Source organism: Eucyclogobius newberryi, unplaced genomic scaffold (assembly GCF_026437365.1).
Source record: "Eucyclogobius newberryi isolate DKJ021-1_F unplaced genomic scaffold, fEucNew1.0.hap1 SCAF_14, whole genome shotgun sequence".
Taxonomy (NCBI): domain Eukaryota; kingdom Metazoa; phylum Chordata; class Actinopteri; order Gobiiformes; family Gobiidae; genus Eucyclogobius; species Eucyclogobius newberryi.
Window position 1 is genome coordinate 15,390,984 of NW_027315768.1, and position 232,824 is coordinate 15,623,807.

General features: G+C 40.9%; 12 protein-coding genes and 3 long non-coding RNA genes across 25 annotated transcripts in view; 7 read left to right on the plus strand and 8 right to left on the minus strand.

The window, feature by feature from the left end:
• Positions 1 to 6,629: 6,629 nt before the first annotated feature.
• Positions 6,630 to 18,736, plus strand: hat1 (histone acetyltransferase 1). Its single transcript, XM_072444444.1, has 11 exons — positions 6,630 to 6,730; positions 7,343 to 7,414; positions 8,424 to 8,499; positions 9,138 to 9,258; positions 14,361 to 14,537; positions 15,171 to 15,292; positions 15,878 to 15,982; positions 16,360 to 16,466; positions 16,593 to 16,744; positions 16,829 to 16,945; positions 18,267 to 18,736. The coding sequence occupies exons 1-11, from the start codon at positions 6,724 to 6,726 to the stop codon at positions 18,435 to 18,437; spliced, it is 1,227 nt and encodes a 408-aa protein (XP_072300545.1). The 5' UTR covers positions 6,630 to 6,723; the 3' UTR covers positions 18,438 to 18,736.
• Positions 18,737 to 48,741: 30,005 nt separating this feature from the next.
• On the minus strand, positions 48,742 to 52,141 carry LOC140359497 (uncharacterized). The gene is made up of 3 exons (XR_011926864.1): positions 52,062 to 52,141; positions 49,694 to 49,780; positions 48,742 to 48,801 (listed from the first exon to the last, which is right to left on the minus strand). It is a non-coding gene; the product is annotated as an uncharacterized lncRNA (long non-coding RNA).
• On the plus strand, positions 52,101 to 54,648 carry dlx1a (distal-less homeobox 1a). The gene is made up of 3 exons (XM_072444445.1): positions 52,101 to 52,700; positions 52,921 to 53,120; positions 53,595 to 54,648. Exons 1-3 carry the CDS (start codon positions 52,403 to 52,405, stop codon positions 53,844 to 53,846), a joined length of 750 nt encoding a protein of 249 aa, XP_072300546.1. The 5' UTR covers positions 52,101 to 52,402; the 3' UTR covers positions 53,847 to 54,648.
• A 4,074-nt stretch (positions 54,649 to 58,722) lies between these two features.
• Positions 58,723 to 60,418, minus strand: dlx2a (distal-less homeobox 2a). The gene is made up of 3 exons (XM_072444446.1): positions 59,962 to 60,418; positions 59,496 to 59,680; positions 58,723 to 59,408 (listed from the first exon to the last, which is right to left on the minus strand). Exons 1-3 carry the CDS (start codon positions 60,251 to 60,253, stop codon positions 59,091 to 59,093), a joined length of 795 nt encoding a protein of 264 aa, XP_072300547.1. The 5' UTR covers positions 60,254 to 60,418; the 3' UTR covers positions 58,723 to 59,090.
• An 11,535-nt stretch (positions 60,419 to 71,953) lies between these two features.
• itga6a (integrin, alpha 6a) lies at positions 71,954 to 88,126 on the plus strand. 2 transcript variants are annotated; one of them, XM_072444449.1, is made up of 26 exons: positions 71,954 to 72,219; positions 79,782 to 79,906; positions 79,972 to 80,051; positions 80,135 to 80,396; positions 80,658 to 80,789; positions 80,868 to 81,081; positions 81,987 to 82,180; positions 82,262 to 82,356; positions 82,419 to 82,546; positions 83,012 to 83,101; positions 83,183 to 83,244; positions 83,308 to 83,477; positions 83,570 to 83,713; positions 83,960 to 84,075; positions 84,554 to 84,707; positions 84,780 to 84,866; positions 84,946 to 85,025; positions 85,184 to 85,258; positions 85,327 to 85,429; positions 85,494 to 85,664; positions 85,737 to 85,817; positions 85,895 to 86,002; positions 86,342 to 86,440; positions 86,507 to 86,632; positions 86,917 to 87,038; positions 87,394 to 88,126. In XM_072444449.1, the coding sequence occupies exons 1-25, from the start codon at positions 72,041 to 72,043 to the stop codon at positions 87,016 to 87,018; spliced, it is 3,177 nt and encodes a 1,058-aa protein (XP_072300550.1). In that variant the 5' UTR covers positions 71,954 to 72,040; the 3' UTR covers positions 87,019 to 87,038; positions 87,394 to 88,126. The 2 variants fall into 2 exon arrangements, with proteins under 2 accessions (XP_072300550.1, XP_072300549.1); XM_072444448.1 differs by lacking the exon at positions 86,917 to 87,038.
• An 81-nt stretch (positions 88,127 to 88,207) lies between these two features.
• Positions 88,208 to 90,500, minus strand: nup62l (nucleoporin 62 like). Its single transcript, XM_072444450.1, has 3 exons — positions 89,753 to 90,500; positions 88,622 to 89,589; positions 88,208 to 88,544 (listed from the first exon to the last, which is right to left on the minus strand). The coding sequence occupies exons 1-3, from the start codon at positions 90,249 to 90,251 to the stop codon at positions 88,386 to 88,388; spliced, it is 1,626 nt and encodes a 541-aa protein (XP_072300551.1). The 5' UTR covers positions 90,252 to 90,500; the 3' UTR covers positions 88,208 to 88,385.
• A 945-nt stretch (positions 90,501 to 91,445) lies between these two features.
• On the plus strand, positions 91,446 to 95,368 carry pdk1 (pyruvate dehydrogenase kinase, isozyme 1). Of its 2 annotated transcripts, XM_072444453.1 has the most exons (12): positions 91,446 to 91,513; positions 91,701 to 91,840; positions 92,108 to 92,249; positions 92,324 to 92,395; positions 92,761 to 92,945; positions 93,027 to 93,122; positions 93,218 to 93,295; positions 93,481 to 93,557; positions 93,651 to 93,749; positions 93,821 to 93,931; positions 94,002 to 94,115; positions 94,767 to 95,368. In XM_072444453.1, exons 2-12 carry the CDS (start codon positions 91,732 to 91,734, stop codon positions 94,905 to 94,907), a joined length of 1,224 nt encoding a protein of 407 aa, XP_072300554.1. In that variant the 5' UTR covers positions 91,446 to 91,513; positions 91,701 to 91,731; the 3' UTR covers positions 94,908 to 95,368. The 2 variants fall into 2 exon arrangements, with proteins under 2 accessions (XP_072300554.1, XP_072300552.1); XM_072444451.1 differs by lacking the exon at positions 91,446 to 91,513 and having other exon boundaries at positions 91,548 to 91,840.
• Positions 95,369 to 95,672: 304 nt separating this feature from the next.
• ppp1r9ala (protein phosphatase 1 regulatory subunit 9A-like A) lies at positions 95,673 to 116,955 on the minus strand. 4 transcript variants are annotated; one of them, XM_072444455.1, is made up of 20 exons: positions 116,826 to 116,955; positions 114,608 to 116,394; positions 105,449 to 105,581; positions 105,252 to 105,372; positions 105,042 to 105,146; positions 104,369 to 104,495; positions 103,863 to 104,018; positions 103,739 to 103,792; positions 103,394 to 103,623; positions 103,175 to 103,271; positions 103,000 to 103,096; positions 102,729 to 102,880; positions 99,184 to 99,463; positions 99,046 to 99,103; positions 98,800 to 98,874; positions 98,540 to 98,735; positions 98,050 to 98,094; positions 97,310 to 97,426; positions 96,679 to 96,873; positions 95,673 to 96,541 (listed from the first exon to the last, which is right to left on the minus strand). In XM_072444455.1, exons 2-20 carry the CDS (start codon positions 116,234 to 116,236, stop codon positions 96,383 to 96,385), a joined length of 4,026 nt encoding a protein of 1,341 aa, XP_072300556.1. In that variant the 5' UTR covers positions 116,237 to 116,394; positions 116,826 to 116,955; the 3' UTR covers positions 95,673 to 96,382. The 4 variants fall into 4 exon arrangements, with proteins under 4 accessions (XP_072300556.1, XP_072300555.1, XP_072300557.1 ...); XM_072444454.1 differs by having other exon boundaries at positions 99,184 to 99,472; XM_072444456.1 differs by lacking the exon at positions 98,050 to 98,094 and having other exon boundaries at positions 99,184 to 99,472.
• Positions 116,956 to 122,001: 5,046 nt separating this feature from the next.
• rapgef4a (Rap guanine nucleotide exchange factor 4a) lies at positions 122,002 to 149,448 on the plus strand. The gene is made up of 32 exons (XM_072444458.1): positions 122,002 to 122,061; positions 122,156 to 122,332; positions 126,175 to 126,317; positions 126,389 to 126,477; positions 127,795 to 127,941; positions 133,473 to 133,545; positions 136,151 to 136,215; positions 137,659 to 137,709; positions 137,825 to 137,931; positions 138,539 to 138,660; positions 138,750 to 138,933; positions 139,132 to 139,216; positions 139,471 to 139,531; positions 140,700 to 140,776; positions 140,851 to 140,997; positions 141,343 to 141,455; positions 143,446 to 143,531; positions 143,823 to 143,901; positions 144,008 to 144,158; positions 144,277 to 144,365; positions 144,455 to 144,482; positions 144,565 to 144,643; positions 144,794 to 144,940; positions 145,198 to 145,295; positions 146,829 to 146,954; positions 147,025 to 147,203; positions 147,290 to 147,380; positions 147,481 to 147,531; positions 147,873 to 147,960; positions 148,076 to 148,140; positions 148,219 to 148,273; positions 148,458 to 149,448. The coding sequence occupies exons 2-32, from the start codon at positions 122,265 to 122,267 to the stop codon at positions 148,583 to 148,585; spliced, it is 3,072 nt and encodes a 1,023-aa protein (XP_072300559.1). The 5' UTR covers positions 122,002 to 122,061; positions 122,156 to 122,264; the 3' UTR covers positions 148,586 to 149,448.
• A 109-nt stretch (positions 149,449 to 149,557) lies between these two features.
• Positions 149,558 to 169,781, plus strand: map3k20a (mitogen-activated protein kinase kinase kinase 20a). Of its 2 annotated transcripts, XM_072444459.1 has the most exons (20): positions 149,558 to 149,864; positions 153,107 to 153,295; positions 153,886 to 153,973; positions 158,121 to 158,222; positions 158,299 to 158,364; positions 158,597 to 158,625; positions 158,846 to 158,983; positions 159,599 to 159,685; positions 160,052 to 160,126; positions 160,228 to 160,334; positions 162,271 to 162,406; positions 165,178 to 165,222; positions 165,508 to 165,538; positions 165,614 to 165,753; positions 165,873 to 165,935; positions 166,163 to 166,252; positions 167,855 to 167,971; positions 168,100 to 168,174; positions 168,252 to 168,402; positions 168,884 to 169,781. In XM_072444459.1, the coding sequence occupies exons 2-20, from the start codon at positions 153,137 to 153,139 to the stop codon at positions 169,597 to 169,599; spliced, it is 2,415 nt and encodes an 804-aa protein (XP_072300560.1). In that variant the 5' UTR covers positions 149,558 to 149,864; positions 153,107 to 153,136; the 3' UTR covers positions 169,600 to 169,781. The 2 variants fall into 2 exon arrangements, with proteins under 2 accessions (XP_072300560.1, XP_072300561.1); XM_072444460.1 differs by lacking the exon at positions 158,597 to 158,625 and having other exon boundaries at positions 158,299 to 158,368; positions 158,821 to 158,983.
• A 580-nt stretch (positions 169,782 to 170,361) lies between these two features.
• cdca7a (cell division cycle associated 7a) lies at positions 170,362 to 173,112 on the plus strand. Its single transcript, XM_072444461.1, has 10 exons — positions 170,362 to 170,480; positions 171,156 to 171,290; positions 171,365 to 171,481; positions 171,554 to 171,748; positions 171,828 to 171,902; positions 171,973 to 172,161; positions 172,244 to 172,372; positions 172,452 to 172,601; positions 172,673 to 172,809; positions 172,885 to 173,112. Exons 1-10 carry the CDS (start codon positions 170,460 to 170,462, stop codon positions 172,916 to 172,918), a joined length of 1,182 nt encoding a protein of 393 aa, XP_072300562.1. The 5' UTR covers positions 170,362 to 170,459; the 3' UTR covers positions 172,919 to 173,112.
• Positions 173,113 to 183,163: 10,051 nt separating this feature from the next.
• LOC140359508 (uncharacterized) lies at positions 183,164 to 190,501 on the minus strand. Its single transcript, XR_011926865.1, has 3 exons — positions 190,450 to 190,501; positions 183,987 to 184,016; positions 183,164 to 183,204 (listed from the first exon to the last, which is right to left on the minus strand). It is a non-coding gene; the product is annotated as an uncharacterized lncRNA (long non-coding RNA).
• A 15,803-nt stretch (positions 190,502 to 206,304) lies between these two features.
• On the minus strand, positions 206,305 to 209,098 carry LOC140359161 (uncharacterized). Of its 2 annotated transcripts, XR_011926831.1 has the most exons (4): positions 208,741 to 209,098; positions 208,347 to 208,667; positions 206,441 to 206,509; positions 206,305 to 206,374 (listed from the first exon to the last, which is right to left on the minus strand). It is a non-coding gene; the product is annotated as an uncharacterized lncRNA (long non-coding RNA). The 2 variants fall into 2 exon arrangements; XR_011926830.1 differs by having other exon boundaries at positions 208,347 to 209,098.
• A 1,729-nt stretch (positions 209,099 to 210,827) lies between these two features.
• Positions 210,828 to 215,686, minus strand: sp3a (sp3a transcription factor). Of its 3 annotated transcripts, XM_072444462.1 has the most exons (6): positions 215,515 to 215,686; positions 215,038 to 215,126; positions 213,523 to 214,675; positions 213,059 to 213,245; positions 212,590 to 212,786; positions 210,828 to 211,831 (listed from the first exon to the last, which is right to left on the minus strand). In XM_072444462.1, the coding sequence occupies exons 1-6, from the start codon at positions 215,519 to 215,521 to the stop codon at positions 211,539 to 211,541; spliced, it is 1,926 nt and encodes a 641-aa protein (XP_072300563.1). In that variant the 5' UTR covers positions 215,522 to 215,686; the 3' UTR covers positions 210,828 to 211,538. The 3 variants fall into 3 exon arrangements, with proteins under 3 accessions (XP_072300563.1, XP_072300565.1, XP_072300564.1); XM_072444464.1 differs by lacking the exon at positions 215,038 to 215,126 and having other exon boundaries at positions 215,515 to 215,673; XM_072444463.1 differs by lacking the exon at positions 215,038 to 215,126 and having other exon boundaries at positions 213,523 to 214,668; positions 215,511 to 215,673.
• Positions 215,687 to 221,257: 5,571 nt separating this feature from the next.
• The window catches only part of LOC140359514 (obg-like ATPase 1), a 49,869-nt gene continuing 38,302 nt past the window's right edge, over positions 221,258 to 232,824 (minus strand). For both annotated transcript variants that reach the window (XM_072444471.1, XM_072444472.1), the window contains exons 8-11: positions 229,108 to 229,248; positions 227,972 to 228,068; positions 224,557 to 224,679; positions 221,258 to 221,687 (exon numbers count right to left, since the gene is read on the minus strand). In XM_072444471.1, the coding sequence (XP_072300572.1) occupies positions 221,586 to 221,687; positions 224,557 to 224,679; positions 227,972 to 228,068; positions 229,108 to 229,248 (463 nt within the window). In that variant the 3' untranslated portion in view covers positions 221,258 to 221,585. The remainder of the gene's footprint in view (positions 221,688 to 224,556; positions 224,680 to 227,971; positions 228,069 to 229,107; positions 229,249 to 232,824) is intronic.

Genomic DNA, 232,824 nt, shown 5'->3' on the forward strand with positions numbered 1-232,824 from the left:
TACTCCCATACTCACATACTTATACTCACATACTTACATACTCACATACTTACATACTCCCATACTTACATACTCCCATACTCACATACTTATACTCACATACTTACATACTCCCATACTTACATACTCCCATACTCACATACTTATACTCACATACTTACATACTCACATACTTACATACTCCCATACTTACATACTCCCATACTCACATACTTATACTCACATACTTACATACTCCCATACTTACATACTCCCATACTCACATACTTATACTCACATACTTACATACTCACATACTTACATACTCCCATACTTACATACTCCCATACTCACATACTTATACTCACATACTTACATACTCACATACTTACATACTCCCATACTCACATACTTATACTCACATACTTACATACTCACATACTTACATACTCCCATACTCACATACTTATACTCACATACTTACATACTCACATACTTACATACTTATACTCACATACTTACATACTCACATACTTACATACTCCCATACTCACATACTTATACTCACATACTTACATACTCACATACTTACATACTCACATACTTATACTCACATACTTACATACTCACATACTTATACTCACATACTTACATACTCCCATACTCACATACTTATACTCACATACTTACATACTCCCATACTTACATACTCCCATACTCCCATACTCACATACTCCCATACTCCCATACTCACATACTTACATACTCCCATACTTACATACTCCCATACTCACATACTTATACTCACATACTTACATACTCACATACTTACATACTCCCATACTTACATACCCCCATACTCACATACTTATACTCACATACTTACATACTCACATACTCACATACTTACATACTCCCATACTTACATACTCCCATACTCACATACTTATACTCACATACTTACATACTCCCATACTCACATACTTATACTCACATACTTACATACTCCCATACTCCCATACTTACATACTTATACTCCCATACTTATAATCACATACTTACATACTCCCATACTTACATACTCCCATACTTATACTCACATACTCCCATACTCACATACTCCCATACTCCCATACTTACATACTCCCCTAATCCCCTACTCCCATACTCACTTACTCCCATACTCACATACTCCCATACTTACATACTCTCCTACTCCCATGCTCCCATACTCACATACTCCCCTACTCCCATACTCCCATACTCACATACTCCCATACTTACATACTCCCATACTCACATACTCACATACTCACATACTCCCATACTCCCATACTCACATACTCCCATACTCCCATACTTACATACTCCCCTACTCCCCTACTCTCATACTCACATACTCACATACTCACATACTCCCATACTCCCATACTCCCGTACTTACATGCTCCCAAACTCACATACTTACATACCCCCATACTCCCATAGTCCCCTACTCCCATACTCACATACTTACATACTTACATACTTACATACTCCCATACTCACATACTTACATACTCCTATACTCCCATACTCCCATACTCACATACTTACATACTCCTATACTCCCATACTCCCATACTCACATACTCACATACTTACATACTCCCATACTCACATACTTACATACTCCCATACTCCCATACTCCCATACTCCCATACTTACATACTCCCATACTCCCATACTCCCATACTCCCATACTCCCTACTCCCATACTCACATACTCACATACTTACATGCTCACATACTCCCATACTCCCATACTCCCATACTTACATACTCCCATACTCCCATACTCCCATACTCCCTACTCCCATACTCACATACTCACATACTTACACACTCACATACTCACATACTCCCATACTCCCATACTTACATACTCCCATACTCACATACTCCCATACTCCCATACTCCTATACTCCCATACTCCCATATGTCATGTGCCATACTCCCATAGAGCTAATCTATGCCATGTGCCATACTCCCATAGAGCTAATCTATGTCATGTGCCATACTCCCATAGAGCTAATCTATGTCATGTGCCATACTCCCATAGAGCTAATCTATGTCATGTGCCATACTCCCATAGAGCTAATTTATGTCATGTGCCATACTCCCATAGAGCTAATCTATGTCATGTGCCAAACTCCCATAGAGCTAATCTATGTCATGTGCCATACTCCCATAGAGCTAATCTATGTCATGTGCCATACTCCCATAGAGCTAATCTATGTCATGTGCCATACTCCCATAGAGCTAATCTATGTCATGTGCCATACTCCCAAAGAGCTAATCTATGTCATGTGCCATACTCCCAAAGAGCTAATCTATGTAATGTGCCATACTCCCATAGAGCTAATCTATGTCATGTGCCATACTCCCATAGAGCTAATCTATGTCATGTGCCATACTCCCAAAGAGCTAATCTATGTCATGTGCCAAACTCCCATAGAGCTAATCTATGTCATGTGCCATACTCCCATAGAGCTAATCTATGTAATGTGCCATACTCCCATAGAGCTAATCTATGTCATATGCCATACTCCCATAGAGCTAATCTATGTCATGTGCCATACTCCCAAAGAGCTAATCTATGTAATGTGCCATACTCCCATAGAGCTAATCTATGTCATGTGCCATACTTACATAGAGCTAATCTATGTCATGTGCCATACTCCCATAGAGCTAATCTATGTCATGTGCCATACTCCCATAGAGCTAATCTATGTCATGTGCCATACTCCCATAGAGCTAATCTATGTCATGTGCCATACTCCCAAAGAGCTAATCTATGTCATGTGCCATACTCCCAAAGAGCTAATCTATGTCATGTGCCAAACTCCCATAGAGCTAATCTATGTCATGTGCCATACTCCCATAGAGCTAATCTATGTAATGTGCCATACTCCCATAGAGCTAATCTATGTCATGTGCCATACTCCCAAAGAGCTAATCTATGTCATGTGCCATACTCCCAAAGAGCTAATCTATGTCATGTGCCATACTCCCATAGAGCTAATCTATGTCATGTGCCATACTCCCATAGAGCTAATCTATGTCATGTGCCATACTCCCATAGAGCTAATCTATGTCATGTGCCATACTCCCAAAGAGCTAATCTATGTAATGTGCCATACTCCCATAGAGCTAATCTATGTCATGTGCCATACTTACATAGAGCTAATCTATGTCATGTGCCATACTCCCATAGAGCTAATCTATGTCATGTGCCATACTCCCAAAGAGCTAATCTATGTCATGTGCCATACTCCCAAAGAGCTAATCTATGTAATGTGCCATACTCCCATAGAGCTAATCTATGTCATGTGCCATACTTACATAGAGCTAATCTATGTCATGTGCCATACTCCCATAGAGCTAATCTATGTCATGTGCCATACTCCCATAGAGCTAATCTATGTAATGTGCCATACTCCCATAGAGCTAATCTATGTCATGTGCCATACTCCCATAGAGCTAATCTATGTCATGTGCCATACTTACATACTTACATACTTCCATATGTCATCTTCCATACTCCCACAGATCTAATCTATGTCAAGTACCATAATCCCATAGATCTTCCTATGTCATGTACCATACTCCCGTGTTTTGATCGCGATTGCCCCGACACTGCATTCTCTTAGACTTTATTCTTTAGAATTTATTCTTTAGACTTTATTCTTTAGGCTAAAGTCTAAAGAATAAGACACTGTACCCCCTCCTCACTGTACCTCCGTCACCTAGCAACAGAGACCCGCCGCTAATGCTAATGCTAATGCTAATGCTAATGCTAATGCTGATGCTAATGCTAACGCTAACGCTAACGCTAACGCTAACGCTAATGCTAATGCTAAGACCGCGGCACGAGAGGAAATGTCCAATCAAAATAAAAGAGGAAGAGGAAGTGACAACATTAATTGCGCCCCTCCTGGCCAATAGTGAAAAATACACAATATCTGTTTTCATGGCGTCTCGAGGAGAATATAACCCATGAGTTTCAAACAAATTAGACAATGTTGAGTTTTTCACACAATAGGTAGGGGGCGCTATAGAGTAAATTTGTTACATGGGTATTAATTATTTCCAATCAGATCATAAAAACGCATTAGTGAGTGAAAAATGAGCTCCGTAGATCATTTCCATTAGGCGTGACTTGCTCTTGAAAAAAGGAAATAAGCCTTTTTTGAGGGAGTGTTACGCGAGTAAGGAATATCAATTTTTTTTTTTATCTTTATTAAATTTCAATGTCTCTAGATGCAAAAAGTGTTGTTTTGAGCTCGATCGGACAAAAAACCTAGCACAAGTACAAAAAAAAAGTCAAGCGTGGCGGCGCCACTTCGATTCAACATGGCTGACTTCCTGTTTATCATACAGCGATGCTGCCAGGTGTGTTTTATTCATCACAGGGAACTCTATCAATGTTCCAAGTTTCATGTGCCTAGGCTAAAGATTAAGCGTTTCATGTTTTTTCTTTTTTGCTCTAGGTGGCGGTCGTCATCCCCATGTAAAGAGCTCGTTTAGTGCACACTTTTGCACGGGCTTCGCCCGTTTACAATGGTAATGTTCCATTTTCCTACTACTAATTAGTATGCACGGGGTGTGCATGAGTGGAGGAGTGCGTTAGTCAGTGTTTGGAAGTGAGCGAGCGCTTCGCGCTCGATTTCGTGCGCACTACGTGCGGACTTTCGCAGCCTTACGGAACTAATAGGTCTCTCGCCAGCTTGTGGCACTCGGGCCTAATAATAAACCAGGCGAGAACAATGACTCCTCGCATTCCATGGAATGAATTCCATTCTATGGCTCGAGCCAATTATTCTTATGTTTGGAAAACAAGGCCACACACAATAACTCGTTCAGTAGGGCCATGCTGTCTGTAAAAAAGGGTGCCACTCATGGAAGTATAATAAAATCATGTTCATATCATAGATCGTTGATCCAACAGAGGGTGCAAATGGAGTAGAACAGTTTAAAGGAGGAGTAGAACAGTTTAAAGGAGGCTAAAAACAAGAGCTAGTACAACAGAAGCTGTTTAGTAATTAATTTGTGCGCTGCTACATGGTGTGTGGACTTACTGTGGAACTAAAGACAAAATCAACTTTTTTAAGACTAAAGTGTGTACATTCTATTTGAACAGGATTGTCAACTGGTTTTAGTCTTTTCTTCTTTCTTTTCCTCTTTCTTTCAGTCTTTTATTTTTTTGCTTTTTGTTAAGTGCAAATTAATATGTATATTTGCATCTTTCTGGTCAAAAAAGTGTGTGCTGCCTCCAGTGGTCACTAATATATCAAGCGCTCACCCTGCCCTGATTGCAGCTAAAACATTGGAAGTATATATTATTATATTAATATTGCTATACATATTGCATAATGTTGCATGTAATTTCAAACAACAGTAAGTGATGCATTCTTCATGTTTACTGAGATACATTCTTCATGTTTACTGAGCTACATTCTTCATGTTTACTGAGATACATTCTTCATGTTTACTGAGCTACATTCTTCATGTTTACTGAGATACATTCTTCATGTTTACTGAGATACTTTAACCTCAGCACCAACATTTTCAGGCGGTTCATGTGGTCGAACGTTTCTGATGAATTGCAATAATATCATAAAATGTAGGGATTTCACAATGTCACCTCTTAGTGTTACAATTATTGTGAGAAAGAGAATCACAGTTTAACTTTTATTCATGATTATTACTTAGGGTGTGGGAAATCTTGTCTAACATTACTATTTCTCAAGTTTGTAACCAGCTTTATGAAATGACAAAAAAACAGATGAAAAAGTACTTAATATTTGTTTACCAAAAGTTCAAAGTTGGGGATCTTTAACATCCTCTTAATATAAAAGTGTTGCTTCGTGAAAGTACACCCAGTGATGTTTGTGTAAGATTTCCACAAAAAAATGTATCAATTACTTGATTACTGGTCTATTTAAATTGCTGAAAAAACTTGAAAAACATGCACTGCACTGTGAAGAGGCTTCTACATAAACTTGACTTTTCTGGAGGAGGATCTGCCACCTTCTTGTTTCCATGGAGGTGCTCTTACTTTACTCCAACATTCCAAAATAATCCAAAGAAACTGATTTATCTCCATGGGGAATGTTCTAATGTTTGGTTTAAACTTTCCAGTCGGAAAAGTTTGGATCAGAGACTGGACTTTGGGGATTGTTCTTTTGCTGATTGGTGTTTTTGCATTGTATAACTTTTCCCTGTAAACCAGGGACTGCAGAACTAGCTATCTAGCTATAATTTGGTGCAGAACATTAATGTTTCTGTATGTTGTCCCTTCAAATGAAGGCTAAACTGAAACAAACGATTCTTAATCCCGGAATGGAGGCACAAGTGAACGTAATTAAATTACAATTTGATAGGGATAGCCTCAGAATATATATTTTGCATTGTACTTAAAGACTTACTCATCTAAGGATCTAAGGACAGGGGATGTTGGGACATTTGCTAATTTCCTATGAACAATCTTTGTTACACATTTTCTTTGCAACTTAATCTTTTTTAAATTTGTAAATAAATCACCATGTGCTATTTTATATTATCTTTTACTTATGTAATCTTAAAATATGAGAAAAGGGCAACACTTCCTGTTTTAACGGAACTACGTCAACCCGGAAGTTGATGTTTTCCGCGCGTCTTTCGGGATAACGCTACTCTACACGCACACCGAACTGGCGGGATGGCGGGTAAGTAGCTAAACGTGCTTTTAATCCATCCCTCGTTCATACAGATCCTCGTTTTCTGAGGGGTCTTACGGCACAAACCGTCCCGTGCAGGTGGAAGCATATGTAGCCGGATCACCATGCAGTCAGAGCGAGGAAGCTAACAATGATGCTAACAACAGCACCAGTGGCCCGCTGTCAGCTCATCGTGGGAAACATAGTGTTTGCGTCTGAAGCGCTCGGTGTCATGCAGCTGCAGTTATTGTGGTCATTCCGCTAACCTGTGTTGAGTTCTATGATCGGCACTGATGGTTTTGATAACTTGTGTCCAATTCTTAACATTATTTCCCTTATCACAAGTCTAAGAAATAAAATCTAGGTAGCCAAGTAGTTATGTGAGTTCCCATTCTAGGAGCCCTGTGTGCAGTACATAAATACATTGTATGTTGCTGAGAGCTAAAGGAAAAGCAAGTGGTTAAACGGTCCTCTTCACATACCTGTAATCATACATGGTGTGTTTACATTATGCCTCCATTACATATATTATATTATATTATATATGGCTTGAATACTATCAACACTAATTTGTGTTAGAACTGTGCAGTTAACATCTCTAAACTTGTTTGCTTTTTGCAGGAATTAATGAAATGGAGAAGAAATTGGCTGAATTCAAGTGTGACACAAATGAAGCAGTATGCTTAAAATTGGGTACGTCAATGCCTGACTTTGACCGTCTATGGCACTTAGTTTCCTATATAACATAAAATAACCTTTATTTCCGCCAAAATGGGGTACCGTACTTTCAGTGTTCAAACACAGTTTAATAACCGCAGGATAATTCTTGGGGTTAGACATCTGGGTATCAGAACTCTGCTGGACAACATTAGCCCTTAGGGAAGCATGGCATGATTCGAGTAGATGCCCAAATACTGAACTTTGGGGATTGTAAAACAAACGATGTGATGGAGTGTGAATTTAAAGGCTCACCCCATCTGAAGTTCTACTTTGTGAAGCGTCAGCTCTGGAATAAAGTCTAAAGAATAAAGTCTGGCGTTTATGTAACACTTGGATACCAACCGCCATGAAACACCGAAGAAGAATAAGTTCTACTTTGCCTAATGCATTTTTAGCCACCATGTAGGGCCAACAACCACAATGTATTCCTGCTGCAAGTCACGAATAACTTGAAATGCTATAGTTGACTCTTATGTATCAGTAATACAATATGGACCTGGCCAGTTGAGTCGTCAGCTTGTAGCGTTAATTTTGGAGAACTTGAGTATTTTAACATTGACCATGACTTTCCATTGTAGTTTGCCCCTTCATAAAATGGCAATTAGGGTTGAGAAGCAAAACGTGTCACCGACTCGGAGCATAGAATAAAAAAATAAGAAAAATAATGTTGCATCTTACACAATGTGCAGTTTAGAGCTTTGTACAGTAAATTACTATGACCGTAGTTATTTGTACAGTGCAGCATATGGACAGAATAAGTGGCAGATAGATGACGGATAAAGTGACTTAAGTGTATTATAACATTATATAGTCCCTGGTCTTTGGCAGATAATAACTTTAAAATAAAACTGGACTATTGAAAAAAAATATATATATAATAAGTCGTAACTTACCCTGGCTTTAGCATTAATGTCAACATAGTAAATATTACATATTCTTTGGGATGACAATGATGCAAATATATTGACTTTTTTTGTCTCAGTCCGATTTCCTGAAGATATTGAAGACGATGGCACAACATTCCATCCTGAGTACAGCCACCAGACGTTTGGAGATGAGTGAGTCTATTCAATCTGTTCACCTTTTGTTTGTCATTTTTATTTAAAGAAATAACCAAGAAAAAGGGTGTTCCTGAAAAATAGTCTGAAGTCTGAAGTCAGGCCTTCTGGTGTAAATAAATAATTATACTGAGTTGCTTCATTCACTAGATGAAAGTGTTGGATTCATATGAATGTTAGTTTCTGTTTCAGCCCTGCTTTGAGGCGGGTGACACCTGTGACTGTAGGCTGTGTAGCTTGTGATTACGTTCTAAATTGCTGTTTCAAATGATTCAAAACTAGGATTGGTTATTTTTGCCCCCACTTCAATCAGCTCAAACAGAACTTAGTAATTGGGGCATTAATTATTTCAGCAAGCATAATTGCTAGTGAAACTCAATCACACTGTTGCATAATGATTAAATCTATTTGTCATAAGCTGCAAGTGATGTAGTGGTGAAGGAAACAATACAACACAGTCAAACAAGTGCCCAGAATCACTGTAAACATCAGTTTGTTCTAGCTGTGTAAGTAATATCTGAAATAAAGAAGAATCACTTTCTGCTGTGCGTTTAACCCAAGCTCCACTCAAACAAAACAATCTCATTGTTTTCCAATTTGAGTGATGTAATTAATTGTAACATTTAATTTTCTTGCAGTGAGGTTGCTTTTGGATACAAAGGGCTTAAAATCCAACTCTATTATACTGCTGGTAACCTGAGTACCCTCTTCAAAGTGAAATATTCATCTAAAGTCACAGAGAAGTTCGATTGTGTGGAGGTAAGTTTTGTATCTACTTTGAACCCGGTTTAAAGTAGATAAAATTACAATCTAATTTATAGGTTTTTACTGACGCAAGAGTTTGAGACACTGTAGAAGACATGAGTGGACCGGTCAATGTCCAGGGGACACATCATGCGCTTTATATTTTAAGCTTCAATTCGCTGTGCGCCATTTTCTTTGTAAATTTAATTGGAGCTGCTTCTATTCAGGAGCGCTCTATAGCCCGAAAAGTACACTCATCCCTTTTTTATGAATTGCATATTAAATTTCACTTTACAATAAGACTGGTATACAAGCGAAAGCTCATTTACCTAACAGGTTTCGGCAGCAGGACTTCCGCCTTCAGTCAGATGTGGTGATGTGTCTTTTATCAGAGGTTATTCCCAGGTGTGGTCAGTATGACAGATCTATCAGACTGACCATTGCGTGGTGGTCTCTGGAGAACTGAGCCCCAAGTGTGTACCAAAGTAAACGCTCCTTTGTCTCGATTGATGGTCCGTGCGCCTCGTTTCCTGATTTAAATAGCTTCTCGTATCCATCTTTGTCCATTTGTGTTCCTATGTTCCTACTTTTTTTACGTCTTTCTCTTTTGCTCTGGTCAGGTCAGAATCAGAAAAGGTTGTCAATGAACAGAACTACAAACATAGGAACTTGCTTTGATGATTCGGTGCAACATAAAACGATGAACAATAATAAAGCAACATATATAAAATAAAAAAGAGCATGCGTTAAAGAAAAACAAGGATTAAAATAGGCTTACTAGTATGTACACAAACTTAACCATTACAGTTTTACAGGTATTGCAGATTCCCTTTTTCTTTTTTGCATTCTTCTTGGTTTTCCTGTTTTCTTTGTTGAGGGTTCATCCCAGATATGTTTTTTGTCACGTTTTGCATGGGATCTCATAGAGAGCCTAGTACTTTTCCTCTGGTTGGATTCTGTCCTTGAGTTGTACTAGTAGTTGTCTTAGTTTGAGGTGATGTATTATTATTTCATTTATGTTGCGTTTCCCTAGTGCTCTTTGTTTCTGTTCTATGACCCCTGTATGTATGTAATGTTGCTATGTCCCTGTGCTCAGTCCCTTTCTGTTTTTGCCATTTTCTTTATTGTTTTTGTGTGTTAGGGTTGTTTTGTACTTGTTTTTTCCCCTTCTGTATTGTCCATGTGAGATAATGACATTGTCTGAGTGCATGTGTTTTTTTCTCTGATCCTGTCCTCTTTTTCCTGTTTTAATGTTTCCAGAAATGGTATCTTGCCCTCCTTCTCCTCCTTCTCCTCCTCGTGTTAACTTGATGTTCCTTGTTTTGTCCATGTTTTTGAGTTGATTAGTTAGTTCTTGGGTTTGTCCTATTTTTACATTTTGCAAAATGTCATCAAAGTGTCTTTTCCATAGCACGGGTCTATATTGTGGTGGTGCTGTTTTTATTGCCTTGTCCTCTCAATTATTATTATAGCTGATATGGTAAATGACACTGTCTTATTGGGAGATAAGTGAAATTTAAATTTTAAAAAGACTGAATGAATTTTCCAAATACAAATGCATTTTGCTCAAACATGTTTTTTTTTTTAAATAAAAAACGAATAAAAAGGAAATGTAAGCACTGCGGAGCACTTGTTTGGAAGTGTCAGGTGATTCTTTAGTTACAAAACGAGAAGATGAGGCCTGTAAGATGGAAAAGCAGGAAAAGGTGCTGCTCTGGTCTTTAGTTCGATTCCTGCTCTGAATGTCCTTCCCGCTCTCATTTCCCTGTCTAATAAAGGAAAAGCAGGCAAAGCTTTCTCAATGATTCAATGGGAATCATTGAGAAGCCTTTATTTGTACATGGCTTTAAGCATGGCTAAACCTTTTGAAAAAAAAATACTTACATTAGTATTTGGACACAACTTGAGTATTATTTAGTTTGAAGTAACAGTACTGTGAGTAAGTTAAGTGGCAAAAGCTTTAAGTTGATATGAAATTATTTAAATGTAATTTATGTTTTTGTTCTCATTTGCTTTGAAAATACCAGATTTTTGTACATTATTTAAAATTGTTTCCTTCCCATTATTCATTTAAAATTATAAATCACTAATTTCTTGAACCACTACCTTGTACTTTTACTTGATTCATGTTATTAGCAAAGGTTTTGGCCACTCAACCCGCTTCTGGCTGGAAGTTATTACCATCATTTTAAATCTTACTGACATCATCTGCTTCTATTGCAATTTACGTTTGAACAGAATTCAAAGTGCACATTTTAAACATGTTCAGGAGCGTTGCCAATTGAGAGACTGAAATATGAACTCTTAAAGTACCACATGCATTTCATATTTGTCTATACCACAAGCTTTTAAGACAGGATATTTAGTGGCTTGCAGAAAAAATTGTTTCTTCAATAATTGCTGCGTTTGTAATTTGCCAAACTGACTGTTCAAATTTGAGTTTTGCTATTATTCTTGCGACCTTAGTCCAACAGAAGATGTGTGTAATGAATGAGCATGGACAGTGTATGTAACTACTAATCTGTCTGAATAGTAATCTAATCATTTTGGATGGTGAGTAACACTAGATGCATTAGGACTGATTCAGGCTGTAACTTTTCAAAGGGCCTTTTTCCTTGGAGTGGAATGGCTTTGTGATTAAACCTTTTTTTTTTTAAATAGATTGACTGCCAGTAGGGACCATAATGTTTCTGCACTAACTGGAGTAACTCTGAGCAACTCGCAGGGTGGCAACATTATTCCAGTAAGAAATCTCCTGTTTTGTTTGACTAAACATCAAGCATTGATTATTTTTTTTTGAGGTTTCTGTGATTGAATCAGCAGGAGGAGTAATATGACCTGGTTGGACATCTCGTATGTATTTCTAGGAGTATATTGTTGCAAACAGTCCTCTGCAATCAAGTCCTTTGATGCAGAGTGTCTGTAAAGGCAGCTGAACCATTCTACTTTAAAAAACAAAAACCTGAAGCAAACAATATATTTAACATATCTAATGCATGTTTTTCTTTTTATTAATATGAATTAGCATCTGTACAACAAGGGATAATTTCAGCCAGTAAAGATGGTTGGTTGCCGGAGTAGTACCAATAAACACGGAAGTGGGATATGATCAGATGATTCAGCACTTGGACAGCTGCACTGAGTGGAGGCTGTGAGGCCCCCGGACTGGACAATGTCACTTTAGAACTTTTAAAAGCAGGTACAGTGTTAGACACTAAAAACTGAATGGAAAGTCATATTTTGGCCAATACAGGTATCGTTAAAATAACCCCATACAACGTTAATGGCTCATTTGACAAGGGTAAGCATCACTTCACTTTTAGATTTGGGGAGAAAGTTGAATAACAACCTCTTTACTCTCATTTGAAGTTGTAAAGGAAGGAGCATACTTCTTACTTTTGCTGATTTTCAATTGGTGAAATAAAGTATGGCTTTCAGTGTGTGGTGCACTACTTAGTGGTGCATGTTGACCCCTGAGTGTTCACCTTGTTAGAGCGCTGAGTGCAGCTGGTGCAGTCGTGGAGAGGCAGGAGCAGTAGAGATCAGGCTTCTCTGAAGAGCTTGTCTGAGAGTGGACTGACAGTCGTGCAGCTGCCGACAGACACACACAAACAGGGTTATGCAGCTGCTCATCAGAGCTCACCTTCTCCCCTTTAAATCAGGCCAAATCAGTGCTACCAGACTGCTCAAATGCTGATTTACAGGCTGACCTGCTGTCCCCTACTGATGTCTGCTGCATATTATTTATGACCTGCCATCAGTTTTCTTATTTTCATGTTCAATATTAATAGTTTCAAAGGCTTGTAAAGAAAAGAGCTATTCTGTTGTTTCTAGTATGGTTAATACAATCCACCTTTGGTCAAGATTAAAAACAAAATGATACCAAAGCCACAAATGAGATAGTTTGTACTCCCTTTGTGCACACTGTTCAAAATCAAAGACATTAACAAAATGTCCTAAAGGTTCATTGTTGAGTTATATTGATGCCAAACTGCGGCATCTATTCTGGAAAGCTGCGCAATTTAGCGTCTAGTATGTAGGAGAGTGCTGGGAACAAAAGAACTTGTTTGTCCATGGCCTTTAAGTATGGTCCTTGTTCCTTAGAAATGTGGCTGGACAATTACAATGCTTAAGAGGCATTCAGCTGCAGGTGCATTACTTGGAGTTAGATATTAGCTGATGCCTGAAAGGGGGGAATTAGCAGTATGTTGTATTAGCCTTTTGTAGTGCATTTTGCTCAGACCTTCTTCATTTCCCAGTTTTCAATGCTGAGCAGCAAGGGTCTCTGTGCCGACATAATGCCCATCACACATGTAAATGGTGTGAAAGGGCTGCTTAGCCAAGTGTTCTCATGTCAATCCTTGTGGAAATGGATACAATGCAAACATTACAGCTGAACTAACCACACGTTGCACTGAGTAAAAAGTCCAAGGGTAGGGCCTCTTTGTCTCCCGGACTCTTTGAAAACCAAAAAGGGGCAAATTCATTTGATTGGGTTCACTTGGCAGGATTAGAGGAGGGCCCTCTATTATGGATGCCCCAGGTTTGTTAAGTTGAGATCAATTCATACGACTTTATTTCCCAGTGAGGAGCCAAAATCCCTTTATTGTGGCAACTTCATCACATATTCATGGTTTAGCATAAGTAGTAAATGTACTGATTTAAGTGGTCTTTCAGCAAAAGGGGGAGGGGGTCTGCTCTGCTCAGCTGACAGTTTTAATTGCCTAATGGCTTTCTTTCTTTTGGCACAAAACCATATAGACTTTCAGTTGAGCTTTTTTGTTTTTGCCATTAAATGTTGCTGTTTTGGATGGCAGAGTTTGAAGGAAGTATTCCAAGACACACAGAAATGGAGAGTATTTTTTTAATTCGTTTTTGAAGTGGCATATTAAATTCTACACCAACCCCCCGGTAATACTTATTTGCTGCTACTACTGCTCGTCTACTACATTTTCCATATTAATCTACTAAAGTCACTGAAGGGAATTAATTAGACTTTTTTCAGTCATTTAAAACTTGCTTAAAGTGGTAAAATTCCATAAATGCATTTTTAAAGATGTAATCCAACATATGCAGCAGCAACATTTTGTGATCCATGTCATGATTGTGTTTTCCAGGCTGATGACATCGAGGGGAAGATCAGAGAGATTATTCCTGCTGGTTTCACCTGCAATGTTGACGACTTCATCTCACTGTTGGACAAAGACGCTAACTTTAAGCCGTTTGGCACACTTCTCCACACGTACACAGTCCACAACGAGGAGGCCGGTGAGCTCACATACCAGATTTACAAGGTTTGTACTGCAGCCATGACACGCAACGACGCCATCCAGCTCCGTAGCACGCACACAATAGAGCTTTGATTGTATCTCCATCCACTGACCCACAGTATGTAATAGAATGAAGTGAAATATATGTTTTAGCAGTCAGTAGGTATGTTCATTAAAATAATGAAATAAAAAATACCTTTTGTATAATAAAGATAATAAAAAATGTGTAAACTTCTTGGAAATAATTGTCTCGGTTTCATCTCAGTTCCATTTTTCAACAGTTACGTGCAATGAGCGCATGTCAATTTCAATACAATTTCTGTTTGTTTTTACTGCTAATTAAGGCGAGCGCTGTCAGGGCGACCGTGTTATGTATACGGTAGTTTAAAATATAGCTTTGACTTCTACTCTTGAAAAAGCATGGTTGTAACAAATTCATTGTCATCTGATTAATCGCCGCTACTTGTTTATCGAAATGAACAAATTTAGTAATAATTGTTCACTTTAACTTCATCCGGGCAAAACCTTATCTCATCTCATATTGTTGGTCTTTTTGCCATACATTTCAATAACGTGTTGACACAGACTGGGCCTGTTGCAGTCCAAGGCCAGTTATATGTTTTAAGTTTGTATTTGAACCCGCTTGTTTTCCTGCAGGCTGACATCGCCTGTCCAGGATTCCATGAGTACCACAAGCGCCTGCAGGCCTTCCTCATGTGGTTCATAGAGACGGCCAGCTTCATCGATGCCGACGACGATCATTGGGACTTCTTTCTTGTGTGAGTGCCTTCCTTAATTGACATCAGCCCCCCCACACACTCGCACTCCCCTGTAACCACCTCCACCCTAAAGCCTTTATTGTGTCATTGAAAAACAAAGCCCCCCTTTGAGGCGCTTGTGACCAATTACCCGGCCAGTTTGATTATATTTCCACTGTTGGAGAATTGTTGATCAGGCAAGAGCTTCCTTTGTGCCAAAAAGCCCTTTTCAAAAAAATCAGGGCCAAGAGCTGAATTGAATACTGTTGTCTTTTGAAACACTGAACAATGTCTTAACAGTAAAAAGAGCCTCTGCCAGTGTTTTCTTTACCCTGGCACCTATTAAAAGTGACAATGGGCAAAATGGACTGAAGTGATTTGGAGGAGCTCAGTCCCTCCTCCAGCCCCTTCTCTTCCTCTAGAAGTTGCAGTACTCCAATTAAGTGCATAATGTATTCAGGTTGTAGCAGGTGTACCAATCGGGCCTGGCTGCTCTAACATGCTTGTGTAGGGGGGTGCGGGCCGGGCAGGGGAACACTGCTAAAATGGACACTGCATGGGAGTGTGCCTGTAATTGACCTGTTTGCCTTTGTGTTTTATCTGCAGATTTGAAAAGTACAATAAAGATGGGGAGACTCTCTATGCCACTGTTGGCTACATGACAGTTTATAATTACTACGTGTACCCAGACAAAACGAGACCACGTGTAAGGTAATTGCCGGGGCAGCATGTGCCTTCCCATTCTTTTGTACGAGAAAGGAGTGGAAAATTATATATTTCTTTATCTTCATATCCAAAGAGCCCAAATTACTGGCTTATATAGCCAACTATTCAAACGGATTATGTTTCATTACGAAACCAGGGTGATTTGTATCTGAAAACAACTTTATAGATAAGCATTGGATTTGATGTGTTGTCTTGATGGATCAGCATAACATTGTTTTATTTTGTGCTTTCAATCAAAAGAGTTTTGTTCAACTAAAAATGCAGATCAGACGACACAAATGTTGTCACAGTTGTGTCTTGAGGGAACAAACCCATTTGTTCCTCTTGTTCTAAATTTGCATGTGCGTCTGTTGATTAACCAGCCAAATGCTGATCCTGCCTCCATATCAAGGAGAGGGACATGGAGCCCAGCTTCTCGAGGCAGTGCACAAGTTTTACTGCAGCCTTCTCAAGGTGCAAGACATCACAGGTCAGTCTATTCAGAAACTCAAACATGGACACACAACTATACGTTAGATCACACATCATGTTGTCGTGGATACTGTGCAGGCTTACATTTACACTAGTTTATGGACGTTTTTATCTTGACCTGCAGCTGAGGACCCATCTGAGAACTACGTGAAGCTGAGAGACTATGTGTTGGCCAAACTTTGCCAGAGTTTAGCATCATTTGCTTCAGACAAACTGCAGCTTGGCTTTTCAGAAGACATGGTCAAAGAGGCTCGGGACAAGCTGAAGATCAACAAGGTACTGGGAGTTACTGCAGCACTTTTTATACCCATAACCAGTTTGTACTTTATATCCTTCTACTCTTGTTGTTCATTTATGTAGAAACATGCCAGGCGAGTGTATGAGATTCTGCGTTTGAGAACCACAGACATGAGTAATGAGGATCAGGCTCGGGATTATCGCCTGGAGGTGAAGAAGAGGCTCTTTGGACCTTACAGGGTGAGAAACCATTCTCTTCACTTTTGAGTCATCGGAAGTAAATTTGTAATGAAGCTGGAGAGTATTTGCCAGCGAATAGCATACAATAGTCTCTGTTGCTTCTAAGCTATAGCCCAGCGGGCTTAATTTTTCTACTTTTGTTTTCTAAGTGTAGCCTGTTTATGGCTGTGTGCTGTGTGCAGCATACGATACATACAAATCTTCTTCTGCTCTCTTTGTTACTGTTTATCATGATACTATTGAAAATGGCAGCAGAATTGATCCTCAGTCTCATGAAAATTGATAGATTACTAATGTTGGAGCTCATTGTTGGAGCCACAATGGAGCGCACCAGGCGTCTGCAGTTGTGCTCCCGCAGGAGCTTTCCTCTATTCAGACACATGTCATTAGTTAACATTTGCATTTCTTTGGGTGAAATGATTTTCAAGAAAGTGTTTGAAGCACTTTGTGAAAAAGCTGCCTCTATTTCGAGTTGTGTAGCTGTGCCCCAGCAGCAGAGTTTAGTATAGCAGGCTGGGTGAGCGGAATATCAAACATTGGTTCTGATTTTGTCTCGCCACACTTGACAATTGAAAATGCCGCCTTGATCCCCGCACTCCCATAATTCCCCGCTTCCTGTTTGCTTCTGACATTTTCAGTGTGAGCCGCTCACAAAACTTTGCATAGCAGCCATTAGAGAATTCTCTGTCAGTGCGGTGAGGAGGGAAGTAGAGAGACTGGCAGAAGGATCTGGTGGCCAGATGCGGACCATTTTTCCTTCCCCGAGGAGATTTAGCATGTAGTTAGTGGAGTAGTGGAGGCCACTGCTCTGTGAATCTGAGGGGGATTATGCCGTTCTCCTTCAGTTCTGCCTTCTGAGGCACAGCTCCCTTGTGACTGTCTGCAGGCTTATTCAGGCTGCTGATTGGTCTGGACATGTTGTCTTCATCCAGTTTCTTTAGACAGATCCAAGGTTCCCATGACGATGAAACCTTAGAATGTTGCTGACTGTAGCGTTACTCTCATGGAATGTTAGCAAAAATAAGAGAAACTTGAGCATGAAAATATTCCACAAATAGTGACTTCTTTCAGAATACCTTTTTCAAGAGAAACAGTTAAAGCTTTTCAAGTTCAATAGCTTCATTTGAACATAAAGAATATACTGTAATTTTATTCCAATCAATATACCAATGTACTGTAATTTGAAGACAAAGAATTTAGCTTTGAATAAAGGTAAATTGAGGTTTCAATCTCAATGGTTTTCTTACCTGGTTATAGAAAGGTTAATATATACATTAAATAAATCAAGTGTAATCCTGTGCGTTTTGTGGTCTGTCTGCAGAAGAATCAAAGGGAGCTGGAGAAGATGAAGAAGTGTTTGCGGCCAGAGGAGCTGGTGTCGCACATGGGGCAGATGGACACTCAGGTGCAGCATGAGGAGCTGGAGAAGAGCTACCAGGAGGTGGTTGGAGACTATCGCAGGATCATCGAGAGACTGGCAGCACAAGCCTGAACAGACTTTCCTCTCAGAGCCACAGACTCCAGAATCTGTTCCAGTTGTAAAGATCTAGTAGTCACCAAAGAGTGGCAGATTTTAGCATCCTGCCCCGAGTATCAGTCGTGGGTCGAGCCATTTTGTGTCTATTGACATTAGTTGTTTAAAGGTCACTTTTCTGAATGACCCATGACCGTAAACGCATCGTGTGATGGTATGCTCCGTTTCATCAGTCATTTACAGCTTTGCCACTAATATGGACAAAAGTGTATGTTTCAAAGCTCTTCTGAAAATAAATTGGTTTTGTATATTGCGAATGTGGTGGTGATTTCAAGTATTTGAGAGACAAGAACGTTGATTCTGTTACATTCAGTATTGATTCTTGAATTTGAGAAACAAACAGGTTTTTCTTAGGCAATCGTGTGCGTGTGCGTGTGCGTGTGCGCGTGCGCATGCGTGTGTGTGTGTGTGTGTGTGTCCATTTCCAGTATAAAACTGAGTGTTCTGTAATTCAGTGCACTGCTGACCTGATTTCCCAGTATGTACTGTATTGGTGAGGTGTAATTTTGCCCCTCTTATGGCTAATGCAACTTCTGATTGCTGCTGATGTTGAGTGTTGCACTAATGAGTATTCTAGTTTCCAATTGAAAACCTTTGTACCCCAGTATTGCCCTGCTTGTGCAGAATATCCATCATAAAGTGTGATACTTTAGCACATTGTCACTAAATGAAGGCTGCCAGGTCAATTTTCATTTTTTTTTTTCCTCTACTTGAAACAAGACAAAACCTTACAACTCTTCACATAATTTAGATTGATTGAATCCACTTGTGGCCACAAGGGGCCTCATCTCACTGTAGTTTTCTGCAGTGAATGCATATTTGGCATTACATTACACAGCCTCAGCTTTACTTTTATATATATTCTGCTAGATTAAATCTAACTACAAAATTTAGATAAAGTCACTCATGAGCAAGAAAAGATGATGTGATCATAGTTTTCCTATAGAATCACTGTTCCCTGTAGAGCAGCCTATCAACTGTCAGAATGCTGCTAAATATCATGTTATTTTGAGACACATGTACGATAACAGTAGATTCATTATTCTTGCCAGAGTTTCTATTAATCTGGTTTGAAGTCCCAATGCACCTGCAGACTCTTCATATTTTAGCTATGAATTAGAGCAAAAATCCTCATGTCCCTTAAATGTTACTCTTGTCTGATTTTTCAGACCGGTCAATCATCTATTTGGGGTTTACTGAATATTTTGAATTATATTCTAAAACTCTATAATTCCTCCTGATCAGTGAATTATGCTGTCACTCAGTGTAAACGAATTCAGATTTGACTGTTCACACTGGGGTCTCCATGCAAAAATCTGATCTGTATCCGATTTGTGACCACCCACAAAGGACAAAACACATGGACTCAATTTTAAGAAGAAACTGAAAAATGTACTTTAAAGAAAGTGAAAAGCTTTTCTAGTGAGAGTCACATTGCAGTAGCTGTTTTATTCTATGTAGTATATTCTGAACTGCTCCGCTAAAAATGCTACTTGTATCTACCACATTGCCCTTATAGATGGATTTATTCATTAATGAATGACTAGGGCCTATATATAAAATTGTTTTTAAAAATCCTCCATGGGTAGCTTGAAAAAACTGGGGAGAGGGGGAATTGATCATATATATATATATATATATATATATATATATATATATATATATATATATATATATATATATATATATATATATATATATATATATATATATATGCTGAAAAGCATGAGCCTGTGATTAGGGAGCTGGTGTAGGTGTACTCCAAGTGTGTGTATATATATATATATATATATATATATATACACACTAAGTCCACATATTCGCTCTTATCTTGTATTTGTACTTTTCACTGGCATGTTTGAGTCACGTGGACCGGTGGCTGAATCACTATTTAAGCCTATAGGCTATTCAAATAAAGAAAGCTATATTTTGTAAGTTCCACTCTCAGCCCAAGGCCCTTATCGATCCGAAGAAACCACGGGCCCCTGTACGGACCATAGGAACAGAGTCAAATGTTATCCACATCCTGTCCTGTTGAGGCGTGTTTAATCACACACAAAAGGCCGCTCTTCACACGTGGGCTGGACCCTGAGATTTGGTTTCACTTGTTGGCATTTGCGCTACTGTGTTACCTTATGGCGCCTGTGCATCTCCGGGCTGCGGCGGGCTGTCAGGCTTTTGGACAGAGGCCCAGGCCGCTGAAAAGGGCCGCCTGAACCTGATACTTGACCGGAGCCGTCCCAGCGTCTTAAACCCGCGCGTTCCCATGGGAGAGCGCGCCAGTCAAGTGTGTGCGCACTTGCCCCTCCTGCGCCTTTATCATGTGCCGCCTTTGTGCCCGCGCGCAGACCCCGGGGCCAGTATCGTCCTCCTCAGCCTCACTGAACCAAACCCTGCGCCTTTCTCTGCTAAACGAGTCCTCTTAAGATACTGTTTGATGCGCTGACAACCAGAACCAAAACAGTGTAAAGAGACCCAAGTTTGACATCTTTTAATTGTGCGTCAGAAAGCAGAGATTGCGGCGGACAAGTCGCAGATCTCGCCGCTGATGTGATAATTGGCTCAAGTGAAGGATGTGATGAAGTTTGCAGTTGATGGTTTTAGCGCGCGCTCCCCAGAGTCCAGTGCGCGCGGTGCATGGTGGTTCCACTGTGAACGTGACTTCTGCTGCATCCTGATGAATGACTGTGTAGGCTCTGAACAACAAAGTCATTATTGCAGTGTTAGTTTCAGTTGTAAAGGCCCCATGCAAGGCTCTCTATATTGTTATCTACAATAGCAAGTAACAGGCCAATGTTGGCTAAAATGGATTACATTTGTGCACTAAATTAGATTTAATTGATTGGATATACTACATTTGTAGAATTTAGTTCAGATAAGAAAAATCTGTCCTCTTTTAAATTTTGACTTTGAAATACAAATAACAATTCCTGTTAGCTTAAGACCCCTTTAGGGTACAGTAGTACATTCAAACAATCATACTAAATGATCTTTTCTTTTTGTTATGTGGACAGCATGGGGGCCTCCCTGCAGTGCCATTGAGCCTCCCAAGGGACCCCACTGTAAACTAATAGACTATATTAGCCCCAAAACATTTTCAGCAAAAATTCTAATCTATTGGTGTTTCAGTATTCATATTTGAGGGTTTGTCAACACTTGCACACACACACACACACACACCACGTAACAAACATTTAGATTAAAACTAAACCTGGACTAGAACAAGAACAAGAACACACAATGACTGAAGCCAGGACCACAGCAAGACAAGTGTGAACCCAAACTTTACCACGGCCTATAGGGCCTTACTTTACCTTACCTTTGAGTTAGATGAACTCAGAAACTGCTCCTATACCAACTTAAACAGTATGTATTTGTCTAGCAATGTGCTTTGAAATTGAATGATAAGATACAAACAGCCTAGACCTACTGCTCGGTGCATATTAATTGGCCTTGGGCCTGCTGTGACATTTGGTTTCAATTTTCTCACCATTATGAGACTCCCCAATGGAAAAAAACCTCAGTTGTTAATTTAAAATGTTTTTAAGCACATTTTGATGCCTGCTTAAAAAAGTGAAATGGTATTATAAATGAATATTGTGAATGGGTGAAATGATGTGCCAGTGTACAGCGCTGCACTGATAGGGAAGTTATTTCTAGTCAGCAAACACCACTGACTGGCTTTTTGTGTTGTAATCTGCACATGAATGGCCTCCTTTACTTGTACCGCAGGGACTGCCTGGTATTACTCTCTCAAATGAGCCGTTGGATGAACATGTTCTCCACTAGATGTAGTTTTCCAATTAAAAAGTCCCATTAAGCAGTAATTTGTGCTATCTGAGGCTGCTGCTGTGGAGCCGAAAGGGAAAGATTTGGAAGGATAACTCGGTCCAAGATGGTATCGGGTGAAGGAGACAGGAAGCCCACAGTGTAATCTGGTCAGCTCGGACATCGGGCCAGCCATCACGTCGACTGGGCCTGGCTTCTGTGGCGGGTTTATATTGAGTGGAGTGAACTGCTGTGAACTGTCTTATCAGGAAAACACAGGTTAGATTTGACTAAACACTGAACTAATCCATTCATAAGAATTTGTATTTATAATTCATGTTACTCGGTAGTTATAATATAGAGCAATTGGGCAGTAAACACATCTTTTTCTCTTTCAAGCTGTGACCTGGTGACACTTTTTTAGACTGACAGCCAATGGAAGTGTCTCTCTTAATGCCCTTCGTTGGTGAGTGGTGTTGTTTTTTCCCATGTTGACTGTAATAGTTGAGTTCTAAGAGGCCGGATCACGTTTTCAATTTGATCACATTTGCCTTGCCTTCTTAGCATAGTCGGTTTAAAATTATGTTCTTCCTCTGGCAGTTCACACTTTCCCGACTGGTTAAATTATTTTTTCACACACTCTGAACATGATAGAGACTGACCAATAGGAGGAATGGTGGGGGGAGGGAAATATCTGCGTTTGGCATTGAACTGACATTGAGCTGATTAACAGAGAACCACTGAATCACCAACGTACAAGAGTCTACTTACAATTCAATGTGTATCGTCACATGTCCCAGCTTTACTTAGTTAGAAAACTGATGACATTTATTTGCTGTGAATTACAAAGAAACAACATGGCAACTTCTCCAAACCTTCAGTGAGTAACTTTTGGAACAGTGACAGCACCTCGCCTCACTTGCCTCTTGTGTTGTATATTTTCTCTATGCCTCCTCACACTTTGCCCTGCTTTAGGCATACTTCCTTCCTCTTCTGCCTCGAAAATTGCTTGTAAAATATTATTTGTCTGGAGGGCGCACAGACAGGTAACATGATCCTTTTCACCAAGCATGATTTGCCTAATAAATGTGGACAGCGTTGCTATGAAAAACTCTACAGAGGTGTGATTTTATTCTTGTGCTGATGACAAATCAGTAGCAAGTGGCAGCAGAATTATACAAATCCATACGGCGACTGTTTTTCTTTCACAAACACAGTAAGTGATATGTTGTCGAGGGGTGTGCAACCTGCTAGCAGAAACGTCGGGCAAACCTGAGCTGTGTACAAGAGTGCTATTGCATTACACATGTGTCAGTCAGAACACGGCACCAAAACACTCCCAGGACCCTGCGCTCTCTGAAGCTCTCAGAGTTTTCCGCAGCTGAACCAGGCTCCAAAGTAAATAGGAATTCTGCACACAGACACACTTTGACATTTGCCAGATGCTCGCTGCTAATTAGGGCCAAGTATTCCCCCTTTGAGTGGAGAGTGTGAGAACCCAGCCGTGCACCGCTGGACGACCTGCAAGACCCGGGTCTGTTTGTTCTGCGAGCACATGCACGGAGCAGGTTCTGTGTAGTGCTAATGCCCCAGTTTGTCATATAGCTTATCATGTATTTTAAGTGTGGAGTTATTTACGAACTGGCAGCTATTTGATACCCGCAAGTGGTGTGCCCTTTGGCAAAACACTTAAAAAACAGTAAATGTTATTGTTATATATTATACTCAAATTTGATTACTCTTACAATATAGCGCATTATGTTTTCAGCCTCCAAATTGTTCAATGTTCTGGTGTCAATTTGATGATAAATTTCTTTGGTGCTATTTTCTTCTACTTGAGCTTTAGAATTGTGGCTGGACGATATTACAATCAAAATCTAAATTTTCCTCTCATCCTTGAGCCAGTCTGCTATTTTGTTATATCGTGATATTGTGATTTTCTATTTCCCCATTTGATGCAGCTTCCTGTTCAAACACCTTTTTACCACACATTTCTTGTATTGTTTCTGTGCCACTCACTCAGAGCCTTTCAGAGACTCTGAGTGAGTGGCACAAACAACAACAACAACAACAACAACAAACAAATCAACAAATCAGCGTAAACTTTCAGAAGAAGCATATGTCTTTATTTACTTATTAAAAGCAATCGAAAAATACAACTCGTACATGAATTGTACTGAAATCAAAATTGTGAATTGGCTCCAAGTAAATTGTGCTGCATCACCCACTGGAGGATCTCTAGGTGTAAGTAGATTAAAGCCATGGCAGTATGTAATGCTTGGGCATATATTGCTTTGTGCTGGACTCTGTCATTTAAGACACTCTCCTCTGTTGTGGAAGCTTCCGTGTGGGTGAGCCACTGTCAAATGCAGGTGCTGAGAGGCAAAATGCTTTCACCTCGTTGCTATTTTTCCCACAGTGAGCCGTTTACCATCGGTACATTATCCTTCCCAGGTATGACATCCCTCATTTATCTTCTAGCCTCCGCAGTCCTTTTCAAATCTACTGATCCCACCACCTCCAAGGGTCCAAATATAACCTGGAGAGTATGAGAAGAAGTGTCCTCCTCCCCCCACACTCTGGCCTGGTTGGGCACAGGAAGTGAAAACTGCTCTTGGAGAATGCACCACCCACAGCCGGACTGCTCTCCCAGGCTGCACAGGCTCAGTCTGGCTCCTGTCCAGGCTGTATGGCTGTGATGGGGCGGGTCACACTTTTGTCTGACCCGGACCCGTATGTTGGATGTTGTTATTATTAGTGGTGCATGCCCTTGGGCGTCCAGCAGAGTTCTGGAGAGGCTCTGGACCTGTGGAGCAGCTGTGTGGGTGAGGCCCCCTACCTCCTCTTCTGTCCCCCGGGAACACTGCTGCACCGGCCCCAGCCACCACTAACTGTTTTCAGACAGGCTGCATGTGAGGCACGATGTAGAGTCCGTGTAATACTAGCTTTCTGTAACACACCGTGCAAAAGGCTCAACCTCAAAAACACTTCCAATCCCCCAAAATGGTTGGGATTTAACCGTGGCATTATTAGAGGCAAATGTTGGCTGAAAATGTAGACAAGGGTCCTTGGGTGTTAAAGGATGGCCAGATTTCCCTAGACAATTAAACATATACTTGGTATCTACTGCACTTTCTCTGCTCTGGACACACTAATCATTTTTATTGTCACAGGATCTCGTTGTGAGAAGCTCTTAAATCTATCCATGTATTTTTAGATATTCTCCGTGAAGACAGAACTAACTCAGTGATTGGCTTCTGTGTCGATGAATAACATCCTCAGAAGGACAAAGGGTATTAAAAAGCACATACCTTGCCTCTCAACTAACTTAATTCTGCCTATTCTTGGCAGAATTGGAGGGCGTCTTCTAACTGCGCTAATAGCTCTGGAAATTGCGTGTGGCCTTTGCCTGTCTGTGTAATTGCGAGCCTCTTGCAGTATTTTGCTTGGCAGTGGAAGAGGTTAACCCCTCTGGCTGAGGCCTGGAGCTCTCCTGACTGGCACAGGGCTCCTCAAAGACCCACTTGTTCTGGAGCTCTGGATTAGCAGGGCCCAGGCTGAAGTATCCCAGGTCCAGGCAGAAGCACTGGCTCCTGGAGACACCTGCACCCGGCCCTCATGCTGGAGAGTTGTCTTGCAGGAACAATACTGACCGTCCACACTAGATATTTGATCCACATACGATTCATTCAAATTAGTTATGGATGAATTGTGTTAACGACCGGGCTCAAAGGTCTTTGTCAAGTTTAAATTCTAAAGGTTATTTAATTGTTGTACCATATTGTACTTATACATTATTACTTGATAGTTTAGTAGTAAAATGTACATACAATTTTGAATAAAATCTAATAAAATGTGGACTCGGATAATGTCAGGTTAAGCAGTGTCTCAAAGAGAACATACGCACTTTGCTCCTGGCGTTCTCACATTGTTCGGAGCAGCTCTGGTTCCCCAGTCTGACTCCGTACTCTCTTTAGACAAAAGTACACAGGCGCACAAGCACACTGCCACACAAAGGCTCTTTATGTAATGCTGTCAAGCATTGATTTATTTCATATTTTTGACAGACAACATAAAAGTCTTGCTTGCCATGTCAAAGCTGGCTACAGAGACTGCATTGGCTCTGTCACTATCACTCAATACTGCAGAAATCGTTCTTGGACATTGTGCTGTTGGCAGTGAGAAACAAAACAGCCAAAAAGCCAACAACTAATGTAAGTTTTTGGACCAGACTCTTGGCCATTAAACGGTGAGTCTGTTCCTGTATTTATGATAGATTGAGTTATTTTCAACCGCGTATGGACCGAGGAGTGATATATTGAACTAGAATTCTGAGTTGTTATAAAACTCAATACAATAAGCTATCAATGTTTCTTGCTGGTCCCATCTGTCCCCATATTTTTGTTCAGGCGTGGACTCGGCTTTGTTAGGTTTACAGTTTCAGTCAGAGCACTCTTCAAAGTATTTGTGGGTGTGATGCTGTAATGTTTCTCAGGCTGGAAAACAAATCATGTTTCATAATTTGCAGCCTAAAGAGAAATTTGACCAGTGGAGTTTGTGCAAGTGCATCATACTGGCCAGTTCCAGTTCAAGATGAGCTGCTGATGCAGACTGCCTCTGAGCAGCTGGATCCAGTCCTGTGTCTGACCCCAATACCTGTCCCCTTTATATCCCAGTTTGATGGACCATGGTCTCGTGCGATCCCGGACCCCTGATTAAGTATCAACATGCCACAAGTGAACGTTCACAATGAATGTTAGTTCTAAAGAAGTAATTCAATTGGAGCAGCTCATTAGCACAAAGAATAACAGTAATAACAGAACATGTAATCAGCCACAGACACCACAAGCCCAAAACAAAGCAAGCTTTTGCCACTGAATAAAGTATAACCTTTTCATGTTTTATTTAAAAATAAACACAGTAAATAGATTTGTGTTAAACTTGACCAAGAATTTAATTAGTATTATAGCATTCCACTAGAGCATTTAAACTCTGCACGTGAATGAACTTTGAACTAAGAATAAGCATTGACTTTGAAACTTTATGTTGGTTTTTGATGTTTTTCTGTCACAGTTCACCATATTTCAATGTACTGCTCAGAGCCCAAGGACATGTCTGCTTGAGTGAAGCGTTGGTCACTCTTAATGGATCAAGACCAGATCACTTACTCCTTTGGTGACATTTATCATCGTCTTATTTAAATTTCTCGTTCACCTGTGGCCACTTGAGTCTGGACGGTAAATGAACAGATGAGAACTGTCCCACAAAGGAGTGCATTAACTGCTGCCTTTGTGTCCAGGCGATCGAGCTAAACGTGCCACAATTGGAGGAGCGGCCTCCAGGCATGTGGGTGCTGGCGGCCCTGTTGAGAACACTAAGCTCTGTATTTGCACTGCTCTTACTGCGGATAACAGGCTCTTGAGCGTGGCTGAGGAGAGGGGCTCCCTGCAGCTGCCCTCTCTGCCGCTGATTAGTGTGGTGATGAGCGCATGAGGGCCAGGGAGCGCCCGCCAAGGGTTAAGCACGGGAGAGCTGCTCTGTGTCCAGGATGTGAGTGTGCTGCTGTGCTGCCACACTGCAGGGGCCCAGGCTGCACTCTGGGATCTGATTGGGCCCGCAGGAGCGAGGCCCCCTCCTCCTCCTCCTCTAAGGGTCGATCCCTCTCTCTACCCCTCTCTCTCCCCCTCTCGCTCTCTCTCACCCTCTTTTTGCCTCGTTCTCTCTTTTTCCATCTCTCTCTGTCCACTTCCTCTTCCTGCTGATCTGTGCTGTGGAGATGAATCTTGCTCTCCAGCTTTAGTCCACACTTGGGCCACAAGTTAATTTAACCAGGCTGAGTCTGCAGAAACAGACACTTTCTCCCATTGCCTACAGAGACTGGGCACTTTTCATATACCGGTGGCGGTGGGTTCATTAAAGAAGTTTTGAGCAAAGGAAAGCAAGGAAAGTAAATAGTAATAATATTTCATTGCCTTATACGACGCATGCATTTGGACCCTTTTGAAATCAGCCTGGCTGACTGACTAATGTTTTGCATTCTTTCTTTGTGATTAACATTCAGACAAAATAGTTTTGCATCAACATCATGTTTAACAGCAAAATGGCAGTTGTGTCAATCCAATGAATGAATAAAACTCTGCCCTGCTGCAATTTTCATCAGTGTCAACTCAAGATACCGTTAGCTACAGAGAAGACTAATCTAGTTATGTTTGAGGTCAGAATAACATTATTATTAGAGCTCTTTCATCAATGAGTTTTTTGTTTTTTTAAACAGGTAAATAAAGTCTGAATCAGAATTACTTATCTTATCCCTGGGGGTTAGAATTCTGTTTATACAGTCACATCCTGCTGATTTAAGTACCAATCTAATTGGACTGCCACATATTGGAAGTTACAGGCTGCATTTTGTTCGTTTTTTGGGGGTAATTTAACAATATTATAAGTTTGCAGTTTGATTTATATCTTTAAAGCTTTACATCTTTATTCCAACTAGCACTGCTCTTGCACACTCTGAGGAGGTGGGGGCGGCTCTGACCCAGATGCCTTTGTGGTGAGACACTCCAGTGCTGCGGCTCAGGACCAGGTCACCCAGGCGGCTCTTCACTGAGATTAGTTCATCAGTGTTGAACAGACAGCAGTGTGCAGCTCCTCGCAGGTGTTTCCTCTGCGCCGCCACACCACAGAGACCACCGCATGTGTGCAGGGGGTCAGAGCCCCCTCCCATCCCCCAAAGGGTCTGCTATATGACCCATACATCTGATGAGCCAATCACACTTTGACAATAAAATGTCTTATTTTCCAGTACGTATTCTGAGTTATTGAATGAGTTGATAAAATTACATCGCAAACATTGTCAAAATAGATTATGAATACATCTTTTGACTGAGATTTGTGGTTGTTTGTCAGAAAAACAATTTTGTTGACCAGACCAGACTCTGGACAAAAGTGAATTCTGAAGATGGCCAGCATTAGAATAAACTGTCCTTCCAATTGATTTGCTCCAGTTTAGGCTGGATATTAGAAAGGAAAATGCTTACACTATTCAACCAATTGCCATGATACATTCACTATATATGCTAATGATTACCCCAATATTACCCTAGTAAAACAAAATGAAATTTACTGTGCCTCATGGGGAAAATTCTTCCTGGGCGCATATTAAAATACTGTACAGCTCCATACATGCATACAGGACAACGCACGCAAGAAAAGAGTAGAAGGGCATACATGGAGCTTGCACAATATGTGCAAAGTTAGTCATTATTGTATACTATATTGACTATTAAAATACCTTACCATATTTTCCGAACTATAAGTCGCACCAGCCAAAAAAATGCATAATAGAGAAGATAAAACATATATAAGTTGCACTGGAGTATCAAATGCGTTTGCAAGTGTGAAAATAACAAATAATATCACATATAAGTCGCTCGGGAGTATAAGTATAAGTATATAAGTATAAATATAAGTATAAGTCGCACCCCGGCCAAAACTATGAAAAAAGGTGTGACGTATAGTAAGTCTTCTTAAAATATAATTATTATTGTAAAAAATGTTGCTGCAAAGAGAAGGAATCTCAACAAATTGTGAGCTTTGACCAATAGAGTAAAAACATGATATTCTTTTTAATTGTGTCCATCAGTCATTGATGCACACAGAGCCCTGTGTGTGAAGATCCTGCCGACTGCTGATCCTCTTGGCCCAGTGCCAGCAGCTGTCTGTCTGTCTGACCCACACAGTGTGCCAGAGCTGTAGAGCCAGTCTGCCCTGATGATGTGCGGAGTCTGTGGGTCTGCAATGGGTCTTCCTGGGGCGCACAATTGGACCTGGAGGGGTGAGACGTCGCTCCAATGTCCCGCCGCTCTGCCCCCCTCCTCTCCTTGCTGCCATGTTAAATAGGAGGCATTGTGACTGCAGATCTGCTCTCGGCCCCATGTTCTTTCCCTTTCCTTCTCCCTGTACATAATGAAACCAGACTATGTGACGACAGGCATTGTAGACCACAGAGAAATTAAAGATGGCGGTCTGATGGAGAGGCAACAGCGGTCTCTCTGGGACCACTCATCCCCATCAACTTTAATGTGTGTGTGTGCGGGGGGAGCGGGGCTGTATGTGTTATTTATTCAATTTGTGCATTGCAAACATCTAGCCAGGTGGGAACGATTCATTAAATCAAATTTCTGCCCACAGCTATAGACTTCAATTATAGCATTAGGCCTGTAATCTGATGCATTCCAGTTATTATGATACAACCACAATATTAATCCTCTGTGAGTTAACTCACCTGTGTTATTATTATATGCAGTTTAGACTATGGATACTGCTTTATAGCTGTGAGTGTTTTGAATACTGATTTGTTTTTTTTTTACAGAAAATTAGGTAAATGCTTTTAGTGCAAGGTAAATCCTGCTGCAGCACTTGCAATGTCCCAAGTAGTTTTTTTAATTACTTATTTACGTTAATGCTTTGAATATATTTTAATTGATGTAATTTTCCTCAACATGTGAATCCAAACAGAACAATTTTATGTATTACTCTGATGCTCAAAATCTGATTGTTTTCAGTAATGATTATTTCCATGTGGGGTAAAATATCAAAATTATATAAATGCATTACTAATCTGGAGATCCACTCTACTAAATATTTTATATTAGATGGGTAAGAGAGGGTCATTTTGTATTGACAGACGAAGAATGGTAAAATGTATGTACTTCACAATCGAGCACCACAAATTCATGTTTGGAATGAATTCTGTTGAAGAATGTGATCCGTTTCTTCTTAACACCACGTCAAAGTGTTCATTATTCACAGGGAAAAGCTGAATGTTTGAGTAAACCATTATCATGTGTTCTGGGACTGTCCCATTGCACAACACTACTGGACACAAATTAACAAGACAATGCGGACTATTTTTGACACCACCAATTTGTAACAATGTATTTGAGCCTCAAAACCTCTGCCATGGACACAATAAATAGATACCTTTGGAACGTACTTCTGGCAGCAGGGAAAAAGATCTTCACACAAATCTTGCAGACGCAATATGGAAAAACAATCAATTTTGGACTCAATTTGAAAAGGGACACATTTTACAGACAACGGACTAAAGGGGACCTCTATTTTGGACTTAATGTGCTTTAACCTTTTTTTCTTTATACACCACCCTTTATTTTCACATTTTATTTTGTACTAATTTTGTTTCTCTTTGGTCCTGCACAGTTTTGTTTTTGTTGTTTATGTTATATAAAAAACGATTATGATGTCCAATAATTTTATGCTACAGGCTTCTGTTTAATAATTCAATCATTCCTCAACTTGTTTTGGGTTTTGAAAATAGCAGCTGGAGACATTGGGATATGCATTTAGAAATAAGCAGGGCTGTTTCAAGCTTTGTGGGGGCCCATATGCAAGATTACCCTTGGAGGCCCAGTGTTGCTTTCTCATATTTAATTCCCTATCCATTTGTAATATACAAAAACCTTAAAGCAATATATTTATATATATCAAAATCTTTTAAAAATCTGATAATTGCCTAGTTAAGTTACTAATTAATTCGTAATTATGCTTTGGATATGCATCTGCACCACACAGTTAAACCAGAAAATATAGAAAATGTACAGCACACTACTACACTTCAAGATACTAAATAATTGTTTAGGTGGGTTAAAAATATTTTAAAAATCTGATAATTTCCTAGTTAAATTACTAATTAATTTGTAATTATTTTTGGCCTTTGCATCTGCACCACACAGTTATACCAGAAAATAAGGAATATGTACAGCACACCACTACACTTCAAGATACTGAATCATTGTTTAGGTGGGTTCAAAATACACAAATCCTATTTAGATAAAGATCTTCAGAAAATAATATAGTGTTTTATAGTGTTTTACTTCCATCTCCCACAGATTCCCCCCTCAATCGTTCCTTTATATTGAACAATGTTGTCACCGTACACCTGACAGCTCCTGTATTTAATATCTTGTTTCCATTTTATCTGGGAATTCCCCTGCTTGTGCAATTTAGGAATCAAAGCGGTCTGCAGTGCTCTGTGGCAGATGATGATTTATGTGGATTATCATTTAACTAAGCGCCTCACAAAGTAACAACCCCACTTACAGCGTGCAACAAGTCCCCCGAAATAGATAGGGAGCGTTCTTTGGGTCAAAAACATGATACTGTTGGAATAGGAATTACAGAGACAGGTTGTGAATTGGATTGGTGTTACGTCCAAGAGTGGAAAACTGTTACCAAGACCGTGAAGGTGTATATTTAAGTAAGTGCTTGGCTACATGTGCTGCTGTTCCCGCTGGAAAGTCAAAATGACCCAAGCGATAGCATCTTAGGAGGCAATTAAAAAGAGATTAACTCAAATTGTAGCTAATTCTGTGCTGTCTGCTATTTTCTTTGTTTATTTTGAGAACAGCTTCACGGAAAACACCCACTTTTTAATTACATCAGATACTTGATTTTGATTTTTAGCTTTTCCTCCCAAAACCACTGGCGATCTTATCAAGAGCGATGTCAATGCTGGCTTCTATTCCACTGCAAATAATTTCAAGTGGTCAAGCTTTGATCGAGCCAAAAGTAGTAGCAGGAAACCCAGTACATTGAGAATGAGGAATGCATCAGGGGCTTTGCTGTTTACTTGTAGCACACTGGGCAGCTGGTTAGGGCCCCCACTCTCGTCCCCTCTCTTCCTTTGGCTTTTCAATTCTAGCCGGACCCCAGGCTCTGAAGCACGCTGGCAGTGGCTGGAATATTGTGCACCGGCTGAGGGAGGGGGGATCAATGCGGGCCCTAAGTGAAATGTCAACTGTGGCCCCTGCGATGTGTCAGGCTGTGAGGGAGTTGTAATGGCTATCGATCCACTGCGCACTTAATGCAGAGCTGCCCGGGCCCACCAGAAGCCAGCTGCAGCCGAGGGGATGTATGTATGAGATGAGCTAAAACGGAGAACAAGAAAGAGACGCCCTCCTCCCTGTCCCTTTTTCTGGCTAGATTGATCTTCCTTTTCCTGCTGATTTGAACTGGGGGCTGTCATTATCTTACTCTGTCATTAGGGGCTCCATCGACAGCCAAGGCCCGTCTGTGTCACTCTATTGAGACAGCAACACTTTTCTCCATGCAGCGTTCCCTACATTTATTAAAATCCCTGACAGCCTTGTCTCGGCCCGCTCTCCGGAGATGGGCCACCGGGCAACAGTGCAGCGCAGTAATTGTCAGACGGGGTCGTGAGTGTGTGCTTGGTTTGTAATAGGGGTGAGGTGCAGCGCAGGTCAGACTGGTTTATAATGGGGGGGCGCAGCAGCACTGAGGCGGTCAGAAGAGGCTCATGCAGGCACAGTACAGGGGGTAATGTAGGATTCATGAGCAGAGCACTTTGAGGTTCACTTCTATGCGCACAAGTTTTGAAGTCAGAAGTTGAGAAGTAGACTTCTGTCACCTAATTTCAGTCTTTAAACAATGGTGAATGTAAGACTGGGACTGGGACTGGGAGGATGATGTTGTGATCATACTTGGTGTATAATAACAATCTTATCCCAATATGGGGATATGTGATGAAAATAATATATTGCATAAGATTGCCTGACAAGTTTACTTTCGAAACATCTGTATAAAGAGCACAGCAAAAACATTTCTATGGAATTATATTGCATGATATACAAAAGTCACAATATAAAATGTCAAGTAACACTGGTATTTATATAAATATAGAGGGAAACAAATATTTGTAGCCATGGGCTAATTTCCATCCACACACCACATTCACCACCACATTCACACACCACATTCACACACCACATTCACACACCACATTCACACACCACATTCACACACCACATTTACCACCACATTCACCACCACATTCACACACCACATTCACACACCACATTCACACACCACATTCACCACCACACTCACACATCACATTCACACACCACACTCACACACCACATTCACACACCACATTCACACACCACACTCACACACCACATTCACACACCACACTCACACACCACATTCACACATCACATTCACACACCACACTCACACACCACATTCACCACCACATTCACGCACCACATTCACATACCACATTCACGCACCACACTCACACACCACACTCACACACCACACTCACACATCACACTCACACACCACACTCACACACCACATTCACACATCACATTCACACACCACACTCACACACCACATTCACCACCACATTCACGCACCACATTCACATACCACATTCACGCACCACACTCACACACCACACTCACACACCACACTCACACATCACACTCACACACCACACTCACACATCACATTCACACACCACATTCACACACCACATTCACGCACCACACTCACACACCACACTCACACACCACATTCACACACCACATTCACACACCACATTCACGCACCACATTCACACACCACACTCACACACCACATTCACACACCACATTCACACACCACATTCACACACCACATTCACACACCACACTCACACACCACATTCACACACCACACTCACACACCACACTCACACACCACATTCAAACACCAGATTCACACACCATATTCACACACCACACTCACACACCACATTCACACACCACATTCACACACCACATTCACACACCACATTCACACACCACACTCACACACCACATTCACACACCACATTCACACACCACACTCACACTACATTCACACACCACATTCACACACCACACTCACACACTACATTCACACACCACATTCACAAACCACACTCACACACCACATTCACACACCGCATTCACCACCACATTCACCACCACATTCACACACCACATTCACACACCACACTCACACACCACATTCACACACCGCATTCACCACCACATTCACCACCACATTCACACACCACATTCACACACCACACTCACACACTACATTCACACACCACATTCACAAACCACACTCACACACCACATTCACACACCGCATTCACCACCACATTCACCACCACATTCACACACCACATTCACACACCACACTCACACTACATTCACACACCACATTCACACACCACACTCACACACTACATTCACACACCACATTCACAAACCACACTCACACACCACATTCACACACCGCATTCACCACCACATTCACCACCACATTCACACACCACATTCACACACCACATTCACACACCACACTCACACACTACATTCACACACCACATTCACAAACCACACTCACACACCACATTCACACACCGCATTCACCACCACATTCACACACCACATTCACACACCACATTCACCACCACATTCACACACCACACTCACACACCACATTCACCACCACACTCACACACCACACTCACACACCACATTCAAACACCAGATTCACACACCACATTCTCCACCACATTCACACACCACATTCACACACCAGATTCACACACCACATTCTCCACCACATTCACACACCACATTCACCACCACATTCACCACCACACTCACACACCACATTCACACACCACATTCACACACCACATTCACACACCATATTCACACACCACATTCACACACCACATTCACACACCATATTCACACACCACATTCACACACCATATTCACACACCACATTCACACACCACATTCACACACCACATTCACACACCAGATTCACACACCACATTCACCACCACATTCACACACCACATTCATACACCACATTCACACACCACATTTACCACCACATTCACACACCACATTCACACACCACACTCATACACCACATTCAAACACCAGATTCACACACCACATTCACACACCACATTCACACACCACATTTACCACCACATTCACACACCACATTCACACACCACATTCACACACCACATTCACAAACCACACTCACACACCACATTCACACACCACATTCTCCACCACATTTACCACCACATTCACACACCACATTCACACACCACATTCTCCACCACATTCACACACCACATTCACACACCACATTCACACACCACATTCACACACCACATTTACCACCACATTCACACACCACATTCACACACCACATTCACACACCACATTCTCCACCACATTTACCACCACATTCACACACCACATTCACACACCACATTCACACACCACATTCACACACCACATTCACACACCACATTCACACACCACATTCACACACCACACTCACACACCACATTCACACACCAACACACCACATTCACACACCACATTCACACACCACATTCACCAACACATTTACCACCACATTCACACACCACATTCACACACCGCATTCACCACCACATTCACCACCACATTCACACACCACATTCACACACCACATTCACACACCACACTCACACACCACATTCACACACCACATTCACACACCACATTCACACACCACATTCACACACCACATTCACACATCACATTCACACACCACATTCACATACCAAATTCACACACCACACTCACACACCACATTCACACACCACATTCACCACCACACTCACACACCACATTCACACACCACACTCACACACCACATTCACACACCACATTCACACACCACATTCACACACCACATTCACACACCACATTCACACACCACATTCACACACCACACTCACACACCACATTCACACACCACATTCACACACCACATTCACCACCACACTCACACACCACATTCACACACCACATTCACACACCACATTCACACACCACACTCACACACCACATTCACACACCACATTCTCCACCACATTTACCACCACATTCACACACCACATTCACACACCACATTCACACACCACATTCACACACCACATTCACACACCACACTCACACACCACATTCACACACCAACACACCACATTCACACACCACATTCACACACCACATTCACACACCACATTCACACACCACACTCACACACCACATTCACACACCACATTCACCACCACACTCACACACCACATTCACACACCACATTCACACACCACACTCACACACCACACTCACACATCACATTCACCACCACATTCACCACCACATTCACACACCACATAAACACACCACATTCACACACCACATTCACACACCACATTCACACACCACATTCACACACCACATTCACACACCACACTCACACACCACATTCACCACCACATTCACCGCCACATTCACCACCACATTCACACACCACATTCACCACCACAGTCACACACCACATTCACACACCACATTCACACACCATATTCACACACCACATTTACACACCACATTCACACACCACATTCACACACCACATTCACACACCACATTCTCACACCACATTCACCACCACAGTCACACACCACATTCACACACCACATTCACACACCACATTCACACACCACATTCACCACCACATTCACACACCACATTCACACACCAGATTCACACACCACATTCACACACCACATTCACACACCACATTCACACACCACATTCACACACCACATTCACACACCACATTCACCACCACATTCACCACCACATTCACACACCACATTCACCACCACATTCACACACCACACTCACACACCACATTCACACACCATATTTACAGACCACATTCACACACCACACTCACACACCACATTCACACACCACATTCACCATCACATTCACACACCACACTCACACACCACATTCACACACCACACTCACACACCACATTCACACACCACATTCACACACCACATTCACCAACACATTTACCACCACATTCACACACCACATTCACACACCGCATTCACCACCACATTCACCACCACATTCACACACCACATTCACACACCACATTCACACACCACACTCACACACCACATTCACACACCACATTCACACACCACATTCACACACCACATTCACACACCACATTCACACACCACATTCACACACCACATTCACATACCAAATTCACACACCACACTCACACACCACATTCACACACCACATTCACCACCACACTCACACACCACATTCACACACCACACTCACACACCACATTCACACACCACATTCACACACCACATTCACACACCACATTCACACACCACATTCACACACCACATTCACACACCACACTCACACACCACATTCACACACCACATTCACACACCACATTCACCACCACACTCACACACCACATTCACACACCACATTCACACACCACATTCACACACCACACTCACACACCACATTCACACACCACATTCACACACCACATTCACACACCACATTCACACACCACATTCACACACCACACTCACACACCACATTCACACACCAACACACCACATTCACACACCACATTCACACACCACATTCACACACCACATTCACACACCACACTCACACACCACATTCACACACCACATTCACCACCACACTCACACACCACATTCACACACCACATTCACACACCACACTCACACACCACACTCACACACCACACTCACACACCACACTCACACACCACACTCACACATCACATTCACACACCACATTCACACACCACATTCACACACCACATTCACCATCACATTCACACACCACACTCACACACCACATTCACACACCACACTCACACACCACATTCACACACCACATTCACACACCACATTCACCATCACATTCACACACCACATTCACACACCACATTCACACACCACATTCACCACCACATTCACACACCACACTCACACACCACATTCACACACCACATTCACCATCACATTCACACACCACATTCACACACCACACTCACACACCACATTCACACACCACACTCACACACCACATTCACACACCATATTCACCACCACATTCACACACCACATTCACCACCACATTCACACACCACATTCTCCACCACATTTACCACCACATTCACACACCACATTCACACACCACATTCACACACCACATTCACACACCACATTTACCACCACATTCACACACCACATTCTCCACCACATTCACACACCACATTCACATACCACATTCACACACCACACTCACACACCACATTCACACACCACATTTTCCACCACATTCACACACCACATTTACACACCACATTCACACACCACATTTACCACCACATTCACACACCACATTCTCCACCACATTCACACACCACATTCACATACCACATTCACACACCACACTCACACACCACATTCACACACCACATTCTCCACCACATTCACACACCACATTCACACACCACATTCACACACCACATTCACACACCACATTTACCACCACATTCACACACCACATTCACACACCACATTCACACACCACATTCTCCACCACATTTACCACCACATTCACACACCACATTCACACACCACATTCACACACCACATTCACACACCACATTCACACACCACATTCACACACCACATTCACACACCACACTCACACACCACATTCACACACCAACACACCACATTCACACACCACATTCACACACCACATTCACACACCACATTCACACACCACACTCACACACCACTTTTACCACCACACTCACACACCACACTCACACACCACATTCACACACCACATTCACCACCACACTCACACACCACATTCACACACCACACTCACACACCACATTCACACACCACATTCACACACCACATTCACACACCACATTCACACACCACACTCACACACCACATTCACACACCACATTCTCCACCACATTTACCACCACATTCACACACCACATTCACACACCACATTCACACACCACATTCACACACCACACTCACACACCACATTCACACACCAACACACCACATTCACACACCACATTCACACACCACATTCACACACCACATTCACACACCACACTCACACACCACATTCACACACCACATTCACCACCACACTCACACACCACATTCACACACCACATTCACACACCACACTCACACACCACACTCACACATCACATTCACCACCACATTCACCACCACATTCACACACCACATAAACACACCACATTCACACACCACATTCACACACCACATTCACACACCACATTCACACACCACATTCACACACCACACTCACACACCACATTCACCACCACATTCACCGCCACAGTCACACACCACACTCACACACCACACTCACACACCACACTCACACACCACACTCACACACCACACTCACACATCACATTCACACACCACATTCACACACCACATTCACACACCACATTCACCATCACATTCACACACCACACTCACACACCACATTCACACACCACACTCACACACCACATTCACACACCACATTCACACACCACATTCACCATCACATTCACACACCACATTCACACACCACATTCACACACCACATTCACCACCACATTCACACACCACACTCACACACCACATTCACACACCACATTCACCATCACATTCACACACCACATTCACACACCACACTCACACACCACATTCACACACCACACTCACACACCACATTCACACACCATATTCACCACCACATTCACACACCACATTCACCACCACATTCACACACCACATTCTCCACCACATTTACCACCACATTCACACACCACATTCACACACCACATTCACACACCACATTCACACACCACATTTACCACCACATTCACACACCACATTCTCCACCACATTCACACACCACATTCACATACCACATTCACACACCACACTCACACACCACATTCACACACCACATTTTCCACCACATTCACACACCACATTTACACACCACATTCACACACCACATTTACCACCACATTCACACACCACATTCTCCACCACATTCACACACCACATTCACATACCACATTCACACACCACACTCACACACCACATTCACACACCACATTCTCCACCACATTCACACACCATATTCACATACCACATTCACACACCACATTCACACACCACATTCACACACCACATTCACACACCACATTCTCACACCACATTCACCACCACAGTCACACACCACATTCACACACCACATTCACACACCACATTCACACACCACATTCACCACCACATTCACACACCACATTCACACACCACATTCACACACCACATTCACACACCACATTTACCACCACATTCACACACCACATTCACACACCACATTCACACACCACATTCTCCACCACATTTACCACCACATTCACACACCACATTCACACACCACATTCACACACCACATTCACACACCACATTCACACACCACATTCACACACCACATTCACACACCACACTCACACACCACATTCACACACCAACACACCACATTCACACACCACATTCACACACCACATTCACACACCACATTCACACACCACACTCACACACCACTTTTACCACCACACTCACACACCACACTCACACACCACATTCACACACCACATTCACCACCACACTCACACACCACATTCACACACCACACTCACACACCACATTCACACACCACATTCACACACCACATTCACACACCACATTCACACACCACACTCACACACCACATTCACACACCACATTCTCCACCACATTTACCACCACATTCACACACCACATTCACACACCAACACACCACATTCACACACCACATTCACACACCACATTCACACACCACATTCACACACCACACTCACACACCACATTCACACACCACATTCACCACCACACTCACACACCACATTCACACACCACATTCACACACCACACTCACACACCACACTCACACATCACATTCACCACCACATTCACCACCACATTCACACACCACATAAACACACCACATTCACACACCACATTCACACACCACACTCACACACCACATTCACCACCACATTCACCACCACACTCACACACCACATTCACACACCACATTCACACACCACATTCACACACCATATTCACACACCACATTCACACACCACATTCACACACCATATTCACACACCACATTCACACACCATATTCACACACCATATTCACACACCACATTCACACACCACATTCACACACCATATTCACACACCACATTCACACACCACATTCACACACCACATTCACACACCACATTCTCACACCACATTCACCACCACAGTCACACACCACATTCACACACCACATTCACACACCACATTCACACACCACATTCACCACCACATTCACACACCACATTCACACACCAGATTCACACACCACATTCACACACCACATTCACACACCACATTCACACACCACATTCACACACCACATTCACACACCACATTCACCACCACATTCACCACCACATTCACACACCACATTCACACACCACATTCACCACCACATTCACACACCACACTCACACACCACATTCACACACCATATTTACAGACCACATTCACACACCACACTCACACACCACATTCACACACCACATTCACCATCACATTCACACACCACACTCACACACCACATTCACACACCACACTCACACACCACATTCACACACCACATTCACACACCACATTCACCATCACATTCACACACCACATTCACACACCACATTCACACACCACATTCACACACCACACTCACACACCACTTTTACCACCACACTCACACACCACATTCACACACCACATTCACCACCACATTCACACACCACATTCTCCACCACATTTACCACCACATTCACACACCACATTCACACACCACATTCACACACCACATTCACATACCACATTCACACACCACATTCACACACCACATTCACACACCACATTCACACACCACACTCACACACCACATTTACCACCACATTCACACACCACATTCACACACCACACTCACACACCACATTCACACACCACATTTACAGACCACATTCACACACCACATTCACACACCACATTCACCACCACATTTACCACCACATTCACACACCACATTCTCCACCACATTCACACACCACATTCACACACCACATTCACACACCACATTCTCCACCACATTCACACACCACACTCACACACCACATTTACCACCACATTCACACACCACATTCACACACCACATTCACCACCACATTCACACACCACATTCACACACCACATTCACACACCACATTCACACACCACATTCACACACCACATTCACACACCACATTTACCACCACATTCACACACCACATTCACACACCACATTCACACACCACATTCTCCACCACATTCACACACCACATTCACACACCACATTCTCCACCACATTCACACACCACATTCACCATCACATTCACACACCACATTCACACACCACACTCACACACCACATTCACACACCACATTTACACACCACATTCACACACCACACTCACACACCACATTCACACACCACATTCACCATCACATTCACACACCACATTCACACACCACATTCTCCACCACATTCACACACCACACTCACACACCACATTCACCACCACATTCACACACCACATTCACACACCACATTCACACACCACATTCACACACCACATTCACACACCACATTCACACACCACATTCACACACCACATTCACACACCACATTCTCCACAAAGGGAATATGTCATGTCCAAATTACGTCCTTTATTTGGAGGGAAATCAAACTGTCAGTGTTCAGCTTAATGGGCGAAGTCTCCAACCATTGAGCCACTGCTGAACCAATTTTGTTGTGTTGTTTGTTTTGTGTTGATTGTCAAGTTCACTCTGAAGTCTTGTTGAAAATGAGTACATTTGTTCATAAACTATTGTAATGACAAGTTACTTTTTGACAGTACCTAATCTATTGATATTCAGAAGAAACAGCCTCATAGTGTGGGATAATATACAATAAAATATTCTTTGCATTGGCACAAAATCCTCAGATAAATGTATTTTCAATCTAAAATAAGTAACCCTTGGTGTAATAATATTCACATTTTTTATGGAAAATCAGTTGTATAATCTTCTTGATAGCTCTCAGAGCATGTTGATGGATTATAGGGCTTTTTGATGTGAAAGGTTGTCTGAACCACTTTGCATTAATACTAACATTTTTAGTAGTATCCAATCTTCCAACAAATTCTGACTTGGCAACAACCATGGGAAAGCTGTTAAAGCTTTTTGTTTATCTGGTAAGAATTGATCTTGAATTTTGCTTGATACAGACAGATGTATGCTCATAATGAAACTCAAAAGGGTTTCAGGATACTTTTCCTGTAGGGCTAAATGTGCTAAATCTTTTTTTCAAATAAGAAAATCTATTATCTGGCCGTTTAGATCAATATAATTGCGGTTTAAAATGAGAAATAAATAAATATATTAAAAGAGTCATTGTTCACTGACTCATTTAAATATATATATATATATATATATATATAGATAGATAGATAGATAGATAGATATAGAGTCAGTGAACAATGACTCTTTTAATCTTGGTAGATACACAGGTATACGTATACTATTGCCATGTCCACAGTGAAGCCTGCGTCATATTTAACATGCTCTGGTGTTAAAACTCGCCTGTATCACCTGTCATTTGTAAAAATAAAAACATCACTCAGAGCCAGAGTGGAGAGGCCCATTTGGCTCAGTGCCAAAGTGGACGGGTATGAATGTCTTTAAATGTAAAACAACAAATGGTGAAAATGGGAAAGGTTGCTCACAGCCATCCTCTAAATCCCAAATTTCTGATCATATGATTATTGTTTTGTTGTATTGTGCCCGGAGGCTATTACTGTAGAGACTTGACAACTTGAAAACATTTCTGGTTGCTGTCAGGAAGTGCACAGTGGGGTGCTCTGAATTGAGATTGCTGGTTTGAAGCTGAGCGTTTGTCACACAAAAGACTGTATAGGGATAGTGGTGGTGGCACCGAGCTGCTGCAGGAAACAATCAGGTGGTGCCCAGGGTCCGTATGGGTCCAGGGGGGTCCAGGGGCCGTCCGAAGGGGTCCAGGGGTGTCCAGAGGGATCCGTGGCCTCCCTACACTCACAGTCAAGACTTGTGGTGTGTTTGTCCTGTAGAAAGTCATCATTTGAGGCTGATACAAGTGTTTGAACTGCATAGTTGTAACGTTAGTCCGACCAGAGAGAGGGGATTTGGATTTGATTGCAGGGCACGGAGAGGTTAAAGGTCAGAAAGGGGTTGTCCCAAAATAGGAGCAATTTGGAGTTCAAAATATCACAATTGTCCTTTATAGAGTAATGCATCAGGAAGTTCGCCATCAGTGTTAGAACTTGTGGAAAGATTTTCTGCTGCACTGGAAAACCTCTTTGTGTCTATTGTGCCTTAAAGCCCATGTGACAGGTTCTCATGTTTGTCTTATGGTGACGTTGTTTGTGAGATAGTCCCTTTGGTAAATACGGTAATTATTATAGTTTTTCATCAGTCAAGTTGCAGTTTGTGAGGAACATTTGACAATTAGAAAAATTACAGAAAGTAGAGCTGAGTTCTACAATAGAACACCCCCACCTCTGACATCACGACTTACACTTTTTATCTAACAGTTTAAACAAAAATTTGACTAAATTAAAGTGTGTGTATTAATCCCCACCTATGTCATATTTTCTGGCCATGTCAAACCAGGAAGTGACATAATAAACGTCACCAAAATTGCCCAATTGAAGAAAAATGTAAAATCCTAAATATAAAAAGGTATAGTCTAATATGTCATATAGAATCTAAGCTCATTATTAAATATTTGGAACTAAATTTTGATTTGATTTTGTTTAGGCAATGAAATGCAACACAACCAGTTCAACAGTATTACCTTTGAGCATTTCATTATTATAGAGAAAAAGGTGTGGTCAATACACTTTGTAGTCAACTCATTTGAACAATTTATGAGGAAAAAATTGGTCTGATCATCACTCTGAAGGAGCTTGTTCTTTCTTTCTTTTGTCTTCTGTAACTTATTTTATGCTTCCTTTTGCATTACATCTGAAATACATTTTTTGTATATATTCATCATTTCATGGACATTTTTTCTGTTTAATGACAATGTAGAAATTGTGTCTCAATGCTTATAGTTTGACCTTCATAAGCCTCAGTTATGGGGTCATTTATATGGGTTCATGGCATTAATTCAGGAAGAAAGGTGTGCAATTTCATAGTACATCTATATATCTAAAATGTGGTGGCCATACTCATATAGTATTCATAATATTTAACCACTTAAATGTACATTTTATTCAAGAATCTACAACGTGGGTTTTCCCAGAATGATCATGGCTTATGTCTCATTACGCGTGTCCAGAATAAACACTTCTGAACACAATCAAAGTCTGGTTCTCTCCATGAAGACAATGCTGGTTAATTACATTGTATTGCTGTAGGTTAAAAGCTTCCTTGAAAGCCTCACTCTTTTCCCACAAAATGCCATTTCCGTCTGTCAGACAGAGAGAGTGCGCCGGGAGATGTTTAATCCAACACATGAGGAATAGGCTCGTATAATGCATATCTCTATCTCGTCTGTCTCCCTGAAGATGAAATTTAAATTTTAATGCATTTCCGTTCGCCCAGGAGACGCTGATAGACACCGGGATGTCATATTTACCGTATGAAGACCCGTGGTTTAATGCACTCTACAATACTGCCATCTCCAAGTTCTGCGGGGAACAAAACACGCTCTACAACATAAAGGAGAGAGCCGAGGAGAAAATTATTCCACGAGCTTTCTATCAAGCTTTCTGCATTCATGGCAAAGTCTAAAGGCCATGTCAGTCCTCCTGCTTCTGAGAGAGGTAATTATCCTTTTCCTGTCACAGAACAACAAATGATAGCCAACGACGGGGGTGCGTTTTCAGGGCGCACATTTGTTAATAGGAAAGAGAAGGAGCCTTAATTTTCTAGCAGCTGAAGATCTACTTTTGTCATGTTTTTTTCCCCCAATGGTCATTTGTTATATGTTTTTTCCTATTCATGCAGACGCACAATGTAGAGCTGTTTGTTTATGTGTGCCCACTCCTGAGGGTGTATTTACGTGCCCTGCATTAACATAGCTATTTATAGTCCTACACTTTCTTACAGTCATCTTTTTTCTGTTGTGACCATTTGGCAGATTATATATCGTCCAAGTAATTTCCCTTTCAGCATCTGTGTTTTTTTACCTTGCACAGAAAGCCTTGAATGGAGAGAAAATTATCACAATTACTCATATAATTGAGCAGTCTTTGTAGCAAGTGCGGCTTCAGTAGCCCCTTTTTCCATCAGCCAAAATGGTTTCATTATATGGGTTTTTCATATTCCCTGACACGGGGCTGTGCTGAGGGCCTGGCGCGTGGATGAGATGCAGGCTGAACACAGAGAATCATTAAGGCCACAGTAGGAATAATTATCCCAGCTATGGAAAGAGCATCTACAGCCTTTTTTCTCCCTCGGCACAAATGCAATGTCCACGGCTTTTAGTCACAAAGAACTTTGTTACAAATGGAGCTTCCACCTTCTACTTATACAAAGACGAGAGGGGGAGAGCAAGACTTGTATCAACATGACAATTTTCCATCATTAAGACTAATGACAGGCGCAGGCTGTGGGGATCAAGGGGAGCACAAAAAGGAGTGCGCATTCAGGTGTTGGCTGAGTGCTGACCTCCTTCCTGTCTTTGTGCGAGATTTAACTCTTAACAAAAACTAAAAAGGGGGTTTCAGACTAAAGGCGCAGTGGCAGCTGAACGTCAAGCAGGCCGCCTCTCCGCGGCAAATGACTTAATTGGCGAATTTGCATTTTCCATTTACAGACAGATTAATGCAACACATATAAAGATGTTTAATCAATCATTGTTTTATGTTGATCAAATAAGCCCAGAGCCAGTGCGCTGTTCCGTGCGGCTGAGCACATTTTTCCTAACAGGTAGATACTTCAGCATGCGGCGCACTGACACTAGTTTCTTTTACAGTTTAGTTGAATTAAGTAAAAGCCATATTTTCCAAAGTCCTTTCTGCCCAGCCTTCACTCAGGTAATTGGTCATTTTGCAGCCAATTTCAGACAGGTTGGATGCTGGCCGCTGTGCTGTGACCCCTGCTGCTGCTGTAATGGCCGCCAGTGCGCCAGGGGCTTTTCCACCGCGCGACCCCACCGAGCTTTTGAGAAGAGAGCGCCTCTGAACATCCCACAGGTAAAAGGAGTTGGAAAAATAACTTCTCGGCTTTGAAATGACCCGTGTCCAGGCTTATTACATCGGTGTTAATCATGGTTTACTCCTGTGCAGGCGCACGAAGACCGGCTCTAAAAGGGGCGAATGGTCTACTTTGGACCTTAAATACAAGAGCCAAAACAAAGGCCGTGCAATTTATTATTTTCAATCTTTATTATACACATATGGCAATAATATGAACAGACAACAAGAACATATATGGTTAAAGGGTCCAATGCATCTTCCTCTTCTCGATCCATTGCCACCTGAAAGATAACACACATAGTTAAATGGCATGGTCCCTAAATCAATATGTTGAGGAGTGGCTTTATGTTATAACTCAGAGTTTATGTTTTTGTTTTGTTTTTAACATAACCTCAACAGATGCCAACAGAGCCTAAACTAATTAAACTGAAATATTCATCAAATAGCCCAAGATGAAGAGAAAGAAAGACAGAAATATATCAAAACTAAGGCTATTAGTGAGCTATTCTCACCTCAATTCAAATACATTTACAATATAATGTATTATTTTTCCTCTATTAAATACTTAAATAGCTTAAATTAAATATTGCCTATATATTCAAAAGCATGTTGAATATAAAAGTGCACGAGGAGCGTGTTAATTTACAAGAAAAATAGTAATGGCAAAAACAATCAAATCTTTACATAATTTCTTTTTCCGACCCCTACTATGATAATACAGTCAATTAACCAATGGCACAATGCAGCCGGAGCTCCATTGTGAGTTTTCTTGCACCTTACTAAGCAAAATCAATCCGCGTTTTGACGCCACATTGCACATGGAAATAGGCTCTGCTAATTGTGGTGCATCTACTTTGCGCTCAATGACGCTACAAATTACAGGATGCACGGCACAACACAGGAACAAAACAAAAGGCAATTTCATTTTATTTTTGAGCTGCATATAAAGATAACTTCGTCGATGAGATGATGTTATGGCAATAAAATCCATAATGTAAACTGACAATAGGGTGGAGCTGTGAAAGTAGGCCTAGTAGATTTCGTGGGTTTGTTGGCGCGTCATTGCGCCGCGCAGGTGAGTGGATAAAGATAGATTCAAATGATAGGTTTCAGTATTTCAGAAATAGAACCGTATTTTAGGTTTTTATTATTCTTTTGGGTTGCTATGCCTACTTGTTTCTTGTGGAGAGACATCTGGTTCCAAGTAGGCCGTTATGGGCTGTTATAGGCCTACCTTCCACATCAGCATGACATTACGAACTGTAAAAACTCAAATAATGATAAAACATCTTATAGTTGTTTTTGTAATGGCTTTTTGTGCGTTGTTTTTTTGTGTGTGCAAAAAGTAGGCCTATCGGCAGTATTTATCATTGTTTATAATTATCAACTTTGATCAATCATCAGCGAAAGTGTATTAACTGAAAAGGATTGATTTTGTACTAATTACAAATTAATGCTGTTTTTACGTGAACATTATTGACGTGTTATACGTGTTGCTTGATATAATTTGTGTTAGTTTGAGGTTTCAATCTGTGGCCTCTCAAATGAAGCCCCCTCCTCCAGTGGCTCCGTGCTCTCCACCTCTGCGCTAACCCTCAGGTGAAGAGCAGCAGGTGTTAAAACACCCTCAGCCACAGAGCTACTCTGTTCTAATGAGCTCTGTCTCTGCGCGCCCCGCGCGCGCGCATACGCGCGTGTGTGCGTGGACTTTTATTTTTAGTGCCTCGGCCACTGAGTTAGATCCCTGCTGGGGCATTATCACGTGACAAACAAGTGGTCAATCTTCTTAATGACTTTGGAAAGTGTGCATAATGTTATTCCAAGTGTTATGCAGTAAACACAAAAAACGAAACACCTTTAATTATTAAAATATAAACCGCAGATAATATAATAATGTTCGATATTATAGTGGCTTTATTTTACATTAGTGCGTATATTCTTCCGCTGTTTCCTAATGGTTTTACTCGCAGTCGCGTTTCAGTTTGCAGATCCTATAATCGTGGAAAATAATGACAGTTATCAGTCGCACCCACCAAGTACCCATAAAAATCTGTCCTCTGTTCTGGAAGATGATAATTATTGGTTGTACTACCATTATCATTGTCGTTGTTGATAGAGGAAATCTTGAAGCATTTTTTCCAAAGTAATTCCAGAGAAATCACTTCAAATTGGCCTATTTCAGGGGGACAAGGGGACCAGCTTGCTTTATAGCCTAATATTTCACAGAAATCTTTGAATCCAGGCATGAGCTGCCGCCTGGCACACTTTGGCACACGCGTCGTGATGTCAGCGGCTGCATTTTGATAACGCGTTTTGCAACTTGCTAGTTGTGTTTTGAGTTCAATTATGTAATTAGGCTGATAATGACAGTGAGGGAATTTAACTGGCTTTAATTTGTTATTCAGGTGGAGATAGGAGACTGTGGATATAGAGCGCGGCTGTGTCTCTGCTCTGCTCTGTGCGCACAGAGAACGAGCTGGTGGTCAGGATGAAGCCCGGGAAGGTGAGGATCTGCCGGGGCTGTGCGCCTCGCTCCAGGCGCATCCTGCGGAGTCTGTGTGACCCCGGAAGGCGAGGACTTGGAAGAAGGTCTGCTTCTTTTCCATCACATGATGCCTGCTCTGTAAGTGTGCACACGTCGCTTCTGTCTCGCTCCTCACTGGTTATGCACTTTGAATATCTGTTAATTCAATTGAACTAAATGTTCTTTATCGATGCAGATTTGGCCGTTCCCCCATTTTACAGGGTGGACAGTTTTGCAAAGCTACTTAATTAAATCTAGGCTATTGCATTGTATTGTTGTTTTTTTGTTTTTAAACAGCATGAGACTAGTTGCATGAGTCTGTCAACGTTCATGTTAGAATGAACCAGATAATTTATATATATATGTATATATATCTAATAAAAGGCCAAATGCCTTTTTATATTGTTGCTAGTTTATGTTAATTTTTATTGTTGTCAGTCCCAAACTGATTGTCTTTCTCTCGTACTAAATAATATTGTTTATGGTGCTACTATATTTTTTAAACGATTTAGAAAAAACATTTTTTACCACCAGCCTGATTAATTCTTTCACATTATTTTAGAGACCTGTTTCTTCTTTCTATTTTGCCTTGGCCAACCGCTGCAGGTGCACTGTACCTAAGAGCCCAGGCCACATTAAGTGTTAAATACATGGATAATTACGCAGCTGCTTATGAAAATTAAACCCCAGTCTTATGCTAATAGTCTACACCTTTATTAGGACTTTCAATCCAAAGATCTATAATCAAAGTGTGCAGCAGCAGCAGCAGCAGCAGCAGCAGCAGCAGCAGCAGAAGAGGCTAAGTCTATGTGTATACTCTACTTTATATTTAACAAGTGCGTATTATAATAATAATAATAATAATAATAATAGTAATAATAAGAATAAAAATAATAATAATAATAACAATAATGATAATGATAATGATAATGATAATGATAATGATAATGAAAATAATAATAATAATAATAATAATAATAATAATAATAATAATAATGATGATAATAATAATAATACATGCGTCTTGGTGTTACGTGTATCTATGAGGTTTGGTGGTTTTTCTTGACTTTCTCAGCTCCTTCGGACCCAGCCCCAGCGTCGCCAATCCGCTTCCCTCTTGGAGAGAGTGGACCAATCAGCGAGCGTCTTTGATGAATATTCATGAGTCCGAGATTCAAACCTTTGAGCGACTTTGTCTAGGTCCACAGCATCATACCTAGGACTTTTCATGGGCACAAACTACATTTTCTTATGAATGGAACGAGAAAAAATCTGTTCGCCTTAAATTGGGACCCGTCCTTCACTGAGATCATAGAGGCAAAACAACAAAAGCGACACGAGGAGAACCGCCAGAAGAGATGACAATGACTACAATTCCTGAAAGTCTTAATAGCCCTGCCTCAGGAAAAGCCGTTTTCATGGAGTTTGGACCCCCGAGTCAACAAATGTCTCCGTCCTCCATGTCTCACGGACACTATCCCATGCACTGTTTACATTCTGCAGGTCACACGCAGCACGACAGCTACAGTCCTGCCTCGTCCTTCCCGCGGTCGTTGGGTTATCCCTACGGCAGTCATCCCACCAGTCCGTACTTGGGCTCCGTGCAGACGTACCAAAACAGCTCCGCGCTCTCACAGACGCGGCTAGAAGACACAGGTAAGCTCAGCCTTCAGTGCTTCACTTTGGTTGTCCTAAACTGCTGCTGCTCGGAAACCACGAGCCAGATGTTGGGCTTGGTAATTATTTATTGCGTAACGCTATAAACAATGTATGCAATTAAGGGTAATTATAGCTAATGTACAGCCTGTAAAAGTTACACGAGGCTCTTCATTCCAGCGCTGCTGTCACATTGTAACTGACTCTTATTCTCCGTCAGTGCCCGAAGTCGAGAAGAACACGGTGGTGGAAGGCGGAGAAGTGCGCTTCAACGGAAAAGGCAAGAAAATTAGGAAACCAAGGACTATCTATTCGAGTTTACAACTGCAGGCTCTGAACAGGAGGTTTCAGCAGACCCAGTACCTCGCGCTACCGGAGCGAGCGGAGCTGGCGGCGTCTCTGGGACTCACGCAAACACAGGCAAGTCCCCGGTACATACCGTCACACTGCTTCTGCGGCCACACTACACTAACACAATATAGAATCGATATAGTCTATAAATATAATTGTAATATTCGAATTATAATAATACGCTAATAGCACTTTCTTAAATTAAAACAAATATTATTTCACCATTCATTTGTATTATTGTTGCGTGCGTAAAGGGTCACGGATGGATAGGCCTATAGGCTAGGCTACTGAACTGTATACAAATGTATGGTTTATAGTAAAAATAAAACAAAAAATAATTAGGTTAACCTTTTTATAGGCTGTCTCAGTCCTGACCATAAATTGATTCATGGCAGTGCCAACACCGTTTTAATGTTTTATTCCATAAACCTGTAATAAGAATTAGCATTTGGCATCATGTGTCATGTCTCTAAACTAATTCAACTGTTATGCTTGTCCCATCATCATAATGCATATCCTCATGATTTTTCAATTTGTGCGCAGGTGAAAATATGGTTTCAGAATAAACGTTCCAAATTTAAAAAGCTGATGAAGCAGGGAGGTGGCACCATCGATACCAACGTTTTGTCCAGTGGCCGTGGGCTGTCCACGGGCTCCCCCACCATCCCCCCGGTTTGGAGCTCTCCCACAACAGTGAAGACGTCAGCGGGGTCCACCGGCTCTTACATCCCCAGCTACACTTCATGGTACCCGACCACACACCAAGAGTCTATGCAACAGTCGCAGCTCATGTGAGCAAACGGCTTGGACTCGGACTCTGGCGCGGCACGTGCACCACGGCACGGTCAGGTCACGCACACACCGAGCCCGGAGGACCAGGGCTTCAGAGCGGGAGCTTCTGACTGAAGGCGAAGAGCCCGAGCCCGAGGGCGACTGGGCCGTGACGATGCGCGGAAGTCGCACGAGCGGATCTTTTTGGCTGCTGTTTATCATTGTGTCCGTTTAGATTTGTTTTTATCACACGTGAGATATTTTCTATTGAGCTGCAATTTGGGCCCCTGGAGCCGCAGCTAAACTCATTAGACCAAAGGTGTTCCTTTGATGAATATGTTTGACCACAGCAGCAGTTTCAGCTACGCCTCACGGTGCTGTGTGTTGTTATTCTGTGTTTGTTATTTAAGTTAAATTATTCCGATGAGTTTGTTTCGTTTGAGGTCGGTCTGTGTTCAGTCTGTGTCCCAGAGACAACACTGTTAGAGCTGCACTTCAGTAAAGCTTTCTGCCGTGCCCCGGTGTTATGTGAAATGTAGAAGGCCGGACCAGGTGCTGCCTTCAAAAACACGTGGATGTGATGAGCAGTTCTTCTGTCGCTGTATTTTGTACATATTTCACATTTGTTTTGTGCTGTACTCAATACGCTGTGAAACAAGGTCTTTTTGGCTTTCTGTATTTGTCGAGATGTGTTTAGTCAACATAGAAAATATTTAGTTTTGTATTGATCACTTTAATTTATTTATGTTTATGTGCATATTGTTCACATTTTCAGAAGCAGTAAAAGTCTGATTTAAATTGTGCCATAAACGTTTGACTGAAACCTTCTCTTTATCTAATCGTAGCACACATTGTATGTATGACGATTTATGGTTACAGATGCTGTGCAACCTCAGCACAGAACCAGTTCAGTCTTCATACTTTATCAAATTAAATCACATTGTGAATTGACTTAATAAATGTATAACGTGCGACGCACAATCTTGTGCTCAAACCCGCATATGACCGCTGCATAAACCGCTCGATATTGATTTATCTTGCGCCGCGCGTTGAGGGGGATCTGGATTCAATCAAGACGGGCCCTTTTCACTTTCTACAGCATTTCTATTTCTCATCTGACAGTCGCAGTTTCATGTATTGAAAAGACGCATCATCAGTGTGTGTGTGTGTGTGTGTGTATGTGTGTGTGTGTGTGTGTGTGTGTGTATGTGTGTGTGTGTGTGTGTGTGTGTGTGTGTATGTGTGTGTGTGTGTGTGTGTGTGTGTGAGAGAGAATATTGTAGGACATATTCATGTTTCAAAAAACAGTGTCCAGATGAGTACAACTAAAACTTGTTCTACAATGGAACACTCCTGGACCAATGAGGGATTACACCACCTTGTTAAGTGAATAATGGCTCCATAAGCAGGTGCCAAAAGACACGCGCAAAAAGATGGACAGCAGTGAAAGTTCAAAGGCCTCATCACGAACCACACTCAAGTTAACACGGTTTATAAATAGAATAATTATTAATCTGTTATTATATTTTGATTTTCAGTAGACCATTTGTAAAATAATATAGCCCTATATTTGATTCACATGTAGTGTACAATAATATGCCTATGGGTAAAACACGCGTGCTGTGCATAAATGGTAACAAAAATCAAATTCACAGGTTATAAAGTAATGTAATTATAATTTTCTTCATTTAATAAATAAATAATTGTTCTACAAATCTGTTATTTTATCTGAATGGCTAAAACATAATCAAGTGCTATTGACACGATTAGGCCTTTTCTTTCATGCTGTTGTATTTGTTTTATTGCCACATATTCTTGTGTGTCTTGTTGTTAGGCCACTACCACAAAGGCTACAGTGATGTGGGAGGAAGGCTGTGCATTCATGAGTTAGCTGTAAAGAGTAGCAATGCACATGTTTACTACTGTCCCCCTTTACGTGCATCCTTCTTTGTACCTACCATACACAATTAAGCCATGTAGGTTCCTTTGTGCACATGCTCACGACGGAAATACGCTTATGTATATTTGGAGGCATTAAAATAATATGAATTGTGTGCTGCGGCTGTGGAGAGTAGAATTGGTGCCTAGCTAGCCCCAGAATGGCGCAGCTGCACATCCAAGAGGGTCAGTGTTATTTCACTGTATTCTCCTCTTGATTATTCGAGCTCAGCCCATCAAACCCAGCATAATTACAGTCATTTCGCCCTTATTTATTCTAATGCAGTTTCCTATCTCAGAGGTAATTATGAGCATGTTTTTTTTCACGCAGAGGATCTTTCTACGTTGACAAAGAGATAGTGCTCTGAAAGAAAGTCACTGCTGCAAAAGGAGAAAAAGGGAAAAGAGAAAGTGGAATAGGTGAGGTGCCTTTTCGTCACTGTTCCCGTAGACTTAGCCTATGTATAAGGCTGGCAAATTGCAAGCAGGTGTACATCACAGAGTTGTCAATGTGAAGAGGTTTCGAAATGAGCAAAGCACAATGGTCGTAATGAGAGCAACGCTGAAATTAAACCAGTATAAAGTCTATCTGTGCTTTCCCTTTTCCCTCCACCCAATAATAAGCCAAGTGTGTTGTAGCATTCACTAAAGGAAACGTCGAATAGACATATACTTTCAAAGCGAACAATCCTTTTGAGATATTTTTTTACAAACGCATCAAAGATTTTTGTTGGATGAATCTCAAAGAGCAAAATGTAGTTTTAAGATCGAGCTAAAAGAGAGATAAACGAGGATCTTTCCTGTTTTGGGTGAATTCGCTCGTGCTAAAGAAAATGTAAGCAATAAATACAAAAAAATACACACCTTGAGGCTTTGATGGCTTGAATGGCCATGGAGGCAGACGCGCAGCAGCATCCTGTATCCTGTTTAAATCCCTCTAAATGTGTGCCATGTGCTGGTCTAAGCTATAGCAGCACGCTTCAGAATATGACTGAAATCTCCGCTTTATTTCGCCTCTTTATAGCTGATGGTAGATTATTAGCATAAATGTTTACTCCTCATTACGCTGATGACATTGTGCACTCGAGATCTTGGTAATCTTTGGGGGAAATTATGAGTAATTTTTTAAAATTTAAAGCAGCAGTTACCATGCAATTCAGGCTAATTCTGCGTAGGCTCCACACGGATATAATTATCGTTGAGTCAAGATGTGAGGCTAAAAACTGTGCATTGATATTCCCATTTATTTGTACATGCGACTTTGACAATGTTGATGCTTGAAATAGTGGAAAATGGCCCTGTGTAAAAAATGACACCCCATATTAGAACGTTTAAAATGGCAAAGAATTATATAGTAATTACAGGCTTTCACAATTGAAAGTCGGCGCAAATTTGGATAAAATTACAGATGGGTATAAATTAGGATAGTCTTGGATGTATTTGACATTTGCAGGTTTAGATATGCAGACTAACATACAGCCAAGCAATGAAATGCGTCATCTTCATAAGACATAAGACGTGGAAGTTATCATTTGCTTTTTGCGCTTTGTTTTACCCAAAAAACAAAAACAAGAAACATATATATGAGCACTTTTATTCCCACCCAAAAGAGCAAAAAAGCCCCAAGGAAATGGCTTCATCATTGGTCTTTATGGTTTATTAAGGAAGTGGCAACAGCTTGCTGGAACCATAAGCCTGTATCTAAGCTGCATGACAAGGAACTGCTTTATGGCCACGATGGACGCAGATGACGTTGATGCTTATCTATGTAGCTAACTTGTAGTCCTTAATAACAGAACACAATACACGTGTTCCTACATGCGTATTTTGGCCTCGTGCCTGTTTCCTGAACCATATAAACAATGTAGGTCAAACTGCGCGTCGTCAGAGAGATCACAGAGATTTTTCCATGATGCTGTTGCCTCCGGCGGTGTCGTGTGGGACCCAGGACGTTCCTCTTGTTAGACTGACTTCATAAAACGTCTGGAAGCAGCTCGGTGTCTCCAGTGAGTCTGCGGAGCTGCGCTTGTGTTCAGTGTTCACAAACCACCCTCGTCTTCCCACTCTTGGATCGCATGCCAGGGCATGTTGCGGTGCGCCTCCCCCAGAGCGAGCCGCGCGCCCCGGGCTCTGCCTCTTGCCTGCCAGCCTGAGTGATGGAGCCGCCAATAATACCTTTATGACGAGACAACTGGAGCTGTTGTGCTTGTCCACGCTTGTTATCCAGTCTTAATGTGAGTATGTAATCACAAATAAGCCGTTAAAAGGCATATAAAATCAGAGGAGCTTGTACGTTACAGTTAGGTAACCTGTGGCTTTATTTCAAGCCTATGGTTGCTAAGAAACAACATCATTTGCCTGAGGCTAGGAGACGCCACCATTTTTTATTATGGCCTGGACAATTTACTATTCCCCCTTTTGTTTAAAATAATGCAATATGGTATTTAATCTCAATTTACAAGTTAGTTTAGTAGGCAAATAAATATGTTTCTTTATTTAACTGAAGAAGCAATTGTATGCTCTAGTCCAATGATCTAGCCACAAGTTATATTAATATTAAATAAAATGTTTACGTCTAGGGCATTTGAGTTTTTGGGTATTAAGAAATAATGTAACAGAATGTAAACAGAATCTAATATAACAATACATTTCTCATGAAACAGTAGGCCTAATATAAAACAAATGTCAAGAAGAGATATAATTGCACAGAAAACATTTTTTATTTAAATAACGTTTGGTTGTATATGAAACACCGCTAAAATAAATAAGACAAAATACAAATATGTGTGATACAAGAAAATCAGAGGGTGAGAAAATCAGTAGCTTCGGTTGGATAATGGCTTTGTACCAGGAGCCGAGTCAGAGCGGCACGGGCGAGTTACAAAAGCTGGTCACATATTTACAAACGAGAATTTTTGGAAAAATTAAAACGCTTTAAAATGAATGATTTAAAAGAACCGTCTTCTTTTTTTAAAATCGGACATTAAATGAGGTCATTTTGAAAGGCACGATACAGTTAGGCCTAACTTGTGCTACATTGTATGAGGTTTTCCTGCACTTCATGGTAGATTTGCAGAGATGGGGAAAAGTGACGTCCGCGTAAAAACAGGCTTGTGTCCAGGCTGGGATTGCTTTGGATTTAGTGGTTCATCCATCCCTCCACAGAGACAAAATAAATAAATACAAAAATAACTGTAGTAATCTGCATCTACCAAAGTCCTTACGCCTTTCCGGTCCCGTCCACGTCTTGTGCGTTTGCGCACAGCCCACACGAGGTCTGTAGAATGAGGGTATTTGTATGCTTTAGTTTTCACCAGTATTGTCCTTGTTTCAAAATATAGTTCCGGCGCTGAGAGCGGAGTTGTGGTGGTGCTGGACCAGCGGCTGCAGATGCGTCGTAGAGTTCGTGGGTGAGTACCAGGAGTAGTTTGCCAAAAACGACGGAGGCGCAGTGGTGTTGGGCGGGCTGCTGCTCGGAGGTAAACTCGGGGTGATACTGTTCATTCTCGGGGTCTGTGGAAAGTCCCAGGCGGTGATTGGGGGAGAGTGGCAGGGGGGAGACTCACTTGAAGAAAGCTCGGGGGGGAGTTCTCCACTTTTCCACAACTTCTTGAACTTGGAGCGACGGTTTTGGAACCAAATTTTAACCTAAGAAAATGACATTATATGTATATTATTTACAATATTGAACCCTGAAATGCTGCGCACACAGTTGTGTTTATTAAAAGCACCCACCTGTGTTTGCGTCAGGCCCAAAGACGCCGCCAGCTCGGCCCGCTCTGGTAAAGCCAAATACTGTGTTTTCTGGAACCTCCGCTGAAGTGCAGCCAGCTGGAAGCTGGAATAAATGGTTCGAGGTTTTCTGACCTTCTTTGGCTTTCCATTCACCATTCGGATTTCTGGCTCACTCTCTTCCTTTTCTAAGAGAAAAACAACAACACCACACAATTACTTAACATATGTATTTTCAATAAACCTACATTTAGGGCTAGTACGCTATAGTTACTCATTATACTGAGTGAGTAAGTTAATTACAAAACAAATTACATTACAAAATATTATTAGTCCACATTGCATATCAAGTTAGCTATTATGTGCATGAGATTATTAAAAAATAAATAAATCTAAATGCATGGAATTCAGCATGGTCATTGTTTTAATAATAATAACGCCACATAGAAAGTAGTTCCTCCAGTCTTACCTGTGTCTGCAGGAGTAGGTGACGAGTTGGGGCCGTACGTGCTGTACGTGCCATAAGTCGAGTTAAAAAGCTCGTATGTCTTGGGGTTGTACGGCACGGCGCCCGCGGGGCTGCCGTGGTACTGGTAACCCAGCTGACCGAACGGCTGCTGGCTGTTGTAGTAGCTGCTGTCCGTGGCCGTGGACACCGGCAGTGTCGGAGACTCTTGCGACTTGTGCAGACTGTGGTAGTTGCCTGAGGTAATCTGGTTGGAATGCATATCTGTATTTAAATTCTCAAAAACACCAGTCATTCTGAAATAGCAGTTTGGCGCAAAATGGTCTCAGCGCAATTCGAAAAGAAACATAAAGTACTCAAATCTCGCAATAACGACGCATCCCCGAGGAAACTGCAGGGACAAGAGCGAACGGTTTGTCTCTCCAATGTGGCCTGTGATTAACTGCCACGGTCGTTGGTGGGAGCGCATTTATGTGAGCGCAAGAGGGAGAGCTTCTGTGTCTGCGGCAGCCAATGGCTACGAGCGGCACCCCGCACCTCGCCCGCCCTCATTGTGGGACCAGGTTGTCTCACCGTTTTCTATGAAGAATCAGGCACGGACTCTATGACGAGGCCTGGTAAGACTGAACATAAAAACATTAAATATGTTTAGTGCAGAAGCCAAACGAAGATAAACCTCAGCATCTGGGTAAATCAAAAAATAGGGGGGAAATATATATTTATTAATAATAATAATAATAATAATAATAATGATAAGTCAAATATATAAAAATAAATTAAATGAAATTGACTTTATAAATACCATAATAACACTGATAACACCGTGGTTATCATATGCTTGGATACCAATAACCAACAAATAACAATACTCATTTCCCACAGAACACAGGCCTACACAGTTTGTTAAAACGTTAGGGGAAAGCCAGGTATAAGGCTAGATTTGAACTTTTTGTTTGTTGTGATTTTACTAGCTTATGTAAAAAGAAACACAGCAACGGTGCCCCCAAGTGTTCTAAATGAGAATTGTAGTTCTGTTCATCAGACGCGTCTTGTATGCTGTTACCATCCAAAACATTATGTTGATGTTTCATACACCGACAGAAAACCTAGACACGGAATTTATTTGTGTTTCAATTTACAAGTTGATTTTATGCTGCATATAATTAACGAAATGGTGGTGTTTATCACCGCTAGATGGCGCTACTGTTTCTTTTTAAACTGCTAGAACAAAACGCAAGTAAACAACGAGGTATAATACTTCTCTGACCATAAGCATACAATAGTTGATTCAAACCTTTTCTTTCCATGAGACTCGAGGCCGGTATTCCAGACTATTCTTTCCATTATTTTCACAAGAAATTACAAAAAGAAAAATCCATGTCTTGATTTTTATTATTAGTGACAGTGAAGGTTAATTCTAGTGCTATGCTATAGTATATCCAACCACGTACCCCAACCTGCATATTTACTCAATCAAACAAATACTACAACCATCATCAACTTTCTTATATATAATGTGTTTTGTCTTTACAGGATTCTGACTTTCCTTAAAGGTGCACTGTGTAACTTTTTTGGCGGAGGTTCTGCCACCTGTTTGCCTTTAATGTTTCACAGTATGACAGTAAACCTATCTATGCTCTTGGAGATAAGCAAGTGATGTCACCGGGTCAAGTTACAGGTCAAATCTGCGGAGAGTCAACCCTGCTCACTGTAGAATGTATGTTTTTTGAGATATCAAGAGAGTTTGAGCTGTAAAAAACACCTGTAATAGAAAAATGCCAAATAGATTTATGTTATACTCTGGAACATTGCAAGCAAGCGACACCGAATAACTGTAAAATATTGTCTTTTGTGTCTTGCAGTGTGGTCGGAAGTGATGAGCGGATCCCTGCCGCTTTTTGGCTCCGAGTCACGACCTGTGTTTGTAAAGCAGGCGGGCCTCGATCTCCTCTTTGTTCTGCTCAAAGGGACGTGGCCCTCTTCAGCGCTGGGCCAAGTGGGCTGCATGTCACTGCTCATTAGTGTCGTACTGCTCCTGCCGGCCTCAGCTGCACGGGATTACAGCCAAAACACAGAAAGCGCGTTCAAAATGGCACTTCAAGATAATGTTAGTAATGCACATGTATGTTTGATGTTTGCTGAATTGCACGAATAGGCTGTTACTCCATATATGTTCTGTTTGGCTTTTCTTCAACTGTATTTTAGTTTGAATTATTCTGATCTTTTGAACATAATATTTTTCTTTCATGTTTCTGCATTTGTGGAACTTGAAATCAGCAATAGATAATAATGTTCTTAATTTATGCCAGTGACACATGTGTTTTTTATTTGGCTATTTTAAACATTGTTGTGTGCATTGATAGTATCATTTAACTATGCAAGTTAAAAAAGATGAAACCACTTTGATTTAACTGCCTTTCATGATGTTATGAAATTTGCCATTTTGGACATGGACAAAGGTTAATCAATAGTTTTCCATTATGCATTGTGTTTCATTGTGTTTTATTTATATATTCATATTATTATATTGGATGTGCGCAAGGGTTAAACCTTTTAAGTGCTCATGTGACTGAACTATAGTATATAGCCAGAAAAGAAAATTTAATTCCATTAAATTAACCTCCATTTCATTAGAATAACAGAGAATCAAACTTTTACTGCTACTTTCAGAGACATATCTCACATCTCACATTATTTTCTCATTTTTATGTTATCTCCCTCCAAGTGACTGTTGACTGATGGTGCATTTCCATGATACATTTTCTTGGCCCACAGAGTTTGCTGTATTTACATTATATTTGGATTGATTGATTGATCAAACCAAGATTAAGCAAACAGATAAAACACAAACATTTCCAACTGCATTAAACCTGCATTCCACACATGATATTTTGACATATGGATCATAATTGGAGAAAAAATATCGGCAAACTTCAAACAACAAGTAAACAGACAGAAACATTTCCTCTTTGCAGTGGGTGTGACAATTAGACTTTTTCTGTACGTCACATGCGCTGAGATCCACAATGTGACCAAACAATGAATGAATATGTGAAGTTTGGAAGCATTTCACAAACAAAATTATTGACAGACACAGACATAAACAGAACAAAACTGAGAAAAGACATTGATTGCGGTAAATAGATATTTTTCAATGTTTTTTGGAGTTTACAAGGAGTAGAAGAGAGGGTAGCATTTACAGAAGTAAAAGGGCACAAACACGACAGTGCCCAGGGCAGACACAGGAGCAGGAAATGTCATGAGGACGGATGTGGAACAATGTGTCTTTATGGAAACAACTGGAATAATTTGTCCAGAAGATAAAAACAGCATTGCAATCAAGGCCAGGAAATGGAAGCCAGGGCATTAAGTCCACACAATGTTTTATCATTAAAGCAAGTCAACAATATGAGACAAAAGGCTTCAGAGATAAGCACAGTTCGATAATAATTCTGCACTTTACGCTGCACTAACCAAGCACAACCAGCAAAAGATGCCTAATAGGACAAATAAGGATATTGCACAATTCTAGTATTAGCTTCTTAATAACGTGAACATTACGGGCCTTCTATAACTCTCCACTTTACCACTTTAATAAGCCTTTATGAAGCGTGAGTAAAGACATAATTCACAAGTTAGTTATTTGAGACAGGGACAGTGCACATTATACATGAACTTTGTCAGGCGAGACGAATTGTACCAGGGTGTAGCTCAAGAGCTAATTTCCACCTGTAGTAATGAACAAATATTTAATTAAGGATGATTTTGGCTTGGCGAGGGGTTAAGTTCAGTAATTAGGAGTAGTATTATAGCCTGAAACATTTGAATGCACATTTTTGGTCATTGTTAATTAAGTCTTGTGCATGCTTTATTAAGACTAACAAACCTTTAGTAATACTTTGGATCCAGAAAACACTAAATGCAGATGCTTTAATTTGATATTATTTTTTATGTTTTTAAGTGTGGAAAACCAACAAAAGCCAGGCGTGAAAAGGCCAAAAGGTTCCACCACAAGAGGTCAGTAGAGTAACAAATGAGTGGTAAAGGTTTGAGTTCTAGCATTGTTTTTTGTGAGATAGGTCCAATCGTGACCTAACTCAGTGATTCAGCTTGAACTAAAGACACACATTACTTATTTAGAATTTAGAGTTATAACTGCAGCTATGCAATAAAGCAGTTCTAAACAGGCCCGAGTCTAGACCAAACAGTCTGAGGGTGCATCTGAGTTTCAAAGGGGGGTCATTATTCAACACACCTGAAATGAGGGTGCAAACACTTTCAAATGAGGGTGCAACGCACGCTTTTGCATCCTTGTAGCCTCGGGCCTGGTTCTAAATGATAAAGGAGCATAACCTTTTATAGATTTCCATTCCCAGTGGTTTATTTTGGATTGAAATTATACTATACTATATTACTATTTTAATTGACTTTGACGCAATTCTCCTTCTCAGGAATTATCAGCACTTTTCGTGAACCACTTGGCTCTATGTCTCTCTTAGTTATTTGTCTTCTTGTGGATTTCTTTGGCCTGGAGCCCTGCTGGGAGTATTAGAGCATTCATCACCATAGCAACTCCTCTCCTCAGCCAAATCACATTATCACAGCCTCTTCAGCAGCATTTACTCTCAAAATACCTCTACATATAAGTTCTTCATTTGTGCTCCACTGTTCGCAAGGCCGTCGAGTCTGGGTTAGATTCTTGGTCAGATGGAAGTGATAGACCAAGTGTTAGCTGACCTCTTCGCTGTGGGGAGCAGGGTAAGATGGGAGCTTGTGTTTCCTCAGCATTAGTCATGGCGGCCTGTCCCCGCACGGCACTTATTTATAACACAAAGACTTTAATGACTAGCGGTGGCGGACCGAAACAATTGAGAGGAAGTGTTAAGCTTTTGGACTCTCAAAACGGATGCACTCTGCAAGTGTGTGAGCTTCATTACAATGGGACGTTTGAAATGATGCACTTTATGCACTTTGGGGGAATTGCAGCGCAGTAGTCTTGACTTCTTGGTATATTTATGATTCATAGCCCCTTACTATGGTTACTGTGGTGTTTGTCTGGCCTACGTGTCTCTAAAAATAAGACAATATTGAAGTTTATTGTTGAGGGACCAACTAATAAGCAATGGAACCAACTGACCAACAAAAGCTGACCTATTGGCAAAAAAGCATTTACCGTGGGCCACGGTGACACCAAATGACTAGTAATAGATCTCAGATGACGGACAGTTCTGGCTCACAGTTCTGGTGTCTGTATGGTTTACTTTGTCAAACAATTGCCAGATCACAGCAGGGGCTCGTCCTGGAGTGCATCCTGTTATCAAACATGGCCGTGCACTTTGCCACAAAACAAGGAAAGCCCCTGTCGCTGGTGTCCTGAGGAAGAGTCCGCAGAGGTCTACGAGGTCCTGCTCCTATTAACACTGCCTTGGACACCCCTCACACCACCGTTCTACACCCACTGCCCCACACCCTCCGCCCCACACCACCACCACACACCACCGCCCCACACCCTCCGCCCCACACCACCACCACCACACCACTCACAGCCATAAACGAGCAGCCCTTTGTCCCAGGAGACACACTACCACAGGACCAACCATTTTAGACACGAGCAGGTTTTTCACTCCGTTACAAGTTATATCTTGTGAGTAAAATCAGGGTCAAAACATTTAACAAGTCACTAAATCAAATCAAATCAAATCAATTTATTTTTGTAAGGCCCAAAATCACAAAAACTAAATCACTGCCTTTCACTCAAAAAACAGATCCTGTCGTCATTCAAGGGCAAGACTCACATTTGTTCTTCTACAGCGGCCCTGGGGTTAACTGACAGAAAAGTGGCTGGCAATCTGTGCCAACGGGCTCTGCAAACACCACCAATCACTCTGTGCCAGACCCAAACCACCATGTGTCAGCTTCACCTTTGTCAAAATCAGAGCATGTCAGTAAGAGACATTGGCGTGACTGCATCCTGCATCTTCACACCACGCTTCAGCTAGAATGAAACTAGACTGTAGTGACACACAATCCACACCCAGCTCGGAGCATGATGTAAGGGAAGGGCGATGTAAGTCTGTCAAGTCTCATAAACTGTGGGTGAAAAGGGTGTTGGTTGTTGTTGGTTGGTTGCCTAGGAACGTAGAAAAAAATCTTCTTTATGGTGATTTTGTGCTAAGACACACAAGACAAAATCACATAAAGTGCTCATTGTTCTGTGTTTATGTGCTAGTTTTAGACATCAATAAGACCTACTTTGTGCTGCACAGTTACTGAGGGGAATAGACATGGGCCAACCCCGAGATGGTGACATCAAATCAAATCAATTTATTTTTGTAAGGCCCAAAATCACAACAACAGTTGCCTCTGAGGGCCACAGGGAGAAATGAATCAACAATGTCTGTGGTGGCGATGGAGTCATACAATGTCTGTGGTGGCGAGGGACGATGTCCCAGGGTCCTCTGTCCTTAGACTCTCCTTCTCGGCCAGGAAAAACTACAAAAAAACCTCTTTGGGAAAAAAGCGTAGAAACCTGGAGGAGTTCCAGTGAAGGAGAGATCCGACTCTCACAGACGGACACGAGGGAGACTGGAGCTGGACCCACTCTTCAGGCAGATGAGGGACCGACTGAGGCGAACTGGACCCACTCTTCAGGCAGATGACATGGTTTGCTGATATCAACAATTTGCTGAATGTCTATCCCCACTCTTCACCCTATTTCTCACTGGTTACTTTCCAATTGCATGAACCACAAGCCAAAACCTACACACCATGTTATCATTTGGTGGGCTACAGTAGATTTTCAGATTGTAGAATGATGCAATCGTTGTAATGAAATTAACTAAACACTGTGAATAACAAAGTAAAAAAAGGCCTTATTGTGGTGGGAACGTTTTTAATGCTATTTTAATGCACATTTTTTGAAGGAATCCCAAAATGCAGGGACAACCTTTTTGACAATTTAAACATTCAAAGGTGTTTTCAAATATGCTTTTTGTTTATAACTATAACTGTTCATAACTACATAACTAACTAATCATATTATGTAAATGAAATGAGCTTTTGGCCCTAACATACACAAGTTACGAATGGAATTACCTCTACCTATGTCACATCTGCCTCCCATGTCCAAACAAGGAGTCAAATTTAAACTAAATGTTACTCTAGGAAAACATTATCTCTAATATTCTGTTAAATTCTGTTAAATTCTGTTGACTATAGATTTCAGTTAAATGAGTCTTCTAACCTGCCATATGCACACTAAGCTCTTCTGGCACTCGGTCGCTCTACAGTTTTTATTATAATTATTCCTTTACTCCTCACTCTTGATGGTAGCCACAGCTGCCTTGGGGCTGGCAGATGGAATAGCGACTAGAGAAGGTGTGTTATGAGTCCAAAGGAGCTGGGACTGAGCCACCAACCTTTGCATCTGTGGGCACATACTTAACCACTGAGCCACTCCGACTCAGTGAAGTAATAGTTTTCAGACAGTCACAAGGAGCATCTGTCTGAACATTATGGGCATGAGTTTGGCTTTCACCCGAAGTATGCCAGCTGGTCATTACCAACTGTGCATTTTGGCCCATGTTTCAGTGCTTCTCTCTTTCACCAATCACTGCTTTGTTGACGTAATTCCAGTGACACTTAAGAACACTGCCCTTCTGTCTCTTTAGGCTCTTTTCTCAGCTTTAATATGACAAATGTATAAAGCACACTGTGGCTAAATCTCAGTTTGCTGTGACAAGTACATTGCATTTGGAAGAGGGTAACGTTCAAGTGAAACTCAATCTCCTCTCCAGTCCGTTTAAGAGGCCCACACAGCCCATTTCTACTCTCATTATTCTGTTTGTTCCCACACAGAGAAGGGCTAATCTTTGGGGCATGGCGGCGTCACCTGGAGGCCTTCACCTGTCTCCTCTACCTGCTGCCCGGAGACAATACCGGGGCAGCCATACTTCACCTCCTCAGGTGGATCAAGTTACACACAACCAAAGCTCTGCACATGAAAGAAGACTGCGGAGGGTTAGCTCACCCCAGTGAACCCAGACAATACTTTGCCTTTTAACTTAAGTTCAGACTTATATAGGGTAGTAGTTCTGAACCTTTTTCAGTGACAACCCCCATAATAACAACAGTTGAAGTTCACGACCCCAAAACACCAAAAATAAGATAAAAAGACCTGAAAAGTGATAGAGTAGCCTTAATTTCAATGATTGATTTTATGTTAGATATAGAAACAGGTCCATAGACTTCCTATTCAAAACTGCAGAACTGATAAGCTCTTCATATGCAACATTTCACTGTAACAACCACCATATTGTCATTTACATGTCATTATTTCTGAAAAGGTGACATTGTAGATACTTGTATGACTCAGAGAATTTTGTAAACACTCGGGCCTCAGTTGCAGGACAATACAGTATTCCTCAAACATGCATGAATCAATCAAAACACAAACTTTGAGGAAACACTGTTGTAACAAGGTTAAAAGATCATTAGAGGTGATTTTGCATAATATGTCCCCTTTAAGTTACATAGGGCACCTTTAACAGAATGTTGTTATAATCTGCCCATTACCTTGTCCTCTCTTTAACGTTGAGGTTGTGTCTACTCTGTTTACGGGTCAGGAAGCAAAGCCAAGTACTGCAGGCAATCTAGCTTCAATTAGCACGTGCACTGATGAAAAAGTACTGGAAGGGCTACTAAGTGTTTCCACTAAGGCAAATTTCAGTGATTTGTTCCAAAATCTATTAGGCTGCACAATATTGGGAAAGGAGATGTGATGCAACTGTTAAGTACATTCCTTAATTTACTTGACAAATTCCATCAAAAGAAAAAACAGACACATAACCAAGACTAGACTAATTTGCTCTAACATGGAAAAAACAGACAAACCCTGCCTTTATTAATGTTTCCATTTTTAAAAACAATGCCTTTCTGTCAGATGGAGGAGCATAGTGTTATTGCAATGTATTTAATCAATTGCAATATTGATTAGTGCATTAGCAAACATTTCAATAGTGCATTAGCAAACATTTTACAATATTTTGTGCAGCCCTTTATAGATTTATAAACCAACTTTCAATTTTAGGCGGAGCACTTTTTTATTTGCCAATGCTACGCTATCAAAAACTAAAATTGTAGCATTGAAATCTTCCATTATAACCCAACACGCCGCTTAAACTATGCTCTTTCTAACTGTACCAGCGATTTGCTTCTATTAGGAATGTGGTTAAGACCTTATCACAGCTGACCAGACACACGAGTACAGACACACACCGCCACACCACACACAAAGAATGCATTGTGCTCCATTATACAGCGCTTATGGCTGCGGCAGGTTGAAACTTCACGCTGCCATCTCAGGCCGTGCAGCAGAGACAGCAGAGGTATGAAAGGAGTCTCATGTTTTTCAGCTCTAACTCAGCTCAGCAGGCTCCACTCACATTGTACCTCTCATCATGGCTCAGGACAACAGTAACAGTACAATCACAGCTTTTTATAGAAACAAATCATGGGGTCAAATCAAGCAGCCCATAATACTTTGAAACTGAATAAGTGTGACTTCTGTTTGCACTTGATTACGTTACAATATTACATTAGACATCCATGTGGGGCTGTCATACCAACTTCTATTCAAGATTTTTATAAACTATTCAAAGAAGGGACAACTCTTTTTTTCATCAATCATCTCCACTGTTAGAATTTTACATCTGAGATAGTTGTGTCAGTGTTGAAGACAGTGTACAGTGCCTCATTAACCAGTATTTATGAATAATAGGCCAGTCCCAAAAACGACTTAGCAACCATAGTTTTTCCAACAATATTTGCGATGTGCTTCTGTTTCCATTCTGACAATTTCCTCATCTTTCCCATTTATTTTTGATATTCTAGAATTGTTGTTGTTTGGAGTTCTGATGTGTATGCTTTACTTTAATACAAATTTCAGTTCATGGACTATAGTCTTTGTTTAATTTGGTTGTAATAACTCCTTATAAAAGAAATTATTGTTTTAACGAATCAAACATTTTCAATAGATTTTCTTTTATATCTTGTAAAACAAAAAACCTTTTATACCTTTTGTCATCAGACCTCAGATCTCAGGTCAGTGCTGTTTAGAAGGGACTTTCTCAATCAGTCACAGCACGCTACTGAAAATGCTGCTTTTGCTCTTCTTCTAGGTTTCCTCTTCGACGTGTCAGACCTGTCATCATTGCATCTGTTTATTCACCATTTTGTACTTGTCCGATCCCCATCGGTTAATGTGACTACATCTAAATGTAGGCTACAGTTCCTCAAATTAACTTTTATAGTTTGCAGACATCAGCCTTTTCGACCCTTAAAATGCTCTGTCGTCAGAATGTTCCAAACTCGACAAAATGAAGTAGACAATATCACACTTTCAATGATTAACTGACATCAGATCGAAATAATAATGATTTTAAGTCATCAATTTGAGTAGAAAAATACATACATGCAAACGGTAAGCAACCATTTTGAATATCTATGGTAGAAATGTAATGTTTTCTATTACGAAAACACAAAACATTGAGAATAATCTACTATTAAATAAACAAATAATGTAAAACGCTGTAGGAAATGTCTTCAAACCTGGCTCTGTTATCTCTTATATGTATTTGAATGGTTTTATTACATTGTATAGAATGATTTTAAAGGGTCCAGAGTCATAAAACGCATCATACGCCATATACTGTCCCATGAAATTGTATTGCCTATTCTGGACAAGCACTTAAGATATTATTTACAGCCATGAAAGTCATGAACAATCCATCAATTACACCATTCATTACTTATAGTGTCACACATATTATATATATATATATATATATATAAAGCAGCCATTTTGAATCATTACCACTCTTGCCTATTTTGTAATACATTTTGCCTGATTATGAAGTGTGCCTTGTTAGACTGATTGATAAGGAGGATATGGGGGTAATCGGATAATCAAAAGCAGGAATCATCCCATATTTTGTTCAATAAATCAGAGCTGCGCTGGCCCTTCAGCTGAGTGAGAATAATGGAAGCCTGATTTATGAACTCTCAGCCCATTGTCTCAAGCCTTTAATTATTTACAATCCCATTCTGCAGCAGGTGTTATTAATGGTGACTACATGAATATTTTATTGGCTAGTTTGAAACCTTGGCCGGAAGCAGGTATGTCAATATGTTTCCAAAGATCTGATTTCTGGGGGTTTCAGATTAATGAAATGTCATAAACAGTTACATTTTATGTGAATAATCTGTTTCTTTCTGATTGTTCACCCGTGCGCAGGTTTGGACCAGGACATTTACGCAAAAAAGGGCAAACTAATGTGACAAAAACAAAAATAAAAGTGAAAATGTCAAAGATTGAAAGACTTATTTTGAAGTGAATTGTACATTGTCTTCCACACAGAGCAGGCAGTTACTCTAAAAAACCCTTAAACACACCAAAAAACAAATCGAATTATTGGGTTATCTAATTTTCCTTGTTATCCGATTTCATCTGGTCAAGTAAATGTACCCATAATGTGTGATATTAATGTGTGATAAAAAAAAAAGGAAAAAAGACACAAACATAACAAAAAGACAAAACACGTAGCTTTCATTTTATCATTACAATGTAAAACTTTGCGAACTCCAAAGTAGACAGGACTTTGCGTTTGAGTGTAAAATAAGAATCTGTAGGTTGTATTTGTGCAGCTGACTGTCACACTCGACTTGCAATTGCTTTGTTTATCTTTGACCGCGATAGCAAATAACGCGTCTGATAAAAGCGTCCAAGTTCGTCCTTGAACAGCCAACTACAATTCACGACCAAACACGTAAAAACACACTTTTATAACGACGCAACAGAATGACTTTCACTGTAAAACCCACATAGACAGAGGAAAGTTTACATTTGCTGCGTCAGCCAGTGCGTAAATCGGCGTAATCCTCCTGAAAACCAGAGGTGGCGCTGTGGAGCAGGCGCGCTCTGGAGGCGCGGAGCGGAGCCTGGTGCGCTCAGTGTCCGAGCAGAGAGCAGCAGGTCAGTGCCTCTCACACCGGACAATACAGCTCAGGACAGTCCAGGACCGCCATGCTACCGCTGAGCAGACCCTGGATTTTCAGCTCTTCCGTTTGTCTCCTTCTTCTTCCAACTTGTGTCATCGGCTTCAACCTGGACACGAGCCATGTCATTAGAAAAAACGGAGAACCGGGGAGTTTGTTTGGCTTGTCCATGACCATGCACCGGCAGATCGACCCGGATAACAGAGTGTAAGTGACTGACTGATCGTTTTGCTTTTGTTGGAGAATAAGCTGCCATGTTTCCTCTGTGGTTTGTGGTTTGAAGCGCGTCTCACTTTGTTGCAGCACCTGACAAAGCAGGTTCCCACAAAACTAACAGTCATAACGGTCAACTTTTAACTTTCCTTCTTTGTCGCGCTCAGAACAATGACAAAACTTTCTCCTGTGCGGGGATTATCACGTTTGACATTGTTGCATCCACGTCACTGTTGGTGCGTAAAGTCCGTCTTTAGTTTGCGCTGATGCTTTTGAATTGGACGCGGCCGCGGGACAAGTGGACCACAATGGATGGAGTTGTCATGCAAATGAATCTGAGGTCAAACCAAGGCAGAAGGAGAGCTGAAGAAGAGTCTGCATTGCACGGGATAATGACCAGAACCATTACTCTTTCTAGGATTGATTTAGTGGTTTAAAGCTCTGCACGTGGTAATGGAGAAATGCTATACTTTTCACAATCAATAATGCAAATGATTACTGGCCATATGTTTACCTGTTTGTGCCTCTGCTCTAGAGTTAAGACAATATGTAGTGTAGGCATACTTCAAATAAAGAAAAATATATATAATTTAGTGTAGGAAGAATAGAACATTTATTTACAATGGTGGAATAAATAAGCTATTCAATCACGTTACTTAGATAAAAGTACAGATACAGGAGTTTTTAAGTATCACACAGATTTTGAGATTTTCTTAAAGTTTTAAATATGGTGATTTTGCTGATTTTTGTTCAACAGTAGCAATTTTAATACATTTTTTTCTACTGAATTTGATCATGGAATAGAAAAAACACATACCTGCTTTCACATGTAGTGAAGTAAAAAAGTACAGATACCTAAACATTTTACTTACAGTACTTTGTGACTTTCCACCACTATTTAGTTCTTTATTTCATTTGCACAAAGTTGAATTACGTGACTTTAACATCACACACCAAGTTCAGACTTTTGGAAGAAAACATTTGAGCATGTTCTGTCTTTGTTTACGTTCAGGAGATTCATATTGAAAGACATTTTTATTTAATCTCAATAAATCAAAGAAAAAATCTCACCAAAAATGTGTGATTCGGGTTTTTTCAGGCCTATTTGTACATGAATCTGACCAGTGAGAGTGACAGATGCTGGATGAGCGTCTGCCTGTCTGACCGTCCCAGTCACAATTGAACAGGCGTGACATGAGGAGTGGTCCGCTGCAGCCGGGGGCCCTCGCCAGCCGGGGGCCCTCGCCAGCATGTTGACAAATGTAAATCAAGGATGAGAGATTTTCCCAAGATCACCTAGATTAGACACAGGCTGTGGAATGTTATCAGTCTTGCTGTTGTGGCTATGCAGAGTACGGCCAGTGCGTGAAGTGCTGTGCGGAATGTGGCGCACGGCAAAGCGGGCTTATTTTGTACAAGAACAGCACTGTACAACGTTAAAGGCAGTGAATGTAGAGCGTGTAGGGCAAACACCGGCTGGAAATGTGACACTGGCCTGATTGTTAGCTTTTCTGACAGTAAAAGTAGGACGGGAGTGAAGAAATTAGAAGAATGAGTTACATTTACCTTGTTTTCTCAGATATACTCTGGTCTTAGCTGTGTTTTGGTTTCAGGAAAGAGTTGTTTTGGATTTTACAGTATGAATCTGTACTTTATCTTACATATATCTGTCTATAACATGCTTAAAACACATATTTGTCTTCTTCCAAGTACGTTTTACTTGACGTCTAGGACCCAACTAAAGAATGGCAAAGCTTTCCTGTTATGGGAATCGACCGCCTCATTTTAGACTGACTCTTGCTCTCTACGCAATTGTTTATTCTACTTTTTCCTGACATTCTCAAAGCAAGCAGATATTTGCTTTTTTTAAATCCTTAAGATCCCAGAAAGTGAATTAGAGTCAGCAGTGGCAGCAGAAAGAGTGCAGCGCTTGTTTTTGTTACAAAGTGCTGCGTGAACAGCCGCTTTCCTAGATATGGTCACAGTCTGAAGCCTCATGTGACCTTCAGATACTCAGACGACCAAGTCAAGTGTGAGCCAGATTATACAGGAGCTGATAGTCAAGCCCCAGAGCTCTGACTGAGACGTTTACAGTTTAATATTATGGTCAGAGTCGAAAGAAGCATCAAAGTTATAGCATTCTTCACATTTCTTGTCACTTTCTGAATGATAAAGTGAAGTTAATGTGACACAAACATCCAAATAAAAGAGTACAATGTATTTAGCTTTATCCTTTGAAGAATAGATTGAATTGGAATGATTATTTTATATTGTGATCTGTATAATTACGATTGATGTTGACATCCCTTGCTCTGACATGTAACATTGTCCAGGCTTGGCACTGGCACTAAGATGATGCCAGCAGCCTGTCATCATCATAATGTGTCTTCTGGATGACATAATCGTATGACAAAAAGGGTGCAGTTGGACTTCATATTGACTTGACATGCTGCCTGACAACGTCTTCAGTTTTATGGCAGTTGTGATCCGCCCAAACGTACTCTGGCACGGACCTAAATGCACGGATGCTTGGATTATTTCTTCATTGTTTATTTAGTCCTTTGTTTAATCAAGAAAGGATAGAAACATTGAAATATCTTTTGTAAAGGAATCCTGGCCCCAGAGGAGACACTTTTGGATAGGTTTAGTGGAAGGTGAAATTATATCACAGTAAAACAAAACATGTTTTTATTTAGAATCCACAATGAGACATTCAATTTACTTATTCAACTCTCTACAGCTCAAATTGTATTAGAAGAAAGAAAAAAAAGGAAAAGTTTAGTGCAAAGAATCAGTACACATGATAAATAATGATACTGTTCCTTTTACATACTTTAACATAAGGCCCGGGGGCTAAATCAGGCCCTCCAATTGATTTATTCCAGCCCAAAACACATCATTCAAATATAAAACAACTATGAATAATCTTATTTACAGGTTTAATTCTGGGTTAACACTAGTTTAGACTTGGTTTAGTCCTTGTTTAATTGTGCTTTTGACCTTTTTTGATTCAGGGTTAGTCCTGGTTCAGACCTGGTTGGTATTAGTCTAGTCCTAGTTTAATTCTGGTTCAGTACTGGGTGGGCAATTTTGCAAAGGAATGTTGCAACAGAACTTTGTATGTTACATTTTACACATATTGTTACAGTAGTGTCGTGTTGTGCACCTTCAGTCCTCCGGGAAAATCCGTTCCTTGGGAAAATGACGCTGAATAGCCCTGTAGTATTGTAATAACCCTGACAGGCCTTCATGTACGTTGTGTCACAGTTTACTGCAGTAGTGCATTTGTGCTTCTCATCACTCATCTTCTCACCTCTTAACACTTCTTCATTTCGTCAAACGCTCTCTGAAAGGTGCTAACAGGATGTCTGTGGTATGAATAATGCTCAGCGCGGTTAATGAAGAAGTGGTCAAAACATCCTCCCATTGAAACACGAGCAAGAGTCCGTTTGACTGGACTCGTGCGGCCATCTGTGCCCTGGTAACCTGAGAGACACAAAGTCATCAGTGAATCATCAGAGGCAAACTTAAACACAGTCACTCGATGCATCAGAATGTGCTTCTCTTCTTCGCAAATATCTATCGCCTTTTGAATATTCATACGGCTTTAAAAGACTTTGTAATTACCAATCAGGATTCAACACTAATCACTTGTCAAAAGGCAAAGAAGACGATGCTGCCTAATCAGTGGTGTTGTATGTGAAAGTAAACTGGGGCCGTTGGAACAGCTGTGGCGGTTCTTGTTGCCGATTGCACAGCTGGACCAGGAGCACATCTGTTAACAAAGAGCTCTGAGGTCACTCTGTAAAGCACACCAGCTTCTCCTGACCACTCCACTCGGACAGACTGGCACGACGTTCGAGTGTAGAGGAAAGCTCACTGCGCAATGTCGCGTTTAAAGTCAGATTTAGTTTTGAAAGCTCAGAAAATCTCAAACACGAGCTCAAACGTGTTGCACTTGGCTCCGTCTGTTGCGTGTAAATGTCAGTGTTGTCTGTCGGAGACGTGCTAAATTCTTCCTCTGTCAGAGTGCAGCTGAGGCCTGGCTTTGGGGCAGGTGTCAGTCTGGGCTTCATGTTTTTGAGTTAAAGGTGCACTATGTAACTTGTCTCCATGGAGATGTTATTGCCTTGACTATGTTCTGCAGTAGTGTTGTCATGATGCTAACACTTCAAACTGGATTTTGATTCCAAGGAATTGACTTGATTCAGGAAATGTCAAATGTTGTCCTCTTTATGTGATGTTATTTGTATTCTAGTTATTGATTAGTGTCTGATTTTCAACCTGATTCTGCTGTATCTATCTCCATGGAGATAATCAGGCTAAGTTACAGGTAGGATCTGTGGAGAGGCAATTTTGCTCACAGTAAAAATGCATGTTTTTCAAGTTTTGTTTTTTGTAATAAAACACATAAGATAGATACAGTATTTTTAGACAAACACTCTACAGTTCCAGGCCAAACAATTACATCTCTATGGAAACAAGCGATTGACGGCCCCAAGAAAAGTTACACAGCAACCCTGAGTATGAGCAGAAGAGAAGAGGGCTCACCTCCAGGAGTTTGCCATAAACATTTCAACATTATTTGACGTTACTTAGATACTAGTGACTATGTTTGAACCATGGATTTATCTGAGGATGGTCCAATATGGAATATTTTTGATACTATCTATCATTATTGATATCCAATAACTGATATTTGCACATACTGCAGTTTTTAAAATCCACAGCAAGGATTTTATGTTAAATCATAGAAACGTTCACAAAACAACTTTTGGAAAATAATAATGAAATGTATTTATTGGGATATACAAATAATTTGTTGCGATACTTTTTATCCTAATTGTGCTTATATTTCCCGTTTTACTCATTAGTCTATTAAACTAATCAGATGTACTGAAGAAAAGCTGGGAATGACACATGGGCACTCACTGTGGAAGTGCAGAGGAAAATATTTGTGCCAAATATCCGAACAATACCAATATCTCGGGAATCCTCCAATATCACCATAAACCCATAACCGCTGTGCAATTAATTAAATTCAAAAACAATTATGATTATTGAGCTAATTGATTACTAAAACATGTGTTTCAGGAGCATGCAAATGACTATAACTTTCTTCAAACTAAGAATGAGGAAATACATGTTTTCTATATTTTCCTTTTAAAACATATACGCAGAATTCCCCTGTTGGCTTTAAGTTTAGACCTTCTAAACAACAGCTCTTGTTCACAGTGTCACAAACCAGCTCCAAATGGCGTGCGTCCCAAATGAAGTCTGGATTAGAAACCCTCAGCTCTGACCTTCTCAGTAAACTGCACTCTTGGTTTAACACATACTGTGTCAGATTGGATCCACTGCAGTAACAGTTCCTATTTGTATTTGCATGTCACTGGTCTTTGTGTGAGTGGAGTGAGTAGTTTGGTCCAGACCTCCTCAGGAGCGCTCCTTGTTTAACAAATGAGGAGGTGTGTGGCCTGAGCAGCAGATCAATGGACGGGGCACAGAGGAGCTCCAGTCCCAGCAGAAGAATAGCAGAAGAGGATTTCCTCTCCACCCTTTCACTCAGTTCCTCCACTGTACTGAGACTCACTTTACAAAGCCGCTTCCTCGAGCATTGTGAACTCTGCAATCTCTAGCAATCTGCTGTAAAACCACAGTATTTCAGAAAGCTTAGGGGGCCGATTGTTTTTTCGCACTTACTTTTTTTCTTCACTGAACAGAAAGCGTGTTGTAAAAAGTTATTTTGTCAGTTGGTACCAAGTCAATTATTTACAATTATTTACAATGAAACATTTTGTCAGGAAGGCAATCTGTATTTTGTGTAGACCAATGTGCAATAGAGCTGGTGGATTTCTACAAGTTAAAAACATTTAAAATATGTATTTGTTTGTTGGCTTGGTATTGTCACCTTATTACCTGTCCAACCTCCTGTGGAACCAATTGTATACTAAATCAAAATACACAAATAAGAGAACTGTAAAATCACAATTGCCTTTTTAACTGGGATTGCAGCTTTACATGAGTCATCTAAGGTTGCTCTTTGTTGCTGCATCTCAACAGGAAGTCACGGTTTGGTTTTCTGTTAGAGGAACTACCAGGTGTGAACTTGTGGTGTCTGCTCTTCTGCCTCATTCTAGCAGTTCTAGCTGATTTGATTTGGGGCACAAAAAGTTAAGTTGAGTTTAGTTGCCAGTGTGACGTTCCTTATCAAATCCTTGGAATTCTCTGACCTTTTGAGCCTTGAGTCATGAGGCGAATGGGCAGTGGCAAAGCTGACGAACCCTTTCATCACTCAGATAAGTGCCACTGATGATGACGAGTGACCACAGAAATGAGTCAGCCCCAAAACACAAGTCCCTCTCTTCACACACTCCAGCGCTGTGAGAATGTGGCTCTTGGGCAGAAGCTCCACTGCGCGCCAGAACAATTGGGTTATTGAACGTGCCTCAGTCTGTCGGGCTGCTGCGCTGCTCCTTTGGCCCCGGCAGAATGTCACGTAGGGGTTTACAGTCTGATACAAAAGTGTCTGTTTTAGTTTCAGATCAAAAATATGCACGCAATATTTAGGTGGAAGTGGCATTCGTGAGCACACACACAAAATTGTTGCTATAATGGTTTTGATATAGAGCATCGGCAGGTAAGTGGCAGGTCAGGTGCTAAAATACAGTTTACAGGCTTTTGTGACAATCCCTTGTAAACTGAAAGTGAATGTTATCAATAAATAAATGAGTGGGAGGCACTTTGGTCCCAAAAGGAAAGTTGTTGTAATAATAGCTTAAAGGTTAAATAATACAGGACTAGTCAACTTGTCAATCATTTTAACAGAACAGGTTATTTCACATCACTCGGCTTGATCTAATTCAGCAGTGGAAAATAAAAATGTCACATAAAACAAACATATACACAAGTAAAACTTTTACTACCCTCTTAAAAATGTATTTCACATACATTTATATAACTAATGAGTCAAATGCAGTGTACTGGAGTTCAAAAGAAGCGATTTGTTGAACAGACTAATCAGATGCACTGAAGAAAAGCTGGGAATGACACATGGGCACATGGGAAAATATTTGTGCCAAATATCAGAACGATACCAATATCTCGGGAATCCTCCAATATCACCATAAACCCATAACCACAATACAATTATGATTATCGAGCTAATTGATTACTAAAATTGTGTAATCAAGTAATTGTGATTATTTCCATTTACTCCTGTGTGTTCCATGGGCACATGTGTTTCAGGAGCATGCAAATGACTATAACTTTCTTCAAACTAAGAATGAGGAAATACATGTTTTCTATATTTGTCACAATGCATAAAAATAGACCCTCAGTCAATACAGTTAGAAAGTACTTTCTACATTTCAGTCCAGTTCAAAGATTGAAAGAGTAGAAAGTACAGATAGCTGCTCTCAAATGTAATGAAGTAAAATGTATTCACAGTAAAATTGAAAAACTACAGTACAAATGCCCCCAAAAAACTTTAATTAAGTGCAGTACTGTTACTTTTCACTTTCCTAATTAAAGTTTGCTCCTTGTTTGTTTCTCAGATTGTTGATTGGAGCGCCAAAAGCCAAAGCGTTAGGAGTCCAACAAGCGAAGATCACCGGAGGCCTTTTCAAATGTGAACTCAGCCAGTCCAACCATTGTGAACGTGTTGAATTTGACAGCGAAGGTAGTAACTCTACTTTATGCTATGTAGTATTGTAAAGACAGGTCATGACTGTTATGTGTGTTCAGAGGACATCCTGGTGGAGAATAAGGAGGACCAATGGATGGGAGTGACAGTCCAGAGCCAGGGACCAGGAGGAAAGATTGTGGTACGTCAAACTCCACTGTAGTGAGAAATATAGCTTTAATCTCTTGAATTACAGCACTAAACATGGCCTTGGTTCCATCGCAGACATGTGCACATCGCTATCAGAGGCGTCTGTTTGTGAACACGCCTCAGGAGTCCTTAGACATCACTGGACGCTGTTATGTCCTGAGCCAGGACCTGACCATCGACGCCTTGTCTGATGAAGATGGGGGAAACTGGAACTTCTGCCAGGGCCGGTCCAGAGGGCATGAGAGGTTCGGCTCCTGCCAGCAGGGCCTCGCTGCTGCTTTTACCAAGGACTATCACTACGTGGTCTTTGGAGCGCCAGGAGCCTACAACTGGAAAGGTTATTAAAATGTTTATTGTCTTTTTCATGCTTTCAGTCTTTAAGAATATAGAAAAATGCATATGTTTTTAAATAACTCACTGGATTGTACTTATTAAAACTCCGAACATCTAATAAAAATAGCTATTTTCATTAGTTTATAATTATACATTCAAATAAACCACAAAATTCTAGATAGTCTTAAACAATAGTTGCATAACATGTATGACAGAAATGCTTGAGGTACATTTATTAGCGTGTATGGTGTGTTGTCCTCCCCAGGTTTTGTACGAGTGGAGCAGAAAAACAACACTTTGCTGGAGATGGGGATATACGATGATGGCCCTTATGAGGTTGGAGGTGAGAACCCGCTGAACCCCGAGCTGGTGCCTATGCCTGCCAACAGCTACCTCGGTGAGCACTCAAGACAACATTACCTTTGATGGCAAGAGGGGAAGAATGGTGGTGACTTGACCTTTTCCCCCTGTGTAGGCTTCTCCCTGGACTCGGGCCACAGGATCATGACGAGCCAGGGTCTGATTGTGGTTGCTGGAGCGCCCAGAGCGAACCACAACGGAGCGGTGGTCCTGCTGAAGAAGGAGGCTGAGGGCTCCACCAGGCTGTCTGTGGTGCACACCCTCCAGGGGCCGGGCCTGGGCTCCTCCTTTGGATACGACCTGGCTGTAGTGGACCTCAATCGTGACGGGTGAAGCATTTGCACTAGCGCTGATTTACAGTGTTGGGAAGTAACTAAATACATGAATGTACCAAAAAGTGAGAGATTTCAATCTCAATTTTGTTTTTAAGGAAAAGACTAAATAGATTTTTGTACCATAATAACAGTAAAAGCAATAGTCATTTTCAACACAAAATAACAGTACTTCTTTATATACTACTCTTCTTATACTCCTCTAATATTCTTTCTCCAACATTAGTTCTGATAAAGCTCGAGATCATTCTAAAACTGTTCAGGAAAGGTCAAAGTTTGTCCTATTTATGATTATTTTTAATATCAATACTTGCTCAAATAAGTATGTAGTTTTGATACTAGTTTTGGTATTGATCTAATTCAGAAAGGAATCACTAATAAACACATTTTGAGAACCAGTAACTGTATTTCACCACAGTTGCTCTTTCATTTGGTGGTTTTCATAACATATTAAAGAAATGATGAATTAATGAAAGAATAACAAATGGGAAAACAAACATAAAGCTTCTTTAATTCTGTGTCATGTTTTATGCCATAATTAAATGCAACTTAATGTGACTTAAACACATTTTATGGCCCTGTCTTACTTTCATCACACAGATTTACACCATAATCATAATAATAATAGAATATAATAAAAATCGTTTTTCTTATAATATATTCAGTTACACATTTACTCCCCTCACTTGTTGGCGATAAGCTACTGAAGCCACTGCTGCCCTGGGGCTGACTGACAGACCTGTAGCTGCCAATCTGTACCAAAACCACACTCACACACATCATTCTAACTCCGGCAAACGTGAGTGAAAGGTCGTGCCCAAGAACAGTCTGGCTTTTTACAGTTTTGTTGTATTATTTCATTGTTTATAACCTGATTACGCTCCTCCCACACTGCTGAACAGATGGCAGGACATCGTGGTGGGCGCGCCTCAGTTCTACCTGAAGGAGGCCGATGTGGGCGGAGCCGTATTTGTCTACATCAATAACGCGGGACAGTGGGACCGGGTCACTCCCATTCGCCTCAACGGGACCAAAGACTCCATGTTCGGACTCGCCGTCAAGAACATTGGCGACATCAACCAAGACCATTACGACGGTGAGCACGGTGCAGACATATATCAAGTGTAGATCGTACTTTTAACAGTATCTGCTTATCAACACAACATTTCTCTTGAAGATATTGCTGTCGGTGCACCTTTTGATGACAATGGTGCAGGAAAGGTTTATATTTATCATGGTTCAGCACAAGGCATCAACACCACTCCCGCACAGGTAGACACTTTGGTCTTTGTGTTTTAAATATTCTATTATTAACAGTTGTTTGATGTGTGTAGGTCCTCTCTGGAAAAGAACACAACATCAAATACTTTGGTTATTCCCTGGCTGGAAACATGGATTTGGACAGTAACTCGTACCCAGATCTGGCTGTGGGATCGCTGTCAGACACCGCATTGATTTACAGGTAATAAGAACTTATATCTATGCAAAAACAAACAAACAACAACATATTGATAGAAAACTTACGGTGAAGGAACAACCAGAAATGACGTTTCTTAAGAGATTTGTCGCAAAATAGCCCTCAGATCATCTGGTGACTGCTGACAATGTTTGAATTAAGTCTGGCTCGTGTCATTCCTTTCATTTTTTCTACTGTTTGCCTTGTTGCCAGTTTATTGACTTTTGTTTAAAATATGTTCCTGTAAAGCCCAGGTTGTTAATTATTGATACAAAAGAAATAACTTATAACTTGTCTATTATCAAAATGAATGCTTAAAGGAGTACTATAATATGCCACACTGGCTTATTGTATTTAATTCATACAAAAAGTTGGTTAGTGAAATACTCACTCAAAAAGCCCCATTAGTTGTGTGAAAACTGTGAGTTTTTCTTACAATTGCGATGAACATATTTCTTTTATTTCTTCCAGGTCACGGCCAGTCATTAGCATTTGGAAAGATGTCAAAATAACTCCGCAGGAAATTGACCTGACAATTAAAACCTGCGGCAACAGTATTTGGTGGGTATTATGAACATCTCTGTGTGCGCGCGCGTTTGACGTAACTCAAGCTGTTTTAATTGATTTAAACGTTCTCTCCAGCTTCACGGTGGATGCGTGCTTCAGTTATAGATCCAACCATGCCTCGTACAGTCCAAAATTAAGTGAGTCGAGACCCTTTTTTACCAGTCTGTATTTGTTGCTCATCTACTCTGTCATTCCTGCAGCGATCAGCTACTCTGTGGAGGCCGACGCAGTTCGCTGGACACAGGGCCTCCCCTCCAGAGTCGTGTTTTTGAACAAATCCAGCTCAGAAAATGACTTCACCCATAATGGCACTTTGGAGCTGCGTGGACAAAACCAGGAAACATGCATTAAGCTAAAAGCCAAGCTGAAGGTAACAGTTATCGATCTGACTAAGCTTTGGGGGGGAAATAATTGTGCTGTTTTGTACCGGTAAAAGTGATGTGTTTTTGTTCTTTTGTAAAGGACAATATTAAAGATAAGATGCGCAGTATTCCCATCGAGGTGTCGGCCGATATTGTGGGTCTCAAACGTCAGAAGTCGAGGAACGGCGTCTCGCAGCTCGTGCCCGTCCTGGACCCGGACATGTCGAGCAAAGAGATGAGTGAAGTAAGATAAATGCATACAGCAGGTCACTACAGTAAGTGGTGAGGGTCAAGTGTCTGGGGGTGACAAAGAACGGTTTGACAAAGGAAAAAGAGAAGGAGGATAAATGAGCCAAAAATACCCTGAGATGTCAAAGGGAAGGACATTTTTGTAATCGCTGAAATGGTTAAGAAATCAAATCTTTTCTATTGCAGTAACACGCTGCTGTGACTTCCTTGGGTGTTGAAATGTAATGATTATTTGTTGCAGATAAACTTTTTAAAAGAAGGCTGTGGTCGGGATCAGATTTGCCAGAGTAATCTGAAGATGAATTACAAACTGCACTACAAGCAAAACAACCAAGGAACATTTTCACCTTTACCTTTGTGAGTAATGATTTTAAAGCAGACATTTTGAAAAATTGACTTTGATGAGCTGCTATAATGGTTTTCTGTCATTAACTCACTCAAAATTGTTTTTTGATTGATTCATCCATTTCCGTTTTCATTTCCCCCTTTCCCCATCCGCTTCCTTGTGCTTAGTTGTGAGTCTTTGAAAAATTCAATTTCCGACTCTTACTCAAAGGGTTAATTAAGAAAAAAAACACCTTTTATAAAAAGATCTGCGGGAATGCCACTGTGAAGACACAACGAGAATCAGTTCTGCAGTTTTGAACAGGACGTCAATGAAACAATTAATTGATTTGGTCGTTTTAGATCAACAGTATGGTTTAATGAACAAGAAATTGAATAATGATCACAAATGTGAGAGTTTATTATTAAAGATATAAGCATATTCTGTCTTTTTTATGGACATATTACATATATACATTTTACGGTGACATAATGTAATGTCTGTCTGCAGCAAAGATGGCCTCCCAGTGTTTTACCTGAACTATGAGAAGAAGGACCTGGCTGTGAAAGTGACAGTGAACAACATGAACGGAGATGATGCCTATGAGGCCAAGCTGACCGGGGTGTTTCCAGATAATCTGACCTATTCTGGAGTGCGCTCTCAGGTACAGTTCAAGCACACGAGTTAGAAAAGAAAACTTGACCTGGAAACACAAAATATATGATATTTTTTGAAGGTGGAGAAACAAATTCTCTGTAATGCGAATCAGAATGGCTCTCTGGCTGAGTGCGAGCTGGGGAATCCTTTTAAAAGAGACTCACAGGTAAACATGACTTCCAAAAAGTCCCAAAATACATTTTTTTGTTCTCCATTTTTATTTGAATTTATTTTCTATTTTCAAGACTGTTTTGTACATCCTCCTGAGCACAGCGAGTCTGACAACAGACACAGAGGAGCTGGACATCAACCTGGAGCTCCAAACGTATGTGTTCTGTAATGCTCAAGTGTGTGTTTTTACTGACATCTGCTGGAGAAAAGGCGTCTCCACACTTCTGTATATACAGTGTTCAATGTGGACATTATAGTGATCATCTGAATATCTGTACAATATATATGTATATGTTTTGTGTACCTTTTTAGGACTAGTGTACAAGAAAGTATTGCTTTTTCCATAAAGGTTCGAGTGATTATTGAGGTTCCATTAACTGTGACTGGGTAAGTCTTTATTTAACCATTGCACTGTTGTAAAGTCTGTGCTTTAAACATCTGCTGGTTCCATTCAGGCTGGTGAATACAAATACAGTGCATTTTGGTGGTATTGTCAGAGGAGAAAGTGCCATGAAAACAGAAGAAGACATCGGGAGTCTGATCAGCTACAAGTTTACAGTAAGTTATCCCATGTATCACTGTGCAAATGATTTAGAGTTTACATTTATTGTCTTTTGTGAAGATCAATAATCTGTGGAAGGCCTCCACTCCTGCCTCGCTTCACATCCACTGGCCCAAGTCGGCTAAAAATGGGAAATGGCTTCTTTATTTGGTGAAAATTACGGCTAAAGAAGGAACAAAAGACATTCACTGCACTCCAGAGTCTGAGGTCAACCCTCTCAAACACATCAGGGTGAGCTCTTGTGTTCAGTGTGATATGAGGAACAGTTTAACATGAACCTAAATTTACACATTTTACTTTTAGGAGTCGTCTTCGTCCAGGAGAAAACGAGAGATTGGTGAAAGGAAAATAGCAGAGAGATCAACAGACAAAAGAAAAGTTTTAGTGAGATTAAGCTTTGAAATGTAATGTTATTAATCAACTTTGTAAGACAATGTAACTGAAGTTTTCCCCTCTGCAAGTCATGTGACGATGGTCTGAAATGCGTGTTACTCAAGTGCCCCCTGCAGGGACTGGACGGAACTACAGTTGAGCTCAAATCTCGTTTGTGGAACTCGACTTTTCTTGAGGTAAGATTTTGACCATTTTACTTTTTATTTTTATGCAGTAATCACATGGGTAAAGGACACATTCAATTCAAACATTGATGGCATCTTAATCAAACTAGTATTTGTTGTAGTAATATTGAAATGTGCTATAGAAGTGCATTCCAATCAGTTAAAATGTGTTTTTATTTTCTTTTTTCATCTTGATTTGGCAGTTACTTCCCATACACAGTTAGGTTTAGTTAGTTGCCACTGGATTCATATAGTTTGTTAACAAATACAAAATATAACATCATTACTCCGACTCATTCATATAGCATTTGAAGAAGATTGTCATTTGTTTACCCTTTTCCTCTGACCTAGGATTACATTTCTTCTACACCTCTGGACATCATTGTGAAGGCCTCGCTTCTGCTTCACACCTCGGCAAAAAACACAGTCCTCAGAACACCCGACTCCAACGTAAGCGACTTGATTAAAAAAGAGTCAAAGTGAGAGATAAAGAGAATAACGGTTGATGTGCCATAGGTGACGGTCAGCGTGTATCCAGAGACCACCATGGCGCCGTACGGAGGAGTGCCCTGGTGGATCATACTAGTCGCTGTCCTCGCTGGCATTCTGATTCTAGCTTTACTCGTGTTCCTCCTCTGGAAGGTGAGGAAAGGGGCAATACTGACTCTGCAAACAATGGGATTTTCTGAAGGAAACATTAGAAATAATTTACAAGAAATGTTTCTCAATCCCTTAGTTTGACCTTTCCTTTTTCGATATTGTAACCCTTTTGCTGTTCTTTATTACTTTATTATGTAAGCTAGACTTGTCTGTTAGACACTGTATCCAGGCAGTTCTTTAGACCAGCTCAGTTTACATTAGACAGAACTTCTTTCATAACTCGTTGTTTCTGTTTTTCTAAACCATCATCACCTTGCTCCCTTCAGTGTGGTTTCTTCAAGAGAGCAACTAAAGACCAATATGACGCTGCGTATCACAAGGCAGAGATCCATGTTCAGCCCTCTGACAAAGAGTCAGCGGAGGCCTGATCACAGCTCTCTGAACAGGGGTAAAACAGCTGAAGCATGGCGTCTGACTGCAGCAACTAATCAGCTTCTTTTCCGCTTTGGAAAAGTCTTAACCATGTGCAGAAAATTCACACACATATTGTACATAACTAATGTAATCCTCTTGAGCACAGAGACAGGTTAAAACATCTCCCTCTGTGAACAGAATGTACAATATGTGTCTCTGGATTTATACTTGCATTTTTATAACAATGCAAATTATTTGTGCTGGAGCCTGTGCTCGTCTTGTTCAGCTTGGCCGCTTGAAGTCCACTATTTGAATTGCAAGCATGCTTTCAAAAGTACAGATGGAATGGGAGTAAATGATATGTAACTACTGTATTTAATCTCTCGTAGTGTGGATTCTTCAAACGCTCCAAGCAGGAGGACATGGTCACTGTCCCTCGGTACCACGCTGTGCGGATACGGAAGGAGTCTCTGGAGAACAAGGACGGGAAAGTCAAACTAGATGCTTTGGACAAAAAGCAGTGGATGACAACCTGGATCAACAATGAAAGTTACTCATGATTTGACTTTAAACTCAGGTCCCTGGACTTTTCACACTGGACATTTTTAATTCATTGAATTGGTTAGTAACGTTAGCTGCACAAACTTCTGCTGATCATGCGAGTTTCTCTTTGAAGAAGCTCTTCACCTTTTGTACGTTTTGTAAATAATGAAATACTTGCGCAGGCACTGTATATTTATTTTTTTATATGCAATTTTACAGCCAAAGATAATTAACCTTGGAATCTGCGAAGCAGAACAAACAGCAGAGCTTTATTCTGTTAAAGGAGCTATGAGTCTGTGTGAAGAAGGTACACTGTAAAATAATGTGAATATGTGAGAAGTACATTTTGGGTCCAAAGTCTCACTCTTAATTGTGCAGAAACTATTTTGATTCAGGTACAACACGTCTTTACAATGCAGACAATTTATCTGAACAAAGTGCCTTTAAGGCCTTTTGAGACACAGGTAGAATCCACTGTACTGTAGCTCAGCACTGTAGAAACACTGGTTCTACGTCCTAAAGGGAACATGGTGAAAATGTGATTTTCAGAGGCTTTCTGCCTCCTTTTAATGAGTTGTTAAATAAAAGTGTTTACAATGACTGATTTGCTTCTACAATTTTTTTTTAACTGGTTTGAGAAGACAATGACCATTTCAGCACTTCTGCACAATCTTTGCCAAAACATTTATTATTTTAGAACTGACAAGTCAAACTCTTCTAATCCATTTACATGTATAAAAGCTATTACCTTGAAAATAGTTACTAAAAGGGTATGTACTATATACATTGTATATCACAGCTTTTATTGTTCACAATAAAGCAAAATTTGGTTTGAAAATTAGTCAAATGTTAATCGGAAGGTTTTCTCCTGCTCCTTGCGCTGGTTGTCACACATTTTGGACACTTCCTCGACTCTTCTCTGCAGCAGAACTGAATTTTGGTCGATCCATTGAAGTGAATCCATGTGTGCGTTGAGAATTTTGCAAATCTGTTGAAGCTGGAGGAGAAATGCAAAAGAATTAAAACAATCCAGAAGTTCACGTGGTCAGCTGAATGTTTTAAACATGTTCTTACCGGGTCACTGGTGTCAGCTGGGCCACTGGATGTGTTCAAGTGCTCTATGATCTCCTTCAGATCCTGGGACATCCGTTTGAGCTGCGCGTCCACATTCTCTGCGAGCTTGTACGTTCTCTCTCGCTCCTCGTCGGCGTTCTGCATGTAGATGGTTCCACTCTGCTCTTTCACAGACTCCTCCAGGGGGCACAGCAGGTCCTCCAGCTCCTTTTGCTGGGATAAGATGAAATCCAGCTCCTGGTTTAGCCGCCTCTGGTCCAGCTTCACCTTCTCCATTTCTTTGTGCAGTGACGTTATCTTTTCACCATTTTCCACCAGCATGCGGTCCCAGGCATTGACTTGAGTGGCCTGCTGCAGGAAGTGCCTCTCCTGGTCCTCCAGCTCCAGACTCCACTTGTTAATGAGACCCTCCAGTTGGGCATAAGTCATCACTGGAGGGGCAGTGGTGGTGGTTGTGATGGCAGTAGCAGCAGCAGTGGTAGCTATGGCTGTACTTGTGGCGGGTGCGGTAGGTTTAAGCCCTAGTGCAAAACCAGAAGTTGCCCCAACTGTGGCCGCTGCAGCCGTAGTCGCGGCAACAGCAGCGGTGGAAGCGGGGGCAGTGGTAGCAGCTCCCAAAGGTTTCAGCATCAAAGATAGACCTCCAGCTGCAGTTGTAGCTGCTGGAGCTACGCTGGCTGCTACTGAAGTTGGAGCGATGGGCATAGAAAACCCTATACCCGCGATCGGAGCGGCGCTAGAGGCAGGTACAGACAGAGAGAACAGTGATGGCGCTGTGGACTGAGCGACCTGAGTGGTCACCGGAGGAGCAGGTGTAGAGGAGGGTTTGATGCCTAGAGAAAAGCCTGTAGGTGGAGCCATGGTGGCCATTGTTGGTGGTGCCGCAGGCTGGCTGCCAAGGGTCAGTGAAGCAGGTGCTGCTGATCCAAATGTAAAGCCTCCTCCTGTAGAGTGGGGGGAAAGCACAGGTGGTTTTATTTAATGTATGTCAACGTGTCACAGTTGTACATGTAATACTGAACATACACAAAGCTACAGTGATAACATGGGGAGCATCAAATCACCACTTTGGACCTTCTACAGGAGTGAATCTGGTGATACCTGGGGCAGCGGTGGGCGCCGGGGCTGCAGCTGTGGTGGCCTGGACTTTGGTGCCGAAGCTGAATCCGCCGAAGCCCGATGGTGCCGCGGTCGCTGCTGGAGCTGCCGCTGGTTGTTGGGCCTGTGTGACGGCTCCAAAACTAAAGCCTCCTCCAGCGGGTGCAGGAGTGATCTGTGTGGGCAGACCGCCGCCCAAAGCGAACCCTGCGCCCGCAGCAGGGGCAGCCGCGGAGCCTAGAGCCAGACCCGCCGCTGGGGTGGCCTGAGGAGCCGTGCCCAGGCCGAACGAAGCGGTGGGAGTCCCGAAGGAGAAACCGCCTCCGGGAGCGGTGCTCTTCGCCGGGGTCCCGAAGGCGAAGCCCCCGGTGGAGTTGGTGCTGGGTTGAGCAGCATTGCCAAAGGTGAAACCGCCACCCGAAGGAGCAGTTGTGGCTGTTGGCATCCCAAACCCGGCCGTAGGAGCGGCTGTAGTGGGCTGGCCAAAACTGAAGCCCCCCGGTCCCTGTCCAAATGAAAACCCGCCACTCATTCTGCTAGTTTCTGTTAGTTTCCGAAGTGCGTGTGTTAGCCCCGGTTAGCCCCAGCGCTAGCATCAACAGTCACTTCCTCAACTATTTTGGCGGGTCTCAAAAATCTTCGCTTGAGTTGTAAAGTTACCGTTCACTTCTCCTACAAAAGTCCCTTGCGGAAATGGGGTTTTGCTTCGATTAGTTTAGACCACAAGCAAACTGAAATTCAGAAACACATCTTTGATAAAACGTGGCCTAGCGCCTCAACACAATCCAAACAGGCAAGTGTTTGGCCTACTACGGAAATGACGACATACAAAGTGTTTTTATCAAGAGAGTTAAATACAGGGTCAACTTTGAAAAAAGCTGGAAATGTATAAATGCCCTATTTCCTTCTTCTTTTGTGTTTTATGGCAGTTGGTGCCAAAAGTCAAAGAAATGCAATTTTTTCTTGTTGTTTTCTGGCGGTTGGCATCCTATGTGTTGCATTACCGCCAGACTTTATTCTTCAGACTTCATTTTCCAGAGTCCGACCGGCTTAAAATACTCAACTATTATTATCCATCAGCTGAGTCAAAAAGGGGAAGATTTGGCTTTAAGTTGAGCCATGTGACGTTTGTCAGCAGGACCCAGAAACTATAGAACATCTGTTTAATTATTTTCCAGTAGTAAAGAGTTTCTGGCAAGATATCTTAAACATTTTCAGATCAGAAGAATAAAGCCTAAAGAATAAAGTCTGGCGACAATGCAACACTTGGTTACCAGCCGCAATAAAACACCAAAGAAGAAGAAGAAACAAGATATTCTCATAGCTGCTAAAAATATACTATATTATATAATATATTAACATTATAAATATTATTGGAAATTATCATATTCATAAAAGTAAGTGGAAAAACGGAAAACAAATATATTGTGTGCAATAAAAAATGAATTTAAAAATGTATCTAATTTGTTGAAGAATTTTGTCTAGCTGCTTATACCTTTTTGTCATTCGAAAATATGTATTTTGTATGCCTCTGTACTATTTTCCATATCATTTGCAACTTATAGTAACTATGTTTTGCTTTAGTGGTTTGTACTTGTTGGTGTTTTAACACTGATGGACAAACCTCCAGAGCATTGCCATATGAGCTAACTGGGCACCTCCTTCTCTTGACTCGTTGTTAATCTTTGACCAGAGGGGCTCGCTCATGGATCAAATCTGAGATCTGGACCTTGTACGTCCATGACATTCAGAATACGTGACCAACCATGATCTCTATCAAACTGAAGATCAAAAGTATGTTTAGCTTCAGCAGTGACTATGAAATCATTACGTCTTTTTACCATTGAACGATAAACATACTGACTGCTACTACGCAGTTCTCCTTTAAAACTAGCAACAAGCTAATGTCAATTTTGCTAACCAAAACGACCAAACTATTTGTGTTGTTTACAGTTTGTGATGCGTATTAAAATCTTCATAGGCATCGATTTATCCCTAACAAATCAAACAGAATGAGGATCCTTAGGTTTCTGAGGAGTAGTGTGGCCATAACAAAGGATGTAGACTTTTATTCCAGATTCTCACCTTCTCCTCTGTCAATGAAGCAGTTTCTGGACTTTGGTAAGACAAGCATGTACTTTGTCCTCAGTTTGTTTTCATTTTTATCTTTCTGTTAGCATTTATATTCTTGCTATGTTGCAATTAAGGTAATATTGTCCCACTGTGGGTGTTGTAATGTCTTTATAAAGCACCTTATTATCACTTGTAGACTTGATGTAATAATGTAGCCTACTATTTTGATAATGTATAGCCTTTATAAGCTTACTTTTTACAGATGTGACTCCTTGCATTGGTGTATCTGTAACGTCTAACAATTTACACCTTCAGGGTCAGAAAATGCTTGTGAGAAAACGTCCTTCGCCTTCCTCAGACAGGAGTTGCCAGTGAGGTTGGCCAACATCATGAAAGAAATCAATCTGCTGCCAGACAACTTACTTAGGACTCCCTCAGTGCGACTGGTCCAGAGCTGGTATGAACACTGCTAAATGTGTAGAATTCTATTTCTGACCTCTGCCTCACACTAATCTGTGCGTTATTGTGCAGGTACATGCAGAGCTTTCAGGATATTCTCGAGTTCAAGGAAAGAAATGCAGATGATGAAAAGACCACCTACGAGTGAGTTTCTTAACCCTTGTACGTCCCTCAAAGATAGTGCCCGGGTTAAAAACACTTTACTTACTTTTACTATTTATGTCCTGGATAAAACATCAAAAATAGACAAACACACCCAAAAAATACAAAGGTTATCATGTTGTGGAGTGGAACATATTCCAGTACTTAAAATAAAATGCCACTATGAAGAGTTCTGCAGTTTTGAACAGGAAGTCAACAGACCTGTTTCTATTATTAAGCCGTTTTAGGTCAATATTGTGGTTTACAATGAACAAAATGACAAATGAGGATCTACTTATGTTATAGTTCAATGCCAAATACTTTAAATTAGCTTGATATGTCTCCTTTAAACGTCCACATTTCTGCAGTTTTATAGACGCTATTATAAAGATCCGTAATCGACATAATGACGTCATCCCAACCATGGCTCAGGGAGTAGTGGAATATAAGGACGCTTACGGCATGGATCCGGTCGTCAGCCAAAATCTTCAGTATTTCCTTGATCGTTTCTACATGAGCAGAATATCCATCCGAATGCTTCTAAACCAGCACAGTGAGTTCATAGCCATTTTTCATGTCCATTTGTCTCTCCTTCTTGGCCTGAATTACATTGTTTGTTGTTGCTATATTTCAGCACTCATCTTCGGTGGAAATGTGAAAGTGAACCCAGCGCACCCTAAACAGATCGGGGGTATTGACCCACTCTGTCGCGTCAGTGATGTCATTAGGGGTGACAATGCAGCTCTCTTCTTTCTACAAATATCAACACATTATTTCAATGTCCTGAGATGGAATTTTAACAGCATATTCTTCTGATTGTTGCAGATGCTTATGAAAATGCAAGAAATCTCTGTGACCGCTACTACATGAACTCTCCTGAGCTTATACTGGAAGAGTTTAACGGTGAATAGATTTTCAACAGTGTGTTATTTTGTGTATAATATCAGTATACATTATTGTTTATTCAATTTTAGAACCAGGTTTAGCCCTGATATAGACCAGGGATTGTCCTGTTATAGACCTGAGTTGGATCTGGTGGCACTTGGAATGCCTAATCTTTTCTTTAATGATGTATTTTATCTCAACAGGAAAAGAAAAAGATAAACCTATTATGATGGTTTATGTTCCTTCTCATTTGTACCACATGGTCTTTGAACTTTTCAAGGTATTTTTTTTTACATTTCCCAATTTATTATTTATTATTTAAGGCAATCTAGAGAACTCTGCAAGGTTCAAAATAATATATTTCCTTCCGTAGAATGCCATGCGCGCCACAATGGAGTTATATGGGGATTCTATGGAGTATCCCCCAGTCCAGGCACAAGTCGCTCTGGGCACAGAAGACCTAACAGTAAAGGTAAAAACTGGCTACTAACAGTTAAATCATATTTCAAAATGGACACAAGAGATTTAGTTTTTTTTTAACAGGTGTGCGATCGCGGTGGAGGTGTCCCACTGAGAAAGATTGACCGGCTGTTCACCTACACATACTCCACTGCCCCCAAACCTGACATGGGCCGCTCCACTGCTGTCCCCCTGGTCAGTGTTTTTTTTTCTTAAATGATATTAAAAAGATTCATATTAGCTCATGCTTTTTTTCTACATTTAGGCTGGTTATGGCTATGGTCTGCCCATTTCTCGCCTCTACGCTCGGTACTTCCAAGGAGACCTGAAGCTGTACTCTGTGGAGGGATTTGGGACTGATGCCTTAATCTACATCCGGGTATGGAAATCAGTGTGTTTCTTTGCATGCTTGATTGTTCATATTATGGCCAGAGAGAGTTGTCAATGTTTTATTTATTGGTCAGTTTTCACTAAACCGATCCGCTCCCCAAGATGTTTTATGATTTCATCAGTTTGCATCCATAGATTTAAACGGGACTTTGTAACATCAATGTATTTTTCTCCCTAAGCAGCACCTGCACACATCAAAAGTTCCCCTGGTTATTCTGACTGGTTGTACAGGATTTATTTATGTACAACAGATCCTGAATTTACTATATGCATTAATTCAAAATTATACCTGAGATTGACCAATTTTAAGCAAGATGTAGTCATGAAAACAAAATGAAGCAAGATATTTAAACCTGTCTATGTGTCCCAAATATGTGCAATTCTGACCAATTGTACACATCAAATATAGTATTTATATTTGAAAACGTTCCATGATGGAAACATTTGTAATAAAATCTTTCTTACATTTATAGTAAGTAAATTACAGATGACATTTCTAATTACTTTGACATGAAGCAGTTTACCAATATATTACACTTTATATGAACACGTTTTACAGTAATACTCTTCTATTGTTTTGGCCCTTGTCTTTCTCAAATGTAAACACATTACACTTTTAACCGTCCTCTTCTACTTTCAGGCATTGTCCACAGAGTCGGTAGAAAGAATCCCAGTGTACAACAAGTCATCCTGGAAACATTACAAAACCATCCACGAGGCGGACGACTGGTGTGTTCCCAGCAAAGAGCCAAAGGACATGACCACCTATCGCAGTTTCTAGGTCCAAACAAGTGTGCAAAATGTCTGACTTTATAACCAGGCTTCTTATTCTTAAATTATTTACGGGAGTAAGACCAGCTTTTCCCTGAAGTAATAATGCTAGAGCCTGTACCCGTTATGTATTTCAGCTTCGTTTTGGCCAGTAACGTACCTCTGCACTCCTGTTACCAACATAGAATAGACAAGTTGTATTGTTTCAGGAATATTTTTATTCCCATTAGATTTGTCATTTTAGGTCATCTCGTTTTTGGTCTTCTGTTACAAAATAGTTCATTTACTCCAAGTAGTAGAAAAAGATTCCGTTGTAGTCATCTGGACAGACTACTATGGAACAATCCAAGACCAATGAGGGATTACAGACTCATTGACTCCAAGTTAAAGCAAAGGGAAAGTCATATATATATTTATATTTTTAGTATTCATAACCGTCACAACGGCAATTATAAACCTGAGATTTTCTGTTATTTAAGTATTTAGTCCTCTGTAACAAATTGTTACATTTCAAAATAAATTGTATGTATGTGTAATTACGAAGTATGTGATATGTTTTGATTATTACAGTATATTTGAGTGATATATAAATTGAATGCATTATTTCTTGGTCTACACCAAACCTTTGCTCATTGGCCAGGTCAAAGCTGTCGAGACATTTCAGTTTGTGTGTAACCTGAGCCTCACCTGTAGGGCTCAGGGTAGAAATAAATTGAATTCCACGCTTTTTATACACTATTAATCAATTATCAATCAACCAAAAAAAGAACAAATGTGTTTACAGTTGTTTATTGATGGTATATGTACCAAGAAATGTTTGTGAAGACCAGACAACGTCCTTCCTTTCCTGCAGATCATCATTTAGTACAGAATGGAACAGTTCATTGTAGTTTGGCCTCACTGCAGTCAGCTGTGTTCAGTGTGCACCAACACATGGCATCAGTTAGTACGTAAGCCAATGCACTTTGTCAGTTTTTTTTGTCTTTGATTGGATGAAACAAAGATGGCCCCTCTATTCTACTTAGTAGAAAAAACTTTGATACAAAACAATGGCCTTACGGTAAAAAAGAATGCAGTTAAAGGCACATGTATAAAACCTAATTATACATTCCAACCTTGTCATCCTCTGCAGCTTAAAGACAAATATAGTGCTTTATCTGTACAATAAAATAGTTGTAAAAGATGCAAGTTAATCATGACAAAATATAAAAGTAGTATACATTTGGCTGCCACGACTATATTTCCTCTGAAGAGATTTAGATTAGAAGCTTGTAGCTTTATAGTGGAAAAACCTTTTGGTCTCATACACACATTTTCTAAAAATAATTGTCCTTTTAAGTTTATTAAAAGGATTTGAGAGGGAAAAGACATTTTGTAATAGAATGGAAGGATCAGTGGCGTGTGCAGTGGCGTGGAGGTGTGGACGTTAACACTGGCATAAACAGCTCTGTGTCTGGACTTTATAGGGTCAGGGCAGCTGTGGCCTCAGCACACAGAGTCTGTGGTGACTGGCAGCTTCCCACTGCGCCTGCACTCCTTCTCTTTCTTCTCCTTCTGCTTCTCCTGCTTCTCCAGCGCCTTTCGCAATTCCTTCAGCTTCTTTTTGATCGTTGACCGGTCACTCTGACTTGACACACCAAGGGCCTAAAACACAGCATTTAAATGGTCTTACATGGTAGAGATACAAGTGTGCAGCTGCCACAAGGGGGCAGTAAACAAAGACAATACATATACAGTGGCTCAAGTAAGAGATCAGACATGTTAATCATAGAAGTGTGTACCTTTAACTTGTCACTGTCTAAGTGCAGCAGCTGTTGGCCGTCCACTCCTTTGGACATAAACTCGGGCGTATACTGGTCCATGTTGAGTCCCATTAACCAGTGACACACCTGCTGACTGGTCCACTCCGGCACAGGCCGAGTCTGCCACTGGTACTCTTTTCCCGTGGGCACGGGCACAGGCTCATCGTCCAGTGTCTGCAAAGGTAAAACAGGCATAAGAAGTCTATTCCAACAGCAATCGCACCTTTCCACAGGAGGTGCCAGTGCTTTGCATTAACATGTTTGCAAACCATTTTTGTTTAGATAAAAACCAATAAAGTGGTTGCAGTGTAAATCCAGTAAACAGGTGCATTCCCAAGTGGCACTTTGTACATTCAAGGCAACATCAGATGCAGAGACAACACTGAGCAGACAGTTATTTTAGTCTGCTAAAAGATAAAAGGAAGTTCCAGCTGACCATTCTCACAAAGTTCAAAACGTCACAGCTGGAAGGAGAAACAGAGGAGACACACACATGCACTTGTCTAGAACGTCTCCCATTCAGAACCACAGTGAAAAGAGGAAGTTCAGAGCATGCCTCAGAACGTCCCTTAGAGCCACAGCTTTGTGACTGCAGCAGGAGAGCACTCACCTCGCTGGAGGAGAAGACTAGAGTGTGAGAGCGCCCAGACAGATTGGGTTCAGCCACTAACCCAGAGATGTCTGAACTGGGGCTGCCTGGGTTACAGTCATCTATGACTGACAAACTCTGAAACAAGTGAGACAAGGAATGCATTTACATATACAAACAGCATGTCAGTTCTACACGGGGAAAGCAGGGGCAGCACTACAGGGACAAACTCTAACGTGTGACTATCACGACTGACCTGCTGGAACACACTTGAACATGCAGAAGCTCCATCACCCACACAATCAGCCCTAAACTACAGCACTACGGCTACTAGTGAAAAAGCACAAAGGTATGGGGTAATGTTTTAATTCACCATTTATCTGATGGGAGGACTGTTAATGTGTGATTAAACGTGAATCTTCTTGGTATTTGAAGTTTGTTGCACCAGCTATTGTCCAAAGATTTCCACTCATGCACTTCAAATGGTGTGCTTTTATAATGAGAGCGATAACACACCCGCTCAGTCAGTTTGCCAACAGATATACGTTTTCAAGCCTAAAATATTTGGTTTGAATAGCTAGTGCAGCAGTACACGGATTACAATTGGTTTAGGTTTAGTTTAGTCTCAGCAACACGACCACATACCCAGGAAACAACGGATTCAAAGAGTGCGCTGTGGTGAGAATTATACTCCACACACTACAGTTAGTAAAGCTCTACTGTGACGCTGGTGACAAGTACAAAAGTTGTGTATACTGTACCAAATCTAACGAGCGACTGAATAAAGAGGACCAGGACAGATTTGTCTGTTTGGGGGAAACAGGATTCAGTCACATTGTTAGACAAACTAAAGGAGCACTTTCTCTAATCCTTCTTATTTGTGTCATTAGACCAAAGTCACGGACGTCCCGCGACCACCAGCGCCTGTGTGACACCCAGCCAGGCGTGTCACCGGTGCCTTTTATGTGCCACTATTTGCAAAGCCACTTAAGCCTTTGCTGCGGGCGAACTGTGATGGCCAACACATGGGTCCAGTTACTGTCTTTGTGTGCATGTTATACACATGTTTGAACAGGAAACAGCCGCTGGTTTGGACTCTTTTCCCCCTTTCGTAAAATGCTCTGTAAACCGTAAAAGAGCAGCTCAAAAGCACATGGCATTACTGATAAGAGCATGTGCGTCTAATTGGAGTCATCGTTTGGAGCTGCGTGGACAGGTGCTCTGACGGTGCCTAATGGGCGCTATGGTTACCTTGGCCTTGCGCTCCTGGCTCTGCTCGCTGCTGGTCTCTGTGGCCACATAGGGCAGGCTGTTGCTGGAGCAGGATGGATCTCGGTCGCGGTCTTTGTCTCCGAACCAGGAGAAGGGCATGCAGGTCGGGACGGATGTCATGGACTCTGCTGGTGACAGGTTTCCTCCAGACTCCTCCAGCAGCTCGGCCGAGCCCCTGTGAAACAATAGATGAAGGCTTTCTGTGCACTAAAGGCTTCACAGACGACTTTTTACAGTACCTGCTGTCCAGAGAGGCTCTCGTGGCGTCTTTGTCCTGCTGCTTTTTCCCTTTGCCTCCTGACTTACGTAAGCCCCTGTTTCATGAAAGGAAAGTTAGAAAACACATTCCCCAGTTTGTTAAAAAACATGTGACGATAACTGTATTATAGCCCAAGTAAAAATGAAAATTTCAATAATCCATTTAAGGTTTGGATGAAAAAAAAAAAAAAAAAAAAAAAGAGTTAAAACATCAAAGATTCATGTACCCAAAATCAGGAAAGCGCCTTTTGTGTTTTCCTGCTGCTGCCGGCTCATTCAGCTCTTCTGTTGAGAAAATCAATCAAATCAAAAAAACTATCAAAGTGAATAACACTCTCATTGCTCTTCTGACGTGTGCATTTTACCCTTGGAGTCCTTGGACTTTGCTTTGGACTCTTTCTTCTTGGCATTTCTCATGAAGCCTGGAGAAGTGTCTTTGACAGGAGAGGGGCTCCCACAGCTCTCGATGCTGTCCCCCTGTGAGGGCGACAGGGACGGGCTGCTGGACATCTCAGCCTGGTCTTTGGAGCGGTCAGGGTCCTCTCTGTTTGGGTAACACACAGGCACCGGCAGGGACAGGCTCTCCTGCCACGACCGCCTCCTCCTGGGGCTCTCCTCCTTCTCCTCATCACCATCTTCAGCTTCCTGCACCAACTATTCAAATACATATTATACACGTTATCATTTAGCAGTGGTACAGTGAATAGTCCTGAATATTTCAAGTTTACTATTTCAATTCCTATTACCACACAATTCAGCCAGGAGAGTGTGTGCTACAGAGAGTGTGCTACAGAGAGTGTGCTACAGAGAGTGTGCTACAGAGAGTGTGCTCCAGAGTGTGCTCCAGAGTGTGCTCCAGAGTATGCTCCAGAGTATGCTCCAGAGTATGCTCCAGAGTGTGCTCCAGAGAGTGTGCTACAGAGAGTGTGCTACAGAGAGTGTGCTCCAGAGTGTGCTCCAGAGTGTGCTCCAGAGTATGCTCCAGAGTATGCTCCAGAGTATGCTCCAGAGTATGCTCCAGAGTGTGCTCCAGAGAGTGTGCTCCAGAGAGTGTGCTACAGAGAGTGTGCTACAGAGTGTGCTCCAGAGTGTGCTCCAGAGTATGCTCCAGAGTATGCTCCAGAGAGTGTGCTCCAGAGAGTGTGCTCCAGAGAGTGTGCTACAGAGAGTGTGCTACAGAGAGTGTGCTCCAGAGAGTGTGCTACAGAGTGTGCTACAGAGAGTGTGCTCCAGAGAGTGTGCTCCAGAGAGTGTGCTCCAGAGTGTGCTCCAGAGAGTGTGCTCCGGAGAGTGTGCTCCGGAGAGTGTGCTCCGGAGAGTGTGCTCCGGAGTGTGCTACAGAGTGTGCTCCAGAGAGTGTGCTCCGGAGAGTGTGCTCCGGAGAGTGTGCTCCGGAGAGTGTACTCCGGAGTGTGCTACAGAGTGTGCTCCAGAGTGTGCTCCAGAGTGTGCTCCAGAGAGTGTGCTACAGAGTGTGCTCCAGAGTGTGCTCCAGAGAGTGTGCTACAGAGTGTGCTCCAGAGTGTGCTCCAGAGAGTGTGCTACAGAGTGTGCTCCAGAGTGTGCTCCAGAGTGTGCTCCAGAGTGTGCTCCAGAGAGTGTGCTACAGACCAGGAGGCGAGACCACATTAAAACCATTTCAAAATCACTGCAATTAATACATTTAACAGATGCTTCAGTATTGTTTATTATATTTGTATTAGGCTTACCAATTTCTATTTTCTATGTTCTTGTTTTATCCTTCTACTACTTCTACTACTATGTTTTTATCTATACAATATATATTCTAAGGCTTTTCAGAAAGGGTGGGATTTGTCTTTGTAAAGCACTTTGGATTGTATTTAGTTGAAGTTTACTTGATTGATTATATGGTATTTCAGATGTTATTAGGTGCCATAACATGCTTTTTTCACGTTTCGTAGTCTATCCTAAGTGTATAATTGATAATAATAAGGGTTGTGCAACTATATCACCCATACCTTGGACCCCCTCACCAACCCGGAAATGCAAACGGCTTGGTTTGATATTCGCCCCCACCCTTGCGAAGAGCGATCTGGCTCCCCCGCCCAACCCGTGACGTAGTCTCAGAGCGCATGTGTGCCCCGCCCACCCGTGACGTAGTGTGTGCCCCACAGCCGTCAGCTCCGCGCTGCGCCGCGCTGCGCCGCGCGAGTGAGTGAGAAACGATAGAACTTCAGATCAACACTACTTTGAGACTAAATAAATCTGGTGTTACTTCTACAGCGTGCGCAGAACAGATATATCTATAGATCTATATATAGATAGATCTATATATATCTATATAGATATATCTATATATATCTATATAGATAGATAGATCTATCTATATAGATATATCTATATAGATAGATAGATAGATCTATCTATATAGATAGATAGATAGATCTATCTATATAGATAGATAGATAGATCTATCTATCTATATAGATAGATAGATCTATCTATCTATCTATATAGATATATATAGATATATCTATATAGATAGATAGATAGATCTATCTATCTATATAGATATATATAGATATATCTATATAGATAGATAGATAGATCTATCTATCTATATAGATATATCTATATATATCTATATAGATAGATAGATAGATCTATCTATCTATATAGATATATCTATATATATCTATATAGATAGATAGATAGATCTATCTATCTATATAGATATATCTATATATATCTATATAGATAGATAGATAGATCTATCTATCTATATAGATATATCTATATATATCTATATAGATAGATAGATAGATCTATCTATCTATATAGATATATCTATATATATCTATATAGATAGATAGATAGATAGATCTATCTATCTATATAGATATATCTATATATATCTATATAGATAGATAGATAGATAGATCTATATAGATATATATAGATATATCTATATAGATAGATCGATCTATCTATCTATCTATCTATCTATCTATCTATCTATCTATCTATCTATCTATCTATCTATATATATATATATATATATATATATATATAGATAAATCTATATATATATATATATATATATATAGATAGATCTATCTATCTATATAGATCTATATATATATAGATCTATATATATATATATATATATATAGATCTATCTATCTATATAGATCTCTAGATCTCTATAGATCTCTCTCTAGATCTATAGATCGATCGATAGATAGATCTATAGATCTATAGATCGATAGATCGATAGATCTATAGATCGATAGATCGAGAGAGAGAGATCTATAGATATATATAGATCTATAGATCTATCTATCTATAGATATCTATATATATATATATCTATATCTATAAGTCTTATGTCCATCGCGCTCTTATTTCCTGGTTTTTCGGTATTGGATAGAACTTCTCTCTGTTTATTTTCCCGGTTGCTGCATCAACTGCCACATAAACCTTCACCATTGTGATAATAGTAAAGAGTGCGATATCATTAATGACGTTTTGGGCCTCTTTGAACCGTGTTTTGTTGTAAATCGAAGCAGAAAAACTCCGGGGCTTGTATGGTGAGAAAACGGGAGCCTGAACAGCGCGGAGCCGGGGGGAAGGGGGCGGTCTGAGGGGGAGGGTGAGGGGGGATGGTGACGCGTGCTTGCCCTTATGACGCGGTCTTGCACCCACCGCCCGTCAGTTTGGAGATTCGCGTAAAGGAGATAGTCTGTAATATAGCTAAACACTGCGGGAATCAATCAAAAAAAACACTCTGCGTACATATATGAAGCACAAATAGCAATGTAAGAAAGTTAAAAGCTCTGAAAAGTCGATTTTGCATGTTATGGGACCTTTAAAGAAAAGGGAGTCTGAGATACAGATTTGACCTTTAGTTCTTCTGCTGAGAGGATTCTACAGTGTGAACAAGTCTGACCTGAGGCTGCGGCGAGGCTGTGACCAGGCTCTCCTTCAGTCTGGTGCGTGATGGAGGCTGTCGTTTGGCCTTGAGGGCGAGCAGGCCTTTAGCTTTGTGTGCACTCGTGTCCAAGCGCTCCGTCTCAGGCACCAGCTCCGCCCAGTCCCGCTCTGAACAAAACAACAAAACAAAACGGCACGGATAAGAATGCAGCTCTGATTGAATTATTCACCCGCTTTATGGCTCCAGACCTGTACTTTGCTCTAGTTAAAAGTATGTGTCCGAGTACCTGGCGGTGAGTCATCAGCCTGTGCGCTGCTGAGAACAGGCCCTAGTCTCTCCTCTTCGGGCGAGTGTGAGCTCCCCCTGGACTCCAGAGCCGCTATCTGCACCAAACAGAAGTCCAAATGTAGACTTTCGACAGGTTTGCTGTGAATAAGCATTTGTTCAGGAGGGTGGCGTACCCTTTTCTGCAAACTGTCCAGCTGCTCCTTGTACGACTTGTCTTTCTCCTCGAGGCTTTTCTTCAAATCCTCTTCCTTCTTCACGAAGTCAATCTCTCTGTGAAGGTAAAAGTGATTTGAATTGCAAACGCCTCCATGAGGATTGGACACTGGACATGTAAATGCAGCAGTGACATCCAATGACGTCTTAAGACATTCTACAGTGTGTGGCAGACTCACTTCTGCTGGTAGTCCTTCAGCAGCTTCTTGGCCTTGTTGTACTTCTTGTCCAGCGTCTCGTACTGGGCTTGTGTTTCTGACAACTGCTCGTTGACAGTTTTACACAGAGCCTGAGCTTCCAGCCAGAAACTCTCCAGCTTAAGAATCTTTTCATTGTTCTCTTCCACTTTTTGCTCCAGCGCCGTCTCCCTGGCTTCAAACAGGGATTTGTCCTCCTCGGAAATTCTTAGCTACAGAAACAAGAAGATACAAATAACGATTCAAAAGTTTAAAAAGTATCAATCCACAATTTTTTTTTTTAGCTACATCCATAAGATCATTTCACTGTTTGTTTTTTTTACATACTTTTTCATTCAGTTGATTTATTTCTTCAACTGCAATGTTGTGTTCAAGCTGGAGCTAAGGAAAACAAGACATTTTAGTTGACATTTTAGTTAAGTTTAGAAAAGGTGGGCGTGTGAAATGTTACTTCTTTGAATTTGAAGGCCATCTGAGAGCTGTCCATGTTGGTCGGCAGGAATAGGGCTTCTGAATGGGGCAGCGCGTACACTTCTACACTACGTCCCGGGGAAAAGTTGGAGCCCAGGATCCTGTCGTCCATGGCCTCGTCCTCGTAGCGCTCCTCCTGAAATATGAGCACTGCTTAGCATCGCATCCCGAGCAGCCGCAACCTACAGTCCCAAGAATGTGTCACGCCCTGTGGCACTATTCACTGTTCCCGAGCACGGCAATCAATATGTTGCATCAAAACTCTGGGAGAGAGGAAGTGTTTGTAGGAACGAAACAAGATAAACACACACTACAAAGTAAATACAGTTTCATACAGTTCAAATGCCAAAGATATTGTGAGATGAGAGCACGGTAGGAAAGTAATCAGAGGCTATTTGTGAATCTTCGACAGGTCAATCCAGGTCAAACATGCGGTTGTTGTGAGCAGGTTGCCTTGTACTTGTACTTCCTGTCCTCCAGACCCACCTCCTCAGTGGAATGGTCATAAGCATCATCCAGGTGCTGCTGCTGGTTCTTCTCCTGTTCCAGTGTCTCACTGATGAGACGGGCCACTTCACTCTGGGTCCCTGGCTTCTCCCGGCCAATCAGAAACCTGTTTGTTCACGTGAAAAAGCAGTTTGTAAAATACTATATAGTTTTTCCAAGATAAAATATACAACAAAAGCATGTCAGTTAGCTATAAAAAGATCTAACTCCCTGTGAATTTAAATAATAGTCTTGTTTTCTGACAACAGCACATTGTGTGGCAACAAGCGCGTGCGAGGAGGAAATGCAAATATGCAAACTGCTGTGAGCTACATCTATCATTTGTCTACGACTAATAATTAACACAAGCAATATATTTATTTTGGAGACATGTCAACATGACTCACAGCAGAATAATATCAACTTTGACCATTTTCACAGACCTCACAGTAAGGCAATTTCAAAATAACTTTCAAAACTCTTCAAGTACAAAAGTTGCCCATAGGTTGGAGCTTTTCTACTTCCAACAGTTATGTATTACTTTATAACTCTAAATTTCATCAGTTCATTCTCATTGAGGTATCGCTCTACCTTTCTCTTTCAATGATTAAATGATATAAGAGTAATAGTGATTTCAACAATGATTATAATAGAATCTAATAAGCAGCCCTACCTCACACTGCCTTTGGTGTTCTTCAGGACAGTGGCAGCAAACAGTTGTGTCACTCCCACTAGACTGATCCCATCCACCTCCACAATCTGGTCGTTTACTTGTATCCTGCACAGTCAAAAAGTACAAATCAATAAGTCAGTGAATAAATAACTCCAACAACACAGAAGACGTTTGAGAGACATGTTCAGTCGTGTAACCAGAGCCGCTCACCGTCCATCCTTCTCTGCCGCCCCCTGTTCTGTTATAGTTTTGACAAAGATGCCGAGCTTCTCTAGACCCTGGTCCGCTCCCACTCCCATCCCGATGATACTGATGCCCAGGCCGTTGTCTCCTGGAAACAGTGAACAGGAACCGTTATACGACACAGGAAAATTCAGGAAACGTGCATCTACATGGCCTCCACTCGCCCTTTTCGATCTCCACTGGAAAAACATCCATCTTCTCCACTCTCTTTTCCAGCTCGTACTCTGCAGAAGCTGCCACTGGGTCCACGTCGTCATTGCGCCGGTCGTATTCTTCATTGGAGAAAGTGCTGAAGACCTGGGAGAACAAATGTGTAAATGAGCACTAGGGATAATATTGAAATTTAACTGAAATTTAAAGTTGTCTATAGGAGTTTTTGTTTATAATTATAAGAGTTTTTGTTTATAAGTCTATTAAGAGTGTTTTTTTTTAAACTTCCTACATTTTATCGGTCCTTTTCCTCTGTATCTACCTGCGTTGCAACAATGAAATTTCCCCATGTGTGGACAATAAAGGATTATCTTATCTTATCTTAAATAATCATGATAATATAAACCTATGCTAAATATTTTGACAAAAGGGCAAGATCTCCACTTTAAGTTTAATCAAAAATAATGGCACGGGGCTGAATGTCTAAGAAATAATGCATTGAACAAACAAACAAAGGGTAAAACAATTATGAGGAACTGTTCATAGCTTACATATAAGTTTTATGATGCCGTTTATGAGCCGCCTGATATGCAGAGCGGTGCTTAAGTGTGAGAGGTTGATGATTTGTGGTGAGAATGATGAAGTGCACAGGCGCAATAGTGTGAGCAGTGCAGAAACTAGGACACAGCTGCTGAGAGCCCTGCAGTGACTGGAGCACGCACCGATGTAAAAGAAGACGCGTTAACTATGACCAACAAAACTAAAAACTCATCTAAACTTTACAGAGACGGGACTTTTATCACCGCGTGAAACTTTGTGTGTCATTTACCTAATGGCGCGCTGATGGCATTGGGCTGAATAGTTCACATAATCCACGTGAAAACACTCCCGGAAACGAGCTGTAATATTGAGCAGCAAAAGGATTGGAGATGGCCATCTGCTGTTGTTCACTTGTGAAAATGAACTAACAATATGTGGTTTGTAATGCTTTGTTTAGTCTCGATTAGCAATAGGCTCTGGGCGAATCTGAACTCATGTCTCTGATGAAAATACATTTGCAGATATGTCTAGACCATCATTCATTTAATGTTGAATCAGAAATGTAGTGCAAATGCAACTATAGCAGTAATTTATGGAAAATTCTCTGCATTATTAAAGGCGGTATGGGCGATTTTTCGGCGATTTGAGAACGCAGGTGGAAGTGCGCATGTGCACTCCCCCGTGCGGACTGATACAACACACACGTGTGTTTGTTTATTAGCGCAACGGAGCACATCACATCTCTCGTCTCTCGTAGATTTCTGTCCACTTCTGACTCAGCTCGAACTGTCTTTCTCCGTCTTCATTTTGCCCCGTACACTGAGGGAACTATATTATGATAGATCCATGCGCTTAGGCACACGGAAACGTGGGGATGAACTGCACGCGGCTGCAGGTGAGCGGTAGGTGCGTTTTATGATTGATACGTGGCAGGACTAATGATTTATCCACGCCACGAGGAAATATGATAAAAAATTTGCTGGAAAAAAATCGTTCCATACCACCTTTAAGAGTAAATTTCCAAAAGATCACACATTAAGCTCATATAAACAAATAGTGCCCAAATATTGGACTTGGAATCTTCTAGTTCTGGGGTAATTCAAATCTGAAGCGTTTTAGAATGTTCTTGATCTTTATCAGAATTTGCATACAGCCATATTATATCAAATTATTTTTTATTTTTGGGTTGAAAAGGACATTATGTCGTATAAAAATTGTGATTTTAGTATTTTTGTGATATCAAAGTTGATGTTGGATTTAAAGCCTCTTCTTTTGTATGAATAACTTGTGGTGGGAAATACATTATATATATATATATATATATATATATATATATATATATATTATATATATATATTATATATATATATATATATAAAAAAAGTGTTTTCCTCAACTAACCTATATTATGCATACATTTATACATTTTGATCTGACCAGCAAACATTAGCTTAAATAGACTAAACATAATTAGTTCATTAACTTAAAGTCTTGTACACCACGTCATCTACAAATTATTTTAATACCATCTTAACTAAACCTGGAGATAATGAATGAGGAGTGGATTAGTTGTTAGCGCAGACTCCATCAATGGATTAAAACCTGATTATAGAGATGATCCTGAGAGTAGTCTGTCCACAGCCCCCTGCTTGCTCATCACTGACTTAATCATGACCCGAGCCTCCACTGTCACAAGAGAGAAAAATTGGCTCCACATTGGTGCCATAAAGCGCCAGGAAATGCTGTGATGTTGCAAACTTTTCCACTCCCAGTCTCAGGTCTGCCATGTTAGGACGGCGGTATCACCCACAATGACCATTTGAACTTTGAGCAGATTGAAATGCCCAAGTTAAACAATCTCTGGCTCATCAGCTGCTTTGCTCATCTTAATCCAGTCTCAGTTGATCTCAGTAGTCCTTGTTGTGAAGACATATGACAGAAGATGGGTTACACACACTAGTGCAGCGCCGCGGTGAAGAGAGGAATGCTTTTCAAGGGACCTCTAACCTCCATCTTACCACAGCTCTCCTCCCTTTTTATGTTCTACTACAGCTTCTGCTACGTCGTCCCAGATCTGTGCCATATTCAATGCACCGGGAAATATCAGTAGCCTTCAGGCGCACCCCACCCTTCAACAACACCAAGTCAAGTAAAACTGCACCATAAGTAAATACCTCGGAGCTGAATGATTTTAGAGAAATGCAGTTCAGCCCCAGTGGCAATGAGGAGCGCTGTTGGTTTTAAAATGAAGATTCAGTTCACAGCAAACATTCTATACACGTCAACGCTTGAGTGAGAAAAGACTAAAATATTAAGAAAAGGGATAAGATTTCAGTATAATCACAATTTTGTTTTGATTAACCTTGTATAAAGTACAATACTCCTATACTGAAAGAGCAGAAGACCAAAAGCTCTGTGACTGAGCAGTGGGATATGTCTCTCTAAATATAGTGTTTTTTGTAATTTTATTCTGTTCCATTTTTATTTTAAAATGATTAACAATTTAATAAAAAAATAAGAATATTTTGTAAGGCCAACTTTTAACTTGTATCCTGGATTAAAGCACATATTATGCAAAATTGACTTTGCTGAGCTTTTAATCATGTATTAACACTGTTCCCTCATCAAAAACTCGACTTGCATTTAGCTTCATTCATGCTTGATTGATGAATCCGCTTTATTTAAAGGCGCAAAGGACGATTTTTCGGCGATTTGAGAACGCAGGCGGAAGTGCGCATGTGCACTCCCCCGTGCGGACTGATACAACACACACGTGCGTTTGTTTATTAGCGCAACGGAGCGCATCACATCTCTCATCTCCAGTAGATTTCCCTCTTCTTCTGAGTCAGCTCGAACTGTCTTTCTCCGTCTTCATTTTGTCCCGTACACTGAGGGAACTATATTATGATAGATCAATGCGCTTAGACGCGCGGAAATGTGGGGACGAGCCACACGCGGCTGCAGGTGAGCGGTAGGTGCGTTTTATGATTGATACGTGGCAGGACTAATAGGCAGTCCACGCCACGAGGAAATGAGACTCAGATTTGGGCCAAAAAAAATCGTCCATTCAACCTTTAAGTCCTCTCTCCTCTGAGCCTCACAAAAACATTGTTACAAATTTCTCAGTTTTATGACATTATAGGTCGAGGTCTGAGCCCTATACATCATCAAACTCGCTCTGAGCAATTCTGCCGTCAAACCGCGCTCATTACAACTGTGTACCTGCATTAGCATGTCGAAGGGAAGCTAGGTTTGTTTATCTCGCCTTTGTAATTCCCTATGTGCATGGATGGATAAAATAATGCGTCTACTAAAAGCAAACATGACTAACTTCTAAAACAGTGCTAGAATATAAAGCAAAAGTACTCAAGAGCATGTTTAAAGGCCAATAACAATACAAATATAATGCATCATATTTGTTCTTTAAAGCATCGCCATACTGTTTTATATAATCCATTCACCAGACAGTTTATAGTACAAATCAATCTATTTGTAACTTCTTCAGTCATGAAAAAAGTACTGGACTATAACTCCTGCACTTGAATGAGCAACTAATTTAAATGGTTAAAATTGGACTTGCAGAAAGTAGAGCAGTTATTCCATTAGACAAGAGTTTCTAGTGTAGACTTTGGAGAGTAATTAAGGGCTGATATGTAGGCTAATAGAAAAAAGGAGCCGTACTGCATCATGAGAGCCGCAGCGGTCAGCTCAATTAGTTCGCACTGACTTTTCCTGTTGCCATGGAAGCAGAGGCCCTTTTCAAACAATGTCCTGTTCTCGACCGAAACAAAATCACTCAACTGTCCTCAGAAGACACACAGAACTGGCTCTCTTCATTAGGCCTTTGCTCCGCAGGGCCCTGTACACAGAGTACACAGAGTACACAGAGTACCCTGTTACCCCCGACACGCACCATCACTGCAAACACACACTTTTCCTTCACTGTTCAGCACAAAGACACACAGCTGCATGTCAGACACAGCCTCCGACCAGGAGGAAAATAAGACGCTTTTTTATCTACTCTTTCCATTCGCAAATGTTTCCATAAACTCTGAATATGAGCCCACAGTGAAGAGCTGTCAAAAGGATGAAAATTAACCATTTCAAAACTACTGTTTAGGCTGAACATTTTTAGTTTGTCTGCTGCTCCTGCTCTCCTGACGGCTGTTTTGATGTGGGTCAGTGGACCATGAGACCTGAGGGGCCTTCACCTGTGCCCTCGCTGCAGAGCGCTGCAGGGCGCTGCAGAGCGCTGCAGAGCGCTGCAGAGCGCTGCAGAGGCCCTGTCCCTTCACACACGGCCAAGAGTCCTCAAGAAACATGTGTGGGAACTGAGTCAGCAGCTGTGAGGAGCCAACCAGAGGAACGTCAGTGAGGCCAGACCACCGGTTTGAGGGGCGCTCCAGAGAGCGCTCCAGAGAGTGCTCCAGTGTGCTCCAGAGTGTGCTCCAGAGTGAGCTCCAGAGTTTGCTCCAGAGTGTGCTCCAGAGCGCGCGCTAGAGAGTGCCCTGTAGTGCGCTCCAGAGTGTGCGTGCGCTATGGAGTGTGTGCTACAGAGTGTGCTCCAGAGAGTGCTACAGGTGCACCCTGACACACAGCAGTCAGGGACAGGAACAATTTAGAACACTAAATATTGTGGATGGCCCGTTCACCTTAACAACACTTGTACAACAACAGAATTTTTTTCCATTTTCCTTTGTAGCCTGGAGTATTTCACTATGAACTAGAACAGGAAGAGGTGGAGTGTGGCTGCTTGCCATAATGGAGTCATATTTCCAGAGGAGTGCTAAGATAAACAGGTAGAACCGGTTTGTTTATAAAGGCCCCACATATCCCACTTTGGTCCTGAAACATTGGCCGTACTAAAGCTTGGGTAAAACACAGATAGTAAGAGTGTGTGCGGTAATCACATAATGAAGCGTTTGAGGCGCCAAGCAACAGCCATTAGCACTTGTCCAGTGCCAAGTTCCTTCAGCACACAGAGCAGTGCATTAGCTTTCATCCCAGTGCCCACTGCCCACAGGCCCAGGTGTCTGGAGCCCACACTCAGGGTCTTTATGTCGGGTGGAGAAGAGTGGAGAAGGGTGGAGCACTGTGGCCCACATTCACATCACAGCATGAACACTCAGTATCCTCGTCTGATCTGACATTCACTATGTTTATTTTTGTCTTGTTTCTCCAGAGAATAGGTCAGACCACTTTCATCCAGTCTACAGGCCAAAAGAGACGTTCAAGGCATCATTTAGTAGTAATTTAGCAATATCAGTAAGACTTTGCAAATAATATGACATCACTTTGAGTAAACACAGCTAAGCAACAATTGACTTTAGCACTTGACTGTCTCACTTGCCCCGGGAGCCATTTGGCCTCTGCAGCTCCAGATAGTAACACATTGAAGTTCAGCAGTTTTTTTACTTAGCAGAGCAAAATAATTAAACTACAGTACATGTGCTTTTCTGCGCCGGAGGGACCATAATTTGACATCTTTGCTGATCTAAAACATGTTCCAGCGCATAATTAAGATTTCTTATTCCAGTGCAGTTGAATGCCTCCCTTAGTCTGCTCATAGTGTGATCGGACTGCGCTGGTACATGGAGGAACATGTTGATTATTTTCACACTGACAACCACAAGAGGGCGCTCTAGGCTCCAAGCGACGCAGAAGAAGACTCTGCACTTCCTCTACCTGAGGAGTGATTTGGGGTAATACTGATGCTTTGGTAAACTTGTTAGCATGTTCTTTATGCTATAGTTATCTGAATAACTGTTAATATGTTACGTTAACATACCAGACACTTTGTTGTCTGTGCGTCATGTAGCTGAAGGTGTTAGCGTTAGCATACGTACACCTATTCACCAGGTTCTCCAATCTGTTATTGTTTTAAACTGCATTTCAAGATTAAATGTCTGTTCTTGGTTGTATATGTTTTTTCTTCTCTATTATGCTTTTTTGGTTGATGTGACTTATACTCCGGTGCGACTAATAAGCCAGAAAAGACGGTACACATGGAGTTCTCCACATACTTTATCGGGTCCAAGAGATTTAAAACAAAGTTCCTGGGTTAACATACATTTAAAAAATCAGTTTCAACTTCCTTCCTTCGAGTCATTATAATATTCTCCGGCCCAGACAATGTTGACCAAGAGCGGTGTCTACAGTCTGCAGTGGTTAACCAGCTCCGGACACACAAAAGAAATATGTTGAATTTTTCTCCAAGTAAGAACTTGCCCAAACAAACAAAAGCAACAGGTGATTCACAGCAACAGAGAAACCCATTTCCTCACCCAAGAAGACAAGAAATGATGCAATAAACAAACACAACTGTTGGCTGAGGCAGGTCACTGAGCTGGGTTCAAATACACACTAACAGAAGATTCAGAACTACATTATTCGGCACACATCTGGTGTAGTCGAACGCTGCAGTGGATTTAGGACTCGCTCAGGTATGACTCTGTTCCACTTTCAAACACAAAGAGATGCTTTCTTCTCCTCGGCACAGCTCCTCTGTCAAAAACACTCAGGTTACGTAGAGACCTGGATTCTGTTGTAAAGCAGGAGCATAAATCACTTCCTCCATTAGTCACCAGAGAGAAGACTCGAGGAAAGACCTTTAAACTCGTTAAATGAACTGGACTTTCAGAACAACAAACCTCCCGACGCTGTGGAATGACAAACATCCAGAGTTGTCACATATTTCCATCTGCCTGCTGCGTACAGTCGCCGTAACGCACAAAAAGCAGCACACTTGCCATTTATCCATTTGTCCTAGTTTTGTACACACTAAAAATAAACGTACCAGCGCACCGAGAATCTGGAGGCATTTCTTATAAACCGTACAGAGGTCGTACAGTAGGGCAGCATATTCAGCTTAGAGTTTATCATTTGATTTCAGCGCATGATGACATAAACAGTGACCATTTTACTCGGGACAGTAGTAGATGACGGTCATAGAAGTCATGGTGTTGTGTCATACATTCAGGTATGTGTCATGTTGATGTAATGTTTGCCTTCATTGTGAAAGAACCACTGGATCATACACAGGACAAGTACAGCACAACTTGAACTGCCTTTGGTCAACAGCCATGACCACTTTGTCTCTTGGTGTCTGTCATCACTGCACAGCGCGGACTGGAGCCTGTTGTTTGTGACCACTCCAGGTCAGCTTCTGGTCCCCTCTCCCAGGACCCCCTGCCATGACGACCAGGACAGAGCCGAACAAGCCAGAGATAACAGTGCATTTTGAAGCCTGAATAAACATGGTCTGAGTGGAATAAACTGTGCGGTTTGTTCTAGTCGCTGTCGAATGATGATTAGATACTGTAATATTACTGATGGAACATTGTGTCTTTGTGACTATCAGAACACGGAAAAGCAACAAGCAACGTGATAAAACACATCACAAAGGCTTTTACAGTCACAAAGTACTTTTTCTGCATGGAACTGCCCTCAAAACACAGATTACTGTAGTGTCCCCCAAAGAAACAAGAGAAAGGAAAGTAGAACCTCAATCAAGTAATAGAAATAATAGCAATGGAATTTAGTTCAAGCATGAGGTCAAATATATACACATTTTGTTCTGACAACTTGAAATAGAATGACTCATTTTATAATACTCATAAAATTGAGTGGAGTGCTAAAACGGACATATCGTAATACTCAATTTGGTGAAACACTATTGATATTGAGGTTCTGTATCGATATATCGGCATGAACATTCATATTTTGCAACTATTAAAACAATGGTTGGTTATTTAGGAGAAAGGAAACTTGTTTATGCAAAACATATCTTATTTGACATATATATAATGTTTTAATGGTGACATCGATATCACGTTTGTGCATGTAGTGGTTTGACAAAGAAACAGTGTTATTAAAATGTATTTGGTACTTAAAAAATAGTGATTGCAGCGAGTCAGCGAATCATTTTTGAAGTCAAACAATTTTTTCTATTTTACATTGAGACTTTTTGACGACTATATGGCGACTGAAGGCTTCTAGATAGAGGACAGTGAATAAAGTGAAGAATTGATACAAATTTGGAAGGTTGTCTTTGTTATAAAAATGTCTGTTCACATGTTTAGTACAAGTAACAATTATAATGATACTGATAAAATACAATTACTACTAGTCACAATTAGTCAATTCAGCCCTAAATAAATCAGAAAGTATTAAAATGACTGATCAGCAGTGACTAAAACACACAATACAACTCCTTGTATTTCTCATTCTCATCGTAGAAGTAAAAAGTCCCGTAAGAATCACATGTACCTCTTAAGCCTCTAAAATACCCACTGACTCAGTTATTTCCCATCCGTGTAGTATTGAATATCTCGACCTCTCATTCACACTTGGGCCCGGGCTCCAGCCGGCCGTTATGTCAACAAAACCTCCCAAAATATCCCCAACAACAGTTCTGTCCCCAGTGGGCTCCTCCCTCCTCCTCCCTCCGTCTCCTGCCCTGCTCTGAGACAAGCCTACCATCAGATTGGACATGTCCTTCTGACTCCTGGAGGCCTTCAGCTTACGTCCGTGCAGGAAACACCTCTGCTGATTCACTGCGGTTTATAATGACCTGCTGCCGTCTGAGCCAAGCCCCAACAATTACCGTCATGTAAACAAGGCAGGATACATACCAGGATGGGCTCCGTGGAGAACTTTATTTTCCTCTGTGGGGGTGGATCCTCCTCATCAGATAATCCGCCCGTTTCGTAACAATTGTCGTAGTCCTCTTCATACAGTGGCTCTTCCTCGTCTTCATCTTGCTCTTCCTCCTCTTCCCTCAGGACTTGGTCGACATACCGATCGTCCACAAACGCCGCATTCTCGATACCGTACACCGGCGACACTCTGTCCACGCTCACCTGCTCCTCCAGCTCGCTCTCCTCCTCCTCCTCCGCCACGCCTTCGTCTTCCGCACAATTATCGCCATTTTCGTCAAAACCGTATGTTTCTTTCGCGATTGGTCTCGCCGTACCGCGACGCCCGGGACTGGGATTGCTTTTCTCCGGCGTAAAAGTTTGATTAAAAATTTGCGGCGATGCTTTTGAGCTTTCGATTTTCTCCTCGTCGAACACATTGTCCGTTGGGTCGTATTCGTCGTTCTCCTCGCTCTCGGAGGACTCGTTTTGCACTACCACCAGTTCCGCCCGGACCATGCCCACGCCCTTCGACTGCAAGGCCGCGCTGTCGTTTGTCTTGACGTTTTCAAAATATTTGTTCCGGTCATTGCTCTGAATTCCACCAGCGAGAGTCTGAGGCGGTCGGTGTAGCTCGTCTTCGTCCCCACCCGCAGAGGTCCTGGTAAACCCGTCACCAGATGAGGACGAATACTTGTACCCGGGGCTTTTTGGGCTTGTGGGCTCTGGCGAAGTTGGTTTGTGACTTGACTTGGATAAAAAGGTCACTTGGATTGAACTTTTGTTCGTGGCGTGTGTTGTGGGTGAAGTAGCCTCTTTAAATGGTGGGTTTCTGTGTATGTTTTCCCTTATGGGCGAGGTAGGCACCAAGTACTCACTAGTGCTGTGCTTAGTGGGTGACAGTGCCGCCTTAGAAGTGTCGTTAGTGTTTTCCTCCAAATCATTTTCAGCCATGTAATTTTCCAGTCTTTTGGACATGGCCCCCGCATTGAGGGACGCCCTGGTAGTGTGCTCATCTTGTCTAGATTTAGTTGTAGTGGTTGGTTCTGATTTAGCGCAAGTCTCGAATGATCCTGACGCTCTCCTTGTGCTTTTAGACTCTTCGGAAGAACTGCCGAGAGACAAGCGGCTCACAACTCTAGTCGGGGACGGCTTCTCGGACACATGCTGCTCTTTGACGCCTCTTTCAAAGAGTTTTCTGGTGACTGAAAACTTTTCTGCCAGTGCCACTTTATCGATCTCTACATCTTCCCCCTTGTGTGCTTTATCAGTGTTCGGTGATTCAGGGCTCGCGGGGCTGTTGAAGTTTAATCTATGTGCATTGGTTTGCAAAGGCAGTTTTGGTGGTGGGGACACTTCAGTCTTCAGAGGATCTTTTGCATCTTGACTCTCCTGCTGTCCGTCCATCTGCAGGAATATGTTTTTAATCTTGTTCACCCGTGTCCCAAAAGGCCTCCCCCTGGAGTCCACACTGGTGTCACCATTTGCATAGGACTTGGAAGTGGCGTCTGATTTGGATCCATCAAAAGAGCATTTAATAGTGTGGAAGTCGGACTTGTATGCATTTCTGTGAGGAGACGCGCTCCGCAGAGATCTGTCGCTTCCTTTGCTTTCGGCTTTGATCATTTTGCCCCGGGTTTAGAAGGTGAACAGGCTGCTGAACAGGCTGCTGGTTGACTGTTGATGGACTTTATCCTCTCGCTACTTTAAGCAAACGGAGCCGTGGGTCCAGTGGAGCTTCTTTGACGCAACGCGGGTCGATAAAACACAGTCGACGAGGCCATCTGAGGAAACAAACCCGACAATATGTGTGTAAATATGAGTCTATGGCGACAGTAAACTTTACACAAGACACGATCCAGAGTTATCAGCCTGTGACATGCGCACATCCAACATACATGATCACTGGTTTAGGCTACACTTTTATTAGCAGTATCTCCTGCCTCTGGACGAATACATGTGAAATGTGAAAGCACGTTTCCTTTAAGATATAGTGAGCAAAATGTAACAAACTTTTGGCACACAACGGTACAGTAGTTTCATTAAAACACCGGCATGTAGTTTCAAAGTGGCTGAATCCCGTCCACACCGCTGCGGAGCGCTCTGATCTTTCTCTCAACTATTCATTGTCAGACTTTCAAAGCGCGAGCCGCTGGAAACGCGTCGCACACAACAGTTTTCAATCCAAACAAACGTGAGTTAGTAAAGCTCTCACCTCGCGGTCGCTTTATTCACATCCGCACCTCGAAACACAGCCTGAAGTGTCCGTTTGGCGGTCTCAAACTTGCGTCTTCTCCTTGTTCACCGCCATCATTCTCCGCTGTTCCTCCTCGCGCACTTCCAGACCTGGCCCGGGCTGCGCGCGCACCCTCAGGAACAGAGGAGCCGGGAGCGCGCGCACATTCCAGGACTACTCCCCCCCTTCCCCCCTCCTTCCCCCCTCCCCCGTGTCTCCCTCAGCCCCTCCGCTCTCCCCCATGGCCTCTCCCCCATGGTGTCCCCCCATGGTGTCCCCCCCATGGTCTGAGTCCAGCCAGCAGTCTCAGCAGGAGACACCAGGGGCAGAAGGAGACATGAGGGGTAGAAGAGACATGAGGGGCAGGAGGAGACATGAGGGGCAGGAGGAGACACCAGGGGCAGAAGGAGACATGAGGGGTAGAAGAGACATGAGGGGCAGGAGGAGACATGAGGGGCAGGAGGAGACATGAGGGGCAAGAGAAGACACCAGGGGCAGAAGGAGACATGAGGGGTAGAAGAGACATGAGGGGCAGGAGGAGACATGAGGGGCAGGAGGAGACACCAGGGGCAGGAGACATGAGGGGTAAAAGAGACATGAGGGGCAGGAGGAGACATGAGGGGCAGAAGGAGACATGAGGGGTTAAAGAGACATGAGGGGCAGGAGGAGACATGAGGGGCAGGAGGAGACATGAGGGGCAGAAGGAGACATGAGGGGTAAAAGAGACATGAGGGGCAGGAGGAGACATGAGGGGCAGGAGGAGACATGAGGGGCAGAAGGAGACATGAGGGGCAGGAGAAGACACCAGGGGCAGAAGGAGACATTAGCGGTAGAAGGAGACCCCAGGGGCAGAAGAAGACCCCAGGGGCAGAAGAAGACCCCAGGGGCAGGAGGAGAGCCCAGGGGCAGGAGGAGACATGAGCGGTAGAAGGAGACCCCAGGGGCAGAAGAAGACCCCACGGGCAGGAGGAGACCCCACGGGCAAGAGGGGGCACCAGGGGCAGGAAGAGACCCCAGGGGCAGGAGGGGGCACCAGGGGCAGGAGGGGGCACCAGGGGCATGTGAAAGGCTTACAGTTGTAGTCTAGAGTGGCAAAAGGCCTCTCAGTGAAAATGTCCTCAACACTGTTTTTTCTACATGACTAAATAATACCAATATCCTCACAGTAAGAATTGTAAGATTATCTTTTGTGAATATGCGTCCACCTACACCTGAGACAACATCTTGTTTTCAAATAATGTAACTTCATACACTGTGGCGTTCTTGAAGGTGCCTGCAGCACATACTTGTCTAACCAAGGCCTCCACAAAGCCCCAGGCTCAGGAAAGATACAATGTAGTCTGGTATTTAGCAGGTTATAAGGAAAAGGTCATTGTGTCCTTTACAGTAGTAACTTTGACCATTGTTGTGTTGTTACTCAGCACAGCCAATAGGCATACATTTTAATTTGTTAAATGGTAAAAATGATAAATGTTACATAATGTTAATACTGATTAATATATGAACCATCTTGCTAGCAGATGGTAAACTACTTACAAATGTGACATTTCGCCAACTTTACATTTAAAAGTTTACACATTAAATGTTTGCTATAGGTTTTTATTTTGGTCATTTTAGGATAGTTGATTCACTGATCTAATGAGTAGCACATTACATTTTGAAGTTGAAATCTGTCTGGAAAAGGTCCAAGTCTTCGGCATTTCCTTTGGAGCTATCTACCCTGCATCCCCACTGCATCACTAATTGGATGTGATAAGATTTCAGTGGAGCTTTTTACACAATGCCAGACTTAATTTTCCTTTATTCAAATTAACAGGCAATAAATTCAAATGTTAGGCCTATATTTAGATGCTGTGCCTCTAGGAACAGGAACAATATTTATCAGCATCAAAAATCTTCCTGTTTCTATTACAATTGCAAATGTAGGCTTACCATGCCAGCTGGCATCCAGGATACTCTCTTGACAACTGCGTGACAAACCAAACCATATAGACACAGTCAGAGGGCTGTCTCAGGGGCAACAGGGCCATGCCACAGCCAGGCCAGAGGTTGCTATAGTAATAGCCTTTTGAAGAGCAACCTAACACATTTGTTTTTTTAGATTCAACGTCTCAGAAAGGGAATTTGAGCACGTAAAATCAAAATAGTTAAAGTTTGAACATATGACTAAACCTAAAATTAAAATCCAACAAGTGAAATATGTTGTAATTGTGACGTGCCTAAGCAGTAGGGTTCATAGGCCTACAGCAGCAGTGGTGATCATCGTTATGTGTACGTGACTATGGCGAGAGTAGAATTGCTTGTTGCAGGTGTAGCATGAACCTGCAATGAAAAATGGAGGCTCATATTTTGTATTGTGCTGGTTTGTCACCCTTGTGAGCGGGTGTGATGCAGCTTTACAGGAATATGGGCTTTGTATTGTACAAGCCTCAGCCTGAGATCAACCTGGAGAAAGACATGGATGTGGTTCAGAGCAGGACATTAGATGAAAGAGCCAATTACTTCAGAAATGTATAGAGCTGTAAAACACCTGTCTCTGTTCTCTGTATTGTTCCACTTATGTCTAGAGGGGAAAAAAACAAAACCAAAAATGAAAAGTTTGCTGCCATCTTGTGGCCAGACGCTGCAACAGTGTCTGGCTCGAAAACCAAGAGTGAATATAAAATGATGAAATCAATAATTTGCATGCATTGGTATAGGAGGGGTTTTGTTTGTTTTATTTTATATTAGGCTACAATCAAAATGCACAGGTTACACTACACATTGCACTAAAATGTAGGGAACATTATATTTAAGTTTTTACTGAACATTTTTTCTACAGTTTGGCGTGTTTGGTGACATGAGCAGCAGATGTGACACAGGTAGAGGAAAGAGGTTGTGTTAATTTTTACGTTTTATCTTTAGAATTTGAAGTCATAATCTTAGATGGTGGGCAGGGCCTGTAAAACTGAAAATATCCAAAATATAAATCCACAAATGTTGGATTTATACTTTTTAGTGATTGGCTTCACAAACCTATCATTATGAATCTTACAGTTTAAAGTCCTTTCAAATGACAACAATCACGTCTTTGGAGTTGAATGGCACAATTTTCTCATACGATTGTAAAAAAAAAAAAAAAAAAAAATTCTCGTTTGTTTATAGCCTATATTTATATATAGCTCGGCATGGAACATAAAATATTATAATATCTATAGTGTTAGAATACTTTTGATCGAAACGCTAAGTTTAGTAATAAGCATCCTCTAATCTCCATTATTAAGGTTATTGACAATTCTATGATGTGTGATGTCCCAATCCTTGAGAAGACGTTAAACTTTGTGCTTTTGTTTCATGTGGATAGGCCTCTAATTACAGAGTTATGAACCATAAACCAGGTCAACAAATTTGCAATCCGACAGTTAAACAGTGAATTATAACACAGACCTGCTCCCACTGTGAGTTAAATATAGGGATTTTAGAATGCTGTAATGTCCCGTTACCTAGCAACCATACTGTAAACAGTCCATATGAATTACACATGATTTGACGAATAATAATAGCTGATAACGCATTCATTTTGTGATGGTTTAAATGGGTATTTAAACTGTCAGACAAATGTGCTGTTCTGTGTAAATTGACTTTGCATTTTCGATTGCACGTCACTTAATGAAGACATAGAAAAGTCAGAAATCAGCTCTTGTTAAATGTTTCTTCACAAACTGCCACTTGACTAATGTAAAACTACGATACATACTGACCAATAGTTCTATCCCACGGAACTAAGTAATAATTAGAAAACCATGGGAATCTATCATATGCACTTTGAATAATAGGCTAAAATCAATGATTTGATTCAAATTATTATATAGGGCTATAGTCAATTTGCCCATACGCAATTCACTTTTATTAATAACAAAGCTAATTTTATGTAGATCTATTAAAAAGACAAAGGGATTGCAGAGTACAAGAGGCATTTACTGCTGAGATTATATCTCCAAGGTAGTTTGTTGCCAAGGTAACAGAGACCAATGGTCCTTTTCTTTTAAAACCATTTTCAGGGCCATAACACAACCTCTATATAACACCTCAACAATGACACAGTTTGACTCTGATATAAAAGATCATATTTAATCACAAGGATCTACTTTCTCATTGTTCATTGAGCAGTGAGATTTACACTTTTAAAGCATCGGCACAGTCTGCAGCCTTCCACTGGTAATGAGAGCGCGCCACAGCATATCATTCATAATTAAACACAGTAAATAGGAAAGCTATAATCCTAAATTGATAAAGAAGGTTACATGATGAATGGAAACTTTGATGTGAGTCACATAGGTTATGTTTGGCAGCTGTGTATCTGGCTACTTGTATTACATTTTTATTAATTCTAATAATTCAGAATTCTATCAAAACCCTAAAGCTGTATTACTGAATTTACTTCACAACATGTGCATGTTTCAAGATGTCTGTGACAATACATAGGGGCTAATGGCCTATTAATAAGAATAAAAATATGTGCAGTAAATTAATTCCAGGCAGTTTGCCATTATTGAGAGGGAGATGAAATAAAAACAAATGCCAAGATCCACATTTTGCTACTATCCAACTGTCCATGTGCATCATGCCAGTCATGAGGGTCATTATAGTGCAATATTTAAATCATCAATCTAGGCTATGGCTCTGGAGAGAAAGTGTGTTGCGTGTGTCACCAGTAACGCTGTGTGCTCATCCACATCAGCAGCACATACATCAAGTATTGAGCTGACTTGACACTAATGTCTTTCACAAGCACAAAACAGACAGAAGCCACTCATTAGTCTTTATGTTAAGAAGCTGGTGCCTTCCACATCAGGCTGTGCAGAGATACAGTGAGATGCAGAGATTCAAAATATGATCTGAAGTCTCAGTCTGTCACCAGACCATAAACATATGGGGACCTTAATTGATCAGTATCTCGTTTACAATGGAAAAGGGGGAATCGGTGTTTTATGTGAAAGTTATTAAACCAAATCCCAAGGGTTGGTGTGGGCTACAACAATCACGTGTCCACCTTTCTTTCTAAAATTCTGAAAAACCCACGCGTTTATTGTCCCTCCGCCACACCTCCACTAAAACTGTTGCTATGTGCTACTTTGCAGGTCTGAGGTGGCACGATTTTACTCCCCAGATCTCTTTGCATTAGCCTGCTCTTTGTATGCAGTCGCGTAGTGTTAATGCAGAGAGCGTGTTTTCAGTGTGTGTATTCAGCTCTGCGCAGCTCTGTGCAGCTCTGTGCAGCTCTGTGCAGCTCTGTGCAGCTCTGTGCAGCTCTGTGCAGCTCTGTGCAGCTCTGTGCAGCTCTGTGCAGGTGACAGCGGTGACGGAGAGTGCAGATAAAAGCCCAAACAGTCAAAGCTCCGCAGCATCAGCATCAGCAGCAGCAGCGGCAGCGCCAACATGGTCGCAGTGCACTCGTCCACACGATCGTCGGAATCTACAGAGTGGATCATTTGTCTGGATAAAAGGTAAGTTTGAAAAAGTCTTTGTTATTTAGGTTGCCGTTTTGGGCAAAGGAAGAAGCGCATAAGGGGGCTTCTGGGGGCTAGGTTCGGTTCCACTACGTGAGAGAAATCTGGACAGGGAGGAAGAATATAATACCAAAAAGGCCATTACTTTTAATTAACGTTAAAATCACGTGTTTGTGCGTCACAGAAAAGCGTGGAAATTGTGCACACGTAAAGGGCAGGCACTTTTGCGCATGCAGCAAGTGATGGACAAATTCATGCCATTTTCGATCAAGAATAGTTTCAGACCAATAGACTACAATTTCCAACGCAAAGTTTTTTCGGTTGGATTACAAAATTATGTTTAATGTTTCTCACTTTTTATTTTGATGTCAGAACGAGTTATAATTTGCTTTGAGGCTGACATCAGGACTTCAGAGGCAATTAAAGTTGATTCAATCAGACATGCTTTGTAAGTTTTGTGTGTGCAAAAGTTGAAATATCAATGCAGTGGACTGTCACTTATTTTTTTTTGTAATACTCACATGTTTCATATTCTCAGCTGTACTTAAAATGTAGCTTTAAGTATTTTAAGACATATGAAAGATGTAATCGTTTGATATGGAGGTCACTTTGCATAAATGCTCTAATACTACTACATAGTGTTCCCCTCTGCATGCAGTCCGCTCAGGGATGGGATTGATGCAGGTCTAAAGTGCAGAAGCCATTAACAGCAGGTGACGCAGTGTGCCAAATGTGTTTACCCAGTGACATCTCCTGGTTTGCTGCCAGAGCCACCTGTGCATCTGAGCAAATGACTCAACTTTTCCAATCCTCTGCTTTTGCACTTTTATCTCCATGAAAAGCTCAATACAATTCACTCTATTGACAAGTGAATCTCTGTTCGGATTGTTCAGTCCTCGTCACTTGTATCTTGTCTCTGAATTGAATTACTGATTGAAAGCTTTTAGTCCAGAAATCAAAGGGTCAGCATAAAAACCCCACAAGTGGTTATCAGTGTGGCTATAGAAAGCAACAAAGTCAGTATCAATAATGTGAATAATTTCATTTGAAAGGTTTCCATGGAACAACAAAGTAGCCGTCGTACTTTCATATGTGACCTCAACAAAAGGAGAATTGTGGTTGCTGAAATGCCCCTTTATACATTTAGTACAGCCAATAATTCAGATGTTTTTAATGTGTAAACAGAACAAAACAAAGAGTATGGCACAGAGAGGCAAGGCAAGTTTATTTGTAGAGAAGGCAAGGCAATTCAAATAAAATGTTTAGTCCTGACTCTGGCACCAGCCGGAGGCCGGTCCATGTTTAGTCCTGACTCTGGCACCAGCAGGAGGCCGGTCCATGTTAAGTCCTGACTCTGGCACCAGCAGGAGGCCGGTCCATGTTTAGTCCTGACTCTGGCACCAGCAGGAGGCTGGTCCATGTTAAGTCCTGACTCTGGCACCAGCAGGAGGCCGGTCCATGTTTAGTCCTGACTCTGGCACCAGCAGGAGGCCGGTCCATGTTTAGTCCTGACTCTAGCACCAGCAGGAGGCCGGTCCATGTTTAGTCCTGACTCTGGCACCAGCAGGAGGCCGGTCCATGTTTAGTCCTGACTCTGGCACCAGCAGGAGGCCGGTCCATGTTTAGTCCTGACTCTGGCACCAGCAGGAGGCCGGGCCATGTTTAGTCCTGACTCTGGCACCAGCAGGAGGCCGGTCCATGTTTAGTCCTGACTCTAGCACCAGCAGGAGGCCGGTCCATGTTTAGTCCTGAGTCTAGCACCAGCAGGAGGCCGGTCCATGTTTAGTCCTGACTCTGGCACCAGCAGGAGGCCGGTCCATGTTTAGTCCTGACTCTGGCACCAGCAGGAGGCCGGTCCATGTTTAGTCCTGACTCTGGCACCAGCAGGAGGCCGGTCCATGTTTAGTCCTGACTCTGGCACCAGCAGGAGGCCGGTCCATGTTTAGTCCTGACTCTGGGTCCCAGCAGGAGGCCGGTCCATGTTTAGTCCTGACTCTGGCACCAGCAGGAGGCCGGTCCATGTTTAGTCCTGACTCTGGGCACCAGCAGGAGGCCGGGCCATGTTTAGTCCTGACTCTGGCACCAGCAGGAGGCCGGTCCATGTTTAGTCCTGACTCTGGCACCAGCAGGAGGCCGGTCCATGTTTAGTCCTGACTCTGGCACCAGCAGGAGGCCGGGCCCTCAGGTCCCCCGAGTCCGAGATGGTTCATATGGCACTAACATGTCCGAGATGTACTTTGGTGCTAGGCCATGGAGAGACTTGTACACTGAGACTTTAAAGTCTATTCTCTGAGCCACAGGGGCCAGTGCAGAGACCTGAGAACAGGACTAATGTGATACTTCCTGGTTCTGGTCAGGATCCGAGCAGCAGCGTTCTGGATGAACTGCAGCTGTTTTACAGCTCGTTTGGAGAGACCAGTGAGAGGGAACATACCAGCCATAACAATTTCAGTTCAGTCCATTATTGTCAGTACATTTTGTGTGATCCATTTTTTTTGTGAAGCCTTTTTCCTGCCGCCAGAAAGATATCAGCGGAGAGTGTCCATGCATGGCCGGGGTTTTAAGGCCCAGATACACAGTTCTGAAATCGACTGACACTTTTGAGCCGAAACCACATGGTAATTGTGTCTAAACATGTGATTTTGTGGTCCTCCAATGTGATGTAAATATACTTTCCCATTTTTCATCAGTCATATAAAATGTACCCTTGCTTTCCCGTTTATTTTTGTTATATTTAGTAGAGTGGCTGTCCAAATTGTGAATAAATATACAATATACAATATATAGTATAGATATTATTCCCCCTGAAAGGTCTGATTTATAGCAACTCAATTTCAATCATGCAAACAATTATTCTAGTTCATGTCAATTTATAACCTAAAAACCCTAAAAAATAACATACTGTGATGTCACAAAAAAGCTATCAGAATGATATTAAACATATATATATATTATAGAATAATTTAAGACTGTCCAGGGATTCCCAAACTTTTCAGGCCGGAATCCCCAAAATAACTATACCACCGACTCAGGACCCCCAGCCAAATCAAATGGTCTGTAGTTGTCATTAATAAAAAATAAAATACAAAAAATAAAAAGTTACATTTGATTAGTTTATTATGTTATTTGTCCCAATTTCACTAAAACATACATTTTAAAAACTAGATGTAATACAGTGTCATGATTTAAATTATATTATGACATCAGCTCATGCTTCCCGACCCCGGGGGGACTCACTGTCTTAGTCTACCACATTTGTGTGCAGTCTTTTCACTGATGATGAGATGCTGTTTACTAGAAATGTCTTTGTATTGCAGATTGTTGTTCCTAAGCTTTATTTGAAGTTGAAATAGGTTTGAATGGAAAAAAAACATCCCTTTTTTCTACTGACATATTAAAATGTTAACATATATTCCAATTTATACATTTTAATTGTGCTTTTTGCCTTTGCGTTTGTAGTTCATGTCTGAAATAGTCTGTTTATGTGTAATTCAAGCTAAAGCTATGTTACCACCCATCAGTTAGTTATCTGGGATATAATGAGTGGCAGCGAAATGAAATACTACATGGTAAAGCTTTGATGTTCCAATATAGATCACATTTTCTCGGTTTGGCTTGCCATCTAAGGAAGGAACTGCTCTCATTTTGATTGAAAATGTTGATGAAATTGATGAGGAAGAAGCAAGTGTTGCTGTGGGACTAATTAGCTTCACATCCAAAAGTTTTCTGAATGCAGGTCAATGTGTCCCTGCTTTGCCTCTATATTTTATTTTTGTTTATTCATCTACTGTAAAAGTACAATATATTCTTGATTCTGACACATATTTTCTTGCTTTCAGGCCAGCAGAGCGCTCCGGAGAGGATGTTGACATAATCCTGGCACGTTTCAAAAGTGTGAAAGCCTTTGAGCGGTTCCACCCCAGTTTGTTACAGCAGATATGTCTATGTGGATTTTATGAATGCTTAGAGAAAGGAATCACCTGTAAGTCAAACCAAACTGTCAGAATAAAGTCAAAGGTTTGAAATGTTTCGTTAACATTTTCATTCCTGCAGTGTATCGCCAGGGAGACATCGGCACCAGTTGGTATGCAGTTCTCTCTGGATCTCTGGATGTCAAAGTTTCAGAGACCTCGAGATATCAGGCACGTCCACAACCAAACTATACCATTATACCGTCATATTCATGTGCAATACTGACTTAACCATGTGCAATACCGTCACATTCATGTGCAATACCGTCATATTCATGTGCAATACTGACTTAACCATGTGCAATACTGTCACATTCATGTGCAACACCGTCATATTCATGTGCAATACAGACTTAACCATGTGCAATACCGTCATATTCATGTGCAATACAGACTTAACCATGTGCAATACCGTCATATTCATGTGCAATACTGACTTAACCATGTGCAATACCGTCACATTCATGTGCAATACCGTCATATTCATGTGCAATACTGACTTAACCATGTGCAATACTGTCATATTCATGTGCAATACTGACTTAACCATGTGCAATACCGTCACATTCATGTGCAATACCGTCATATTCATGTGCAATACTGACTTAACCATGTGCAATACTGTCACATTCATGTGCAATACCGTCATATTCATGTGCAATACTGACTTAACCATGTGCAATACCGTCATATTCATGTGCAATACCGTCATATTCATGTGCAATACAGACTTAACCATGTGCAATACCGTCATATTCATGTGCAATACTGACTTAACCATGTGCAATACGTCATATTCATGTGCAATACTGACTTAACCATGTGCAATACCGTCACATTCATGTGCAATACTGACTTAACCATGTGCAATACCGTCATATTCATGTGCAATACTGACTTAACCATGTGCAATACCGTCATATTCATGTGCAATACTGACTTAACCATGTGCAATACCGTCATATTCATGTGCAATTACTGTCATACTCACAAGCAATTTAGGCCATATTCATGTGCACACAACTGATGTAAATAAGAGTGTTTGCTTACCATTAGTATTAGTATTATTTAGTCTTATGCTAGCTATTTTTACTTTACTTTATTTTATTATTATTTACTTCATTATTATTTTTTTATTTTTATTTTTATCTTTATCTTTATCTTTTTATTTTATTTATTATTTTTCCTCCATTCCCTATAAAGATATGAGGAGAGTTTTGTTAATAAGAGTTTTTTGTTTTCTTTATAAGACTGTTTTTTTAAACTTCCTATAATCTGTCATTTCCCCCTGTATCTACTGCGTTGTAACACCGGAATTTCCCCATGTGTAGACAATAAAGGATTATCTTATCTTATCTTATCTTAACCAAAGATGTGCCACGTCAAGTTTTATATTCAACTCAAATGACTTTTTACAGATAAAAATGATGCTTTGCTAGACAAGACCACGTTCAATGCATTTGTAAACTAACCCTATTTTTATTCTAGGATGCTGTTACTATCTGTACTCTGGGGACCGGCACAGCGTTCGGAGAGTCCGTCCTGGATAACACCCCACGACATGCCACTATTGTTACCAGGGAATTCAGCGAGCTCCTACGCATCGAGCAGAGGGAGTTCAAGTCCCTGTGGGAGGTGAACACACCGTCTGTGCTAGTTTCAGCCCTCAAGCAAACTGCCTACACTTTAAAAAAAAAAAAGTAATACAGAATATATTCATTAGAGTGCAATCTTGTTATTCAATTTATTAAATGTACCAATTAAAAGTAAATTACATGTTACGTTGTTATTGCAGGTGACCAAAACAGGAACTTTAAATACTGTAATAATGGTGTAACTCAAAATTGAATTCAATAACACTGGACACACTAGTTTGAACTTTTGTCTTTTTTTGCACTTTACCCATTCTATACTCCTGGTATATAATACATACATACTATACTATGGCACCCTGTGTTTGGGACTTCTGTGTTCGCGCCACCAGGTGGAGATAGAATGCTTCCAGTCCTTTCTGTTTATCAGAGCAATTGGCACTTTATTAATTCATTTACCAAACATTGTGTGAGACAGAGCTCCTGTTGACCCGCAGTAGCTTTACATTCCATACATCTTGTTGTGTCATGACAAACATGGGAAGAAAATTGTAAATAGCTGTAGCAAATGACTCTATAGAAAGAAATGCCTGTCACAAGATGCTGAAGAGAAACAGTATTGTTTGTGGATGAACAAAAGTAGGATGGTCTGGCCGGCGCGCTCAATGCTCCAGTCATATCTTCATTTCCCCTGATAGCATGTTGTTTGTAAGGTGTCGTGCCACTGGCCCCTTCACTCCTCCCTGTCTCTGCTGGAGCCGCTGCGCTGGGCTGGTTTCCTGAGAGAGACAGCCCATTTCCTCTGGGACCGAAGGGCATAGGGCTGTTAGATTATGGCTTGTGTCACTGCAGTGTCCAGCGCTGGGACGGAGCACTTAACCTTGTTTGGATGTGGTTGGATCATGTGGCAACTCTCTTAGATAACACCTTATCCTATCACGGCTCCGAGATGTCATTTCTCTGCAAGGTTTGATTAAAAACTCTCTTTATCATGTTTTATTTATCATCATAGTTCTGAACTTGTTGAAAATGTTACTATCTGTAATTTTAAACATAAATTAAGTTGCTAATGCGGCAGCTGCTTTACAACAGCTTGCAATATTTGCTTGTACCTGCCATTTACTGGAATAGAAATTGTAATTTTTCATGCAAATATATTTAATGTCATTGATCATTAATACATTTACAGGTGGATAATATTAGTATGTTTGACTAAAGTCACAGTTAAGCTTGATACTATAACATCATCTTGAATTAGCAGGTAATGTTGTTGTTCATTTGTTCTCGTACAATATTATTAATAGTTTGCTCTAGTAACATAATATTAGTTGCAATATTTTCTGAATGAATGAATGAATGAAGGATTATTCATGTAGGAAATATACATTAGCAATTAAAGTGCAAATGACAAATGACAAAACAGAAGGGATTAAATTAGCTCCTACACGGCTTCAAGATCCATCAGTCATAGTGCACGGCACCTGTGGCACTTTAGATGCAGCTTCCACTGTATTTGAACATAAATATGCACATACTTCTTTTTCAATCATGTACATTGAGATTGATGCCATTTGATCCCAACCTTTCTTTCTTTTTTTTCTATAACCTATATGTGAATCACTATAAGCTGGATTGCACATGTCAAAAGCCGAGCAGGGCAGACATGAGCTGTGTTCAGCGCGTCGGCATGACGCCCAAAGATGGCTTCATCATCAATTTGCTCTTTGTGCCCCACTTCCGATAGGGACTAAGACTAAAACAACAAGATAGTAATTTGTGTGTTTAGAGACATGAGGCCGCTCTTTCATGGGCACATCAGCGTAAATTTGCAGGCTTGACAGAAAATTCATTTGGAGTGACCCATCAGGGCAGTGTATGTCTTAGTAACTGCACTAGTATGTGGATGTAGTTGTGCCTGAAGCCTGTCGGAGAGTCCCCAGCATCGGTCCAGGGAGCAGGGGGCAGTGCAGAGGGCTGATAAACGGGAAGTGGCAGGAGCTGCACGGGAGCTGTCTGAGGAGGAATGTGTGGATGCTGCTGACACACAAACACTCTTCTGTCTCATATCAGGTATAAGGAAGAGAAAATGCTTAGTACTACGGTACATTGTAATGTGTAGTAGTACATGAATACTTAAATAGAACACCTCCTGCTCCTTTTAGCTCAGCATGTAGGGGGGGAGTAGGTGACTGGAGTCATCTCTGAGCACCCGCTGCTGCTTAGACGCTGCTGACACTGGCTCTGCTCCGTCACACTCTCTGTGTGAGGACAGTAGACTATCCTCACACTCCTGCAGCAGGATGGACCAGGACCAAGGAACTTCTGCACTCCACTCCACACCTGTGCAGTCATTTTCAACCACGGGATTTTAAGAGAGAACTTAGGCTGTATGTATGGGACTTGAGCATCTTTAGGTAATTTTGTGACCACTTATATGCATTTGTTTGATTTTATACTGTAATGTTTGAATCATTTCCACAAGGTTTTGATTGATCTTGGAGTAGTTTTAAATTCTGAGCTGCATAATGTAGTTATGTGATGGCGTAGTCCCTTATTTGTCCAGGATTGTTCCATCGTAGGAAAAGATTCAGTTTTAGTCATCTGGACACTCTTTTTAAAACATGATCAAAACATGACTAAAACTGAATATTTTTCTACAATGATGTCTGTTTTGTCAGGGATGTGCCAGTGTTGAATGAACCTTCAGGGAGCGTCTTCCCTCTATTGTTCCCTTGAGTGTGCTGAATGTCAGGAGTATAGTGTAGTGACAAAATGTGATATTTTAGTTTATGTAATCTGGGGAGAATTATTTAAAATTCATTGGAGCATTCATGCAGAGTGATGCTCACAAAGCAATAATCTACTGAAGCGTGAAAGGCCACGTGGAGTTTCAACCGACATTTCATTACTTCTAAAGTAATAGTAGTAAATATGTGAACATGTCAGATGCTTATGGAAGTAACTTAATAATCTGTATAGTATGTTTAATTCCCATTATGTATGTCTTTGACACAACTCTCAGTCCAGTGTAATCTCCTGTAGCAGATGCTTTGCAAACATAGTTTAAGTTTCAATTAATTCTGGTGATGTAGGTTTGGAATATAGTGGACACTCATTTTGGTAAATACATAATACTCTTGAACAGATAGTGATTGATTCGGCATAGAGCCATAGGTGTTCATTATGAAATATACAGTCCATTTACCAAAGGAAGGTACATTTGAGATAACAGATCCATAATAAATCATGTATACATCTCTACTTTAAAAGTGACACCTCTACCTTTTATCTTTTTAAAATATGTCATATTTATAGAATAGATTAGAATGAATGTGTATTTATTTGGGTAAATAAAATAATAAAATACTCATAATAACATAACATTTTCCCAGCTCTGTTATGGAATGGGAATAAAGCCAATAAAATTAAAACAAAAATGTAAATTCTGCTTTCATTTGTGATTATTAGAATTAATAAAACACGGTGGCAACGGTTAGAGCGTTATACCAAGGTCCTGGGATCAATTGGTGGCATGAGGCCCTTATGTGTGGAGCTTGCATGTTCGCCCTGTGTCAGTGTCCGGTTTTCTCTATCACCAAAACATGTCCATTTTTTTTTAATTGATTGTCTTTTGAACAAAACATAGAGCTGTATTATCCACCTACTGGCCGAGCGATGTAAAATACTTATAAGTTACATGTAAACAGGCAAATATACGCCTGACACTTTAATCCGTCCCCCAAATAAAAGCCCGTCCTCTCGTCCCATAGGACTCAGCCCCTCTGGAAGCACTGCTGCTTTTCTCTAAGTGCTCTTCTCTAATCCCCTTAAGGATCAGCAATGTCCAATAAATAACCTTTTTATTTATAAAATGTGTCTTTGGATTGATCAACTGAATTATGTAATCTGAAATTTGAATCCCAAATGTATCTATTTTCCCAGCAAATATTTATGCTTTGAAATGGCTCAGGCTGAAATGGTTGTAAAAAGCTTCCTGATGGAGCCACATGTCCTTAAAGGTTTTCTAAAGTGATTAGTGACTTCAGAGGGTACAATTGAATTTAAAAAAGACCTGGGAGAATACATGACATCATGGAGGCGTGTCTTATTCTGTGTCCTCGGAGTTAAAGATATGGTGGTCAGTCATTAAGTGGTCCTCAAGCAGCTTTTTATTGACCTACTACAACTCGGGCATGTAATAATCAGTTTTCTGTACCATATCAAACGCCACATTACATATTATCATGTTTTATACTGGCAGCTTGTGTAAAACAAGTGTATGTGGTGTGATAAACTAATATTGTTTAGTATGTTATGTTAACATGTTTTTTTTATCTAATGAAGCAACAGTCAAAATAGCCATAATTGTAGAGGTGATGATGATTATCACAGCCCCATTTTCAGCTACTGTATTATTTGGTTTTATATACATACAAATACATATTACATGCTTGACTTTGACAAGGATATTTTAGCATACATTTTTGTATTTACATTAATTTAAGACGTAATTCACAGTGAAGTCAAACCGTGAAAGGAAATATTCCTTTGCGGCTCATTCGCTGTGGATACATTGCCCTATTTGTGCTCTGTGCTGTAAACAAATATATGTCCTTTCAAAGTGCAGAGGCAATGTCTATGACATAACACTAATGCTACAGCCTCATAAGCTACATATGCCTCCACGACCTCATCTTACACCGCATTAAGAACACCATATGGCTTTGGACAATTACGTGCATGAACTTATCAACATCAGTGCACCGCTCTTGTAGAGCTCTCACAGCCTTCAAACTATAGTCAGACTGTCCAGAGAAAAGTGTCCAGAATGAAAACAATATATTTAGAAATATGTTCAACCCAGTGTAGGATTAAAGACAATTATTATCATTTGCATAAATCTGCTTATGTCATGGGTTTAATGGTCACATACTCAACAGACATTATATTGTACACATTTTAATCTAGATATTGGACAGATTATATGGATTCAAAATCATTAACAATAATATTAAATATGTATTTTCACATAAGATAGTCCAGTGGAAGTAATACAATTTGAATTGAGATCCAGTTGTTTCAATAGAAAGCTCTACAGCCGATCCTGTCAGAGAAAGGATGCATCAACTCAGGTTGATGTGTAGATCGTGGGACTACGGTATTGATATAGTAGGTATAAACTAGGGCACAATTTAAGAACCTTTTTTTTCTCCTGAAGAATGTATTTGACAGGACAGTTATGGCGTGAAATGGGCAGAGAGGGGGAAAAGACAGTCAACAAACGACTAGGGCTGGACTCTAACTCACAGCGTCATGTGGCATCAACCACACATGTGCAACACACTTAACCACTGCACCATCAGCGGCGTACAGCACTATATTTTATATATGTTACATGACACAGTGGATAATACGATAAGAGAACCTGTATAATATATGTCACACAATTTTCATAAAAGTGTTCTTTTTAAAAGTGGTTACTGCAGCTGAAAATAAGATTGTCACAAAAGCTTTTAATGGCTTTAAATGACTAATCCAGTTCTAGCTCATCCATTTGTATGTTTTCTTTTCTAGAAGTATCATGAGTGCATGGCTGGGCTGCTCGCGCCTCCTTACGGTGTGATGGAAAGTGGCTGCAGTGGCGACAGTAAGTTCCTGCATCTGCATGAAAACGTTGGTCCTCTGGAGTCTTTTTATTGCTCTTGTTGTGACCTGAGGCGCTGCAAACTTCCTGTTGACCTTAACACATGACACACAGAGCAGCCTCTGACTCAAAGTATTCTTTCAACTTTTGAGGGTCTTTGAGGTTGTTCAGAAGAATAAGAAAGCATAAGGCACACAACATGTCATTTAGAATAGAGCCTCTTAGAAAAAGTGTTCTCAGATGTGTTGCTATGCCTCTTCGCAGTAGGTTCTGGACTCTTATCTCCCTCCTCTATTATTTTCTGTTGCTTGTTAACTCAATATTGACTTAGTTTGGCTCAAAGGGGGCACTTAAACTGCTGCCAAGTCATGTACCATGAAAATGATGAACAGCAGTTTGCAGTCAGAAAGTACAGTGAGTCCGGCTGGTCAAGAAACTCATTTTGAGCTACGAAGATACGATCTCAGAGCATCATAAAGACATCATTCCATCACAGGCACATCAATCTTACTGGCATCTTATCGAATTAAGACCAACAGGATTATTAACGTGGTATAAACTAAAATCACAGTCACATATCGACTGTGTGAATTTAGCTTCACATAAGCGTTTCAGATCCACTTTATTATCATATCAGATCTTAATAAACTAAACTGAATATCAGAATGATTGCAGACAGTTAAATTGTTACTGTCAACCACAATGTTAGGTATAAAATGTACATGAAATCTTAAAAAAATGGTATTGTGTGATTTCCATAAGCAGACATACAGTGGACAATGTCTTTCTATAGATCTGTGCACTATGGATGTATCAAACTTACAAGCTAGCTTGAACTAGAAGATAGTTTGATTTTGATTGTGTTATAGACATAACACAAAACTTACTACAATGGTTTTATTTATTTTTCCCTAAGAATTACGTCTTTGTCGTCTTCTTCTTCTTCTTCTTCTTCTTCTTCTTCTTCTTCTTCTTCTTCTTCTTCTTCTTCTTCTTCTTCTTCTTCTTCTTCTTCTTCTTCGTCTTCGTCTTCGTCTTCGTCTTCTTCTTCTTCTTCTTCTTCTTCTTCTTCTTCTTCTTCAATAATATAATAATAATATAATAATAATATAATATGATAATAATAATAATAATAATAATAATACACGTTTAGTTGATGTTTTAATAGCACCTTTCCCAGTCGCCACATTGATATTTTCCTATAAAGTCAGCACTCTGAGTTGATGACTGCTGCTGTAGCACATTTGACTCTTAGTATTGCTGCAGTGAGTGATTAACATGTGAGCGTGAGGACACCTGTAATGTACAGTGGTGCACTTGAGGGATTTACAGTCCTCTCTGGCCTCTGCTCTCACACGGAAATCACACAAGCATCAAGCAGCTGGGGCTGATGCACTCTGCTGTAAACGCCATGAATTAATCATGATTTAAATGGCTTTTTTAGTTACAACAACACTGCTCCTTGACAAGGCATCATGTGTTAACAGCAGGGGATTTTTTATTTTCTTTTTTTCAGCTTGCAGTTTACTACTACTATGACATAATGTAAAAACAATGCATGGCCACATAAATGACTAATACAGGCTCATTAGCAGATAGTCCTGTAGAAGTCACCAGCAGCATCGCATACACATCAGCAGATATTTACATCACATACAACAGTAAAGAAGCTCAGGTTCCCACACCACAATTAAAACAATTTAGTCTCTTATCACTTACGCAGCCCAATTCATAAACTGCATAAACTGGCCGAATGCCTCCAGACTAAACTTAGTGATGGGTGCAGTGTTGGCTCATTAGAGCTTTATATAAACTCATGTTGGCTGATATGAAGCTCTTATCAGCAGGAGGTCTTAGTCATTTTCAAACACCGTTGTAGAAAATAAATTGATTACTGTAAACTCATTTTAATGGTTCTGAAGTCACAAACACCTATCTTAGTTTCTTTTTTTCCTTGATGATTATGTAACCCATAGGCCGTTTGTTTGCAGCTTTACTATGAATTAAAATTGTTATTTGAGGGGAATCTACACAGTCACAATGCAGATATTTGACAGTTGTAATATATTTTGCTAACAATATTTTAGTTTTTGTAACATTTCAACCATGAAGACATTGCTGTAAATCTCTGGAGAAAAGCGAGAGAGAGAGAGATTTTCTCGTGTTTGGTTTGAATTCAACATTTGTGGTCTGAACTGGAGTATCTAAGAATAACTGAGAGTTTCTTTCCTGCAGCTTCGCTCTGACTGAGCAGCATTGACACTTTATGTGGCGTGACCTGTGGGAAACTGGACAGACTACATTTATTATTCTGAGAACTAACCTCAACTGTTCTATCAAGAAGTCAGGAAGCAAGAAACAAAAAGTGCATTGTCTTATTCCACCATCGAGGGAGGAGGAGAAATATAGTTTACTTTGTATGATCGCAGTGTCTTTGTGGATTCTAAGTAACATTAACACTAATTTAACACTAATGTCTACTCAGACGTGAGGCCAAACACGTGGCTGTACTTTTAACACAGGCATTTAGGTTCTAGCACACACTTCGTCTTTGCTGTGTCATCAAATAAAGCTATATTTTAAAATGTATTGTTATGTCTTCACTCAGGGATGCCGGACAAGGAAAACATTAGCAACAACTCATATGTTTCTGTCCCCAATCACCAGAACAAGGTAAATACATTATTTTCACTGCATTACTTTTGCTACATTCATTTGATTTGAAGTAAAAAACATTGCTTTTTAAATTGACAATGTAATTGACTATTACAATGTGTAATGATTTTTTTTTTTAAATAATCGTATTATTTGATTATTTGACTAGGACTCTAGAAGTTGTTTAGTCAATTAATTGGTCGATGGAGTCTTAGACGTTTTATTAGTCGATCTGGCGCCCCAGGTCCCCCTTGAAAAGAGGTCTCGATCTCGATGGGTTCTTACCTGCTTAAATAAAGGTTAATAAATCAAGAGTCTTGTGAGTGCAGTTTGGGTCAGATGCTCGGCCAGATCATAGAGACACAGCTTTATGAGCCTGGGATACTTTGTTGACTAATGTTTGAAGCATGTCTGAAGAATTTCTTTTCTACAGACATAATTCATATAGTTAATATTGTATTATTAAGTTCCACCTCACAAAACATTTAAGATCTGTCTCTTTATAATCTAAATTTGTATCATAATTAGCTTTTGAAATAGTTTAGAGTTTTAATCTTAACTAAATAGGAACAGTAAAAATTGAGTCTTCTTCATTTTGTTCATGATTTCCTTATGAAGTTATTACCTGCTTCAAGATTATTTTTGGTTCAAAATGCCCAGTTTGTCAAAAGTACATCTAAATTTAACTATGTGACCGAGTCCATACGCCTTCCTGCTCCACCTTCTCTCTTGTTGTCTCCTCTCTTGTCTCTTCCTGTCCCCTTTGTTAAAAACATGTTTTCACAACTGATTTATTTCATCTTGCGTCTCAGCTCGTGCGGTGGTACTCGCTGCCCAGTGATGTAAAGAGTAGATAACATGCAGCTTGTAGTTACATAACAAACATATACGTACATACATAAATCATTAGAACGAAGGCCTTGCGTCTTGGCCACAGTCTGCCCTAATTTCCCAGTAAATAAGTGATGAGACTTTAAAGCTTTCACATGAATGCATGAGTTACACATGAACGTGCTGAATACATTACATGTTCCATCTCCAAGAAACAACATTACAACATGCACTTTTCATTTGCTCTTTAGGTTTGTTTGTTTTTGTATATCTTTGGCATTTAAAGGTGCACTATGTAACATTTGTGGTGGAGGCTCTGCCACCTGCTTGTCTCCGTGGCGATATTATTGCATTGCTTGGAATGATCAACACTACAGCATTAAACGTGTCTATTTTCTATACGGTTTGAAGTCTTCTTTTAGCAATATTTACCCTTCCTATTTAATAAATGCAAAACAGTTGAGTGCAATGCCATACGGAGGAACATTTCAGGCAAAGCAATAACATCTCCATGGAGACTAGTAGATGCTGGACAACACAGTGCACCTTTGAATTGACATTTTGTTGCATTTCTACTGAGTATTGCTTCGTTTACCTCCTTCTTATTCTTTCATCCCTTTTATTTTGCAGAAGTCATTCATTGAAAGCCCGACCAAACCGCTTCCCAAATGCCTTTCTCAGGTAGTAAACCTTCTTGGCTCCTCGTGCTGTTATGTACTCACGACTCAGCAGGACTGTGCTGTTGACGACAGTTACTCTTGACCGCTGCTGCGCTGACCCTCTTCTCCCCCGTCAGGTCCCCTCCGAGAAGATCCTGAGAGCGGGGAAGATAATCCGAAACGCCATCTTGTCCAGAGCGCCGCACATGATTCGAGACAGGAAGTATCACCTGAAGACGTACAGGTTTGTGAACGTCAATCAGATGAATCGCTATTTCAGTGATTTGTGAAGGAATGGGTGTGGCCAGACGTCTTCAAGCACTGTAATGTTACTCCTGCTGCTGTAACGTTTTATACATGCGTTCGCGGTGACGTCATACAGCCGGGACTTCCCCATAGAGGCCATTTTAAGAGGGGCACAATAAAAAACAGCACAACTGCATCCTTTTCTACGGCACAATGAGCTACAACTACTTTGATTCTTTAGACGATAACGTAAAACTAAGGTACACGACAAAGCCCTCATTTCTTGGTCAGTCAACAGAGCAATGTCCTGACAGAACGCAGGTTTTTGGCATTTTGGCCTCATAATTCCTGGATTTCGTATGTATTAGACGTGCTGTTGTGCCCCTTTCAAAATGGCGGACTCGGCCGCCACTGCACAAGTTCCCGGACGTGCGAACGCATGTATTCTGTCAAATGTTTTAGTTTTGTTAGACTATCAGAGCGAGTTCATGAAGATTAAGTCCAGAGACACACCCTGCTGTCATTGAATTATTACTCCAAATATGTTAATAACTCTAATGGACCCTGCCAGTTTGGGATTAGTCATAATAATATTGTTTTTGCAGGCAGTGTTGCGTGGGAACGGAGCTGGTGGACTGGCAAATGCAGCAGAGCTCGTGCATCCACTCACGCGCTCAGGCCGTGGGCATGTGGCAGGTGCTGCTGGAGGAGGGGGTCCTGAACCACGGTCGGTGTCTGTTTTGATGTTACGTCTGCTCAGATGAGGCCACGTCGTCGTTATTATCCCCGTATTTATTTTGTTTTGCTGTGTTGCAGTGGAGCAGGAGCTGAACTTCCAGGACAAGTATCTCTTCTACAGATTTCTAGAGGATGAAAAGGAAGGCGCTGCTTTTCCCAGCGAAGAGGAGACGAAGGAGAGCCAAGAGGAGCTCCAAGACACCCTCCTGCTCCTGTCACAGCTCGGGCCAGACTCACACATGAGGATGATTCTCAGGAAACCGTATGTTTTTGTCTAATAAAACATGTAATTTTCACTATAATTGCAACATCCTTACTCCAAAAAACACTTTTAATGCAATGACGTGACATTTATTTTATTTCACATATTCACAAAACACAACACACATCAAATTTGACCTTATAATTTAATAAAACGTCACGTGATATTGGCTACAAAATGCATTGTTTATGTTTTCAGCCCCTCTGAACGCACGGCAGATGACTTAGAGATTATTTATGAAGAGCTGCTTCATATCAAAGCCTTATCGCATCTGTCCACCACAGTAAGTATGTGATTGGTCGTCGGTCTGGCTTTACTGCTACTTTTATGAACATCTTGTGGATGAAGTCGATGCAAATGGAATAGGTTGAATGTGCTGTAAAGGATGAGTAATGCACAGCTTTTCATATGAGCACATTAGACTATATAAATGTTCTATGTGCTCTATATCTACACTCATAAGGTCTTGAAACTGCGATGAAAACACATTCACATCTGCACTGTGTATTGTTTGCCCTCTTTCTCCACCTCATACAGGTAAAGAGGGAACTCGCAGGGGTCCTGATCTTTGAGTCCCACGCCAATGCTGGAACAGTGTGTAAGTAGGAGAAATAAACGATATGACATGTAGGGGTAAACCGAGAGTCAAGTGTACTTCCTGTATTGGAGGGACCTTTTGTCATCCTTTTCCCATATATCTCCTGGATCTAAATTATAGCCAAACTGTCACATGGTAAATAATCAGTGTTTTCCAACCTAAACGTTGTCTTGCACTCCCTTTAATATGTCATCAGACTGTTCAAAATTCCAAAATACAGGAGACTGGAGCACAGTGAAGAGGACCATACATTCACAGATTAATCGACATCAGAGCTAAAGGTTAACGGTTTTAAGTCATGATCAGAAACAAGCAACAATCTTGTATTTCGAGAGTAGAAATGTCAGTCAGTTTGCTTTTATATTACAAAAGAATGAAATAAAATACACAATTTATTCTCTTGAACGTCACAAAAGTAAAACAAAAAACTTTTGTGGACTCAACATTTCTGTAATTATTTGTCCAGTAAAACAAACAAAGATTTTGGCCTCAAAAATGCTCAGTGTCTGTCATTGTCTCCTGATGAATGAAATAAACAAATAATGTAAAATACAACAGTAAATGTCTTTAAAGGTCCACTCACGTGTATAGTATCGGAGTGGTTTTCATTTGCCAAATCATTTTTCATACATTTCTTTCCTGTTTCTAAATTGAAATCTCAATATGTTCAACTTCACTTTTGCCTTTACAAACATTTAAGGGTCTATGTTGTGTGCAGTGTTTCTTTCATTGTTTTAACTCCCTTAACTAGTAAATTACCAATAATAGTAAGTACTAAATATTCTACTTCCTTGTGTTAATGGTATTTATGCCAAGACTATTTGTCAGAAACACAATTAAAGAACATTTTATATTCAAATCTACCTTTTTTGTAAATCTAAAATTCCCTGCTTGGGAAACTAAAGTCTATAGAGTTTCCCAAGCAGGGAATTTTAGATTCTATATTCCACATTTACAATGTTCTTGCATCATGCCAAACATGCTTGTCATTTTTTTTGTTAATAGTCTTGATTTATTTCAGGCTTATTCCTAATTTTGTCTTTTCTTTTGAAGTTTCTGTATTTGCAATCAATATTTGTTTTAATTCAACATAAATTATTATTATGATAACATCAATTAACTATATTTTTCCCTATTTGTTTTTTCTTACTTACTTATAACTGTCTAGTGTTCACACAAGGAGAGGAGGGCACGTCCTGGTACATTATACTGAAGGGCTCTGTCAATGTTGTGATTTATGGAAAAGTAAGTATGTCTTGTATCACATAAATATACATTGTTCACTGTCACGTAGGTACTCACACGTTCCTCTTTACCAGGGTGTTGTGTGCACTCTTCATGAAGGAGACGACTTTGGAAAGCTCGCTCTTGTAAATGATTCTCCTCGTGCAGCTTCCATCGTCCTGAGAGAGGACAACTGCCACTTTCTAAGAGTGGACAAAGAAGATTTCAACAGGATTCTTAGAGTGAGTGTCTAAGGAACAATACTGCTGCCCTCTGCTGGTAAAAACTTGGCAATGCGGAAATTGATAAATAATCTTATATTTTGTATTAACAGCAGTGATAATGTAAGATCTCTTAAGGAAATTATCTTTTTAGAAATTTGCAATATTGCTGCAGAATATTTTTTTTTGTAGCTGCCTGTTCTGGCAAATGCACTCGTGTCCCTCACTTATTAGCAGAGCCATTCCTCCTCTTTACTGTCAATTAAACCTAGTCGCTTGATTGTGCAACTCTCCTGATTTAATTACACCTCAGTATCAAGTACATCGTTTCTGTCGATGAGTGAACTGATCAGACTTTGTCTGAAGGATGTGGAGGCCAACACAGTGCGTCTGAAAGAGCATGATCAGGACGTCCTGGTGCTGGAGAAGAGCCTCAGCTGCAGCCGGAGCATTCATGGACCAACGCCGTCCCATTACAAGTGAGGAATCACCACAGTTGGTTTATTTCAAGTTAAATAGGACATAAATTGTAATTTTATTTAAAACATACATAAAATGTATACTATACATTCATGACAACTGGATAAACAAGTTGTAACTAAAGGTTTCTGTATCGAAGTACAGAGTCTTTATAGAGACCTTCTTTGCCTCTCTAGGCACAGCTATAGAAGCCAAATGCAAAAAAAAGGAGGAGAAATGGAAATATCAAGTTTAAATCAATGAATATTATGTTTTTTCCTGGATTTCAATTCTTTTAATGAAGTCACAGTTGATGGAGCCAGGAAAAACTACACCCGGTTAATCTCAATCAATCCCATGGGATCTCACACACAGTGGTGCGTCTCACTGGACTAAACAGTCTCTTGCAAATACTGCTGCTGAGAATTACATTGAAATAACCCAAAATACACTTGATTTATACAGCATTTTATAAACATGCAGTTTCAAGTGCTGCACAGAGACAATAAATACAAAACTGAATGAACGAATGCTTAATTTCATTGTACAGCTCTAAAACACGAGCAATAAATAAATACAAAGATAGATAAATAAAAACAAATAAAAGACACAGGAGACCACATATATCATGTGGTGCAGCTCCAGTGTGGGAGCTGTTCGGGCGTGTGGGGGCAGAGCCTTCCAGAGCAGGGTCTTCTTCTAATCTGGAGCTGAACCTCAGAGAGCACAAGGTCGAGCTGCAAGACTAATCGCAATCAAATCAAAATTGCTATTTGGATGAACGCAATTAGAAAATTGCAAAAGTACCATAATTTTCCTCCTTAAACAACTGAATATCTTGTTCTATTCTGCATAAAAAAGCCTGTAGTCTATATCTGTGCAAACTTATTTTATTTCATTTTGAGCTTCAAAAAATAGTTTAAAAATGTTTGAACTATTATTTAAAAATAAATTCCAAATCTAATTGCAATAGCTGGTAGAAAAATTGCAATTGAATATCTCCGAATCCAAATCAGAAAAAGTTTTTTTGTCATTGTAGGTGAACAAAATTCACAAAGATAGAAACTTAAGGTGCAACATTCAACATGCAACAATGAATAATGATAATAGCAAAGTAACTCAAATCAAATACGGCATAAATAAAGATTCAACAATCGTGCAGCCCTAGCAAAAATGTGTGGTCCATTCAAAACTTTAAAACGAACAATGAGGGGATTAGGAAGATTCAGTTTTTTTGCTGATGGTTTGTAGCGTAAACTAAAGAGTGGTTTATATGAACGATTGGCTCAGGACATGCATTTGATTTCAGTTATATGTTCATTCATATAACATGGCTTTTACAGTAACTATTAACACCAGGCACTTCAGACAATAAAATAAGTCACTTGTCTGCAATAGGTGCGTGTTCCTGCTGATTACTGTCTGCTCCCGACCCGCAAATAAAAACACTAAACAGTGGCACATGTGAGTGCGCTGCAACCTATGAGTGTTACTTAATAGAGGCATCTGTCATTGCACTATGGCTGCTGTAATATAGAGAGACACATTAATGGTAATAATGGCTTGCCTCCCTAGAGGAATAAAAGGCCTGGCAAGTCACAATTACTTCTTCAGGGTCGCCCTCTAATCAAGTCCTCTCCCAACACTGTCAAGACTCTGGTGTCCCCCAGGAGCAACAACACAACACTGTACTGCTCCCACTCGTCTCTTCAAGTATTAAAACACAAGCAAGGCACGAGTGAGTGTTGATTCTTCTACTCCAAGAGGATGCCCCGACTTTTTTGGCTTCTCTCCAGCCACTTACACTCAGACGCCGTGAATCTTCAGCTGTCCAAGAACCATGTGATTGTAAATGGGATTGTTATCAAATGGAGCAATCAAAGACACATGTTCGAGTAACACAAATCAGTCAAGGGCTGTAGCCTCATCGGCCGAGCATTAAGAGCCAGTGTTTGTTGATTAGTTAAGTGTGTGTGTGTGTGTGTGTTTTTATTCCTGTTGTCGCTGCAGATACAACGTGATGTCGGGGACGCCGGAGAAGATTTTGGAGCACCTCCTTGAAATGATGCGCCTGGACTCTCAGTTCTCAGAGTCAGGTACGACCCATGAAGACGACCTGGCCTTGATCACATTAGTGAGCTCTTACATAGTCTTTGGATGGGCTGGTCATTCAGTGTGAAGGGCTTTTCCACAATGACATATATTTATTGTCTCCTCTGTCCTCTGGTTCTCCAATGACCCGTTTGTTCTGTCTATAATTAGCCACACATGGCAGGGCTGATCGCATTACTCTTACAGAAGTCCATTGCATTGTGCACACATAGGTGACAGGGCTGTGTGGGGCTCAACCTCTCCTTGATATTATTCTCATGTTTTTGGTTCCACAGACATGGCCTTAGATGACTTTGTCCTCATGCACTGCGTCTTCATGCCCAATACTCAACTGTGTCCAGTACTATTGGCTCAATATCCTTTTGAGTCATAAGAAAGACGTACTGTATGATGCCTAAACGTATATCTTTGTTATATTTGGCATGATTAAATCTGTGTTACGTCCTTAACAGCGCTGTACTTACCTTGCCCAGGCCTCACAGGGCTCTGAGCAGGAGAAGCTGGACTACACTCTGAACAATAAGCGCAGAGTGTTATGTCTGGTGAAGCAGTGGGTCACTTTACATGGGGACAATCTGCTGCAGGACCCCGTGTCTGTCATGTTTATGGAGGTTGGTTAGAAAATCTAAAAGTATTGTGCCCCATAAAATCTTCTTCCACATCAAGAAGAGAATGCAAGATTTAAGGAAACCTTTCTGCTTTAGTGTTCATTGTGAATTTATGTTTCAGGACTTTCTGTTGGCCGTGTCAGAGGATGCAAAAGTCTTTCTGGCTCTCAGGGATCAGCTCACAGATTTAGAGCGATTCGTCAAACAAAAGTAAGTATTTTCTCAAATATAGTTTATATCTTTGTCATCTCGTTTTACGGTTTTAGAAACTGTTTAATCCATATTATTGTACATTGCAGCGATGACGTCAGACTAACACCCAAAAAGGTAAGCAGTACTTTCAATAGAGTTCTGTAATTCATATTTTTAATTCTGTTTTATTAAAACTCTGTAAATGTTTACATCACAGCACAAAGTTTTATTAAGGCAGTTCAGTACAGGAGAAGACAAGCCTCAGAAGAGAGAGTCCATCAGGAGCACAGATGAAAGTCAGTATACATGTTTTTATTTACCTCTCCAACAAATAATGAAAGTAAAGGCCATTTTTGTTATTTAACCATGACTTTTAGTTCGTAATAAGTTTGATCTGGACTCCTGTTACTTCTTTGTTGACGACCTTCTCATATTGTCCTGTGCAGTCTTGTTCAAAGTGTACTGCTGTGACCACACCTACACCACAATCCGGGTCTCTGTGGGGGCCTCCGTCAGAGAGGTCCTCGGGGCCGTGTCTGACAAACTGGGGTCAGCCGAGGACCTGCTCCTGGTCGGCCTCAGCTCAGCAGGAGGTATGAGGAGCAGAATTATAGGGTTATAGGAGATTTTTAGCCCAAAATGAAACAATGAAATGGGATTTTTCTAATAAACACCTCAAAAATGCACCAAACTCCAAAATATAAAGATTGTGTACAGAATTGACCAGTGTGGGGATTGATTAAAGTGCTATTTTTACATTAGAGAAACACTAACAATGTTTACTAATTTCCCTATGAAGTACTCAAACTCAAATTGTCCTGGGAAATGATTTATGCTTTTTGTTTAACAGAAAAAGTCGTCTTCAAACCCAATGATGTGTCAGTATTCTCCTCGCTCGGCATAAACGGACGACTGTTCGCCTGCCGCAGGGATCAGCTGGACTCTTTGGTTGGTTTTACAAAGCTTTACACATATATCTGGGTTTATACAATGCCAGAGGTGGAACTCCACAGTTACAGCTACTCAGTTACATCTACTCAGTTACATCTACTCAGTTACATCTACTTAGTTACATCTACTCAGTTACATCTACTCAGTTACATCTACTCAGTTACATCTACTCAGTTACATCTACTTAGTTACATCTACTCAGTTACATCTACTTAGTTACATCTACTCAGTTACATCTACTCAGTTACATCTACTCAGAATCAGAATCAGAAAAGGTTTATTGCAAACATAGGAACTTGCTTTGGTGATACGGTGCAATATAAAACGATAAAACCTATATAAAGTCAAAAAGAAAAAACAATTTAAATCTGCTTTAGGATTTAATTAGAAATAGGTTACAAGATAGAAAATGAAAATAAGCTTTCTATGTACACAACATTTACAGTTGAATTTGCTCGAGTGACTTTTTGAAAAAAGTTTTTGAACACCATACTTTTTACTCTTAAGTAAAAGTTTTGGTTCCTCTTTCCACTGTGAGTAATTCTACAAAACCCCCAAAACTGTATGCTGTCAATATTAAAAGATTAAAAGATATTAAAAGAACATCTGTGTTTCTTGCACTGCTCCTTAAAGTATATTTTTTAGTTTTCCCCCTCTCATTTTTGTGTCTATCCTTATACAATGATATTCACTTTAAATATCCATAAATCAGATGTTATGTCCAGACAGTAACTCTTTCTCGTTTTCCCTTGATTAATTGAATCATTTCTTGGATGACTACTTTGTACTTTTACTTGAGTAATATTATTTTGAAGTAACGTTACTCTTGAATACAATTTTTGGCTTCTCCACTCGCCTCTGTTCATCACACATATGTTGTTTATGTCAGTGGTCTTTAAGCTTTAAGCAAGTACACTAAACCTTCCATCTGAGAAAACATCGTGCCTTCTGAGAACCACAAGGTCAACACCAGGTCTAAAAAAGACTTTAAATTAGGCCTAAATCCAGTCTAGAATATGTCACACAATTGCTATACTAGTTCATAGGCCTCTCAAAATAATTACAATAGCGATCATTCAATATATGATGGATTGAACAATATTTTGTGGGTGCTAGACATTTATCGTATGTACTTTTTCCATGCACTAGATTTTAGAAGGATTTATTTTGTATTGTATGATGTTCATTTAGAAAAGGGTTCACTGTGATTCTACTGCTTCCGTGTTATTGTGTGAAGCGTGACATAGTTTTAATTTGATCATTAATCGCAATATTGCAATATATCGCTTTTGTGGCCTAATAGTTTAAACAATGACTAACGTAAAGAAGGACAATAATTTTGATTGAATTGACTTACAAATTCAGCAGGATTCCACTTAAGGAGCACATCACAGTTAGAGAAAAACTAGTTTACTCTATATTTTGCCTTATGTTTTTCCAATTCGTATTTGAAGAAAAAAAGGTCTTAAATTGAAATTGTTTGTCTGAAATGTGTTGACATATTATGATAAATGTGTGTCTCATTTTCAGAGCCCTCTACCTGAACAGGAGGGACCAAACACCGGGTCACTGGCCAGTTTTGAGTTGATGAGCTCGAAGGATGTGGCCTATCACATGACTTCCTACGACTGGGAGCTGTTCCACTGCGTACACGAGGTAAAACGTCAGTGCTGGGGCCAATTCACAGAAATCTAACTGTTTTAACTGTGCCCATTATTCCCAACAGCTCGAGCTCATCTACCACACATTTGGGAGGCAAAATGTGAAGAAAACCACGGTGAACCTAGACCTGTTTTTGAGACGCTTTAATGAAATCCAGTTCTGGGTCATCACCGAAGTCTGTCTGTGCAGTCAGCTCAGTAAAAGGGTTCAGCTTCTCAAGAAGTTTATAAAGATTGCCGCACAGTACGTCAGCTATTTTCACTGTCGCACCTGTGGTTTTTCCGTGTGGTTCACCTGTGGCTTATGTTTGGATGTTCTGTCACTCACAGTTGTAAGGATTACCGCAATCTCAATGCCTTTTTTGCCATCATTATGGGACTGAGTAATCCAGCAGTAAGCAGACTGAGTCAAACTTGGGAGGTAGGTATCTTTACTATTTACTTGATTTTGTCATTTAACGGTCCAATATAAAATGATGAAAAAAAGTAATGTAATGTTATGTTGTAAATTATCTTTGCAGAAGCTTCCCAGCAAGTTCAAGAAGTTTTATTCTGAATTTGAGAATTTTATGGTAAGTATTGCAGATGTACACACAAGCCACAAGAACCATTAGGGTAATGCTCATTAATGAAGAATACTTTTTCAAATAATGAGCATAACAAATGTAGCCTTTAATTGACATTCTACCTCAAAGTTACCATTTCATGTGGGATTACCAGAAAATACTGTATTTAAATGAATATTACTCATGTAATGAAAATCTTATTCCATCCCTTAAATTATTCAACATACATTTATAAAGAGCATCATGTGACAGTAATTCAGCAAATACATCCTCCTCTACTTATATATCATGATGAATGTTTATTGTAGCATGTGTTATGTCTGAGTCTAGTGTTATTGTTTCCATAGGATCCATCCAGAAACCACCGTGCGTACAGACTGACGGTGGCCACGCTGGAGCCTCCCATCATCCCTTTCATGCCTCTGCTGATCAAAGGTACTCATCATTTTGACCAGTATTATTGTGTGGAATGGCTTCTTTAACAGCTTCCATCAAAACAACTGACCTCCGTCTTTGTCACATTTCACTCTATTTCCTTCTCCTTTCCCAGACATGACGTTCACTCATGAGGGCAACAAAACGTTTATTGACAATTTGGTCAATTTTGAGAAAATGGTGAGGCTCTAAAGGTGCATTGATTTGTCAGATGGTATACGACGTGCACTGAGGTACTTTCTGTTCTATATTTTCCAGCGAATGATCGCCAATACAGTCAAGATAGTGAGATACTGCAGGAGTCAACCGTTTAGTAAGTGCCCTAAAACGGTTTTGTAAGAAAACATTTTAACTGCAAAATAATCTCCTTATTGTGTTAAGTTTCTGTTGCTTGGCTTATATTAGTAAATACACCAGAACATCGGACACAAAAATCTTATCTTATCTTTTTTGCCTTGAAAATGATTACAGCTAACATTTCACCTTCCATATTTTAGGTCCAGATTCTCCTGTAGCAGGCAAGAACCACCCTGAAGTGCGTAACTATATTCGCCACCTCAATGTGATGGACAACCAAAGGACTCTGACGCAGCTGTCTCACAGACTGGAGCCGCGCAGGGCCTGAACTCACAGGGAGGAGTTACACAAGCTGCTTCATTGCTTTATGTAGCCTACTTAATCTCACCATAAGTATTGTTTAGAAAGCCAGTAACCTTTTATCACAGTGGGTTCTGCAGTTTTTAGATACCTCCAGTGTTCTAGTCTAGAGATAGAGAATACAATATAAGTGGCAAAAAGTGGACATTTTATATAGGCTTTACTACACATAAGATGGGTGCATTTGTCAAGACTGGTGCTGTCCAATCTTGAGGTTTACAAGACAAACAATTACTTCAAAAAATATTTAAAATGCTTGAAGTTGTATTTTTTAATTTGTTTTATATGTTTTTGTATACAAGTATATTTATACTATTTATTTTAGTTTTGTTTATTCTGCATTGTAAATATAGAGCTTTGTCTTTTCACACCAGCATGCAAAAATATCTTTTTTGTGAAAGCACACCCAGCGGTGTCAGACTAGGGGAGTAAAGGGTACTTGATTACCCTCGACCCAGTGCAGGGAGGGGCCACCACAAAATATGCATTCATCATAGAGAGAACATGAAGTGCAGGTTCCCCAGAGCCCAGGATTTTGTGTTACTTGTCTGACTCACAGGGCAATTGTGCCCTTGAGCAAATCTCTTCAGTGTTTTTCAAGAAGCTCTAAGCTCTGAACATACATTGTTTTGTATGTATGTGCCATAGAGTCTGTTATGCTACGCATTTTATACTGTAAAAGGTGTCATTCAAGGCATGTTAAAGCAGACGTTAAAATTAGGTTCTGTTTTAAGTACCATTAAAGTGTTACATAATATGTATGGATGGTTGTGTGTATATGTAAACCTGTATTCTATGCATGTTTACAAAAATACATTTTAACAAACATTTCTCTAAATTTGGTTTGATTTGGAATACGGTGTTTATGTCCTTCATCGTCTGTGCGCTGGGGGGCGCTGTTGTCACGGTTTATGGCAGGTCCATGTTTAGATCTGTGGCGCTGGTGGCAACAGGGCTGAAGCAGGACAAGTTGTGCAACCAGTAAAACCACTGTCAACAACAGACTGGAGAAATCAAACCACGTCACATGAGATAATCCCGGAACTGCCCTGCCCTGCACACAGCCGCCCGAGCCCCGCCACAGGCTCTCCACAGCCCGTAACAGGCTCTCCACAGCCCGCAACAGGCTCTCCACAGCCCGCAACAGGCTCTCCACAGCCCGCAACAGGCTCTCCACAGCCCGCAACAGGCTCTCCACAGCCCGCCACAGGAGCCGCTCTCTCCGTGCACACTTCTGCCTCATGTCGGTATGTAGTACATTCTTGCCTCTCGCCAGGGGAGACAAAGTTAGCTCCAGCTAACAGTTAACTGTCGTAAACTGTAATAGTTTACTTCTCTGGCATTTGCGTCAGTTCATGGAGATGAACCCCTCATCACAACATGACCCCTGCTCAGTATTTTCACATCAAGTTAGTGCAAGACTACTACTAGGCCTGGCCTGTACGTGTACTCGTGTACTACTGCAATACTACTGCAACTGCTCCATGTTGTACTCACGAGCATATTACTACTGCTGTGGATGTTAACAGGCTATTACATTTAACTGTGCTACACCATTACTGCACAACACAAAGTTAGATTGTTGAAGTATTATAATGATAGTGAAAACTCTGACTTACTATTACAAGAACATTTTATTTGACCTCTAATTTACTATGAATGTTTCATTGAAAACATCCACCATTTCCAAGGGAACACACACAAAAAAAGATGTACTCAGAAATCCTGCTGACTGCCCATGAGAGACACTCAAGGTCCAGAGATACAAGCAGGGCCTTACACTGCAACACTGCAACAGCACAGCCCTGCCAGCTAGTAGTAGTAGTAGTAGTAGTAGTAGTAGTAGTAGTAGTAGTAGTAGTAGTAGTAGTAGTAGTAGTAGTAGTAGTAGTAGTAGTAGTAGTAGTAGTAGTAGTAGTAGTAGTAGTGACAAGCTGTGTCTAGGATTTTTTGTACCATTAATTGCCAATTACTTTCACAAGGCACATTGGCTTCTGTACTTACAGCCTTTATGGCCATTTACTTGTACTTGTACTTACTTGTTCAGTGGCTAATAGATCATTTCACTTGATGAATGCACATACAAGTGGCTCGCAGCCTTGCTTAATAGCCTTCATATAAGCTCGGGTCACAGGGCAATTTTTCCCAGGTCTAGAGTGTTTTCTGTCATTCATTTCTCACTTAGTTGAGATTTCCTGCAGCTTGACATATGGCTATCAGGCTGCTTGAGCGAGAACTAACAGGAAACAGGGCTGAAGTGCTCCATATCCCAGTAACCCCTGAATCTGGAGTGGACAGACAATACAAGGGGGCCGGGCCACTGAGCAGATTGCCACAAGGCTAAATATAGCATATACAAGTAAATCAGCAGAAAGACATGACTCCCCTCTGTGACAATGGAGGCGCACCCCGCTGGCGTGGATAGCTATCCCAATGGAGGCCCAGGTAACAGCCTTTTAAAAGGAGTAATTGCTCAGCTGTAATGGGCAATACTAACCGAGCAACAATTTACAGCAATAACAGAATTATTCCTTTACCACTCGCTTTGTGCTGTTACAGTCAAACAACAACCACTCTATGATATTGCATTGATTGGTAACGAAGACATGCCTTGAATTAATAAAAGAACATGTCTAAATTAATTTCAAACAATTTACGTAGTCCACTTTAAGCTTTTGAATACACTATGATTCAACAGGCAAAAGGTTCAAGTCCACATATCAAATCACAGTATTTTCAGAAGCCTGTGTGATGCAGAGTTTGTGGTTTTTGATGCTTTTTGATGATAATGAGTGACACGTTGTTAACTATGTATTAGCAGGACCAGTAGATAAAATAAATACTCAAATTGATGTCAACATATCATCACCTGTATCACACGAGGAATTTATACTTTCATTTCATGCCGCGTTAAAGTGTTGCTCAGAGAATGGCTGTTACAGGGGGCACTTATTCTAATAATTGTGAATGTGTAAGTGCAGGGTTATATTATTAAAAAAAAACATTCATTATTCAAACAAGAATGGAATGGTTTTATAAAAGGTTGGTCACTGACATTTAGCAAAACAAATCAGCAAAAAATAATGTTTACCAAGAATTTACTGCCTCTTTGCATCGATACTTTAACCTCTCATAATCTTTCATTTTGCTGCAGTATTTAACAACAAATACGTGATGGTCAGATATGCATTACATTTTTCAGCCAATACCAATATTTGTCATGTTGTTGTGTAGGGATGGGATGATAAACAATAATACAGTTTGTCGCAATAAAAATGGTATATGATAAAAATCGATCGTGGTGCAGTTTGTAAAATCGTGATAATGGCCCTTTAACCACCAGATTGTTCAGATAAAAGCTACATATCCATGATGTTCTCCTCAAGATGGTGGTTTCTGACAAAGTATAATAAGTATAATAAAATAGTTGTTTTAGTCATACAATTTTCATAATAATTATTAATATCCCCTACATTTTTAGACCGTCATTCATTGTAATTATCGTGATATTAAGGTTAATCGCAACTATTCTGGCCATGATTATCATTATGCAAAAGATCAACATCATCCCATGCCAACTGTTGTGGCCTATAGTTTCCCATCTAGATTTCAAGATTTAAAAATCTATTGCAAAGTAAAGTTGTTGTAAAGTCTGATTGTAATTATTTCCATTTGACCTCACTAGTCTGTTTAAAATGGACTGAGGACAAACTGGGATCCGCAGACTCGAGTCGCTTAGGATGTTTTGGCCCGTAGGCTTTATTAGATAGACGGTGCTGCATGAAATGGGGATGAGACTGGGGAATGACATGCAGCAAATTGTCGAGACCACGCGCGGCACGTGGGATTCTTTTCAATAGACTCACACTACAGTAATATATGAAAAAAGCACCCGATACACTGTTATCAGTATTTGCCCCAATAACATATATCCAACCCTTACATTGTATATTGTTTCATTTATTCACAACCTCTACTGCTTATTGTGTGTGATCTTGATTACATTTAGTTACTTTATTCGACATTTCAATTAGGGCTGGGCAATTAACACATTTTGAATCTAATTGAGATCTAATCGTTTGCAGACAGCATTTATTGACTTGGTGATTCTTTGAGATCTACAGCTCATGCTTTAGATTGTGGTTTTGAGCAGAGTTCAGATTTTGGAAGAATTTTGTCTCGTCTGCTCTTTGTTTTTCAAAAGAAACCACCAAAATACCAAATAATTATGCCTTTTTTTTGCCATATCACCTGACTCTACTTTAAATGTGGATGTGTACAAAGTCATTGGGCTTCAATGGAAGAGTCTGTCAGCAGCAGCAGCAGCAGCAGCAGCAGCAGCAGCAGCATACCAGTCATACCTGGCCTTTACACCAGAGCGGAGCCTAAACAGACAGCTTCAGCACGACACTAACCGAAGACTCTTACGTGTTTGTTTTGTTGTTTTGACGACTGAGCGTTCTGCCCCTTCTCTTCGTTCTCCCTCCAGAGCTGACCCTGCGCTGACCTTCAGTATGCAATGGCCGGCCCAAGTGCCTCGTTTGTCCAAATTAACTTTGACGACATCCTCTTCTACGAGAACTGCGGCGGGGGCAGCTTCGGGAGCGTGTACCGTTCCAGGTGGATCTCCCAGGACAAAGAGGTGGCCGTGAAAAAGCTGCTCAAGATCGAGAACGAGGTAGTAGGAGTCATAATTACCCCCAAGCTTTTCATATACTTTTAATTGTCAGTGTTGTAATCGTTTTAATTGCTGGCTCATTTAGGGGGATGTGGTGACTTGTGTAGCCGTCACTCATGGTCATTATACTCCCCCTCTCGGAGAACAGAAATGGCGTTAAAGCAACATCGCTGCAAAACGTGCGAATCTATTTGCAACAATTAGTGCAACAATTTCTTTTCAACTGGCGTATTGTGTGAAAGACAAAAACTGGATTATCTTTGAAGTCTTTGTCTGAGGGGAAAAAAGTCATATATTCTTGGCCTGTGATGACAAGTTCCAAAAAAATGATTCAGCGCAGCTTTTATAGAATTGTGAAAGATCGCCCGCATTCATTCAACTTCTACTCAAATGTTGGAGAGACGAAAGAGCAGAGAAATAATACCATAATCGTTTCATATTGAACCATTCTAGTCTTAATTATAGTGTTTAGGTATAATTAAATGAACTGGTTTTGTCAGGTCTCTCGTCTGTGCAACACTTCAGACTGTTATATTACATTTCGTTACAGTTTCATTATATTCAACTTCTGGACATTTCATTTTCCTTAGGCTGTAATCCTGAGCGTCCTAAGCCACAGAAACATCATCCAGTTTTATGGCGCTGTCCTGGAGTCGCCCAACTATGGCATTGTTACTGGTAATGTTGCATTTGATTTATAATGATATTTATGACAATGTTGTTATAGCACTAAATGTGAAGAACAACTGGTGGAGTGTGGTATATTCAAATGTGTTGTTTGTTGAGTTGTAGAGAGTTGACTAATTATAGATATGATGTGTTATTATCTTTGACTCATTGATTGTAACTATCTACTAACAATCTAAGTGTGAATTGTGCAGTTTATTTATTGCAGGATGTTTTATTTATGATAGTTAAATTAAGAAACACATTAGAATATCTTTAGGATAAATCAGTGGCAGATTATTGGAATAGATTATTGAAGACATCCAAAATTTGAAGTTTTTAGTGTAATGTTAATCGTTTAAAAAAGAGTTTATTCAAAATTATTTAAACGAAAACAAATTTAAACCTCAACAACATTTTAGCGTTGAATCACACCTAATTGATTATAGCTACACAAAATAAGGCCTGGGGCCAAATCAGGCCCTTCAAGTGATTGATCCGGCACACGGCCCATTTTCCAAATTTTAAAATAATAAAAATAAATCTTGTATACTGGTTTAAGTCTGGGTTAGTGCTAGTTTATACCTGCTTTGGCCTTGGCTTAGTCCTTGTATAATTCTGCTTTAGACCTGTTCTGTAAGTCCTGGTTCAGATCTGGTTCGTATCAGTCTAGTCCTAGTTTGTCCTTGTTCTGGATGGGCAATTTTGCAAAGCAATGTTGGTAGAGCGTTGTGTTTGTTATTTCTCACAAAAATCGGATCTATTAGCAATTATTTTATTGTTTTATCTCAATTTATTGAAACAGTGCTGGAGATATTTTGTGCGACCTCAAATGTTGTTAAAGTAGTGGCCCAAACGTCTTGGCCCTTCAAAAAATCTGGCCCTCGGAAAAATGAAATTGAATAGCCCTGGGTTATAGAAACTGAGGTTTTATTTTCAAACAAAGCAAGAATCACATAAAAATGCCATGGGAAATGTTTAAGTTTGGTGTTTTTGATACACAATCAACCCGATTCTATCTGTAAATCTCCACCAGGATGTCCTCAGTTCAGATCTTACTGGATAAAATTAATGAAAAGCTTATATTCACTTACGTTCTAAGTAATCAATTAATTGAAAGAATAATCACTGAACTAATCGATTACCAAAATAATCGTTAGTTGCGGCCCTTGTCTGATATTTTAACATCACTTTATACATTTAAAGACACATTTTTCATAGATTTCAGTTGGATTAACATATTGTACTGCAAAAAATATATTAATTTATGTCAAAATCGCCCACCTCTTTTGTCAATATCATCTTAATATTTTCCGTAGCACTTAGTTATTGGCATCAGCTTAATGATTGTAATATTTGTGCTTGAGCTGCAGGTTGTTCAGTCTGAATAGCACTGAGCTATCTATGGAAGCAACGGGAGGCTAGAGAGTTCAGGAAGTGCACGCATTGATACTGCAAAGTGTAAATGTGTTTGTGTAAAGCAAAAGTGCTCAATGCATGTAGTTGTCTATTTTGAACAGGTGAATATAGGACAGAATTAGAAAAGAAAGGCTGTTACATTCCTGAAGTCCACCATCATCTCCACTGTCTTCTGGGCATTGAACTCCAGGTTGTTACCGCTGCACCAGGACACCAGCGGGTCCATCTCCCTCCTGTAGACAGACTCATTCCAGTCCAAGATGAGCCCTATGAGGGTGGTGTCGTCATGGTGATGAGGGTGGTGTCGTCCAAACAGTTTTACATAGTCATGGCTGGTGCAGCTGTATGTGTACAGGGAGAAGAGGAGAGGAGAAAGTACACAGCCCTGTGTCAGATCCACTGGCCTCAGATAAATACTGTCGTTGTGCCCTTGGGCAAGACAACCCGCCTCGCCCCCAGTCTCTGCGTACACTGGTGTGTGATTGTGTGTGTGAATGGTTCCTTGATGTAAAGTGCTTTGAGTGCCAAGCACATTTGTTTGTTATTGCATGTATTAAAATATATATATAATAGTCACATTTCAGAGCCTTTGATATTAATCCAATTCCAATTCTGATCATTGTTATAATGAATTACTAAAATTGTATAATTAAGTCTAAGTGTGTTAATGCGCACCTACATGTTTTCTTGAGTGGAAGGTTGTCCAGGGTGTACCTGTAGAAAGATACAATCCAGAGAACATTTACAACAGTTTATTAATGTGTATCCAAGCACAGCCCATTGTGTACATAATGTTAACAGACCAGGGCTGCATTTGTTTGAATTGGTGTATTATAAATTAATTGTAGTGATACAAGCCTAATAAATGTATTATCTTATACCTATATATCATAAAGTAAAATAGTATTCTATTCACCAGCGATATTTGTATTTTTATTGTTTTGTATAGTTTTCCTTGTGTGGACAGAGCTCACCATTGTAAAACAGAGCATGACTTTCCGCTGGTTTCCCCTGTATAATAAAGGTTAATAATATTCCTCAGAAGTGAGTCAGGGGTGCACGGTGGCAGAGTGGTTAGAGCTGTGCTACCCAATAAGGAGATCAGATTCTCTGGGTGGAGTCTGCATGTCCCTCCCGTGTTACGGGGGATTCTCTCTGTGTTCTCCGTCCAAACACATGTTTGTGTTCAGGTCATTAGCAACTCTTTATTGGCCCTAGTGAATGAATGTGAGAGTGAATGTTCGTCTGTGTCTCTGTGTTCACCCTGTGACGAGCTGGCCACTGTCCAAGGTGAACCGCGCCTAAGGCCCAAAGTCACTGGGATAGGCTCCAGTCACCTGTGACCCCGAACGGGAACAAGCGGTAGAAGATGAGTTAATGTATGAATGAGAAGTGAGTTAGGCAGAAAACATTTCAGCTTTGTTTGTTCCCCTTTCACTTTCCACTCTGATCTTAGCTCTAATCTTCTTTAGAGGTTTAACAGGCGTCTTCCCAACTCAAACCTGCTTGAACAGGGATCTATACTACATAGAATACTTTATATTGGGTTACTGGAAGTGTCAATACATTTTCAATATTTTCTGAATCTCAAAATGTCTTATAATGGTAATCTCTTTACTTCCCTTTACACTAACATTTAGAGTAAAATTGTGTCACAATTTTGTCTCAGTTAGTTTCTTTATGGATGCAATGCTCAATAAATTTACCTGAATCTAAGCTGAATATAAAATAAAAAATAAGCCTTGTGCACCAGCACCATAAAGGTCCTTCCCTGTATTAGGACAATAACCAGTGTCACTCACAAGAGCCTTGTCTCGATAGAGAGAGAGAGAGGTTTACCTTCTGCCCACGCATTCATAAAAGTCTAATCAAGCTTTCATTACTGTAAATATGCAAACAGGAAATTAAACCTGGTCTAATAAGGTTAAACGTGGAACCCTGACCTCCAGAAGTAGTTTTATCTGTGGAATGCAAGTCTAAAGTACAACTGGCCTGTCACCACGTGTAAACAACGAGAACAGAAACAGAACGTTTGCCATTCAGACAAATGACTATACATTTAATCGATGAATTACTTTACAGTTGTATTTCCATTTTGCTAAATCTATACAGTTTAATGGACAGGAAAGTTATATTACAGAAGTCATTATTTTATATTCTATTTTCCTGGCTCTCGTGCCAATGGAACCAGTACTGTGCTTGCTATACTAATGGTATTCGTACAACTAAATAGAACATTTAAAGTGCTTCTAATGCTTGAATAAAAGCTGAATTTAAGGCTAACATTCCTAGTTCAGTCTTTTCTTTGCCTTCGTCAGGTATTCTGCCTATTGTGTCTTTAGCCTGTGACGAGTTTTGAAAAGAGCTGTCAAAAATCCATAGTGGATGGTAAATACTCTCAGATGTCACAAACTTTTAGCGGCGAAGCAGTTTACTTTGAAGCCTCGGGATTTGACAAGGCGTCTGGCAGACAGGAGCCTCTTTGTGTTCACTTACACTATGATAAATTGAACTCATCCGAAGCGACAGGTCAGTGACAATCTGTAAACAAGACGCCGTCGGCTCCCTCCGTCTGCCTCAATTTCAATTTCCACTTGTTTTTACGATATGCTCACTCATGCATTGGACAGATTTATGTTTAATGCAGGGCCTTAAGGTAACAGGTTGTGGCGGTAAAAATAACATCAACAGTCTTTGATTCAACAGTCTAAATCTGATTGCATTTCCATATGTGCCCTAGAGTATGCTCCCGGCGGTTCACTCTATGATTACCTGTCCAGTGAGGAGAGTGAGGAGATGGACATGGACCAGGTCATGACATGGGCTGCAGAGATAGCTAAAGGTACATTTCAAAATCAAGTATTTGTCAAATGTCTGTTACATATATTATACATGTTTCATTTTGTTTTGCTGTTTAGGAATGCAGTACTTACATTCAGAAGCTCCTGTTAAAGTGATCCACAGAGATCTGAAATCAAGGAATGGTATGTTTTATGTTTAAGAAAGATGTATATCGTTGATTACTGATGAGGGCGAGTGAATGAGTGAGGTTTTATTTCTTCAAAAAGTGGATGCTGTATAAAAGAAGCTAAACCTGGGTCCCTCTGTTTATCGCTGGTGTAAATGATATGGATTATATAGTCCTACAGGAACAATAAAGTGAACCTGAATCTTAACTTAACCGTAACTAACATGTGGTGTACTCTTCTCTTGTAGTTGTTCTTGCTGCAAACAGAACATTGAAAGTAAGCATTCTGTCACATCATTACTAACTCCATGTGTTATATAACTGTCTGGGAACAGATATATTGACTTTTTCAAGAAAAGGTCAGGTTAAAACATTTCCAGCAGCATTATGCAAACACAACATGAACGTGACTAACTTATGCAGGAGGATTGTCCAAATGCATGTTATTTGAAGAATGAGACACAAACAATAGATTGTTTTGCATGTATCTTCTACAGATCTGTGATTTTGGTGCCTCTAAGTTCCTGACCCACACCACTCACATGTCTCTGGTGGGTACATTCCCCTGGATGGCCCCGGAGGTGATCCAGAGTCTGCCAGTGTCAGAGACTTGTGACACTTTCTCATATGGAGTGGTATGGTAGAAGTTGTATATAGCATCACACATTACATGTACTTTACATAACCATTATGTTGATGTCCTTCATTAGAGTTAAACACATGTTAAATTCATTCTCTGATGAGTGAAGTGAGATTCCGGCTCCTCCCAGTCTAAATATTTGCTACTGTGTGGTGGTGTCAAAGAACCAAACAGACAATGTTTCTGATTGCAGTGATCTGCCTGCATCAGGTGTGCAGTAAAATGATTGCAAATGTATGCATATACTTTTGCCACTTACATTCTCAAGAGTTGATTTCTATAGTAGGACAGTCTACATATATGCAATGAGCCGCAGCTGCAAGTGCTATAATGCTGTGGTGTTGCTCACATGCTGTGGAAAATAGTTGTTTCTCTGGTTTTGAGGACGTCAGCTCATCTCAACTTTATTAAGAAGCACTTTAGTAACTTTAGTGATGTTGTTAATGTCGCAGTTTATTGTGGCCTACACCACATTTCATATAGTCAGCCCCTCTCAATAAACAGTGAGATACAGTGAATCACATATAAATATAAGTCATGAATTCAATTACTTAGGAAAACATCACATGGGCCCTAATCATTTCTCTTTCACTATTTTCATGTGCGAAAGGTGCTCTGGGAAATGCTCACGCGGGAAATACCCTTCAAAGGTTTGGAAGGGTTGCAAGTGGCCTGGCTGGTGGTGGAGAAGAACGAGGTGAGATTTCTTGACACTGACTTAGATTCAAATGTAAAAGAGGATTTTTCTGGTTTCAATTAGGAACATTCCTCAGTCATACAATATTATTACTGTTCTTTTGAAACAACATTAAAAGATCAGGTGGTGCATCGAATCAAAGGCCCTGTACCCCATTTTGAACTCTAATGTTTTGTAACAGGAAAGGTTTTGTAATGATTCTAACAGGAAGCTGCGTTCTTAACATACCTAATTAGACAAAATGGAGCATCACACTTGTTTGTTAATTCTCATCCAATTAAAGCCTATTAAAATGTCTAGACAATAACATAGACTCTTAGGGATTGAAATACATATACCACGGATCTATTAACATTTCTGTTCTAGAGATTAACCATCCCCAGTGGTTGTCCAAGTAGCTTTGCCGAGCTGATGAGAAGCTGTTGGAAAACGGATCCAAAGGTAACTTCACCCCCTTTACAACGAGAAGCCACATCTGATCAGACGGGTCACGTATATATATGTATTTATAAATATATATATGTATGTATCTGTGCTTGTAGGAGCGGCCCATGTTCAAACAAATCCTCTGTACATTGGAGTCCATGTCCCGAGACAGCCAACTTCCCCAACAATGCAACTCTTTCCTGCACAACAAGGCTGAATGGCGGTAACGTAGCCAGTCAATGTATTTTCGACAGCTATTTACCGCTCTAGCCTAAGGAAATTGGTTTCAAAGAATGCCGTGGAAATGCAGCTAATGGAAACTCGAAAAGACAGAAAGCAGATTGGAGATTGTGCATATAGATCTTTAATAATTACACTGATAGCTCCATAAAGGCATGAAAAACCTCCAATGAATCCTCCATCTGGATATACTTCCTCTCTTTACCCATAAGGCCCTAAAATAATCACCATCTTTTTCAAGTCGAAGTGTTTAATTGGCCTGTAGAGCAGCTGGAGGTTTGCTGGTGGAGTCTCAGCTGTGACTGTATTCTCTGTCTGCCTCTCTCAGTGCCTTGTTTGTGCGCCCAGGCTTTTCCTTCACAACTTTGATGCTAACTGGCAGCGTGTCCAGGCAGCAGCCGCAGCAGCCGCGTGCAGGTGGATTAGGGATGAGGGAGATGAAATCAAGGCACAAAAGTGAAGTGCGAGAGCAAGTGAGCATTTGTTTGTGCCTGGGAAGTTAAGGACGAGCGACGGTGGAAGTGGATGCAGCCGCTTTTATGTGGCTGGGGAAGTGGTGGTGGGAAGGTGAATAGAAGACTGCTAGTGTAGAGATGAAGTTGTTTATGTACTACAGATGAATATGTCGAGCATTACTGGCGGTGCTGGTTCAAGCTTCTGCTTCTATGTATTTTGAAGCCTTTTTGATATACATTCTAGGTGACTTTGTTTGTTTCTAGCTCCTGGCAAGAAGGAGAAATGAGTGAATTAAGATACAAAGCTGGCACTGTTATTACCTACTCTCTGGAATGATCTTCCGCTCACTCTACGGTCACTGGACTCTGTTGTTGCTTTTAAGGGTCAGCTTAAAACCTTTTTATTTAGTCGAGCCTTTTAATTGCATTTGTTTTAGGGACTGATTTGACTGTATATTGTTGTATATGTATTGCTCACTGTAAGTTTTTTGTGTTTTTATTGTTTTATTCTGTGTTTTGTGAAGCACTTTGTGACTTCTGTCTGTGAAAGGTGCTATACAAATAAAATGTACTTACTTACTTTATGTCTAGAAGGATGGGCTAGAGCTTCCTAAATGACAACACAAAAAATCCACATTTTAATGATTTGTTGGCCCTGCGACGAGTTGGCCACTGTCCAGGATGTACCCCGCCTAAGGCCCGAAGTCACTGGGATAGGCTCCAGTCACCCGCGACCCCAAAAGGGAACAAGCGGTAGAAAATGAATGGATGGATGGATGGTTTTGCGGAATAATGTTCTTGGCATAAAAGTATCTAAACATTTGTTGAAAAGTTTTACAGATTTTTCTTGGGAAGTTGAGCCATAACTGGAATAGTTTGAGGTGGAAGCACTGGGGTGGAGGACAGGCCGGGCTTTCCTGTCTGTGCTCTGTGTGTTTGTATCTAAGTTTGTTGTGTTCAGACTCGGCGTGGATTTCCCAGACTCAGTGTGCGGCCTCAGCGTGAGGCAAACATAAGAGAACTCTGTCCTTGGCCTTGAACGCGTCACCCTCTGTCGGTGGGCGTCACTGAGCGGTTTACATGGCACTACTGTTTGGTGCTAAAATAATCTTTCTTTCTAAAATGAGTTGACATTTTCAATCTCTCCGTGCCAGTGAATTAAAAGCTCAAGACACCAGAGTCTAGTGCTGCTCCATGTTCAGCTGCTCATATGTTGTTCACACTCGGCCTCGTTCTTCTACCGTCATGTTGAAAAGGTTTCTATCAATATTAGAATAAGAATTGTTTGCATTAATTTGACAATAGTTTTATTCAAATGGTTTGTGATTCCATTATTGATTTTCACATTCAAGACATTTAAGAACAGGATTGAACATTTAGGAACTGATGCTCTACCACATTATAGCTTTAATATGCATACATTACACACCATTTAATATATTAAATCTTGTTTGCATGTTGCAGATGTGAGATTGAAGCTACTCTGGAGCGGCTGAAGAAGCTGGAGAGAGACCTGAGCACCAAAGAGCAGGAGCTGAAGGAGAGAGAGAGGAGGCTGAAGATGTGGGAGAGGAAACTCATCGATCAGTCCAACAGTCCGGTACATGACAGTACACAACACACACACGCCCACATTTATTATGTGGTTTGTGCTGACATCACACATGGAGTAGAAATCTCCCAGAAAATAAACAAAATATAAACTGCTTGGATTGGGGAGTAGTAGGTAAGAGCCCAGGATAATTCAGTTTAAATTTGGGGTTTTGGTTACGGTTTGGCAAGAAGTAATAGTTTAAGCTTAGGATCAGCCCCATGGAAAGTTAAGGCAATGTCCCCAAAAAGTAGAAACATAAAATGTGTGCGCTTGCTGCATGTTTTTTATTAGTGTAACCTCAGAACAAGTGATGTGAAAATACAAAAGCAAACAGAGAAAGTCTTTCCATTGTTTAGATAAACACGTCATCAGGTGGTGTGTACATGACTCGCGTCTCATACCGTGTCCGATTTATCACCATGGTTCACTCCACGTTTTACCCACTCTGTCCTCCAGTCCTGTGTCCTCCAGTTTCTATTTCCCTGCTGCTGGATCAGTTGCAGTGGTTCTGTCAGTTTAAGCTGGATCAGCCCCACAGTTCACAGATGTCAGCGTTTTGCAACATAGGCTTTCAAAGCCTTTATCCGGGCGTTTCTCTGTTAGTTACCCATAGTGCACCTGGTTACCAAAGAGAAATCCAGCTTAGTACGAGGCACAGAAGCAGAGTGACTCTTTAGATGGGACACTTTGGTCTAAGCAGCACACAATCTGCTCCCCTTCTGATATTTATTTAAAGGCCTCTTTTGAACCCTTTTTCCTCAATGATTATTATTATTATTATTTTTGCATTTTCTCTGTGTTTTTGTTCCAAATACATTTCTTTGCATATTTGTTCAAGTTGACTTTGTGTGGCACAGAAAAAGTAGCAGGTGTTATTGAAAAGCCTGCACCTATGGATATTATGGATGTCATTTGCTGTACTGCATGCCTAATGTGCTGGATGTATAGTGGCGTGCTGTGAAGAAAGAGCCTTGTGAGCCAGTTGCTTGGAGAAGGCCAGGCTTTTATGATGAAGTGACATTTTGCTGACATTAAGATTGGCCAATCTGTTCTGGATGTGGTGGAGGGCAGTTGTCGAGATGCAGTCTCTTACCAGGATCAGAAAGTACTTGTTTTTCCCCTGACTGACCCGGTGCTGAACAGCAGGAGAAGGACTTTTCAGAGCCACTACCAACTTAATTTTCATTCAATTTATTTAACTTTTAACTTCAATCTTATTTGTTGTAATGTAATAACAAGCTACAGCTAATTTAAATTATTTTCTTTTCTTTGTAAAAAATATATATTTGAAATGACATATTTGTCCTGCACTATGCATAAGTCCCAGTGCTGGACTTTCATCAGAGAAAATCATATTAGTGTTAGTGTTACATCTGGGGAAAGACATGCTTTCTGGAGCGTAGCCCATTAAATATCCCTGGTGTTATCATCAGAGGGTCTCATGAGGAGCTAATCCCCTGTTTTACTATGGTTCTGCTTTACTTGTTGCTTTGAACAAAGTAATTTTCAAATGCTGCTGTTGATGCAGTATTGTTTTCATTCTTACAATAAGGATATTTTTGTTGTGTTCTTTTATATAATATGCATGTCCTCCTCACGTTATTTGTATTCTCCCACTGCCCAGAGCATCAATATTTGTTAGTGAATGACACTTAATAACTGAACACAAAAGTAAAGGTATCTGTGTGCGTTCCTGTGTCAGGTCCTAAAGGTTTAAAAGTGGCTCAAGATGCAAGAAACCAAACTAAAACATGCTATTCATTTAATCCGGGATTTGTGTTCATGTGTAAGTAATGGTTTTAATTTCTACAGACGTCAAGTGTCAAGCTGTATCCTTAAAGAATTGATTATATTAAAAAAGTGATTAAGTCCTCGTGGTGATTGACTGCAGTCAGTGAGGTCTTTTCAGGGTCCCTCTCGGTCCACATGGGGGCAGAGTTGTGTGAACCACACTTTTCCTGCATCTGAGCGTAACAAAACTTTAAACATTCAATACAGCCAACTTTATGAACCGTGTGCTATAATGTGTGGAGTGAAAGCCACATAATAGTGAAACATGTAGAGTGCGTCCAATGGCAGTTTGGCAGTGGAGATGTGTGTCTCCGTGTGTTTACTTCCTCGGTGCGGCGCTGGAGGAGGCGGAAAGCACTGCCGGGCTGAGCAGCACCCACATGTATGGCAGCAACTTTTCCATTGAGAGCGCTATTCACGCCGTAATCTAGGCTGTTATCAGATGTTGTGGCAAGAAGACAGTGAATGAAGATTACTCATTCATTTAGTCATCTTTTCCTCCAATTTTCCATTGCATTATTTCTTTCATTATGCACCAGCCGCACGATCACAATGATGAAATCTTTATTTTGGCTGGCAAGTTTCTGCCTGATTACATTTAATGAGCGGCAAATGATTTATCATTCAAATAGATTGCATTAGATCAGTCAGATGGACATGTCTGTTTGAAATAGACCATTAGAGCCACAGCGTCTTTACTGCACGCCACAATAACTACACTGACTGTGGATGCAGAAAACATGGCTATTTTCCATTTTAATAATGTTTCCGCAAGTTTTATGATTTCAGTTTTGGTTTTGCTCAGTTGTACATTCATGTATGTGCACATATTTCATTTTTAAATGAATCTTTATCATTCGAGTGCAAAATTTTGCCTCACACATTTTGATTAGCTTGAATATAACAAATCATGATATTAACTTGTATTTTTGAAAACCAATATGGGTTAGGGGCAAAATTAATCTCCTTCTCTCCTTTTTTTGCAGTTGCTGCCAACCCTTGATATCTACACCTGGACCGAGGAGCATGTGGTCAGCACTGATTTAGTCCTCTTTTTATTTCCCAATAGTCACATAGACAGTTCATGTGGTACAAGCTCTGCCTTGTGAGTCACTAAGGCTGTCACCAAACCTAGTGTGTTGCCATTACTACATATTGTCCTTGTTAACTTCCTAGACATTTATACAAGACGGTGCAAAGTATTTGCTGTTAGAGCTCATGAAAATAGGCAATGTTATAATCAAAGAATCAGTGTCTCCTAGAATCAGATTAGTCACTGCATTACAATACACCCTTACCCTTCTCTTCTCTTTCAGTATTTCTGGATGCAGCAATTATTTGGTGGAGGTTTGTGCATTCTTCAGAAAGTGGAAGATTTCATGTCACATTTAGCGGATGTTTAATGATGTAATCATTATTTAGACAAGGATGCCTGCGGCATGCAGGGCTATGCTGACCTATTCAAAGAGAACCACATCACTGGGCAGCGACTGCTGCTGCTGACAGAGAATGACATGAGGGACATGGGAGTCAAGTCTAAAGGCCATGTGATCCACCTCAAGGCAAGCCCTGGTTAACCATTAAACTGCAGATTAAAACGCCATTCTGTGCGTGCCGTCTCATTTACAGGAGACGAGAGCTCATTACTTTACAGCCAGTATTACCTTCATTTCATTTTCAGGGTGAAATTGAAAAGCTGGCTAATGATTACCTCGGCCTAGTTCACTTCCCGCCACTGTTCAAGGTAGACTTAACTCTTCTCCTTCTGGGTTTTGTTATGTGCATTCATGTTTGCATATTTTAAAGGTTTTGGAAAAGGCTCTAAAGACAATTTGACTGAGATCATTCTGACAAATGCTATATATTCTTTCAGGCAAAATATGAAAAACACACAGAAAAAACAAAAACTACATTAGTAGCTGTAAATCCATTATAGACTAATTGACTAATACACCCTATTATTTGTCATAGGAGGAGCTGGAGAAGCAGGTGGAGCTGAGTAAAACAGTCAGACTGGAGCTGGTGTTTGGATACCACTGGAAACCTGGAAAAGGACGCTCTGTATGTCAAAGCCTTTACCTACACACACATTCTATTTTGAGCATAACGTTCTTGAATAGGAAATAATTCAAGTGGAAATATTCTTAAATTGGGTTTAGCCTGGCGTCCTTGTGCGGCTGTAGAGATGCAGAATTAATGGCGATGGTTGTTTTAGTGACCATTGCAGGCATGAGTAGACATGTGTAAAAGCAGACAAATAAACATTTCATTCTGAGCCATGTACAACATCCACGTCGGCGCGCTCACAGTCCTTTGTTAAGGTCTCAAACCGTGGAGAAAGGGTGGCTCTTCACTGGCTGTTTGAATTTAATCAAAAATAGCCCATTTAGCCAGAAGTCATTTTCTTTTTAAAAGGCAAACGTTATTTAATCTTTCAGCTGTTCATTGTCCCATCATAAATAGTCCTCTTTCAGTGTGTTCGGCAGGGCTGAAACGAGCCTGCTAATTGCCTCCCATTTCTTCTGACATGTGGTGGTTTAGTGGGTAGAAAACACAGCAGGGAGAAGGAAACAGGAGGCTGAGAAAATGAGAGCTAATTATTTTCCCCTGCCTGGTGTCAGGTTCTGTGTCAGCCTTGTTTTTACAAACTGGAAGGTTTTTTGCACTAAATAAAACAAACCCGCACTGCATTTTTTTCTTCGACCCTCTTTGCTGGCGATGTCATGGAAGCAGCTGCACTTCTCAAAGACAAAATGAGGGCCTGCAATTGTGCGGCCACCATCTGACAGCCACTGAGGGTCCCCTACTAATGAGGATATCACCGTGCAGCCAAGTGAAAGGTGCTGAATTATGTATGAGTTGTCATTAGATGCACTTGGGTCCTAGGCATCATTACCAGACATTGTTTCTGTTGGAGTGATTAGAGCGGCGCAGACCTGGGAACCCGGTGTGAGCATCCAGGGCCAGTGCGGGGCCAACACAGGGCCAGTGCATGGCCCGGCTGTGTTTCTGAGCCAGAGATTTGCTGAAGCTTCCCCTTTGAGCTGCCTCCAGTCCCCGGGGAGCACGAGGAGAGCACCAAAGCTCCTCAGATGAGTGTGCTGGTGCCACTCCTCTGATGTCTTCTTTGTGATCACCACACAATGGATTGGCCTGTGCCATGAACCCTGTGTGGTTAAGCACTGACCTGTGGCTCCAGCGCTGCCTTTGGGGATTGGCACCATCATTACTGCTTCGTCAGCATTCAGTCTGCAGCCTCAGAGGCCAATGTGCAGGGTCCTGGCTCATAATGACAAGTGTTCCATTTAAAAAATAACAAATAGCCATGTTACTGATGAAAAATACTGAAAAACTTTTTTAAAGTAAAATACATTGCAAACTGTGTCTTTAATTTTACGTTACTGGTTTAATGTGTATTCAGGGCTTATTTCTTTTTAACATAATTAGTTGTTTCATTTTCATATTTTCATTTGCTATATTTAGTCTGACCACAGACATATTTTCTATTAATTTAGCTTTTGAGTTGAATTTCTAATTGACATATGTCAGTGGCGTTTGTTCACCTCTAGGTTGTGCTGTTGATTTAGGAGAAACTCTTGAGAGGATCTTAACTTTTCACATCACTCAGGTGTAGAGTGACTCTCTTTAAACCATTTCTTTAAGGACTGCAAATGGAAAATGTACATGGAACTTGATGGTGACGATGTGGCAGTGACTTACATCAAGGACGTTGTGTTCAATGCTAATCGACAGGATGTGGAGATCCTGCGGATGACAAAGGTGCTGGTGCAATCCATTTGTAATAACAATAGCTACTTATTTTTGTGGTTCTCTTACTATACTTTGCATTTGGCCTTTACACTGATGCATCTATAACCGTGTGACCATTTATTATGTTGGAATTGCAGCCACCTTTTGTTATGGATAAATGGATAGTGGGAATCGAGCCAAACCAAAGAGTGGACTATGTGGTGACTTATGAGGTGAGTCACTTCAGTTTTAAGTGCTGATTTTTTACATTTGTAGAAAATGTTGCTCAATAAAAACTTGTTTCCAACAGAATGATGTCAAGTCTCCGAAGTCTACCAGACACAGCTGTTCAGTGAGCTGGAGTGTGACTGGTGAGCAGGACGAGATCAAGGCAGTGGAGCTGGTCATTGAAACGTCAACAGTGAATTCTGCCTTTAACTACGGGAGTGGAACTAACTCGGGTAAGAAGTTTATTTCACACCTAAATATGCAGGCTGTAAGTGGTTTCTGTTTGAAACATTTGAGTCGTAATCCTGGACACTTTTATGCAGGCATTAGGGCGGTTAGTCAATATTTGTTATTTTACCTTTTGCGGCCAGTCCACATAAGCCTCTTTCTCCTTGAATAATTTGGGCAGCACTGAGACGCTCGTGCCTCACAGTGAGAAGGTCCTGGGTTTGACTCCCGGCATTGGGCCTTTCGCTTAAAACAGATTGAAAATGACGATTAAAACGCCTTCATTTCAGAAAGTGAAATTGAAGGCCTTTGAAACTTACCTTTGAAACCTTTTCTTCCATGGATCATGACTGGAAGAAAGAGGGATTACACAGACTCATGTGTAGGTCCTGGCTCCAAAGAGGATACTATTGCAATAAGACATTTGCAATAAATAAATGAATTGCAAATGTTCTGTTCACCCATTTCTTACAATGTGTATTTCAGATATTGACCCTGTGTGGATGTACAATGTGCGGAGGAGACAAATGATGGAGGAGAAGTCACAACCACCAAAAGCTGCTCTTAAATCCTTCAGCAGCTCTGACGCACGCACCCTGCCTCAGTTCCTGTCTGCCCATGAGAGCCAGAGCTTCTCCTACGCTGCAGCTGTGCGTCGCTCTCCCAACCGCAACCCTTCATATCCCTGGACGGACCAGCGCAGCATTTCTCCCACTACAAACCTCACATCTAAACTGTCCCAACTTCATCTGGGGTCAAAGGGTAGCAGTCCATCCAGCACCACGTCAGAGAGTGCTTCAGAGAGGGACCGAGAGAGGCCACTTAGTGCGGGGCCAATCCACAAACACCGTGGCTACTTCGGAAACACTTTGACTGTGGGAGGGGAGCAGGGCAGGGGGCAGCCATGGACTCATGGTAGGGGCAACTATAGTCATAATAAAACCAACAAAAGCTCTCGACAACCAGGAAGGCCACGGTCTAACAGTTACAGTGTCACTTCAGCAATTCGCCCACCCGCGATTCCAGGTATATTGTCTGTGACTGGAAATCCCAGTCAGGAAAAAGAGGAGGCTAGAGCCAGCGAGGGTGGCTGGATCAAAGTGGAGCGTCAAAAGCGATTACCACGTCAGGACAATAAACAAGTCAGAGGTCGAGGGAGGAGAGGGGGCCGAGGAGGGCGGGGAGCAGGAACAAGGACTTAATATGGCCTCTGTGTGTTCACACTGTCATGCACTGAAGCTTGTAATATATTCACTAAATCATGTCCTATTAAAAGGCTTTAAATTAGAGCTATGTATGCTGAAATTACTATTATTTCATTATACTGTTTTATATACCTCCCAGATATATCTAATATGTATTTATTAAAATTTTAACAATTTTAGGTGTATGTGTCATTTTTTTATTTAACTATAATATATTTTAACTAAATTCAGTTATTTCTGTACTGAAGAACATGTGCTATGCTATGCAGCATAACAAACATGGAGCAAATGCCTATCACATTTTATTACACTGTGTGAGTGTTTTGTGCCATAATGGTTACCATGACTATTCCTCAGGGTTATGTTTGTCTTAAGTTTCATTGTAATCAAAAGCATTAATGCTCATCTTATATCTCTTGTTATAAGTCATCTTAAAACCTTATCCAGCACAGAGAAGCACAGCACTTCTAAAGTTAGAAAAGAATTGCCCAACCCACACTTTACCCGCCGAGTATGCAAATTAAACAGGGTTTATTCGCGCGTTTGGCTTTTGTCCCGGAAGATCCACCGAGTCATTGAGAAAACTATTCCAGAATATTTTATATTGACTTTAAAAATACGGCAAACGTACATCTTAAATATTGTACAATCTATTCCATTGTTAGTTCCGCCTTGTTTCCAGCAGAATATGTTATGTGTACTTAGTTTTAACAGTTGTTCAGTTTGTAGTTCTTTCAGGACCTGCCAGTGGCGCGGGAAATGAACAGAACGTAGTTGTGCGGGAAGTTTCAGCTTTGTTCACTTCTCGCTTCCTCCGCGCTGTGCTTCGGTCTCTTGCTCCGCTGTTTGAAGACAAAATGCCTACTACTCGCTCCATGGTAAGGATTATATACACTTCTGTTTCTCCACACTGACCCAGAAGTGTTGTTGACTGAATATACTGGTAAATGGGCTCAGATTTGGACTGAACATTATTTCAAGTTAGTGGTATTGGCACCGGTACAAACTTGTATATTTGAAACAGCTAAAGCAGAAGGTGGTGCAAAAGAGTGTTTCCTGGTCAAGTTACATTGAACTAAACTGCATTTCTATGCATTATGTTTAGAAGTTTACTTTAGTGCAATGAAAAGAGGGGAGTTAGTGGAAAACATAGACATGATTAACATGGTGGTGGAGATTTAGCAAGAATACAACTGTTTACGTATGATGCAATGTTTCCCAAAGATTCTGCTGAGACTGGTCTATTTCATACAAATGTTTGAGTTTAAATGTCACTTTTTGCCTCTATTCAATCTTTAAACACATAATGTTATGCTTTTAAGATAATACATTAAGATACATGTCATACAAGTTGATTGTTTAGTTTGTCCATGGGGGACAAAATTTAGACTATGTGGGGCCATTGTCTCCTTTATTAATGGGAGACGGCGTGTAAGGGGCATGAAGTTTAAACATATACACAGCCAAATAGTGCAATATTTGACTCTGCAGAAAGGCCAAAACACTTTATTATTGAATCATGTATTTACATCTTGGCCTGTGCTCTTGTCCAGAGAGTGGCCGCGCTGCAGGCCTCGCCCAGAAGAAGTCTGAGGAGCTTTCGCAGCGTCCCTCTGGTTCCCATGGAAACCTCATCCTCAGATGACAGCTGTGACAGCTTCGGCTCTGATGGAGGCTTTGCAAACACTGTAAGTATTCTATAATGTAAAGGCATGTCCACGTCTGTGTGCAGCTTTTTCACCTGTGTCTTATATTTGAGCAGCGCAGTGTGAGGCAGAAGAGGCCGGTGGGGAAACCAAAGCCCCTGGAGAGTGCATCAGATGAGGACACCTGCAGTGGGTTTGAGGACCATGTGCTCAGCAGCTGCATGAAGGCCATGGTAAGTGCAAGGGCTAACAATGGACAAGTAATGCAGTTATAATGTATAATAACAACGTTTATGTTGTCCTAGAAAGTGGATTCTCCCAGAGCCGGGCGCAGATCCAGTGGTCTGAAGGTGGCCATGACCTTTCCCTCTAGAAAAAACGCTGCCAAAAAGAGGCCAGCCTCCGAACCACTGCCTCAGGCCAAAGCTCCAGCATTCAACTCTGACGAGGAGGACTTCATCAAAAAGAGAGCCATGAATATTAAAGAGAACAAAGCTATGGTGCGGTGGTACATTTAATTGACTGTACTAATATGTATTATGTTGTATACTTATTCCAAATCTCTGCATTGTTCCACAGCTTGCGAAACTAATGTCAGAATTGAGCAAAGTGCCTGGAATTTTTCCTGGAAGCCTGGCCAAGTCCCCGATCACAGTAAGTTCTTCGTGTTTAGTGAAAACCTGGTATTTGAGTTGGGGTTTTTAATTGGGTGATATTATTCCAGCCGAGGAAACTCTCCCAAAAAATGGGAACTCCAAGAATGCTCAGAAAGAACCCGGAACGCTTGTCCCGTCCTCACACTCGCTCCCGTTCTCTGGTGGACGGGCCCCCCAGCCCTGCCCCCGAAGAGGAGGAAGAGGACAAGTTCAGCCTGGTGCGCAAGAGCCGCTACTATGAAGAGGTGGACGAGCCAGTAAGTTTATGCTTCTCCACTGTATTAGACTATGAGTAAATGATTATGAATGATTAAAAAATGCACTGTCTGGTGCACACAGCCTCGTCGTCGCACTTACAGTGGCATGAAGGCGCTGCCCCATGTGGTGAGGCCGGTGGAGGACATCACAGAGCTCGAGCTGGAGCACATCTGCAACAATGTTCGGGAGAAGGTCTACAGCCAATCTGCAGTACGTGCAGGGTTTTAATGCATGCTGTTTGGTTTATATGTATGTTAAACAGCTGATTGATTGTATTATTTCCCCTCAGGGATCGACCTGCCATCAGTGTAGACAGAAGACGACTGACACAAAAACTTGCTGCCGTAACCCTGAGTGTGTCGGGGTGAGAGGACAGTTCTGTGGACCATGTCTCCGTAATCGATACGGAGAGGAAGTGAAAGACGCCCTGCTGAATCCGGTTAGTATCTGAGCACTCGTATCCAGTTAAACTGAGTTTGGTGTTGAGTCTGACCCATGGTCTGCTCTCAGGAGTGGCAGTGCCCGCCCTGCAGAGGGATCTGTAACTGCAGCTTCTGTCGGGCTCGAGAAGGCCGCTGTGCCACTGGAGTCCTGGTTTATCTGGCGAAGTATCATGGCTATGACAATGTGCACTCTTACCTCAAGAGGTTTGTATAGAAACTGATAATCTGTTGTTTGAATGAAATGCCCCGCTTTATTAACACGACCCTCTTTCTGTGCAGTCTGAAGAAGGAGCTGGAGGAGGGCGGCAAGTGAAGAGCACGTCTCAGATATTTGCTGTTGCACCTTCACCGTATCACATTTTTTGGTACACTTTTAGACCTAAAGGCTTATTACAATTGGATCTCCATTTTTCATGTAATTCCAGTTCAAGCTAATCATTTTTACTCGTCACATTTGTTGTGACTGATGACAATTCTGCACAGGTTGTGTTCAAGTTTCTCTGGTATTCACACACTTGTCTGAACTTGCCTTCCCTTTTTGCATGTACATATTAACATGTATCCCCATCCATCCTTGTTATAAGAAGAGCGATTCTCTTTTTTAGACTTAATTTACATTGTTTTAAATGTAATTTGTTTTCACTTTGTGCCTTCTATACTGTTTGTCAGATGTTTTGGTGTTCTTCTGAAATGGCTGAACACTCCTGGTGCTATCACATTGTGCAGGTTTAATACAAAAAAATAGCCACTGTTCTCATTTAGTACCAAGAGGAATGGTGTGATATAGTGGAGCGGCTGCTTAAATCCCCTTCATTAGATAACCATCGCTAATGGAGTGGAAACAATTAGCACACTCTAATGGGGAGCTCGTACCTGTAAATCACTGGATCCTGTTAAAAGCACATTGCTGCTCTGCTTCAGTCTCTCTGCCTCATTTTCTGCCCTGTACTGTTAAATAGGACTGGCTCAAGTGGCAGCAGGAGTTATGGGCTTCGTTTTCCCCCTCACAAGTGTGAAACTACTGGAAATGACCCGACATTATCCCTGAGCCCTTCAAATGTACTTAGTGTGACCTGTCCAAAGATGTTTTGTATAAATCGTTTTTTTTTGGGGGGGGGGGGGTTCTGTTAATATTTGAGTTGTCTTTACTCATTTTCATTAAAGTCTTAAATGCTGAATATTGTGCAGATTTCATTTAATGTGTGATAATAATTATTATTTGGTGAAACAAACCATAATGAGGTGTCATGTATAAATGAAAAGAAACACTGCAGAATTGGACAAATGTGTTTGAATAGCATTCTAAATACTATTCTATTTTAGTAAGAAGCTTAACGGATGCACAATGGTTTAAGCGTATCTTGATTCACTATATGATTATTTATAGATACATTTTTAAGGACAATGCAATCAAATGGTTAGAAAAAAGAACAACCCTTAGACAAGAAATGTGACAGTATTTGCCTATCATATTTATTAGTACTCTTTGCAGTGGAGCTTGTGATTATACACATATATTGATAAAACAATAAAGACAATATTGACATTGTAATAGTATAGTAATAGATACTAATTACTTTTTCCACAAAGAATTATTCGCACAACACAATTATTTCAAAATCTATAAACCTGTTTTAGTGTAACTCCCTCTCTTTACTCCTCATATATTAAATGTTTGAGAAACTATTATTAGGGTAATAAAGATGCACTTGAAAATACTAGTCCTGTATCAAACACCAATGATCATCCACTTTGGGATGATGAATATTTAGGGAAGTAATTGTTTACAACGCTCGAGCATTGAGCTGATCTGGTAATCAGGCTATGAAATACAATATTTATTCATTAGAGCAGATTTAATGAGGCCTTGCAGCGCTAATTATGAAAACCAGTGTAGCAGTAAATGAGTAGAGCTGGGCGGCGGGCTGTGGGGTACCTGTCGGGAGGGACGGTTCAAGTGCCCTCGGAGCGGCTTCACTCAGGACATAGATCAGCCCCCCCCCCTCCCCCCTCCACACACATGCACTTACAGGGGCACAGCTGGGCCACGCTCCAACACTGCGGTGGCCCCCGGCTCTCCAGTGCTAATGTCCACGGCAACAGAATAAGACACAGCACAACGACAGACTGCTACAAACCAATTTTAATACCTGCGCAAACAATCAGCTGCTTACCATGGACGTGATTCACTATTTCTCTATTTAATGCCGCTGCTCAAGCACAGGGACTTTCTCACACCCATTTCTCTTGTTGCTTGGATTCTGAGTGAGGTTTTTAGCCAAATTTAACAAATCACAGTCAAGTGTGAGCTTTGATTATTTACCAATATAAAGATACAACGTTTAAATGAATCGTGATCAAATTGAAATCGTGATCTGGCCTAAAGAACATTGTGATATTCATGTTTTGCTATAACACCAAACACTAAACCACCAAGACATTTTATTGTCTTTAGTTCTAATCATCTCAAACTGCCTCAAACCACGTGGTCACCAGCCACAAAACAAACATTCCATTTACGTTTGGCCCTTCTAATTTGTTCAGTAAGACAGTAAGAAAACATTAAATATAAGAATGGTTCCTTTACACCTTCTTCTCCTTTTTCCTATTAGACTGTGGTATTTGATTGGAGGCGATCAACTTCCCAAACACCTGAATGACACATAAGTCTATAAACTGTACTTACTCAGACTCATTATTGTTTTGCATGAATCCCCCAACACATGTTTGTAGGCCAGGAATCATGCCAATACTATAAAATATAAACATGTCACTGGCTCTAAAAGACATAGTATAATCGCAGTATGTACCACGTGAACCTGGGCGAGGACACATTGAAGCACAGTTTGTCACTCACGTTCACTGTAGCGTGGACAGAGGAGGGGTCTGCACTTACAGCGGGCGTATGTTAAATTAAATGTATAATTTATAAGCCCGCCTATACACCATTCACTTTAAATGTGGAGCAGCACGAGCGCTTATTCTGCACTTTGTATTTGTATGTGGGACTGGAGAGATGTGGCTGGATTTCTCGGCATAATCTGGCTTTTGATTGACTGATATTTTCATTTATGGCGGCAGGGTAGCGTGAAGACTGTTAATTTGCCGGAGAGTCCTGCAGGTCGGCTGTGATTGTACTGGAGCCAGAAGAAAAGCTCCATAAAGGAAAAGTCGCAGGGCACAATCACAATCTGTGACTCCGAATCAACTGATTAATTATAATTTAGCAGCAGTCTGTCAGGCCACAGCCATAAACACGCTTTAGAATCAGTGTTTAACCAGCTCTCCATGCGGGACACCTGGGACATGAGCCACCGTGACCGTGCACGGGGAAGTGTGCGACTGACCTGCATCTGGCTTTCAACTGTTGAATGAATGTGGGTTTTCTCAGTAGTCTTTAAGTATTTTGTGAGTAATTGTACCTGGGTTTGATCTTATGTACTTGTTTTCAATCAAGCAAAGCAAGTTAAAGCTCAGATGAATTGAAAGTAGCACCAAGAAGTCAAAAGTAAACCAAGTATAAGTCTAACCAAATGATCTGCAGCTCTCGTTCTGAAACAAAGGGAATCATTCATCTACGTCATATGTAGAGAAGTGAAACAAATGTAAAGTGTGCAAATAAACGAGTAGATCAATTAATTTTGTTTCTTTAACATTTCCACATAAGAAAGGGGAGTTGGCGAATGTGACCAAGGCCTTGTGGTTCCCAGGGGGACGCTGTGAGATTAGATATGTTAATGAACGTTACATTTGAATAACTAAGCTTGAATACTACCATATGATCAACGTACTCTTCAATTCAATTTGTATAGGATTTACTTTTAATATATAAGTTAATGATGAAAAAGTTACACAGTGACATCTTTTAAACAACAAAAATACACTCTAGTCTATTTTGCTGTCAGAACATTTCCTCTCCCAGAACGCTGGACCTCCTCGTGTCTAAGGCGCAGAGTGCTGTTTCTAAATGTGCTCAGTGAGTGACTCTGGGTGGCAGGAGCCTTATGACATGTTCCTCCCGTCTGCGCCTCCGAACTGATGGAAACAGCGGTTTGGTCCAGGTGTCAGGGACATTATCAGAGAAAAGGGGCTGCCTGCAGTTGCTCCATCTCACAGGAAATTGCCAACTCACCCTAACAAAGGAAGCCATAAGTGCACTCGCGCTGCCTTGGAGGGGAGCGTGATAAGATGACATTATAAATAGTGAATTGTTCCCTGAAGCTGGAGGGGCAGGCACATCGGGGGACTCGGACAATTCCACTTCTCCAAGTGCGACACAAAAGCTAGTGTAGTTTATATAAAAACAAAATAAACTGCTTATCATTTTGGATCTTTTTTTGAGCGTGTTAAGTCAAATGGTGGGCTGTATAGACGGGTCAAAATACACTGAGGGGGAGTTTTTGACAGTGGAATAAAGTAAAAAAAAACAACATATATATTTACACTTTGAAAAAATTGCATCTGCCAAACGATGTAAATTAGATGAAAAATGGTCTGATTTTACCCAAAGGCGAAGGTGAGAGGAAAAGAACTACTTTATGTTATAGACATTGAAAATAGAAATTTGAAAATGTATTTAGTTACAGAATACGAAAAGTCTACATGAAAATGTACACACTCTGTCTAATCAGAGTACTGTTCTGTATACTGAGAATATTTTCACATGGACTTATATTTTAGTGTGAAAACATGACAGGATTAAACCAGCTGTTTGTTTTTGTTTCACCGTTTGGTCTGCATTTATTAATGCCAGAGAAGATAACCTTTATCTCAAATTAGGGAAGGAATAATTGCCCATGCACTCACCATAAGAGCTACGTTTTCTATTTTTCTCACCAATGCAGTGCAGTTTGAAGCCTACATTTTATAACCAAATACCACAATGTATTCCTCTGATTTTAGAGAAGTAACTGTATTACCAAAAGAAAGAGTTACTCTTAATTTGTCTATGTATTTTCTGGATTCAGTTACTTAAAAAACACTGGTTGTATATAGATATAGTATATTATAATTGAAAGCACATGTAATCATTTTAAGCTGTTCACATTGAATTAGCAGGTTTTCTCTGTTAGTAGATGTCTCACTCTTTCAAGATATTGAAGATTAAAATTACTTAATTAATCAATTTGTATGGTGTTTCTGTTAAATAGCATTTTTTGCTTATATTTTATGTGTATGAGCAGTTTAGTATTTACAAAAAGCAGAACTAGACAATGCAGTTCCACAGCTGCTGTGTCGAATGTGCAAGTACTCACTTCTGCCTTCCGCCTGAAGGGGGAGCTCTAAGACAGGAGGCTCGCTGCACTTTTGGACGTTTTACTTCCAACTTTCAACAAGTCCTGAACGAGACACAATAAGAAAAGTGAAATGGTTATTAGAGCTTCACCTTAAAAGTCCCAAAAAATGACTCAATGCAAATCAGGAAGTATTATAAGGTCTACTGTGTTTTAAAAAGGATTTAAAAGCAGCGGCCGCAGCCTAATATTCCAACACAAAACGAAAGAGAATGACATTGAGTGCTCTATGTTGTGAAGTTCGCACACTTTGTCAAAAAAAAAAAAAAAAAAGGGAGACGGGAGGGGGGTGGACGTGGGGGGTAATTATGACCAAGGGAACACGGGGCTGTTATCGGTAAATCTATTCTAAGTGAGCACTGGTACAATGGATTGATTTTTATTGAGATCGTACATTATAAATGGGCCATGGCAGCGCTTACAGCCTCGAGAAGGTGGCCGCTCACGTGCTTCATTAATTTTTACTTCATTAACTCTCTCCTTCAGAGCCAGAACACACACACACACACACACACACACACACACACACACTGACCGGCCGAGGCGCGCCTTTTACGCACAGGACGCGCGCGGGCGGAGCGGCGCAGATCCCGGGACCAGCATCAGCATCAGGAGCAGGAGCAGGAGCAGGAGCAGGAGCAGGAGCAGGAGCAGGAGCATCACTCGCCAGTCAAGTGGATACAAGACTGTCAAAACAAATCAGTAACACATGACGTGCAGGTAGAACCCGGGGACAGGTCACTCGTGTCCGTGGCCAGTGGCGCGGCTTTACATGTTGGGAAATGGCTATAAAAGTGTTCCGCGCGCGCAGTGGAACAGAGCGAGGACGGGACAATTTAGCTGTCAAAGTCGTTAGACGGAGCCAACAAAGAAACAAAAGTCTTTTCTGGGGAGCGGAGGAAACGGCATTGATAGCTTTTCATAGGATTATAAGAGACACTTTACAAACACTTCTATTATTGCGTGTCTTTTATGTGCGCGGTGGTGGTGTACAAGTGTAAGTCTGCTCAAGTAAACATACTCAGGGCAATGTTGTAGTCTGCAAGCCGAATGTTGAGCCCTGCTGGACAGATATTACCATAAATAAATGTGTCAACAATGGGCTCAACTCTACATGTCACCATTTTACATCTTTGTGTCTATTTACACCTCCTAACAGCTTAGGAAAAGGTTGATACATATTTCATTAACTTGTATTTTTCTACTCGTACAGATACTTTGAACATTATTGGACAATCTTTTGATATTTTTGCTGCTTTCATTATTTTCAAATGTGGTTACTGCTTTATCTGGGGATTATATTGCAGTGTGCAGCTTCTGTGTCCCTTGGCGATCAATAAAGTTTGTCAAAGTCTATCGAAACATATCACTTGAAAAACCCCTAAAATAAATATAATGTCAGTGTTAGTGTTTTAAATGGACCTGAAGAGCTTGGGCAGGTAAAATATGCTATTGAAGACATAAGTTTTAGCTCATACAGTATTATGCTATGTTGATGTCATAGAACTGAGAACCTTTGTGATTGTATTCATCTGTTCTCAAATTCAACCAATCAAGATGTTGTTATCAAATCCACTACTCAGTTCATTTTGTCCTTGAGCAAGACAAATTACATGAATATTCTGTATAATTCCAACTGATTTGAGAATTTGGTGGTAAAAGTGCTTCTTGCTGAGGGCGTGCGTGCGTGCGTGCGTGCATGAGGGCGTGCATGCGGGCGTGCATGCGGGCGTGCATGCGGGCGTGCATGCGGGCGTGCGTGCATGAGGGCGTGCGTGCATGCGGGCGTGCAGGCGGCCGTGCAGGTGGGCGTGCATGCGGGCGTGCGTGCATGCGTGCGTGCATGCGGGCGTGCATGCGGGCGTGCGGGCGTGCGTGCATGCGTGTGTGCATGCGTGCGTGCGGGCGTGCAGGTGGGCGTGCATGCAGGCGTGCAGGTGTCTGTGCATGCGGGCGTGCATGCGGGCGTGCGGGCGTGCATGCGTGTGTGCATGCGGGCGTGCATGCGGGCGTGCATGCGGGCGTGCAGGTGGGCGTGCATGCGGGCGTGCAGGTGTCTGTGCATGCGGGCGTTTATGCGGGCGTGCATGCGGGCGTGCATGCGGGCGTGCAGGTGGGCGTGCATGCAGGCGTGCAGGTGTCTGTGCATGCGGGCGTGCATGCGGGCGTGCATGCGGGCGTGCATGCGGGCGTGCAGGTGGGCATGCATGCGGGCGTGCAGGTGTCTGTGCATGCGGGCGTGCAGGCGGCCGTGCAGGTGGGCGTGCATGCGGGCGTGCGTGCATGCGTGCGTGCATGCGGGCGTGCATGCGGGCGTGCGGGCGTGCGTGCATGCGTGTGTGCATGCGTGCGTGCGGGCGTGCAGGTGGGCGTGCATGCAGGCGTGCAGGTGTCTGTGCATGCGGGCGTGCATGCGGGCGTGCGGGCGTGCATGCGTGTGTGCATGCGGGCGTGCATGCGGGCGTGCATGCGGGCGTGCAGGTGGGCGTGCATGCGGGCGTGCAGGTGTCTGTGCATGCGGGCGTTTATGCGGGCGTGCATGCGGGCGTGCATGCGGGCGTGCAGGTGGGCGTGCATGCAGGCGTGCAGGTGTCTGTGCATGCGGGCGTGCATGCGGGCGTGCATGCGGGCGTGCATGCGGGCGTGCAGGTGGGCATGCATGCGGGCGTGCAGGTGTCTGTGCATGCGGGCGTGCAGGCGGCCGTGCAGGTGGGCGTGCATGCGGGCGTGCAGGTGTCTGTGCATGCGGGCGTGCAGGCGGCCGTGCAGGTGGGCGTGCATGCGGGCGTGCAGGTGTCTGTGCATGCGGGCGTGTAGGTGGGCGTGCAGCTGGGCGTGCAGGCGGGCGTGCAGGTGTCTGTGCATGCGGGCGCGCAGGTGGGCGTGCAGCTGGGCGTGCATGCGGGCGTGCAGGTGTCTGTGCATGCGGGCGTGTAGGTGTCTGTGCATGCGGGCGTGTAGGTGGGCGTGCAGCTGGGCGTGCAGGCGGGCGTGCAGGTGTCTGTGCATGCGGGCGTGTAGGTGTCTGTGCATGCGGGCGTGTAGGTGGGCGTGCAGCTGGGCGTGCAGGCGGGCGTGCAGGTGTCTGTGCATGCGGGCATGCAGGTGGGCGTGCAGCTGGGCGTGCAGGCGGGCGTGCAGGTGTCTGTGCATGCGGGCGTGCAGGTGGGCGTGCAGCTGGGCGTGCATGCGGGCGTGCAGGTGTCTGTGCATGCGGGCGTGCAGGTGGGCGTGCAGCTGGGCGTGCATGCGGGCGTGCAGGTGTCTGTGCATGCGGGCGTGCAGGTGGGCGTGCAGCTGGGCGTGCATGCGGGCGTGCAGGTGTCTGTGCATGCGGCCGTGCGTCACCATTAGCAGCAGACAAGAAAGCTGTGTCGGAGGAGAAGCGAGTGAAGCAGGTAAAGAGGGACAAATGGACTGTCACATGTACGGCTGCTTTCCCACTGACTCTGCGATTATAGAAAGAAAAGTTCAAATGGGACACAAAGCAACATTTCATTAGAGTGTAAAGTGTAAAGTGAATGGAGTTGTCCAGCCCATTGTCCGTACTGTACAGTGCACCAGAAATGAGCTGGAGTACTAGGCCTACACAGTGATCTGTGACATGCACAAAAGGCAGCTGCATATTGACCATTTCTTTGACAAAAAAGCTTTTCATACATCTTATTAAAGAACAAATTTATAGCTGCTGTTTTATAGAAAGGACCAGCAGCTGAGCAGTAATACACTCAAATGTGTTTACAAGATGAGAGAGTAAAGAGTAAATCAGTTTTCAGGCATTTGGATGTAATTTGATGCAGTAAATCTCCTCTGGGAGCTGTGAAGTTGTTGAAGCTCTAAGCCTGTTGTCAAACTGAGCATGAGAACAACACGCATCAGTGGCCAGACGCTAAGTGCCTTTCTTTGCTTTTCCCTTTTTCACAAACTCACTAACAGTCGAAATCTGCGCCGACAGCTGTCTCCAGCAGCATTTGTGAGTTGTTACACACCACACATGTTGAAATGATGAATCCTTCATTACATTTGCCATCAAACAATAACACCAAAGCTAACAGTTGACAAAACCCAGTTAAAACATTCAGGGCAAGCTCTTAAAGGAAGAATTAATGGGAGCAGCAGAAAAACAGCTCTTAGACAATTAGCACCAGAGACCACTCTATAATCTTAAGATTATTTTCACCACTTAAAAGCAGAACACATGGTTTGTGTTGTGGAGCGGCCCAATGAGCAACACTTGAGTGGGTTTGATTTGGTCTCCCTAATCTGCATTTCCTTTAACATGGCTTTCTTCTGCGGCAAAATGTCAGCGCTGATCAACTCCAGCTGGAACTCACCATTGTGTCATCCCAGTTACAGAATCTCACCGAGCTTTTTCCCAAGAGGAGGGAACGAAGCACTCGGCTACCACTAATGTCTGACATATTATTCAGATGCCACATACAAATACTTTTGTGAGTGGCTCATTGTTTTCAGGGGAGAGGTGCTCTTTATACACATGTGAACTAGACTCATAAGTGATGTCACTGGAGTGCTGACCTTTCGGAAAAGGCAAGTAGAAATCACAACGTGTGAAGCGGGTCATGAGTCATCTTTCAGGGTTTGTTTACTCATGAGGCAGTGACAACAATTCACTTTTACACATACATGCTCGTGTAAGAGGTGTGGGTTACTCAGTCTCTACAAGAATGAAAGAGTCCATTTGTGTTGAGATCCCACATGGCCGCATAATGGGGCCACTGAGTAATGCTTTGAGAACCGCCGAGTTCATTGGATCAGTTTAACAGCAATCTCCCAAAGCTGTGATCATTTAAATAAAACTTTGCATTTTGTGGATTAGAGAGTGTAATTGCTAAAATGTTGAGATGCAACCCTGGGGCTCGACTGCTCGCACAAACACACTCCGGCTGGTTGGTCACGGGGGAATTGTCTGCCGCTCAGATTGGGCTGGTTCTCGCTCAGAAGTCAAAGGCGGCGAAACAATTAAACGTGTGCGTCTGTGCGCCACTTGACACAGTTTTCACATGGCTGGGGCAATTGTCTGCGGAGAGCGCCGAGACAAAGCCATTACATCCAGCGTCTCAGAATGAAGATGACATTGTTATTCTTCGAGTCTGAAACATTTCAATTAAAAGAGGTAATAATTGTTATGGTGTCTTTCTTTTTTTTCCCGTCTTTGGTCTTTGGCATCCATTTTGTGTTCAGTGCATCAGAGAGGGCTTTGGTCCTTGACGGAGTTAGGTGTGTGTGGCACTATACCTTGCGTGTCTTCATCTTCTCCTCTGTCTTTTCTGTCATCGCCGAGCCCCTTTCAAAACAAGGTGAAGTTCAGCAAAGTTTCCATGCACCGAAATGATCAAACAGTCACATCTGTAAAGGCGGCGGGCGATCGGGCCAGTGAATACAGATCAGCTTTAATTGTGGTGGGTCTTACTGCCACTGTCTGTCAATCGGAGTCTTTGAATTGGCCCAAAAACTTGCTCTGTTCATTCAGCTTAAACGATGTATCCAATTAAACGCTTTAGAATTCATGATCTTCAGTCAAGGTTAAATGAAAGCTGTTAGTCCTGTCAGTGTAAGGTGATTAAAAGCGGGGCCGCGTTTTCAGCAAGAAAATTTAAATTTGGGACGTGAATCTTTATTCATCAAGAGCCAGGCTTGGTATATAATGTCCAGTGCTCATAATCATCTTGTTCATCGAAAGTCTCACTGTTCGTTTTATTAAAAGCTTTTTCAATAAATGGCAGTGTTTTACATATTCACATTCACTGCAGAAAAGCACTCCTCTTTTTTGTCTTTAAATAACTCAAATTACAATTATTTGTGCAGCGACAGAAAATGGAACAAGCTTGTACAGCGTTTACTCAATTGATTTATTTAAAGAGGAACTTTTATTGGTCCAGTTTAAACATTTTGAGTCACGGTGCAGAGTAGACTAAGCATAAACTAGTAAAATAGTCAAAAGAAAATGAATCACATTAAGGTGTAGTGCGTATCTATACATTTCATATCAGAGCTAGAAAAAGAGAACTTTACACATCATTTAATACAAATTCCTCTTTATTAATTGAAAAAATATAACCTTCTCACCTGTGGTCTGTAGACAGCACACACGCAGCGCTGGGGACAAAAAAAGATTTGTGGCAGTCGCTTAAAATGAATACAAGTGATATTAATTGTGTCACCGTAAGATGAATGTAGTGGCAGGTTATTAATGAGCAGATAATATGCTTATGCAGTAGGCCTGTGCGGCGTGTTGATGTATGCGGGTGCAGAGGTGAAGAGCGCGTTGACTAATGACTATTGTCCAGGGAAGTGATGCGGCCGCCCTCCGGGGAGAGCGCGCCGCTGCCCCCGACACCTCGTGATGTTAACAGCACAGACACCAGTCAAACCGCTTGTTACAGACACAGACACAGGGCAGCAGGTAAAACAAGAACACAAACAAGAAAAAAAGACAGCAACATTATGAACCCTGATATAAAAACTGTATTTGATCAAAAAAAGTGAAGGTATTTAAATAAATCATGGGTTGTTTTGATGATCACATTTCATAGTTAATTAAATGAAACAGACAGTACTAGGAAAGTGATAATGGGATGTTATTTTACATCAGTGTTTTGCCAAGTCTGTTTCTCCGACATGCAATTGTGTGTGAAGCCGTCCGCACATCCAAAAACATACTGATTGACTGCTGTGGTTGAAAATATTTTTGAAAGACACACGGAACTGTCTTTGGACTGTGGAGAAAGCCTCAGTAACCGCACATGGACCAGGCCACGCCCGGAGAGAAGCACGTTTCTCAAGTTGCCCTCCGCGGTCCTTTGGAGTCAAGCATTGTCACAAACTTTGCAGTGCCAAAAGTGGACATGGTTCATTTGAGCAATTATGATCGGATGAGTTTAGTTCTTTAGCTATTTTGCAGGAAATGTATGAGCTGAAAAGGGAAACAACTTGAAGAGTTGCTAAACGGCCATATGATTGTGTATCGTGTCCTATAGAATTCTAATGGGACGCAGGATGCACATTTGAATATGAGCCAAAGGCATAAACCAGACTCACTGAGGGCTTTATGGTGAATAAATAAGGCTGAGGATTACATCAAATCTCTTCTCAAAGCAGTACTCGTCCCAGTCTAGAGACCATTTAGAGTCTGGAAGGGGCCAAACACCAGCAGTGGGTCTCTTTAAACAAGTCTGAGTAAAAGTCGAAAAATAAATAAAGCCGGCGGCGCTCCACTTTAATGTATTCAATTAACTGGGGTCCCTCTGGAGAAGTGCACGCGCTCGCATAAAGAGAAGCATATCGCCTGGAGATGAATGAGCTCAATGCTCTCATTCTCAACACCGTGATTGGAAATCTTCCTCAACAGGTTCTTACTTAATTAAACTTCCCTTCATCTGACTTTTCCATCGCTTTCCAAGGAAGAGTGGGAGAGAGGCCCGTTTGAAAGCAGCCCAAACTTTGCTCACTGTGGCGTGTTGTTGACAGGGCAATCGGAGGGGACTTGTGCGGCCCGTGATAACCTCCGGAACAAGTCGACTCTAAGAACAGAGAAAGAATCTCCAATTCAATCACAGACAATTATGTTGTGAAATGAGAGAAATTCAGCTGCCGTCAAGTCTGAGTGGGAGGGGTAATTATCTGCAGTCATTACGGCTCCCATAATAGCATTTAACAACATTCATATACTGTGTGCACATATTGAACTGGCTAGAAACATGTAAATCAAAAATAATCTCATCCAATGCTCCTCGGAAATGTATGTGTTGAAAAATGCAACATGCTCATCGTGTTCTGAGCTAAACAAATATTTCTATGAAGACATACTCTAACCGCTTTAAAACGCTGTTAGTGAGACTTTGTCACTAAAATCTTAGCAGCTTGAGCAGTAGCACAATAAGGAAATAGGCTGATGGGGTAATTTTCTCACTATAATGTCTGTTTGGTGAGACCAGCAGTAAACCAGCGTTAAAATGTAAAGACATTAGAATGAGACACAGTCTAAGATAACCTCACCAGATACTGCTCAGAAATGTATGTTGAAATATAACATGTTCATCTTGTCCTTGGCTGAATAAGTATGTTAGTGTGAAATTGATCTAATTATCTCCAGTTTGTCTCTGGGGAACCTGCTCAGGTCCCTGTATTTTCCCCTTTGTGCGGCTGTGGCCCCAACTGAATTTCACATCTATTAACACTCGTCTCTCATCTAACCGAGTGCCGCACTTCTTCCATAACAAATCAACTCAATCAAGCTCATTAAGGGCCATTATTAGGTTTTCATTGTTACAAGGATGAGCGTGGCGCTGACATGTCCCCCTCCTGCCTGCGACAGTCCCCCTCGACCCAGGACCTTACACTTCTTTAATTGGCCATCATTGTATCACTTTTGTATTTGGCAGATGCAAACCTTTATCTGTTTTACTGGGTCTTTCCAGGGTTAAATCCAATCTTTTTCACTGAATATTTTAACCTTTCATTGTACTTCACAGCGGTCAATTAAAGAACAGACAAATGTACGGTAATTACTCCTGTGCAGAGGCAATCAACTATTAGGAATTGGTGAATTTAATTCACCAACGGAAACTAAATGTTCACTCGTCGCACAGACACTACAAACGAATGCTAAAGCTGCACTTTGACTGCCTCGTGTGCGGCGCAGAAGGAGGAACGTAAACTGCAGGTTTAATGAGCCTATTTGAAACATATATGTGTGTGTGCAGCTCGGTGGCTGAGTGGATAGCACATATGCCAGGCTCCATGTGCAGTGTCACAAGTTCCATTCTAACTCTGAAAATGTGCTAAATGTCCTTCTTTCTCTCATCTTCTTTTCACTCTAGACTGTCCTGGCTCACAGACAATGACTTTGACTAGGATGTTTAAGTACATCTGGATATATGTTTATAAGAGTCTAAAGCCTAAAGTAGAAACTACTCCATGTTCTGTTTTTATCGCTGGTGAGAGGAGAGAGAAGTATCTAGAACCATGGGCCTACTCTGAATTCAAGAATTCACAATACTTGCCTATCTGCAGCTCTGTATCAAGGGTAAATCCAACTATATCTGTTCCAAGGTGAAGCGAGCTCACCCTCAAGTGGTGGTAATTATAAGTTATACCCATAAGATCTGAAAGAATCCTTAAACGTCTACTGTTATTGTTACTGTCATTGCTATATATGTAGCGTGTAGCGTGTAGCGTGTAGCGTGGTAGGACACCTGCAGGATGCTGCAGCACATATCCATGTTTGTGGGTGACAGAGGGAGGGCTTTGAAGCTGGTCCCGTGGCAGCAGTTATTAAGTTTGTGTGCGGGACACACTCGGTTGCACCAGAATGCTCATACAGATGCTAATCTGTGGAGGGCTGACTGATGCCCGTCACACAACCAGGCCTGGTTTTATCAAAAGACACAAACTGCCTGCTAATTGCACTCACTTCGCCAGCATGAATTATTTATTTCGATTGGAACTGATCAGCTCTGATTGGAAAGTGACATTTTTCACACAAGTTCACAGTGACAAACCTGTTCAGCAGTTTAGTAACTTACCATTCATTCAAATTCTTCAATAATATTTACAAATAGTAAATAATACAGTGTGGATTAAATGATCACTGACTGAAGTAGTGAGCCAGTGTATGAAACCTTTTCTCTGTAAATATTACACACAAAAACCAAAAACTGAATAAATATTATTGCAGAATGTGGCAAAAGTAAAGTCTTATGGAATTGTTTTCCGTAAGTTCCCTTGTCTTCATCACAACATTCTCTTCTTAATTACATCTACTTAAGCAATTTTGTGGAGAGAAAAAAAGTGTTGTGCTTAATTGCATTACTATCTGGAAGGCAGAAATATGCCAAGCGAAAAAACGTATAGCGACGTGCGGGAACTGCTAATTAGCCACATATTTAGTTTGCATTTGTAAGTAAGCTATAGTAGAGTGAGTTCCATGAATGTGGAAGAAAAGTTTGACATAAATGCTTCAAATGCTCATTTGCAGGGAAATGTACATCCTTTTTTTGCCCTGTCGCTAGCACAGTTTCAGGTATATGCTTCAAACATGTGAACCAGCCCCACTCCCAGCACAATAGCTACTGATAAGGTTAACCCAAACAGGCCACGCAACACAATAGTCCCAAATCTGTAACGCTTCAAATATTCATGATGGCGTATTGTGTCGCATTTCAAAAGCTCATATTTACAAATCAGCCCAATACAATGTTCTCCTCAAGCCTGCCATTTTCTCTCCCAGCGAGGGTCAGTGCACAATACGTCTCAGTTTCATTTCACAATCTCAAACTTTTTTCAGACTTGAAGAAAAATATATATCAAAGACGGCCTTCCCGGCACAATAATACTCAATATGCTCTTTTGCTTGCCATTTTCACGCGAACAATAGGAAATTACGTCAAGGCAAAGGGGAAAAAACTTTTATAATGAACACCACATTTAGTGATTGCAAATAATTGCGTTAAGTGGCTTATTTGCCTGAGGTCGGCGAGGGTGAAACCTGTATAACTAATATAAGGATTTGAACCCTCACCTTCACTGATGAGGCCTATTCACGGGGCTCCCGGCCCGTGGCCCCTCCGCGCTCTTTATGTGATGAGGAGTGTGTTTTGAAAAGTTTCAATCATTTCCTCACAATGAAATTCAAACCAATGTTAAGCGGAGCAGCACTATGGGCTCAGCATGAAGCCAATAGATGCAATCTGCAGGCGCACATTTTAAAATATGAAATGTACAGAGTAATATGGTAATGCAGTAGCTTACTCTGAAAATTAAATCAAATCAGCCTAACCCAGGTCATGACAGAGGGACAGACCGCGGAAAGACTGTGGAATATCTGCTAATCATTTCTTTCCACTTACAACACAAATCATACATATTTTCCCTCTGTTGGTGGAGTAAGTGCTCATGTCTGTAAACTAATGTAATGATGATGGCCCTGTCTCACAATTGTGAATTCATCATTCCATGACTTGGATGTATCTTGGATGTGCTAGGTCAGGGGTAAATACTTTATTTCCTGATGGAACTGTAGTTCAATACTTTCCTATGTATGTTTAATTACTTCCAAATCCCAAATGTGAACATACATATTGAATTGTTTACAGTGCAGTACAGTGTAGTGCAGTCTCAAAACATGGCCGTATTTTAACAACTGTATCCAAGAGCAAGAAGTCTTTGGCGTTGAAAACATATGTAGCTATAGATAGTGCCTCGGAAACACAAACTTGCAGTAGTAGACAGGAGTTTTCCAGTCGACACTAGTTTATGTTCTGAGTAATTTGGCCTGACCTGGAGGTAATCTGTGGAGCACACTGCACTGTCTGTTCTGCATAATGTGCCATGCAACATGAAACCTGCTCCAAACAAAACAACTTGACCCATTTTGTTTGTGGCCTGACCTCGTCCCATGTGCATCCTCAGTCTTGCTGGATTATTAGCAGCATTTGAGGCCAACAGTGGAAAACAAAAATAGAGAAATGATTGCACACATTGTTCTGCTATTGTAAAGAGATACCCAGGGAAATTATGAAGAGACAAAACAAGAAGAAAGCAGGATGCAGGAGTAATTACGTGAGGGTCCAGACTGCTCTCTCATGTAATGTATCAGCGCTCGGCATGTCCGAGGTCGGACCCTCCGCTGCTGGGACCACCTCACAAAAACACTATCCCATTATGAACTGGTATGAACCCAATAAAAGAATGACCACCTGCACACTGACCACTGGCAACAAGAGGCGGTACAAACATTTATCATCCCTGTTTCAAAAAGGTGTGGTGTAATTAAGAATCAGATGTTTTTTGTAAATAATATAAAAATTAGCACAGTTGAATGCAAAAAATGTGCAGTGTAAAAATGGAATTAATAGTTGTATTTGTGGAGGAGAATGCATAGTTATATTGATATTATGCATTTTTACACTTGTACTTTGAATGCACCAGACTGGTATATTTGTTCTCAGTTTGGGCCTAATAGGCTAATTATTAGAGGGTGATTATTGTAAAGTGTTCCTGTATTTGCTAATGGTCTCATAACAATATGCTGTAAGTATATCTCAGTGTGATTAATGATACAAATGACTATAAACGCTCTAATATTTCCCCCAAACTTTGAGGCTAAATACTAACACAGATTTCAGTATTGAGCGCAATATTAGTTGGAAAATTGGGGTGCATAATATCTATATATTAAATAAATAAAAGCCGCATATATAGTTGTTGCCATCTTGAAGTAAAACTAAATTTGTCATTCAAGACCAATGTTTTACAATATGACCATTATTTACACATTGATTTGTGTATTTACATTTTTACACAAAATGCGGTGATGATTCATTTTCAAGATGGCATGTGGAAGAAGGAGAAAGTTTCACAGTTCACGTTCAGTTCAGGCGGTCATCCTTGAAGCCAGCACTTAGCCTATTAGAGCCGGGGCTGCAGCGGCGCGCAATTAACTGTCTCCATGCAAAATGAGCACTCAGGTCATGTTTAATGGGCAGAGAGCTAATAAAGGCTGTGGCGAGCGGGAGGAGAGGTGACTCACCCTACTGCACCGGCAGAAAGGTGTCGCGAAGGGACGAGTGGAGAGGGAGGCTTTGGGTGGACCTTTGGGTGGGCTTCTGCTGTGGCGAGCCCTCAGTCAGGTGCAGAGTCACTTCAGGCACCTGCCATCATCTGCACAAATGACACACGGAATCACATATGGAAATGGTTTTGGTTTAAGTGTACTTTTTGGCTTGTGCAACAGACCGAGCAACAATAAAGGTTTGTTCTAAATGTGTCAGTTTTGTCTCGTTTTATTTTCAGTGTAAAGCTGTTCATTTTGGGTTTGATTATTGTGATCTGTTTCTGAAATTGTTCATTTTCAAATAATACAATTAAAATTAACACTTAGCTATTAACACTAATAGCTAAACAACTTGAATCAAACAGTTATTTTAGTAGTGGACTAGTCAGCCATTATTTTTTTGATTAGTCGAAGAGTCAAACAATTATTTTTGCTTTTTGTTTTAATTTTTTTTTATTTCGAGCAAATATCAAAAAATCATGTTCATTTAGAACAATCACCATTTTCAGCATTAATGAAACAACAAAACATGTCATTTAACTCCTTATCTTTTTGCCATTTTGATTAAATAATGTTGCTTTTACATTTTTAATCTGGTCATCTATTCTCCGACAGTATTGCACGTAATAACTGATGTACGTGGAATAGCATTTAACCTCCACGCCGACAAAAAACTCAAACAAAGACAGACAGAGGGTCACATTTATTCCTACATAGATCACAAGGGCATTAAAGCTTATCATAATCACGGAAGAACAAGACGATATAGTCCAGCACTTGTTTACAGAGCACAGTCACACCCTTGGGCCCGGAGGCATCATCTCTCCTCGGTTAATAGCTCCACAGACAGGAGATTTGACATATCACATAAACCTTCGAGTGGATGCTGTGGTTTTAATGGAGAATAATGAAAATATCAATAGCAGCTCATTTACAAAGGTGTTTTGTTGCCCACTTACTTATAGTTAATTGATATTAACAACCGCATGGGAGACGCAGCACAGAAATCAATTGGAGGGCAAATTAAGTGAGTGCACGACAGCTCATATTGTGGCCGACTCAATACAATCTCTAGTTTGAAAGCGCAACAATAACACCAGGACAATGCAGCACGTGAAATTGAGTGGAAGATTTGAATGACACAAACCTTTACTTATTATTTTGTATAATTTCTCGTTGAGTATTTAAACTCACTCAAATTCCTAATATTTGACAGCGTTTGTGCCTCTAACGAAATGTGTAATTTGAAAGTGTACACGACACTAAAAACCAATACATTTTGTCGTTTAGTCGATTATTTTTGGTCTTAGTCAAACAACATTTTTATTAGTCGACTAACTATTTTATTGGTATTGAAATAATTGACCAACAGAAGAAAGGAGAAGGCCGCAATGAATAAGTCAGAGATTTGAGAATGAATCATCAATTGATTTAGCATCTTTACACACTAATATGCAATTTTACTACTTGTCTCGTCTTTTCAGCGCACTTACATATTTTGGTGATTATTTGCTAATTCCACGCCCCATTTACTCGACTAATCAATGCATAGGGAAAGCCTTTACTCGACCAATCATTTCTTTCGTGGGCTGCAGCGCTATAGACTAAACATTTTCACTTAAACATTTAACTATTTCCCCCAGTTTGACCATTCTGGTGACGTTGATAATGTTACTTCCTGGTTGGACATGGGCAGCAGATGTGACGTGTCTTTTTTTTTTTCTGACAAAAGACATAACATAAGCAAATGACCCGTTCCTAAACATAGCCCTTAAGCTGACCATACCCAGATTATGAAAAAAATATGGTTAAATATAAACATCTTCTAGCATAGCCACTAATGCAAAATGGCAGCTGTGTGGGAGAAATACAGGTTAAATTAAAGTCCACAACTGTTACCTAGCAACCATATTGTAAACAAAGGTCAAAATCTATATAAACGACACAATCATTGACAAATAATAGGCTAATACCTGATAACTCCTTTACTTTTGTTAAATGATTGTTAAACTGTCAGAAAAATGTGTTTTTGACCGAATGTCGCTTATTGATGACATCACAGAAAGATTCAGTTTGAGAACTCAGCTTTACGTCCTGTAATTTACAACGACTGCAACGTGACGGATGTAAAACTATGACACATATTTACCACAGTTTCTATTCCACCAAACTAAGTCATAAGGTCATAATTATGGATGTATGGTCATAATGCGGTAGTGCTATCAATAATAATACAGTTACGGTGTTATTACGTCGACTCAGTGAACTAAATCTGTGCTGGAATACAGATATTAGTGCATCTGACGGCCCCCATAAGGCGCAGGCAAGAGGGGCATAAATTCTCCTGGTATAAATGTTATTCCAAACAGCGGAAATATCCCACACAAGGTTATTTCATGCATTACCACTCCACAAACTGCATTCTGCCCTTGCCACATACCGTCAAGTCCCTCCCATTTACGATCCCTGGTCAGCTGGGGCCCCTGTGGCTTCAGACATAGACCTGTCAGCCTAATGGGATCAAGGTTGGAGCCGAGAAGCTAAATCGTGTCTTGCAGAGGGATGACATTCTTTGATTTTTAACCATTACGGAGTTTTCACAGAGCCGCAGTCAATTTATTTTATTTATTCTAATGAAGAGCATTAGGAGTGCAATAGTGTGCCGCGGCGCGCACTGATCGCCTCGTTAATCACACTTTCCAGACACTCGCAAATCAAGTTCCAACAGCAAGCACTGAATCACCGCCAATGAAGCGTGAGCCCCTTCACAATTTATGATCTTTCAAATTGCATCTTTTCAACCATTAAATTGCAAGATACCATAAATTTTTATCCCCTTCTCTTCCCTTCAGTCCTGGTATCGATTCTGTCGTGTGAAAAATAGAAGAGTAGTAAATTTGAAGGCAGTTAGGGGCCAAATTTAAGCCTTGTCTTCGGGAGAGAAAACTGAATGGCAGAGGAGAAAGGTTGTTAATTTGCCATTGAGAACAAATATAGGAAGAGATAAAATTTTAAAGTCCAACAGGGGCCGGAGATGGTTTCCTGTCCTACACTTGACAACCTTGAGGATGTTCACTTCGCTGTCTGCCAAATGCCAGGGCTCCTTTAGGGTCTTTTAGTGAACCATTTGTAAAGATTAGGTACCTGATGTGCTGCAGAATGAGAATTAAGTCCTCACCTTAAGAAAATGGCCACCTCCACAGGCAGACAGGCAGCCTCTCATTCAGGGAAAGTGTTTTAGGAGCAGGGGAAAGAAACGGGACAAAGTACTACTGAGCACATTTGGCACATTTGGAAGGGAAATGTGTTTTACAAGATGCTCAGATACTTTTCTGTCCCTCTTTGAATGTTTGATTCAATGAGGGCCAATATCAAATGTCTAATTGAATGTTGATATAGGCAATATTATATATAACATTATGTGGATACCAGTTGCTCCCTGTTTTTTTTAGATTTGTAATTATGGGATTCTAAAATGCACATCCATATGTATTTCTGGAGCGGGCTATGAAGAGAAACCCAGACTTTTCTCTCACCAGACACTTTCTGTATCATTGTGAACACACTTGATCACTTGTTCTATCTTTCTTTTTTCTTCAGTTTTAACACAGAACACACACAAAACCAATATGAAAAGTAGCACAGAACATCTAAAGAAAAAAAAATCATGGCTCATTCAGACAAATGTAGTCCCACCTGTCCAAAGACTGTCAAATAGGTCGATTTTCAAATGAAATGCTTGTGTGTGTGTGTGCGTGTGTGTGCGTGTGTATGTGTTTTTTCTTTAATGAATTACTGTCCTTGATCGTTAGTTCAGTTTGTTTCAGTCATTTCTTTGTGATGGCCAACTGTACGTTCATAAAGTATTCATTGATTAAGTCCATGGCAGGGGTTTTGAGGCCCAAATACATAGTCCTGAAATTGAATGGGATGATGATGATGTCAAAAACAGTCTGAAGCGCTTTATTAATCTCAGTCCACAGTCATGATAATGATGGGCCACTGGCAGCCATAGTTTCCAACAGATGAAAGTCATCTCTTGTTTAATTTCGTGGTTATAATAATAATAATAGTGTAGAAAAATTGTTGTATCCGCTGGACTCTGAAACAAAACGTTTCGACTCTCATCCAAGAGTCATTCTCAATAATAAAAGTATTTGTAAATACTTATCATAGATATTAAAGTCCTGTTTCTCCAAGCCAAATGATTTCTTCAGCATATCAAAGCTTTTAATTTGATTTTCTTTTACAAACTCTTAAAAAACATTTATACATGTTCATCTTTCAAGCTGGACAAATGCTGAGCAGTTCACAAAGTAAAGCAAAGGTAAGCAAAAGAGAACAGGAAAAAACTTAGTGAGTTTAAAATACAGCGCAGCACATGGCCATTACATTTAACTTGTGAGAAATTTAAAATACATCTTACCTGCCCCATACTGTTCACTGAAAATGACATAATTGTTCCCAGATTGCATCTCAGTCACACCGAGCTGTGAGGGACACTTGTCAAACAATGCATTCAAATGAGTTCGGTGTGATTGAGCTGGTCGAGCATCTATCCAGCGCATTATGTTTCTGAGAAAGGAAACCAAAGTGCCGCCAGAGAGTCTCAATTACCGTGATAAAGCAAAGAGAATCAGGTCCGGAGTCCAAAAGAGAAGGGTTAACCTCTCCATGTCTGTACAGGCATCAACTCTTAAGTTATGATTGCAAAGTGTGCCCGCTGTTACAATAGCGAGAAAATAACAATACCTGCCAAGTAAGAGACCATTTCCCTTCAAATTATGTTAACCACAAATGGCCCACATTATGAAAAAACTCAGGGTTGTACAACCCCCTTTCAAAAAAGTTGGGAAAATTTGAAAAATGTAATAAAAAACATAATATTTGACACTGGAACATAAACATCAGACAACTGTCAAATTGGATTTGTTAAAATGGTAAATTATTAATTGTGCAGAAGAAGACAGAGGGCCTAATTTCAAATATTTACTGTGCTTTGTTCAGATTCAACCTTTCATAAGGATTCCTTCAGTACAAAACACTGAAATGTAGTTTATTAGTGAAATAAAAAATACTTTTCTGCCTTAAGTTGACCCTAACATATGTTTGTACAAAATAAACTAGTATTTTACATGGAATTCAATCCATCATCAATTGTCATCAATTGCCAATCTGCTATCAGTGTCGATCTTTGTCATCTGGAACCAAGAGTTTTGAAAATAATTTGAATGTATTTATATTTTACACAGCGACTCTTCAGCCAAACATATTGCTAAGTGAATCTGTCTGTGTGCAGTGACAGAAGGAAGCCTTCTCTAGCCTCCACACAGACTTCTCATCACACACATAGAGGCAGCAGTGTGCCGGGCCAGCGCTCTGCAGAGGTGAGCACTTCTGCACAGCTCCAGTCACTTTCACGCACCCGCCACCTCACAATCCCATCCACACACGCCCAGAAGGACGAGACAGCCAGCAGCAGAGTGTGTGTCCTCCCCAGGGGAAGCAGGATCAGCAGAGGAAATCGCACGTAAGCAAAACAAACCGTAATAAAAGGCATAAAATCTAACAAACATTGGATTGATCAGACAATTACAACCCATCTGGCTTGTTAAACTCAATCTGCTCATACTCAGACTGCCACTGCAGCATGTGCTTCAGGACCGCTCAAAGCAAATAAACATACACGCCAGTCGCCAGTATGATGTGCAACACTTTATGGTTTCAACTGCATTGATTCTGTTAATGATGTTTTAATGTGTAAACGACAAATACAGTCCTTAAAGAAGAATCTCGTAGCTCACAAAAAATATAGCCTACAGTGTATTCATGAACATGCAAAGCTACAGTAAAATCTGTTGTTTGTACAAAAACAAGGAGTAGTACATTCTAAAGGCAAATATTCTGTGCTAGGTCTAAAATGAAAACATTATGGTCTAAACAAACCATGGCACACAGAGTGATGTTAATGCACAGCTCTGTGACTAAGTGGCCCTCAGCTAAATGCTGTATTCTCACTCTAACATGTGCCATTTGTGATGAGTCAAACAGATAAACCAAAGCCAAACACAGGCTCTATAGGCAAACCCATATCGGCCAGCGCACAATAGTGCACTCAAAGAAAAAATGCAGCGACACTTTGGCTGGGCCAACAAAGGGAGATGCTACAGGCTATGACAACTTCTCACCACCACAAAATGCCAGCTGACAAGCTTTCAGGGCCGCGCCAGCTCTGGCAGATTACACAGATCTTTATCTTTTCATAAAACCGAGTGCAGCATTTAAGTGCCAATGACTGAGAATACAATCTGAATTGTAAAGTGTGTCAGTGCCATTACATAGATGTAGGGCCAGTAATGGTGAGAGTAATTGTGTGATGACAGTTTCAGTGCACAGTGACGTTCTCTTGGGCATTGTCACCATGGCTGACAGGTAATATGGCTCCTCTGGGGTTTGGGCACGTCTTCCAGCACCAGTCTCTTCTTGATAAACACTTCAGCACATCTTTACTTACAGTCACCCACAAGCGAGTTCTCGGGCTGTCCGCTGGTCTCAGGTAATTAGATGTTAATGTGAAATAATGGAATCATGTCGGGGTTGTTACATAGGCAGAACAGCAGACCTTGGTGTGATCTCGGAGTGAAAAGCAAAATTGCTTAAAAATCAAAACATGCTGTCAGCGGCTCACCTAAGCAGCAGAAAATGCCCTGCCTTTGGAATGCATTACAATGGTAATTGCTCTGACTAAATTACCTTGTCTAAGATGAGCTCGACTAGACATCGGAGACATGCGTGTCGATTGGCTCAATTTCATGATCATTGGGCAGCTGAAATCAGGGTCTTTATGTGCAAGGAAATCAACGGGGAAATTGACATAAACATCTCATCTGAAGCATTACGCTGAATACAGAGCAGCTTGATTTCAGCACAAAGAGCCCCTATAGGTGCTGTATAGCCAGAGGAAAACGGGGAGTCCAAGGCCACCTGCCTACACAATGTACATAATACAGTGAAAATGATCCATCTATTCTGCTTAGGTAACACTCTACATTGAGCGGCTTCATGTTGTGAATTTGTTGTGCATCTTTAACATTAACAAAAGGATTTGTTCTGTTGCCTCGCGAGCCAAAACAACGCCACCTCAGATTGTAGCAGAGCCTCTGTCCCGTGTGTGCTTCCTTGAATCAGGACAGCCTCTTAAAATGCCTCTCGTCTCTGTGATCTGATGAGGATCACCTTCATGCGTTTGAAAGGTGATTTCCGAACAAAATTGTTTCTCTGAACACACGCTGCTTGAGCCGAGAGCACATTTTTCCAGCATGTTAACAAACATGTAATTTCCATAAACACGTCCAGTAATTGACAGCTTGATTTGGGCTCTGCCAGAGGCTGACAGACACTCCTGTGATGCTGCAGGCACCGGCTTAAGGCCTCAGCGGGCTATAATGAGCTTCTCAAGGCTTTGTCTGGATTAGAGCTACAACACTGACAAATCCAGCCTACTGCCTTTATCTTGTTAGATTACAATAAGCACTGTAATTCTGAATTACCCGAATATTAATACAGACTAAGTCGAGCATTAGTGCGAGCTCGTATTTCAGCATTCGACACTTATACTTTCAAGGAGCAAAACATTTAGCCACTAGACTATGGACTTGTCCAGTGTTTTTCTATTTGTGTCCATTGTCTTGTTTTGTTGCCTTGTTGGAAAAAGCAGTTCTTTCCATTTTCAAATGACTTCACATTGTTGATTGTCCATCTCTCAAAAAATAATTCAAAAAAATGATGTATAAATGTTTTGTTAGGAATTTGAGAATGTAACAGTATCAAAGCAATTTATATACAGTTATATTTAATTGGCTTTATGATCAAAGTATGATAATTGGGTTGATATGGTAAAATATATGTTGCCTATCAGTATATTTTTATAAAATTTACAGATTTTTTTGTCAGATATAAGTGAATCTGAAGAGATCAGATTTAGATGAAAGGTCAAAAGGTCAAATGAAAGCAAATTGAAATTTGACCACACCTCTTTGTCTTACATGAAAAACAAAAACAAACAAAAAACATGTGGCCATTTTGCTCTAGTGTGTGAAGTTTTATCCTTACTTACCTTAAGGTATTGCTCTCGTTTGGAGTCCAAACGAGGTTCGTAGTATTTTGGGTGAAAGACTGTGTCTTCTTCACTCTGAGGCCTGTTCTTGTGGTGAAAAGCTGCGCCTCAGAGAGAGATGACGGTGAGCACAAGAGGCCACTGAAAGGACGCTGATAAATCTGTATTGAACTGTGCGCACAGGGCTGTTAATACATATTAATAGTGACAGGGGTATTTGCAAGTGAATACTCTGGCAAGGGGGATTAAACATACCTCTGTAAAGAAGGGGAGGTATCATCACTCCCATTGCTATCAGATCCGTCCGCGTGCACACTGGCACCAAACACTGAGCCCTTATCTGTGGACTGGGCCTCTCCGGAGAGTTGACAATTTCTCGCTTCGCTGGAGCTTGAGCCGAGCCTGTTACCGGCACAAAGGTGAGAGGTGGCCCGCATGAGAGCACAAAGCCGGCCTTACCTCTGGACAGACACATTTCCTTCAGATAACACAGGACTTGTTGGACAGCACCGCTCCACTGTTCCCTGTGCTATGTCAGGCCACATACACACAACCTGCAGGGTGGGAAAGGGCCGTTAGAATACAACCCCACCAAGGCGTAGATTACAAGGGGGCACAAGTTGCTCAGCCCTCCCCTATTCTGAGCAGACCCCTTTCATTTCCTTACCTTACCATAATTCTTATGGTATTGCCTATGTTATAAAAGAACCTAGCAGTTTTAGCTGAAGATGTGTTCAAAATAGTATAAAGAAGAGACCGACAAAATAAAACTGTACATTTTTGACTAGTGCTTATTTGTCCACACAAAAAATTGACCTAATGCTCACAAAATTACCCGATTAAACCACAAGTGTATTGGAGTGAAAATGATTATTTATAAATAGCTTGCTCAGAAATCAGAATTAAAAAATTTGCATAGCCTGCAAAGTGCACAGCCAGAGTGCTGCTGCTGCCTTCAAACTCCGTTGGAAAAAAACAAAACGTTGTAAGTATTTTAGGTCCCTGCATAAATCAAAATGAACCATCCTCCCTCCTTTTTACAGGATCCCTAACAATGAGTGGTATTAGAGGAACCAGAGGACATGAACCCAGCAGATGTGCTCTGGTCCCTCTGAGCCACTTTAGCGTCCCGCTGCTGTGGGTGCTATTCTCCAGGAGCCCAGCAGAAAATGTCCCATTTGCCACACTGCTGCTCATGTTAAGCCCAGACAGGATTAATGACAGGAACATAGACATGACTCAGGCTAAATGTGCTCTGTGTAACCACACTAAATGTATGCCCTTCCACAAATGAGGCCATTTAGATCCCTATGCGTACAACACTCATATGCACTTTAAAACAACAGTAAAAATGATAATAGCATTTAATAGCAAGATTAATAGCATTTACTGTATACTTTTTAAACAAGTAAATGGACTTTCCACTAACCAACATGAATAGCGAGGTCAATGTTTCAACGAAAAGCTCAGTCAGAGCATTGTCCACTAATCTGGAGGTTGGTGGTTCAATCCCCACCAGAGCATGCTGCTGTGTTCTTGGGTAAGACGGTTTACCCCAGATGGAATTCAACCTAAACTAGTGTCTCTTCTCTGTTTAATATGTAGCAGGCGGCTCACCTGTTTAGGATCAATTACAACTTGGGTTAATTTACTCATTCTTATAAATCTTTACATTTCTGTGGCATTTCGTATGAAACAAAAGCACAAAATCAAACTTAAATTAATTTCAGTATTTTATCTGAACTGAGCAGTAGAGGGCAGCAGCGTAAAGCTTTATTGTACTTTTTAATAAAACAAAATCAGTGTTTGTTTGGATCAATAAAAGTGTGTATACGGCTTATTGACTGATGTCCTTCCAAACGTGGCAGGGAATCAAAGGCGTTTAAGGAATTGGACATTTTGGAAACGCAGCATCAGAGAGCACAGGAAGGGCAAGCGGCAGCTGCCAGAATTTGTGGTATTTGTGTACTTGACGCAGTACCAACCAGTATTTGTGTACCTGACGCAGTACCAACCAGTATTTGTGTACCTGACGCAGTACCAACCAGTATTTGCCATCTTCTGTTGAACATGGCAGTCATTTGGTTTATGAGACAGTTTATGTGACATATTTCTACCATCACCGTCCAAGGCGATCTGTCTCGACATTAAGCTGCCATTAGTGATCTTGGCGGCACGGTGGCAGAGTGGCTAGAGTGGCTTGCCTCACAGCAAGAATTCAGTGTTAAGATGGAAATTATTCTGTTTTTACCAGGTTTAGGTGATATATTGTATTTTATATTTACTGTAATTTAACTTTAGGTTTCTGGGATAACCTTATTGTGCTGCTGGTTACCTGCATGTTTGTAACAAAAATAATTTTCTTTTGGGCATGATAAAAGTAGTTGTGATTCTGAGATGGGTTCCTGGGCAAAGTGGCACACACTGCTCCTGAAGTTTCCCCAGCGGCATTGAGTGGGTCAAATGCAAAGGACACATTTCCCTACAGGAACAATAAAGTGTAACCCTAACCCTAGGATACCAAGGCAGGGTATGTTGCCTAGTGATCTACAACATTCTGATGCTCCTAGCGTGGGGCATGATGCAGACGACCAGCCAAGGGCACAAGTACTGTCATTCAGAGAATACTAAATCACAATTCCAGGAATGTTTTTAAGTGAACATAGAAAGTTCAAATTGGTTTGGAATTCCTAAACTTATAATGAAATGTCTGCACTAACAACGTGTATCATGTTGTGGTTTGTTGTACAAATGGAAATAAAACCTTTGGCTAAGAGTGTAGAACAACTTTGTTATCCTGAAACTTATTACTGTTGTGTTACAGAAACTGAGATTCATCATGCCAGTTCTTGGACTATTTTGATGTTGAAGTATCTATCAAATGTCTCTTTTCATGAACATATTTGAAAAGAATAACTGTCAGTGCAGCCTCAGTCCATTTGTACGTGACAAGTGATATTGGATTGCTCATCTTACAGTAGGTCTTGCAGTGGTGGTAATTTGGGCAGACATGTTGCTGAGACAGCTTGGCCATTGTTTCCTGGGACACAGCGAAATTCTATTTTCAGTTTTTACTTGGTGTAGTAATTATCTGCATTGTTGGTGAGAATAAAGAAAATAAAGTGCATGAATATGTGCCGGTCAATTGGATTCTGTCAGTTCAAGCAGAATTGGGTACACAAGCGCATCTTGCCAGCTTGTAATAACCATGGTGTTTGCGTGGAACAATTTCCCCTGTAAAACAGCTCATCAGCGGCAGGGAGAGTCTGTCACCCGGGGTACGGAGTGACAAGTCGTCCACATCTCCGTCTGTTATTAACATGTCTCTCGCGACAAGCTCAATTATCTGACACTGCCCGTAATTTCCATTCCTTTTTCTGGCACAATGTAAAGTTCCTCTCCTTCATTTTCAAAGCTGCTCGTTTTGGATGCGGCAAATACTGATATAAGACATGTGTGGGAGGAGGAAGTGAAGACGGAGCGAAACATCTGTGAGTCGGGGAGAAGTTGCAGCAGGCCCAGCTCCACACAGGCCTTGATCTTCTCAACATTAGTCACGTAAAGATGCACAATATCTCAATCTCTTAAAGAATGAGCTATAGATAAATAATGAGACGATGTATGTCTGAGTTCTTAGAATAACTAGACAGGAAACTGTTTGTTGCAGCTGACAAACTGAATCCTCAGATGTCCCTTTGTGTCGGAATAAGTGAACGTCCTCAAAGTTGGACTCACAAGACTTCTGTATATTATGTCATTTTTAAAGCAAATAAAGTAGGGTGAATATTGGTAAAGTGGGATGTCTTTTGAACATTCAATTTAGTAATAAAACAAAAGCTTATCTCTTAAATGCAATGAAAAGCTCTAGATGTCTACTTTACACCAGAGAAAGAAAATATAAGTAATATTATTACTTATAGAAGTTGGTCTTCTAAAAAACACATGGTAGTCCCAAGTCCCAAGATTTTTAGAGGTGCTATTGGTAAAGTGGGACACCACAAACTATTTAAATTTTCATTGGGAAAACACTAAACAACAATAATTGTATTCATTATTTGGTTAAAGAGTTTACAGATTAAATTCCTCATGTGAACCATTAAAGTGAAGTATAGAGCCATGACACATCTGTGTATGTGATGCTTTAGAGCACTTTCAGGCTTGTTCCAAGTCTGTGGCAATAAACCAGTATAAGTGTCATTGTCTGCTCCTTTAAATATATGCACCCTAAGAGTAAAGTGCTGGACTAGATGTGGAGCAATACGTTGCCAAGTGAAGATAACCAACAACCCAAAAGTTGGCAGTTCAACTCAACCAGCAGTGCATTGTGTCATTATATCCTTCAGGAAGACACCACACGCTACACATATAAATATGTGCCTGTGTGATTTGTGGGCATCTGTAAGGATGTTGACACCTAAAGCTCGCCACATATTTGTCAATCTGCCCCAGGGCAGAGTATCTGCAGGATTATGACCCAAAAACAAATGTGCCTGAGAAATGCCTGAATATTGCAATATAAAGACTAAAGACTATAAAAAACTGTTTTTAATATTATTTTGACCATTTACTATTATTGAAATATAATAATTTGAATGCCCAAAGACGCTTGACCAATTATACACTTTACTTTACCATCACTTTATCACTTTACCAACGCCATATGGATAAAGTGCGATAATGACAAATATGTTTATATTAAATTAACAATTGGAATTTGCAGGTTATTTTTGCATGTTTATCAATAAGTACATACTATTTTAATATTTTGTAGAAATGAAATTAGCATTTAGCTTAAGAAAGTAATACCCTTAACCAAATGTATTGCAAACTGATGTCATTAGGCATGATTACACTTTGAGTGTGTTATGTTTGTCTTCACATAATCACTTGTCACAATTCAGAACATAATATCATATCCACAAAACAGGTGAACTGTGAGTTATAGGCCACAGATTTAAAAATACAAAGGATTCAACTTAAATGTCCTATAAAATATCCAAACTGCATGAATATCTGGGTTGGTCATAACAGAGGAGAAGCAAATCCTTAAACTACTTTTTATTGAGAAGTTCAAATGATGATGCATTTTGTGAATGTTGGGCTTAAGCACCCTCCTCAGAGGCGACTGTTGGAGGTTACCTTACTGCCTCCGAATGTGATGGCAGACCTCCCTCACCTGAATACTGAGACACCTTATAAAAAGTGAAAATGTTCTTGTGAAGTGAAATATGGCGGAGGCTGGGAGTGCCGCGCTTGCTGTGGGGGAATGTTAGAAAGTGGTAATGATGACAGCTCGAACTCAGCACAGGTGCAGTAAAGCATGGCAGCTTGGTCAATTGCCCAGAACCCATTACTTCTCCTTCGAGACCAACCTTGTAATGTGTGCAAGGTACTTTCACTAAAGGATTGACCTAATTGTCAACAGCCAGATCTCCCAGGTTTTACATAAAGACGCCTCGGCTAGCTGTAAGGTTACAAAGGCAGCAAAGAGTGAGCATGGTGCTGTTTGTAAAGGTTCAAGAACTTACATCAGATCAGTGCAGTGTGGACGTGCAAAAGTAACAGAGCAAACTGATCCTGAGAGGAAGTGGCAATCGCTAAATGTGGACTTGAGAAACGAAATAAAGATTAAAAAACAACAGAACAAGACACAGCAAAAACAAAAAGAGTGGTCCTTAGAAACTCAGTCTGACATTTGTTCCTTTGTATCTGTCACATTTGTCCCATGCGATGTCCAACAAAAATGTCCATTTTCAAATTCACTACAAAAGTCTTTCCATTTTATATGTTATTTCAGCTCCGTCCCTGACATCTATCTCTTTGTTATTATTGCTTTTTTTTTTTTTGCTGCAGCCGAATGTACAATCCACAGGTATCCATCTATCATCCATCTATCATCTATTTCCATTGTTGGATTTTTACATCCGAGATACATTGTTTTTAAGTCAAACGCAATGTGAAAGATATGAATATTACAACACACATGATAGTGATGGGCCTTCTAATACACAAATGACTGTAGCTCACGTTCATGTTATCAGTGAAAACTATATATTTTAAATTTCCCCATGTGTGGACAATAAAGGAATATCTTGTCTTATCTTATCTTATAAATTTTAAAGTTATTTTTGTAGTTTTACAGTACAACTACGCAAATGAAAGCAGGTATTAGCAAGCACATATATAGTAATAGGTATTTCTCTCTTTCATAATATAATTCTAACTAAGATTACACCGTTAACGTAAGAGTTTGAGAGTCGGTGTGTTTTTATTGGTGCTCTATACACGTTTACGCATTTCATATTTCACACAAGGCTTTTTGATTGCCTCCTCCTGCATGGTATTAGTAAGAGGGCCGCCGCACATGTTCTGGGAATGAGTGCATCAGTATGACCTCTCATGTCGGACCTCCGCAGTATATGCTATTGGAGCGGTTTATAGTTTATGATTTATTCTGTGCAATTAGACTTAACAATTTGTAAAATTGTGAATATAAATGCCTTATTTTGGTGCGAGGTGCTTGAGCGAGCCCCACTGCAATGGGAATAGGATGACCTTGGGAGTGGACTACATCTCTGTCCTGTCTCATCTTCAGACAGCCGCTGTTTGACCACTATCTCGCAGATGCATTCTATCCGACACTTGTAACAATAGTGTAAATGGGAGGAAAATTGAGCTCACCTTAAAGGCCGACTGCAGTCCCTCTTGAAGCGCTGAAAGCCCTGGATGAGCCCGGTGCCCAGTGGCGGCTCCTAGTCCTTGTTTTGCTCCCTGAGATGTGTGTAATCAGAGAGAAAAGTCCGGTGCAGATTACAGTCTTCAATCAGTCAGTGAGGAAAATGATATGTACATCATTGTCTGTGGTGCACATCCCTGGCTCTGTCAGCGTGCATGCATATTACCTGTGTCAAAGCTGCCAGGCACATGACGAGAGACACTGAGAACCATCACCAATCCACCACTCAGGGGGTCGCTCAGTCCCCGAGAGCCGCCGCAGCCGCCGCACTCGCCGGGGAGACTCCACTCTGACCTCCGCGATGTTGTTGACACCGTTTAATGTACATTTTCAGAACCAAAAACGTCTCTGAAATCGCTTCTGAATGGACTCGGATAACAGCAAGTGCCAGTGCTCTTGTCACGGACTGAAAATAGTCACCCTCTTCAGACTATGAGTAAGTTGAGACCATTGTCGTGTCTGACCTTCAAATGTTACCCAAAAAAGAGACAAAGAGTTATTTTGTGCATTTAGTGTGAAAAGTATATCACCGCTGGGAGACTATCTTACAAATTATGACAGCTAATCTCTGTGCAATTGTATTTCGGCTACAAAACAAGCGCACACTGGGATTGAGAACAAAGACAAACATAATGTGGAAAATTTGACAGAGGTGTCTCATTGTGGACGATTCAATTTTCACAGCAGGGCCTAAGTGAAACATACATACGGTAAATGCAAAACAGCAGGATGGGAATTTCACAATAAAGACTTGGGATTTTAGCTTCCTGATTTGGAGCGGTGTCAAACTGTAATTTTGTCTTTAAATGCATTGTTGTAAATTAAGCTGACTTGTTTCAAAGGGATGATGGGTTTGGCCAGCGCACTATACTTTTCACTTTAAACATCCATCTCAGCTTCAAATGATGACCTTAAATGTATAAAATAAGCACTGGCGGGTTTGCATAATCGTTGCCACACCAGGTATCTTTTCACCTTGAAGTCCAGGGCCGCGCCGCAATGTCAACACACGCACTTTCCTGTTTGCCTCCACTCTGTCCTGCTGGGGGCTTCAGAGGGAGGTCACCAAATTGTCTCTGAAATAAAAAAAGAAAAAAAAAGAAATAGGCACTGACCTTCTGCTAAATTGGCCACATTGAGTTGAATATCAGGTTATTGAGTTGGTCCATGCTGCGCTTCCTCGCCTGGGGAAAAAAAGAGATATCCGCCATTGTCTGTTTGATCAAGGGCAAGAACGCGTAAAGAATGCAGAAATTTGAAGCACTTTTCGGGTGGCCAAATGCTTTTGAGAGGGAAAAACACAATTAGACAGCGGCTATAAACAAAATGTTGAGTATGACAGATAAGTGTTTTCTCCCCGCACACGTACAGTCTCAAAGCAATTTAATAAAAGCCAGACCAAACATATTGTAAATGAATGTAAAATGCCAACAATTCATTCATGGCACTGTACTTTCGAGTTGTTGATTCTCCGAGAAAGGCAAATAATAGTCATTTTCCAAAATTGCAGTCCTATCCTCCTCCAAAACGAAAACAGTTAAAATTGGGCAGAGGACTAAGAAGCAGCAGTATTTTGTATATCCGGGACAATATAATGTAATAAGTCATTTCCACCAACAGTTCACATTACCTCCCAATGCTTAAGAACTATAATCCCAATTGCATTTTGAATCCCACCACACATACGGGCGAATGTTATTGCATGATTATAATGTAGCTGCTCCATGTAGTTATTGTATTTATGCATTTTGCACATGAATTGGAAAAATAAGTTTGAAGACGAAGCCAGTACAATTACACCATTCAGCTGGAGTGGGATAAGCCAAAGCCGTCTGTTGTGATGAAAAGATCCAAACAAGTTGGTATAAATAAGATTTTGAATAACACCTGTCTGTCAACAAATACAATTGTGTGGCACAAAAAGTGTAGTAATCAAAAAATCTTCAAAATAATAATTTTAGATAATTGCGGCAAACTACAAATTTATAACCGCTACATGTGGTTATAAATTCTGCAGAACAGAAATGTTCCAAAATATTAGGGAACTAGACAACCACTGTCAAAGACAAGAGCTTTTAATTTTTTTTTTGTTCAAAACATAAAACACACACAAAATTTGGAACACTATCATGAAAAATAGGAATTAAAATAAAAGTTCCAGTTGGTCCACAGTTGGTCAAATTTGTCTGATGTCTGTTCCTATGTCAGTCCAGTCCTTGATCGTTGGTGGTGTTTGAGTCATCCATTTCTTTGTTTTGGCCTTATTTCCTGCCACCAAAAGTACATTCCAAAGGTATCCGCCAATTGTGTCCATGGCAGGAGTTTTGAGGGAAGTATACAGTTCTAAAATTAAGAGGGATGTCAATGTGAAAAACCGTCTGCAGAGCATTGTGAACTTCAGTCCAATACTTTGAGCGACAGGACAGAAGACTAGAGCAAGTTCAGTGCTCAAACGTTTACATCCATAAAAAGTAGAGAGCGCATTCATTTTTGAACATGCACATGACTGTCCAGGCTTCAGATCAGTCAGTTATTTCCAACTATTTAACTATATAAGTCCTGAATTCAGAACATGCCTGAAAAAGTCACCTGTTCTAGGCCTGGTTTGGTTCAAAAGCACAAATCGTGGGGTAGTTCTGGTTTAAGGCCACATTGTATCTGGCAGACGTTGGGGGGGATTTGCATTGGCAGTAGGTTTTGTTTCAGTCCACAAAGCAGTTTAAGAAAACCATATTCAATCACTGCCATTCCAAATCCTCTCCACATAGTCCAAGCTCTGTTGCTCCGTTGTCTATACAGTATTTTACTGCCGAAACGTTTTCTAGCCATGAAATTAGTCCATTTTACAATAAATGTTCACTAGTATTTCTCTGTGAAATAGATATCTGCCTTTAATTTTTCATTATATTTATAACCTTTTGTTCTGGACTCTATCTGACGTACGAGCCAGCTCCAGTTTGTGAAGGAGTTTGCTTCAGCTGGTGGTCAAAGTAAAATAACTGTGGCTGTGGTCACGCTCACCTGCCTCCCGATGTGTCTCCTCCTTCAAGGCACCGAGAGCACATCCACTTATGGGGCTTTTATCGCCACCGACTGGGGCAGCACACCTTGTCCAGGGGAGAGAGCATGACACTTCCTCAGGCAGGTCAGAGGTCAGGTAACCGTGACGACAGAGAATTATCCTTTGCTCTGCGTCGTCTCCCTTTAGGACAAAGCACAGTGTCGGGAGTGTTCGCATTGAAATTCACCATTTATTTATTATACTTATTTTGTTTTTAATCATCCAAACTTGTGGAAAATGTTCCAGTGGTCCCAGAAGTCTGTGTCTTGTGGGTTTCATTCCTGGAGGGAAGCAAAGATTATTACAATATTCAGATTACCGAGCAGGGGAAATTAATTGCGCTAATTAACATACAAGTAAATGATGATACCGTTAACACATTTCATTAACTCAAACTGTCATTCTATGTTCCTGCTGCACTTGGTATTGCATTACAATGAACAGGACTCATTAAATTATGCAAATGAATAGGAAACCACAAAATGGGCTGGATCTTTTTTGAATGGTTTTCTCCAAATTGACAAAGAGTTTAAAAGCATGTGCTCTCTGGCCAGATTTACGAGATAAAGCTTTTCATAGACTAGAGTTTGAATTATGTTCACATGCTCTGAAATCAGCCTTTAATACACTCGCTCATGCCACCATTGTTCATAATACTTAGAAATAGAGGCACCTAATTGGGAAAAATGTCCTAGTTAGTCCAGATACAGATTCAATTAGAAATCTGTTTTGTAACAACTATGATCAAAAACATGGAGTTAAATGTTTATGTTGTTTCTTTTTAACTGATCACCAACAATATTCCTTTATAATAAGTAATAGCCTATTTATTTAATACGAAACATTCACATTTGTCAATAGTAGTTACATATTGTTCTGAATGGAGTCGTTGTAATCCCTCATTCGTCCTGGAGTGTTTAATGTGAAAAAGGATTCAGTTGTTTGAAGCATCTGAGAACTGGTTTTGAACATTCTCAGTTGATTATTCTTTTTTGAGTAACAAAAGATATTTAAGAGAAGATGCTTACCATCGCCCTGCAAGATGTAAAGTTAATTTATCTTTTGAATTTGTAAAGTATAAGAATACTTTTAGCCGTTATAGCTTTGCACTACTTCCTATGCTAACTCATGATGCTGACGGAAAGAGGCGGGACCCCCATGGGCGGGGCTTACACCTGTCACTCATAAAATGAGGCCTTTTAGCCAGTGACCTGATATTTTAGATAAAGGACAAACTGTTGAATGTGAGTGGGATATGGAGGGACGGATTCATGAAATTTAAGCTGATAATAACTGCAATAATATGAATCAAAATGCACTGGGAGTGATTGGACATATTACAACCCAAGTCTTCATTACTTTGGGAGGAAAATAAATATGATCCTGTTTTCATGTAAATATCACTTTTTATACATGTATTTATTGATATGCATTATTCATTTATATGTGACAAAAATTAAACAGTGGGACATTCTCTGAATAAGTGGGAGGAGGGACAGGCATCAAAGTTGCTGTTGAAACCCAAAGAGGGACAGGTGGTCCTATGAAGTGGCACCATGGTGTTGAACAGTACCACATTCAACTTTAAACAGTAAAACAAAGTGTCCTCTGCTCTTCCTTTAGACTTTCAGACCAAAGTCAGTCATTTATAAGGCATAAACAGTCAATTTAGAAAAATAGGAAACCCACTGACATTTAGCGTAGTGACCCTTTTCTCTCACTTACGAGTCTTACATTTTCAATCTGACAACTTTTAATTTACCTTATGTTGTGGCTATGTATCTTTATGCCAGCAGATCCAAGTTATACAGTACATATTAGCACTCAAGGTCAAAGGGTAATTTCTGAATCTGTGAAACCAGCTGCTTTGGCTGTAGTGACATCTACTGGACTATGGCCCCACTAAGGTGTTCAGGGCTACACAATATTAAGTATTCAAATGAAAACAAGTGTTACATGTTTATATTGACATTTATACAAAAGGTGAGGGAAAGAAAACTTCGGTGTTCAATACATTCATGTACTTTGGGGATTCATAACCTCATAACACATCCCAGTGAAGGGGGGGTCACTCCTATGTCACCAGTAACCCAAAGCTGAGACGGCTCAGACCAAAAATGTTGAGTTAAAATCATAACTAAAAAGCAAAATCTTTTATCATAAAGGACAATTGTCTTCTATGGATTATGATATCAATAAAAATGAACACAAAGATTAATTAAACATAGTATGAAGAGTACAATGCAGAGTACCATGATCTGTCTTAGAACTAAACACAGGATGAGACTGAAGGAGCACAGGGAACATGGAGACTACTTCATACACTTTTGGTCCATCAACTCGTTTTCACATCACCCACCAGGCTCTGAAACAAATTTGTCTAAGCTCACTAGTTATCCTGAGATTGGAATCCAATTTGGCAATAACCTTCATTACATGGCTTTTTATATTAAAATGGATGGTTTAATTTGAAATCCCCAAAGGTTCTTACAAAAAACAGTTGATAACATACAATGAGCAAGTAAGGCTTTCTGTATTATAAATCAATTATGAAAGGCCTTGTATAAATAGTATTAGGATAACAGTGTATAAAATAAGAATAGTAAATTATAACAGTATCCTTACAAAGTGTGTGATTGTTTGATTTGTATCTGCAAAATATAAATTTAAAAAGGACATACAAAAGCACAGGGAGTGCGGAGAATGCAACCAAAATATACTAAAAAGAGTAGAATTGTGTGGACGTAAAACAAATACATCATTATCAACAGGGATAAAATAGGCAGTCAAAAAAACCTCAGGAGAAACATGAACATGCTTGGCAACCAAGGACGTTATGACAATACGTCATTAACAAAAGTCAAAAGAAAGTTGATCAACTTACAAATAATTTGTGAAAACACATCACAGAGATCAAAAACAAAATGGCTTCCTACATTTCAAACTACACAGTATTATACAAAATAAGGCATTTCCTTGTGTTTACTGCAACGTATTTCCACCTCAAGTCACTGCATGTTTCCTCAGTGAGCACAGAGGGCAAACATTGACTCACTACTTTGTGTTAAAATATATATTTATATATGTAGAATTTGAGTTTTTCTTCAAAACATGAATAAAAATGTATAGAGTAAGTCCATGTGGAGTGTGATTCACTCCATGACCTCAGCAGCTGCCACTGTGGTGACGAGCTGGAGCGGGATCTCTGCGTTGGCCAGGATGTCCTGGGCAGCGCTGGAGCCCTGCTGGATGTTGGTGAGGATGAGGGTGGTGCCGCCTGCTGTGGTGATGATACTGTCTGAGGAGCCTGCAGACTCCATCGAGGCCACTACCGCGCTGCCAGAGTTCACGCCTTTTTTGTTTGAGTGAGTTTTAATGTGCTTCGCCAGGTGGTCGCTCCGCATGAAGCGTTTGGAACATTCGGGGCAGACAAACTTCTTCTCTCCTGTCACACACACAATCCAGAATGAACAGTTAAGAACCAGATGTTAAATATATCATGAGGACAAATATGACACAAATTTGAACACCATTTTGTTACCGCATTTATAGTTAAATGGAGAATAATGGGCTTTTCTTTAAGATTAGTAGGATAATGAAGGTATATCACTTTTTTACACTTTTCTTTAAGATTAAAAGGAACATGGTGTTTTTTTTGACCATTGTGGTGTATGTAGTACTGTATAAAAGCAAACCTGTGTAGTAAGGTCTGTAATTACAAAAGCAGCTCATTGCATCACAGTACAACAAAAATGACCCACTTAATTTGGCTTAAACCAAATTTATTAATCAGTCTCAAGCTAGTTGCCTCCTCAGCAGACTATGAATGTGATACAATCTTCATTATGGATCTTATAAGTTAATTGATTGTGTTCTAATGTCTAATGTAATTTTGGACTCATTCTGTTGTGTCCATTCTACATTCCAAATCTACTTGATGCTTGTACAAAATAGGCACTATGTCAGATTTGTTACATGGTATGATTTTGGCAGCTTCTCGTGAAGCTTTTGTCTTAGACTAGTAAAATTACATACATCTGTCCAAACAAATTTGATTTAATCTAGTGTCGTTTTGTACGTTTGTAGGTGAAAAATCCATGTAATTACTCTTCTATCTAACATGAGTTAAGTCTTTACAGAGCACAAATTAACACATTTGTTCCATTTTTTGTAAAGTGCAAACATTGAGGGTAAAAGGGGCACCTGTGTGTGTCCTTCTGTGTCTCTGGAGCTCATCACTGCGTGTGAACCTCTTCCCACAGAACATCCAGCTGCACACAAAAGGTCGTTCTCCTGAATGCCAGCGCAGGTGCGCACGCAGGTGGGACGTCTTTCCATACACTTTACCACAGCCCGCAATGTGACAGATGTGTGTCTTCTTTTTGCCCACGCCAGCTCCCCTGACAAACAGACATAGAAAGAGACGATGTAAATTTCATCCACACCTTATATCAGACCCATGAGAATTTTTAATTTTTTTATGTCATGATAGGGTGATATTGACACATTGGGTTATCAGAGCAATGGGCAACACATTTGTGATTCGCTGTGGCAGAAAGGAATTTAAAAGGGGAAGTTATTTCATGTTCTAGAAAAGATAAGCCTTCACACATCACACATCACGCATCACACATCACACATCACAGTGCAGTTTGAAACAGGCTTGACTCACCTTCCTACAGAGTCTTTACAGTTGGGGCAGGTGCACGCCACTCTTCGTAACCTCTTGCCCTCCTGTCCGAGCTGATCGTCCTCCTCTACCATCCTGACGTGCAAATGTGACAGGTCGCTTGGGTTCAGGGTGGAGTCAGTGCTAAACTGCCAGTCTTCAGTGTCTGGCTCTTCCTTTATCCTGATGTCTGCACAGTACAAAGTGTTAATAACTCAGCCATTAACATAATAAATAACAGTGTATGAAATACATGGTCAAATTGAACATACATCATGTATGTTTAGTTATGATTATTTTCATGAAACAATACAACTCCTTTAAAGCTGAGAATCGTTTTTGTTTGTGAGGAAAATATTGCATGACTTTATGATTTACAGTATGCAGTTTATATTGTGTCGAGGGGCAAGCCCCAAAAGAATAGCTTTAGTGTTTTAGTAGTTTATTATTAAAGAGATGTACTGCACCTCCAGGAATGTCCGTCTGCGCATCCTGTGACATTGAGTTAACAGTGACTGTTTGCAAATTGGGGATAGTCACTTGATTGGATCCCAGGGTGAGCGTCTGGACTGGTGCCAGTGTTATCTGCTGAGGTGGTGTTGTAGGCAGCTGGAGGTTCTGCAAATTCTGCACTCCCTGCACCTGAAATGTTTGCCACTGGATCTGGCCTGATGGCGTGACTGTTTGGGCCTGGATGATGAAGGTGCCCGGGTTGAGAAGCTGCACATTCTGCAGGCCCTGGCCTCCGCCCACAGACTGCACTGCCTGGCCGTTAGTGCTCTGCACAGGCAGCTGCTGCAGCTGGAGGATGGTCTGAGCAGAGGACACCTGGACACTCTGTTCTGAATTTGGTTGGATGAAGCCTCCCTGCAGAGTGCTGTTAGTGTCTGAAACAGCAGATGACAAAGCTGCATCAGACAGTAGATCGGACTGACTGGATTGATTGGGTAGCGCTGCGGAAGACGTTGGCACAAAAATCTCTGCATTTGTTGTGGCATCATTCCCTGGTAGTGTTTGTGTCAGCTGGTCTCCGGACTTTGACTGATCTTCTGAAGCCTCCATTGGCTGTCCTGCCATTATTAACTGGCCATCAGCTGTGACCCCTGTAGCAATGGTCTGTGCACCAGACAGACCAAGAGAGTCCAAGTCCACACTGTTTATAGGAACAAAAGTTATGTTCCCAGGCAGTCCCATAGGCACATTAGTAACAACCTGGCCATGGCTGTTGAATGTTGAGCTGCCAAGAGAAACCCCCTGGATCTGTTGAACATTTCCAGTCTGTGATATGAGAGTCTGATTGTTAAGGATGTTTGTCACACTGCCATCAGGTAAAATCTGAAGCTGACCCGAAGCATCCTGACTCCCCTCTACACCAGAAGTGGAGAAGCTCAATTGTCCATCTGCAGTCTGTATCTGAGGAATTACTTGGTAATGAATGTTAGGCACTGAGTTGGCAGAGGAGGCGTCAGTTCCCGACGAGACAAAAATTGGCTGTGTCTGAAGGTTTTGTAGAGGAAGAACAAACTGTCCATTTGATGTTAAAATCCCTTGATTTTGGATCTGCATCATTGCGGATTCATCAGTCCCAGTCAGTTGTGAAGCTGTTGCATCATCTGTTGTCTGCAACAAAATCATAATCATGAGACTACACACTTTTCTATATTCCGAGCCATATACATTATCTTGCAATAGTAACTATAATGTTAGTCACGTGTTTTGAGCAACCGTGTACCTGGATCACATGAAATATATGTATATAAAAAACAAAGAAAGAGGGGGAGAAGCGACCACTGTTGCATTTAGCCAAAGTAGAAACAAAGTAAGATAAACGCCAGCCCCAGAAGCGAGGGGAGGGCTTTCAAACCAACAACAATAAATCTTTCCAAATTTCAATTGTGCGGTGCGTTACAGAGCTCTGGAGCCCTTCGTCAATGTTAGCATTTGAACGACACGTAGAAGCTACAAGGAGCGGGAAGCCTTACCTGAGAGCTCCTGCCATCCTCCTGTTGTAGAAAGTCGTTTTGACCGTTTTCCACGTCCATATCCGCGGGTTTTAAAGGCTTTTCTGGCGCTACAATGCAGAAAAATGACAAACTAGCGAAGTCTGTCTGAGCTAACTTGGCTAAACAACGTACACGTTTGAGTTTACGAGAACCAAACAGCAGTAGCTCAAAAAGCTAGCAACTTGTAGCTAACAATAAAATTGTATCTTCTTCAATAAATCGCTTGTTCTTCAAAAACATATTCGCTGAAATAAGATGCAAGGACAAAAAAACAACCAATCAAGATTTCAATAGCGAGCTAATCCATCTCGTTAAATGAGTAATTTGCAGAAGCTAGCAATGCTAGGGATGATTAGCAATATCATCAAGAGGCAGCACTGTGACTGTAGCTGCTAGCGAGCTAATTTAGCTAGTGGATGCCTTCGCTTAGCGGGTTAAGAGAACTCATTTACCTACCAGTCATTGCGTGACCTGCCGTTAAACGAAGTCCTGATGGTCACACGTCACCAGGCATGATCAGATTATATTGATTGTACAACAGTAGTAAATGTCAGATTTAGTATTTTGATTGACGGGCTGTGGGTAACACAAAGGGTGGGGCCTGCACTGTTGACTGGGAGCGCTTGCGTCACATGCGGAAATCTCCCCGTCCTCTGTGAATGTGATTGGCTGAAGGAAATGCGGTCCATTCTCTCATTTGCTCATTGGCACGTCAATCACCTTTTGTTGGCGCATTATGCTTGTTCCTGTGTATTACAGCGTCACACATATAACATAAAGCTTTTTTGTGTGTGGTTGTCACACTGTTTGCACCGATATAAGTAGAAAGTAGGTACTCCTTAAGGCTTTTAATACAAAAAATATTACATACAGTAAAGTTCAAACAATTATATACTCAAGTAAAAGCTAGAGAATAAGCAACTAATATGATGTGTTTTATACTGTGCAGAATAAATAAATATGTGTGTTGTTTACTGTGTAGAACAATAATTACTATTGCAGGTCAAAGGTGTATTTAGAGTTTGCTTTCATGGTCTATTGGCTTCCCTTTGTCTGGCCTAAGTTTGTATGTGATTGTGCACATTACAACATGGTGAGGCTGCATTGAAATGAGCAGCTGCAGGCCATTGTGCCAAACTCTGTGCTGGTGATGCTATCAGGACTCCACTTCTGAGTATTATTTGTGGTGTGTCAGTTCCTCACAGTGCGCGACCGCAGTGAGGCTATTTCTCTCAACCTTCAATTCAAACTTGGCCCATTACAGGCAGACTACAAAAGCACTTTCCGGGCACTCAGGAGCTCACGGCGCTGAATGGTGGATATTTCCAATCACTCTGCTGTCAATCCAAGTGTCAGGTAAACACAGGCCAATGGAAACAGCTTTAGAAAAAACATTGCACCTGTGCCTGTCTTATACTGCAAGAGTCCTTGGAAACGTATCAACCATTCCTTCAAAGACCTCCAAGTTAAAGGGAAAAGTTAAATATTCTAAAAGCAACACTTGTGAGGGTGCCAACAGCAAATGTATACCCTCAGACTTCACAGGTCCGTATGGCTGGAGCCACAACCAAGGCTCCTTGAGGTTATATTGACAGGCCTTGCATTCCCCTCATGAGAATCTGTGAAGTCTGTGGGGCAATTACCCAGTGGGGGATTCAGAGCATCTATACAGGTGTAATGTGATAGGTGTGCCTGAAAATAGAGGCATATATGATCTGTTCTCTGCATGTGACATGTTCAAGCAGCTTATGGTGTTATTACAGGAGAATGCAAAGTCAGTAGGAGCAGGACATTATGGCATCAAGTACAATACAATGGTAAATTGATAAATTGATTCAAAACCTGGAGCATCTAGAGAGATACGAGTAAAATACTCCAAACAGATGAATAATTGAACAATCGATAGACATACTAAAATAATTAGTTTTACAACTGTCCTTATGGTTGGAGGTATCAGTACAATGTTAATTATAAATACTTTTTGCCCAGAAGTAGGTCTTGTCAATAATCGATAAAAATGACAAAATAATGAATAAAATGACAAAATCACTGCCCCTTACAATATCTCGTACCAAGCAGGACATAGAACAGAATGGGTAGTTGATCTACATGGCCTATGGTGTTTAGCATTAACATATTGACAGTTGTTTCATAGCGGCTTGTCCAGAGCGAGTGACCCCACAGAGAGATGGTGCCCCGCTGCAGGCCCCATGTGGGAAACTCAAATAGGAGCCGAGATCAAACTGTAAGTGCTTCAGTGGGATCAGATTGTGGATGGAATAACAAACGTCAGACGTGGACAAACCAATGTGCTCTTTGTCTGAAAGAAAGGAAAGTGTGGAATGAATGCCTCACCAATTCGTCACTCCAAATTATTGATCAACTTGCTTTTAGCCTATTTGTGGCAAAACATTTCCATTTTTTTCTTTAGTTGTAACTTGGTTCTATGTACAATCTCACTTTGGCACATTTTATCTCAACATTGCAGATGGAGGAGAAGGAGATTTGTCTTCTTCCTCTTATGCTTTACATTAGCCGCTAACATTGTGTATTCATATTAATAAATATTTGCACTATTACTACATTATGATTTTTAACCCTTTATATTGAAAAAGGTCAGATTTTCAAAGGAGAGAAGAGTTCTGATCCAGTTAAGATATTATTGGATATAGTGTTCTTGACCAAAGATAGTGACTCCATCCATAAGGGTCAGTAAAGAAACAATATTATAACAATACCTGGCATGAGTCCAAGTGACAGAGATGAATCATCGTTCTAAAACAATATTTTAAACTATTTGTTATTAACAGTTTTATCGTACATTGTGTTGAAAATATTGTCCAAACCACAAAGACCTCAAAGTCTCAAACCTATTTTTTACACACAATGCATGACATTTGGCTTTACATAATTGTGGTCTGGTGTGCAGAAAAGTGCATTGTAGTAAGTGTTTGCAAATTCAGCTGTACTGATGATGGCTTAATATATTTATATATGTGTAACATCCCGAACCCAGGGCGGGAAAGTTTCTTTATTACAATGTACAGTAAAAGATTTGTCGAGTAAACATTGTAGATGCATTTAATGAGAAATGCCCTTTTGAAATATTTGGCAGTATATTTTGCGTTGTCCCCTGATTGAAAGACATTCCATTTGCCATGTAGACCTACTAAATGCTTCTTTATGAGATTCTCCAAGCTGTTTATGACAGTCACAACTAATAAGGCTCAACACTGGTTATTAACCTGTCTAAGGATGCCATTAATCAATGCATTATGTCTGTCGTTATATAAGATACAAGGAAACCAACGCATACCAATGAAGGTAAATGGTCAAATCTCCATTCTTTGTTCAGTTCAGGTCTATTGTATTCACAGTGTAGAGCTATGTGGCCCGACAATGGCAGTAATTACAACATGGCAACGTTTTATTGTCCTCCAAAATAAGAGATGCTTTCACAATAACCAAAGCATTTTTCCTTACAGTCCCTAGTGTGTACGAACTGAAGCTGGTTATTTATATGTTTGTTCAATATAGCACACATTTTTAGTCCTCTGTTCTTTGGTGTAGGGGAGATTTATGGCATGAGTGGGTGACCAGGACTGTGAAAATAGCAGATTTATGTACAATTATCAATTATGACATCAAGTAGACCTAAAGGTTACATTTTGTGTTTATTTATAATAAAAAATAAAAAAAAGCTTTGATACAGAGCAATGTCTCATACTGAACTTTAAGGTGTACCATAACTTTTCTGTTGAAGGGTATGCCATCAGCTTGTCGCCTTGGAGATATTAATGTTTTGCCAGGATTGTTCCACAGAATGATATCAAAGGGCCCTATCTTGCATTTATTCAATTGATGGTGCAAAATATGTTGAAAATCATGCATTCTTACTATGGGTAACTATCTTTTTCCATAGTGCTAGATATGTTTAATGCCATACTGTGGACTATTCCAAGCAGGCAGGTGGCATTTCCTCAACCAGAAAAGTTACATAATGAACCTTTATTTAAACAAAAAAAGTCAGTTGATAACAAACACGCATATTATACCAACAAATATTCCATTGGTTTTGGTTGAAGGCACAATAAAAGTATGAGATGGACTTTTAGAAAGACCAATTTAAACTGAATCTCTTAAATACTTAACACACATAAAGATTTGTCAACAATCTTAAAGAAAAACTACACTCCGCAATAAAGAAAGGCCTTGAAAATGAACCCTTATCCAATACAGGTCTAAGTCAAAGGATTGAAACTGTAAAAATGAATGTTTTCCCCAGATTTCTCTATCTATTCCAGACTTTGAATTGACTTGGAATTAAACAATCTCAAGATTAGTATCTTGAGATTAAACGACAATGAAAGTATGAGAAGATTTAATAGACTCAATGAGTATTTTCATTCAGTTCACTCTTGTGAACTCATGACCATAAACAGTTGTATTTTTCTCTAGGAGATTTACCGCCACTTTATGAAAAACAATATGTCCCACGAGTCTTCAGTGGCCTCTATACTGTGGTATATGAATAATCTTGGCTGTGGGTTTAGGTCGACCAATGGCACCAAAACTGTCATGAGAAGAATGCAGAAAGTGTTAACCCAGCAGCTTCCTCCAGTCTGTTGTTGATGAGAAGAGGAGAACTTCAGCCCTTACTTCTTAAGCCTCTCTTGGAAGTATTTTGCCAAATTTGCAAAAAAGATTTCTGCTATAGCTTTTAGTGGTATTTACTAGTGTATTGCAAGGTCAAAAGAGCCTATAGACAAGTGATGACATGTGTATAAATAACTCATCTGCACCAATCATATACCATTATAATATGTATGTTTTACAGCATTGGTAGGTAGTTGTGCCAGATTTCCTCCCCTGCACAACCATTTAAATACATGGGTTGGCACAAAGAATACAGCCTATTGTGACCATTACCCTTAGGCCCGTACATTTCTGGTTTCAATATTTCTTTTAAATTAAAGATGTATCCATTCAAAGTTGCCTTTTTGTCCTGCATCTATCGGTACGCTTACTGTGCTGCTACACGCTACGTACTGCTACAGAACTTAGTATGTGGAGCATTTCTTTGCTTTTGTGGGAGTAGTTACAATCAGTGGTTATTGCACAAAGAATTTCCAAATGCTACTCATGTTGTTTTTCTTTCCATCGCACCACTATAAACACAGTCCTATACTTTGCCACTGATCTCAAACCTTAAGAACTATAATCCATTTTATTTCCATCACAAACACTATCCTCCATGATGCTAGCACAGGCTTCGACTCCATCAACCATCCCCATCCCAAACTTGGATATGCAATTCTATCAACTAAAAAAAGAAAAAAAGAATCACCATTTTTATTCAATCTTTTTTGTTCCCATCAAAAGGCCATTTTGTTCTCGGCGGTCTTAATGGTTACAAGATATTCTGCAAAGCACTGCTGATCCGCGCCTCTTTGTTCGGACTCCTGCCGAGAATACAATCTTACTTTTGGAGCAGCGCGACGGCAGCCATACAATTCCATCAGCATAAACGCTTCGCAAACACTCACGCTCAAAGTATAGGGCTGGAAAAACACTACTTCAGACAACAGGAATCCTTTTCTGTGACAGAACGACCAAGGATTGGGCCAACTTTTATTTTCATACCATCAAAATTTCATAAAATTGAGTTGAGTTTTTGGTGGAAGAAATAGGTTTGAATGGATATCCTGTTTTATTCGCTGTGTATTTGCATTGTGCAGGGATGGGAGTAAGAAAATGTAAATCTAACAAGTCCTTTATAGCCTCTATTATTAAATGTTTTCATGTTAGTTATTTTGAGCAGTAATTTCACGATGCAAATACAAGAAGTAAAAGGTATACGCACATTTTTCAGGGCAAATTATTGATCAGCTTTCTTTTTAGACCATTTGGAACAAAGCATTTCAGTTTTTTTCTTTAGTTACAACTTGTAGCGCCGTGTACAACCCTGCTTTGGTACATATCTCCACACTGCCCAGCGCTCAGCCCCTCACACCTGCTCTGTGCATGTGCCCTTCTAAAATCAGCCTACACTTACCACGTTACACTGTGATTGTGTCCTCTTTCCCTCTGCCTTTGCCGCAGTAATGTCAGCTGTGTCTTTTTAATTCTCTAATCAGCGCTGGGCAGAGGCGCTATCTCCGTCCCCCACTCGATACAGACATCCCACAACACAACCAAATCGCTTTTTTTTTCAAATGTTTTATTGAGTGCCGACATCTGGGCTACTGTAAAACAAGCATTATCTAGCGGCGCGGGCTGGAGGAGCAGGTGCCTTTGTCCCCACTGTCAGCTGTGTCACCCGCTGGCAACTGTGATGGAGATTAATGAAGTATCTGGAGAGTAATATGCTGCTTCAAATACTGGAGTGGGGAATAGAAACGGGGGGAGCCCTGTCAGACGTTATATGATATGTACAAGGGTGGGTGCAAAAAGTAGTCACTGTAGACAAATACGGCGTGCAGAAAAGGTGTGATGTGAAGGAAGAATAAAGAGGTAGAATGGCTCTGTCACTTCTTCTTGGGAGCGTTGGGTGCGTTGAATTTGAAAAAGATGATGTCGCCGTCCTCCACAGTGTAGTTGCGGCCCTGTTGTCTGTACTTGCCAGCTGCCTGCAAGATAGCACAGAAAAACATGTGATTATGAATTATACACCTTGGCAATCCACAGTGTCTAAAGTATGTAGACATTTTGTGTTGATAAGATACTCTATTGCTGTATTTGTGCTTTTCTCAATCACACCAACTGCACGAAAAGTAAGTACAATCTCAGCGTATGCATACATTCGGTTAAATTCTATATTTTAATGTTTTTTTTTCCACTTGGTCTCATTTTAGCAGTCAAACATGTAATCTCTGCATTCATCAAAGTACGGTAGTTATTTCATGTAGGGCTGCGATTATTTTTTCGGTTAGTCAACTAGATCCGTGGTTCCCAAAGTGGGGGTCAGGACCCCTCGCAAAGCATGAGCTCGTGGTCACGAGATGACTTGGAAGATATTGATTTTATAATAATGACCCTGTATTTAATTTTATTTGAAGTGAAACCAGTATATTTTAGCAAAATAATTCCAAGTTACTACAATAAGCCACTCAAATAAACACAATTGAACGCTAAATATTTCGCAACTGGAATTTTTTGTCTTGTAAAATAGGAATACGTTTCAAACGTTTTTCTTTCTTGTGATAAATTCAGAAAATAAAATGTTTTCCATGTTCAAAGAAATCAACTATCACTTTGGTAAATTTGAATCTAAACTGTGAAGTGACACAACAGCAGAGAAAAAGACATGTATTTAAAGGATTGTTAAATTAAATGATGTATATACACCCCCAATTCTCCCGTATACACTTACATCATACAATAGCTTCCCCCGCCTTTAATCAGCCGAGTGCAAATGTCATGCCGTATGTGGTCCTACTGAACACCTGTATCCATGTTCTTCTGCGGGGGCTCGGTTCTCCCCGCTGAGACCCAGTTTGGGCTCAATCTTACAATTTTACACCACGCCTTTGATTAACCACACCATCCAACTTCTCCAGGAAACTCAAATAACTTCTCTGATTCCTTTTGTATATCGTAAGTGTTTGTTCTCCTTGCCTTGTCAACTTGCTATAATTGACTTGAAGTGCTAACACGGACAGGTTTATGCATTCTGGTTCTGCACGGCGCACAATTAATTAGAAGAATCAATGCGGCTTTAAAGCGCTCAGGAGACCATTTAATCCGGGCTCGATACTCAGAAACAGTGGAGAGAGAGAGAAAGGGGAGGGGGGAATCAATGGCTATTTGTGATCCGCTAGTATGTATTAAAGCAGACACGGCTAACTGGTTCATTTGCACTTGAAAGCAGCCATCTGGAGCAGCGAGCTTGGCTTAAGCAGATATGATTACTAATAATGTGATATCCCCATACACTGGCCCCCTGATTCAGACGGGGCCTATATTCCCACAACTGGCGTTAAATAGCATAGGCCCTTAATGCTATGGGCTTCATGTTCTTGTAAGGGATTAGGCAAGAGAGCAGTAAAGAGGCGACACGGAGATGACCTCGTCCGATTACAATGGTCAGACAGACCCAAGAGACCGGAGCGTTTCACCCACTGTCAGGAGCTTATGGGGGGAGTGGACAATACATGGCTACTGCATTAAATATCAAATACCCATTAAAAAGGATTGAATGGTAAATAGATTTTCATTTAAATCTGCCTTCGGAGATCTGAATGTGTAGCCATAATTACATTAGGCATTGGCAATAACACAAGTGTCTATCTAAGATTAAGAAGGACTAAATTTAATAGAATAAATCACTAATCTTTAGTAAATGGCACCCTACAGTGTTATTTACAAACGCTGCATGATTTATTTATGAATTTGCAGACTCCTGATTATAAAGCAATGATTGTCAAATAAAGGGGTGTGAAGAAGGAAAAACAGTGTCACTTTTATAGGATGGACTAGAGTGTGTTTGTTGTCCAGAGGTCATGCCCACATTGTCCGACAAATTCACCATGAAATCAGTTATCACACTCAGAGGAGTTCATCTGACACTGCTGAAGGATTTAAACAGTCTCATGTCACTGACTGACCCTTGCTGCCCAGATTTCCTTATTTACAAAACATCTTGTCGTGTATATATATTTATATGTATATTTCTATATAGATATTTATATATACCGGTAAATACTAGCTTTTGAGGAGATTTTTTGCAAAAGGAGGTATGAGTTTATGCAAAGATTTTAAATAATTATACAATGTAATTTATTTAAATCAAACAAAAAGTGATAGATAAAAAAATCATGACTAATTTTAAAATGTCAATTTAAGTCTACTCGAATAATTATAATTAGGTAACATTAACATAAAAAACAGAAACTTCTATTGGGGCCATTTCAGCTGATGCTAACTGGAGGGCTTCTGTTGGCTTAAGAAATTAGTTTTGGTATGAATACTATGCATACTGTACTTCACCAGCAGCAGGTGTCGCCAAAACTGCAAACTGATTAACATTTATTCACTAAACTTAAAGCCAAAGAGATACAAAAGGGCTCATGTGGAAAAGTGCATGTTTAAACGACACATCATTTTCAAATGAAACCAGTGAGTGTCCATAATCAAAGTGAGCCATACAAGCCCATTCATGTGGTCCTGATCCATGAAGCACTTTCATTTGGGCCATTTCACACTTTGTTTAACTTGCCTCTTTACATCACTGTCATACCAGCTCAGGAACTGCGGCTCTGGAACCAGCGCTCTGAGCCGGCAGAGCGCTCTATAGATGTGCTAAACGCCTGGAGAGGTGAACAAGTGCTGCCAGCCGCCAGTTAAGACACATTGTGATAAGATATGCACAGCTGGAGCGCCCTGCCACTGTTTAGGCCCAGCTTGTCAGAAGTGGTGCGCGGTAATTCCTTCCCCTGAGTAAAGGTGAACTGTCTTCTGCACTGATCACTGGAGACTACTGCTCGTCTGACGTCTCACCTTGACAGCGTTCTCACTGCCTTCCTCTTTAAAATCCTGGAATTTCATTACTTCGGCCATAATGAAGCCCTTCTCAAAGTCGGTGTGGATCTTCCCCGCAGCCTGTGGAGCCTTGGTTCCTTTCTGTCACAAAGAGAAGAGAAGGAGAGAGAGGACAGTGAATTGTTTTGCTGGAAGATGGATTGCGCCGCGTGCCCGACATGCTGTTTGATAGGGCGATAGTGGACGGAGCAGTACGGGGAGGTGGTTTTTGTTATGGGGGTTGCTGATTTGAGGATAGCTTTCCAGTCGGTTGTACCCTGCGCTAGCTCAGCCTGGACACCGATAAGACGCCAGCGCTGCTATCAATGCTTGTGTGATTCCCATTCCGTGGAGGTATTGATTTCTGTCCAAGCAATCTGTGCTCATTGTGGGTCGCTGCCCCGCTCTGTGGTCAGAACAGTGAGACCCTGTGCGCAGTGAGAGGCCATGGCCCAGAACAACCAGCACCAGGGCCTATGGACAGCAGCTACAGTGAACACCCACTCCTACTGTTGTGTCCTTACGCAAGGCGAGTTCCTTCATGTAAACTGCTTTTTGGCAATTTACCATTAAAACAAATGGAAAAATACTGTCTATCTTAAGCTTCATTTAAACTTGTATGGTCATTTTTATTTCAATTATTGTTTGGGAGTAATACCAACAGAAAACACAACCGTGAAAAAGAATATCTGACGGAAACACCCAGCGAGAGCAGGAGATGAAGCTACATGGGCTTTGTGCGGGAAACAACCTGGCCTTGTATAAAACTTCTTCTTCTTCTTCTTCTTCTTCTTCTTCTTCTTCTTCTTCTTCTTCTTCTTCTTCTTCTTCTTCTTCTTCTTCTTCTTCTTCTTCTTCTTCTTCTTCTTCTTCTTCTTCTTCTTCTTCTTCTTCTTCTTCTTCTTCTTCTTCTTCTTCTTCTTCTTCTTCTTCTTCTTCTTCTTCTTCTTCTTCTTCTTCTTCTTCTTCTTCTTCTTCTTCTTCTTCTTCTTCTTCTTCTTCTTCTTCTTCTTCTTCTTCTTCTTCTTCTTCTTCTTCTTCTTCTTCTTCTTCTTCTTCTTCTTCTTCTTCTTCTTCTTCTTCTTCTTCTTCTTCTTCTTCTTCTTCTTCTTCTTCTTCTTCTTCTTCTTCTTCTTCTTCTTCTTCTTCTTCTTCTTCTTCTTCTTCTTCTTCTTCTTCTTCTTCTTCTTCTTCTTCTTCTTCTTCTTCTTCTTCTTCTTCTTCTTCTTCTTCTTCTTCTTCTTCTTCTTCTTCTTCTTCTTCTTCTTCTTCTTCTTCTTCTATAAAGCCACTTCTAATGAACTTGTTTGGCTTCACTTTACACAGAGATCAAGCCATACTTTTTATTAGAACATAAATAATCTCACTATATTACAATACAAATGAATACATTTGCAGTTGTCAATAAATCCCAAAAAGTAACATTTTAGTGGGCAGGATAATTAACCATATTAAATCTTTCACCTACAGACGGAATTCCGGTCCGAGTCCCAACTGGAGTGGGGACTGATAAAACGTGTAATTTATATGCGTCTGAAATAATAGCGGGCGTGAATGACAAACGATGTGAGTAAGTGACGTGTGTGTTGTGCATCATTCCTGTCTGCTCAGGAACTGTTGAGCACTTTTAATTATGTATATAATCAGGTTGGGGTCAACATATTTCATGCCAAAAGAATGATGCGTATTTAATGACTCTAATACATTACCATCTCTTTGCAATCTCGTTGACGGAGCGCTCGCCAGTTTAACTACCATTAATCAGCATCAAGGTTTGTCTATGCTGAGAAAAACAGATTAAGGGGGGGATTTTTTTTTTCCATAAGGTGCACTACAAGAGCACCACATTGTCCTAGTTAAGAGCTATGCAGAGGGGGCTGATAGATAATGGTCACCTCGAGGCTGCCTAATAAAGCATGTTAAAGGATTTGGGTACACGACATTACTGAGTGGAGTTTTTACAATGCAAGATGTATTGGCGTAATATAGTTAGTCAGTGATGCTTACCTGACTAAATGCCCCTCACACACAATCAAGGCCCGGTGTAATCACTTAAGTGTAAGAGGGGAGACTTTGAAGTGAGAGGGACTTAGGGAGTAAACAGCAAACAGCCACGACATCAGTCAAAAATACGCTGATGTCACTGGACTAGAATGTAATGTGTCCCGTAAAAAAATACTACACTAATGTGGTGAGCTCACATCCTGCTCTGGCCTGTAAACAGAGCGCTGTGAACACTATTAAAGACTAGGTTTACAGGTTAAGTGCTAAAATCTAATGAGCTGTGGAGAAGAGATGGAGGGGGATTAAGAAAATTGGAAAATTAAAATATGAACATGAAATATTGGTATCTAATAGTCTATTTCAACATTTTCAATTAATTTTCACCTTTAAATCCTGCATAGGCCAAGTTGTCTCCTCTGTGTTTTGTAACATATTATTATGATTTTAACTTGATGCTGCTGTATTTGTACTTTCAATGGCATCAAGATGTTTACAAAATACATGGCCCTAACAAATGAAGGCATGAAAATAAATTATGTATTTATTATATTTTTTTAAGTTTATATTAACAATATTTATAAGTAGATGAAAATGATTGACTTACATATTTTTGGTTATTCCTCAAAAGCAACGCACAATATTTATTCAGTTATCTGAGTCAAAATAATTTAAATTTAATTAAAGAAACAACACCTCTTTAGAAAATCATGACAAACTTTTGATTTTAAATTGCACAAATGTAGAATATACACAATAGTATACATCCTAATTAATGAATTCATCATATTTTTAAAATCACATATACATATGTATAAATATATGCAATCTAATAAACTTGGACATGATCTTCCATTGCATTACCTCTTTGTGAAAACAAAAAAAAAACAAAAAAACAGTGAGTGAATGTTTGCACAATACGAGCATGTAAATGCAACATCTGTATTGATGTAACCGCTGTGATGCGCGCACACTCAGAGCGGCGGGTGGACTGTTGGGGGAGACGCACCAGGAGGAGGAGCCCCCGTGAGCCCCACAAACACTCCAATGAAAGAGCACATCAATTCTGCCACAGACACCCTCCGTCACACAGATTAGGCAGCCACAATGCCCCGCGCCTTATCTCCCGCGGCAGGAGGAGGCAGTGCGATCGGCCCCGGATGGAAACATTCTCACGCAAGTAATGGGCAAAATCAATTGTTGCTGTTCCTCAATCAATGTGGCCCCCACTTTCACCGTTCAGCGCCTCACCAGTAAATTGAAGTTATCCTTGGCCTGTAATGACCAGCTAAAGCAGCACCATGACAAAGTTGAGAGAGTGTGATATGGGAGCGGGTGACTGCAGCGGCGTGGAACCGTGGATGCTGCGAGATGATTGGCTGGTTTCTCTTACCCGCACAGTCCAGGCCCGCACCTCATCTGGGCCCGCCGTGAAGAAGTACTCCAGCTGCAGCGCTGCGTAGCCCGTCTTGATAATCTTACTCAGAGCACTGTGGGAGACATCACCATGGACAAGACATGCATTAACACAGATTATCAGCAACCTATATTTATTTGTGTTGTTGTTGCCATTTTAGTATATTTTATGTAATAATTTGACACATTTCACATGCAAATTTACACCCATTTTGTTTTATATAATTAAGATTCAACTCTGTGTCCTCCAGTTTTGAAAAAAAAAAGCACTAGGGTGAGCAGACATCGCAGCAAAAATACAAGAATGGCTCTTTTTTGACAATTCTGTGCCAAGTTAAACAAACATTTTCTCCTTTTGTAAGTGTTATAACAACATTCTACATTTGAGGTATAGGGTTAGGGGCAAAAAAGAAGCCTAAAAGATACCTGCCAAGTCATGTTTTTTGTGTCGAAAAGACTGCCTTACCTTAACGAACTATTGAAAAGCCACGTAATCTACTTCCTATCTCCAAAAGATTGTACAGAGTAAACACCTTACAACGGTAACATTAAAGTATATGAACACACAATACATTACTACAGTAGACCTTGCCATTACTTCAGAACTGGTAACTCGGGGAAGCAGAATACCTTCTACAAACTGCATATTGCCCTTTTGAGAATTTCATTTATTAAGATGATTCACATTCATTCTTCTACAAACTCATTAATTGACTAAGATAGGTCACTTCATTTCAAACCCCACATTCAACTCTCCATTGGTCCCTTTGATTAATCACAAAGCTGCACACTGATTTAGCATTTTCAAGGATTCTCTGCGATGCCTCTCCGTCTCCTGTGCTGTCACAATTTTTCTCTCCATAGACGTTTTCAGGCCAGAACAATACAGCAGAATGCCCAAGTTATAATTATACCTACAGATGACAGATGACAGTTAAAAACTTAATTTAGAGGAAAACCCTTTTGACTGAGTTGTTCGGTAAGAAGAGGGATCCTTGGCTTTATAATGGTAATTACTCTGCCATTTATTATTCTATCAGCACATGCAATTAAAGGAGTGCATGCAGAACACGGCTGATAGTGCGGTGCTGAGGAGACTGCATGCTAATTAACCTCTGTGTCTTGTGCTCCGAGCAGTAGGCCTGGATCTCCTCCTCCGTCATGTCCTGTAGCTGACTCTCCATCCCGCCGCTGAAGGGGATGACCAGGGCACCAGGGTCGTGACAGTCCACCCACTCCTTGATTTTCACCAACCTGACGAAGACACGAGACCAGATTAGAGAGTTTTGTAGAGTTAGACTGGACATATTTCAGCGTAGAGCGTGGTTTGGACACAGCGGCTTGGTTGGTTTACACAGTACCCCATTCTGAATGTTAATTGGCACCGTGAGGGCCGCCATGGGCCTGTGACTGCACAATCTGTGGAGCTGCGCTCTCTGCGGGGAAAATACAGAAATCCATAGTAATTAGCAAATAAAGTATTTAAATATATGAAAAGACTTATATGGTTTTAACAATGATAGGTGTTGATTAAACTCCAGGATTTTGCATTATTTAGTTAACATTAAAAATAATCTACCATTCATTTTGGAGGTGCCCCAAAAACTTTACTCCACTTTTCTTGTTTTTTGGTTATACTTATTCTTCTAAGATACACATAATTATATTTACTTTTCACGTGTTTTGAAAATGATCCTGCAGACCATGGATTGACTTGAGTGGGGTCAGAGGTATTGCAGGGGCCCCCCGAAAAACATTAAGAAAATGTAGTTTGAAAAACACCTTTTCATCATTTATTTGTTGAAATATTCTACTTTAAAATTGTAAGCCTACATTCATAATATTTTAATTTGTAATTTTTTGAAGAAAACATGACGATCTTGGGTTGTTAAGGGGCCGCAGCACTGCAGAGTTTGCAAATGGCTGACATAGTCTATAACTGCTATTCATAGAAACCGCAGTAGAGGTATTATTTTTCTAATTTGAATCCTGTTTATCACCATCAGGAAAAAAGAAAGTAAATGCTGAGCAGTGGGTGTTGCCGAGGTGATTGGGGAAGAGGGGAATTTTCAGAGCAATGGGGTTTTGAATGAAGTGACAACTTGAACATACATGGGTTTGTGAATGTAAAGGTGAAACCATTATAACATTGTTAAAAGCTTTTAAAAGTATATTTCACATAATATGACACCTTTAATTAAATATATATATTATCAATGTTATGCCTATAAACTGAGCTATTTCCGTCAAATGGTAGGAATGTTAAGAGTAAAAAAAAGGAAACTCCAATTTCATTTGGTGCTGAAATTGAGTGGCCTTATTACATCTAAGATGTTCACGTTGACATGATAAGCATATAATTTATCAAAATTGATTTAATTTCTGCCCCATTTTGGCCCAGTGTGAGCATAACCAAAAGAAGTAATGAAAATAAAAATAAAAAAGACCAAGCAAGTGGGAAACTGCAATCTGTTTATCCTTAAAATATCTCAATTTAATTGGTGTTTGAAACTGCCTTATTTCATCCCTCATCGTTCCCATCTCCTATTTCATCAGACTAAATCCAGGAAGTAGTATGAAACTCCCCTTTTAAACAGTAAACACTTTTGTCATTTTCCTCTGGTTTGTTGTTCTCGTGCAGCAGGAGACCTGACATTGTGGACAAAGGTATCCTTGCACCTAATGGTAACCCTTTGCCAGAACAATACAAGGGAGTTAGGGCAATTATGAGATTAGCTGGACGAGAATCGCAGGCTTGTGATTGGTCAAATCTCAGAGAACAACATCACATAGATCTATTCTCTCACACGGGGCTCCTGGGCTGGATTGATTTAGAAGGCCCCCATCATTATGTGTAATCCTAGTTTCCTGTTTAAAGCCTTTAAGAATCAAAGAGTAGGAGGGACAGAACACCTCAATACCACGGCTATAACAATGTCACCATTTTATCACCTACAGCACCATATCACAGCTCCATCCTGATCAATAGACAGTATTTATGAGCAGAACGAGGTCAGGGTGTAGGATACATTCTGGATTTTGTAAAAGTATACTTTAGATTAACTAATAAACTGACATGTTATCAAAATGACTGGAAACATCTTTATATTGTTTGGTATTAACGTACATGAAATGCGATTTGTGCAGAATGTAAAGCCACATGAGTATGTTATAGTCTTTTTCCGGTGCAAACTCTGAGAATTGCCTTACAGGTTACATTATGTTACATTATGGTAGTATGGTAGATGAAAAATAACATTTTTGTTTTTTTGTGAATATTTTAATTTTTTACACCAATAACCAGTGCTTTATTTTCTTTACTTAAAGCTACTTTTCACACAGCAAAACTAAAGTATGTGTCTAACTAGTTTCCAGCTGTTACAAATCCTTTCCACAAGCATTTATTTTCAAGCACAGGCTCAGGTGTAGAACAGCTTTTACCGGCTGCTTTCAGCTCTTATTTCCATGGCGAGACATAAAATAATGAATCATTAGATGCAGGCAGCCCACAGAGGTCTCATTTTTGTCACAAAGGCATGTTTTTTAATACATATAATACATTCTAAAAAAATAAAAATAAATAAATTATCAAAATGTAACTTGAATGTACGTTGCAATATTAAAAATTATCTAGTTAACTAGAAACTGTGCAATTTCAAAATAAGACACTGACTTTCACATGTCTCTTGATGTCCACATAAAATAGAGAAAATCGAGTCATTTTCAAAGTGGTATTTCTTGTCCCGTACAGAGCAGTGTTTGGTTGAATAAGAAAGTTTTGGGTTGTGATTTTCAGTGATCATACGCTGCACACATTTGTATTTTTTTGAAATAACATTTTTACTGTACTTACATTTTTCCCATAAAAAACAGTAACTTAATGCTGATTCAAATGTGTGTAAGATTCAAACTGGTAAAATTACGGTAACAGCTTACCGGTCAATCTACGTTCCTACCCTCACCTATAGTCAGGAGCTTTAGATATTGACCTAAAGGACAAGATCGCGGATACAAGCGGTCGAAATGAGTTTCCTCCGCAGGGTGGCTGAGTGCTCCCTTAGAGATAGGGTGAGGAGCTCAGTCATACGGGAGAAGCTCAGAGTAGAGATGCTGCTCATTCATGTCGAGAGGAGCCAGTTGAGGTGGCTTGGGCATTTGTTCCGGATGCCTCCTAGGCGCCTCCCTGGAGAGGTTTTATGGGAATGTCCCACCAGGAAGAGGCCCCGGGAAAGACCCAGGACACATTGGAGGGACTGTCCCTCAGCTGGACGTCTGCAGCAGCATCAATCACAGGACGCAGACTCAGGTGGAGACCAAACCTCCACCAGAGGCACATAAGACAGGCCCCTGCAGCCACAGCCTGGTGCAGAGGGCTCCTCTAGGAAACACTAGTGAGCCTAAAAATGAATTAAAAACTTACAATATGATTGAGCGTTAATAATAAGACAATAAATAGCACCAATACCATTTTGGGGCAGAATTAGAATTATGATATATAAATAAATATCAAATAGTAAGCCTGATAATAAATATGAATCAAAAGCTAAACTAAAAAGGTGGGCATGAAAAATCTTAAAAACATAAACGTTCTGGGCGGCCCTGAGGTCCTGTGTGTACTCTTGTGCTGGTAATAAATAAAATAAAAGATCAGAAAGGTGCAGCTTGGCAGGACCACTTCCATAAATAGTCTGTCATACGTTTGGACATAAAAGCTGAGGTTTCTGGTGATGACACAGTCAGAGGAGAATCGGGTGCACCTTTAATGTTCCTGACAATACCTCATATTCACATTTCCTCAGCTTCGCTATTCTCAGATCTATTAGCCCAGGA

Bases quoted from the DNA above. Each gene is read 5' to 3' on its own strand.
- hat1 (XM_072444444.1), top strand. The intron at 8,500-9,137 runs GTGAGTCTATTC...ATTTTCTTGCAG, and splicing joins CACCAGACGTTTGGAGATGA to TGAGGTTGCTTTTGGATACA. The intron at 16,745-16,828 runs GTACTGGGAGTT...TCATTTATGTAG, and splicing joins ACAAGCTGAAGATCAACAAG to AAACATGCCAGGCGAGTGTA.
- dlx1a (XM_072444445.1), top strand. From the start codon at position 52,403: ATGACAATGACTACAATTCCTGAAAGTCTTAATAGCCCTGCCTCAGGA. The intron at 52,701-52,920 runs GTAAGCTCAGCC...ATTCTCCGTCAG, and splicing joins GACGCGGCTAGAAGACACAG to TGCCCGAAGTCGAGAAGAAC. The intron at 53,121-53,594 runs GCAAGTCCCCGG...ATTTGTGCGCAG, and splicing joins TGGGACTCACGCAAACACAG to GTGAAAATATGGTTTCAGAA.
- dlx2a (XM_072444446.1), bottom strand. From the start codon at position 60,253: ATGACTGGTGTTTTTGAGAATTTAAATACAGATATGCATTCCAACCAG. The intron at 59,681-59,961 runs GTAAGACTGGAG...TTTTTCTCTTAG, and splicing joins ACCTACTCCTGCAGACACAG to AAAAGGAAGAGAGTGAGCCA. The intron at 59,409-59,495 runs GTGGGTGCTTTT...TCATTTTCTTAG, and splicing joins TGGGCCTGACGCAAACACAG to GTTAAAATTTGGTTCCAAAA.
- itga6a (XM_072444448.1), top strand. From the start codon at position 72,041: ATGCTACCGCTGAGCAGACCCTGGATTTTCAGCTCTTCCGTTTGTCTC. The intron at 82,547-83,011 runs GTAATAAGAACT...TATTTCTTCCAG, and splicing joins GACACCGCATTGATTTACAG to GTCACGGCCAGTCATTAGCA. The intron at 85,665-85,736 runs GTGAGCTCTTGT...TTTTACTTTTAG, and splicing joins ACCCTCTCAAACACATCAGG to GAGTCGTCTTCGTCCAGGAG.
- nup62l (XM_072444450.1), bottom strand. From the start codon at position 90,251: ATGAGTGGCGGGTTTTCATTTGGACAGGGACCGGGGGGCTTCAGTTTT. The intron at 89,590-89,752 runs CTGCAGCCCCGG...AAATAAAACCAC, and splicing joins CAAAGTCCAGGCCACCACAG to CTGTGCTTTCCCCCCACTCT. The intron at 88,545-88,621 runs GTAAGAACATGT...TTTCTCCTCCAG, and splicing joins CAGCTGACACCAGTGACCCG to CTTCAACAGATTTGCAAAAT.
- pdk1 (XM_072444453.1), top strand. From the start codon at position 91,732: ATGAGGATCCTTAGGTTTCTGAGGAGTAGTGTGGCCATAACAAAGGAT. The intron at 91,841-92,107 runs GTAAGACAAGCA...TTACACCTTCAG, and splicing joins GAAGCAGTTTCTGGACTTTG to GGTCAGAAAATGCTTGTGAG. The intron at 93,932-94,001 runs GTCAGTGTTTTT...TTCTACATTTAG, and splicing joins GCTCCACTGCTGTCCCCCTG to GCTGGTTATGGCTATGGTCT.
- ppp1r9ala (XM_072444454.1), bottom strand. From the start codon at position 116,236: ATGATCAAAGCCGAAAGCAAAGGAAGCGACAGATCTCTGCGGAGCGCG. The intron at 104,496-105,041 runs GTAGGGCTGCTT...GTGAACAAACAG, and splicing joins AACACCAAAGGCAGTGTGAG to GTTTCTGATTGGCCGGGAGA. The intron at 104,019-104,368 runs GTGGGTCTGGAG...CTCATATTTCAG, and splicing joins ATGACCATTCCACTGAGGAG to GAGGAGCGCTACGAGGACGA.
- rapgef4a (XM_072444458.1), top strand. From the start codon at position 122,265: ATGGTCGCAGTGCACTCGTCCACACGATCGTCGGAATCTACAGAGTGG. The intron at 127,942-133,472 runs GTGAACACACCG...TTTCTTTTCTAG, and splicing joins AGTTCAAGTCCCTGTGGGAG to AAGTATCATGAGTGCATGGC. The intron at 143,532-143,822 runs GTACGACCCATG...TTGGTTCCACAG, and splicing joins CTCTCAGTTCTCAGAGTCAG to ACATGGCCTTAGATGACTTT.
- map3k20a (XM_072444460.1), top strand. From the start codon at position 153,137: ATGGCCGGCCCAAGTGCCTCGTTTGTCCAAATTAACTTTGACGACATC. The intron at 153,974-158,120 runs GTAATGTTGCAT...TATGTGCCCTAG, and splicing joins CAACTATGGCATTGTTACTG to AGTATGCTCCCGGCGGTTCA. The intron at 165,754-165,872 runs GCAAGCCCTGGT...TTTCATTTTCAG, and splicing joins GCCATGTGATCCACCTCAAG to GGTGAAATTGAAAAGCTGGC.
- cdca7a (XM_072444461.1), top strand. From the start codon at position 170,460: ATGCCTACTACTCGCTCCATG. The intron at 171,749-171,827 runs GTGCGGTGGTAC...ATTGTTCCACAG, and splicing joins TTAAAGAGAACAAAGCTATG to CTTGCGAAACTAATGTCAGA. The intron at 172,162-172,243 runs GTAAGTTTATGC...TGGTGCACACAG, and splicing joins ATGAAGAGGTGGACGAGCCA to CCTCGTCGTCGCACTTACAG.
- sp3a (XM_072444462.1), bottom strand. The intron at 214,676-215,037 runs GTAAGGCTTCCC...ATTTTGTTGCAG, and splicing joins AGGATGGCAGGAGCTCTCAG to ACAACAGATGATGCAACAGC. The intron at 211,832-212,589 runs GTGCCCCTTTTA...TGTGTGTGACAG, and splicing joins ACACAGAAGGACACACACAG to GAGAGAAGAAGTTTGTCTGC.